The sequence below is a fragment of the Leucoraja erinacea genome, chromosome 36 (genome assembly GCF_028641065.1).
Source record: "Leucoraja erinacea ecotype New England chromosome 36, Leri_hhj_1, whole genome shotgun sequence".
Taxonomy (NCBI): Eukaryota; Metazoa; Chordata; class Chondrichthyes; order Rajiformes; family Rajidae; genus Leucoraja; species Leucoraja erinaceus.
The window spans coordinates 9985107-10273464 of record NC_073412.1 but is presented as its reverse complement, the minus strand read 5'-3'; the positions used below and the strand labels follow the sequence as shown (position 1 = coordinate 10273464).

General features: G+C 46.4%; 4 protein-coding genes across 8 annotated transcripts in view; 3 read left to right on the top strand and 1 right to left on the bottom strand.

Annotated features, from left to right (window-relative positions):
- The window catches only part of trip4 (thyroid hormone receptor interactor 4), a 115836-nt gene extending 55884 nt beyond the window's left edge, over window positions 1–59952 (bottom strand). Inside the window, exons 1-12 of one of the 2 annotated variants that reach the window (XM_055662656.1) lie at window positions 59754–59952; window positions 58456–58625; window positions 55433–55569; window positions 53232–53444; window positions 52392–52476; window positions 48292–48415; window positions 44248–44463; window positions 40550–40685; window positions 38372–38565; window positions 35671–35795; window positions 27988–28079; window positions 25848–26021 (exon numbers count right to left, since the gene is read on the bottom strand). In XM_055662656.1, the coding sequence (XP_055518631.1) occupies window positions 25878–26021; window positions 27988–28079; window positions 35671–35795; window positions 38372–38565; window positions 40550–40685; window positions 44248–44463; window positions 48292–48415; window positions 52392–52476; window positions 53232–53444; window positions 55433–55569; window positions 58456–58625; window positions 59754–59908 (1791 nt within the window). In that variant the 5' untranslated portion in view covers window positions 59909–59952 and the 3' untranslated portion in view covers window positions 25848–25877. Of the gene's footprint in view, window positions 1–25847; window positions 26022–27987; window positions 28080–35670; window positions 35796–38371; window positions 38566–40549; window positions 40686–44247; window positions 44464–48291; window positions 48416–52391; window positions 52477–53231; window positions 53445–55432; window positions 55570–58455; window positions 58626–59753 lie in introns of those variants that run through there. The other variant, XM_055662655.1, reaches the window with a different exon arrangement.
- Window positions 59953–69850: 9898 nt separating this feature from the next.
- pclaf (PCNA clamp associated factor) lies at window positions 69851–76832 on the top strand. 2 transcript variants are annotated; one of them, XM_055662658.1, is made up of 4 exons: window positions 69851–70007; window positions 72186–72266; window positions 72834–73008; window positions 76638–76832. In XM_055662658.1, exons 1-4 carry the CDS (start codon window positions 69953–69955, stop codon window positions 76693–76695), a joined length of 369 nt encoding a protein of 122 aa, XP_055518633.1. In that variant the 5' UTR covers window positions 69851–69952; the 3' UTR covers window positions 76696–76832. The 2 variants fall into 2 exon arrangements, with proteins under 2 accessions (XP_055518633.1, XP_055518632.1); XM_055662657.1 differs by lacking the exon at window positions 69851–70007 and adding an exon at window positions 70858–71369.
- Window positions 76833–80264: 3432 nt separating this feature from the next.
- On the top strand, window positions 80265–106479 carry snupn (snurportin 1). Of its 3 annotated transcripts, none has more exons than XM_055662652.1 (9): window positions 80265–80505; window positions 83018–83183; window positions 85530–85677; window positions 91914–92018; window positions 92789–92885; window positions 97050–97147; window positions 97902–97982; window positions 104148–104228; window positions 105093–106479. In XM_055662652.1, the coding sequence occupies exons 1-9, from the start codon at window positions 80409–80411 to the stop codon at window positions 105420–105422; spliced, it is 1203 nt and encodes a 400-aa protein (XP_055518627.1). In that variant the 5' UTR covers window positions 80265–80408; the 3' UTR covers window positions 105423–106479. The 3 variants fall into 3 exon arrangements, with proteins under 3 accessions (XP_055518627.1, XP_055518629.1, XP_055518628.1); XM_055662654.1 differs by having other exon boundaries at window positions 80310–80585; XM_055662653.1 differs by having other exon boundaries at window positions 80315–80644.
- A 15180-nt stretch (window positions 106480–121659) lies between these two features.
- On the top strand, window positions 121660–276486 carry ptpn9a (protein tyrosine phosphatase non-receptor type 9a). Its single transcript, XM_055662650.1, has 13 exons — window positions 121660–121774; window positions 197757–197900; window positions 207513–207602; window positions 239124–239248; window positions 243719–243824; window positions 247921–248031; window positions 255687–256006; window positions 261305–261395; window positions 263184–263253; window positions 264301–264379; window positions 266396–266546; window positions 267429–267636; window positions 276248–276486. Exons 1-13 carry the CDS (start codon window positions 121742–121744, stop codon window positions 276436–276438), a joined length of 1719 nt encoding a protein of 572 aa, XP_055518625.1. The 5' UTR covers window positions 121660–121741; the 3' UTR covers window positions 276439–276486.
- The last annotated feature ends 11872 nt before the right edge of the window (window positions 276487–288358 follow it).

Below are 288358 nucleotides of genomic sequence, written 5' to 3'. Positions count from 1 at the left end.
TTCAACATCATTCTCCAGCTGTGGATTGGCTTTGGGAACAGAAGTTGAAAAAGCACTATATAAATACGAGTGTATAAAGAATTTCTTTATTTTTGAACAACTAGGCCAGAAACTCATTAATGTGCGAATCATTTAATGCCAATCCAGAGATAAGAAATACTTTTAAAATTTAGCATTTGCAGTGGAAGTTTGTTCCAGAAGGTAAAATTCAAAATTTTGCATTATTCAAAGTCTGAGCTTGAAAAGACAAGTGTCGATAGGATGATCTATTGCCTAATTATTCCTGCCTTTATCAGACATTTATCACTCCTCGTGTCTGACACAGCTCTCCACTAGTGTTGACCGTGATGGAGGCAGTAGCTTTGATAGTTCCTTTATCATCAGCCGAGTTGTTTTCAAGGAGCTGCCTCAATTTTAACGCTAACGCTAGAATGTGTGGCGGTGGCTGCAGTGAACGAGAATGTGTGGCAGTAATAGAGTATTTCAAACACGTCGTGACATGCTGCCCTTAATGTGTGCAAATTCACTTCAGGCAATTTTAAGTGACAGACCAAAACAAATGTCAAATTTAAGACTTTCCTGCGCGCAGATCTTCTATACCAAGTGTTGAAAACTATATTTATAAATCCCAGTTTGATATCACTTTAAAAATAAATGAAATATGTCAGGATGTTCCAAAGTTCAGCCCTTGCGAGACGCAGCAGCTCAACATAAATTCACCCTGAGCAATACGAGAAGTTCAGATCTCCTCTCGGTCGGTATGATCTCACCTACCTCAGTATTAATTAACTTAAATAGTGAAAATATTAACATTAGGGAGTTGTGGAGGTAGACCAGACCATATCATTAACCAGCCTCACCCTTGCATTCCCTCTCTCTGTCCCTCCCACACCCTAGTCATCATACTAGTATCACGGTCGCCCTGTTAAGTTTCACAGTCTGTGCAACTCGTATAACAAGCCCACAGCCAACAATGGACCATTGTGGGCTCCACCTTTCATTGATCATCGATACATGTGCATATCTTTTATGCACGTTCTATATCTGTCTATATCACCAGTATCATCTTGCGTTTCCCTTTTCCCTGACGCTTAGTTTAAAGAAAGGTATCGACCCGAAACATCACCAAATCCTTTTCTTCAGAGATGCTGCCTGACTCGCTAAGTTACTCCAGCTTTTTGTGACTATCTTTGGTTTAAACCAACATCTGCAGTTCGTTCCTACACCTTCCATTGACTCCGTTTACACTTCACGCTGCCTTGGGAAAACAGCTAATATAATCATGGATTATTTACATCCCGCTTATTCTCCCTTTGATACCAAAGCCTGAAAGCATGTTCCACCAGATTCATGTACAGCTTCTTCCCTCCTGTCATTCAACTTCTGAACAGGCTTCTCATAAACTAAGTGTGTAATCCTGACCTCCCAATCTACCTAATTGTGGCCCTTGCACTTTAAAAAAAAATCTGCACTTTCTCTGCGGCTATATTCTGCACTAAAGGGGCTGTCCCACTTGGGCGACCTAATTGGCAAGTTTTATAGAGTTTGAAAAAAAAGTTTAAGACTAGCTCGACTAACTTCGGGAAAATTGTACACCGAAAGTGGAGAGTGAAGACGACCTCCTTCGACCTCCCTTCGACTGTGATGAAGACTATCTGCGACCACCTTCGACTACCCTCGATTACCTACGACTAACTTGCCGACCTAGTACGACTAAACCTACGAGTAAAAAAAGTATCGTTTTTTTTACATGGCAACCTTTTTTTACCCGTGGGCATTTTTTAACATATTGAAAAAAAGCCGCAACCTAGCTGAGGACTCGAGTACGTGGAGGCCACTCTCGAGCATGAAGGAGACTTACGAAGACCTCCTACGACCTCGTGTCGACCATGCTGCGAGTATGAGTTGAGGGCAAACTCGCCAGAACTCGCGGATTAGGTCACCCAAGTGGGACAGGCCCTTAACTTTTGAACTTATGTATGGTTTGATTGTGCTCACGTATAGTATGATTTGACTGGATAGTACGCAATGCAAAGTTTTTCACTTTATCTCTGTACATGTGGCAAAATAAACCAACACCAATTTCAAAGACGCAGAAAATCAAGCAACATGTAACAAACCTTTCAGCCCATTTCTAAATTAGTGCACTAAACATGGATCGTTCTGAACAAAAACAAGTTCCCAGGATTACTGATCCTGATGAGGTGAGGGAGCAAATACAAGAGGTAAAGATAACAAACATATACAGAAACACAAGATGCTTCTGTGCAAATGCATTCATATAGCTCTCTTGTTCCTCTAGGATCAATAAGCTCTTCTGGCCTGTTTCCTCACCATGGTGCGGGTTTAGTTTATATATAACAAAAAAAAATCAATGGAACAGATGGAGAAGATGTAAAGGATGTTAATATTAACCATAATTAATTGTTAACTGATCACACTGAATGTCAGTACACAAAGCTGAGTGATGTAATTCAATATGTGATTATCTATTGCAGTGCGACAGATCTGTAGATAATTCTTATATTTCAACACCTGTGGGTGGGTGTGATTAAATGCTGCTAACAAAACAAAAACGAAAGCATTAGAACTTACCACAGAATCTTCCTCATTCTTTAATCTAGTTCAAGTGAGCACTCTAAATTTAGGAGGTGAAGATACCCTAAGCAATTGGCCCCTTTCAGAATTTTAGACCATGCATTGTTCCTGCTCAACATTGAAAAGGTTACTTTGAAAATATCAGGCTGTGTTGATAAGGAATGCTTGAATGCTCTTAAATTGCGATATAACTATTGAGGTTGGCCAAATCTATAACAAGCTGCTAAACACCATTCCAAATAACATTTCACAACAGGGCACCAGGCCACACCCATGACAAAGTGCACATCATCCTGAATTTACAGATCAAACTATACAGTGTTACTTGAAGTTAGAGAAAACAATATTCATACCGAGACCCTTCTTCAGACTGAAGTCTGTCCGTCTGAAGAAGGGTCTCGATCCAAAACGTCACCCATTCCTTCTCTCCAGAGATGCTGCCTGTCCTGCTGAGTTACTCCAGCATTTTGCGTCTACCTTCAATTTAAACCAGCATCTGCAGTTCTTTCCTACACAATATTCGTACCGCTGGGTTGTAAGCTGCCCAAGCAAAATATGAGACGCTGTTCCTCCAATTTGTGTTTGGCCTCACTCTGACAATAGAGGAGGTCAGTCAGTATGGCAATAGGAAAGGAAATTAAAGTGTTTTGCAACCGGGTGATCAGGTAGGCCCAGGCGAAGGAGTTCAGCGAAACAATCTACGTTTAGTCTCGTCGATGTACAAGAGTCCATTACCTTGCATTCAAATCATAATTTTTCCAGAACCTTTGGCCGAAGCACTTGGTGGACTAGCTTGAAACACTAACAAAGTCTTTATGTGAGGCTAAAGCTGACAAACAAGAAAGTAGTACCCAGGGCATCTGGGTGCAGGAGAATGGGGATGAGATGACTGAACTGAAAGACAGATTGCAGTGAAAGAGACATGGAATTTGTGCACAAGCACTAATTTGAAATTGTGTGCACAAGGTAACAGGAAGCCATTGGAAGTCACAGGAGGTTCAATGGCAAAAGCATTCAGATGGTCGGATACCAGATATTAAGTGAATCTAGCCTCTCAGAACATCCGAGCTGCAGCCCTGTAATGGTGGGGTACCAAGCCAGATGCACTGGCATCAAATCCTCAGTATACCCTCTGGTTTCCTGACTTCCATGCTGACACCTTCAGACAACATTGTTGAAGGTTTCCAAACATTGACCTGATTTTCTCTTCCGTCTCTTTGATAGAAACTTGAATTATATTTTTTAAATTCTATGTCCTGTTTTCTTTCTCTTCCCTCTCTCCTTCAATTCCCTTGCCCGTCCAATTCCCTCTCCCCTCGACCTGCCCTGCCATGGGTGACCCTGCCAGGAACACAGCTCCGGAGGGTTTAGCTCTCAGTATCTTAGGCTCACGCAAGTTTTGCCACCACAACAAGGAGGTGACTCTGGGAGAGTATTATCGCCACCTGTACATGTATTGGCACTTGTCCATCCTCCTGGACCCCTTTCCCATCGGCAGTTTGACCACAGTGATCACACTGAAGAGGATGAAGAAGATGGCTCACTGTCAAGGTCCCGAAGATATTTCAGGATAATTAATTCTAGGTCCGCTAATGATGCTCAAGCTCAGTGAACAAATAAAAAAGACCAAACAACGAAGATTCATGTTGGATGGTGTTAGTTAATTTGGTTTCAAAACCCATTCAAGGCCAGAGGTACTTGCAAGTTAATTTTCCATTGTGGTCACCAACCAATTTAAACATTTTTTTCTTTTGATGTCATACAGAGTATGAGCATGGAAACTGACCCTTCAGCCCAACTTGTCCATGTGAACCATATTGGCATTCTAGGCTAGTCTCATTTGCCAGCATTGGGGACGTATATCCCTCCAAACCCTTCCTGTCCATATGTTTTTTGAAAGTTAATTATATCCACTTCTACAGTTTCATTCCAAACACGGATATCATGCTCCAGTGAAAAGATTATCCCCGAAGTAAAAAGAAAATCATCTTGGAGGAAAAGTCAACGTATTCCTTGAAAGATTCCATGGCAGAAAGGGAGATAGTATAGTTCTTGTCACCGCAATGCAGCCACCTTGTATATAACAAAGAGGAGAGAGCTCTCCTTTTATCAACCATGCTCCCAGTTCCTTGGTGCTAACTCACAGACTCTGACCATGAGCGGAGAGACAGAGATGAGAGGGAAATGTCAATGTGCAGGCAGCATCATATTTCATATCAAGCATTCAAACGTGGACCCAAGCACACACTGACATACAAAGCAGATTTAAGTGTCATATCTGTCAGTACTTGTCATTGTGTTAGCCTGAAACAGCAAGCTAGGAGGAAGGCTGAGGTGGCTTTCAAATCTGGAATTCGACCAAGGTCTTTTCAGTTCAAGAATTATCTCCCTGCCAGTCAGACACACTTGTCTTATTTCACCTTCACAATGAAAACATGAAGTTGACTTTAATAAAAAACAGGTCCACGCAATTAGTTCTTGAAAGCTGGACTGAAACCAGGATTATGTCTCGTGTGCCCTTCAGTTTAAACGATACAGTCATGTTCTCAGTGAAACGGAAAGTTGGAGGTGAGATTGTGACCAGCAGGTCATGGGCACACGCAACGACAAGAATTTGGATGAAGTGAGCGGAGTGTTCCGTATAACAACATACAAGGTCAGGCATAGTGAGAGCACGATAAAACAAACAGCAACTTACCGTGGTGTTGACAGAAAACAGACAGCTAGAGGTTGTTTTTGTTTCTTGTACACAAAAGGTGAAAAAGAAATATCGGACTTATGCAGGCTATGAAATGTCTTTTAGCTCTGGATGGAGTTCGGCCCAGACGGGTGCAGAAAGGTATCTTCTAGTGGCCAGATATTACTTCCCCTGAATAAAACAGCACTCAATTAAGATTCAAAGTGTAGGAAGGAACTGCAGATGCTAGTTTACATTGAAGATAGGGTTCTTAAAGATAGCAGAGTCAGGGGATATAGGGAGAAGGCAGGAACGGGGTATTGATTGTGGATGATCAGCCATGATCACATTGAATGGCGGTGCTGGCTCGACGGGCCTACTCCTGCGCCTATTGTCTATAAGATAGACACAAAATGCCTGAGTAACTCAGCGGGACAGGCAGCATCCCTGGATAGCATGAATGGGTGAAGACTGAAGAAAGGTCTCAACCCGAAACGTCACCTATTCCTTTTTTCCAGATACGCTGCCTGACCCGCTGAGTAACTCCAGCACTTTGTGTCTATCATCAAATAAGATTCTAATTGGAATAAAAGACTGTGTGTGCAGGCACACATGCACAAATGTGTGTAAAATCATACAATCTCTGCACATTCAAAAGGCAAATATCTATAATAGATATTTTTCCAAACCAAAGAGTAGTTTTCATTTTGCTATTTTTTCATATTTTCGAAAGTAGGAGCATAGCAGGCCATCAGATTACATCAATTCTTAGTGCAGACCTATCCGTCTCATTCCCCCACTTGCAGTATTTCCCTGTAATCTGTTCCCGCTCACATGCTCATCAACTCCACCCGGAGACCTCAACCATTCACCTGCACCAGTGGTAATTAACAGTAACCAATTAACCTCACAACCAGCATGCCTTTGGGATATGTCGAAACCCGTAGCAGCCAGGGAAAACCCACAAGGTCACAGGAAAAACATACAAACTCTCAATAGGCAGGATCACAGATCAGAATTGAAAAAGAGTCCCTGAAGCAGTGAGGCAGCAGCTCCACCAGCTATGCCACCATGCCGTCCACAAGATGGGAAATAATGTTTATAAATCTTACAAAGATACATTGACAGAGGCCAATTAACCCACAAACCTGCAAGTCTTTTGGATGAAAGGGGCAAACTGGAGCACCTTGAGGAAACCAACAAGGAGAACATACAGACTACACGGACAGAACACAGATTGAATCCGGGTCTCTGGCACTGTAAGGCATTGGTTCCACTAGCTACGCCACTTGTGCCACCCCTTGGGTAAGAGATAGTGTTGAAACAGGCCCCCTTTGGCTCATCGAGTCCACGCTGACCATCGATCAGCTGTTCAAACTCGTTTTTTCTTACCCTCCTTACTCATACATTAGGGGCACATATTTTTAAAGTGGCCATTTAGTCTACAAACCTGCATGTTTTTGCATGTGGCAGGAAACCAGATCATCAGGAGGAACCACAAGTAATCGCAGGGAGAACATGCAAACTCCACACAGACAGCACTCAGCATCATGGTCAAATTCGGGTCTCTGGCAGAAATTTGTTTTGCTGTCATATGTTATAGACCTGATTATATATATATATGTTTAAGAATTTCATTGTCCTATCAGGGACACATGACAATAAACTCACTTGAACTTGAACTTATAGTACCACCTTTTTAGCGTGGTAAAATATCCCAAGTGCTTTGCGACAGCATTAAGCAGAAATTGGCATAAAGCAATTTTGACCTAAACTTTAGAAACTTGAGAGATACAGCACGGAAACAGGCCCTTCGGCCCTTCCATGCTGACCAGCCATCACCCCATACACTGGCACTATCCTACACACTAGGGACAATTTGCAATTTCACCAAAGTCAATTAACTTACAGCCCTGCACGTCTTTGGACTGCGGAAGGAAACCAGAGCACCCGGAGAAATCCCACGCAGTCACAGGGAGAATGTTCAAACTCCGTAAAGACAACACCTGCGGTCAGATCAAACCTGGATCTCCGTCGCTGGAAGGCAGCAACTCTACCGCTGCGTCACTGTGCTGCCCTTAATCATAAGCTTAATCATAGATGGGCTTTGGAAGAAGAAAGTGAGATTTGGGAAAAGAATTCCAGAGGGTAGGGCTACGACAGCTGGCTCCATGGCTGCTAAGGGCAGAGCAAATAAAATGGAACTGGATCAATAATCTGAACATCAGTACAAAGAAACTTGTGCCAGGGGCTCAAAATAGGGTGAAATAGAGATTTGTGAATTTGTGAGGGTTGCAGGAAAGAGAGATGGCCTGAGATATACCCAGTGAGGAATTGGACATTACAGTTATAATTTCACATTCATGTTGGTTTTACTCATGATAGTGACACCCCAGCCTCAACAGCTTACCTTTTCTTTGCACCGTCTTCCAAATCATTTACATCTTGCATCAGGGAACTCACAAAATTTATAAAATACAAAATACTTTTTAATTCTACATGGTGCCTGAAAAGTAGACTATCATGTTTAAATCCAGGCAATATCCAACAGGGAACATCTTACACATGAGGGTTTCCACCAGAGCTTAAGTGAACAGAGGACCATCTGAGCCATTAACCTCCAGAGACATGAGGACATTATCCAGGCTGGTAGCCTGGGTAGAGTTAAGGGAGTGCATAGTGTAGGAAGGAACTGCAGATGCTGGTTTTAACCGACGATAGACACAAAAAGCTGGAGTAACTCAGCGGGCAGGTAGCATCTCTGGAGAGAAGGAAGAGGTGACGTTTGAGGTCAAGACCCTTCTTCAGACTGAGAGTCAGGGGAAAGGGTAACAAGATATATAGACGGTGATGTAGAGAGATATAGAACAAATGAATAAAAGATATGGAGTGCACCTCTATTAGAGATGCCCCTCTTCCGAGGTGTCTTCTACCCTCCCAGGTGGATGTTGAAGACACCAAGGCAATATTCTTAAGCCAATATCCGAAGGTGTTCTGGCTAACACTTACGGCCTCTCTATTCAGGAAGTAGACTCACACTCAGATGTCCCTGTTGATCAGTATAATCAATGGCATCCTGAGATACCGAGTGGAGAAATGAGGTGCATCTTGCAACTGTTCTTGACATGCTCCGTGAATTGGGACTCACAGTCATAGTTGCATTTAGGATCATTCTAGTTGCAGAGCAGAGTTCTACTTGGCCCAAGGTCTGTGCAGATTCTGTTGAAGGCTTTGAGTACCCAGGGACCCTTACCTCTACAGTTCCTTCCATCTGTATGATGGGTTTGTTTGCGCAAGGCACAGATTTTGATTGCTGATTTCATCAACCAGAACCATGAAAGCAGATTATCTTGGCATTATCTCGTGTTACTGTGGGACCATAGCTTTTTCTATATTAAATATTATAGCAAATGCATTTCAAATGCAATTCATTAAGATTAAAGCACCTTGAGGGATCAAGCTGTATCAAGGTGATCTCATGGGATTCCTCAAGCTTAAGATAATATCACTGGGTTCCCAATGCCAATTTCTGTTCTGCTGAAGGAGACCGTCCGATGGTTTGGTGGGAAGAGGGGTACAATGGTGCTGGAGTTACCAGAGTCCCCTTCAAAGGCTGAGTCCCAAGAGCCAGCACGATCATCCCTAAACACAAGCCAATGCATCTCGCAAGGGCACTATCATCACTGATTTTTCCCCCCCCCCAACATAGACAACTTCAAAATCACCAGACTATTGGACTAGGCCCATTAAATCACGAGTCTGAAACAGAGAAGCATTGTGTGTAATGTTAAAGAGTTCATCTGGCAATCCTTTCACAGCTCAACATCATAAACAAAGGTTTGGGTTAGGAATGCAATGGGTCAATGTTCTCTCACTGCTGAACCAGACAGATGTCCTTACTACTATAGTCAAAAACATTATCCAAAGTAAAAAGGCGACTGAAGAAATTTCTCTCACTTGCTCCAACTTTTTCTGGCTACAGACAGCATTATCTGTACAGCTGTTCAAGTGCATTTTACATATTTACTCAACATCATGAAAAATAGAGAATGCTGCGAATAATCTGAGTCAGGCAGCAGCTATGCAGGGGTTAAAATTAATATTTCAGGTTGATAGCCTTTAGTGTATTTTTTTAATATGTAAAATATGAACTCGAACACCTTCCGAGAAAGGTCAGGAGGTTCAATACAACCTTCAAATTCATTTCCATCACTTATCACACAGACATAACTAGTTATTCATTCTTGCTGAACTGTTTAATAATAACAATATCATGTTAGAGCACAGCTATAACACAAAGTGCTGGAGTAACTCAGTGGGTTAAGCTGCATCTATGGAGGGAATGGATGAGCGACGTTTGGGGTTGGGACCCTCTTCAGTCTGCCTGACTCGCTGAGTTACTCACACTTCACATTTTGTTCAAAGCATCTGCAGCTCCTTGTGTCTCCCTACAAATAATACAATGTTTAATTGTAGCCTAATGAACTACCGTGGTCTAAAAATCCATCAGGCGAGAATGAAATGTTCGGAGAAGGAGAAAGAGGTGCAGCTCACAGACCTTGAACTTGGTGGGACGCAGTAGGAGCCTGGCCAGGATTCACCCCACAGGGCCCAGTCCCTCCACGCACTAGAGTCTCCCAACCCCTGCAGAGTGGTTATTAAGATGGCTGATCCATGGGCGGTTGCTGCTGAGACGCAAGTCGGGGCGTGATCAACCCCGGCTGGGTCGCCTGGGCGAGGGTGTCTGATGCTGTGAGACCCCAAACACCCGATGATCCCAGATCGTATCACTGAGGATGCGTCGCTGCGCATCTAGAAGATGTATATTTTTCACACAGTGATACAGTATGGAAACAGGCCCTTTGGCACAACGAGTCCATGCTGACCATCGATCATGTTCACACTAGTTCTATGTTATACCACTATCTCATCTACACCCTGCACACTAGGGCCAATTTACAGAGGGCAATTACCACACATCTTTGGGATGAGGGAGGCAATTGGAGCACCTGGAGGAAACCCATGCTATCGCAGGGAGAACGTAAAACTCCACACAGACAGCACTCGGGGTTAAGGAGCAATACCGGGTCCATGGCATTGTGAGGCAGCAGCTCTACCTGCTGCATATAAGAAGGCCAACCACAACTTTCCCCAGTAACAATAAATATAGTCTTGCCCACATCCAGAGAACATAAACTGGCAGAGAATCACAATTTTTGACTGCTGACTCCAGACTGCTGTCACTTCATTATACTGGGGAATAGCATTGTAGAACACTGCTGCTCCAGTCATGAGCAAACAATGGACACAAGGAACTGCTGTTGATGGTTAACAAAAAAAGACACAAAGTGCTGGAATAACTCAGCGGGTTAGACAGCATTCCTGGAAGTCATGGATAGGTGACATTTCGGGCCAGAACCATTCTTCAGTTTTAGTTCAGTTCAATTTCAGTTTAGTTTATTGTCACGTCTATTGAGGTACAGTGAAAAGCTTTTATTGCGTGCTAACCAGCCAGCGGAAAGACAATGCATGATTACAATAGAGCCATTCATAGTGAAAAGATACATGATAAGGGAATAACGTTGAGCAAACCATCTGCTTAACTCAATTTTCCAACATTCATAATTCATGCTATGATGACCCTAATTTATTCATTCCACCTCTTCATATCTCCAGTTTCCCTCTTCCCTGACTCTCAAAAGACTGGTCTCTACCCGAAACATCACCTATTCCTTTTCTCCAGCGATGTTGCCTGATCCGCTGAGTTACTCCAGCATTTTGTGTCTATCTTCTATGCTCTGATGATGCAAGGAGTCGTTCCTATTATGAGGTAGATTCCTAGAAGCTGCAGGACTGCAGCAGTTTTTAGGACATTAATGTTGCTTAGCATAGTAATGCTAAATCGGTTCCAAAGTACTGAAATTGCTATTCCTGTATCTCGACTATTAAGATACAGTATAAAAGGGCAAATTACATTTTATACAGCAATTTCTGTTCTCATGTAGACATTTGATTTCCATGCAGTGAGATCTCACCAGCAATGAAAGATTTCACCATTGAAAGTTGGTGGGAGGGTGAGGAAAGCAGTAAAAAATGTTGGCAGAGTTAATGAATGTAGAACAGAGTTGAGAGAAATACTCAGCATCTGCACATAGCGCTGAGGAGGATTTTAGACATGCACATGCAGAAAATAGAGGGATATTGATCATGTGCAAGCAGAAGGAATTAGTTTATGTGTCGGAAGGAACTGCAGATTTAAACCGGTTTAAACCGTAGCACAAAAAGCTGGAGTAACTCAGTGGGATAGGCAGCATTTCTAGAGAGAAGGAATGGGTGACTTTTTGGATCGAGACCTTTATTCAGACTGATGTCAGCGTAGTGGGTGGTACATAGATAAGTTTAATTTGGCTTCACGATTGGCACAGATGTTGTGGGCCTAAAGGCCAGTTCCCGTGCTGCACTGTTTTGCTTTCTAGAGGGCAGTGAGCACCAGCAGGCCTGGCTCGCCCGTCACTGAACCTGTAACTCGCCTGGAGTGGGAAGCCACTGAGCTCGGCTCAGATTCAGATTCAGATTCAGATTCAATTTTAATTGTCATTGTCAGTGTACAGTACAGAGACAACGAAATGCATTTAGCATCTCCCTTGAAGAGCGACAACGCAAACGAAGAATCAGAGATAATACCTTCCACACCTTCAAGGTCGGATGACGGGCAGTCACCCCAGGTACAGAGGTTGAGTAGCGTGCACAGCCGCCGGGAAGAAGCTGGCTCGACTGGACGATTCGGCAATGGAGAGACCTGATGACTCCCGGATGGGCCTTTATGGCCAGCTGCAGATTGGATTTTCAAAATGGTGCCAAATCATGGGTTGTTTTGGTGCATTGTGTATTTAATCGGGGATTGTATCTATAAATGGCAATCATTTTACTGATCTGTTGCAAAAAAAAACATGTCACTGCAGCTTAATACATGTGATAATAAAGGACCTTTGAAAAGGCTGTTGAACGTGGAGAGATGGAGATGGAGCAAGATAGGATGACAAGACCATAAGCATTGCTTTAAGTGGGAGCTTGGCTCCCACTCGCGCATGAGGACCGAGTTTAGAAATACAGTGTGGAAACAGGCCCTTCGGCCCACCGGGTCAGCACAGGAACAGAGGGCCGGTAAGAAGAATCAGAGATCTTACCTTCCACACCTTCAAGGTCGGATACAGGGCACAGAGGCTGAAGGTGGCTGGGCACAGAGAGGGACGATGGCTTGCTGGACAATCCAATATAGAGGTGATGGAGAAATGGGCCAGACAGCCACCTGCAGATTGGATTGGAATGGTGGCAAATATAAGTGCTGTAAGTGTATTAATCGGGGATTGTATCTACCATGCGCAACCATTTTACTGATCAGTTGGTTTATTCCAAAATGGTTCTGCCGCTTAATACATGTGGTAATCCAACCCAACTTTGACAAACACTGTTGATAAGTATTACCATGGAGATGGAGCAAGATAGGATGACAAGCCTTTAAGCTAATCAATGGACCAATACCCCTTTAGTTTAGTTTTAGTTTCAGTTTAAAATACAGTGCCACTCCCCTTCGGTACAGTATATCACTGAAACCACGCATAGACCATGTCCCCGCCCATGTATCACCCTCGGGACAATTCCACCTCCATACCAAGTCAATTACACTACAAACTTGATACGTTTCTCTGATTCACCAAACCAAAGATCTTGGAAAAAGTCACAGACAAAGACAAAGAAAGAAATTACAAACTGTAAAGTGCTGTAAGGATGCAACTGTAACGCTGAGTAAACCCTGCCACCCTGGGTTTAACTCAGCAGGTTCTGCAGCACCTCTGTGGTGCTTGCAGCCAGTATTACAAAGAAGTGTGTAATTCCACCAACCCCAACACTTTTGCCAAGCCTTTGCTGGCTCAATGGACCCCACCCAGACAGGCTGAGTTCAAGTTAACATTTCCATTCCTCAGTATATCACTGAAACATGCCCCTTCTCTAGCCCATTTTTAAGTCCTCCACCTCCACCTCCTATTCTCCAAGGCCTTCACAGACAACGCAGGTGATAACATTTCTCTGATTCACCACCTCAGTACTCTTAAAAACGTCAATCAAAGACAAAGAAAGAAATTACAAACATAAGGAACTGCAGATGCTGGAAACCTGAGTAAAACAGAGTGCTGGAGTAACTCAGCGGGTCAGGCAGCACCTCTGGAGCTTGCAGCCAGCACGGAGAAGAAGTGCTAACTCCACTGCTCTGGGCCGGTGTCCCGTCAGTCCATGGCTGTCGGTTAACCCGGCAGGACAGGCCGAGTTGGAGTTAACATTTCTTCTCCTCGCTGGCTATAAGCCTGGGCTGCCATTACTCCGGGCCGGTGTCCCGTCAGTCCAGGGTCACGCCGGACATCTCTGACCGCCGCCGGAGAGGGATGAGACACTTGGGAGGGGACGAGGATGGTCCAGTAGCAATTCAACAGTGCTTGCAGCGCCAGAGACCCGGGATTGAACCTGACTACGGATGAAACGCAGGTATGTATTCATGCAGCAGCACAGCTGCCGAGAATGTTTATCGAGAGTGACCTATGACCTGGGCATGCGTAGTCGGAATACCGAATTCGCTGATATGTACTTTCTCCCCGTGACCACGTGGGTTTTCTCCAGATGCTCCAGTTTCCTCCCACATTCCAAAGATGTGCAGGTTTGTAGGTTAATTGGCTTCTGTAAATTGTCTCTAGTCTGCAGAACAGTACTAGTGTACGGATGCTGGTCGGCGCGGACTCGGTGGGCCGAAGGACCATTGACCGCGCTGTGCCTTTAAAACTAAAACTAAGACATGGAGAGGAAATGCTTCTGGTCCTCCAGTTATGCTGCCTGACCCACTGAGTTTCTCCGTTAATTTGTGTTTTTAAACAGGAATTGTACTCTGGTAAACAAATATATATATTTTTTTTTAATATGCCAAATAAATTTAGTGTTTAGAAGAATCCAGCAATGAATTATGATTCTAATAACTCTCACCTTATAAAAGTCCCAATCCATTTCTCAGTTTCTAACCAAAAGTTGTCAGTTTGACATATTGTACAATGCAGAAAGTCGACCTGCCTGTTTCCTATCAGTCAGCATGCTTTCAACTTGTCTCCTGTTCCATTTGTCTCTTGAATACTGAGAAACTTTAAATAGTGGGTTTGGGAATGTTATGGCTCAAAAGGTCCTGGGTGTCCTTCTACACAAGTTACTGAAAGCTAAGGAGACACAAGAGACTACAGATGCTGGAATCTGGAGAAACAAGCAATCTGCTGGAACTCAATGGGTTGAGCGGCATCTGTGTGCGTGGTTGGGGGGGGGTTGGGGGGGGGGGGGGGGGGGGGGGGGGGGGGGGGGGGGGGGGGGAGGGGGGTCCTGATGCAGGGCTTCGATCCAAAAAGTTAATGACCCCCTTCCACTCACAGATGATGCTCGGCCAGCCGACTTCCGCCAGCAAATTGTTTGTCATTCCTGAAAACTAACATGGACAAACTGGGATTGATACATTTCTGGACGTTCTCTGGGGTTACAAGGGAAGGAGGTGGAGGGGGAATGTGGGAATAGGGGAGGGAGGGCGATTCAATTATCTTATTGAATAATAGTGCAGGCTCGAGGGGCCAAATGGCATACCCCTCCTTTCTCTACTGGTGTTAATAATCATTCCTATGGAATGGAAATAACTTAAAAATGGATCTGCAGCACAGCTCTCATCTGAAGACCTGTGGGAGGACAGATGCAAGTAGGATAATTTAAAGTCTTCTGAAGCTTTTAATTCCAAACTCATTCATCAGTTTAAAGCTGCAGGAACAGGCTGCCTTCAAAAGGACATGCATCTTTTGCTAGGGCAAGCTAGGTCCAGCAAGTATTAATTGGGGTTACACATTTGCTGCTCATGGGATAATATAACAGCAAATCACTGATATCAATGCAATACAAAAGCACACTGCCTTCCAGACATCATAAATCTAGGGAACTGACTGTTATACAGTAACACAGAAAGTTACAAGTTTTAAATCTGACAATGTGACAGCCCAAGGCAGAACTCTATTTCTTCCCTACTCATCAGTCTCATTCAAAAAGACGACAGAGTGGCATAGCTGGTAGAGCTGCTGCCTCACAAAGCCAGAGACCCAGGTTTGAAACTGACCTCGGGTGCTGTCTGGGTATCGTTTTCACATTCTCCGTGCGACCGCATGGGTTTCCTCCCACATCCCAAAGACGTGGGAGTTCGTAGGCTAATTGGAAGATTTTACAAATATTACATTTTAGAAACGTTTGCTCGAAGGAATACTGTAGATTTTTTCTCCAAGTTCAAAGAAAATTAGATCAATAACAACAATGATTTGCAATTAGTAATAAAATATTCCAAGATACATCACAGAATGTTACAAAATACAACTTTAAATTGATCCACAAAGATTCAATAAGACTGGTTATATTGGTTTAAGGTGAAGGGGGAAATATTTAATAGGAATCAGAGGGGTAACTTTTTCACACAAAGGGTGGTGGATGTATGGAACAAGCTGCCAGAGGAAGTAGTTAAGGCAGGGACTACCCAAACGTTAAAGAAGCAGTTAAACATGTACGTCGATAAGACAGGTTTGGAGGGATATGGGTCAAACGCAGGCAGGTGGGACTAGTATAGCTGGGACATGTTGGTCTGTGCGGGCTAGTTGGGCCGAAGGACCTGTTTGACTCTTTGCCTGGTGAGGGTCCATGGAACCTTTTAAGAGGATAAGTGGTAGAACAGCAAAGTAATTCAGGGGTTAAATATCCGTACAGAGGCTAGGCAGATGCCGGGCCTGAATACCAACTCCATCAGAATAAGCCAAAACAACTCCCAGACAAGAAAACATTTTCTTTTCATGGTATCTGTATATTGAGCACAATGCCTAAATCTACTATCAAGACTCCTAGATGCCCCAGAACTGAGTAGGCAGTTAAAAAACAAGTCACAATAGGCTAGACCAAATACGTATGGCCAATTTCTTCCCCCAGGATATTATTTTTTTTAAGAGAGATACAGCACGGAAATAGGCCCTTTGGCTCACCGAGTCCGCGCTGACCAGCGATCACCCCGTACCCTAACACTATCCTACACACTAGGGACAATTTACAATTTTTACCGAAGCCAATTAACGTACAAACCTGTATGTCTTTGGAGTGTGGGAGGAAACCAGAGCACCCGGAGAAAACCCACGTAGTCGCAGGGAGAACACACAAACTCCGTGCAGGCGTCATCCATAGTCAGGATCAAACCTGGTCTCTGGTGCTGCAAGGCAGCTGCTCTAACACTACACCACTGTGCCACCCCGTTAGTGAAGCAGCTCCAGTGAAAGATCAGTCACAATTTTAATGGAAGATGGACCAAGCACGAGGGATGAATACATTGCTCCTACTAATTAAATTCTGAGCTTCTGAAGAGTTTCTGTAACAACCCAACGCTAAAAATATTTGTTTTTATGCCAGCCCATTATATTTTAATTTAATGATTTGAATTTAAGCTGCCCAGTCACCTCGATGTGGTTTGCACTCATGTCCGTGGATCAGTGATCCAGAACAACTAATAACTTTGTAATGCAGTAAACTTAGCAACATATATTTGCACAGTAAGATCCAGAACAGATAAATGACTAGTTAAGTAGCCCCTGTCTTGCGGAGTCACTCCAGCATTTTGTGTTTATCTTTGATGTAAACCAGCATCTGCAGTTCCTTCCTACACTCTAGCTAAACCCTTATGGTTTTATATAAGACTAAGATCATTGCAATGTTGGCTGTTTTCCCCGCTTTCAACATGGGAACAGGAGCAGGCCACCAGACCCTTCAATATGGTTGATCTCCATTGATCTATGCTGGCCTCAACTCTTCTTGTTTATTTTGTTTTAGTTTTAGTTTTGAGAAACAGCATGGAAACAGACCCTTTGGCCCACAAGTCCAAGCTGACCATTGATCACACTAGTTCTGTGTTATCCCACTTTCTCATCCACTCTTTACATGTTAGGGGCCAGTTTACAGAGGCTAATTAACCTACAAACCCGCACGTCTTTGGGAAGCGGGTGGAAACCGGAGCACCCAGAGGAAACCCATGTGGTCACATGTAAACTCCACACAGAAAGTACCCAAGGTCAGGATTGTGCCCAGGTCTCTGGCTGTGAGGTAACAGCTCTACCAACAGTGCCACTGAGCCTCCTTCATGAACCAGTTCTCAATAACCATTGATACCTACATTATCTAAGCCCAAAATTTGCATATTCCCTTTCAAGGTGGCATTTAAAAAATATTTGTTGTATTTTGTTTGTAAAAGTATTTGATTTAAAAACTTAATCCTGAAAAATGCCACAACCTATCTAGTGATCATATCCCAGATTTTCCCCCCAAAAACTGTTGAGAAAAACTGAATGCAACAAAATACGACTTCATTTGCAAACATCACAGTGCAGTAATTGTTAACTGTATAATTGACAAGCAACAGACACACAATGTTCTCTCTGCTACAGATACATCAGGATTTGGCATTTCATTTCAACCTTTATCCTCTGAACAAGAACGGCTGGTAACAAATGTTACAACTCACACACTCCTGCAAGATAGCTGAGTGTACAGGTATAGATACTCTAACAGAGTCTTGGAGAAAAGCAACATATTGATGTTTAATTAACTCAGTCTGAAGAAGGGTCTCGACCCAAAACGTCACTCGTTCGTTCCCTCCAGAGATGCTGCCTGTCCTGCTGAGTTACTCCAGCATTTTTTGTCTATCTTCGGTTTAAAGCAGCATCTGCAGATCCTTCCTACACATTTTGATACAGCTTAAAGCAGCTGCCCTTTCATCAAATTCACGATACAATACTACTCTTTACTGAGCGGCAGTATGAGAATTTATTTTTGTGTTAGCAGCTGTCTTGCATACAAAATGTATGTAAAACAATGCAACTCACCATCAGCGCAGGTCTGAAGCCGCCTTTGCTGTTGTAGCCGTAGAGTAAGCAACATTCACAGCCTTAAAGCTAATACCTATTCCCATCACTGCCAGAACACTTTTGCAATGGCAGGAAATTTATAACGCGACCAGCTGGTGATGAGCTGAGACTGATTCATCAGATGTTTCGATTTCCATTTTCAGGAATGAGACATTACATCTTCGTTCACTTATACTAACTCTTTTATAACTCCTTTGTTGCACATGACTTTGTAAACCAACTGATGGATCTAATCTGCCTCATTCCTTCCTTTCGACTTCGGAGATACAGCACGATCACCAGGGGCGCCGGGGAGATGGCTGCCCTGCCAGCAGTCTGTTCGTATTTTCTTTCTTTTTGTTATACTTTAGTTTGATAAAAGTTTGTTTTAATGTTCTTTGGTTTGTTTTATGTGGGGGCTGGGGGGAGCGGATCGGGGGAATCTTTTTTTCCCAATTTTCGGATCACATTCTCCCGGCTCTCCGCTGGAAGCCTCCTCGGACGGTCTTGAGCCCCACCGCGGGGCGCGGACTTAACATCGGAGCTGATCCCTTGCCTGGGATCGCTCCCACTGCAACCACCGCGGACTTTAACATCAAGAGCTCGCAGTCAGGAGAGGCTAGTCGGGAAGCTCCAACGTCACGGAAGGTTCTACCAGCCCCGATGCGAGGTTCGATGGCCCGGCGATGTGGGAGCTTGATCGCCTCGACGCGGAGGGTTTGAACACCACCAGCTACGGGTCAAGATAGTCCCGTCAACGGGGGCTCGAGACCCACGACCGAGGAAGAACAAAAGGAAGGTACACAAAAATGCTGGAGAAACTTAGCGGGTGCAGCAGCATATATGGAGCGAAGGAAATAGACAACGTTTCGGGCCGAAACCCTTCATCAGACCCAAAAGGAAGAGACTTTTAATTTATTTCACCTTCCATCACAGTGAGGAATGTGTAGGAGTCACTGTGGTGAATGTTCATGTTAAAATGTGTTTTTTTGAGTGATCTGTTGCTTTTAATTGTATGACCGACTTGGCAAATGAAATTCCTCGTATGTGCATACATGCTTGGCGAATAAAGTGTGATTCTGATTCTGATTCTGATTCTGAAACAGGCCCAGTCGGTCCAGTCGTGCCAACCAACAATTAGGCCGTACACTAGCACTATCTTAAACACTGGGGACAATTTAACCTACAAACCGGCGCGTCTTTGGAGAGTGGGAGGAAACCGGAGTACCCGAAGAAAACCCACATGGTCTCATGGAGAACGTACAAACTCTGTACAGAGAGCATGTGTAGTCAGGATCGAACCCGGGTCGCTGGCTCTGTAGGGCAGCAACTCTACCGCTGAGTTACTATGCCACCCATCACATCCCAGCTACACTTCACCTTATTCCTTCAACTTTCAGCATATCATTAGCTCCATCACACTCTCGAATTTCCTGTTTTACTTTCAGCCTTGTGAACTTGTTGCGGGTCACGAGCCGGGTTATGTAACAAAATCTCCAATTTCAACCTCAATAAAATTACATTTCAATTCTCAGACGCTTGAAACAAGCCGACATTCTTGCCCATGCATTATTCAGACAGTCACCACTGAGCAAAACTTCCAGGCATTCAATTAGTAAACCGAGCAGTTCTTGGATGCATTGTACTGCCCTTCTAACACTGGGCTGCAGATGTACTGGAATAATGTGACAAGATGCAGGGGGAAGGCAGAGCTGAACTCATGTTCACGTCTCCTGCAATTTGCACTGAACTCAAAGCATTTGCAGAGACCAGGCTTTGAGCAGCACATAAAGTACATTGCAACCCCTACCACCATTCAAAGTACACAGCCAGGAGATGGTAAATATCTAGGAGTGGGTTCCACAGGTGTTACTTAAACATGAGGAAAAGCACTGTTGCAACCCACAAGTTGCAGCTCCACAATAGCAATCTGCTACAAAGAGGCTGGTGCCCTTAGCTTACAACCCTACAGTATTAACAGTGAATTCTACAATTTTAGGTAACACTCTTTTTCCTCTTTTTCTTCGATCGTGATGTGCACACATTTCTCCCCCTTTCCCATCCGCATATCCTCTCCTACCTATATCCCTCCCTCCGGCTTTACATTTCACTCCTCTCCTCATCTGACAACATTTTGTTCTCCTTTCAATCTCTACACTTTGTCCACCTATCTGGCAATCAATCCCCTCCCCCTGCCCCCTAACTTGCCTGCATCCAGCTTGCTCCCACCCCTACTACAATCAGTCTGAAGAATGGTCCAAACCCAAAGCGTCACCTTCCCATGTCCTCCAGAGCTGCTGAGGTACTCCAACACTTTGTCACGTTCCCTTAATCTATTGATTTAGTTTTCAGGATCCATCAGCAATTGAACACTTTATTTTTAACGCTGGAGATTTGTTGATACAGATTTTCATTGAGGCAGGTTGTTGGTGCCCTCTACAGGTGGATGAAAGATACAACGTGGGAAGGAAAATTAACTCAGAAGCAACTCTCAGACTAAGACTCGTCTGCATGAAACAAAATGGAAACTGGTGAGCAAAGCCAAAAAAAGAAAATAGGAGCCCATTATCTCTTCACTATGTGACATTAACCCATGAAGACTTGATGCTACCATTTGCAGATGGTAACTGGAAGAATTGTATTCCCATCCATCCCGCAGGGATCCATGTGCAAGGAACTGCAGATGCTGGAAAATTGAAGGTAGACAAAAATGCTGGAGAAACTCAGCAGGTGAGGCAGCATCTATGGAGCGAAGGAAATAGGCAACGTTTCGGGCCGAAACTCTTCTTCAGACTGATCAAGGGTTTCGGCCCGAAACTTTGCCTATTTCCTTTGCTCCATAGATGCTGCCTCACCCGCTGAGTTTCACCAGCATTTTTGTCTACCTAGGGTTCCATGTAGTTTAATTTGGTTTAGTTTAGAGATACAGCATGGAAACAGGCCCTTCGACCCGTCGAGTCCACAGCAACCAGTGATCTTCGCACATTAACACTACCCTACGCACACTAGGGACATTTTTTTTTTACATTATACCATCCAATTAACCTACAAACCTGTACAACTTTGGAGTGTGGGAGGAAACCTTTGAGCTTGTAGAAAATCCACGCAGGTCACGGGGAGAACGTACAAACTCCGTACAGACAGCACCCGTAGTCAGGATCGAATCCGGGTCTCTGGCGCTGTAAGGCAGCAACTCTATCGCCACGGCAACATGCTGCCCCATCGTACTATTCTCATTTTATAGAAATTACAAGCCCAACGAGAAAACCACTGCAGGAATTAGAATTGTTCTTGGTGCTTTTGGATCAAGTTTAGGGACAAATGTACCCTAAGACCAGGTTGTTGAAGAAATCTACCCCAAGATAAAGTTGTGTAGGAAGTAACTGCAGATGCTGGTTTACGATACGACAGAACTTTATTTATTCCAGAAGGAAAATTGATCTGCCAACAGTCATAAAACACAAAATACATGATACATGAAATTAAAGTGACGAGTGGAAAGGATTGGGGATGTGCAAAGATTGGGGGGGGAAGGGGAGTCAGTTTCCCCTTGCATTGGCAGTAAACTAACACTATGGAGATGGAATAGGTCTCAATCTTTCCTCGTTGCATTATAATAAACTTCAGTTTGCTTTCCATCCTTGTCACAACATCGATGCATTTTGAACATTAGTCACAAATGACTGTCCTCTGCAAACATGGTTAAATGTCCTTTCCTTCTCCGGCTCCTGACACAGTTGACTTCAAATTTAAGATAGACAAAAAATGCTGGGGTAGTAACCCAGCGGGTCAGCATCCCTGGATAGAAGGAATGAGTGACGTTTTTGGTCGAGATTCATCTTCAGACTTCTTTTTTATCTCGTGACTTTACATTTAATTGTTTTGCTGGCAGTCTCGGATAAATGTTGTTTTACCCAGTTCCAAGCTGAGCTTCCAGTAATATACATTTCCATCACAGATCCACTCTGTAATACTGTTTGCCCTACATTTGCATCGGCCCATTTGCTGCTTAAACGCTCAGCCATGCTTGCCTGCTCCAGCCTTGGTAATTTACATTCTCTTCATCAATCGCATCGGCCCCCAACAACTGCAGTCTAATCAAAACTCTGCTATTCCGATCTTATTTTGCTCCAAATGCTGGTTATATCACTGCCTTATCTGACCTGCCCACGACCTCCGAGACATTGAATGCAAAACTCCAGCCATTTATCATCCCGTTCTTGTACTCAGGAGTTTCCAACAAGCATATTTTCTACCTTCATAGCAACTCTACTCTCCCCATTACGAGCTTCATTTAAAAAAAAAAAAAAATTCCACTTTTTACACCTTTCTAATTATTATCCTGGGATGATTTCCATATGAAGTAGTGTAGGACATAATAGTTATTTTCAAAGGAATCAAAGCTGACCAGGAACAAAAAGCACAAAGGAGCTGTAGGAACTCAGCGGGTCAGGTAGCATCTGTGGAGAATGACAGGTAATGCTTTGGGACCTATCTTCAGTGATGGAATGGGGAGGAGGGGATCTCATAAAGGGAGGTGAGGATCTGACCAAGATATAGTAAAAGTGTGGAATAAATCTTTATTACATTTGCTTACAAAATACTGAAAGGGCTAAAGATAAAACACCAAGGTATCATAATTAATTAAATTATGTTGATGAAATTAAACCTCTCTTTGGAGCGTGGTAATCCCAAATTGAAAGTTCATAAATTACAGGAGCAGAACTAAGCCATTCGGCCCATCAAGTCTACTCCGCCTTTCAATCATGGCTGATCGATTTTTGTCTCAACCCCATTCTTCTGCCTTCTCCCCACAACCTCCGACACAATGCCTTTTCTTTAATGGCACAGGGCAACAGTTACAAACTCCCTTTATTCTGTGTTATTTGGCACCGAATTTCAGAATGTCTGTTTTGAAAGATTTGTGGGTGAAGATGGTGACCTCCAAATATGACACCAGATTGCCTATTGCTATCAATGAGTGTTGGCTTCAACACAGCCCCCCCTCCCCCCCCAAATATGAACAAACATAAATAATATTTGTTTTGTTTATGCTGCTTTAATGGCCTGGATTGTGTGGAATGATGACAAAGATTATGTGGGTTACCAAATGTGAAGAGAGTGTTCAATTGGACACGGGATAATGTTCAAAGTTCAAGGCTGAAGAAGAGTCTTGACCCAAAACGTCACCTCTTCCTATTCTCCAGAGATGTCGCCTGACCCGCTGAGTTACTCCAGCTGTTTGTGTTTTTCTTTGGCAAAAATCATTCTACTGGTTTAGGCCGCCACTGACTTTGAACGTAGATGAGCTGTGCTTACAAAGGGAAACACTGATGCTTCTTGCACAGCTGCTTTTACTCAGCAAGAGTACACTTGTGCCTTGTGCAGTACCTATCAGCCCTCAGAATAAAAATTCCTCCTGGGCAATGAAAGTACTTTCATACATCTTCTGCTTAAACAGTCCCTCAGGATCGAGGATGACTTGCTTTCACTCCCTTTCTGCAGGCTCCAGGGCGGTTAATGAAGCCAATGTGGAAACTGCAGACTTTCCCCACAGGGGCTACAGCAGATGCCTGACAGCACAGAGAGGCAGGCAGGGAGATGGTGCGCTCCTTCCACAGTCTATACAGTGCTTCTGATGCATGTATACAAGATTCTCAATACCATCCTGCCCACTCCTTAATGGACCAGAAAGGCGTTGCACTTCTTCAAGGAAGCTTTCAGCACACCCTTGAACAATTTTCAGTTTAGTTCAGTTTATTAAGCCCCTGTCCCACTGTACGAGGTAATTCAAAAGTTCTCCCCCGATTCGAACTCGGAGAATGTCCGTAGCGGGACAGTAGGAGTTCATGAATGTCTCGTAGCGGCTTGTACGAGTAAAAAGTAACTATTTTTTTAATCACACGTTTTTTTTTTTACTCGTGTACATTTTTTGCAGGGATGAAAAAACGTCACAAGTTACCGGATGTCCTGAGTACCTACCGTTAGCATTACGAGCCGCTAGGAGACATCCACAAACTCCTACCGACCTGCTACGGACATTCTCCGAGTTCGGATCAGGGGAAAACACGGGAGAACTCTTGAATTACCTCGTACAGTGGAACAGGGGCTTTATCGTCATGTGTACCGGGATATGGTAAAAACCTTTGTTTTACGGGCTATCCAGTCAAATGATAGTACGAGTATAACTATGCACAAGTAAAAGAGTGGAGTGATTACAGTGGTTAATAATATATCTTCTTCTGGGACCAGCACACAAAGGGTCACCATAATCTCTGACACTACATCTATCAAGACCTATTAACCACTCTGCCACCTGAAGAAGGGTTCCAACCCGAAACGTCACCCATCCTTTTTCTCCAGGGATGCTGCCTAATCCGTCGAGTTACTCCAGCACTTCGTGTCTATCTTGGTATAAACCAGCATCTGCAGTTCCTTCCTACACTGTGCCACCACCATGCCCTCCTTACAACAATGTTGCTGGCTGAGGGGTAAATATTGGCTGAGATTTCTTCAAGTATCCCATGGTCTTCATCAAGTAGTGTTGTGGAATCAAGGAGCAGACAGGGACTCCGTTTAATGGTTCATCTAATGATTATAAGCTCAAGGTTCCAGAATCAAAAGCATGATTTGGGGATGAGAAGATAAACAAGGACTAGCAAGTCTGTGAGACATTCCGAGGGCTCTTGTGACAAAGATAATATAAATTATAGATTTTGATACAAATATACTTGTCCCTTACTGTATTGGTATCAGTAGTAGTTTATTATCCTTATGTGCACTGAGATACAGTGGAAAACTGTTTTATGTGTTATCCAGTCAATTCATGCCATATGTGAATACAATCAAACTGTATACAAGTTCAACAAGTAGTGCAAAAAGAAAAAATAAACAGAGTGCAGAAATATAGTGTTACAGCTTGTACAACAGTACAGCAAAGAAAGTGCAGGTAAAAAGGGGGCCACAATGAGGTAGGTTGGAAGATTGTGAATACACAGATTATTAACTGAATTAGTTTATGAGAGGTCTGTTCTGTAGTCTGATAATATCAAAACTATTCTTGAATCCGATTTAGGATTCTGTATCTTCTGCCCGACAGGGGAGGGGAGAAAAGGGAATGACTAGGGTGTAATTGTCCATTAATGGCATGCTCCAGAGGTTCCAAATAGCAGGGCATAAAACAGGAGGTTCTGCTATAAACACACGTTTCAATAACACAGATTGGATATTATGCAGGTGATGAATCAAGGAATATTTGTATTATACAGGCCTAATTGGCTATACGATCGGGAACTAGAGAACCATTTAAAAATTACTTTGGAAATTGGCAAGCAGAAAAAAAACTGTCTCAGATTTAAACAGTGTTGGGGACAAAATGAACTGTTCCTGTGTAACCTCACAATGTAATCAGACAGCGTTATCTCTTAAGAATGCGGCTGCTACTTTAACCGTGGGTGGCCATTGAAATTTCAAGCAAACGCTTCTATCGACATGTGCAATGATACTCTATTAAACAATGTAACAAACAGTCTTTAATATTTTTTACAGTGACAAAATTAAAGTAAATGATCTGGAAAATACATTTATTTTTGAAAATTCTGTGGGGAAAATCACTTTCTGGACCCTAAAGCCCATTCTCCCATTGGCATAATTGTCATAATAATCTGATTTGTTTCCAACACAAGGTTTCTTAGGAACGCAACCAGAACAATCTGTACTGTGATCACGTGGCACACTATATTTGTTGTTCTTACCTGATGAATAAACAGAGTCGTGCAGAGAGAACAAATTAATTCATTTGTACTGTCTGAAGAAATCTTGATGTACAAACTAAATTCCCTGGTAACCAATGGACAATAGGTGCAGGAATAGACCATTCGGCGCTTCGAGCCAGCACCGCCATTCAATATGATCATGGCTGATCATCCAACTCAGTATCCTGTACCCGCTTTCTCTCCATACCCCCTGATCCCTTTAGCCACAAGGGCCACATCTAACTCCCTCTTAAATATAGCCAATGAACTGGCCTCAACTACATTCTGTGGCAGAGAATTCCAGGGATTCACCACTCTCTGTGTTAAAAATGTTTTTCTCATCTCAGTCCTAAAAGATTTCCCCCTCATCCTTAAACTGTGACCCCTTGTTCTGGACTTCCCCAACATCGAGAACAATCTTCCTGCATCTAGCCTGTCCAACCCCTTAAGAATTTTGTAAGTTTATATAAGATCCCCCCTCAATCTTCTAAATTCTAGCGAGTACAAGCCAAGACTATCCAGTTTTTCTTCATATGAAAGTCCTGACATCCCAGGAATCAGTCTGGTGAACCTTCTCTGTACTCCCTCTATGGTAAGAATGTCCTTCCTCAGATTAGGATGTCCAAACCCTTAATAAGCATATGTTTCAATAAGATTCCCTCTCGTCCTTCTAAATTCCAGAGTATACAAGCCCAGCCGCTTCATTCTATCAACATATGACAGTCCTGCCATCCCAGGAATTAACCTGGTGAACCTACACTGCACTCCCTCAATAGCAAGAATTTGTTACCATGGATGTATTTTATAGGTTGAGGACAAATTATTTTGCTTTTCACTTTTCTTAATCAAAGGGGAAAATAAATGATGGAGCAACATTCCACCAGACTGATGCACGGAATGTAAAACAGAACAAACTGTTCCCATCACCATTCACCATGAAACCAACCTTGAAAGTTTCACTTGCCCTTTTACTGGGCTCATTCACTGTAATACTGGGATAAACTATCAAAGGCCTGGAATTGCTAGACGGCACTCCTGTCGGGGCGGCCCAGCTCGAGGGAAACGGCGCTCCCGTCGGGGCTGCCCAGCCCGAGGATGGAACGGTGCTCCGGTGGCTGAGACGGCGTTCTGGTGGCGGTGACCCGAGTCCGGGTTTGGCCGCGGGCCAGTGGACGACGTCGTCGACAGCAGCGTCCGCTGGACTGGAGGGCGGCAGCTTCGACCACCCCGGGCCGCGGTGTCTGAACCGGCCCGTTCGCGGGGTTCGGTGAGCCGCGGGACTGATTTTGCCATCGCCCGGTGGGGTATCGCCTCAGCGCAGAGGGAGAAGAGGAGGGAAGAGACTGCAGCCCTTAAATTTTTGCCTCCATCACAGTGAGGAGGTGCTTGGTGGACTCACTGTGGTGGATGTTAATTTGTGTTTACTGTTGTTTATTATTGTATTATTGTATGTATGACTGCAGGCACGAAATTTCGTTCAGACTGAAAGGTCTGAATGACAATAAAGGAAATTCAATTCAATTCAATTTGAGAGAGAATGGAAGCACACAACAACAAGTGCTTGATAAATATTAGACACATTCTTAAAATATCACTGACACATATCATGAAAGGTGCTGAACTCTCTGTTTAATATGGAGACATCAAGAACTACAGATGTTGGAATTTGGAGTAAAGCACAAATTGCTGGAGTAACTCAGTGTGTCAGGCAGCATCTGTGGAAAGGTAGATGACGTTTCGAAGGGCCGAATGGCCTACTCCTGCACCTAATTTCTATGTTTCTATGTTTCACGTCAGATTAAAGGGTTGAGCCTAAAGAAGGGTCCCAACCTGAAATGTTGCCCATTTATTCCTTCCACAGATAATGCCTGACCCGCTGAGTTACTCCAGCACTTGATGTTTTGCTCCCTGTTTAATACACGCTGGAGGAACATGGCTATAAGACTTTGGCAGATCCAGTGCTTACCTGCTCATGGTACTGCTCTTGAGATACACAATCGATGAGATCCACGCAGCCCAACAGGCAGCCAGTCGGGTAGTCCTTGGGAAAGTCAATATCTGTGAAAAGGAAATCAAGTTCAGAAGTTTCCACCAGTAGTTTTTTCATTCATAAATGTGGTTTGAAAGAGGAAAAATTATCTTTTCCTCTCAGAACGTGCTACTGAAAATGTACAATAAAAAAAACAGTATCTAAACACAAAGATAGAGTGCAAGAGTAACTCAATGGGTCAGACAGCATCTCTGGAGAAAAAGGACGGGTGATATTTCAGGTCGGGACCCTTCTAAGCACTGTGTCTGATCAATTCTCTGGACATTGTATTAAATATACAGCCCCGGTACTTGTATGGACGAGAGTAACAATGTTCGATTTTGGATGGCAAAGTGCTACTCCGATCGACCAATTTTAAACCATCATTGTAACTTGAGATCAACATTACGCCTCCCCGTATTTTTTTCCCTGACCACAGGAAACCTCACACAGGGAATGTTTATTGGAGATCACTTGAACTTTGGCTGCATTTCACTTTCCAGGCAAGGGAACAGGAATTTTGTATCTGAGTCTATTAAAAATAGTGAGATGATGAGGGATAAGCTGTTTAATTCGCAAATGTAGACAAATCAGACTAATGAGCATAATTCCCCAGACCTTCTTCTAAATAGTGCCACGAGATGTTTCATTTAAAAACACAATTCATAAAGTCTCATTGTATGCGGATGACCTGCTCCTGTACATCTCGAATCCAGTCAGCTCTCTCCCTGTGATTACGAATATTTTAGAACGGTTTGGTGCGTACTCTGGTTATAAACTTAACTACCAAAAAAGTGAACTACAGGTGCACAACCTTTTATCCGAAAGCCTTGGGACCAGACACTTGTCGGATTTCGGACATTTTCGGATTTCAGAATGGAAGATTTTTAGCGTAGATTAGGTAGGTAGCGCGGGCGGCTTGAAAAGTCTGGAGCAGCTGCCTCCTCCCCGGAGACCGGGAGAATCATTGCATAAATGTTAGTCAGTTAGTTTGGAGGGATTTTATGTGGTGGTGGTGGTGTAGGGGTGAAGGGGGAAACTTTAATTCTTAGTCCCCTACCTACCTGGTCGGCGACTCCCAACCTCGCGGAGCTGGGGGCTCCGTCCGGCCGCGGGCGGCGCCAGTTGTAGCTCCGACCCCGGCAACTCTACCCCTGGCTGCGAGGCGCTCCAAATCCAGCGCGGCCCGCGGCCGGACGTCCCAGCTCCGAGAATGTCGGGAGTCGGCAGCGTCGCAGCGCTGGGAAACCAGCGGGGTGCGGGCAATGCCTTACCGGGTCGCCGTGCGGCAAGCTCCGGAGCGCTGTGGCCGCCTTCTTCCAACATTCGCGGAGCGTCGCTGGATTTGGAGCCGCGGAGCTGGGGGCTCCGTCCGGCCGCGGGCGGCGCCGGTTGGAGCTCCGACCCCGGCAACTCTACCCCTGGCTGCGCGGCTCCAAATCCAGCGACGCTCCGCGATGTTGTGTGTTGGCGGCCACAGCGCTCCGGAGCTTGCCGCACGGCGACCCGGTAAGGCATTGCCCACACCCAGCTGGTATCCCAGCGCTGCGACGCTGCCGACTCCCGACATTCGCGGAGCTGGGGCGTCCGGCCGCGGGCCGCGCTGGATTTGGAGCGCCTCGCAGCCAGGGGTAGAGTTGCCGGGGTCGGAGCTACAACCGGCGGCCCCACCGGCCACAGCGCTGCGGAGCTTACTGCACAGCGACCCGGTAAGGCATTGACCACTCCCCGCCTCTCCGACCAGGTAGGGGACTAAGAATTAAAGTTTACCCCTTCACCCCCCTTCACATAAAAGCCCTCCAAACTAACTGACTAACATTTAAGCAATGATTTACAGATGTTTAAGCGTCTCCCGGTCTCCAGGGAGGAGGCAGCCGCTACAGTAGTACAGACCTGGGTTGACCGTGGGTCGTTTTGGGTCAGGTTTGGCGCCAAACGCGAGCTTTGGTGCGCAGACGACATCTGGAAAAAATGGTCGGTTTTCGGAGCTTTTCGGTTTCTGGAACACCGGATAAAAGGTTGTGCACCTGTATTGCCGATTAACTCATCGGCTAAGCAGCTCCCTCGCTCTTTAACCTCATTTAAATGGGCGGAGGACGGATTTCGCTACCTCGGCGTCTTTATCACAACACCCTTATCTGATATGTTCCGCACAAACTTCCTGCCTCTGGTTGAGAAAGCTGAAAGAGACTTTGACCGCTGGTCAGTTTTACCGTTATCCCTCGCGGCCCGGATAAATCTGGTCAAGATGGTCGTCCTACCCAAATTCCTGTATCTTTTCCAGCATGTTCCTATATTTATCACTAAATCTTTTTTTGATAAATTAGAAAGGAGAATATCTAAATTTTTATGGGGTAGCAAACCGGCCAGAATTCGAAACACGGTACTACAGTCTCCTAAGAGTGACGGCGGTTTGGCACTTCCTGATTTTAGGCGATACTATTGGGCAGCTAACTTGCAAAAACTCCTGTATTGGATGAATGATGATTGCGACCTGGGTACACATGGAAAAGGCGAGTTCACATCTCCCGTTGCGGTCTGTCCTATGCTCTCAACTCCCCCTTTCTATAACATCTGCGGGTGCAGGCCCAATTGCAGGCCCAATTGCGTCCCTCTCGCTCAAGATATGGAGTCAACTTAGGAAAAACTTTGGTTTACAAGGCCCTTCCATCTTGACCCCACTGCTTAAAAATCACATCTTTAAACCTTCAAGTACAGACTCCGCATTCAAAACCTGGCATAGTAATGGCATCAGTAATATCAAAAACCTATACAAGGATGGCATTTTTTTGTCTTTTGCGGAGCTTTCGTCCAACTATAGCCTCCCAAACTCCCACCTTTTTCGTTTTTTTCAGATTAGGGATTTTGTGAAGAAAATATTCCCCCATTTCCCAAATCATCCCCCTGAAACCCTGACCGATACCATCTTAGCTCTAGATCCCAACTGGAAGAAATGCATCTCTTTTTTGTACAACTTGTTAGGGTCGGTTATATTGAAACCTCATACCTCATTAAAAGCTGCATGGGAGGGCGAGCTGAATACGAAACTAACAGACCAGCAATGGGACTCTGCCTTGGATTTGATCCATTCTTCCTCCATATGTGCCCGTCATGGCCTAATCCAATGCAAAGTCCTTCACAAAGTCCACTACACAAACGCAAGATTATCTAGAATATACCCCGCTGTTAAAGACACCTGCAACAGATGCAATCAATCCCCTGCCAACCATAGTCATATGTTTTGGTCTTGCCCTAAGCTAGCAACCTTTTGGAGGAGTGCTTTCGACGTGCTAAGCAGAGCCTATGGCCAGACTATTCCTCCAAACCCACTGTCAGCTATTTTTGGTATTCCTCCCAACACCAACCTCTCTGTTGCGTTGATGCGGGTCCTGGCTTTTACAACCTTGTTAGCCCGGAGACTGATCTTGCTTAACTGGAGGCTCACCTGTCCCCCGACACACGCCCACTGGATCAAGGAGGTGCTCTACAACTTAAAGCTTGAAAAACTTAGGTTCTCTCTCAAAGGCTCTACCAAGACATTCCTAGATACATGGAACCCTTTCCTGGAACTTGTTAACTTTCTTAACTTGTTTCCGGACTCGGAAGAGGACTGAGTGCCCTCTATCACTGCTCTGTTTTATTGCAGCTGCTATCGCCTCAACCCCGCCCCCCCCCCTTTTTTTTTCTTTCTTTTTTTTTTCATTTTGATTATCTTACCATATTTGTGTGGATGTGTACGTATGTGAGTGTTGTTTGTCCCCGGGTGGCGAGGGTGGGTAAGGGTAAAGGTAGGGGTTTTGAGGGTCGTTTACATACTGTTGTACAATTATGTCCTGACTATCACTGTCTGTTATCATTGTATATATGCAAATTGCTGTTAAATTCAAAATTCAAATAAGAAGATTTAAATTAAAAATTGGCCCGAGAGAAGACAGGGGCACGTTTAACACTTCTGCCTGGAAGACTATACTGGATTCACTCAGACCAGTACTGATGTGTTATCCTAGATTTAAAGCCAAGTGACCTAAATTGAACAGTGAATGAGCTCACAATCTAGTCTCTAAATTTTCCAGCGTGTCTCTGCTTTGGAGCAAATTCCCCTCCAGAGTGCGATAACATTGAATTATTGTTAATGGCAAACCAGTGAACTGCTTAAGCTTCTGGAGAAGTCGTTTATCTCTGCGCTCTTTACAACGACCATCCAAACACTGACTGGGACTGCTGACGATACAGAAAATCTTTACGTGCAGTTATCTCTTTGAAAAGTCAATTAACTTGCTGCCATTCCTTATCTATTAGCGCATTTTGTTGCTAAATAAGGTTGCCACTTATAATCTGGATCCAGCACGGTCACCGAATAGCTGAGGCGGCAGGAAATTAAATTAAGCCCTTCTCACCTCTCATCTACGCAGCAATTATTTTCTTGCTCCGACCCATTGTTAGCATTTTAACATGTGGCAGAACCCGACAGAGAATCACCAATACCACTAACCCCCCCAACACACCACAACCACCACCTCCTACAGACAGGGTGTGTACCAAAGATCCTATAGCATTGCTGTGCACATTATAACAATGATTGCACCTAAAATGCACCTCCCTGGCTGTGGAGGACGAGAAGATCTTCAAAATGACCAGCAATGAGCAACCAATTACTGTGCAGAGGTTACCAACCGAACAATCTTATTTTTGTAAACCTTCTGGTGTAATATAAAGTCAGGGATCTCCAAGTACAACCACGCACCTCACTGGGGATGTTAACAGTTCAGAACAGTCGCCAGTTCCTCTTCTTTGTATATTTCTCTTGGCGATGCTCAAAATCCCCTGCCAACCATAGTCATATGTTTTGGTCTTGCGCTAAGCTAGTAAACTTTTGGAGGAGTGCTTTCGACGTGCTAAGCAGAGCTATGGCCAGACTATTCCTCCAAACCCACTGTCAGCTATTTTTGGTATTCCTCCCAACACCAACCTCTCTGTTGCGTTGATGCGGGTCCTGGCTTTTACAACCTTGTTAGCCCGGAGACTGATCTTGCTTAACTGGAGGCTTACCTGTCCCCCGACACACGCCCGCTGGATCAAGGAGGTACTCTACAACTTAAAGCTTGAAAAACTTAGGTTCTCTCTCAAAGGCTCTACCAAGACATTCCTAGATACATGGAACCCTTTCCTGGAACTTGTTAACTCTCTTAACTTGTTTCCGGACTCGGAAGAGGACTGAGTGCCCTCTATCACTGCTCTGTTTTATTGCAGCTGCTATCGCCTCAACCCCGCCCCCCCCTTTTTTTTTTCTTTCTTTTTTTTTCATTTTGATTATCTTACCATATTTGTGTGGATGTGTACGTATGTGAGTGTTGTTTGTCCCCGGGTGGCGAGGGTGGGTAAGGGTAAGGGTTTTGAGGGTCGTTTACATACTGTTGTACAATTATGTCCTGACTATCACTGTCTGTTATCATTGTATGTATGCAAATTGCTGTTAAATTCAAAATTCAAGCCGGTTCCTCTTCTTTGTATATTTCTCTTGGCGATGCTCAAAATCACCAATCCTAAAATTTCAGATTGTGTGTCAGATTACAGGCCTCTCCTCACCTATGGTCCCCCCCACTAGTTACACTCAAGAAAGGCGGCACAGTGGCACAGCTGGTAGAGCCACTGCCTCACCGCGCCAGAGATACAAGTTCAATTCTGACTTTGGGTGCCGTCCATGTGGAGTTTGCACGTTCTCACTGCGACTGTATGGGTGTACCCCCCCCCCCCCCCCCCCCCCCCGGGTTCCTCCCACATCCCAAAGACGTGCGGGTTTGTGGGTTTATTGGCCTCTATAAATTGCCCCTAGTGTGTAGGGAGTGGATGAGAAAGTGGGATGACATAGAACTAGTGTGAGCTGGTGATCGTTGGTTGGCCCGTTATTTCTTTTAAACGCATGAATACAGCACACCTTGAATACAGTCAGCTCAGCACTGCTGTACTGAAATAGGATCCTTCAATGAATCAGGTCTCGACAAAACCAGTTTCTGGACCACTGAAGAAAGAACTGCAGATGCTGGTTTAAATCGAAGGTAGACACAAAATGCTGGAGTAACAGTGGCAGCACAGATGAAAACAGTCATTTTGAAAATCTGGCAGAGGTCTGCAGCCACAAATTATTCAGGCAGTCCCATAATTCAGCCCTGTGGATCTCTATCCCAAGTGCTTAGGTCCGCCTGGCCTATTTCACACTTTGGCCAAACAACCAAAAAATGTAAGTAGTCTTAGAAAGGTGAGCATTAATATCAGCAAGAGCTCCACAATGCAAGATGGCACCGAGATTGCTGTACCTATTTAGCATTTGCAGGGGATGGCTATTAATCTCCACAGCAGGTCGAAGGAGCTGTGAACAGCACTTTGTTCAAAAAGTAATGTTGAAATTGAGAGCAATCAGCAACAAAATGGAGCCGAGATGGACAAACAGATTACAGGTGCCGACAAAGGGTCTTCAACCCAACACTCTGCTAACTTTTGTTTCTTTGTTCCGCAGAAGGTGCCTGACCTGCCCTGTGTTTCCAGCATTTTCTGTGTTTTTTTTCCACTTACTCAGCCATGGTCGAGGAAGGAGAACTGAATGTCCCTATAACTTTACCTCTGGGATCTCAAGGATGCAAAGCTTTCCGAATAGTGAAAGGCCTGGATAGAGTGGATGTTTCCACCAGTGGTTAAGTCTAGGACCAGAGGCCATAGCCTTGTAATATTGTTACATTGGAGTAAGGAGGAATTTCTTTCGTCAGAAGGTGGTGAATCTGTGGAATTCACTGCCACAGAAAGCTGTGGAGGCAAAGTCAATGGATATGTTTTTACGGCAGAGATTGACAGATTTTTTTAATTAGTATGGGTGTCAGGAGTTATGGTGAGAAGGCAGAATAATGGGATTGAGAGGGAAAGATAGGTCAGCTATGATTGAATGGCGGAGTAGGCTTGATGGGCTGAAGGGCCTAACTCCTGTAACTTATGAACTTATGAAAAGTGCAACTTATTCTCCCAGCACTGGTGCTGTGTGGAATGGTCTCATCAGTAATTCTGTCCCAAGGCCAGACACAATCCTCTAACATTTTTCCAATTAGCCGATTAAGATATTCACCTATTGACAGCAGACAAACGTGCATGTAAAATCTTTAAAGCAATGAATTGATAGCCAGGAGCCAAGTAAGGTAAGCGAGCAGTCGGGTGCGCTGTACTGAAGAGATAAATGGTCTAGGGCAGACGTTCAATTTATTAATTCACACCGGACAACACAGGTTAGCCCAGGATAGAAACATAGAAAATAGGTGCAGGAGGAGGCCATTCAGCCCTTAGAGCCAATCTCGTGAACCTACGCTGCACGGCCTCAATCACAATTATGTCCATCCTCAAATTAGGAGACCAAAACTGTACACAATACTCCAGATGTGGCCTCACCAGAACCCTATACAACTGCAGAAAAACCTCTTTACGCACACGTCCAGCAATATCAAAACTCTTCAGTCAGATCAAATCTAGCATTTTAAAACCATGAATTACCTATTAACCCACATATATTAAAATGAACAATCCAACATCACTACTCCTGCAAATGTGGGTTGAATTAGCAAACTTGATGAATTGGTTTACCTCTGCCGTGCATGGCCCTGTAGGTGCCTTCGATTGCCGTCACTTCTTCCAGTGCAGGTCTTTTGGCAGCTGCTGCGATCCACAGCCGGCCTCGGTGTGAGGTATACCAAGTCCTGCCCTCCACCCTGGCAACACCAACACATATAAAAACAATGAAAGGATGATACATCGAATACCCTAAATGTCTGCAAGGGAACGTTGCCAACTAGCCCATTCCAGTCTGTAGGAGTGCATGCGGAGGGACACACTGAAACATGGTACAGCTGGACATTGAAGAGCTGAGTACAAGGGAGAGGATATCACCCCAGGAAGCCATGACTGGCAAGGGCATATTTGAATGCATTGATACTTCAAGGACACACTTGAATGCATTGACGTTAAAAACTTTTGAAGCAATTTAGTTTTGTACATTTTTTATTCAGAATAAAGTCTATTTTTGAAATTTTAAAAGAATGTTCACCTTTATGCTGGTAGTGACTGGAATACTAAAATATTACAAGTATTCTGCATGGGCCTGCTTCAGAATGCAGTAATAAAGAGTATGAGATTGAAAACATATTTATGTGGCAAGTGCATTTCTCACCCTCAGGGCCCTTTAAAACATTCCACAACCAGGGACACACCTGTGAGGTGCAAGCACTCTTGGAATGCAAGCAGATAGAGAAAACAATGTAACCCTAACCCTAACTTAAGCACAGCATGCTCCTAAGGAAACAAAGCTAACAAATTAGGATGGCACAGCGGCGCAACGGTAGAGTTGCTGCCTCACAGCGCCAGAGACCCGGGCTCAATTCCGATTGCGGGTGCCGTCTGTTTAGTGTTTGCACTTTCTCCCAATGACCACGTGGGTTTTCTCCACATTCTAGAGATGTGCAGGGTTGTAGGTTAATTGGCTTCTGTAAATTGTCCCTAGTGATTGGGATAGAACTAGAGTACGGGCGATCATTGGTCGGTGCCGAAGGGCCGATTTCCACGCTGTATCTCTAAAGTAAACTAAACTCCTTTTAAAAACACATCACTATTCTGGAAAACTTTCCTTTCAGCAGATCTTCCCCAAAAGAGAATTCCAACTTCCCCAGACTGAACTGTCCCCAGACAGACTACACCAATACATCTTTAATATTTAAGGTAGACACAAAATGCTGGAGTAACTCAGCGGGTGAGGCAGCATCTCTGGAGAGAAGAAATGGATGACGTTTCGGGTCGAGACCTTTCTTCAGACTGATGTCAGAGGAGTAGGTGGGACAGAGATAGAATGTAGCCAGAGACAGTAAGACTGGTGGGAGAACTGGGAAGGAGAAGGGGATGGAGAGAGAGGGAAAGCAAGGGCTATTCGAAGTTAGAGAAGTCAATGTTCATACCGCTGGGGGTAAGCTACCCAAGCAAAATACGAAGTGCTGTTCCGCCAATTTGCGCTGGGCCTCACTCTGACAATGGAGGAGGCCCAGGACAGAAAGGTCAGATTGGGAATGGGAGGGGGAGTTAAAGTGCTGAGCAACCGGGAGATCAAGTAGGTTAAGGCGGACTGAGCGGAGGTGTTCAGCGAAACGATCGCCGAGCCTGCGCTTGGTCTCGCCGATGTACAGAAGTTGACACCTGGAACAGCGGATACAGTAGATGATGTTGGAGGAGGTGCAAGTGAACCTCTGCTTCACCTGAAAAGCCTGTCGGGGTCCTTGGATGGAGTTGAGGGGGGAGGTAAAGGGACAGCATCTCCTGCGGTTGCAGGAGAAAGTACCTGGGGAGGGGGTGTGGTATGGGTGGGAAGGGACGAGTTGACCAGGGAGTTGCAGAGGGAATGGTCTCTGCGGAAAGCAGAAAGGGGTGGAGATGGGAAGATGTGGCCAGTAGTGGGATCCCGTTGGAGATGGCGAAAACGTTGGAGGATTATATGCGGAATGTGACGGCTGATGGGGTGGAAGATGAGAACAAGGGGGACTGTCAATGTTACGAATGGGGGGAGGGGGGACAAGAGCAGAGCTGCAGGATATCGAGGAGACCTAGTGAGAGCCTCATCTATAATGGAAGAGGGGAGCCCCCATTTTATGATCCAGTATGGAAAACCTCATCTTGGGTGCACATATGGCGTAGAAGGAGGAATTGGAATAAGGGGATAGAATCTTTACATGACGCAGGGTGGGAAGAAGTGTTGTCTAGATAGCTATGAGAGTCAGTAGGTTTTTAGTAAATGTTGGTCATTAGTCTGCCTCCTGTGATAGAGCCAGTGAGATCTTTAATATTTCATTGGCAAAACATTCCCCTCTTTTGTATGTAAAAAGCAATACAAATACTGTTAAGTTCATGTAAATTTAGTGAAAAAAAATTGCCCATACTGGAAAGTAAACTATTTAATGTAACTCTGGATAGGAATGTGGCATTTGCTGTTTATTTTGTTGGAGTTGTTGTCTGTTAAGCTCATTCTCAAACAGAAACATCTGGCTCAAAGGCAGTAGCATATGGGCAATTGTAACCCATACATAAGAAAATGTTTGAATGTGTCTAATTGGCAGTTCATTTATAGGCTTTGAGCTAAACAGCAAAGACATTCATCATCGTCTTTATTAACTTACAAAATTCCATTGAGTTTCAATCCCCCCTTCTCACACTGTTATATACATTTCAGCAAGTGGCAATGTCAAGGAGTTCCGTCATCCCAGGAGATGCATTGAATGATCTGTGCAATCCATTGCATTTTACTTACGTTTTGATACCTTGAACAAGCAACGAGGCCCATGGCTGATGCATACTGAGGCACATCCCATCGTCGGATATCTCCAGCAACTCTCGGTCTTGGATCCGCAGTCGAGTCCTCTCGGAGTCCACCTCTTTGTCTCTCCTCTCCACATGGCCGGCAAGCCCCCTCCTCTGAGTGCCTGTGCCGGTTACTTCTACCCACTGTTGAGCAAACAGAGCAAACAGCTTGATGGACACGGAATTTCATATTGATGGAAAGTAATCAGATCCCTATTGTTTAGTTTAGAGATACAGCGAGGAAACGGGCCCATCGGCCCACTGGGTACGCACCGATTAGCGATCCCACACATTTATATAATCCTACACACACTAGGGACAATTTACATTTATACCAAGCCAATTAATTTACAAACCTGTGCGTATTTGGAGTTTGGGAGGAAAATGAAAATCTCGGAGGAAGCCCACGCAGGTCACGGGGAGAACATACAAACTCCGTACAGACAGCACCTGTAGTCTCGATCGAACCAAGGTCTCTGGCACTGTAAAGCAGCAACCCTACCGCTGCGCCACCGTGCCGCCCGTCACCACGTGACTAAGCATTCCTCTTATTGCCGTCGTTTCGTACATCTATACCTGTGAAAGCCGTGAATGAAACTTACCCATTCAATACAGTCTGTTCATTTTTCCATACTAGAGTTCTGCTCTATTAGAAAGCCCATCTCACACCCTCACCCTTACCTTTCTTCACAAAGTACTTTATTCATAAGAATTTGCAGTACCTTACCCAACCCATGAATTGGAGCACTATAATATTCAACTTAAGCTATTAGGACTAAGTAACAGGGTTCAGCCCTTCATGTCTGTTCTATTAATTAATACGATCAGAGTCGTCCATTTACTAGCGATTTTCTGCACTAACCCCCTGATCCACGATTTCCTTGTTCATGAACCTATAAACCTTCGTCAGACGAAGGGTTTCGGCCCGAAACGTTGCCTATTTCCTTCACTCCATAAATGCTGCTGCACCCGCTGAGTTTCTCTAGCACTTTTGTCTACCTTCAGTTTTAACTATGCTCAGCAACTGAACCTCCAATGAACCACGGGCAGAGAATGACACTCTCTCCGACGGGTGAAAAACTTTTTTTTCCATCTTCACTTAGAATGGCCAATCTTTTATTTTTAGAAATCAACTCCCAGCTCCAGGCACCGTGGCCGTCAGAAACATCCTTCCTGTATTTACCCTGGCAAGCCTTGCAAGAAATGTGTACGTTTCAATGTGAAACTCATTCTTAACTCAAGTGTGGATACACCTGCTTAATCTCCCCTCATAGGATCGACCAGCCATGCCTAGGAATCAATCTTATAAACCTTGTTATACTTCCGCTATCAAAGGTCTTCTTCCCGAGGTAGGGAAACCAAACCTGTACCCCAAAATTCCTGATGTGCTCTCACCAGGGTTCATGCAATTCCTAATGCCACAAAAGACAACCATACAACTTGCTTTCCGTTCAATCCCAGGAAATAGTTGAACTTTTGCTCACTGCCTCCAGGGCAAGTCTGCCTTCCCAAAGTAAGGAGACAGAATCTAGATTTATATTACCAGCTACCACAGGAACTTATCCTGCACTACCTCCAAACAAAGTATACATTCCTTGAATAAGGAGACATAAACTGCACATAGCACCCTAGAGCCCGCCACCATTACAGCGAGTTTTCTCTTACATTCCAATCTTTTCATTTGCCACCTTAGTTACTTACTAAATCAGGAGTATTGGGGTAAAAATAGCCATAATAGATTGAGTAATCTCATTCTTTGACTGTATCATCTTAAACTAATCAAATAGATTCTGGACATACAAGTATATTCCAAGAATGAAGGCACAAAATCTTTTGTACTGCTGTAATCTGGTAGATCCTGTTTACAATTTAGTAACTCAATCCTTCTCTCCATAGATGCTGCCTGTCCCACTGAGTTACCCCCCGCATTTTGTGTCCATCTTCAGTTTAAACCAGCATCTGCAGTTCCTTCCTACACTTTAGTGACCACAGATGACTAGTCTGAACCATCTCAGTGCTCTCCAAATGTCAGTATCAATGGTTTTGTGGCTAATCTACCATGACTGCACAATTAAATGCATCAGAGAAATTAATCATTAACAATGCCTGTGAACGAGTTACCACTTACAACGGGAGCAGGTTGAAGGATATTGGGGTTAACCAATTCACCCAACTGCTGTGGCTGTTTGCCCTGTTTGTCCTTCTTGCTGGAGGTGGTGTTATTCTGTGATCCAGACTTCATTTCTTCGACAAGATCATCTAGTCTGGGAGAAAAGAACAGAAAGTAGCCCAAATAATAAGTCAGTCATAACAGATCACTTCAATTTAACACTAGCAATCTAAAATAACGTGTGGAATTTGTGGAATTCCCTGTCACAGAGGGCAGTGGAGGCCAAGTCACTGGATGGATTTAAGAGAGTTAGATAGAGCTCTAGGGCCTAGTGGAATCAAGGGATATGGGGAAAAGGCAGGCACGGGTTATTGATTGGGGACGATCAGCCATGATCACAATGAATGGCGGTGCTGGCTCGAAGGGCCGAATGGCCTCCTTCTGCACCTATATTTTATGTTTCTAATAATATAATAAATTAGTAATACTGGGCAACCAGACATATTGCTGTATTTGGGAGCTCGATAAAGCTTGAACCACGCACAACAGACTCTTGATTAGTACAGGTGTCAGAGGTTATGGGACGAAGGCAGGAGAATGGGGTTAGGTGGGAGTGATAGATCAGCCATGGCGGAGTAGACTTGATGGGCCGAATGGCCAAATGCTGTTCCCAATAACATATGAATGCTTTGGAATATCTAGAAATTATAATTTTTTTGTTTCTTCAGATTTGCAAATCTTTATTTTTTCCTCGAATCATTGACCTTCCCCAACTCTCAGGATGATTCTGGATGCCAGACACCATGGATAAAGAGCAAGAAGATAGGATTGCTGGAAAAAGCTCCTGGACACAATAAACAGAACGGCCTGTGCTTCATGGATCTAGGATTTCTTAAATGAATTCACAAACAGTGACAAATGGGAGCTGTTTATTCACACTGCAGTGTTATTCCATCATTTCTGAAACACAATGGAAACCAATTTCACTGCACTATTATCTCGAGAATGAATAACAGGACTTTGCAAATATATACTCTTTTGGAACAAGGACTGTCACTGTGATCGCTCAGCCTGTCGCAAAAGAATTCCAGACTATATCATCTCAAACCATCACTGTCCAAAATTAAGTAGGGCTCCCAGACCAGCAGTCACTGAAATCAATACATACCGTAAATACTAAATAAATCTCCGTGAATCAGCTCAAAATCTCATCACCCCATAACAAGTTGTGTAATCATCGGGTCATCAGACATTAAAAAGTATGTTACTGTCAGAACAAGGCACTCCATTTTATTTGAACAAGTGATCACACACCATGAATGAGTTATATAGCTTTGCTTCCCCCTTGAGGATCTTATCTGGTGATCCTGCAAACAGAACTGCAGATGGGCCCCGACTTGCAATCAACCAAATGCCTCATCATTACTCCTCTACTGAATCTTTTGGACTTGCAATTACTTTGTGCATCGATGGATGTATCACTATAATATTTTTTTTGTAGACCTTGTCGCAGACGCCATAGGTACACCGGTGATTAATCGAGGCAAAAGAAGGGAAGCCGCTAGCATTTCTGCTCTTTATTCAGACTGATGGAATCGGAAGAAGGGTCCTGACCTGAAATGTCGTCTGTCCACTCGCTCCACAGATGCCTGACCTGCTAAGTTCTTCCAGCACTTTGTTTTTTGCTCAAGATTCCAGCATCCGTAGTCTCTTGTGTAATCATACATCAACTATCAGTGTGTTCCAGGACCATAACTTTGCAACAGATTTCTCACCAATGTACAAATTAAAATCGGAAGAAAATAAATCAACATGCTGACTCAGACCGAGAACTTTATCATAACATTAGTTCCTTAAATTAATGACTACTCACCATACCATTCTAGACCAGAAAGAAGGATTGCTTTCTGTTTCGGGGACCCTATCCAAGTCCAATGCCACCATCAACTTCCACAACATCATTGTTAACTTCTAAATTCCTCAACATGAATTCCTAATCCAATATAATTCCAGCTTCTTCCTCTCAAATTGGGGCAGTTTAATCACGTGGGATTTAATCACAAATCCTAAACTGTTCCCTTGCTAAACTCTTAGTGTCACATGGAAATGATAGCCAAAAGCCACACAGACAAGACAAGAGAAATAATAATGGACTTCAGGAAAAATCCACCCCCCCCTGCAGCCCCTCATCATCAAGGGGACTGTGGTGGAGAGGGCTGACAGTTACAGATACCTGGGATTACAAGTAACATCAGATCTGAACTGGACTTTGAACACTGTTGCCACAGTGAAAAAAGCACAGCAGAGACTGTACTTCATCAGGCTGCTCAGAAAAGCTGGTCTGCACTGTTGCCCTCTCACCCAGGTCTACAAAGGACTGATAGAGAGCATCCTCACCACAGGCATCACGGTGTGGTATGGAAACACCACACAGACAGAGAGGAAGGCTCTGCAAAGAGTCATAAAGACTTGAGAGAGGATTATCAGAACGGAACTCCCCTCCATGGATACAATCTATACACAGCGCTGTCAAAAAAGAGCAGAGAATCATCAGAGACATACTACATCCAGCTCACTCCCTGCTCAAACACAAAAACTGCACATACAACCTCAGGCACAGACGAGCGGACAGCATCGTCACAAACAGAACACGCTTTTTTAAGAGCTTCTTCCCTGCCACAGTGAGACTCTTGGCCAAAACAAAATGAACTGATGTCCTGACCCACCTCATAGCACATCATATTATATTATATTAGTCTCCTGGGCCTGTGCAATTTACAATGCAATCGACACTTTTATATAGGGTTTTTAGTTCTAGAGAAGTATATGTTTTTATAGATTATGTGTCTTCTGTGTGTCTTTTTAACTTGACGACTTAACTCTCTGAACAACCGCACAAGAGTTCCTATGTGTGTAAGCACAAATGGCAAATAAAGTTTTTGACCTTTGACCTTTGACAAAAGGCACATCAACACCTCTACTTACTTGGGAGACGGAGGAAATGTGGCATGTCTCCAATGGCTCTTACAACCTCCTACAGATGCATCACAGCTCGGTTTGGGAACAGCTCTACCCAAGACCGTGAGTTGGAGATGTAGCCTAGCCCATCATACAGATCGGAGTGCCCACAATTGATTCCACCAACACCACGCTGGCTCGAGAAATCAGCTAATATAATCAATATAACTTTTCTCCACCTTGTATTTACTTCTCCCTGCTCCCACCAGAATCAGAAGCAGGTTCCTCCCCAGTTATCAATGGTCCTAGGGCATAATCCAATTCTCCTCTACCTTACTGTGGACATTGGACCTTGTCTCCAGAACTAATGCACTATAATGCGAAGAACTATATTTGCCGTTTTTCCCTTTGCTCGATCTATAGTACTTGATTTTGGTTTGATTGGATTTATATATAGTGTTATCTGATTCGATTGGATGGCATGCAAAACAAAGCTTTTTACTAGAACTCGTTACACACGACAATAATAAACCTAAACCTATTTTACAAAGTCAAAGACAGTCCGACAGCACATTAACAGGCCCATCAGTACATAAAATCAATGCGGTTCAGCAATGTCGTTCAGGGAAGCGCTCAATTTGCCAAGTGGCCTGTTTTGTGACATAACAATTCTGTCTAATGTTCCAACTCCATCAAATCCTGTTGCTTCTTGAATGCACCTGAAAGTTTCTAGATAGAGTGTTCCATTCAACACCAACCTGCTATAGTACTGATCCAAAGATGATTGATCCTCAAGGATTTGCCTTCCAGCAAAGTCTATTGTGATCTTATTTGTTCGCCGGGATGCATGTCGTAACTCCCTCAATTCCTCATCTTTCTTGCGCAACGCCTCTCGCTCCTGTTTGGAGAGCCATTGGTTGGTGTCTGCCGCAAAGTAATCCGCCTCATCATCAATGACCTGGGTGCGACGAGCACTGGAAGAGAAGAAATCGTTCTATTAATTTCGTTTAGAGATACAGTGTGGAAACACTTTCCGAATCGGCGCCAACCAGAGATTCCCCCACATTAACACTATCCTACACTCACGAGGGACAAATTACAATTTTACCAAGCCAATTAGCCTAGAAACCTGTACGTCTTTGGAGTGTGGAAGGAAACCGGGGAAAACCCACACAGGGAGAACGTACAAACTCCGTACACTCAGCACACAGTCAGGATCGAACCCTGGTCTCTGGCGCTGAAAGGCAGTAATTCAACCTCTGCGCCACCTTGCCGTCGAGCAGGATTTATGATCCAATTTTTAAGGTAACTGATTAAGTAATCTGGAGCACTAGTTCACGATGGTGCCGTGCTTGATCAACTACGTGGGAGCCAGACATCTTGCTCGAAACACCCCCCATTGTCTCACCCTTTCCCATCATAGCATCTCCTTCAGCCCAAACAACCCTCAGATCTCTGCACTCGCATTCACCGAGTTTGTACGCTTTCCCTGTGACGTGTATTTTCTCACATTCCCTTCAATTGAGACACCTACTTCATCAACTCATCCATCTCTGCGGCCCAACTTGCCCACACTGACTGACATGTCCCAACTACACTAGTGCCACCTGCCCGCATTTGGCGCATATCCCTCAATCTATCCATGTACCTGTCCAAAAGTGTCTAAAACGTTGCGATACAGTTTTGGTCTCCTAATCTGAGGAAAGACATAGAGGGAGTACAGAGAAGGTTCACCAGACTGATTCCTGGGATGGTACTTTCATATGAAGAAAGACTGGATAGACTCGGCTTGTATTCGCTAGAATTTAGAAGATTGAGGGGGGATCTTATAGAAACTTACAAAATTCTTAAGGGGTTGGACAGGCTAGATGCAGGAAGATTGTTCCCGATGTTGGGGAAGTCCAGAACACGGGGTCACAGTTTAAGGATAAGGGGGGGAAGTCTTTTAGGACCGAGATGAGAAAAACATTTTTCACACAGAGAGTGGTGAATCAGTGGAAGTCTTTGCCACAGAAGGTACTTGAGGCCAGTTAATTGGCTATATTTAAGAGGGAGTTAGATGTGGCCCTTGTGGCTAAAGAGATCAGGGGGTATGGAGAGAAGGCAGGTACAGGATACTGAGTTGGATGATCAAACATGATCATATTGAATGGTGGTGTAGGCTCGAAGGGCTGAATGGACTACTCCTGCACCTATTTTCTATGTTTCTACCTGCCTCAACAACCTCCTCCAGCAGCTGATTCCATACACCCACCACCCTCTGCATGAAAAAGTCACCCCTCAGGTTCCCATTAAATCTTTTCCACGTAATCTTAAACCTATATCCTTGGATTCTTGATTCCCCTACTCTGGGCAAGAGACTCTGTGCATCTGTCTGATCTATTTCTCTCATGACTTTGTATACCTCGATAAAATCACCCCTCATCTTCCTGCGCTCCAAGGATTAGAGTCCTAGCCTGTTTAACCTCTCACTGTAGCTCAGCCCGTTGAGTCCAGGCAACATCCTTGTAAATCTTCTCTGTACCCTTTCCAGCTTGATATTTTTTCTACAGCATGGTGCCCAGAGCCGAACACAATACTCTAAATGCGGCCTCACCAACATCTTATATATCTGCAACATGACCTCCCAACTTTTATGATGCTCAAAGCTCGCTTAAAGAACAGCAGATCACGTTCCATACAGGCATGGGCGTCACCACCCTCAGGACTTAATATTGTATTTAACAATATCTAATATCTACGTTTTTCCTCTCCCCACACTTGTGGTTGTACTCTTTCAACTTTTTTCTTCTGTTCCTCCTCTTTGAAACTCAGATTACCATGTCAACATTGATCTGCACTCTATCACAGTCATTCCTTCCACTCTCTCTACCCTTCCCTCTCTCTATTTTAAACATACTTGCATATTGACTTTTACATTGTGATGAGGAGTCCTTGACACAGAACATTAACCCTTTCACTCTCCCTGGGGAGGCTGCCAGGCCTGCTGAGTGCTTCCTGGATGTTCTGGTAAATTTTGTTTTAAATTTACAGCAGGAATGGAAAATGTGCATAAAAACCTACGTGGAAACAAAAGAAACCACTCTGCTCCCTCACTACAAGAGGGGGTGAGAGTCTCAGGAGACAGGCACATAAATATAATTTATGGACTAACAACTTAAGAGTCACAGCATGGAAAATGCATAATGTTCAACTACTGCAATTCCAAACAACATGCCGACTTCATTCTAGTTATCCACGGTAAAGGCTTGTTACCTGAATTAAAATTCACCTCCAAACGTTGAACATAGAAACAAAACTGTTTCATTATTTAATTACATTATGCTGATTTAATATCTCAGTTCTCAACTTGGTTCCATATTGCTCAATATATTTGCATCATAAAGATTTGTTTGTGAGTTGTCAATCAATCACAGCAAAAGAGCCTTCATCACGACCCTTCCTATGAAGAAATGCTTCCTTAGAAGATTTGGGATGTCAACAAATACTCTCCTGAACTTCCACAGGTTTACAGTAGAGGGCATATTGACTGGTATACGAGCCTGAAAATAGTAACGTCCAGGTTCAGGAGTAGCTTCTTCCCTACAACCATCAAGCTATTAAGCATGACAACCTCCAAATAAGCTCCGAACTACATAGATTTGGGGGCAGAGTTTTTGCCTTTGCATTATTGTTGTTTGTTTGTTATATATAGAAACATAGAAAATAGGTACAGGAGGAGGCCATTCGGCCCTTCGAGCCAGCACCGCCCTTCATTGTGATCATGGCTGATCGTCCCCTATCAATAACCCGTGCCTGCCTTCTCCCCATATCCCTTGACTTCACTAGCCCCTAGAGCTCTAACTAACTCTCTCTTAAATCCATCCAGTGATTTGGCCTCCACTGCCCTCTGTGGCAGGTAATTCCACAAATTCACAACTATCTGGGTGAAAAAGTTTTTTCTCACCTCAGTCTTCCCCTTTGTTCTAGGACTGTGGCCCCTGGTTCTGGACTCGCCCAACATTGGGAACATTTTTCCGGCATCTAGCTTGTCCAGTCCTTTTATAAGTTTCTATAACATCCCTCCTCATCCGTCTAAACTCCAGTGAATACAAGCCTAGTCTTTTCAATCTTATGTATCTATATATCAAAATATCCAATTCCAAGGACGTTGTCTTATTTTTAAATATTGTACAAAAATGCTTTCTCTCTTTTTATAGTCTATCAAACTCTTTCGATATTTCTAATACCATTATTTTTCTAGTTTGAAAGCAGCACAAGATGAGCTTCTGCAATCTGCATCATAGCCTCATAACCCTTTGAGCCCTGGTACAATTCTAATAAACCTGTGCCACACATCTTCAAAGGTTAGTATATCCAAATATGATATGGTGACCTGAACTGACCACATACTCCAGATGCCGAACCACTGCATCTGCTTAACTAACAAGAGTTTTAGCCTAAGGTACACAAAAATGCTGGAGAAACTCAGCGGGTGCAGCAGCATCTATGGAGCGAAGGAAATAGGTGACGTTTCGGGCCGAAACCCTTCTTCAGACTGATTCGGCCCGAAACGTCACCTATTTCCTTCGCTCCATAGATGCTGCTGAGTTTCTCCAGCATTTTTGTGTACCTTCGATTTTCCAGCATCTGCAGTTCCTTGTTGAACACAAGAGTTTTAGACTGATTGTTTTTATGATCCTCTATGCATCTTTCTAGTCACAATCAGAATGTAACATTGTGCAGTTAGTTCCAATATTTAAAGGTGTTTAAACGTGGTTTTTGATTTTTACTCAGTGATTGTCTCATGCTCTCCCTCTTACCTGGTTTTGTCATATTCCAATAGTTTGTCTTTGTGTTTAATGGCCTTCTCCAGACCAGCCTTCAGAACCACTTCCTGATGGGGCAGCAGATCCCTCTCAGAGGCATCAGGATGCCCCGATGCATCTGCACACACAAAAATGCAACATGTTACAAGTTTCTCTTTGATAACATATCCACAGTGAAACAGGTTTTAAAAATGAGTCAATGCCATCAGTGTATACAGGTGGAAGCGTCCTGTGTTTGAACAAGGAGTCTTAACCAAAAAGACTTTGCCAGATTGCTCAGCTAGCATGTTTACTCCGCCATTCAATCATAGCTGAACTATCTTTCCCTCTCAACCCCATTATTCTGCCTTCTCCCCATAAGAACGGAGACGAGGAAACACATTTTCTCGCAGTGGTGAGTCTGTGGAATTCTCTGCCTCAGAGGGCGGTGGAGGCAGGTTCTCTGGATGCTTTCAAGAGAGAGCTAGATAGGCTCTTAAAAATAGCGGAGTCAGGGGATATGGGGAGAAGGCAGGAACGGGGTACTGATTGGGGATGATCAGCCATGAACACATTGAATGGCGGTGCTGGCTCGAAGGGCCAAATGGCCTACTCTTGCACCTATTGTCTATAAATCCCGACACCCATACTAATTAAAAAAATCAAATAATATAGCTGCTGAAAGATTTGAGCAAAAATACTCTGAAGATTTTTTTAGTGGCGGTGGAATGCCACTGAATGTTGTGGTAATTATGTAGGATGATCCATTGATCGTGCAAACTGGGAGGTGGAACGCAAGGCCAAGGAGAGCCCTATCCTTATTCTGGCCAGGATTTACTGTTTCTAATAAAGGTGCTGTCAACTTAATTCACAGGTTCAGATCCTGCCAAACCAATTCACAGACAACAAATATTGTTTAATGTGGAGTTCGGAGCGCAACTTAGAAAACATTTGCACGTAGGCTCCCCCAGACTACAATGGAATTATAAGCAGTTCACCAGTTTTAGAGAAACAGAAAGTACGGAGTAACTCAGTGCGTCTGGGGACGGGAAGGACAAAGTTTTGGGTCATCCTACATAATAACCACAGCCTTCAGTCTGAAGAAGGGTTCCAACCCAAAACATCACCTCCATTCCTTCTTCAGACGCTGCCTGACCTGCTGAGTTCCTCCAGAACTTTGTGTTTTGCTCAAGATTTCAGCATCTGCAGTTCCTTGTGTCATCAGTTTTAATGATGTTGGCTGAGGGGTGGTGATCAGGCCAGGAAGCACTAACCAGATCATGTGATTTACAGTGAGGAGAGTTTGAATTGTAGATGGAACCAGGCGGGAGAGGGAAAGGTGGAGATGGCAACAGAGTCTGGGCATTGGCAGGTGGAGTGAAAGTTTAAATGTAAAATCCAATCTAAAAGACTGTTCGCCCACAAAGCACCCTTCACTCAGCATTGCAATGCATTGAGAGTATTATGCAGATTAGGTGGCAACTTGGTCAGCATGGACAAGTTTGGCTGAAGGACCTGTTTCTGTGTTGCACAGCACTATGGCTCAGACGGACTGCTTCGTCTTATTCTTCTTCTTCTGTCAATCAGTGCTTTTCATCACTGAACAATCAATAATTTCATAGTAAAATTCTGAGTAGGACTTGAAAAATTGAAAAACATGATGGAAGTGACATTATTGAAGCATTGGAAGTAGTTCCAAATACCTAATTGACAACATATAATGAAACTGCAAACAACTCCACAACTGGGGAAGTTTAGTTTACTTTTAGTTAAGTTTATTATTGTCACGTTTACCGAGATATGATGAAAACATTTTTGTTGCGTGCTGTCCAATCAGGGAAAAGACTATACATGATTACAATCAAGACGTCCTCAGTGTAGATGCAGGATAAAGGATATAACATCTAGTGCAAGATAAAGTCCAATCATTTCTAATTAAAGTCTCGAAAACGTCACCCATTCCTTCTCTCCAGAGATGCTGCCTGTCCTGCTGAGTTACTCCAGCTTTTTGTGCCTATCTAATTAAAGACAGTTTGAAAGTTTCCTATGAAGTAGATGGAAGTTGATGACCGCTCTCTAGTTGGTGAGTGGAGGGTTCTGTTGCCTGATAACAGCAGTTGATGATGGTCTTCAAGAGTCTGAAGATCATGGGTTCAAGGACCCATTCCCAAGATCGGGGTGCATAATAGATATTGAGACATTGTATTGGGACAGCACTGCATTGTTGCAGCTGCTGACTTGCAGATGAAATGTCAAACTAAGCACTTTCCACTTGAGCAAACATTACAGATGGCAGGGTACTATTTCAAACCAAACACATACAATAACAGCTGTTGTTTACGTACTGTATCTCACATCACAGAAGGTCCCTCGGTGCTTCGCAGAATTGTTAGCAAACAAAATTTTACACCCGGCTGTGTAATGCAATATTCGGTCCAGAGATAGGTTTTAAGGAGTATATCGAGGGGAGTAAGAGAGTTAATAATATTATTGTGTAGGAAAGAACTGCAGATGCTGGTTTAAATCGAAGATAGACACAAAATGCTGGAGTAACTCAGCGGGACAGGAAGCATCTCTGGAGAGAAGGAATGGGTGACGTTTCGGTTCGAGATCCTTCTTCAGTCGATTCGAGACCCTTCTTCGCATTGATCAAATATTATTTGCAGATGTTGACAGCATTGTTTAATTAGAGCACTTAGAGTAAAGGGAGGCACAATGACAGAACAGGTAGTGCAGCTGCCACACAGATCCATGGTTCAATTCTGCAGTGTTCTCCAGTACTGTCCGAGATTGCACATTGCCCTGTGTGTGAAATGTTTCCAGGTGTTACAGCTTCCTCCCACTTTCCAAAGCCTTGCATGGGAGTTAAGATTATCAGACAAAGGAGCAGAATTAGGCCATTCAGCCCATCGAGTTGATGGGCTGAATGGTTGGCAGGAGAATTGACCGGGTGATGTTGATCTGCATGAGACAATAAGCTACATGGAAATAAGTGGGAAAGGGGAATGGTCATAAGGGAAAGGAGTAGAATTGGACCATTCAGCCCATCAATTCTACCCTGCCATTCAATCATGGCCGATCTATCTCTCCCTCCTAACCCCATTCTCCTGCCTTCTCCCCATAACCTCTGATACCTACGGTAATTAGATTGTACTAATCAAGAATCTTTCTATCTCTATCTTAAAAATATCCACTGACTTTCTGTGGCAAAGAATTCCACAGATTCACCACCCTGTAGCTAAATAAATTTCTCATCACCTCCTTCCTAAAAGAACATCCTTTAATTCTGAGACTCTCCCACCAGTGGAAACAAGCTCTCCACATCCACTCTATCCAAGCTTGCATGGATTGCTCCAGGAATCAACGTAGATTGTTGTAAGAAAATTTGAAATGTTAAGGGATAATATTCCAGGGGCTCTGTCCTTTCTCAAGTCGAAAATTTTGCTGTGCTGCAAGTTCATTCCCTTCCATAACAGGCGGCTGGGGTAGAACCCAGTCGGTTCCTTGACAAAGGAAGAAGTGAACAGCTTCAGACCCAAGCCAAGCCCATTTCTCCTGATGCTCACGAGATCCTGCTTTCCAGGAGAGATAGGTGATAACCGGTAAAGATAAAACCTTGGGGGCCCGATGTATATACAAGGGTAGATTCTTGCAGGTTCATCCAGCCAATAGCTATAAATATTAGACAGTCAGTAAATCCTTCAATTGGGAATCCAGGAGTAAATTCTGTGCCAGAAAGTGATTAAAGTGTGGAATATCCTACAGTGGTTTGCACAAACATATTTAAGGGAAGTTGGGTAAACACGCAGAAAGTGAAAGGGTTGAAAGCTGAATCAACTTAGATGAGGAGGCGTTGGAGGAAGGTGTGTGTGGAGCAAGAACACCAGCAATGAACTATCAGCTCAAATGGTCTTTCCTGTCGTGCGAGTTCATTGTGATGTTCCCTTCCAACACAGGAGCCCAGGATTGTACCCATTCTGATCCTTGACGAAGGCGGCCCAATGATCAGAAACTGAGCTCAGTGCCATCTAGTCTGCACTTCCATTGCATGCTACCTTTCACAGATCCAGCAGAGAACTGCAATTTCAATTCATGAGTTATGCAGTGTCACTAACCAGCAGTCCCCATGAGTTTCTTGCGCAACTTCTGACTCTTGTTCGAGTCGCGGACAAGGATCTCTTGCTCCTCTTTCGTGCAAACCTACAAGAGATAATTCAGTTTTGTTAGTAAATGTTCTTTCAGGTGCTCCTCTTTACATTAAAAAGTTAGGAGAAGATTTCCCTTTTCATCAAGACTCTCTGTGCCACGTAAAAATCAAGCTTCCAAATCTCCAAGTATCCCAGAGAGACTTTTCCTGAATTAACAACTCAAAAGTGAAATTTCAATTATTGTCCCCTCACCCTAGATATATAAAGGAGCAATTTGAAAAACAAATACAATAAAATATGCCTGACCATGACAATGAAGATAGAAATGCTGCAGTGCAAGAATGGTCTGTTTTAGGAGTAGTTGTGCAGGACAGCTGATTAGGAGAAGAACATTAAATGACATTAAACCCTGTACACTAGGGGTATTTTTCCTTTGAAAACAGAATTCAAGATAATTGTTTATACCAGTTAGCGCCAGAGACTCGGGTTCGATCCTGACTACGGGTGTTGTAATGTACAGTTTGTTCGCTCACCCTGTGATCGTGTGGGTTTTCTCCAGGTGCTCCAGTTTCCTCCCACATCCCAAAGACGTGCAGGTTTGTAGGTTAATTGGCTTCTGTAAATTGTCCCTAGTGTGTAGGATAATGTATGGGTGATTTCTGGTCGGAGCAGAATCTGTGGGCCGAAGGGCCCGTTTCCACTCTGTATCCCTTAGCAGTAACCTAAGCAGTAAGCAGTTCTACATCACAGCACAGTAGTTGAGCCTCAGTGCAAGTGGTCCTTCAGGCAGGAATGCTGTGCACTCACCAGCATTCCACAGAACATGCAGGGTCCCGATCCTTCCTGCACACAGACAATGCGGCCGCAGCCCAGGCAGTTGTTGATGAGGTTGTGCGTCTGTCCCAAGCAGTCACAGGGATGGCGGCCCGGGAGCATGACTGTCAGCCTGTCCTCGCCCTCTTGAGTGTACAGGGACAGGTATTTTGTCTTTTTCTTGGCAGAAGAACTCGCCTCCTGCACCTGGTATAAACAGAAGCAAAAGGTTTAATCTGAGAAACCTGGCAGCCCCCACAAACACCAAGGAGGTAATAAAAACATAGACTGTCAGCATCACTGTGGGATGATAGAGTCGAACAGCAGAGTAATGTGCCCTTCGACCCACCGCATCGTAACAACCTTTATGCCCATTGACACTAATACCATTTGCCTGCATTAGGTCCGTTTCCTTCTTGCCTTGCCTATTCAACAGTGTGTCTGTACCATTCTTGCCTTGCCCATTGAAGGGCATGCCTAAATATCTCTCATATAGAATGATTGTATCCGATTCCACCGCCTCTTCTGGCAACGAGTTCCAAATACCCTTGGAATTATTAGCACGATCAATAAAAGTGAAGGAGGAAGATACTGGTGATAATGGGAGGGGTAGGTTATCCTATCACAAGTGGCTAAAGAAGATTAGATTTGTATTGTTTGATGGAGAACAATGAACGATTTGTGTAGAAAGCAATTGCAGATGCTGGTTTATACTGAAGATAGACACTAAATGCCTGAGTAACTCAGCGGATCAGGCAGCATCTCTGGTGAAAAGGAATAGGTGACGTTTTGGGTCAGAACCCTTCTTCTGACTGAAAGACAGAGGTGGAGCGGGTGGGGGGAGGGAAGGAACTGGAGGAGAAGCAAGACCAGAACTCAGGGCCGGCAACAGCTGACCTCAGGAAGGGTGGAGATGCTGCCTGATTCACTGAGTTACTCCATATGAGGGATGATTTCATTGATACATACAAGGTACTGAGATAGCGCAGCAGAATAGATGTCAAGAGGGTATCATTGGTGGGAAAATCCAAACAAGGGGTTACAAGGTTAGAAGGGCAGTCATTTAAACTGGTGCATGGGTCTGGGGGGGGGGGGGGGGGGGGGGGGATGAAGGGAGGGGCTTCTTAGTGTGGTGAATCTCTGGAACTCCATGCCCTGTGATGTTGTGGAGGATGGACCATCGGGGGGGTATTTAAAGAGGAAGTAGGTACATTTTTGAAAAATCACGGAATTGAGAGCTGTGGGGAACTTAATGGCTCAATGGAGCTTTAATGTCATGTGTGCTCGGTGCAGTGAAATTGTTTTTGCATAGATCATACATGCACGAGTCACCATATTTTGGGGCTATTTACAAAAGTGTGAAAGAGGACTGATTGGATAGATCATCGGAATCTCAGTTTTTAAGTGGAAATTGTTGCCATAATGCACCCACATTCCTCAACCATCGGAACAAGTGTACTCCTGTTCCAGAGGTGTGTACCACATAAAGTCAGATCAGTTTCAGACCAGCCATGCCAAATATGTTAAAGTCACAAAAAAATGTAGTGAGTTATTTAACAAACTGAGAAAAAAGGCGCTCTGTCAGAGCATTAATCCAACCAGCAGCTTGAGAGTGACTGGCAACTCTCAGCTGCTCGCTCAGGCCTAGACAGCATGCATGTGGAGAGAATGCTTTCAGTAGTGGGACAGTCTAAGACCAGAGGGAACAGCCTCAGAATGAATGAACATATCTTTCAAAAGGAGATAATGAGGAATTTCTTTAGCCAGAGGGTGGCGAATCTGTGAAATTCATTGCCACAGACGGCTGTGGAGGCCAATTCGTTGGGTAGTTTAAAGTGGAGATTGATAGGTTCTTGATTGGTATGGGTGTCAAAGGTTACAGGTGAAAGGCAGGTGAATGGAGTTGAGAGGGAAAAATAGATCAGCCATGATCGAATGGTGGAGCAGACTCGATGGGTTGAATGGCGTAATTCTGCTCCTATGCCTTATGGTCTCATGGATCCAAGGCATTAGGTCCGTTTCTTTCTTGCCTTGCCTATTCAAGAATGTGTCTGTACCATTCTTTAAAAAAAGGTAAATTTTCAAAAAGTGATTTCAAAAAAAGGTAAATAAAAAATAATTTACTCCCGTGCCATTCTCCCAGTACCATTATCAAATGTAAGAGTGGGTTTTGGCTTCAAACCGCCAACACTAACCTTCACCAAATCTATAGGTGTTTTAACCTCCTCAGCTGGAGGCTGCTGCTCAGATACAGGGAACGGCTCCTGCTTGTTCCGACCTTTCCGCTTTGACTTCTTGAGCGGGTCACTTGGTTTTGATAAATCCGGAGCATCTGCAGAGAGAAAGACTTGAAGACATGTACTTCTCACTACCTCAGGATGTTTTAAAGCATTTTTGGCCAGAATGCTACATTTTGAAGAGCAGTCACTATTATAACCATATAATAACCATATAACAATTACAGCACGGAAACAGGCCATCTCGACCCTTCTAGTCCGTGCCGAAACACATAATCTCCCCAGGAAGACCTGATCGACCATAAAGACCCTTCCCATCCATATAACTATCCAATTTATTTTTAAATGATAAAAACGAACCTGCCTCCACCACCTTCACTGGAAGCTCATTCCACACAGCTACCACTCTCTGAGTAAAGAAGTTCCCCCTCATGTTACCCCTAAACTTCAGTCCCTTAATTCTCATGTCATGTCGCCTTTTTTGAATCTTCCCTACTCTCAGTGGGAAAAGCTTTTCCACGTCAACTCTGTCTATCCCTCTCATCATTTAAAAAAAACCTCTATCAAGTCCCCCCCTTAACCTTCTGCGCTCCAAAGAATAAAGCACTAACTTGTTCAACCTATTATAATGTAGGAATCACAGTAGATACTCTAAGCCAAGCTCTGTCGCAGGAAGAGATCGCCATGAAGAGAGAGCAAAAGATTTTGAAGAAGGGTCTCGACCTGAAAATTTGTCTATTCCTTCTCTCCATGGAGGCTGGTTCTCTGGATACTTTCAACAGATGTATGTGTGTACATGAAAAGACACAAATTGCCGGAATAACTCGGCAGGATCCCTGGAGAACATGGGTAGGAGACGTCTCAGGTCGGGAGAAAGGTCCCAACCCAAAACGTCACCTATCCATTCTCTCCAGGGATCCTGCCTAACCTGCTGAGTTACTCCGGCAATTTGTGTCTTTTCATGTACACACATACATCTGTTCTCACGCAGCACTTTCAGAACTAATTTCCTACTTTTAGTAGTTGCTCTTATCAGCCATGTGTGCTTTTGATGCCATTCATTACACTTCTGTGGAGGCATGGTACCAATTGCCCTGTTTTTATCCCCATAATGTCATAGGATTTTTTGCATCTATTAAAGGGGACAGGTGAGGTAAAGCCTCATCTAAAGATCCCACATCTGTGGTAAGTGTTCAGAATGCTTTAAACTCCAGAGTTTAATTCCTAATTAATTAGCAGTAAGGTAATGATGTTATTATTAGTTATTAAAATTCTGAACTAAAAATTAACAAATTCAGGGGATTACAGTGCCCTCCATAATGTTTGGGAGAAAACCCCATCATTTATTTATTTGCCTCTGTACTCCACAATTTGAGATTTGTAATAGAAAAAAAATCACATATGGTTCAAGTGCACATTGTCAGATTTTATTAAAGGGTATTCTTATATATTTTGGTTTCAACATGTAGAAATGTCAGCTGTGTTTATACATAGTCCCCCATTTCAGGGCACCATAATGTTTGGACACATGGCTTCACATGAGTTTGTAATTGCTCGGGTGTGGTTAATTGCATCCTTAATGCAGGTATAAGAGAGCTCTCAGCACCTAGTCTTTCCTCCAGTCTTTCCATCACCTTTCAAAACTTTTATTGTTGTTTATCAACATGAGGACCAAGGTTGTGCCAACGCAAGTCAAAGAAGCCATTATGAGACTGAGAAACAAGAATAAAATTGTTAGAGACATCAGCCAAACCTTAGGCTTACCAAAATCAACTGTTTGGAACATCCTTAAGAAGATGGTGAGCTTAATAATCACAAAGGGACTGGCAGGCCAAGGAAGACCTCCACAGCTGATGACAGAAGAATTCTCTCTATAATAAAAAAAAATCCCCAAACACCCGTCCAACTGATCAGAAACAATCTTCAGGAGTCAGGTGTGGATTTGTCAATGACCACTGTCTGCAGAAGACTTCATGAACAGAAATACAGAGGCTACACTGCAAGATGCAAACCACTGGTTTCCGCAAAAATAGGATGACCAGGTTACAGTTTGCCAAGAAGTACTTAAAAGAGCAACCACAGTTCTGGAAAAAAGTCTTGTGGACAGATGAGATGAAGATTAACTTATATATCAGAGTGGTGGCAAGAGCAAAGTATGGAGATGAGAAGGAACTGCCCAAGATCCAAAGCATACCACCTCATCTGTGAAACACGGTGGTGGGTTGTTATGGCCTGGGCATGAATAACTGCTGAAGGTACTGGCTCACTTATCTTCATTGATGATACAACTGCCGATGGTAGTAGCATAATGAATTCTGAAGTGTATAGGCACATCCTATCTGCTCAAGGTCAAACAAATGCCTCAAAACTCATTGGCCAGCGGTTTATTCTACTGCAAGACAATGATCCCAAACATACTGCTAAAGCAACAAAGGAGTTTTTCAAAGCTAAAAAATTGGCAATTCTTGAGTGGCCAAGTCAATCACCCAATCTGAACCCAATTGAGCGTGCCTTTTATATGCTAAAGAGAAAACTGAAGGGGACTAGCCCCCAAAACAAGCATAAGCTAAAGATGGCTGCAATACAGGCCTGGCAGAGCATCACCAGAGTAGACACCCAGCAACTGGTGATGTCCATGAATCGCAGACTTCAAGCAGTCATTGCATGCAAAGGATATGCAACAAAATACTAAACATGACTACTTTAATTCACATGACATTGCTGTGTCCCAAACATGATGGTGCTCTGAAATGGGGGTGGGGGGGGATATATGTATAAACACTGCTGTGCTTTCTACATGGTGAAACCAAATGTATAAAAATGACCTTTATAAAAATCTGACAATGTGCACTTTAACCACATGTGATTTTTTTTTCTGTTACATATCTCAAATAGTGGAGTACAGAGGCAAATAAATAAATGATGGGTCTTTATCCCAAACATTGAGGGCACTGTACGTACTGTACTCAATTTGGACATACCATCTTTTTTTCTGTATAACTGTCCTTGTCCAGGAGTCGGTGACTCTCGCGATCTCTTCCACTTTTTCAGCAGCTCATTGATGAAAAGCTGCTTCTTTCCATCAGTCCCTTGTACCAAGTCAGCGACATATTCTTCAATTTCTTCTGCACTCTCGATCGACAAGATATACCTGTTAATTACAGAACCAAATTATCTTTTTTTAAAACCACAGAGAAGGGGGCAAGAAATGAAATTAAACATTGTTATTGAGGTTGAAGGAAGTAAACGCACATCGCTTTCCTCATCCCAATGGTAGCACCACAGAGATGGCACAGTGCGCAGCTGGCAGAGTTGCTGCCTCACAGCGCCATTTATTTTCCACATGGGGTGAGAATCCAGAAATCGAAGGTGCAAAGGGACTTTGGAGTGCTGGTGCGGGACTCCCAAAAAGTTAATTTGCAAGTCGAATCGGTAGTAAGGAAGGCAAATTCAATGCTAGCATTTATATCAAGAGGACTGAAATACAAAAACAGAGATGTAATGCTGAGGCTCTACAAGGTGCTGGTCAGGCCACATTTGAAGTACTGTGAGCAAATTTAATTATTCCAAAGCTCAGCTGCTTGGCCTCCCTCTTTCTCCTCTTCCTAAACTTAATCTCATCCAAGAGTGTTTAACTGTCATATGTACCGACAACAGAAAAATGATATTCTTACTTGCAGCAGCATAACAGATCTGTGAACACAACACATGTGAATAATATTTCATAAATTAAAAAATCAATAACCACAGTGCAGGTGCATATAAAAAACCCAAAATGCAACCAAAGACAGTTCATAATTGAAGTTAGCGTTGTGTGCTGTTTAAGAGCCCAATGGTTGTTGAGAAGAAGCTCTTTTTGAACCTGGTGGTCAGCTTTCGGGCTCCTATTGCTTCCCGATGGTAGGAGTGAGGAGAGCATGGCCAGGTTGATGGGGGTCTTTGATGTTATTGGCTGTCTTTTTGAGGTAACATTCACATGGATCTCTTCAATGATGGGTCAGTCAGTACTCATGATGGACCAGACAGTGACAACCACTGACTGTGATCCAACCATCTGGTGCTGCGTTCCACATCACTCATGTGGGCCGTGGCATATATTACCTCAGCATCCCGTCAAATCCCTCTCTGCTCTTATTCTCCCCTAAAACCCCTCAGCAATACACTGTTGATTTATGAAGGAAGGTGTGGGGTGGTCGCTGGGGGAGGAAGATCTCCACCAAGCCAGAAGTCCCGGCCCACTCGCCATCGTCTGGAAACTCGGCCGACAAAGCTCACTCACTGAATCAATTCCTCGTTCACTTCCAGACCGAACATCCGAACCAACTCCTCCTGACACCAACGCAAAAGGCAATCCGCGTCTCCAACCATCTTTCCTCCCCCTGTTTCCTTCCCAGCGGCGGCCATTAAACCCGGGTTAGAGCCACCCGGAACCATTCTCCCTGTACACGCGACATGTGTAAACTGTCCAATTCACCCACACTTCCCCCGTGGCATCGCTGGTTTTGCATTAATGTTCCGACCTGTAGCAAATCTGATTGGTCTCCGAGCGAGCACTCACTTTGATAAAATTAAGCAACGTTTATCTCAAAGAAGATAAACTAATTAAAATTAATTCCAACGAAATAAGATGATTAAAGAATCAGTCCGTTCTGATTCTAGTGATGTAAAAGTGGAGCAACAGCCAATGTTTGAATGCATCTCAGAAATGCGACTGTGTTAACACTTGTGATCTCAGGACATAATTTATACTAGGAATGCCAAAGGATGATATTTCACCCTGATTATTAACTATAGACTGCAAAGTGAAGCTTTGCTATTGAGGGTGTGCAGCGTAGGTTAATTCCCGGGATGGCAGGACTGTCATATGCTGAGAGAATAGAGCGGCTGGGCTTGTATACTCTGGAATTTAGAGGAACTTCTTCTTCTTGCGTATGACGTGCACAGCCTAAAGTTGAAGGATAACTTGTTCTATTTGATCTATTTGATTGTGCGCGCCAGGTTGTTTGTATTCGTCAAAACAGGGCGATCCACGTGAAGGTTGCAATCTTCCACCCCGAATTTAGAGGACGAGGGAATCTTATTGAAACATATAAGATTATTAAGGTGTTTAAGAGGGAACTGCAGATGCTGGAAAATCGAAGGTTAGACAAAAAAAGCTGGAGAAACTCAGCGGGTGCAGCAGCATCTATGGAGCGAAGGAAATAGGCAACGTTTCGGGCCGAAACCCTTCTTCAGACTGATCGGGGGCGGGGGTGGGTGGGGACAAGAAAGGGAAAAGGAGGAGTAGCCAGAAGGCTGGGGGATGGGAGGAGACAGCAGGGGGGCTGAGGAAGGGGAGGAGACAGCAAGGACTAACAAAATTGGGAGAATTCGATGTTCATGCCCCCGGGGTGCAGACTCCCCAAACGGAATATGAGGTGCTGTTCCTCCAATTTCCGGTGCTGCTCGCTGTGGCCATGGAGGAGACCCAGGACAGAGAGGTCGGAGGCGGAGTGGGAGGGGGAGTTGAAGTGCTGAGCCACCGGGAGGTCAGCTTGGTTATTGTGGACCGAGCGGAGGTGTTCGGCGAAACGATCGCCCAACCTCCGCTTGGTCTCACCGATATAGATCTGCTGACATCTAGAGCAGCGGACGCAATAGATGAGGTTGGAAGAGATGCAGGTAAACCTCTGTCGCACCTGGAACGATTGCTTGGGTCCTTGAACGGAGTCGAGGGGGGAGGTAAAGGGACAAGTGTTGCATCTCTTGCGGTTGCAAGGGAAAGTGCCCGGGGAGGGGGTGGACCGAGAGGGAAGGGAAGAATTGACAAGGGAGTTATGGAGGGAGCGGTCTTTGCGGAAGGCAGATATGGGGGGAGATGGGAAAATGTGGCGAGTAGTGGGGTCACGTTGGAGGTGGCGAAACTGACGGAGGATTACTTTTTGTATGTGACGGCTGGTGGGGTGAAAGGTGAGGACTAGGGGGACTCGGCCCTTGTTGCGAGTGCGGGGATGGGGAGAGAGAGCAGTGTTGCGGGGTATGGAAGAGACCCTGGTGCGAGCCTCATTTATGGTGGAGGAGGGGAACCCCCGTTCCCTGAATAGTGAGGACATTTCAGATGTCCTGGTGTGGAACGCCTCATCCGTGGAGCAGATGCGGCGTAGACGGAGGAATTGGGAGTAGGGGATGGAGTCCTTACAGGAAGCAGGATGGGAAGAAGTGTAGTCCAGATAGCCATGGGAGTCAGTGGGTTTATAGTGTATGTCAGTTAGAAGTCTATCACCTGCAATGGAGATAGTGAGGTCAAGGAATGGTAGGGAAGTGTCGGAAATGGTCCAGGTGTATTTGAGTGCCGGATGGAAGTTAGTGGTGAAGTGGATGAAGTCAGTCAGTTGTGTGCGGGTGCAGGAGGTGGCACCAAAGCAGTCGTCGATGTAGCGGAGGTAGAGGTCGGGGATGGGGCCCTGGTATGTATTGAACAAGGATTGCTCGACGTAACCTACAAATAGGCAGGCATAGCTGGGGCCCATGCGTGTGCCCATAGCTACGCCTTGTATTTGGAGGAAGTGGGAGGAGTCGAACGTGAAGTTATTGAGGGTAAGGACCAGCTCCGCTAGGCGGAGGAGAGTGTCAGTGGCTGGGTATGGGTTGCTTCTCTGGTTGAGGAAGAACCGGAGGGCTGTGAGACCATCGTGGTGGGGGATGGAGGTGTATAGTGATTGGACGTCCATGGTGAAGATGAGGGGGTGAGGGCCTAGAGAATTGAATGCGCGGAGACGACGGAGAGTGTCTGAGGTGTCTTGAACATAGGTAGGGAGGGATTTAACCAAGGGTGATAGGATGGAGTCAAGGTATTTGGAAATGAGTTCGGTGGGGCACGAACAGGCGGAGACAATGAGTCTTCCGGGACAATCAGGTTTGTGGATTTTAGGGAGAAGGTAAAATCGGGCTGTGCGGGGCTGGGGAACGATGAGGTTGGAGGCTCGGTCGGGTAGGGCATTGGAGTGGATGAAGTTGGTGATGGTGCTGGAGATGGTGGCCTGGTGCTCGTCAGTGGGGTCATGGTCCAGGGGTAAGTAGGAGGAGGTGTCCGATAGTTGGCGCGTGGCCTCAGCTTTGTAGAGATCGGCGCGCCAGACTACCACGGCACCTCCCTTGTCAGCGGGTTTGATAACCAAATCTGGGTTGTTGCGGAGTGAGTCGATGGCAGAACGTTCATGTGGTGAGAGATTGGAGTGAGACAGGAGAGTGGAGAAGTTGAGGCGGTTGATGTCGCGATCTATGATGTCAGCAGATCTATATCGGTGAGACCAAGCGGAGGTTGGGCGATCGTTTCGCCGAACACCTCCGCTCGGTCCGCAATAACCAAGCTGACCTCCCGGTGGCTCAGCACTTCAACTCCCCCTCCCACTCCGCCTCCGACCTCTCTGTCCTGGGTCTCCTCCATGGCCACAGCGAGCAGCACCGGAAATTGGAGGAACAGCACCTCATATTCCGTTTGGGGAGTCTGCACCCCGGGGGCATGAACATCGAATTCTCCCAATTTTGTTAGTCCTTGCTGTCTCCTCCCCTTCCTCAGCCCCCCTGCTGTCTCCTCCCATCCCCCAGCCTTCTGGTTACTCCTCCTTTTCCCTTTCTTGTCCCCACCCACCCCCGCCCCCGATCAGTCTGAAGAAGGGTTTCGGCCCGAAACGTTGCCTATTTCCTTCGCTCCATAGATGCTGCTGCACCCGCTGAGTTTCTCCAGCTTTTTTGTGTAACCTAAGATTATTAAGGGTTTGGACACGCTAGAGGCAGGAAACATGTTCCCGATGTTGGGGGAGTCCAGAACCAGGGGCCACAGTTTAAGAATAAGGGGTAAGCCATTTAAAACGGAGGAATTCTCTGCCTCAAAGGGCAATGGAGGCTGGTTCTCTGGATACTTTCAAGAGAAAGCAAGAGAGGTCTCTTAAAGATAGCGGAGTCAGGGGATATGGGGAGAAGGCAGGAACGGGGTACTGATTGGGGATGATCAGCCATGAACACATTGAATAGTGGTGCTGGCTCAAAGGGCCTATTGGCCTACTCCTGCACCTATTGTCTATTGAAGCAACATTAATACAGTTGCCAGTAGCACAACTTCAGCAACCTGGGTTCAATCCTAATCTTTGATACTGTTTAATTTAGTTCATTGTAACATGTACCAAGGTACTGTGAAAAGATCTTTGTTGTGTGCTAACCAGTCAGCGGAAAGACTATACATGATTATAATCAAGCCATCCTTAGTGTACAGATACATGATAAAAGGAATAACACTAGTGCAAGATAAATCCCGATTAAAGATAGCCCGATGGTCTTCAATGAAGTAGATAGTAGCTAAGGACTGCTCTCTAGTTATTGGTAGGATGGTTCATTTGCCTGATAGCAGCTGCGAAGAGGGACTCTGAATCTGGAGGTATGGGTTTTCACACTTCTGTACCCTTTGCCTGATATGATACAATAGAACTTTATTTATTTATCCCAGAAGGTAAATTGGTCTGACAACAATCATAAATCACAACAAGATACATGAAACATGAAATTAAATTGACGAGTGGAAAATCCAGGATTGGGAATGTGCAAAGATTGGGGGGAAGAGGAGTCAAGATACAAGATACAATTTATTTGTCATTTGGACCCCTTGAGGTCCAAACAAAATGACGTTTCTGCAGCCATACATTACAAACAAATAGACCCAAGACACAACATAATTTACATAAACATCCATCACATTGATGGAAGGCCAAAAAAACTTATCTCTCCACTGCACTCCCCCCCCCCCTGATGTCAGAGTCAAAGTCAAAGCCCCCGGCTGGCGATGGTGATTGTCCCGCGGCCATTAAAGCCACGCCGGGTGATGCAAGGTCGCACACCAGGTTCTTGATGTTAGAGCCCCAGCGTGCGCTCGCAGAGTCCCGCGGCCATTCCAAGCTGCGCGGGGCGGTGCTGTAAGGCCCCGCTCCAGGAGCTCTTCGACCCCGCAACTCCGGCGGGAGAAGTCGCCGTTGCGGGAGCCCTGAAAAGCGGTCTCCCTCCAGGGACCCGCGGGCTCCCGGTGCCGCCGTCCGCCAGACCCGCAGTTGCAGCCTCCTGTAGCGTTCTGTGCTGCATCTTGGTGGAACAAGTCTGTTGCTGAAGGTGCTCCTCAGGTTGGTCATAGTGTCATGGAGGGGGTGAGTTGTATTGTCCAATTTGAGGAGCATCCTCCCCTCCAAGACCATCTCCAATGAATCCAACTCCACCTTCAATGAAGCCAACTCCACCAACGCCAGCCTTCCTGATGAGCTTTATAATTCTGTTGGCATCCACGGCCTTTGCCCTGCTACCCCATCACACGGCAGCGAAGAAGATGGCACTGGCCACCACCGATTGATAGAACATCTGCAGCATCTTACTGCAGGCGTTGAAAGAGTGGAGCCTCCTCAGAAAGTACAGACGTCTCTGTCCCTTCTTATATAGTTCCTCAGCGTTCCTGGACCAGCCCAGTTGACTGTCCAGGTAAACTCCAAGGTACTTGGGGGATGGGGAAGGGGGGGGGGGGGATGAGGGAGTGACATTCATCCTTGATTATACTGGTGGCCTGAATAGTTTGAAAGTTCTCTCTGTAATCATGTGTATTCCCCAATGGGTCCCCGGTTTCCCTTCACAATCTGGTACATAAAATGACTATTGTAAATGAGCACTCAGTGGAGATAGGTGGCAACGACAAGTGCGGAGGGTTCAAGGCCCTGACATGGGAAAATAAAGAGGAAGATGACTGAACTTTTTTGCCTTCCATCACAGTTGATTCCACTGTGGTGAATGTTTATGTTAAATTTTATTTTATATATGTATTGTGTTCTTTTCACTTAACATGGCTGTATGGTAACTCAAATTTCACTGTACCTTAGTTGGTTACGTGACAAAAAATTTGAACTTGAACATAACCAAATCACTGTTAATCCTGTGCATTCTTAATCTTCTGGATCAGCCCTACCATGAGGGACTTTATCAGCCTACCATGCGGGCCTTGTAGTTCAGCGTCCATGTAGACAACATTCACTACCCTACCTTCAACGATCGCCTTCATCACCACCTCAAAAAACTCTGCCATTAGTAAGACTTGTAGTTCAGCGATTAGTTATAGTTCATAGTGTTCAATAGTTTGATGGTTGTTCTGTGACTAGAGAAGACGCAAAGATCTTCAAGACTCTAGGAATTTCCTTTCTTGCCTCGCTCAATAACATGAGATGGATCCATCAGGTCCTGACGAATTATCCACCATATTGCTCTTCAAGAGACCCAACACCTCCTCTTTCCTAATCTCAAACTGTGCTTCCTTATTTGTATTCTCCACATTCATTTTCACTGTCCTCCATGTCCTTCTCCTTTGTGAAAACAAATATAGAATACTCGTTTAGAACCTTGTCTACATCCCAAGTCTCAAGGCGCAAATTCCCTCCTTTATCCTTCAGCAGTCCTACCCAGTTACTCTCGTTTTTAATGTTTCCTTTAAGAAGCCTTGGTATATTCTATAATCTGATTCACCAAAGCCATTCGGTGACCTTAGTCCTTCCAATTGCCAGCTTGTGTTCTTTTCCCCTTTCTTTAAATGCCGCAATGCCCCCTACCTCCATCCTCTTAAACCTTACATGTGCTCCGATTCTTGTTGACCAAATTTACAACCTCTTTGGTCATCCAAGGTTCCCTTACTTTGTCATCCTTATCCTTCCTCCTTACTGAAAAATGCCGGTCCTGAACTTTGATAAACAGGCTTTTGAAAGGCTCCACTTGTCAGATGTAGACTTACCCAGTAACAACTGTTCCTAGTGTACCCTCCTGAACTCCTGCCTAATAATATTGTACTTTACCTTATTATTTCTCCTTCCTCAATGGCATTGTGGCATTTTGCACATTATCCTCAAAATGTGGATTGTGTAATACCAGTCACCTGGCCAGGCTCAATTCCCAACACAAGGTCCAGTATGTTCCCTTCTCAGGTTGAACTATCCACATACAGTTTGAAGAAACCCTCTTGGATTCACCTAACAAATTCTGCCCTGACTAAACCTTTTACACTGTGCAAGTCAAAATCAATAATGGAGACATTAAAGTCATCCACTGAGACAAGCGTGCTGTGAGGCAACAGGGTTTTGAGGAGAAGGTAGGAGAATGGGGTTGTACATGAAAGATACATCAGCGATGATTGAATGGCGGAGTAGACTTGATGGGCTGATATGGCCTAATTCTGCTCCTATCACTTATGAATTTATGAGGCCATGTTTCCTGTTTTTTTCTGCTTCCCAATTGAATGGAATAGAAAATAAAGAAATAGAAGACACCAGAAATATTGAGAGAAATAGAGTAAATGTTTCAAGTCAAAAACTCTTCACCGAAAGTGAGAAAACAAGGATTTCCTTTTAATATCTGATCTGGCCTGTAATGTTAACTTAGTTTTTCACTGCATATTTCCAACATCCTCCCTTCGGTTTCAGGCTACTGCAAGAGCTCTGACCTGCATTCAAAAACTTTATGGTGGTGGAGCAGTAATGGAGGACACCACAACTACGCTTGGCCAGGCTGACCCTGCAACACCACCAGGACAACGGGCCTTCATGGTCAGGCCAGGAACCCTGTACTTACGACAACCGGACTCGTAAATGTTCCAAAAACTGACAACACTGTATATTTTCTCAGTGTAGTACTGCTATACACTTGTACTGTGTCTGAGATGTTTATCCAGGATATATCTAAGTGCTTATATATAGTGATATGTGTACTGAACTTAAATTAATTTCACTGTACCTTGATACATGTGACAATAAAATACAATTGAACCATCAAATTATTTATCTAAGGGTTGGAAGCAGTCTCTCTTAACATTACAAGGTACCATGTCTGAAGACTACAAACAATGCAATATGTGGATTTAAAAATATATATCATGCACTCTCTGTAAGAGTTAACATGAGAAACTCTTTAGGTTCAATGACTCCTGGTACACCTTGATTATTTATCTAAATAGCCTATGGAAATGGAAGAATTAATATTTCATTCTTTAAAAACACTTTTGGCCAGCGTTCTCCCACTGTTTTGGTTGATTCTTAGTGAAAGGTAACTAAGTTTAAAAGGAAAAATCAAATCAGAATGCAGACCTGGAGGTCTATAATGATGGCCTTTGGTCCTGGAAAGCCACAAACATGTTGGTGGGCACTATGCACTCCCAGTCAGAAACATCTGGCATGAATGTGGCCACATAAGAAGACTGAATAAATCTGCTGAAAACTGCAATGCTGGAAATCTGAAATAGATATGGAAAATGTTGGTAGCATAAGGTAGGTCTGTCAACATCTGCGGAAAAAGAAACAGGGTTAACTTTTCAGGTTGAGCACTCTTCGTCAGTAATCAGAATACCTTCAACCTGAATACGGGCTCCGTTTCTCTTTTGGTCGATGCTGCCTGATCTGCTAAGTGTGTGTTTCCAGCATTTTTTATTCAGAATCCATTGACAACTTGCCATCTGGATCTGTTAATGGTCAAGGTATCAAGTTCCATTAGCAAAGGAGTCCCAAGCAATTCTCCTTAACCCACATTAGCTCCCTGAACAGATGAACCATGCAATTGACGTTTAAGCAGAACATGGTGGATGTGAGGTTCCAAACTCCAGCATACTGGCAACAGAATCTTCCTGGATGGGACATACAGATAAATTCCACGTTCAACTTTTTCAGGGACAATATCAATTGCTGACGCAAGAGATGGCAAATGCTGGAATCCTGAGCAAAAATAAATTGCTGGAGGAACTCAGTGTTTCAGGTAGCATCTGTAGAAAAAAATGGACAAAAAAAACATTTTGGCTAAGACCCTTCTTCGGGTCCCAACCAAAAATGTTGTCTATCTATTTCCCTCCATGGATACTATCTGACCTGCCCAGTTTATCCAGCACTTCTTTTTTTTAAGGTTAATTAAAGTATGTTTACAACCATACATTAAGATTTCTTGTAGCATATGTGGAACGAGAAACAGTTAATATTTCAGGTTCAGCAGTCTATGTCAGAACTCAGGTCAGATTTCAGGTAATTGGCAACGGAACCAGAGGAGAAATTAAGAACATTTTTATGCAGTAATTTACTAAAAGAAAGAATTGATAGAAACTGATTCAATAGTAACCTGGGTAATAACTGGGTAAATGCTCGGGTGAAAATTGTAATAGGGCTGCAAGGAAGAGGCAGGTGTTGTGGATTATATTGAACATATGCAACAAAAGCTAGCGTGATAAGGCAAATGGCCTCCTTCTGTATCACATTCTATGATTCAATGATCCAATAAACAAAGCAAAGACGAATTACAATATGTAAGCTGAGGAGTTTCATTGTCAGGGGGACTTCACATCTCTCTACCAGCTATCTCCCGTCTAATTCATCAGTCTGAAGACACGTTGTTTGTTCATTCCCTTCCACAGAAGCTGCTTGACCCGTTGACCAGCATTGTTTTTTTTTGTTTAAAACATTACTATTGTTTAGATAAAAACGACGATTTACCACGAACAGAGTACCTGTCTGCTAAAATCGCTTGTATTAACGAACGATTCTAAAATGTAAAATCACCTCTAGGTTTTTAATATTTTGTTTAAAAACCCCTATATTGTTTTCCACTGTTATGTTATGTCCCTCTATATACTATAACAAATAAATTAGTCATTGCATTTCAATACAATTCTAACTGGAATACACCAACAGCAAAGATCTCCTTTATGATCCAGACATTGCATTCTGCACTTTATTGAAATGATACCATTTAGTATATGTACTAAATATATATATATATGTGTTTTTTGTGTAACTAAAGGGTATCATTTCAATAAAGTGCAGAATGCAATGACTTTCGCATAATTCCCATATATATATATATATATATATATAATTCCCATATATATATATATATATAATTCCCATATATATATAATGCGAATTCCATTCTTAAAACCCAGGCTCACTAATTACACCAACTATTAGCAAACGATTTATAGAGCCCGCCAAGCATGCAGCTATGCATTGGTCCACACCACTGTCAATCTAATCAACGCGCCAGCTGGGTGGAGAATTGGTGAAAGTCATTTCTTCGCAATTTAAACAAATTTAATATCATACCATTGCTATAGGTTGCAGTTTGTGATATGTATTTTTTTGATGAGATATTCCTGCCCGGGGATGGTTGTTTTAATCGGGGATCGCACCGGACAACACCGCAGCTCGGCTTTCCCGCCTGACGTCTGATTGGCCGAGCGAGGTTGGGCGGCTGGCGAGCCCGTCGCTCCGATTGGTCGCTCGGCTGAGGGCGGATGAGACGGGAGACGTGATTGGAGGTAGCGCCGGGCGGCCGACCAATGGCGGCGGGCGGCGGTTGAGCGGGCGGGAGGCGCGAGCTGCTGGCGGCGGATTTAAAAAGGCGGCGCGCGGCGGCGCGAGCTGGCCTGAACCCACCCGACCCGCAAGCGACGACATGGTGCGCACCAAGGCCGACGCCCCGTCCGTCTCCACAGGCGCTTTCCGAAAGGGTAAGCGGCGCAAGATCTATACCGTGAACCCGCGATGATGTCCCGGGAGGGTATGGACGGCTCCAGGCCGTTTTAGTCCCAGCCGGACCGTCCGTCTAAGCCCTGACCGCCACACACCCCCCTCCCCCTTTAATTAAAGGGGACGTTCCCGCTGTCCGTTCCCATCTGCGGCCGTGGCCGGTTTTGGCGGGATGGCCGCCCGTTCGGGGCACCGCGCACCGAGGTTGCCGCGAGTCTCGCCGCTGGTGCGGGGAACGAACCCGTGGAAAGCGCGCCATCTCCGCCTTGGGTTTTGGCGCCGGGATGCCCCGAGAGCGGGCTCCGGAGACGGGAGAGGCCCATGTCCCACAGCCAGCCTCGCCGTAAACTACCCGCCTGTACTCACCAGTCTCCGGCGTCTCTGCTGCCAAATATCCCCTGGGAGATTCTTTTTATGTATTATTTTCAACCCCTCCAGAGCCCTGTCAACCATTTTGTTTTTAGTTGCATTTCCTGTATGTTTTTATGAATATGCATTTGTACTACACGTTTATTTTATGAATGAGATACAACCAATGCATAGTAAATCACAACGTTGGAGGAATTCGGCAGGTTAAGTAGCATCTGTTGGGGAAATGGCTTTGTGTTGAGTGTACCAAATGCACATCTGCTAGTCATAGTATTAAATCAATGTATTTCAATCCAGAGTTCCCGATCCGAAATGCCTGTCCATTCTCTCCACAAATGCTGCCTGACCTATACTTTGTGTTTTGCTCAATTCCTCCTACATTTCCTTGTGTCTCCCAGTATATTCCCTTAATAATGCTTCAATATCATTTATTTTTCATCTTTAAATCATAGCGCCGTGAAGAAGTGTTTAAGACGCTGCTGTACAGGATTCTGCTAACATTGTGAAGGATCCAAGACTATGTCTATACCCAGAGTCTTCATACAAGATAGACACAAAATGTTAGAGTAACTCAGCGGGGACAAATGTTGAAACAATTCTTCAGACTATATGCAAACTTCACTGCATCTCCCAGCACGTATTGTTGTGCACTGGAATGTACCACCAGCACATGGAAGGTCACGTTGTGACAAACCAAAATGTTTCCTTTGTGGAGTTGATACTTGGTTTCTCGCTGGGAACATCAAATTTGACACTGTCCAGAGTTGGGCTTTGATGGGCACTTGATACACAAGTGCCCATCACATCAATACGGCATTGGCCACAATGCTTTTGTGTCGAGTATATTTTGACCAGTTTAGCTACTTTTGAAATGGCAACTTTGTGTAATGGAATATATTTTGAAGGCTCCATAACAATTCCTGATGCATATCCATACGTTAAGCTTCAGACCCCTGATTCTAATCGTCTTTTAGGTTGGTGTCTCTTGATAACATATCCAATTGAAGTTGAAAGTATTAAAGCAAATTGTTGTATAAGATGAACGTTTGAAATGTAACCATGCACAATGGGTCAGGCATCATCTGATGATGAGGAATAGTGACCTGTTCATGTTGATTTAGTGATGCAAACAATGGATAGCCAAAAGATACCTCTGGGCTCAGGTGGGCTCAGAGCTCTGGTATCCCATTGCATCAACATTGTATCCCATCTATTGAATAGATTAATGAAAGAAAAAAAATAAACGTATTAAAGCTGGGAAATGCAGACTAAAACTGCTGAAAGGACCCTGCAGACTGGGGTAAAAATTAATGCTACAAATTATTAATACTGGAGCAGAGCTGGCTAGTCTTGAAATAGAAAAATTGAGTATATCCGGCTATATGGGGATCATGCAGTCTTTAGAAGCAATGTCACTATGCCATGGTTTTTATCTTTTGGGTGGCAATTTTTTATGGGCTATTCTGTAAGGTTTTTCAGCTCATGAAGCTATTTTGTTTGATTTTATTTGCAAATTGGTAAATCACCTATCTGCTGACCATCACCTGTAAACCCCATCAATTGCCAGCCTTTTTCCTACCCCCACCTCTTTTCCAGCGCACACTAACACTCAGTCTGAAGAAGCGTCTTCACCCAAAATGTTGCCTAGCCATGTCCACCACCAATGCCGACCCACTAAGTTATTACAGTATTTTGTGTTTTAACATTTGAGAATCTAACCATGTCTTAATTTTCTACTTTTCTCAATCCACCTGGTTTTAAGAAGGACTCTGTGCTTTTTGTTTCCTCAGCTGTTGCTGCCCGAGCACCAAGAAAGGCACTTGGATGTACGAGTGCAGCAAACAACTCCCTGACATCCCCTGGGAAAAAGGGTATGTACCAACAGGACAACATGTACTTCAGTAGAAATGCCCTAGAAATTATTAGTTTTGCTTCCAGGAATTATCCACAGAAGGCTGGTCATCGACTAAAATCACATTATGTTTGTCCCAAAAGAGAATATTTTGGGCTTCATGAAGTGTGGTCTGCAGCAAGTTGTATAAAATGCTGTGTTTCTTTTCAGTGCCGATTTTTGACATTAATTGGAAATTATTTCCAGCAGGGACCATTTGATATGGTTAAATATGTAATAATGTTCATAGATCAATTAATGATGATTAAATTGTAATTTTGAAAGTGGATATAGTCTCAATGCATATTACTTGGGAATCTATGGTTTCTGTTCAACAAAAACTGAGCTTTCTGCATTGATCATGGGTGTTTCCATGGAAGAAGAAACGTTTAATATTTAAATTGGGACATTAGTGACTTCTGTCTGTAGTATTGGGATAATTATGTTTATACCACTATAAACACAGTTTGGTGGTTTCCAAGAATGCTTACTGACTTGGTCCAATGGCATATGTTGTGCTGAGTTCTGCTTGCTTTGTTTGGAACAGAAAATAAATATGCTGGTGGGAATTCAGTGTGTCCAAGACCCACCCCAAAGTGGCAGAAAGGCATTGGAGATTTCTTTGGCGGTGGTCCATCGAAACTGCCGGAGAAAGAAAATACAGTTCCCTCGGATGATGAGCCCACTAGCAGCACGGCTGAACCAAAAAAAGCTCAGAGAAGGTAAATTTCAGATTCTTCTTTCAAACACATAGTCTTAACTGTTCCTTCATAGCTTTACACAAAACTCACTTCAATAGAGCAAAACTTCTCTCAAATGTAAAATTAATTGTCGACTGAAATATTGGGAAAGGTGACTGAAGGGCCTGTCCCACTTGAGCGACCTAATCTGCGAGTTTAGAAGAGTTTGCCATGGACTCAAACTCGCAGCATGGTCGACACAAGGTCCTATGAGGTCGCTGGAACTCTCCTACATGCTCGAGGGGAGTTCCCACCTACTCGTGGCCTCAGCTAGGTCGCAGAAATTTTTTCAGGATATTGAAATTTTTTCCGCAAGTAAAATGGAGTGGGGTCGCTATTTACTTACAGGCACTCGAGGGCAGCCATAGGCAATCTCCTTAGCTAACTGGGCATTTTGATTGGCTCATTAGAGTTTCAGGACCAAGGAAGGTAAAATGCCCGCTAAATTCATCATGCTGCTGCATTAAAGGTGCAATACTGTTTCCCATAACTAGGCCTTGTCAAAGCAAATTCCTGAACCTTATGAAATGAGCAACATGCCATTTGTCCCCAACTGTCTGTGTTGCCATTCAGTGAGGTTAGTGTGATCTTTTATCTCAACATGGCTTTCCTGAACCATCAACATATCTTAAGATTTCCCCACAATATCTAAAGACATGTATTGAACTGTATTAAATATTCTTGGTGAATGAATTCCAAAGACTCACCATCTCATTGATGAAGAAACGTCTCATCCATACTGAGTGGGCATTTCCCTATTTGAGACGCGCACCATCCAGGGGAACAACAACTCTGCATCTACCCTGTCAAGTCATTTTAAGAATTGTATTTTTCATTGAGATTGCCAATTTAAAAACACAGGTCTAATATTTCCTCACTTCAAACCTGTCTTGCTGGAAATGAGCAGGAAGGAACTGCAGATGCTGATTTATACCAAAGATGGTCACAAAATGTATTCCTGTATCCCTCTTATTCCACTCGCCTTCCACTGCCCACAATGGGCCATTGTGAGCACCGCCCTTCCTGAGGTCATCTATTAGCCAGCCTCATTCGTTCTGGTCTTTTCTCCCCTCCAGTTTATTATCTCCAACCGTCCTCCCTACCTCCACTTTCAGTTTGAAGACATTTCCTATTCTCCAGAGATGCTGTCTGACCCGCTGAGTTACACAGACAATAGGTGCAGGAGTAGGCCATTCAATGTGATCATAGCTAATCATCCACAATCAGTTGCCTGTTCCTGCCTTCGCACCATATCCCTTGATTCTGCTAGCCCTAAGAGTTCTATCTAACACTCTTGAATGCATCCAGTGAATCGGCCTCCCCTGCCTTCTGAGGCAGAGAATTCCACCAATTCACAACTATCTGAAAAAATATTTCCTCATCTCCGTTCTAAATGGCCTACTCCTTATTCTTAAACTGTGCCCACCTAGTTCTGGACTCTCCCAACATCAGGAACATGTTTCCTGCATCTAGCGTGTCCAATCCTTAATCATTTTATATGTTTCTATAAGATACCCTCTCATCCTTCTAAATTCCAGTGCCAGTGAATACAAGCCCAGTCGCTCCATTCTTTCATCATATTCAGCATGTTTCTGTCACTGACTGATGTACAAGGACACCCAGGTCTCTGTACTTCCCCTTTTCCTAACCTGACACCACTCAGATAATTTGCCTTCCTGTTCTTGCCGTTACTGTTCCTGTTACTTCAGCATTTTGTGTTTATCCTGGAAATGAACCTGGTGAATTTTCTATGCATCCTTTAATGTTAGCGTAGCATATATTTAAGGAGAACAGATCTGCACCCAGACCTGGTGTGGTCTCAATTAGGGATTTGTGTTATTGGAGAAATACGTTTATCTTGTACACAAATTTGAGAAACTGACATTATTATTTATAGAAATTGCATGTGAGCTTTTGGTGATTTGTGTACAAGGGGAGCCAGGATCCATCAGAAAACCATATTTCATTTTTACTATTTTAAAAGTCTCAGCCAGAGGATGATCCCATATGTTTTCTACATTGACCCCTCTGCCAAGATATTCTCTCTTGGCCTGGCTATAAATCCCCAGAATCAGCTGTCTTCACTGCTGCCTAGCTTTTCCCTCATCGGCAAACTTGAATAATTACAATTTATCCTCTTATCTTGGATATAGATATAGATTTTGAAAAACTGGGATCCTTTCACCATGTTCCGACGATTACAGCCCCCTAGTCTGAAAATTACCTGTTTGTTCCAATCATCCTTGTCAGCATATTATCTGCAGTGTTGAATAATGCCTTGTATGGCACCTGTATCAAAAGCCTTCTGGGCACCTAAATACACCAACCATTTCTCTCTTGGTTCGTCCGCCAGGCATGGCTTCAATTCAAACGCTTAAAATATATAATTTTGCTTTCATAAAAGGTGACAGTGGAAATCTTATTTTCCAAGCCAACATTTTTGTTGATTTATCAACTTTCCCTTCTCCCCCACAGAATCAAGTATTTAACTGTCATACATACCAACAGAACAATGAGACTCAACATGTAACAGCTTAACAGACCTGCAAATCCAATATACAAATAATGTATAATATTAATATAATTAATAAACCTTGGTTCTAGTGGCAGCCAAAATTAATAGTTGCTGAGTTTAGTTTTGCGCAGCGTTCAAGTGCCTGATGATTGCTGGGAAACAACTATTCTTGAACCTGGTGGTCACTGTTTTCAAACTGCTATACATCTTCCCAATGTTAGGAGCAAGAAGAGAACGTGAACGCGTGATGTGGCTTTGAAATTGTCTTGCATTTGATCATGGTAGGGTTATATTAGCCACCTAACCCATAGGAATGGTTCCAGTATCAGTGCTATTGTAAAGATTACGCCATCTTCAAAACACAATTGCAATTGAAGAGCTGGAATTTCGTCAGGTCTCAGTCTCAATTTATGATTTGTTTGTTTGTGAATTTCTATGAGCTGTTCATTAATTCTAGCATTAATGTTACATTCCAGTAGCTACCATTAATATAAGATCACCAACAAATATCTGATGTCACACTATTAAAATCAACCCATTTCAGATTTCTGTGTAAGCGGATGTCATCGAGAAAATGTAACTGGGTGAGATCTAGCAGGATTGATAGCGTAGATGAGATGAAGATCAGACTTGCAGCAAGTGGTTTTATACTCCACCTCACACTTGCTCCACATGGCTGCACTTTGTCCAGGAGAGTAAAACATTTGGCATTTGATGGTGGCAATCTAAATTGCATTCTAGCCTTAGTGAATTTCTGGTGACATTTGGATCTATGCTTCCATTGAATTCAATATTGCTCTCCATTGCTGATGCACAATATCTATGCTGCAGCAATTTGAAATTTCTCCAGAATTTTCCAGCACAGGGAAAACATTTCAAGACACCCTTCCCATGTGTTGCATTTGAAGATGGCATTCCTGCAGCTGCAGCTACCGCTACAGCAAAGATTAATGTGCACCATTGTAGCTTCAGAGATGTCAAAAGTCACTTTGTCACTGTATATGCATTGAGTAACATTTGCCATTAGTTTTAAAAATTAACACCTCCGTGGAACTGGCTTAAAAATGCTTTGACAAGTTTATTTTGTCTCAACCAGGGCACGTCCTCTGTCTGCAGGGTCTTCGGATGAAGCTGCGTCAGGTGAAGAAAACTGAGCTCCGTGTTCTTTTAACCACGTCTGATACTTGAAGAGATCTTTCTTGACGTGTATATGTGTGTATATATGTCAATTACTTTGTCGTTTGGACTTGTTTTGTACAGAAATTCAATTAAAAATATCCATTTAAATGCCGTCGTGTGGGTGAAAATGCCTAATTCTGACGTTCTTTTGGTCCAGATTTTAATCAATTTTTGGATTTTAATTTAACACCGTATTCTGCACATTATTGGAAGGGAACGGAGTGGTGTTCATACAGGAAAATAAGAGAAAACTTGTCTGTCTTTTCCCTTGGAACAATTGTTCATGTGTTTACAGTTTTCTGTTGCAATCCAATTTGATGTGCCCCTAATCAATTGAACAGACATGAATTCTAAACCCACATATTATAGACCAGTTAGCCTCACATCGGTGGTGGGGAAGATGCTGGAGTCAATTATAAAAGATGAAATAGCGGCACATTTGCAGGGCTCTCACTTAACTTTTTTTTGCTGTTGCCAGCCGGGCAACCTAGGCAGCTTTTTAGGTTGCTGAATGACAGTTTAGGTGGTCATTTAAAACGGCTTGCAATAATGTGCTCAGACGAAGTGCATAGATACCAGTCGGAATAATGATCAATGAAGCATTCACATATTATTTCTGCTTCTAATAAAGTCACAACCAAACATATTCACCACTCAAGACATGATATCTATCTATATTACTAAAACTCTGTTCTTGACTGGTTTTGGCGATCTGTGCTGCGGTTTCCGAGAGTACGCCGCCACCTACGGCCGTCATTTTTGGCCACCTCGCTCAGAGCCCCCCTCAGCCGCATGTGTGCCGAGGATTTTTCCCGTCGATGAAAATTGACAGAGATATTAATGTTTTTACAACATTCCCCATTCTCTCTGCTGCCCCTGCTGGAGGGAGGGGGGGGGAAGGACTATAAAACCAGGAAGTGGTGTGCCTCAATCAGAGCTTTGAATGACACTGACAAATGTCTACAGCACTGAGTACCCTTAATTTGGTTAGAAAATGAAAATATGGTTAGAGGTAAAAAAAAGCACTGACTGCAAATGGTTGTTTGGGTTGAAGTAAAAAGGCACTCTCTTCCCCCCCCCCCACTCCTCTCCCCCCCCCCCCCCCCCCCCCCTCTCTCCCCCCCCCTCCCCTTCCCCCCCCTCCCTCTCCCCCCCCCCCCCTCCTGCCCCCCTCTCCCCCCCCCCCCTTCCTCCGTGCCACCCCCTCTCTCTCTTGCCCCTCTCTCTGTGTCTCTGCCCTCACTCTCTATCCCTCCCCCCCCTCTCTAGATGTGACTGCAAGTTGGGGGCTATGCGTCAGCAGATAGGGTGGTTATGGGGTAAAAGGAGCAAATTAATAATATTAATTTAATATCAAGGGGGGTAATTAGCGTGAGTGCGGGGGGGGGGGGGGGGGGGGGGGATAGTGTGTGTGTGTGACGCTGCATGCCGCCTCCCCACAACCGCACGTTGGGAGACTTGGTCTAGTATACCATAAAGACATGCAGCAAATTATAATACAGTATCTCAACTCTTTACACGTTGCAATGAATGCAATTTCTATTTCTTTCCACTTCCAAAAAAAAATGTGGTTGGATTATTCAGTGTATGATCAACCTTTGTAAATAAAACCTGGTCCATGGTAACATATATGCTTAACCATGCACACTACAGATTGATGCAAGCATGTTCTTTGTGAAGGACCGAATAGTATCATGACATGCCCATAGCATAGGTCTTTTCCTCTTGAGTCTTCAATCATCAATCTCTGTTGTGCCCAGTCACAGCAAGGTAAGTTGATAAAGAATTGTATCAATCTGTTTGACACCTTTGAAGGTAGGCACAGTAACATCAAGAGGGGAAAAAGATACATAATATATCCCAGCTTTTTTGTGTAACTCTAGGATTTTGTAATTTAAAATAAAGAGAATAGAAGTGATTTTCGTTTCCTTGTAACATACTTGTTACTGTATTATTATTGCCTGACCAGACCTATACCATACTTTTGATTAAAGATCCTAGAGGAGCATTATAGACCAGTTAGCTCCTCTAGGATCTTTGCTTTTGATTGTACATAGTACCCCATTTACTCTGCCCACTGAAAAGATGAGTCATGGAAGTAGGTGACTATATTGAATCAATGGAACTTGGCAAGTGAGATTGCCCGGAAGGACAATAGAAATGGCTGAAATTGCATTTTTTTTTGAGGGGGGGGGATATCAACTTTAAATGAACAGAAACATATTTGTGAGAACTTTTCTGCTTAATATTTAAACCATCCCCTGGAAAGCAAAGTAAAGACAGAGCTGTTCAAATACATCTAAAATTCACTTTAATTATCACCTTGAGTCTCTCTCGAGCAGAGCATCCTCATCAGACTTGTCACTGTCAGGATGAGATCCCAAGGCAAATGCCTCAGCTGGGTCCTCTCCCGTGGCAGGCCTCGTTGCCCTCATCCCTCCTGTATGCCACAAGCTGATTGCTGGCCGGGGATCAAAGTCTTTGATGTTACTGGCATGCAGCATGATAAGGAGCTGGTCCGCCACCTGGTCATCCTGGAGGGAACTTCTGATGGTGATCTGAAGCCTCGCTCGGCCTCAGCTGAACTTACCGTTATGGTAAGGACGAGGTTAAGAGTGCAGATGCTGGGTAGCTCTTCTGGTGTGGGACACCATGTATTGCAACAACCCTTTCAGCAACATGGCTGTTACTTGGCACTACACTGGAGCATTAGGGGGAGCTACAATGTCCAAATTTGGGGGTGGGTTTCTGATGAACAAGTGGGGAAGGACTGGTAAGCGAGAGACAGAGGCAGAAAGAGCAGAGGCAAAGACAGAGACAGGTACATGGATAGGACAGGTTTGGAGGGATATGGACCAAACATAGGCAGGTGGCTTTGCAGTTTCCCTTCCCCTCCAGTGGAGTGAGGGATTCAAGGGTCTGTCCCACTTGGGCGACATTTTCGGCGACAGCCTGAAAAGAGGTGGTCGGGTCGGGTCGTGACCCATGTAGTGACGCGCGGTCTCCCTGTAGCCCCAGGATTTTGGAATGTTCAAAATCCAGGGGTGACATTGGGTGCCTCATCATGGCGTGCGCCCTGTCACACGCTGACATATGCTGTCCTGCGGGTGATGCCCGGTTAGTTTTAGGGTTGGGGTTAGGGACCACAGATGGGCTGTAAAATATTCTTCCTTCAATGCACGGATTTTAAACATTAATATATTAAAATTAATACAATAAAATCAATTATGCAAATGAAAAGATGTCTGAATCGTTCAGTTTTATTTTGTATTGGTACGCTTCCAGATCCAAATCACCGTCTCTAAAGTTTCACAGGGATGGATTCAGTGAGTGTAGACTGAACTCCCCTCTCCCTTCCCTCCTTCTCCACTCCCTCCCTATCCTTCTCCCTTCCCCCTCTCCCCCCCCCCCCCTTCCCATCTTCCTCTTTTCTCCCCTCTCCGACTCTTCCCCTTCTCCACTGCACCCCCCACATCCCATTCTCCCTCCCTTCTTCAACTCTCCCCCCACACCACAGCATTTCATTGTTCTGGTCCCAAGTCACATGACATATAAGCACTCCATGAGCCTCCATGATCTTTTCTGGACCCAGTGTTATTTCTTGTTTTCTGTGAGAATATACTGAATTAGCAGAAGACAGATCCACGGGAGGGGAAGCAAAAATGAATCGGCTCCTCGGCACGTCTGGATGAACACGGTGGCGAGAGGCAATTTATACCAAAGCGTTTCTATCATCTTCGATTTATACCTCAACCCGAAGAGCTTGTGCCTTGCGACATTCGACGGTGATTTTTATTTCGCAGGGCAAACGGCTGGTCGGCCGGTTAACGGCAGGAATTGAACGTTGAATGCAAAGATCCTATAGGTTGATTGAGTGTAGTCGCTGGTTGGCCATCGGCTTGAGCCGGCATTGGGCAACGTGAGGTGAGACGGAGCGGGAGCGGCGGGACGTCCGGGGGAGAGAGGGGGGGGAGGAGGAGAGGGGATGAGGGAGGAGGAGGGGAGAGGAGAGGTGATGAGGGGGGAGGAGAGGTGATGAGGGGGAGGGGGAGGGGGGAGGGGATGGAGGAGAGGCGATGAGGGAGGGGGAGGAGAGGAGAGGGATGAGGGGGGGGATGGGGTGGAGGAGAGGGGATGAGGGGGGAGGGGATGGAGGAGGAGAGGTGATGAGGGGGGAGGGGTGGAGGAGGGGGAGAGGAGAGTGGAGGAGGGAGAGGAGAGGAGGAGGGAGGAGGAGAGGCGATGAGGGGGGAGGGGAGGAGGAGGAGGCGATGAGGGAGGAGGGGGGAGGAGAGGTGATGAGGGGGGGGGGGAGTGGTGAGGAGAGGGGAGAGGGGGAGGAGAGGGATGATGAGGGGGGAGAGGTGGAGGAGAGGAGGGGGGGGGAGAGGGGGAGGAGGGGTGAGAGGAGGGAGGAGAGGAGATGAGGGGGGAGGGGGAGGAGGAGGGGGGGAGGAGAGGGATGAGGGGGAGGAGGAGAGAGGATGAGGGGGGGGGGGGGGAGGGGATGAGGAGGAGGGGGAGGGATGGGGGGGAGGGGGAGGAGAGGGAGGAGAGGAGGATGGGGGAGGAGGGGGGAGGAGGGGGAGGTGGAGGGGGGGAGGAGGAGGGCGATGAGGGGGGAGGGGTGGAGGAGGGGGGAGGGGAGAGGCGATGAGGGGGGAGGGGTGGAGGAGGGGGGAGGAGAGGCGATGAGAGGGGGAGGAAGGAGGGGAGGGAGGAGGGGGAAGGGGGAGGAGAGGCGATGAGGGAGGAGGGGATGAGGGGGGGAAGGAGGAGGATGAGGGGGGATGAGGGGAGGAGATGAGGGGTGAGGGGACCGGCCCTGGCGAGTGTGTGTGTGGTGGAAGGGGTGGGTGGGGGAAGGGATGGGAAAGGGGGACATGGGGGTGAGAAAGAGGAGGAGGGTGGGGGAAAAGGGAGGGAGTTGGGGGAGGGGGAAGACGATAAGGAGAAAGGTGGGAAAACAGATGAGGAGGGGAAGTGGTATGTGTAGGGGAGGAGGGACGCAGTAGAGGGTGAGGGTAATTGGAGGAAAGTGTAGGGAGGGAGAGGATAGAATGAGGGAGGGAATGAGTTGTAGGGCAGAGGAAATGGAGGCCTAGAGTTCTTTACCCAGATGATATCAAATGAATGAAATCATTGATCTATTTTACCTCCTCACAGTGCAGGTGGAAGTTACTTGTTTAAGAAGGAACTGCAGATGCTGGAAAATCGAAGGTGCACAAAAATGCTGGAGAAACTCAGCGGGTGCAGCAGCATCTATGGAACGAAGGAAATAGGCAACGTTTCGGATCTGAAGAAGGTTTCGGCCCGAAACGTTGCCTATTTCCTTTGCTCCATAGATGCTGCTGCACCCGCTGAGTTTCTCCAGCACTTTTGTCTACCAGGTGGAAGTTACTAGTCTGGGATAAATCCCAAAGCCCCAATTCAGTTTCCAGGCAAGCCAGCACATTAGTGGGGCAGTGTGTTCCCTGACTGGGTTCGTTGACAGCCCAGCTGGCAGTGCCCAGAGCTGGGGTCTGGGGCATCCCATGGAATGGTGACGCCATCACCTCACTGTCCCCCCCTCACACCCCTTTCTCCTCTTCAACGTTTCACCCCTTCTAAAATATGAATGAGATTTATCTTGCCCATTCCAAACCCCAAAATGTTCGTTGAAATGATCAGCAGGTTGGGCAGCATCTGAGAAAACAAAGACAAAGTTAATTTTTTTTAGTCTGAGACCCTTCAACAACTTTCTAAATTTTGTCAGAGGCTCTGGGACCCGATAGGTTGACTCTAATTCTCTATCCACAGTGGCTGCCCAACCTGCTGAGTGTTGCCAGCAGATCAGTTTTTATTTCAGTTTCCCAACATCTGCATTTTGTTTTCTTGATTTTCATTCCCTAAATATTTGGATTTGTTTGGGTGCGGTAATTTGCATTTAGAAAGGTTTGCATTCTGAAAGCACCTTCTGAGTGTGCCAAAGTACTTTGGAGCAGTGGAGAACCTTTGAGAAGTATGTATTGCAGTGGGACCGCAAGTTTATCACCATGAGCCAGTCTGGAGAAGGGTCCCAACCTTTTTCTCCAGAGATGCTGCCTGACCCGCTGAGTAACTCCAGCATTTTGTGGCTACCTTCGGTGTAAACCAGCACTTGCAGTTCCTTTCTACACACCGCAAGCTGCTGCCAACATCAGCAAGCAACCTGGTGATATAATCTATACATTGCTGTTGAATGAGGGATGTTCTCGGTCGGCTCACTTGGGAGAATTGTTCTTGAGCAAGGTGCCATGTGAGTTGTTTCTATTGCAGGCCGTGCTATGGAGGAACTAAGCCAGGTGTTGTCAGCCAGCTTTACCGTCTCTCAGGACCCCAACAGCATCGCCGCTCCACACCCTCGCCTTGCCCAGTACAAGGCCAAATACAATGCACTAGAGCAAACAGAACGCAGGCGGAAACTTCTGGAAATCCAAAAATCGTAAGTCAGAAAGAAAAGTCAATAAGATAAATGTCAGCATTTAGAGGCTAACTTAACACATACTTTTGTAAATTGTATAAAAATCAAAAATTTCTGGATTGATATTTTAAGAATAATTTCTGAAGTTTTCAATACTAAATTGGATCCCGACTCAAAACTAATAATTCTTGGAATATCTGAACAAAGTTTAACTCTCACAACAAGCCAAAGAAACGTTCTCGACTATAGTATAATAACTGGGAAAAAAATAATATTAAAATTTTGGAAAGGCCCTATAACCCCTACAATTAAAATGTGGATTGTGGAAATGCCGGAGACCCTATACCTGGAAAGAATCAGACTTGTCTTAATGGCCAAACAAGAACTTTTTGTTAGAATATGGTCTCCATTCATTGACTATTTGAAGGGGTAGATTGGTTCAGCACGGGAACCTAACTGAAGCTTGAACTCAGGATTAGATGAAAAGTTATACTTTATAATTTACGAACCTATCTCCAATGATGTATTATTAGTAAATCATTCCATTCTTTTTTTATCTTGACATTTGTGTTTTTTTTTCTCTTTCTTTCTTACTCTCTTATCTATAAAAAAAAACTAGAAGCAGAATCAATCCACAATTGATAATATTAATAATGTACGACTGATATACATGAAATGTTTTTAATCATAATATGTGTTTGCTTCTAATAAAAATATTATTAAAAAGAAAAAAAAGCCACACATCTTTAGCACTTTGTTTTGAGTCCCACTTCCAATGATGGGTTATCTCCTCTTCAGGACCTTGTTCCCTTGTCATTGGGACGATGTGTTGAACGTACCTCTTTGCTTTCATTTCTTGAGTTGGGAATGTACAGATTAACTTTGCACACCTTATTTGTGGTGAAACCAAAATGCATTAAATGGCCTTTAATAAAATCTGACAATGTACTCTTTAACCACATGTGATTTTTTTTTCTATTACAAGTCTGAAATTGTGGAGTACAGAGGCAAATGAATAAATGATGGGTCCTTGTCTTTAACTAAACTAAACTTTATCGTTGCCCATTGTTATGCCCCTTTGCCTTGCCTCTTCGTTCCGTCATATTTCTTCTGGACTTTTTCTCTCACTGACCCTTTATTCTTTGCTTCTCTCCTTTTCTTTGCTTATTAAATGGCAGAGCAAGCCCAAAAGATAAACTGCTTACTTCTGGTTCTTATGTTGCATATTTAAAATCTGTCATCTCCAACCTTTCTCTGTTTCAATGAAAACCTTTTGGTCTGAGATGTTAACCCTGGCAGTCTGTTGATGACTTCCAGTATTCTCTATGTTTATTATAAAGGCACTTGAATCTACCTTCACCTTCTGCCCAGTATCTATTCCTCCATTAAATCACATGCCCTGGTTATTGCAGAACCATCCTATCACCAACTAGAGAGTGGCCCTGATCTATCTCTTTGAGCACCCTGGGGCTGTCTAATCGGATGTTACTGGGCTATATCGTGCACTAAATATGATCCCTTTATCTTGTATAAGAAAGAACTGCAGATGCTGGTAAAATCGAAGGTAGACCCAAAATGCTGGAGTAACTTGGATTAGGCAGCATCTCCAGCTAAGTTACTCCAGCATTTTGTGTCTACCTTCGATTTTACCAACATCTACAGTTCTTTCTTACACACCCCTTTATCTTGTATCTGTACACTGTGGGCGGCTTGATTGGAGTCATGTATAGTCTTTCCATTGACACGATAGCATGCAATAAAAATGTTTTTTGCTGTAACTCGGTACACATAACAATAAATAAACTAAGCTAAAACTAAACACAAGAAACGACTTTTGCCAGAATCTTGAGCAAAACACAAAATGTTGGAGAAACTCAGCTGGTCAGGCAGCATCTGTGGAGGAAATGGATAGGCAATGTTTTGGTCAGGATGCTTCCCGAGTGCTGACAAAGGGCCCCGACCCAAAACGTCATCCATTCATCCGTCCATGTCTTCTATTGATACTGCCTGACCAGCTGAGTTACTCCAGCACTTTATTCTCTGGCCATTGTCCTTCTGTGCAAAAATGACAGTTTAATTTGTTTTAGGAGCCAAATTCCCATTCGGCCCATCAAGTCTACCCCGCCATTCGATCATGGCTGATCTATCTTTCCCTCTCAAACCCCATCTCCTGCCTTCTCCCCATAACCCCTGACTCCATCCTAAAAATATCAATTTTCGATGTCGCATCACTGGTTATACAAAAATGGCATTTTGGTCTGTCCTAAGATATTTGACTTGATGAATGCAAGTCCTTTCTCCGTTGTGTTGTATTTACGCTTTTCACTGCAGTGACGTCGTACTCATTCATTCTTTTCTGTATCAAAGGCAGCGGCTGAATTACGTTAATCATGCCAGACGCCTGGCTGAAGATGACTGGACGGGAGGAGACGACAGCGAGGAGGAGTCCAAGGAGAAGGAGGAAATGGAAGTAGAGGTGGCGAAGAAGAAACTGCCCAAACGTTATGCAAACCAGGTGAGAAATTGTTCCGATGCAGGTGCACCATCAATTTTCAAGCACGTATTCAAGAGAGAGTTAGATATAGCTCTTAGGGCTAACGGAATCAAGGCATATGGGAAACGGGGTACTTACTAATTTTGGATGATGACATTGAATGGCTCGAAGGGCCGAATGGCCTAGTCCTGCACCTATTTTCTATGTTTCCAGCAGCTCATTTAATCCGGACAAAATTATGAGAACGCATTTGAAATCCCCACGGAAGTCTTCCTGAAAATATGGCGCCTAGACCGGGTGAGGCAGGCGATTTCGACCGCATCGTGACTCAGTGCCGATCAGCGGGTTGAATTTGCCGACTTGCGGCCGGGGCTCTGGAACTCCGGCCCAGCCGGAGCCGGTAGATCCGCTCCCATGGCCGACTTCTGCAGCCAACTTTGTGGGCCGTTGTCTCGATGGCCTAGGCGGACCCTTCCGGTATCATTCAACTCATCGCAGATGCTGTGACCTCTGTTGGTCTGGCAAAACGGACAATCCAGAAAGGCTCTGGATCCGAGGAAGATGGAAAATCGGTGCTGGACCTATAGTCACTTTCCAACTGTGTTTGCCAAGGAAAAGGGTGCAGGTACCAGCAACATCCTGTGGATGTGGACAATAGTGGAATTGCCACAATATTCCCATTCGCAATCCCTTTGCTGATCTCTGTACGTCCATGTTAACTGCAAAGATGAACAGTATAACAGGTATTTTAAAAAGAGAATGGAAAGAGTGCAGATTATGGTGTTGCAGCTGCAGAGAAAGTAAAGATTTTTTTTAAAAGTGCAAGGCTGCAAAGAGGTAGACTGGAAGATGGTGAAGACATCCATAGATTATGAGAGGTCCATTCAGGAGTCTGATAACAGTAAGGGGAATAAGGTGTTCTTGAATCCAATGGTACGTGATTTCAAGTTAGTCAAGTCAAGTTTATTTGTCACATACACATACGAGATGTGCAGTGAAATGAAAGTGGCAATGCTCGCGGACTTTTGTGCAAAAGACAAACAACAAAACAACCAAACAAATTATAAACACAATCATAACACACATATTCTTTTTACATAATAAATAATGGAAGGAAAAACGTTCAGTAGAGTTAGTCGCTGATGAGATAGGCGTTTACAGTCCGAATTGCCTCTGGGAAGAAACTCCTTCTCAACCTCTCCGTTCTCACAGCATGGCAACGGAGGCGTTTGCCTGACCGTAGCAGCTGGAACAGTCCGTTGCAGGGGTGGAAGGGGTCTCCCATGATTTTATTTGCTCTGGAGTTGCACCTCCTGTTGTATAGTTCCTGCAGGGGGGCGAGTGAAGTTCCCATAGTGCATTCGGCCGAACGCACTACTCTCTGCAGAGCCTTCTTGTCCTTGGCAGAGCAATTCCCAAACCAGATGGTAATGTTCCCGGACAAGATGCTTTCCACCGCCGCTGCGTAGAAGCACTGGAGGATCCTCGGAGACACTCTGAATGTCCTCAATTGCCTGAGGTGGTAAAGGCGCTGCCTTGCCTTACTCACGAGTGCTGAAGCGTGTGATGCCCATGTCATATCCTCGGAGATGTGGACTCCCAGATATTTAAAGATGTGGACTCCCAGATTTCGAGCTTTTTGTATCTTCTTCCCGACGGGAGACGGGAGTGTGGCAGCATGAAGCAGAGTCGACTGGGCTCCTTCGGCACTTCACTGACTTTTCTAGGGCAGAGCAGTTGCCAAACCAGACTATGATCCATCCCATTAAGATGATTTCTAAGGTGCATCTGTAGAAATTGGGAAGAGTCCTTGGGGACATGCCGAATTTCTGTGGAGGTCGAGACGTGAACGTATTTTCTTGGTTGTAGCGTCAATGTATTCGGATGAATATTAATTATTGGTGATGCCTCGGAGCCTGAAGCTCTGAAAACCTCCTCTTCAGCACCATTGATGATCACGTGGCACATGCACCATCCCACTTCCTTAACCAGATGAACCAGCTCCTCCCTTTAGTAAGGGAGATGTTCTTTTCTTGACACTATGTTACTAAGCTCTCTATCTCCCTTCTCTCCTCCATCGTGTTACTATTTAAGATCCAATTGCCAGGAGTTAAGACCAGTCATTGCAGTCCCTTATTTCTACATTTCGCTGCTCCACAGCAAAATCTCCTCGGGTGTAGTTTGAGACGTGTACTTGTCCTCACACACGTCCTCGTCCTCCTCTCTCTGACTGGAGTCCTGTGAGACCCTATCCCACTGCTACCCCTCTCTGATACCCGTTGCTCAAGTCTGAAGAAGGGTCTCGACCAGAAACGTCACCTATCCGTGTTCTCCAGAGATGTCGCCTGACCCAGCTGAGTTACTCCAGCATTTTGTGTCGTCTTTTGCCAGAAACTAAAATAAGGACATTTGGTGGCTGCAGTGCTGCTTCTCGACTGCAGGTGGCAGTGTAGTGTCATGGCCACTGCCATTTGATGGAAACATTGGAGAGACCAAAATAAGGATCAGACTTAATATTCTGGGGCTCCAATGTTTGATTGGTTCTTTGCTCAAAGCCTGATGTGCATTTCAATTATTTGTTGGCCACAGTCTTTTTAAAATTGTGTTTTTCTTTTCTGTCCCAAGTAGCCTGTTTCTACATGAAACATAGGAGCATTCAGCCCATCGAGCCTGCACTGCCATTCGATCATGGCTGATCTATTTTTTTTCCCCTTCAATCCCATTCTCGCGCCGTTTGCATAGAACTTTTGACATCCTTACTAATCCTATCACTCTCCACTTTAAAAATACACAACGACATGGCCTCCACAGTCGGCTGTGGCAATGAATTTCACAGATTCACCACCGTCTGGCTAAGGAAACTCCTCCTCATCTCCATTCTAAAGGTACATCCTTTTATTCTGAAGCTGTGCCCTCTGGTCCTAGACTCTGGAAACATCCTTTCCATGTCCACTCTATCTAGGCCTTCATTAGGTAATCTCACCACCTGGGCCAAATTCACAGTTTGGTGTGACTTCCAGTTCATCCACTGTGCTAGATTTTTACACCAGAGATCCCAGAGAAAACCCACGCAGTCACAGGGAGAACGTACAAACTCCATATGGACCGCACCTGTAGCCAGGATCGAACACGGGTCTCCGATGCTGCAAGGCAGCAACTCTACTGCTGTGCCACTGTGCTGTTTGTCAGGCGGGGATCCCAGACTGGGTTGAAGAGAGCATGGAATTCACACCAGTGTCACTGATACGGGGATGGAGGTGAACGATGTTAGTACGTGTGTCAATAGATCAATGGGGAGAAGGCAGGAGAATGGGGTCGAGAGGGAAAATTAGATCAGCCTTGATCAAATGGCCTAGAAGACTCGATGGGCTGAAAGGCCTAATTCTGCTCCTATGTCTTTTGGCCTTATGAAGAGGTGCGTGCCACGTCGTGTACGGTATCTAGGCTTGTGGGATCTTGGTGTGCGGTGTTTGTCCATGTTGGGGTTTATAAACACCTGCCCCTGGCCACCCTATAGAGGAGATGACGAGGGGGGGGGGGGAGGGGGGGTTTGAAGGAGACGAGCAGCTGTGCTTTGTTTGCCGCCTGTCTAGTCCCATCACCGTGCAACCACCGTTCCCCACACCCCTCCACGTCAGCAGCAGGATTGCTTTACCTTGCACAACCACAACACACCGGTAAATGTATATGGAGGAACTGCAGATTGAAGATAGACACAAAATGCCGGAGTAACTCCGCGGGGAGAGCCAACATCTCTGGAGTGAAGGAATGGGTGACGTTTCGGGGCGGGGCCCTAGAGGGTCAAGTCAAGTCACTTTTATTTCTATAGCACATTTAAAAAACAACTCTCGTTGACCAAAGTGCTTTACGTTGGTGGAGGTACTAACGTTATACAACATTGGTTCATAGATTAAGTACATACATAAATACATACGTATAGCCCTCCCTCAGAGGACGTCAAGAAAGGCTCGAGAGTAAAGATGAGTTTTAAGTCTCGAATTAAAAGAGTCGATGGAGGGGGTAGTTCTGATGGGAAGGGGGATGCTGTTCCATAGTCTAGGAGCTGCAACCGCAAAGGCGCGGTCGCCCCTGCGCTTGTGCCTAGACCACGGGATGTTCAGTAACCCCAAGTCGGCCGATCTGAGGGACCTGGAGGTGGTGTGGTGGGTAGGCAGACTTTTGATGCAGGGTGGGGGCCGTAAAGCCCGTTAAGGGCTTTGTAAACATAAAGAAGGATCTTGAAATTTATTCGGAACCGCACAAGGAGCCAATGGAGAGAGGCCAGAATCGGGGGGTGATGTGGTCCCTTTATTGGGTGCCCGTCAGGAGTCTCACTGTGGCGTTTTGGACCAGTTGCAGGCGGGACATGGAAGATTGGCTGATGCCAGTTTAAAGGGAGTTGCAGTAATCGAGGCGGGAGGAGATAAATGTGTGGATGATCTTTTCAAGATCATCAGACTGGAGGAATTATTTTATTTTAGGGTCACCCATTCCTTCTCTCCAACGATGCTGCCTGTCCCACTGACTTACTCCAGCATTTTGTGTCTATGCACGGGTAAATAACGGCTTGGTTGATAAAGTGCTTGGCCCTGTTTGCAAGCATTTAATCTTACTGTAAAACTGACTGTTTTGGGAATCCGGGAGTTGCGAAGAAAGCACAAAGTAAACATTTCCTGTAAATGGTCTGAGGGAAAGGACACCAGTGATCCTTTGATTGGTCCCTGTTCCTCTCATTGCTGTGACTCATTGCTGCCCAAGGAAAGACAAACAGACTGCTGTTGGGGCTAGCGTGTTTATCGCAGCCTTTGATCCATCTTGCGTTGGGTACTTTATGCCGGTGGGTGAAAGGACTCCCATCACTAATAATAACTGGAGAATGTTTCGTATTATAATCCCAGAGATACAGCAGGAAACAGGCCCTTCAGCCCAACTATCAACTGCTTATTTAAGTTAATTTAATGTAAGTAGGTAAGCTTGGAGTTGACCTAGATCGTGGTTACTTCAGCAAGGCCGGCATGTGGACCGGACTTTGGACTTTCCTTTGTAGGTGTTGCCATAATATGGTGACCGTGCATTTGTGGATGGTGCAAACGAATGTCACTGGTGTGCATACGTGGCAGTAAAGAGCCATTGAACTAACCCTACATTAATTGTTCTCCCTACTTTCCCCATCAACTCCCCCCAGGTTCTCCCACTCACTCACTCACTCACTCACACACCAGCGGCGATTTACAGCAGCCACGTAATCTGACGTCTTTGGGAAGTGGGAGAAAACCGGGGCAGCCAGAGTAAGCTCAATGCCGTCACTGGGATCGAGCAAACTCCACACGGACAGCACCCGAGGTCAGGATCGGACCCGGGTCTCTGGTGCTGTGAGGCAGCAACTCTACCATACAAGGGCGACACAGTGGCGTAGCTGGTGGAGCTCCTGCTTTACAGTGCCAGGGACCTTGGCTCGATCCCTGACTATAGGTGCTGTCTGTACGTTCTCCCTGTGGCCATATGGATTTTTCTCCAGGTGCTCTGGTTTCCTCCCATAATCCAAAGACATGTAGGTTTATAGGTTAATTTGCCTCTGTGAATTGTCCCCACTGTGTAGGATGCGAAAGTGAGATAACGTTGAACTGGTGTACACTGCCCAGTCCATCACCGGCTCTGACATCCCCACCATCGAAGGGATTTAAAGGCAGCCAACATCATCAGAGCCCCGCACCATCCTGGCCTCACATTCATTTCACCACTGTCATCGGGAAGAAGGCGCAGGAGCCTGAAAACCGTAACGTCCAGGCTCAGGAACAGCTTCTTCCTTACAGCCATCAGGCTATTAAACACAACAACCTCATATAAGCTCTGAACTACAATAGACTATTATTATTATTTTTGCACTATTTTGTTTGTTTTTTGAGTATGTGGGTATATACATAAATATATTGTGAGTATGTGTGTATATATACACACTGAACTATTCATTTCTCTCTCGTTTATCATATCTTACTATGTTTACATATTCTGTTGTGCTACAGCAAGTAAGAATTTCATTATTCTATCTGGGACATATGACAATAAAACACTCTTGACTCATGTATGGGTGACGGCAAGTATGGACTCGGTGGGCCAAAGGGCCTGTTTCCATGTTGTATCTGCAAAAAAAGCGTAAACTAAACTGTGCCACTGTGCTGTCCAAGACAGAGGGCGCTGTATTCATGCCCAGGTGAGAGAGTTGCCTGCTTGACACTGTCTTGTTCTCTGTGCTGCAGCTGATGCTGTCTGAATGGCTGGTGGACGTGCCATCTGACCTGGCTGAAGAGTGGCGCCTGGTGGTCTGTCCCGTCGGCAAGCGCATTCTCATTATCGCTTCCAAAGTAAGTGCTGACCTTCTCCCCGCCCCGCAGAGTTGTTCCACCCTGTCGCGTCGCGTGTGAGACTGCACAGGGCGCCCTCCACCCGCACCTTCGTCCCGCTGCAGCGCTCCACTCCTGTCACTGGAGGAAGGGAGCGAATGGGGTGTGAGGAATAGAGGAATGTTGTTGTTGTACTGTCTCAAATACCTCCTCTGGCGGCTCGTTCCATATGCCCACCACCCTCTGTGTGAAAGAATTGGCCCTCGGATTCCTTTTAAATCTACCCCCTCACACCTTAAGCTTATCATTTAGCTCTTGATCCCCCTACTCTGGGTAAAAGGCTGTGCATTCATCCTATCTAGTCCAATAAAATACTCCCAGTGCATTCATCCAATCTATTCTGATAAAAGACTGTGTGCGTTCATCCTATCTAGTCATTGAGCTTGGAAACAGGCCATTCAGCCCATCACATCCAACGCAGGGTTACATGGGATTGGAGTGGATAGGGGAACTGAACTGAGCCTCTCCCCCCCACTCAGCTAGTTTTGGTCCTCAAGTGGGAAGGGGGATCTCTGGTTCGATGCCCAACAGAGTTATTGCCGCTATAGGTTAACAATGGTTTAGGTCCATTCATGGGAGGCAGGGCACCTGAGTGGCACCTGAACCTCCGTCTCAGTGGGGCGTTTATGGTGATATCGGGGAAGTGGGGTCACGTTCAATACTTGAACACGAGGGTTGAGAGTAAATCCTATTGAGTTATTGATGATGTTTCTGGACTCTGCTTTGGACAGGGGAGCACAGCAGCGTACACGCGCGGTGGATATTGCGTGAACAGGTTTCCGTCATTCCTTCCCGGTGGAAACCGGCACAACTCGGCCATTGGCAAAGGTAACCACGCTTCAATCAGCTTTGATCAACTCTCTCCAGGGTTATAGAAATATCAAACAACACCGTGGACAGCACGTTGACTCAGCGGTAGAGTTGTTGCCTTACAGCGCCAGAGACCCGGGTTCAATCCTGACTACGGGTACTGTCTGTACAGAGCTTGCATGTTCTCCCCGTGACCTGCGTGGGCTTTCTCCAGGTGCTCCAGTTTCCTTCCACACTCGAAAGACATACAGGTTTCTATGTTAATAGGCTTAAATGTGCCCAGTGTGTAACATAGTGCTAGTGTACGGGGATCGCTGGCCATCGCAGACTCGATGGGATGAGGGACTTGTTTTCGCGCTGTATCTCTAAACTAAACTAAACTAAACTAAACTAAACATGCTCGATGTGGACCTGCAGTTGTAAATCTGGCATTCTACCATAATTTTACATCGAGCTAAGAGTGTACAATTGTCTTTTATGAACTGACAGCAGAATGAAATTCTTACTTGCAGCATCTTAACAGGCTGTAGTACTAGTGCAAAACAAATCCCCACGCCTGCAGTGTGACTAAAGGCACAGTCGACTGAAGGTTCATAATTGCTGAGGTTAGTGTTGATGAGCTTAGTGGTTGTTGGCAAGAAGCTGTTCTTGAACCTGGTGGTCACGGTTTACAGGCTCCGGTACTTTCATCCCGATGGTAGGAATTAATTGAGAGCGTGGCCAGAGTGCTGTGTGTCTTTGAGATTGACTGCCGCTTTGAAGCGGTGCCTCCTGTGCCTCTGTTTCATGGGGAGGTCAGTCCGGGCAGTATCTACCTCTCTCTGTAACCTCTTTAATTCCTGGGCATTTAAGTTAATGAACCAGGCCTTGATGCAACCAGCGAATTTGCTCCCTACCACACGCCTATCGAAGTTCAATAGAGTATTCGCCGGCATACTGAATCTCCTTAATCTACAAAGAAAGTAGAAGCATTGAGCTTTGTTTGAGCTTGTCACATTGTGCTGGGTCTAGGACAGATCTTCAGAGATACGCGCGTCCTGGAACATTGATTCCATCGTCGTCCCGTCTATGAGGACAGGTTTGTGGATCGCAAAGTCCTCGCCTGAAGTCAACAATCAGCTCCTTGGTCTTGCTGATGTTGAGAGCAAGATTATTGTCCTGGCACCATTCAATCAGATTTTCAATCCCTCTTTTTTTAATCTTACATTTTAACAAGATTGTGCTCAGCTTGAGTGCAAGAGAAGATTCCACATCCCTCGTCCCCTTTCCTCGCCTTTCCTCACAACATCTCACCATAATCTTTAATAAAATTGCTGGAAACACTCGGCAGGTCAGGGCAAAGCTTTGTGAAGAGTTAATGTTTCATCTCAAAAGCCCTTCCTCGGAACAAAGAGACAGGCGGCAATCCTCTTAGAGAACAGTCCCTGGATAGTGCTAGTGTTCGGGGTGATCACTGGTTGGCGTGGACTCTGGGTCGGGTCAAAGGGCCTGTTTCTGTTCTGTATCTCAAAAAAAACAAAACACTTTCAAAACCAAGAGCCTTTCGTACATAGATTCCTCTAAACCCAACATTTAATTTCCTCTAGATTTAAATGTTGATTCCCATCTGCCCTATCAGAATAAATATCTTCGCTCTTGACCATGTTGCTCACTTTCCTGCCCACTCAATTAATCTGGTTACAAACTTCTGTGGTCTCTTAGTATTCCGGCGACTGCTTAATGTCCCCTCCCGATTTGTAGCAGAGGCCATCTTGGATGCATTTCATTGTCTTTTCATCCAACTTGTTACTGAGGTTATAAACAGCTGAGACCCAGCAGCAACCGTTGTGGTATTCCACTCAAAACAGATTGCCAACATGAGAATGGTCCCTTAATTTCGCCTCTCGCTTTTTGATCATTAACCAATCCCATAAGACTGGTAGATAGACAAATGAAGCTGGAGTAACTCGGCATCTCTGGAGAGAAGGAATGGGCGACGCTTCGGGTCGAGATCCTTCTTCACCATAGGAACGATAGATACAAGGGAACTGTAGATTTTGGTTTACAAAAAAAGATGCAAAGTGCTGGATTAACTCATGGGTCATCCAACATCTCTGGAGAACGTGGAGGTAACATTTTTGGGTCAGGACCATTCTTCAGACTGGTTATGTTGGTTGGGGGATGGAAGGGTAGGAAAGCTGGAAGACGGGAGGTGCAGGGCGGAGCCTGGTGAGTAATAGGTGGATACAGGTGGGGGTGGGGGGGTGGATTGATAGGCATGTGGTTGGACTAAGGCCAGAGGTGAGAAGTCCAACGATGTGAAATACATAGATTTGCGAATTGTGAGGCCAGAGAAAAGCATATAGATGGAAGGGGAAGTGGAGAAATGGGTGTAAGGCCAGATGGGGCACAGGGGACAGTGTAAGGAAGGGTTGTTTGTACCCACAATTGGAAAATACAAATTAATGTATGAATGCAGAGTGTGGTCTCATTCTGGCAGTGGAGGAGGCCCACGACAGTATGGGAAGAGGAATTAAAATGGGGAGCAACCAGGAGATGCCACAGACCTTGGTGGACTGAGTTCAACTGTTCAGCCTAATGATCACTGAGTTCATGCTTGTTCTTAGACAAAAGTGCTGGAGAAACTCAGCGGGTACAGCAGCATCTATGGAGCGAAGGAAATAGGCATTGTAACGGAGACCACATCGGGCACACTGGATGCAGAAGATGAGGTTTTCATCATCAGACTGACGTGATATTTTGGGTTGGGACTCTTCTTCAGACTGATTAAGGGTCATGACTTGAATCTTTGCCTGTCCATTTCCTCCACAGTTGCTGCCTGACCCACTGAGTTCCTCCGGCCCTTTGGGTTTTGTTAATTTGCTATCCCAGGTGCTCATGCCATTATCTTGTGTGAATTTATTTTAAAGACTCACTGTGTACATCAGTGCTCCTTCACCTAGCCTACAAGTTGCATCTTCATCACTAGGTTTGTCAGAAACCTATATCACTCTTGTATGTTTAAGAAAGAACTGCAGATGCTGGAAAAAGCGAAGGTAGACAAAAATGCTGGAGAAACTCAGCGGGTGAGGCAGCATCTATAGAGCGAAGGAATAGGTGATGTTTCGGGTCGAGACCCTTCTTCAGACTGACGTGGGGGAGGGGGTGGGGGGCAGGAAGAAGAAAGGAAGATGCGGAGACAGTGGGCTGTGGGAGAGCTGGGAAGGGCAGGGGAAGGAGGGAGAAAGCAAGGACTACCTGAAATTGGGGAAGTCATTGTTCATACTGTTTGGGTGTAAACTACCCAAGTGAAATATGTGTTGCTGCTCCTCCAATTTGCGGTGGGACTCACTCTGGCCATGGAGGAGACCCAGTACAGAAAGGTTGGATTCGGAATGGGAGGGGGAGTTGAAGAGCTGAGCCACTGGGAGATCGGGTTGGTTAATGCAAACTGTGCGTTAACCTCTGCATAGTTCACATTAACCAAACCGATCTTCGGGTGGTTGCCGAAAATGTTTTAAATGTTGAAAATCCAACGGGTCACGCCTATTTGGTCGTTAGTAGTCGCCCAAAGAGTCGTACATTTTTCTGGTCGCCGCTGGATTTTCAACATTTTGAACATTTTCGGGGCTGTAAAGGGCCTCTCCCACTAACGCGACTTTTTTGCGACTTGTCATAGTCGCAGCACGTCGCCGAAAAAATCGCGTTAGTGGAAGAGGTCCTTTACAGAGACCCGTGTTCGATCCTGACCATGGGTGCTGTCTGCACGGAGTTTGTACGTTCTCCCCCGTGACCTGCGTGGGCTTTCTCCAGGCGCTCCAGTTTCTTCCTACACTCCAAAGACGTACATGTTTATAGATTTAATTGGCCTCTGTAAAATTGTAAATTGTCCCTAGTGTGCAGGATAGTGGTAGGGTGCAGGGATCGCTGGTCGGTGCAGAGTCGGTGGGCTGAAGGGCCCATTTCCGTGCTGTATCTCTAAACTAAACCAAAGATGTGACTACTTGAACCTCTTCGCGTCTTAAATACATTTTACTTTAGTTAAGTTAGAAAAATAAACTGATGTGGGTCCTGATGGTTAGATTTCATAGTTTGAGCTTCATGCACATCCTGGATTGTTGGAATTGTTTGAAGGGACTACTACTTGATTGGTTTGACTGTCTTCCTGCGTTTCATTGCTCTAATTCCTGCTCCTCCCTGCAGACTACACCATATTGGACTGCATTTTCAGTGAAGTGGACAGAACATTCTTTGTCTTGGATGTGATGTGTTGGAGAGGCCATCCAGTCTATGACTGTCAGGTCTGTATGAAGGCACTGAGCTTCAAGCCTTTCATTAGCTCCATGTGGTCTCAATGTAAGAAGTATCCTTTTTTCAGAATGGCATCCATTATCAATTGGAAATCCTCAGAATTTGATTCAATGCTGCTATTATTGTCACACGGGCAAAGTGCAGACACACAGTGAAATTCTCTTCGTACAAACAGTCTGGTAGAGTATTGCCAGACCCAAGCACATCCCCGATTAGCAAGTGTACAGAAATACATTGTGGGCCCAGTGGCCTGTTCCTATGTTTTAATGTAAAAAGGCTAAAATTATAAAAACAGGAGTGCTTGCAAATGAGTTTAGATGTTCGCATCAATTGCAAGCTTGTCGCAGTTAATAAAAGGCCACGACTCTTGTGTTGGAAGAACATGTTGTGAGAGACCAATGTAGTAGACAATCCAAAAAGATTTGACAGGGCAGATCTGTGGATATTGGAGATGCCATCAAGTTCTCATGATGCTATTCCACAAGAAGCAGTGGAATTATCTCAGTTTTCTGACCAATATTCCTTTATCAGCAATAGAAACATTGCTTTTGTTATTTTGCAACCAGGACCTAAGCAAATTTGACGCGTCCTTAGTTTTAGAAAAAAACAAGTGCCTTTCAAAAAATAACTTCAGTAATTTGGAATCTGCTGTTGATGTCATGTAAAATGCTAATGATTCAGGTTCTTGAGTGGATTTATAAATGAGCGTAAATGTATTTTTGTTTTATTCTGTTTTAAAAATAGACAGAATTCAGATTTTTTTGGCTTCAATCAAAATTGCAAGAGGAAGGTCCGAAGCTGTCGGAGATAGTGACCCGGAATCCAGTGAGTTCACGTTCTTGACGAGCAACCTTTACATTTATATTCTGGGTCATGGTTCATTTACTTGTGCAGTTCTCAGAAACAAAATACAGTGAGTTATTGGAGACGCAAGGAACTGTAGATGCTGGAATCCTGAGCATAACACAAAGTGCTGGAGTAGCTCAGTGGGCCAGGCAGCATCTATTGGGGAGGGGGGGAATGGACAGATGACATTGGGAGTCAGGAGCCTATTTCAGACATCCTGACCCAAAACGTCGACTATCTCTTCCCTCCTGAAATACCGCCTGGCACAGCACTTTGTGTTTTGCTAAAGTGAGTTATTTCCAAGCACAATATTATACTCCACAATCTCCTTTCAACACTGTCCCTGGCCTTCGATCTAGCCAAGAATAATGGCTTGGTTTGGTTTATTGTTGTCAGGTCTACAGAGATACAGTGGAAGGCTTCTGTTTGCTCGGTATCCATTCAAATCAAATCATACCATACATAAGTCTGAAGAAGGATCTCAACCCGAAATGTCACCCATTCTTCTCTCCAGAGATGCTGCCTGTCGAGTTGAGTTACTCCAGCATTCTGTGTCTGTCTTTATGAGTACAATCAAGCTGTGCACAAGTGCGACAGGTAGTTTAAAGAGAAAAATACCAGAGTGCAGAATATTGTTTGACAGCACGTATCACACTCTCATTGTAAAACAACATTGTCTGCACTCTAATTCACAATTCCACAATGGTAAAGGTTCTGTCATCTTGGCCCTAACTACTTTATTTATTTGCACCACCATGGTGGTAGGCTTCAGAAATAATCACGTTAAGGAACCACAGGTTAACTTCAGCTACATAGAAACTAGGTGCAGGATTAGAGGCCATTCGGCCCTTCGAGCCTGTACCGCCATTCAATATGATCATGGCTGATCATCCAACTCAGTATCCTGTACCTGCCTTCTCTCCATACCCCCTGATCCCTTTAGCCACAAGAGCCTCCCTCTTAAATATAGCCAATGAACTGGCCTCAACTCCCTTCTGTGGCAGAGAATTCCACAGATTCATGATATAACCGGGTTCGAGTGAGATATAACTTTGTAAGTTATAGGAGCAGAATTAGGCCATTCAGCCCATCAATTCTAGTCCACCATTCAATCATGGCTGAGCTATCTTTCCCTCTCAACCCCATTCTCCTGTCTTATCCCCATAACCCCTGACACCCGTACTAATCAAGAATCTATCAATCTCTGCCTTAAAAATATCCATTGACTTGTCCTCCACAGCCGTCTGTGGCAATGAAGTCCACAGATTCTCCCGCCTTCATGTGTTTGAAGCCCAGATCCATTGAGAAAGTGTTGAGCGACCTTGTGACCAGGCTTCCTGTACCTTGAGGGTGTCATTATTCCTCGGTTGTGGCATCCTCAGTGAGTATGGTCAAAGGTCCCGACCCAAAACGCCGTCTGTCCATTCCCTCCACAGGTGATACCTGACCTGCTGTGTTCTTCCAGCACTTTGTGTTTTGCACATTATTCCAGAGTCCAACACTTGCCAAACACACACATAATTACAACACGACTTCCTACCGTTGTGTTCCATCTGCCTCGCGACAAAGGCTAACGCACTGTTTGCCTTTAGTTTAGTTCAGAGATACAGCGTGGAAACAGGCCCTTCGTCCTGCTGAGTATGCACTGACCAGCGAATCCCGCACACTAACACTATCCTACACACACTAGGGACAATTTAGAATTATACAAAGGCAATTAACTTACAAATCTGTACGTCTTTGAAGTGTGGGAGGAAACCGGAGCACCCGGGGAAAACCCGCGTGGTCACGGGGAGAACGTACATACTCCTTACAGAGAGCACCCGTAGTCGGGATCGAACCCGGGTATCTGACGCTGTAAGGCAGCAACTCTACCGCAGCGCCACCGTGCTGCCTGTAACTGGTGGTGCCTAGCGAGTAACTGCGGGAAGCCTGAAACTTGCAGCTGAAATACCGCCTGTTTAAACTCGCTTTGCCGAAATAAGCTAAGACTTTGGCCTGTCTTCCCATAGAGCCAGGCCCAAAGAGAACACTTAGAACATGATCCCCAGTACAGCTAGAGTAAACACTTGGATATGGAACCGGGCCACACAGCTTGGGCTTAAAGTGGCCACAATAAATTACATTTTAAATCTGTTGTGATCCTCACCATCCCTCGCCTCGTGTTTCCCCCACGTGTTAGATCCCCAGTTATTATTTCACCTGGAGAAAAATATTCCTGATGATGGGGGAAGTCCGGAACCAGGGTCAGGTTGCAGCTTAAGAATAAGGGGTAGGCCATTTAGGACTGAGACGAGGAAAAGCTTTTTCGCCCAGAGAGTTGTGAACCTGTGGAATTCTCTGCCACAGAAGGCAGTGGAGGACAATTCACTGGATGTATTCAAGAGAGAGTTGGATATATTTCTTGAGGCTAACGGAATCAAAGGATATGGGGAGAAAGAAGGGGCGGGGTACTGATTTTGGAAGATCAGCCATGATCATATTGGCTGATCATCCAAAATACTTAAGATTTATCCTGACCTGCAGGGAATTTCTCTGTTGCCCTGTTGCCGAATGGCCTACTCCTGCACCTGTTTTCTATGTTTCTACTTTAAAAAGCACAAAGAGGTTTCTTTCTAGTTAGATGAGGGTTAGATGTGGCCCTTGTGGCTAAGGGGATCAGGGGGTATGGAGAGAAGGCAGGTACGGGATACTGAGTTGGATGATCAGTCATGATCATATTGAATGGCGGTGCAGGCTCGAAGGGCCGAATGGCCTACTCCTGCACCTAATTTCTATGTTTCTATGTTGTTTGCATGTGAACCTAAAATGTACAAAACAATGAGGTCCATGGATAGAGTGAACACCTAACTAGCTAACTAACTAACTAACTAACTAACTTTTTCCCCAGAGTAGAGGATTCTAAAACTTCAGGGCATGGGCTCACAGCGAGAGAGGAGAGAGTGAAGAGGGACCTCGGGGGGCAACTTTTTCGCTCCAAGGGTAGTTTGTATCTGGAATGAGTTGCCGGAGGAAGCTGTAAATGCAGATGCAGACCAATTTCCATCCGGGGATGAATAAAGTTTTATTGTAACATCGTAACATTTAAAACATATATGGACATGAGGGTTTAGATGGCTAGGGGCCAAATGCAAGAAAATGGGTCTAGCCTGGCGTGCCAGTTTGGTTAGCATGGACAGGGTGGGCCAAAGGGCCCCTTTATTTGCTGTATAGCCCAGTCGATAAATCTTAAGCATTTTTACTTTTAATTCTGAGGGCAGCTGACAGTCACTGATGCTGTCTCTGATGAAACTTCACCCAGTCCTTCTACACTGACCGGTGTCACTCCCTGACCTGCAGGGAATTCCTCTGTTGCCCTGTTGCGGGATCGATCATGTTGCCATTCCATCAGTAGACTTTCATTGACCTGCTTTCACAAGTTCACATAGGAGTAGTATTAGGCCATTTGGCCCATCGAGTCTACTCCGCCATTCAATCATAGCTGATCTCTGCCTCCTAATCCCATTTTCCTGCCTTCTCCCCATAACCTTTGACACCCGTTCTAATCGTCTGTCTCTGCCATAAACATATCCACTGACTTGGCCTCCACAGCCTTCTGTGGCAATGAGTTCCACAGATTAACTACCCTCTGACTAAAGAAGTTCCTCCTCACCTCCTTTCTAGAAGAGCGCCCTTTAATTCTGAGGCTACAACCTCCCACCAGTGGAAACATCATCTCCACATCCACTCTATGCCTTTCATTATTCTGTACGTTTCAATGAGGTCCTTCTGAACCCCAGCGAGTGGAGGCCCAGTGCTGTCAAATGCTTTGAAGTTCTCCCAGAACCTGCGCTGACTTCAACTGATGATGTATCAAACTCTCTTTCTTGGGCCAAAGTGGTTGCTCTTAATCCTGGCATTTCAGAAATGTGGTGGAGAAACTTGAGTCCAGATTTTCCAGCCTGATTTGTAGAATTACTGCCGTTACGTCAGGCTTTTCTGCTAGTGTGTGGGCTGCACTTTTATACTTTCCCGCTGCTCTGCAAATTGCCCTTCAATGCACGAACTGGAGCACAAAGAGCCGCTGAGCCACTCCTGAATCATAGGAATGTTCCCACACAGGGACTGTTGCTGGAGAGGCTCCAAAGAATGTTTTCTCCAGACCTCTGCAACTCTCCTGCTGTTTCCCATTCATGATTTTCTGATGCTGATGCCCATTCACGTTTTGCTACCCCCCCCCACCCATAGTCTCGATCTGTAATCCTGCCCCTCACTATTCCTCGGGGGAACCGTACCAAAGCAACATTCTTCCGGGTCCTTGTTAAACGTTAAGGGCCTGTCCCTCTTAGGAGACCTAAACAGCAACCTCTAGTGACCTTGCCCGCCACCCAAAAACAAATCAAGGTCGAGGTGACCTGCAACCTCCTACCACCTCCCACCCATATGTTGAAAATCTTCCTTGACTATGAAGAAAACCAGCTTCGACTAGACCTGCGACTAAAAAATTATTGATTTTTAAAACAGCAACCTATTTTTAGTCGAGGCTGGTTTTAATCATGATGAAAAAATAGCAGCAACCTAGATGAAGCTTCGACCACGCGGAAACCACTTTAAACCATTAGGGAGAGTGACCAAAACCTCCTGTGACCTCGTGGCAACCTTCGGTGGCGGACAAGGTCACCAGAGGTTGCTGTTTAGGTCTCCTAAGTGGGACAGGCCCTTAACCCTCCTACTTTTAAAACTGAAGTACTTCCCAACTCTAATCTGTAGTATCAAGTCATAGAGACTTGCAGCATGGAAACTTCGGCTTCGGCCCACATTGTCTGTGCTGTCGTTCAACTAATCCCACACTAATCCCATTTATTCTCACCAAATTCCCATCAATCCCCCCTCATTCTATCACTCACCTACACACTTTACGTAAATGTACCCCAGGTTGGGAACCCTTGCTTTAGACTTTGGGCACTGTGTGCATTTCACACTGCTTCTCATCTGACACCCGTTTGTCTCTGTTCCATCTTGGGGCTTTGTCCCCCCCTCCCCCAATCTCCTAATCAAACCCCCCTCCCCACCTATCACTTTGTCCAGCACCCACTTCTTGTCTGACTTTCTTCCCCCCTCCCCCACCACACCCTTTTTACTACAATCAGTCCGAAGAAAGGTCCTGACCCGACACGTCGCCTACCCAAAGATAGACACAAGGTGCTGGAGTAACTCAGCCGGTCCGGCAGCATCTCTGGAGAAAAAGGATAGGTGATGTTTCGGGTCAGGATCCTTCTTCATTCACTGGTCCCGACCCAAAACATCACCCCATCCTTTTCCCCCAGAGTTGCTGCCTGACCCGCTGAGTTACTCCCGCACTTTGTGTCGATCTTTGGTATGAACCAGCATCTGCAGTTCCTTGTTTCTACATCCCCTCTCCATGTCCTCCACAGATGCTGCCCAACCTGCTGAGTTACTCCAGCACTCTGTGTTTTTGCTCAAGTTTCCAGTGTCTGCAGTTCCTTCCTTGTGTCTGAACTGAACGTTTTCTCTGTGATTCTCCAATACAGATCAGTGATAGTGTTCGGAGATGATTTTGTGGGAATATGTGAAACAATTCTTCACCGAGCTACTCATTCACTCGTCCTTTCAATGTTGGAACACCCTTTGCCGTTCTTTCACTTTCTCTCTGGTATCCCGCCTTAATCCCGATCTTTGTTACTGATAAATGTGTATGTTGGCTATCTTCATCAGTGAATGTTAGGATTCAATGTTAGAGCCCCCACCCCCATAAACTGTCTCCCTCGGATGGTCACGTTGCACATTGGCCCGACACAGGCCTATATGCACTTTACTGTTTGACTGGTTTTATTTTTATTTTTTTATAAATCATGTTTCCCTGGGTATCTAAATTTTTAGTTGTTTAAGTTATGACATTGGGTGGAAGCTGCATACCGAATCTCGTTGCACCTCTGTGCAATGACAATAGAATATATTATTATTATTATACTAGATAGCTAGTCCTAAATCGTTACGAATGTGCTTCCACCTTGTTGTGTTTGAGACTGTACAAGTAAGCAGTGCGATTTCTACACTGTCACTTTTTTGTAGTTGCTGTTTTTTGCTTGTGAGCCAGCAATACTCTTCAAAAAGTGTGAAAGTGAATCTCCCTTCTGTTCACAGTTCAAGTTTGTGGGATTGTCAAATGTGCCGTGCACACCAGAAGCAATTTGCCAGGCGTTGGCTGCCGATTATCCTTTTGAGGTAACCAAAGTCCCGCCAGTTTTGTTGATACCCCACAGCTGCCATGAATACTCTGCCAGCGTCATTGTTACTCAACCACCATCATTGGTACTCCACTGTTACTTTGCCCATGGGAGCCGTTGTTACCCTGCTCTTACCCCATTAGCATAATTATTACCCTGCTGAAGTCCCGTCCCCCCACTCCATTAGCATCATTATTACTCTCCCTGCATCATTGTTACTCCACCTTCACCGTTGGTACCCCGCTGTTACTCTGCCATTGTTGCCCCGCTCTTACTTCATTAGCACTATTATTACTACCGACATCAGTGTTATTCTAGGTTCGTCGTTACTCTGCCAGGTTAATTGTCACTCCTCAGCCTCCATCACTCCAGGGTAAACAAACCCAGCCTGTGTAACATCTCCTATAACTAAAGGCCACCGATCCAAGTCACAAGCTGGTGAATCACCTTTGCACTCTCTACATTGCAGGCACATCCCTCCTATAGTGTGGAGGCAACAATTGCACATTATATATTCCAACCCTATCTTAACCAATGCGTTGTAAGCCTGCAACATGAAGTTGCAAATCTAATATTCTGATAAATCTTATAAACTGAGGGAGTGCAACGTAGGTTCACCAGGTTAATTCCAGGGATGGCGGGACTGACATATGAAGAAAGAATGGGTCGACTGGGCTTGTATTCACTGGAATTCAGAAGGATGAGAGGGTATGTAAAATGTTGAGTTCCTCCTGCTTCTAATGGCTGTGAACTTTTTTAATATTCCCGACTCGAAACGTTGACTGCCCATTCCTTCCGCAGATGCTGCCTGACCCGCTAAGTTCTTCCAGCTCTTTGTGTTTTGCTTTGCTCCTTCCCGCAGGTGGATGGCCTGTTGTTCTACCACAGCCGGACGCACTACACCCCAGGGAGCACGCCGCTGGTGGGCTGGCTGAAGCCCTACATGGTGGGCGACATTCTGGGGATGTCCGTCCCGGCCGGCCCTCTGACCTCGAAACCCGACTACGCCAACTCTCAGATGCAGCAGATCATCGAGCTGAAGAAGAACAAGGGCGGTGGGCAGGACGATGCCAACGTGGGCACGAAGGGGATGTCGAGACCGGGCCGCTACGAACTGGAACATCTCTCCACCCCCAGGAAGACCAAGAGCACTCCCACCAAGATGGAATGTGCAAGCAAAAGCGAAAGCTAAGTGCCCTATCTGTGTCGGGCAGGGTTCCCTCCCCTCGAAGCCTCTCTGTTTATATTGTGGAGCTGCTTGCAACATGAGTTCTCCTTCACCCGGGGTTTCGATTTGAATGAGGATTGTTGGGAGGGACTGGCTGGGGCTGCTGAACGTGGCTGAAAGTAGCCTCGAGGGTCTGGAGAATCTCGAGCTGTTGCTGCTGCTTCTGTATAAACATGGAGGGCTCTTCTTTGTGAGAGGGGAAGCAGAGGTTAAACTCACTGGGAATCCAAGGACAGTCACTGGACAGGGCACTTGAGAACATCATATTTGTGCCAGTATGTGTTTGTACCAAGTGGACACTTTCCCAAGAGCCTTGGATTCTACAGTTGTCTGTTTTTACACAGCAGGGGAGGAATTGGTAGCAGTGTGTGTTTTTATTAATTGAGTTAATTACATAAGAGTATTGGTAAGTCTCACCTGGGAGTGTGAAGTAGATACATAGATACGTTATTATTACTTGTTACATGTTACATTGAGATTCTTTGTTTTACATATCATACACAAGGTATGCAAAGAGTCACCACGTAGAGGGCATTGTATGAGCATGATATTCCACACATCCCACTATAAGAACCTAGGTCAAATCTGTAATCATTTTAAGCTGAGGGTTCAAATTCAATCTTTGGCTACCTGGGCTCCACCCGCACGTTTGATGCTTTAACGGTTGTTAGTGATCATTAAATGTAGCTGCAGTCCCTCCAGCAGTGTCTACTGTCCCTCTTTAGTCTCCTGGCCGCTCCCTCATTTAGCCATGAACTCAAATGCTCACTGGCATTGCCAAGGGATATTTGCTCCCAGTGACTTGTTGAATTTGACGCGGAACTTCTCTCCTTGAAATACCTTTGTAAATATGTGAACCTTCACCTCAATGGAAAGCCTGTTTTATTTTGGGCATTTCTCTCCCAGGCTAACGCTTTTTAACGCTTGATTTATTGCTTTGTGATATACTAACGATGCTTGAATGTGCTGCCTACCGGTCTTGTGACCTGCCTTTTAATAAATCAAACTGTTCTCATTGTCAGCCCTAGTGGACTGCATTGTGTGTATGTGGACGTGTGTGCCTGTGTGTGCTTGCAAGTGTGAGTGTCTGTGTGCTTGTGTGTACCTTCTTGTGTGTGCTTGTGCGAGTGTGTCTGCGCGCTGTGTACACTTTTGTGTGCGTGCTTGTGTGTGTACAATGCAATTACTTCCACAAACCGTATTTCGGAGACCAACCATCATCTTTGTCTTCTGACTCCAAGGAAGGATTAGAGACAAGGAGAGTGCCCGCGGGATTGTGGAATACGGTTTGTGCCCGCGGGCACTCTCCTTGTCTCCAATCCTTCCTTGCAGTCAGAAGACAAAGATGATGGTTGGTCTCTGAAATAGCTTGTGGAAGTAATTGCATTGGGCGTGCTTGTACACAACAGGTTGGACCAACGCCTCTTATTATTTCAAGGTTTCAAGATCAGTTTATTGTCACATGCACCAATTAAGGTAGAGGGAAATTCAAATGACCATACAGCCATACTAAAAACAAAGCAATAAAACTCACAACTACATAAAAGTTAATATAAACATCCACCACAGCAGATTCCTCACAGTGATGGAAGGCAATAAAGTCCAATCTACTTCTTTTATTCTACCGCAGTCGGGGCAGTCGAACCGTCCGCAGTCGGGGCGATTGAAGCTCCCGCAGCTGGCAGTCAAAGCCTCCGCGTCGGGGCCGTCGAAGCCCCTGTGGCTTGGAGTTCCCAAAGTTGGTCTCTTGACCAGAGACGCAAGCTCCGTGATGTTAAAGTCCCGCAGACTCCCGCGGTAGAGCTCAGAGTTCGATCCCTGGCAAAGGGATCGCGAGCTCCGTGATGTTAAAGTCCGCAGGCACCCGCGGTGGAGCTCTTAAAATCAGTCTCCAGTAAAGGCCGCCAACTCCTCGATGTTAGGCCGCAGTGCGGACGGTGATACGATGCGGGGGAAAAATCGCATCTCCGTCGAGGTAAGAGATTAGAAAAAGTTTCCACCAATCTCCCTCCCCCACATAAAACAAGCTAAAGAACACTAAAAACATACAACGCATACAAACAAACAACAAATGAAGGAAGGGACAGACAGACTGTTGGCGAGGCAGCCATTGCTGGCGCCACCTGGTGGTATTACAAGGACAACAATCTTGCACAGTTGAGAAGTTCAGCTGAGAAAGATGGTGAGGAGGAACATGGAGGGGGCTGAACTGGGGCAGAGCCTTGACCCGACCTGATCCACACCGCCCTCAGTCTGAACGATGGTCTTGATCTGAAAAGTCACCCATTCCTTCTATCCAGAGATGCTGCCTGTCCCGCTGAGTTACTCCAGCATTTTGTGTTTATCCACACTACAACGCCAGGCTGCCTGCTGACACTGGGGTGGTTTCGCAAATGAATGCTGCAGCTTTTCATCAGACCCGCTGCTGATACATGTAATAGCAGAATTAGGCCATTCAGCCCATCAAGTTTACTCCACCATTCAATCATGGCTGATCCCCCCTAACTCCATTTTCCTGCCTTCTCCCCACAACCCCTGACACCCGTACTAATCAAGAATCTGTCTATCTCTGTTCTCTGCCTTCAAAGTATCCATTGACCCGGCCTCCACAGTCTTCTGTGGCAAAGGATTCCACAGATTCACCACCCTCTGACTAAGAAAATGCCTCCTCAACTAATTCCTAAAGCAACGTCCTTTAAATCTGAGTCTCCTAGTCCTAGACTCTCCCACTAGTGGAAGCATCCTCTCCACATGGATGGGCAACATTTCAGGTGGGGACAAGAAACATTGCCTGTCTATGTCGCCTACAGATGCTGCCCGACCAGGTTAGTTCCTCCAGCACTTTGTGCTTTGCACAAGATTCCAGCATCTGCAGTTCCGACGAGTCGCACCCTGGCCACTCCCTCTTGTCCCCTCTCCCATCGAGTAAAAGGTATAGAAGTGTGAAAACGCACACCTCCAGTTTCATTCCCAGCTGTTATCAGGCAACTGAATCATCCTACCACAACCAGAGAGCAGCCCTGAACTACTAGCTACCTCTTTGATGACCCTCGGACTATCCTTGATCAGACTTGCTGGCTTTACCTTGTACTAAACGTTATTCCTTTATCATGTATCACTGTAAATAAAAACATACAACATAGGTGCAGGAGGAGGCCATTCGGCCCTTTGAGTCAGCACCGCCATTCATTGCAATCATGGCTGATCCTCCCCAATCAATAACCCGTGCCTGCCTTCTCCCCATATCCCTTGATTCCACTAGCCCCTAGAGCTCTATCTAACTTTCTCTTAAATCCATCCAGTGATTTGGCCTCCACTGCCCTCTGTGGCAGGGAATTCCACAAATTCGCAACTCATTGGGTGAAAAAAGTGAATAAATGGCCTCCCCTTTATTCTAAGACTGTGGCCCTGGTTCTGGACTCCCAACATTGGGAACATTTTTCCTGCATCTAGCTTGTCCAGTCCTTTTATAATGTTATATGTTTCTATAAGATCCCCCACCTGAATGGATCAATTGTAATTGTGTATTGTCTTTCTGCTGACTGGTTAGCACGCAACAAAAATCCTTTCACTGTACCTCGGTCCACTTGCCAGCTCATCTCTCCACTGATACTTCACCGTCACTTCTTGGGTCATGAGTGAAACGCCTCTATAAAATCTCCTCTTGATCGTTACTGCCCTTTTAGGAACTACTTCAGCTTATAGCATCATGATACAGTGTTGTGTAGTGGTTTGCTCCTCGCCAGCCGAGTCTGACACCTTCCGCAAGGAGCAGTCTGTGTGAGCCAGTATTTCCCCCTCATCTCTCAAACATTTAGAGATACCGCATGGATCCTAACCCTACGGGCCCACCCAGTCCATGCTGCCCATCGATCACCCTTTCTCACTAATTCTATGTTACCCCACGTTTGCATCCACTCCCTACACACAAGGGGCAATTTTACACAAGCCAATTAAACTACAAACCTGCAGGTTTGAGACATGGGAGGAAACCGGAGCAGCCGGAGGAAACCCACACGGTCACAAGGAGAACATGCAAACTCCGCACAGGCAGCACTTGAGGACAGAATCGGACCCAGGTCTTTGGTGCTTTGAGGCAGCAGCTCTACCCACTACATCGCTGTGAATTCCTTTAGTCTTGCTGCATGTAGGATGCTATTGGACAATAGTTGGTCAGGACCTGGAATGGATTGTGTTTAAGTGTATTTTGGTTCATTTACTAATCATTTTAAACCAACCCCAACGTGCCAATACCGATCAAGGTGCCCCGTCTAAGGTAGTCCCATGCTTGGCCCATATCCCACTGAACCTTGGATAGACACAAAATGCTAGAGTAACTCAGCTGGTCAGGCGGCATTTCTGGGGAAAAGGAATAGCTGACGTTTCGGGTCGGAACCCCAGTCTGAAGAAAGGTTCAAACCTGAAACATCGTCCACTCCTTTTCACCAGAGATGCTGCCTGACCAGCTGAGTTACTCTAGCATTTTGTGTCTTTCTTCAGTGCAAACCAGCATCTGCAATTCCTTTCTACACATTCCATCTAAACCTTTCCTATCCATGTATCTATCCAAGCATCTTTTAAATGCTATAATAGTCCCTTGCCTCAACTACCTCATCTGGCAGCTTGCTCCATATTCCAGAGTTCCGCACTCTGTGTGAAAAAGTTGCCACTCAGGTTTGTGTTCAATCTTGCCCCTCTCACGTTAAACATATGACCTATTGGTTTTAATCCCCCTACCATGGGTCAAAGACCCTGTGCATTCGCCTTATGATCGTACCTACCTCTATAAGATCACCCCTCAGCCTCCTGCGTTCCAAGCAACAAAGTCCTGGCCTGCCCAACCCTGTAGCTGAGTCCCTCGAGCCTTGGCAACATCCTTGCAAATCTTCTCGGCACTCTTTCCAGCTTTAGATTTTAAAGGTAGGCAGGGTTGTGAGGTTCATGCAGTTTACGAAGCAGTTCGACAGGTACATGGATAGGACAGGTTTGGAAGGATGTGGACCAAACGCGGGCAGGTGGGACTAGTGTAGCTGGGACATGTTGGCCGGTGTGGGCAGGTTGGGCCGAAGGGCCAGTTTCCAAGCTGCATGACTCTAAATGTACAGAAAAGTGTAAGAGCAACCATGATAGAACACTCACGAAGGGCCGAATGGCCTCCTCCCAGTTTTGTTTCTTATTCAACAAATTTGCCACTGCAGGAACCCGTTAAGAACAGCATAGATTTATTTTTAATGTGGCAGCTGGATAAATAAATGAGGAAGCAAAGTCGTGCTTAGAAGGTTATTCGAGGAGGCTCATGTGGTCATATTCCCGCACATACTGAAGTTCTGTTTCTGTGTTTCAATTACAAAGTGATGACTTGCTTGGCTCTGTATAAAATTTGTCTATGAAATTATAAATGAATTACCTTTCTGGTCAATATTAAACCGAGTGAACTCAGTGATGCATCGTATCATGAGTTGGCCATTTTCAATTTAGCATCAGTTGAGGATAAGTTTCTGATTGAATTGCTGAATGAAAGGGTTAAGTATTCTGTGGCAGAGCTGATGGTAGTTTCCATTGGGGGTGAACAGAATCCCAATCCAAGCACGGATTGTTGATTGGGGACGATCAGCCATGATCACAATGAATGGCGGTGCTGGCTCGAAGGGCCGAATGGCCTCCTCCTGTACCTATTTCCTATGTCTATGTCTATGTCTATAACCCTTCCCTGCAGGACAGAGCACGTTGAACATTTTATCGTCATTCAACAGCTTGAGCAGAGTTTTTCACCGTTTCCGAGCACCCCTGGAGTTACGCAACGAGTGAAATATTTCCCGTTAAAAGGTCACAATTGTGCCAAATCTGGGGCCAATGTGTCCCAGCAACGTCCCACCTGGTGAAGATAATGTCTAGTTTATTTTAGAGATACAGCGTGGAAACAGGACCTTCGGCCCACCGAGTCCGTGCTGAACAGCCATCACCTGTTCATTAGTTCTATCCGACGCACAAGGGGCAATTTACAGAAGCCAATTAACCTGCCAACCTGCACGTCTTTGGAATGTGGGAGAAAGCTGGAGCACCCGGAGAAAACCCACGTGGTCACAGGGAGAATGTACAGACTTGGTACAGACAGCACCCGGAGTCAGGATCGAACCCTGGTCTCTGGCGCTGTGAGGCAACAACTCTACCACTGTGCTGCTGTGAGGCCCATGATGTGTGTGACTGGGGCCAGCAGCCAGCACAACGGGTCTGAATAGTGGAAACAAGGAACTGCAGATGGTGGTTGATCAACGTAATACACACACTGCTGGAGGACTCAGCGGGTCAGGCAGCATCTGTGGAAGGAAATTGACACTTGACATCCCTGGATGGAACCCTCCATCTGAATCGGATGTTAAACTTTCACCTTGATAGTCCACTGGGCACACTAAAGATCACACTCACTATTCGAACGAGGGAAAGACTCAAAATGTTGGAGTAACTAGGAGTGCATAAAGCAGCATCTCTGGAGATCAATGGGGATTAAAAAGGGAGAACAAAGGATTATATAAAAATCCTGGCTGATCCGCTGAGTTACTCTGGCATTTTAAAGTTTTTCCCTCATTTGAACAGTGTTGTGTGGTCTTTTTGTGGCCCCAGTGGGCGGGCCAGGTCAAAGTTTAACGTCCGATTCAGACGCAGAACGTCTACTATCCACTGCCTTCCACAGATGCTGCCTGACCTGCTGAGTTCTTCCTGCAGCTTGTTTATGGCTTTCATAAGGTCATAAGGAATAGTAGAATTAGGCCATTCGGCCCATCACGTCTACTCTGCCATTCAATCATTGCTGATCTATCTCTCCTAACATCCTAACCTCTGACACCTGTACTAATCAAGAATCTATCTATCTCTGCTTTAAAAATATCCACTGACTTGGCCTTTCAATGCTGGCACCTCTGATACTGCAGCTGTCCCTCACTCCTGCACCAGGCACCATCCTGGATTATTTGCTTATGGGTTTGGCTTTGCGATTCCCTGCCCCTTTTATCTCGGAGGTAGAGAGGCACGGACACTGCCAGTGCCGTGGAGAACGAACATCGTGTCATTGGAGTCTTCTGATGGCTGCAATTAAAAATAGACACAAAGTGCTGGAGTAACTCAGCGGGTCAGGCAGCATCTCTGGAGAGACAGAACAGGTGACGTTCAGACTGAAGTGGAGGTGGAGTTGGGAGGTGGGAAATAAACTGAAGGTAAGAAAAGGCCAGAGCAAAGTGGAACCAAAGTTCCACTTGAGCATAAAGGTTCCAATAACGGGTGCTGTGGAGTAACGTCAGCCCCCGCAAATTTTCTTCCCTTAACCAACAGCCCCAAGGAGAAAATAAGCAGATGAGCCGATTCTAACGTCTTGCTGTTTGATGCAGTGAATACTTGCCATCTTCCTCTGTGCCACAGCAGTGATGACACTACAGAAGAACATCACTTACTTACCAAATGCAGTTTTAGTTTTTAGTTTTAGTTTCGAGATACAGCACGGACACAGGCCCAGCGAGTCCGCACTGACCAGTGATCCCCACAAATTAACACTATCCTACACACACACACACACACACTAGGGACAATTTATACATACACCAAGCCAATTAACTTACATACCTGTACGTCTTTGGAGCGTGGGAGGAAACTGAAGATCTTGGAGAAAACCCACACAGGTCACGGGGAGAACGTACAACCTCCGTACAGACAGCACCTGGAGTCGGGATCGAACCCGGGTCTCCGATGCTGCAAGCGCTGTTAGGCAGCAACTCTACCGCTGCGCCACCGTGCCACACCTACCGAATAGTGAAAGACCTGGATAGAGCGGATGTGGAGAGGATGTTTCCATTCGTGGGAGAGTCTAGGTCCTGAGGTCAAAGCCTCAGAACTAGAGGATGTTCCTTTGGGAAGGAAATGAGGAGGAATTTCTTTAGTCAGAAGGTAGTGAATCTGTGGAATTCATTGCCACCGAACACTGTGGAGGCCGTCAATGGATATTTTTAAGGAAGAGACAGATAGATTCTTGATTAGTCAGGGGTTATGGGAAGATGGCAGAGATGGGGTTAGGAGGGAGAGATAGATCAGCCATGATGGAATGGCGGAGTAGACGTGATGGGCCGAATGGCCTAATTCTGCCCCTGCTCCTATGACCTTATCATTGGAAGAGCCGTACTGGATGAGTTCTGAGCTACTGAAAGATCGGAGTGAAAGGGGAGCATGTTATTGCTGAACACACAACTTCCTGACTTGGATGCAAAACCTGGGCAGACAATGAGTTGCTCATGAAGAATGCCACAGTGTCCACAGTGTTCTATTTCTGAGTGGATATATGAGAGTGTCAATAGGCAAATCTATAACCACTTCATATTTTAAGGGTGAAGGGTTTGTAGTTTTTTTACAGCAGAGCCTCTATTTCAAGGTCACATTTCCCCACCCCCCTTTTCATTTGGGGGGTTGATGCCAAGCAAGGGTTTAGTTTTAGTTTAGAGATACAGCAGGGAAACAGGCCCTTCAGCCCACCGAGTCCATGGCAACCATCGATCCTCCATTCACACTAGTTCCGTGTTATGCCACGATCCCCGCGCCCTAGGGGCAATTTACCGAGACCAATTAAACTACACACCTGGGATGTCGGAGGAAACCCACACAGCCACAGGGAGAACGTGCAAACTCCACGCAGACAGCACCGGAGATCAGGATCGAACCCTGGACTCTGGCGCTGCCAGGTGCGACACTGTGCCATCCATAAAGGCTTGAGAGAAGCAGGGTAGCACACGGGCGCAGCTGGTGAAGTTGCTGCCTCACAGCGCCAGAGACCCGGGTTCGATCCTGGCCTCGGATGCTGTCTGTAAGGAGTTTGCATGTTCTCCCTGTGACCGCGGGGGTTTGCTCTGGTTTCCTCCCACATCCTAAAGATGTGTCCGTGTTTGTAGGTTAATTGGCTTCTGTAAATCGTCCCTAGTGCGTAGGATAGTGCTGGTGTCCAAGGGTGATCGCTTGTCGGCACGGATTCGGTGGGCCGAAGGGACTGTTTCCATGCTGTATCTCTGAAGTCTAAATCGTTAAAGATTCCCAGTGTGGATATTACAGGCCTATTAAGTACAAAGTTCAAGGTCTGAAGAAGGGTCTCGACCCGAAATGTCACGTAACCATGTTCTCCAGAGATACTGCCTGACCCGCAGAGTCCCGCAGATTTACTCCAGCGCTTTATGTCCTAACGTTTAAGGTCTGGTGCCAAACACAAATGACCAACTGCTGATATTGTGCATATTTCGCAGGGGAAAAAATGTCATGGATGGCTCATCCTGACAAAAATAGTGGACAAGTCACAGATGATGGTGGATGTCTGACCCAGCCTCACCTGCCACTAGACGTTCAGGGCCACCAGCTTCCCTCAGTCAATAGTCAGCTACACCAGCCCAAAGTACATGTAAAATTGTCCCTTAGTGTGTGTAGGATATTGTTCATGTGCGGGGATCGCTGGTTGGAATGGACTGGGTGGGCCGAAGGGCCAGCTTCCACGTTGTATCTCTAAACTAAACTCCTTCTGCAGTTGTATAGGGCTCTGGTGAGACCACATCTGGAGTATTGTGTACAGTTTTGGTCTCCTAATTTGAGGAAGGACATTCTTGTGATTGAGGCAGTGCAGCGTAGGTTCACGAGATTGATCCCTGGGATGGCGGGACTGTCATATGAGGAAAGATTGAAAAGACTAGGCTTGTATTCACTGGAGTTTAGAAGGATGAGGGGGGGGGGGGGATCTTATAGAAACATATAAAATTATAAAAGGACTGGACAAGTTAGATGCAGGAAAAATGTTCCCATTGTCGGTCGAGTCCAGAACCAGGGGCCACAGTCTTAGAATAAAGGGGAGGCCATTTAAGACTGAGGTGAGAAAAAACTTTTTCACCCAGAGAGTTGTGAATTTATGGAATTCCCTGCCACAAAGGGCAGTGGAGGCCAAGTCATTGGATGGATTTAAGAGAGAGTTAGATAGAGCTCTTGGGGCTAGTAGAGTCAAGGGATACGGGTTATTGATAGGGGGCGATCAGCCATGATCACAATGAATGGCGGTGCTGGCTCTAAGGGCCGAATGGCCTCCTCCTGCACCTATTTTCTATGTTTCTATGTAAACTAAACTAAACTAAACTAAAAGGAAAGCTACAGAGGCGGTCTCAGTAATACTGCTCAAAACCACTTGGCTGTGCATTATCCAACCCCAGATCTGTAATTTAGATACAAGGAACTGCAGATGCTGCTTTACAAAAAAAGAGGGATATCGTACAACTAGTGTGAACGGGTGATCGATGGCCAGCGTAAACTCAATGGGCCGAAAGGGCTGCTTCAATGCTGTCTCTCTAAACCAAACTAAATTAAACTAAAAAAATATGTGATAGTTTGACTTTCACTCACACGCACGGTGGCACAACGGTAGAGTCGCTGCCTCACAGCGCCAGAGACTCAGGTTCGATCCTGACCACGGGTGCTGTCTGTACGGCGTTTGCACGTTCTCCCTGTGACCACGTGGGTTTTCTCCGGGTGCTCCGGTTTCCTCCCACACTCCACAGACGTACAGGTTTGTAGGTTAATTGGCCTGGTGTAATTGTAAATTGTCCCTAGTCTAGTGTAGGATAGTGTAAGTGTGTGGGGGTCGCTGGTCGGTGTGGACTCGGTGGGCCGAAGAGCCTGTCTCCGCGCTGTATCTCTAAACTAAACTAAACTACGCTAAAGTTAATGATAACATTTCACTAACAAGCTGTGCCAGTGAACGCGGTGTCCTTTGGTAACAGCTCCAAAGGTCACGCACATTAGTCAAATGTAAGTTGTTGTGGCAAACGGACCAAAGAAAATGAGCTTTGCAGAAATACTAGGTCAGCAGACTAGGTTAGTGTTGTCCTGCAAGACACTCGGCAGATTACTTCCTGTTTCATTTGACTGCGTCATCATTTAGCCTGGGGGGGTCCAAGAAGGAAAGGACTTGAAGTATTCTGAAGAAGAGTCTCGACCCGAAACGTCACCCATTCCTTCACTCCAGAGATGCTGCCTGTCCCACTGAGTTGCTCCAGCATTTTGGGTCTATCTTTAGAACTATTTATGGGACTGGTTGATTGATTAAATGCTAGAAACCTGAATGAATAAAGGCCCTTCGGCCCACCGAGTCCATGCTGGCCATCAATCACCCGTTCACACTCGTTCCATGTTATCGCACATTTGCACACTAGGGAAAATTTTACAGAAAGCCAATTAACTTACAAACCCACACGCCTTTGGGATGTGGGAGGGAAGCGGAGCACCCTGAGGAAACCCACACGGTCATGGGGAGAACGTGCAAACTCCACACAGGCAGCACTCGAGGTCTGGATCAAACCCGGGTCTCTGGCCCTGTGAGGCAGCGGCGTCACTTGTATTCTTCCTGCTCAGGTGCAACAGAGGAATTCTGAATGCTTCGGGTATTTGCAAGAATTATTTGCAAGAATTTAAGGCCTCATTCCTCTGAAGAAAATGTAATCAGTTTTCTTTAAATGTTCAGGAAGGAACTGCAGATGCTGGTTTAAACCGAAGATAGACACAAAAAGCTGCAGTAACTCAGCGGGCCAGGCAGCATCTCTGGAGAATAGGAAATAGGTGACGTTTCGGGTTGAGACCCTTCTTCAAATGTCCATTGAAACTTTTTTTAGCTGCTGATTCGAATAACTACTGTCACTGCACGAGGGTTGTATATGGTATTAATGAGGAATGATTCTGCCATACACTGGGATTATCCGCATGCCATTTGTATCCAGTAAACGTAAACTTTAGGCCAGAAGATGTTTGGGAATTGGCCAGCTCATCCTCAGTCAAACATAAAACAAAGGAGAGCTTTTCCAACATTGTGGCTCACATTTTGTGATGTTTCCTATACATACTGGTTTGTTTAGATTAGTTTGGTTCAGAGATACAGCGTGGAACAGGCCCTTCGGCCCATCAAGACCTCACCGACCAGCGATCCCCACACATTAACACTATCCTACACACACTAGGGACAATTTACATTTATACCAAGTCAATTAACCTACAAACCTGTACATCTTTGGAGTGTGGGAGGAAACCGAAGATCTTGGGGAAAACCCCACGCAGGTCACAGGGGGAACGTGCAAACTCCGTACAGGCAGCACCTGTAGTCAGGATCGAACCTCGGTCTTTGCCGGTGTAAGGCAGCTACTCAACCGCTGCACCGCCATGCTGCCCTGCTGTAAAAAGGAAAGAGGCAGGGAATTAAATACTCGACTGGTAACCACACTTTGACGAACAAGAGTAATCAATGGGGCGTGACGGGAGTGCAAGAGGGAGGATGCTTTATAGAGTCCCCGGTTCAATACTTGTGCTGTCCAGGTGCTGTCTCCACAGTTTGTATGTTTGCTCCATGGGTTTTCTCCGGGTAGGTTAATTACCTGCTGTAAATTGTCCCTAATGTATGCAATGAAATTGGTATATGGGTGATCGCTGGGCATCGTGGACTCTGTGGGCTGAAGTGCCTGCTTCCATGTTGTACCTCTAAACTAAAGAGGCCATTCAGCCCACTTCTATCCTAACTTCCAGTGCTGGGTCCACGTGCAGCTTCCATGTGGGTTTCCTACATGTGCTGCAAGTTTTGGTCTACAAATTTGAGGAAGGACATTCGTTCTATTGAGGGAGTAATTCCTGGGATGACAGAGTTAATTCCTGGGATGACAGGACTGGGCTTGTATACTCTGGAATTTAGAAGGATGAGAGAGGATCTCTCTCGAGAGTTGATTGCAATAGTCGAAACAGGGCGGACCACGTGAAGGTTGCAATCTTCCACCCCAAGAGGGGATCTTATTGAAACATATGGGGTGGGAGATTGGTCAGCCATGCTTCAACGAATGCAATCAACCTGCTGTGCACTGATTAGATCAAATAGAACAAGTTGTCCTACAACTTTAGGCTGTACACGTCGTATGCAAGAAGAAGAAAATTGAAACATATACGATTATTAAGGGTTTGGATACGCTAGAGGCAGGAAACATGTTCCCGATGTTGGGGGAGTCCAGAACCAGGGGCCACAGTTTAAGAATAAGGGGTAAGCCATTTAGAACGGAGATGAGGAAAAGCTTTTTCACAGAGAGTTGTGAATCTTTGGAATTCTCTGCCTCATAAAGCAGTGGAGACTAATTCACTGGATGCTTTCAAGAGAGAGCTAGATGGGGCTCTTAAAGATAGCAGAGTCAGGGGATATGACAATAAGGCACGAACGGGGTACTGATTGTGGATGATCTACCATGATCACATTAAATGGCGGTGCTGGCTCAAAGGGCCGAATAGCCTACTCCTGCACCTATTGTCTATTGTCTTTTCCTACATCCCAAAGACTTGCAGGATAATTGGTAATTATAGAGGGTCTCTGGTGTGGGTGGGTGTCAAAGGAATCAATGGGAGTGATGGGAATACAAGGAGAAAAATTGGTATGTATAGGATTAGTGGGTGGTTTAAATGTTAGTGTACACTAGATGGGCCGAATGGCTTGTTTTTATACCGTCCAACTCCGACTCCAATGCACAAGATCATGCAGAACCCCAGGAAAAAGGAACTTATCTACAGAGCAATTCTCAGCCCATTTTTCCATTTCAAATGACCTTAATCATTTTTATCAAGGCACTTTCAATCCTACTTGCTATTTTTCTTATTTTAATTGCCTCTGCAATTGACTCGCCCTGTTTGAATTGGATGGATGGATTGAGTTGATGTGGAAGTACATGAATAAACATTGATCCTTCATTGAATTGACAGGAATTATTTTAAGTAACAAAAAACATTCCTGCAATCTTCGAATTACTCATCCGTGGAGTATCCCATGCCAAGACACTTTGGATGTAGCAATCCCGACCTTCCATGTAGTGAATAATTGTACCAGCTGTCATGAGTTACAAGAGAGTAGCGTGGAATCGAGGAGAGTTCCTTGTTTTCTTGCATTGCTCAATAGAGATTGGCTTGGTTTAGTTTAGATATACAGCGTTGGAGCCCCCACAATTAAAATGTGGGTTACGGAAATGACTGAGACCTTGCATTTGGAAAGAATAAGATTTGTCTTAATAGACCAAGTGCAGACCCGTTGGGTCTGTTCCCCCAACGTGCGGTTGTGGGGGGGGAGGCGGCATGCAGCGTCACACACACTAATTACCCCCCCCCCACCCCTCCCGCACTCACGCTAATGGAGGGGAGAGATGGGGCAGAGACACAGAGAGAGGGGCAAGAGAGAGAGAGGGTGTGGCGAGGAGAAGAGGGAGGGTGGGTGAGAGAGGAGGATAGGGAGAGGAGAGGGGGGAAGAGGAGAGGGGGGGGAAGAGGGAGGGGGGGAAGAGGGAGGGGTGGAAGAGGGAGGGGGGGAGAGGGAGGGGGGGAAGAGGGAGAAGGGGGTTGGGGAGAGAGAAGAGGAGGGGGGGAGGAAGAGGAAGGGGGGGAAGGAGGAAGGGGGGGGGGACAGAGGAGGGGGGGAAGAGGGAGAGGGGGAGGAGGAGAGGAGGGGAGGGAGAGAGGAGAAGAGGAGGGAGGGGAGAAAGGAGGGAGGGATGGGGAGGAGAGAAACGAGGGGGGGGGGTGAGGGGGGGAAAGAGGAGGGGGAAGAGAGGAGGGGGGGGAAGAAGGAAGAGGGAGAAGCGGGGGGAGAGAGAGAAGAGGAGGGGGGAGAAGAGGAGGGGGGGGAGAGGAGAGGGGGGAAAGAGGAGAGGGGGGGAAGAGGAAAGGGGAAGAGAAGAGGAGAGGGGGGGAAGAGGAGAGGGGGGGAAGAGGGAAGGGGGGGAAGAGGAGAGGGGTGGGGGAGGGGGGGGTAGAGGAGAGGGGGGGAGAGAGGAGAGGGGGGGAAGAGGAGAGGGGGGGGAAGAGGGAGGGGGGGGGAAGAGGGAGGGGGGAAGAGGAGAGGGGGGAAGAGGGTGAGAGGGGGGGAAGAGGAGAGGGGGGAAGAGGAGAGGGGGGGGGAGGAGAGGGGGGAGGAGGGGGGGAGAGGAGGAGGGGGGAGAGCGAGGAGGGGGGGAAGAGGAGAGGGGGGGGAGAGAGGAGAGGGGGGGGAAGAGGGAGGGGGGAAAGAGGGAGGAGGGGAAGAGGAAGGAGAGCGGGGGAGGGCGAGGGGGGCGGAGGGAGAGGGAGGGGGGAGAGGGAGGAGAAGAGGAGGGAAGGGCGGATACGAAGGAGGAGGGGGGAGAGAGAAACGAGGACGGGGTGAGGAGGAAGAGAGGGGGGGGGAAAGGAGAGGGGAGGGGAAGAGGAGAGGGGGGAAAAGAGGGAGGGGGGGAAAAGGGAGGAGGGGGGGGAAGAGGGAGAGGAGGGGGGGGAACCGAGAGCAGAGGGCCCGAGAGGAGAGGGGGGAAGAGGAGGGAGATGGGGGGAAAGAGGAGAGGAGGGGGAAGAGGGACTCGGGGGGGGGGGGAAGAGGAAGGGGAGAGGCGGGGGAAGAGGGAGAGGGGGGGAGAACTACTGAGGGAGGGGGGAAGAGGAAGGGGGGGGAAGAGAAAGAGGGGGGGAAAGAGGAGAGGGGAAGAGGGAGGGAGGGAAGAGGGAAGGGGCCGGGGAGGGGGGAGAAGAGGAGAGAGAGGAAGGAGCCCGAGAGAAAAGGGAGAAAGGAGACGAGCGCGGGGAAGATGGAAGGGCTGGGAGGGGGGGAAACGAGGGAGGGGGTGGGGGGGAAAGAGGGCAGGGGGGGAGAGGAGAGAGAGGAGAGAAGGGAGGAGGAAGGAGGGGGGGGAGAGGGAGGGGGGAGAAGAGGAGGGGGAGAGGGCGAAAGGGGAAAGAGGGAGAGGGAGGGAGGAAGAGGAGGGGGGGAAGAGGAGGTAGACCGCATAAGGATGAAAGGAGAAGAGGAAGGGGGGGGAAAGAGAGGGGGGGGGGAAGAAGAGGGAGGAGGGGGAGAGAGGGGGAGAGGGGGGAAGAGGAGAGGAGGGGGGGCAAGCAGGGCAGAAGGAGAGGGGGGGAGAGCGAGGAAAAGGAGGGGGGGAAGAGGAAAGGGGGGGGGAAAAGAGGAGGAGGGGGGGGTAGGAGAGGAGAGGAGGAGGGGGAGAGGGGGGAGGAGAGAGGAGAGGGAGGGGGAGGGGACAGGGCCGGCATTGACCCGCCTGCTGGGGGCGAGCCATTGTTGCGGCGGCGGCGGGGGACGACGAGACGGGAGGGTGAGAGGAGAGAAGGAGGAAGGAGGCAGGGAGTGAGTGAGGGGGGGAGGGAGGGGGAGGGCCTGGCCGGCGGACGGGACGGGAGGAGCTGCCGGCGCCGCAGCCAGAGCTGACAGCGAGGAGTGAGTGAGGATGGCGGCGGAGCTGACGGCCGAGGAGGAGCAGGTAGGAAGAAGCGGCGGCCCCGGGGGGGCAGGGGGAGGGAGAGAGACAGACCCGGCTCCCCCACAGCCCGACAGGCGGGCCCCGGCCGGGGGAGACGGGCCCGACCCGACCCGACCTCCCGGCGGCTCCTCTCACAGGCCCGGCCCCCGCTAACACCAACACCAACCCCCCACCTCACTACACTCTCCTTCACTCCCTCTACTCTCTCCTCTAGTCTCCCTTCTACTTACCCCTCCACCCTCTACCCTCCACTTCCCCTCCCCTCCCACTCACTCCCTCCCACTCCCATCCCCCCCCCTGCCTCCCCCCTCACTCTCCCTACTATTCCTCTCCCTCTCCCTCTATCCCATCACTTTCCATACCCTTCTCCCTTCCCTCTCACTCCCCCTCACTCCCTCTCCCCTCCCTCACTCTCCTCTCCTCTAGTCCCCCTCCATCCTCTCCCTCCCCTCTATCCCCTCACTCCCTCTCGAGTCCCCCCTCCCATCCTCTCCCCTCCTCTTCCCCTGCCTCCACCCTCACTTTATCCTAGGTCTCCCCTTACTCCCCCCCACCCCTCCACCCCTCCCATCCACCCCTCCCATCCCCTCTCCTGCCTTCCCCTCCTCCCCCTCCTTAGTCTAGGCTCCCTCCATCTTCTCCCCCTCCTCTATCCCCTCACTTTCCTCATCTCCCTACTTACCTTCTCCTCCTCCCCTCTTATACCTTCTCCCCCCTCCCCTCTTATAGGCTCCCCCCCCACCACCCCATACCCTCAAACTGCCTCACCCCCTCGTACCCTCTCCCCCAACCATCCCATAGCCTCTCCCTCCACCTGGTTGTTTTCCGGCTCTGGGTTGATGGAGGGAGTGGACCGTACGTGTGGCTGGCCGGTGTTTGTACTGAAATTGAAAAGGCATTTCCTGCAGAATCCATTTGTTCGCTCAGAAAAATGCCACCATGGTAGCTTGATCATTATTGTACAAAGTTATAGAGACATTCGGTAATCAAGTGACAGAAATCTTCGTAAATGAAAGAACTATCTATATCGTAATATTTTTTTGTTCTGGTTTATTTAAAATCCACTCCACTTCTGTGACTCACACACAAAGAGTCGTCAGGCTTAGGATCCATCAAAGATCTTATCGCTCTAAGATCTTTGGGCTCCATCGTGGATACAAAGTTTTGAGCTGGGATTCCCAAGTGACTTTCCGTGTGGGCGGTGGTGTGGTGAGATGTGCTCTTTGATCCTCATGAGGTAGTCGGTCTTATCGTGGCATCTTGAACGATACGGAACTACCTCTGACTTCTTTCTGCAGTTCTTTCCTACCTCTGGCTTTGTTGCGCACCAGATCTTTCTCAACCAACTTCTCTCGCACGCGTTACCCAATCACATTGCTGTCCCTGGGAGCCGTAGACTCAAGGAACTGCAGATGCTGGTTTAGAAGAAAAAAAGTCACACAGTGCTGGAGTAAACCAACGGGTCAGACAGCTTCTGTGGAAGACATAGTTTCCAGTTGAGACCCTTCGGCAAGAGAGTCAAGAGTGTTTTATTGTCATATGTCCCGAAACGGAACAATGAAATTGTTACTTGCAGCAGCACGATATATGGATATATATCATAGAACAAATACAAAAACAATGCCCCGCAAGATACACAGTTTGCGAGTCAGACAGCATCTCTGGGGGAAAGGATAGGTGATGTTTCGGGTTGAGTCTGAAGAAGGGTCTCGACCTGAAACGTCACCAATTTCTTTTCTCCAGAGATGTTGTCATTCCCGTTGAGTTACTCCAGCATTTTGTATCTATCTTTGCTTTAAACCAGCATCTGCAGTTCCTTCCTAAACAATGCCCCCTAATGCCCCTTTCCCACTAAGGCGATTTTTTTTAGGTTACTACAGGCGACTAGGCTGTCACCACATGGTCGCTGGGGTGTTGCCTGTACGATCGTGAGTAGTCTCCTCAGTCGCCCAAAGAATCGTAGCGTTTTTCTGGTCTCCGCTGGATTTTGAAATGTTCAAAACTCTTTAGCAACAGTCGGCTTGTCGTATGTTGTCGCCAGGGTTAGGTAGGTTGTCGACGGTGCTGACTTTGGTGAATTCCATTGGCGACTACCTACGGGTACCGGCCACTGAATTATTTTGGCGACCTGCCACGACCATGATAGTCGCTGGCAGTCGCCGGGAAAATCACCTAAGTGGGACGGCCCATAAGTCTCTGTAGTTTGGAGCTCATTTGGAGGTGGTAGTGTTAAATAGGCTGATGGTCAGACTGTTTGCTCTCCTGATTCCTTAGTACTAACATTGACCTAGTTTTCAAGAGAGAGTAAAAGGGCCTGTCCCACTTAAGGGCCTGGATTTTGAAATGTTCAAAATCTTTTGGCGACCATGATATGACGCTGGCGGTCGCTGACAAAAATCGCCAAGTGGGACAGGCCCTTAGATTTAGCTCTTTGGACTAAGGGGATCAAGGGATATGGGGAAAAAAGCCATAACAGGGTACTGAATTTGGGTGATCAGCCATGACCATAGGCTTGAAGGGCCGAATGGCATACACCTGCACCTATTTTCTTTGTTTCTATGTTTCTAATTTCACAAGCGTACAATTAATTCAAACATCCTTCGAGAGCACTAATGCCTTCAGGCTCCAGTTTCACTTCCTCACCCTCTGTTATTCTAACTAAATCTACACTTTCTGCAACATGTTTCCACACTGTTGCCTGGCAGTCAGTGTCAGCTGAGGAGCAGGACATTTAGTGGGGGTGCAAGACTGTCCTATCTGCCTCCACTGTCCTGCCAGGCGTAGTGGTGGAGGCAGGTGTGATGGGATTCAGGAGGCTTTTAGATCGGGTGTGTAGAAAGGAACTGCAGATGCTGGTTCATGCCAAAGTTTGACACAAAGTGCTGGAGGAACTCAGCGGGTCGGGCAGCATTTCTGTAGAAAAAGGATGGGTGATGTCTCGGGTCTAGATGACGGGTCTTGTCCCAAAATGTCAATTGTCCGGTTCCCTCCACAGATGTAGCCTTACGGCTGAGGTTTGTTTCTTGCTTGCGTTGAGGTGGCGTTGTCTTCACACTGAGGAGATGCAACCGAGGGTTTTGGTTTATTATTGTCACATGTATTTGTTCTGCCCGCTATCCAAACCGGTCAGACATGCCGTGCACAATCAGGTCAAACTCAAGTATAATAGATAGAGCCAAGAGGAAGATGCAGAGTATATGCCCCAGCATTTTGGTGCATCAGTGCCTCAGACAAAGTCCAATGTCTGCAATGGGAAGACCATGTTATCAGGCAGAGGGGTAGGATCTATTCCTGAGTCTGGTGGTGCACGCTATCAAAAATGTGTCATCCGTGACTGTGCCACACGGCGGATGCTTTCTCGAGGTGTCGCGGCTGAGAGACCCGTCCAAAGGGTGAAGTCAAGTCACTTTTATTCTTATAGTACATTTAAAAAACAACTCTCGTTGACCAAAGTGCTTTACATTGGTAGAGGTACTAACGTTATACAACATTGGTTCATAGATTAAGTACATACATATAGCCCTCCCTCAGAGGACGTCAAGAAAGGCTTGAGAGTAAAGATCTCGACTTAAAAGAGTTGATGGAGGGGGCAGTTCTGATGGGAAGAGGGGATGCTGTTCCCCAGTCTCGGAGCTGCAACTGCAAAGGCGCGGTCGCCCCTGGGCTTATGCCTAGACCGCGGGATGGCCAGTAACCCCATGTCGGCCGATCTGAGGGTCCTGGAGGTGCTCAGCGGTCAGTGGGTCCGGGAACCCGCCCAAAGTCTTGTTGGTCAGCGGGTCCGGCGGTTGGTGGGACCGCTGACCCTCCCGAACGCTGGTCAGACGGCATAACCGGGAGGGAACTGGAGACGTCGGCTGTGAGGAGCAAGGGCCGGTAGGAGTGTGAACGAGGTAACGCCTTCAGCGTTTTCAAGGTCGGCCGCAGAAGGCACCCCTGGGACACAAATATAGCCGGGCGACGAGAGGAGACGGCAACTGATTCAGTTCACGAGCGTGTCGGCCGACTGGAATTTGGACTTTGAATAATGCTCCCCAAAATGTCGGCGCCCGCACGTGTAATATATGCAAAATGAAGTTCACTTTGCAGTCACACGTGTGGCAAATAAAGCAGTATTGAAGTATTGATCTTCTGCCAGACGGTAACAGGGAGATTAAGGAATGACTGGGGTGAAATACGTTTTTGATTACGTTGACTTTTTCCGAGTCAGTGTGAATTGTAGATGGAGTCAGCTGTGGGAAGTCTGGCTTGTGTGATGGACTGGGCTACATCTACAATTATTCTCTGCCATTTCTAATGGTATTGGGCAGAGCTGTTCCCAGACCAAGCTGTGAAGCTACCCGACAGTAAGCTTTCAATGTGCATCTGTGGAAGTTTGTAAGTATCACTGGAGTGTCTGAGTTTCCTCAGACTCCTCAGGAAGCAGGGCCATCTTGGCTGTCACATCAACGTGGTTGGTCCAGACAGATCAACGACAGATCATTGGTAACATTAATGCTCTCCGTGGTCGCTGATTAAGGCATGTACTCCACCACACTTCCTGAAGTCAATAACTAGCTGAAGAAGAGTCTCGAACCGCAACATCACCTGTCCTTCTTCCATGGTGGCACAGTGGTGCAGCGGTAAAGTTGCTGCCTTACAGCGCCACTGACCCAGGTTCGATCCTGACTACAGGCGCTGTCGGTACGGAGTTTGTACATCCTCCCTGTGACCACGTGGGTTTTCTCCAGGTCTCCCACATGCCAAAGATAATAGACAATAGGTGCAGGAGTAGGCCATTCGGCCCTTCGAGCCATTCAATGTGATCATGGCTGATCATGATCAAGTTGTACAAGTTTGTAGGTTAATTGGCTTCAGTAAAATTGTAAATTGTCCCGAGTGTGCAGGATGGTGTTAGTGTACGGGGTGATCGCTGGTCGGCGCGGACTTGGATGGCTGAAGGGGCTGTATCTGCACTGTATCTATAAAGAATCGTGCCATAGAGGGAGTACAGAGAAGGTGCACCAGACTGATTCCTGGGATGGCAGGACTTTCATATGAAGAAAGACTGGATAGACTTGGTTTGCACTCGCTAGAATTTAGAAGATTGAGGGGGGATCTTATAGAAACTTACAAGATTCTTAAGGGGTTGGACAGGCTAGATGCAGGAAGATTGTTCCTGATATTGGGGAAGTCCAGCCACAGGGGGTCACAGTTTAAGGATAAGGGGGAAATCTATTTTAGGACAGATGAGTTTTCACACAGAGAGTGGCCCTTCTGGAATGGCTAACAGAAAGTAGTTGGGGTTCATTGGCTATGGGGAGTTAGATGTGGCCCTTGGCAGGTACAGGATACTGAGGATACTGAGGTGGATGATCAGCCATGATCATATTGAATGGCGGTGCAGGCTCGTAGGGCCGAATGCCTACTCCTGCACCTATTTTCTGTGTTTCTATTAAGCCTAAAGTCTAATGATGCTGCCTAACTCATTGAGTTACTCCAGCACTTTGTCTCTATCTTTGGTATAAACCAGCATCTGCATTTCTTTGTTTTGCAACTAGCTACCTGTAGGAGAGGGTATTGTCCTGGCAGCATGTCACTAAGCTCTCTATGTCCTTCCTGTCCTCTGTCTCGTCATTGTTCGCGATCTGCAGTGGTGCCAGCTGCAAACCCGTAGACTGTATTGGAGCCGAATCTGGTCGTACAGTCGTGAGTGTAAAGGGGGTATCGCGGGAACACTGAGAACGCATCCTTGCAGGCCACCAGTGGCCTGTTTGATAGCCTCTTTACAGAGTTATTGTGGAGGGGTGTTCATAAGTTCAGCCCATCAAGTCTACTCCACCATTCAATCATGGCTGATCTATCTATCCCTCTCAACCCCATTCTCCTGCCTTCGCCCCATAACCCCGACACCCGTACTAATCAAGAATCTGTCTGTCCCCACCATCCATTGACGACTTCCACGAACGTCAGTCGTGAGGAGGAATTTCTTTAGTCGGAGGGTGGTGCATCTGTGGAATTCCAAGGAATTCCACATATGCACCACCCTCTGACTAAAGAAGTTCCTCCTCATCTCCTTGCTAAGGGTATGTCCTTTTATTCTGAGCTTACGTCCTCTGGTCCTAGACTCTTCCACCAGTGGAATCATCCTCTCCAAATCCACTCTATCCAGGCCTTTCACTACTCGAATGTTGTTACCTGTCCTCGAGGATTGAGGGATGAAGATCTCATGAAGAAGTCATTCCTGCTGGATGTGTAGGAAGGAACTGCAGATGCTGGTTTACTGGAAGATGGACACAAATTGCGGAAGTAACTCAACAGGACAGGCAGCTTCTCTGGGTAGAAGGAATGGGTGACGTTTTGGGTCAAGACTCTTCTTCAGACTGAGTCAGGAGAGAGGGAGACACAGAGATATGGAAGGGTAAGGTGTGGCAAAGAGGGATCAAAGGCGACGAAGATCAAGAAAAAATGTGTTCCTGCTGGATGCTTTGGCAAGTGAAGACTGGGCTGGAGTTGGTGGCCATAGAAACATAGGAGGTGCAGGAGTAGGCCATTCGGCCCTTCGAGCCAGCACCACCATTCATATTTCAGCTTTCCCCCCATATCCCTTGGTTCCATTAGCCCTAAGAGCTATATTCAACTCTCTTGAATACATCCAGTGTATTCAGAACCTTTTCCTTTCCCCCTTCTGTCCAGCGCTGACAGATATTGATGGCTTCTCCCTTCAAGGTCAGCCATTGATCAATGCTGTGGATTGTGAGGAAGTGTCAGAACCCGGAGTGATAGACTGTCGGACGTGTCTGCCGAGCGGACTAGTGTCAGTCGATGTTAAACTGACCCCCTCCTTCTCTTCAAAACAGATTTGCAACAGTCACAGATATCCTGCGTGCTATTGATTGCAGGATGATCTGCACCTCACAAACTAGGTAGCATTGATCAATCATTGCAATGTGTTCAATGATAAATCAGTTCCAACATTCTGGGACTTCTAGTCACTGAATATAAAGGGTGCGGTGGCATGAGGGCATTGTCCATGCAGAAACATAGACACATAGACAATAGGTGCAGGAGCAGGCCTTTCGGCCCTTTGAGCCAGCACCGCCATTCAATATGATCATGGCTGATCACCCCGTTCCTGCTTATCCCCCATATCCCTCGATTCCATTAGCCCTAGAAGCTGAATCTAACTAGATGCTGAGATTGTGAACTCGGGTGTAATGCTGAGATTTAATGGTCCAATGGTTTCAATGGTTCCTTAATTAGCGCGTGTGCCAAGGTGCAGTGAGATTATTTTCTTGCATACAGACCAGTAAGTTTATTGCTTAGTGCAATCCCCGGATGGAACAATGGACCATGGAGGACCCGACGTGGGGAGGGGGGGAGGAACAAAGGTGGTACTTTGTAAGCACCCTTTAGAGACAAATGACAATAGGTGCAGGAGTAGGCCATTCGGCCCTTCGAGCCAGCACTGCCATTCAATGTGATCATGGCTGATCATCCACAACCAGTACCCCATTCCTGCCTTCTCCCCATAATCCCCTGACTCCGCTATTTTTAAGAGCCCTATCTAGCTCTCTCTTGAAAGCATCCAGAGAACCTGCCTGAGGCAGAGAATTCCACAGACTCACCTGAAGAAGGGTTTCGGCCCAAAACGTTGCCTATTTCCTTTGCTCCATAGATGCTGCTGCACCCGCTGCCTTTCTCCAGCATTTTGTCTACCTCCACAGACTCGCCACGCTCTCTGTGAGAAAAAGTGTTTCCTCGTCTCCGTTCTAAATGGCTTACCCCTTATTCTTAAACTGTGGCCCCTGGTTCTGGACTCCCCCAACATCGGGAACACGTTTCCTGCCTCTAGTGTGTCCAAGCCCTTAACAATCTTTATTGGCGAATATTTGCATACCTTGCGTTCGCAAACAAAGAATTTCACTGTGACATCACATGTGACAATGAAGTATTTATTAGTTCATAGTACATAATGAATTAATGAACGAACAAGTTTATTGGTCAAGTATGTACACATACAAGGAATTTGCCTTGGTGCTCCGCTCGCAAGCAACAACATGACATACAGTTAACAATTAAGAATGAAACATAAAACTTTAAAACATTAATAATAAAACATTATAGTTTAAACAGGTGAATGAAATAAAATTCCAGAGCAAAAGGAGGCTACAGATATTTGGGTTATTGAGTAGAGCTACTGCTCGTGGAAAAAAGCTGTTTTTATGTCTGGCTGTGGCGAGTTTGACTGTCCGGAGTCGCCTTCCAGAGAGAAGTGATTCAAAGAGTTTGTGGCCAGGGTGACAGGGGTCAGAGATGATCTTGCCCGCTCGCTTCCTGGCCCTTGCAGTGCACAGTTTGTCAATGGAGGGAAAGTTGCAGCCAACAACCTTCTCAGCTGATCGGACGATTCGCTGCAGCCTCCGGATGTCGTGCTTGGTGGCTGAGCCAAACCAGACCATGATGGAGAAGGTGAGGACAGACTCTACGATGGCCATGTAGAATTGGACCATCATTGCCTGTGGCAGATTGTGTTTCTTCAGCTGCCTGTTTGACTGTGGCATAGAAACAGCCCACGGGGTCCCTATAGAAGAGTCACCAAGTCACCAGGTGTTGGCACCATTGCCCATTACCAACTACAGCTGGCCATAAAGACCTGTTGCAGACATTGCCTCCGTCTGGCCATCCTGTTGCCCTGCTCCTCGCCCGGCTACCTTCAACCGTCGTGCCATCTTCCACCTTCAACCTGTGGGTTTTATGTCCTGCCTGTTGCTTATTTCTCAATGAAGGTAGACACAAAATGCTGGAGCAACTTAGCGGGACAGGCAGTATCTCTGGAGAGAAGGAATGGGCGACGTTTCAGGTCGATACTCCTCTTCTAAAACGTCACCCACTCCTTCTCTCCAGAGATGCCGCTGAGCCACTCCAGCATTTTGTGTCTATCTTCGGAGTAAACCAGCATCCTGCAGTTCCTTCCTACACATTTTTCAATGCGAGGATCCGAGGTGCACAAAGATTAATTATCAACCAAGTGTGGACAACCCAGCCTTTCTCACCATGACTCATCCCAGCACTGTTGGTTTTATTGGGGAGTGCTGGCAACCGGAGCAAAATGCCTTCTTGTTGAGTCACCTGGAAAATTGTAGCTTGTTGTAAAGGTCAGTACTTGGACAACGTGGGCCAAGCCCTGTCCAGAACAGCTTCCATCCCCAAACACAACTCCCCTCACAGCCAAGGAAGAGGATATTCTAAAGCAGTTAACTATCTTGAGCGATGAGCCATTGTGGATGAAGGTGCGGACGTCATAGATATGTGGAGGCAAGGAACTGCAGATACCGGTTAATACACAAAAGGACACAAAGTGCTGGAGTAACTCACGCGGGTCAGGCAGCATCTCTGGAGAACATGGTTAGGTGAAGTTTCACAGAGTGCTGGAGTAACTCAGCGGGTCGGGACCATTCTTTAAACTACCGTGTAAATATACGGGCACGTGTCTGAAGAACGGTCCCGACCCAAATCGCCTGTCCACCTTCTCTAGAGATGTTGTCTGACCCAGACCTGCAAAAATCTCTTCAAAATGTTGTCTGACCCGCTGAGTTACTCCAGCACTTGGTGGCCTTTCAAGGAAATAGCTCATTGTGGACCCTATCCACTCAGAATGAGTTGATAGGACATTTATTTAAGGTTTATAAAATTCTAAAAGATCCAGACCAAAGCAAAAAGGAAGGATCTATTTTCCTCGGTAAAATAAATTGGATCGATGGATATGAAGTAATTGGTAACAGGATGTGGGCGTCACGGTGGCGTAGCGTTAGAGTTGCTGCCTTACAGCGGCCGAGACCCGGGTTCGATCCACACTGTGAGCGCTGCTTGTACGGAGTTTGTACAAGCTTCCCATGACCTGCGTGGGTTTTCCCCGGGATCTCCCGTTTCCTCCCACACTCCAAAGACGTTCAGGTTTGTAGGTTAATTGGCCCGGTATAATTGTAAATTGTCCCTAGTGTGTATAGGATAGTGTTAGTGTGCAGGGATTGCTGGTCAGCGCAAACTCAATAGGCTGAAGGGCCTGTTTCCGCACTGTATCTCTAAATTAAACTCAACCTCATATGGGCTCACAGTGTAGGCAGTCCCTGCGTCAGCTACCCGGGACCTACCTGTGAAGCCGATTTCTCCTCCAGTCACAACCATCCAAGTGACGTATTATATTGCTTCGCTTAGTTAGAGATACAGCCCGGAACACAGGCCCTTCTGCCCACTGTGGCCGTGCTGACCAAAGATCACCGCGCACTAAAACTTGGGACAATTTACAATTTTACCAAACCAATTCACATGCAAATCTGCACGTCTTTGGGGTGTGGGAGGAAACTGGATCACCTGGAGAAAACCCACGTGGTCACGATGAGAAGGTACAAACTCCATACAGGCAGCATCCGTAGTCAGGATTGAACCTGAGTCCCCGTCAGTCACTGTAAATCGGCAACTCTACCGCTGCGCCACCGTGATGCCACACTTTACTTTACAGGACTGGTTGCTTGTCACCATAACTTTACTGCTACAGTATTAGTGACCAAGGGCATGTCACTAGAACGTGGGTCAGATCGAACCCGGGTCTCTTGTGCTGTAAGGCAGTAACTCTACTGCTTCGCTGCACCATGGTTGAACATGCACTTGCTGTAAGAGTAAAAACAAGGCACTGCAGATGCTGGTTTACAGCGAAGGACTTAAAGCGCTGGAGTATCTCAGCTGGTCAGGGAGCATCCCTGGAGAACATGGATAGGTTGCGTTTTGCATTTTCGTCCAAGACCCTTCGGGCTGATTTGGGGGGGGGGGGAGAGAGGGGGGGGGAGAAAGCTGTTTCTAGATGTAAATCTTTAAATCTTTCATTTCATTGAATAATTACTCATGAATAAACTAATGGAATCTATCCCGTTTTCCCTCGTAATTGAGTGCTGTGAAACATTTGACCATTACTCGCTTGAAAAATGCAGGGAAAAAATGGGTGTGGGAGAATTTGCACAAAGTGAGGATTCCATGAGTCAGGTCATTTGTAGCCCAGGAGCCTCTGCAAAATCATTGCTTCAGCAAGCCGACCACTTGAAATGAGGCCAACTTCATCTGTTACCTAGGGCTGACTACCTATGACATGGTACATGGGTGTATGGAACAAGCTGCCAGAGGAGGTAGTTGAGGCAGGCACCATAACAGCATTTAAAAGACACTGTACATGGATAGGACCGGTTGAGAGGGACATGGGTCAAACGGGGGCAGGTGGGACTAGCTTAGACGTGGCATCTTGGTGGACATGCACGAGTTGGGCTGAAGGGCCTGTTTCCATGCTATATGATTCTATACAGTGTAGAGCCCATTAGAGCTGGTTGTCGGAGGGGGGTGGCGGTTCCAGACAGGAGGATACAGCCTTGACCACACTGCGTGAGGGGAGAATGGTGCAGTCGGAGTACATTCAGCGGATATTTTTAAGGCAGAGATAGATAGATTCTTGAGGTGCGGGTGTCAGAGGTTATGGGGAGAAGACAAGAGAATGGGGTTGTGAGGGAGAGTAGACATGATGGGCCGAATGGCCTAATTCCACACCAATTCCTTATGATTTGCAGCTGAGGCTTGCTGCAGCAACTGAGCAGGCCAGGGGGTGGACAGAGAAACAGTTGACATTTTAGACATAGCTATTTCCCCACAAGCCATCAGGCTATTAAACCTGGCTTGGACAAAACTCTGATTATTAATAACCCATTATCTGTTATTTGCACTTTATCAGTTTATTTATTCATGTGTGTATATATTTATATTATGGTATATGGACACACTGATCTGTTTTGTAGTAAATGCCTACTATGTTCTGTGTGCTGAAGCAAAGCAAGAATTTCATTGTCCTATCAGGGACACGTGACAATAAACTCACTTAAACTTGAACTTGAGAATAGACACAAAGTGCTGGAGTAACTCAGAGGGTCAGACAACATACATGGAGAAAAGGAATAGGTGACATTTCTGATTGGAACCCTTCTTTAAACCCAGTTTGCAAAAGGGTTTTGATCCGAAACGTCACCTTCCTTTCCTCCAGAGATGCTGCCTGACCTGCTGAGTTACCCCAGCATTTTACGCCGATCTTCGGTATAAACTGGCATCTGCAGTTTCTTCCTACACTTTCAGACCTGGAACCCTTCTTCAGACAGAGAGCGAGAAAGCAAGGTAGACTCAGTAGCACAGAAGGTTGGGTGATGTACATTGCACATTGTCACCTCTCTAAGGGCAGAGATGGGGGAACACACGTAGACTTTTCCCAGGGTCGAGGAATCAAGAACCAGAGCATTTAAGGTGTAAGAGGAAAGATTTACTAGGAACCCTGAGGGACAACTTTTTCACATACAGCGTAGTCGGTACATGGAACAAGATGCTTGAGGAAGTAGTTAAGCAGGTTCTATAATGACATTTTAAGACATTTGGACAGGGGCATTGGTCGGAAAGGTTTAAGGGGATACCAATGGGACTAGCTTTGATGTGTATTTTGGATGGAAATAGACAGTTCCATGTGTCTACACTTTTATTATTTTTCTTTTCACATGATGGATGAATAGTGTAATACAGTTGCCAGCAATACCAACACACTGTAAACCTATAAAGACACACAGTGCTGGAGTAACTCAGCGGGTCAGGCAGCATCTCTGAAGAACAGGGGTAGGTGACATTTTGGGTCGAGGGCTTCAGACTCATGAGTTGGGTTGAAGATAGATACAAAATACTGGAGTAACTCAGCGGGACAGGCAGAGAGACGGAATGGGTGACGTTTCGGGTCGAGACCCATCTTCAGAGTTGGGTGGACTGGGCAGTTTCTGTGCTGTGTGCCTGACCCCATGTATGTTTAGGTGTGTGTTTATTCGAAGGTAAGGGGCGGAAAGAGCCCTTTAGCTACAGGGCTTTGGTTGAGTAAAGAGGATATGAAAGGGTTGTATGTTATTTGACGAACGTATCTCAGGCTTGGACGTGGGGAGTGGAGCGAGGACTGGTGGCTGGGTAGCAGTGGACACCCTGTGGTGTGTCTCTAATTAATAGAGACCCTGTGACTGGCAGAATAAACACTGCAGGCAGCTCCGTCTGACCAGACGGCTTGCCCGAGTGTCACGCACACACTCAGCAGCTGGTTCACACTTTCAGTTTTACTTGGGGAGAGAGTTTCTCCCTCCAGCTTCCCGTTTGAGACTGTTTCTCCGCGCCTCAGTTCACAAGATGTTGTCAGAAACTTCATTTTCGGCCCAGGCAGCGCGAGTGAAAATTGCGAACCGTTTTTTCATTTTGTAAAACAATTTTTAAAAAGCGCTTCCTGCCCAGTGATGAGTAATTTCAGTGGAGACTATTTGCTGTGAACCACAACACATTCTCCATTTCAGGAAGCCATGTTGGGCAGTTCAGGCGAGCTGTCGCATTAATGATTTTGTTTTTCTCTTTGGAGTCGTTGCTGTCACTGATGTGGAGAGCGAAGAGGGGAGGTGTTCATGTTCTTAAGTTCTAGGAGCAGAATTAGGCCATTCGGCCCATCACGTCTACTCCTCCATTCAATAACACAGAGAGTGGTGAATCTGTGGAATTCTCTGCCACAGAAGGTAGTTGAGGCCAGTTCATTGGCTATATTTAAGAGGGAGTTAGATGTGGCCCTTGTGGCTAAAGGGATCAGTGGGTATGGAGAGAAGGCAGGTACAGGATACTGAGTTGGGTGATCAGCCATGATCATATTGAATGGCGGTGCAGGCTCGAAGGGCCGAATGGCCTACTCCTGCACCTATTTTCTATGTTTCTATAATGGCTGATCTATCTTTCCCTCATAACCCCATTCTCCTGCCTGCTCCCCATAACCCATGACACCCGTGTTAATCAAGAATCTTTCAATCTCCACCTTAAAAATATCCATTGATGGCCTCCACAGCCGTCTGTGGCAATGAATTCCACCCTCTGACTAAATTCCTCCTCGTGCCCTTTCACAAGGTACATCCTTTTATTCTGAGGCTATGGCCTCTGATCCTAGACTCTCCCACTAGTGGAAACATCCTCTCCACATCCACTCTATCCAAGCCTGCTCTGGAATACCAAGTCACAATGCTACTGCTCTCCGCAATCTCGGAGGTTGGGGAGAGACTTGATAGAAGCATATAGAATAATGAGAGGCATAGATAGGGTAGACAGCCCGAACCTTTTTCCCAGTGTGGAGATGTCCAACACCACACAGGCACAGCTAGGTGAGAAAGGGAAAGTGTATTAGAGGCGTACAGGGCAGGTTCTTTTATACAGAGGGTGATGGGGCTTGGAGCACATTGCCCAGGGTGGTGGTGGTGGTGGGGGCAGATACAATAGTGTTGTTTATAAGGCTTTTGGATAGGCAATTGGAAGTGCAGTGAATAGAGGATCATGTGCAGGCTGATGAGTTTAACTTGGCTTCATGTTCGGCACGGACATTGTGGGCCGAATGGCCTGTTCCTGTTCTGTAATGTTCTATGTACAGGGGTGGGTTCAAGTTCTTGAGTTGTCGGCCCACTATATCTATGCCAAACATTGTACTTATCTATACTAGTCCCATTAACCTATATTAGGTCTGTGGCCTTTGATGCCTTGGATATTCAAGTGGTTATCTAGATGCCCTTTAAATTGTGTGATCATATCCGATTCCATCTCCACCTCTGGCAGCAAGTTCTAGATGTCAGCCACTGTATGAAACATTCACCTCTGATCCGTCCGAAACTTCCTTTTCTCTTTTTAATCCCAGGCAAGGGTGTCTTAAACAAGAGGGCTTAGGTTTAAGTTGAGATGGAGGATGTTTCGGAGAGATCAGAGGGGAATGTTTTTCTTACAGAGTGGTTGATCTCTGGAACTCACTGCCAGAGGAGGTGGTAGAATCACAATATTACTAAAGATAGACACAAAGTGCTGGAGTAACTCAGCGGATCAGGCAGCACCTCTGGAGAAAAAGGATGGGTGACATTTCGGGCCAGGACCCTTCTTCAGACTGTTCAGACATAATATTACTATCTACCCCATCTATGCATATAACATAGAACAGTACAGCACAGGAACAGTCCCGTCCGACCACAATGTCTGTGTCGAACACAATGCCAAATGAAGCCTGTCTCCTCTGCCTGCATTCGATCCAGATCTCTCCATTCCCTGCATTTCCATGTGCCTATCGACAACCCTCTTAAATGCCACTGCTGTATCTGCCTCCACCCCCACCCCTGGCAGCACGTCCTGGCCCCCACCATTCTGTTTTTAAAAAACTTGCTCTGTGCATCTCCCTTAAACTTTGCCCCCTATTTCACCTTAAAGTTGTACATGCTAGTCTTTGACATCCACCCTGGGAAATAGGTTACCTATGCATCTCATAATTTTAGTTTAGTTTAGAGATACAGCGCGGAAACAGGCCCTTTGGCCCACTGAGTCCGCCCCGTCCAGTAATCCCCGCACACTAACGCTACCCAACACACACTAGGAACGATTTACACGGACACCGAGCCAATTAACCGACTCATCTACGTCTTTGGAGTGTGGGAGGAAACCGACGATCACGGAGAAAACCCGTGTGACCACAGGGAGACGTACAAACTCCGTACAGACAGCACCCGTGGTCAGGATCGAACGCGGGTCCCTGGCGCTGTAAGGCAGCAACTCCACCGCTGCTCCAGAAAGTCCCCCGAACCCACAAAACTGGAGTGTTGTCCAGTCTCCCTTGTTCTCGTGAGACCACTGTAGATGGAGCCTGCACTAGAGGTGGAGGAGGAGTGTGCCAGTGCTCACACACCACCCGTCTGTGGACGTGGCTGCACCTTCCACTCTGGCTTCGTCAGCCACCTGAGAACCCGCCACACCTCGAAGCTGGAAGAATGCCGAGAGGCTGCCGGAGAACGGGGGGCGGTGACTTCACAACCCAGATTGTTTAGTTTAGTTTAGTTCAGTTTAGTTTAGAGATACAGCATGGAAACTTCGGCCCACCGGATCCGTGCCGACCTGCGATTCCCGCACATTAACACTGTCCTACACACACCAGGGACAATGTTTACATTTACACCAAGCCAATTCACCTACAAACTTGTGTGTCTATGGAATGTGGGAGGAAACCGAAGATCTCGGAGAAAAGTCACGCAGGTCACGGGGGGAACGTACAAACTTCGTACTGACAGCACCCATAATCGGGATTGTGAAATGAATTTGGCTGAAAACCTCAGAAGATAGACACAAAAAGCTGGAGTAACTCAGCGGGACAGACAGCATACGTTACGATAGAACTTTATTTATCGCAGGTTCTATCATATCGTATGCCATCTGACCAGCGGAGTTACTGCAGCTTTTTGTGTCTACTGAGATTTTCAGCCTGGTTCATTTCACAATCTGAGTTGTGGACCCACTGCCCAACAGCGGCTTTCTCCCCACCTACAACACCGCCCCCATCTCTGGAGGGAAGGAATAGATGATATTTCTGGTCGAGACTCTTCTTCACTCGACCCAAAAATGTCACCTTTCCCTCCTCTCCAGAGATGCTGTCTGACCCCCTGAGTTACTCCAGCTTTTTGTGTCTATTTTCAGTTTAAACCAGCGTCTGCAGTTCCTTCCTGCACACAAGGCTGTAAAATCTGGTCTTCCAGGCAGCACTGGTGCGGGCCAGCGGCATCAAGCAGGAAGCTGCCTTGACATTGCTTGTAGCCAAGAGACATCCGACATTCCCCTCTGATCAACTCGATCAGACTCTCGACAAAAGCACAAAAAAAAGTTGCTGGAAATCCAAAACGGATTTGAATTTTCACCATTTACTGCTCCCTATTCCATTCGTCAAGTCTGAACATTACCACCAAAGTGGGAAAGGGCAAGCATCCACATTCTACCCTGAATTCCTCCTCCATCACTGAACCATTCGAACGTAGACTTTAGACAGGAAACAGGCCCTTTGGCCCACCGTGTCCAGCCCGACCAGCGATCACCCCGCACACTGGCACCATCCCACACACTAGGGAGGGACAATTTACAATTTTACCAAAGCCAATTAATCTACAAACCTGTAGGCCTTTGTAGTGTGGGAGGAAACCGGAGCACCCAGAGAAAACCCACGCGGTCACAGGGAGAACGTACCAACGTAATCGGGATCAAACCCGGGTGTCTGGTGCTGCGCCACCTTGCCGCCCTCCCCCCCCCTCCCTGCCCCTCACCTGTTTCCACCTTTCACCTACCGGGCTTTGTCCTGCCCCTACCTCTCTACCAGCTTTTTCCCCGCCTACAACAAGCAGCCTGAAAAAGGGTCTTATCCCACCCGTCGTCAGGATAGAACCTGGATCTCAGGCAGCAACTCTACTGCTGCGCCCTCACTCCACAATCAGCCCGTACTCCAAGTCCCATGCAATATGATTCACTCTTAATTTACTGTGACCTTGAATGAAGGAGGCCCATTGTTCAGGGCGATTAGGGATGGGCAATAAGTAGGCTGCAGTGAGGAGCAGTGCATGCTGAGTGTAGACTTACAACAACACGTTTAACAGTAAGCTAGATCCAGCTAAAGCATGTCATTTAGAAAGATGAGGAGGAGGATCTTTATGGGCTTGTCCCACTTAGGCGATTTTTTGGGCAACTGGCGCAAAATTTTCAACATTCAAAATCTGTCGTAGGTTCTCGTAGGTGAATTCCATTAAAATTAATCCCTGGCAGTCGCCTAAAGAGTCGCCTAAATGGGACAGGCTCATTAGTCAGAGGGAGGTGAATCTGTGGAATTCATTGCCACATTTGGCTGTGGAGGTCGTCAATGGATATTTTAAAGGCGGAGATTGCTAGATTTTTGATCAGTACGGGTGTCGGGGGTTATGGGAAGAAGGCAGGAGAATGGGGCTGGTGGGAAAGGTAGATCAGGCTGTGATTGAATGGCAGAGTAGGCTTGATGGATCGAATGGTCTAATTCTGCTCCTTGAACTCAAGTATTTTCAACCACTGGACAAGATGCTGTCCACGAACTCTTGCTTTTCAGCCAACACAAAATACTGAAGTAACTCAGCGGATCAGGCAGCCTCTCTGGAGATCATGGATAGGTGACGTTTCAGATCGGGACCATTGTCCAGACCGATGTCTTTATTTGAGGGCAATTTTTTGTTGTTCAATTGAAAATAAAGAGCAGTTATTTTTGGAGAACAAAGAACTGAGAGAATGGAGCAGCTGGGCTTGTATACTGGAGTTTAGAAGGATGAGAGGATATCTCATTGAAAGAAACAAGATTGTTAAGGGCTTGGACACGCTAGGCATGAAACATGTTCCCGATGTTGGGGGAGACCAGAACCAGGGGCCACAGTTTAAGAATAAGGAGTAAGCCATTTAGAATAGAGACGAGGAAACACTTTTTCTCACAGAGAGTGGTGAGTCCGTGGAATTCTCTGCCTCAGAGGGTGGTGGAGGCAGGTTCTCTGGATGCTTTCAAGAGAGAGTTAGATAGGGCTCTTAAAAATAGCGGAGTCAGGGGAGATGGGGAGAAGGCAGGAACGGGGTACTGATTGGGGATGATCAGCCATGATCACATTGAATGGCGGTGCTGGCTCAAAGGGCCGAATGGCCTACTCCTGCACCTATTGTCTGTTGTCTATTGAACTACAGATAGAGTGGGACCACTGGCAAATTGGAGGAACAGCACCTCATATTTTGCCTGACCACCTCACAACTCCGTGGGATGAATAAATGATTTCTGTAATTTCCCCTCCCACTACTCCCTCGCCCCTTCCAGTCCTCCTCCGAGTTTAACTGTGTACATTGTTGCACCCCTTTCATTAACACATCTTCTCCAGCCAACAATGGGCCATTATGGACTCCACCCTGCCTTAGATAATCCATTGTCAGCCCCTGATTTGTTCTGGTCTTCTTTATCTTTCAGTCTGTAGAAGGATTCCAACCCATAGCTATTCCTTTTCTCCAGAGATGCTGCCTGACCCAGCATTTTGTGTCTACCTTCGATATAAACCAGCATCTGCAGTTCCCTCACGCACAAGGAACTGCAGATGTTGGTTCTGGAGTAACTGAGTGGGTCAGACAGCATCTGCGGAGAAATGGAAGACAGCCTGACCAGCAGTTATTCTTCTTTCTGCCACCTTTCAGAGCCCCTTTCAAAGCAAACACCCTTCCAGTGACTCCATCTACACTTCACGCTGCCTTGGCAAGGCCAGCAGCATAATCAAGGACGTCACACCCTGGTCACTCCCTCTTCTCCCCTCTCCCATCGGGCAGAAGGTTTAGGGCAGAAGCGTGAAAATGCACACCTCCAGATTCAGGGACAGTTTCTTCCCAGCTGTTATCAGGCAACTGAACCGTCCCACCACAACCAGACAGCAGTCCTGAACTACAATCTACATCATGGGTGACCCTCGGACTATCTCTGATCAGACTTTGCTGGCTTTATCTTGCACTAAATGTTATTCCCTTATCATGTATTGTCTTTCCACTGACTGGTTAGCACGCAACAAAAGCTTTTCACTGTACCTCGGTACACGTGACAATAAACTAAACTGAACAGAGATTCGATGTGTTGAAGCTTCCAGAATGTCGGGTTAATTTTACCCGATGGCAGAAGGCTTAGCTTGTGCTTTTAGGATGCAAAATAATGTGCTGTGAATAATACATAAAGCCAGAAAGTGCTTGGAAGTATTCCATGTAGAAGCAAACAACTGCAGATGCCGGTTTACAAAAAATGCACAGAGTGCTGGAGTAACTCAGCGGGGTTATGCAGCATCTCGGGAGAACATGGCTGCTTTCCATGTTCTCCACAGATACTGAAGAAAGGTATCCACCCGAAACATCACTATCCATTTTCTCCAGAGATGCTGCCTGACCTGCTGAGTTACTCCAGCACTTTGTTTCTTTTTTTGAAAGAATTACAATATAGGGGCCGCACGGTGGCGTAGCGGTAGAGTTGCTGCCCCACAGCACCAGAGACCCAGGATTAATCCTGACTACAGGTGCGGTCTGTACGGTGTTGAACGTTCTCCCTGTGACTGCGTGGGTTTCCCCCGGGTGCTCTGGTTTCCTCCCACACTCCAAAGACGTACAGGTTTGTAAGTTAATTGGCTTTGGTTAAAAAAACAACAAAATTCTCCCTCGTGTGTGGGATAGTGCTAGTCTACAGAGTGATCGCTGGACAGCGCAGACTGTGGGCCTGTTTCCAGGCTGTATCTCTAAAAGGCTTAAAAAGACAAATTTCATGTTATGTCTGATTTGGTACCGGTATTAAGTGAGACGTTTGTTTGTTGACTTGGGTAAACTGGAGCTATGCTGTGACTTCCCTGCTTGAACATTGGAGTCTTCCTTCAGGAGGTCAGTGAATGAGCAACGGTGGAGAGGGAGCAGCAGCCCGGGCAGACTCCGAGTTTGTCCACCCGTTGCTGGCAGGGCAGCATGTGTAACGTCCACTGACAGGCTCCGTGCACTGACTGGCAGACGGGTTCGCTGCTGCCCGCGGGTTTTTATTTTCACTGTTGCCCGTGCCGAACGTCAGCCGGGGTTGCAGCTTCAGCGTGGAGGAGGTGAGAGGTGTGTGGCAGACAGGGTGGCTGGACACTGAGGGCAGCAAAGACCTGGAATGGCCAACGTAGCCATGAGTTGTTGTTGAGCCTTGCTTTCCGTACATACGAAGCAGGTGGCCGTACATTGGCAAAGCTAAATCTGTGTGGATTTATCAGTGTTTCAATGGTACTGTATTGTTATGTACAGAGGTACAGTGATAATCTTTATTTTTAATCTTTATTGGAGGAAGCCCAATAAAATGCCTCAAAAAATGGCGTCGACAATAACACACGTGATAGAAACATAGAAACATAGAAATTAGGTGCAGGAGTAGGCCATTCGGCCCTTCGAGCCTGCACCGCCATTCAATATGATCATGGCTGATCATCCAACTCAGTATCAATTTTAATTGAAAGCCACCGCCCCACACTGTTTGTGACATCGTCATCATCTGCTGTCCTCTCTCTCTCTCTCTGTTATTTGAAGCCTACTTTGACCTAACTTTGTGTTCATTAGAAACAGGAACAAGAAGTATGGATGTAGAAACAAGGAACTGCAGATGCTGGTTTACCAAGGAAAGATGCAAAGAGCTGGAGTAACTCACCGGCTCGGGCAGCATCTCAGGAGAACATGGATAGTTGAAGTTTCGGGTTGGGACCTTTCTTCAGATTGAAGAAGGATCTGAAGGATCTGGAACGTCACCTATCCATTTGCTCCAGGGATGTTGCCTGACCCGCTGAGTTACTCCAGCTCTTTGTGTCTTTCCCACAAGAAGTTAGGGATTGTCTTTGCATTGATTGCCAGGAGGAGATGGGTCAGTTTTGATCGCCAACTGTTGAGGTTTGCCTGCCAATTATCGCTTATTGTAAAGAACTCTTATGTGCCACTTAGAAGTATCCTGTTCCTTAATAGATCAGTAAGGGATATCGTAATTAATGGATGGGAAAGGTTTAGACTGATATAAAAAAAACACAGCAAGGTGGAACTAGTAAAGATGGGGCATCTTGGTCTGCATGGGCAAGTTGGGCCAAAGGACCTATTTCCGTGCTGTATAACTCTATGACTCTAAATATCTCCAGGCCCGAGACCTGTAAAGGCTGTCCAGTGGCCCACATGTTGCAGTCCACAAGGGAACAGTGTTACTTGAAATGAGAGAAATCAACGATCATACCGCTGGGTTGTAAGGTACCGAAGTTGAGTTATGAGGTGCTGTACTTCCTCAGATCCTTCCTACTTTCCCGAACCAGCAGGGCCTCCTCTCTTGAAGTCATCTTCCCTTCACGGCGGCACTTGTCTGTCCTCTTGGGCGATAGTGATCCAGTTTTGGTCCTTTGCTCAACAACTCTTGTCAACAGAAGCTTGGCTCGCCACTACCAACTTTGCCATCTCTCGCTGTGTTACCGCAAGGTTCTGATCATTGCTCGCCTCTTTCGAGTGGAATCCATTTTGTGAATTGCTTGATATCCATTTTGTGAATTGCGTGACAAGTTCTTTTCAAATGAGGAGAAATCACTGGTAGTGAATACCCGGAGGGTGAAAAACGATTGGAAGAACTTTCTCAGAGAGATTTAGAAGGTTTCAGAAAAAATAAGATGAAACGGTGAAACATATGATGAAGAAACACATATGAAAAAATTAGCAAAGTCAGCCTGTGATTCACTTAATTAATGCAAGGGAATATGCACACCAATGCCTATGTCTCTTGAATGTCAACATTTTCCAGATTGTTATCCACTTTCATGTCAAAAAGATTGAGATGTTGTCTCTTATGCCTCATTCAATGCACGCAGTGACTCACCAGCTGCTGCTTGCATTTAAGTAATGGTTTTAATGGGTTAAAATGTCCCATGGCTCTTCAGAGTTCAAATCAAGTTGTACACTGTTACAATACGGAGTTAGGACAGACAAGAAGTTAGGTTTGAAGCAGCCCCTCCGGGTAGAGTTGCTGCCTTACAGCGCCAGAATCCTGGGTTCAATCCTGACTTCAGGTACAGCCTGTACGGAGTTTGTACGTTCTCCCCGTAACCTGCGTGGGTTTTCTCCGGGGGCTCCGGTTTCCGCCCACATACTAAAGACTTGTAGGTTAATTGGCTTCGGTAAGAATTGTAAATTGACCCTTGTGGGTAGGATAGTGCTAGTGTGCGGGGATTGCTGGTCGGCATGGACTCAGTGGGCCGAAGGGCCTGTTTCTGCGCTGTATCTCTAAACTAAACTGGACAGAGAGGTGATGAGCTTCCCGGTGGCAATTCTGAAGAAGATTAATAACTGAAGGCGTGGTCCCCAATATTGGAGTGATTAAAGTTGGGAATGTAAACACCAACGGGATTAGAGAAATCTTGGAAGGTTTTGGGCCTGGTTGAGGCAACGGAGGAAGGGTGAAGTTAGGACATGAACGGGTTTAAAAATAAGGACAACATTTTATAAATTACTTTTGGCCAGAGGGAATAATTTTGGAGGCACAAGAGACTGCAGAGTCTGGAATCTGGAGAAACAATCAATCTGCTGGAGGAACAGGAGCAGCTCTTGATCCATTGACAATGGTTGGGGTTCAGGGCTGGAGAAAACTTTAGACATGAACATTGTTGGACAGGCAAGGAATAATTTTGAATTTTAGACTGAAACAAGTCTCTTTTCCCTCAAGATAGACACAAAAAGCTGGAGTAACTCAGCGGGACAGGCAGCATCTCTGGAGAGAAGGAATGGGTGATGTTTCAGGTCCAGACCCTTCTTTCCTCTCAATGTGTAGGAAGGAACTGCAGATGCTGGTTTACACCGAAGATAGACACAAAAAGCTGATTAACTCAGCGTCTCTGGAGAGAAAGAATGGGTGACGTTTCAGGTCCAGACCTACATGAAGAAGGGTCTTGATTCAGATTCAGATTCAGATTCAATTTTAATTGTCATTGTCAGTGTACAGTACAGAGACAACGAAATGCATTTAGCATCTCCCTTGAAGAGCGACATAGCAAACGATTTGAATAAATAATAATAAGTGTCCGGGGGGGGAGGGGGGTGGTGATTGGCAGTTGTTGTTGAGTAGAGTGACAGCCGCCGGAAATCCGAAACGTCACCCATTCCTTCTCTCCAGAAATGCTGCCTGTCCCGCTGAGTTTCCAGCTTTTTGTTTCTTATCTTCTTTTTCCTCAAGATGTTCAGGGAGGAGCATTGAAGAATAAAATGGAGCGGTGTTTAGAAGAAGTTCTTTCTCATGATGAATGTGCTGTGTTTAAAGGTGGTGACAACATTGCTCACATTTATTCCTCCACATTTTGCTCTGAAACGTTTATTTAGAACCGTCTACAAACGCAGGAGTTTACCAGAGGCATCCCAACAGTTCAGCTCTCTAATTCTGCCGTCTCCAAAATTCTAAATTCTATTTAGTTTAGGGATACAGGGTGGAAAAAGGCCCTTCGTCTCACCGAGTCCTCGCTGACCAGTGATTCCCCTACGCTAACGCTATCCTACAACTCGCACCAAGAAATGTTTTTCTACCTCCAGAGATGCTGCCCAACCTGCTTAGTTACTCCAGCACTTTGTGGCTTTTTTTTTTTGCAAACCAGCATCTACAGTTCCTTGTGTCTCTGTGAAAGTGTAATTTAAAAATGCTTTTTCCAAATTATTTCCCCCTACTCTCCCGCCAACAACCAGTCTGAAGAAGGGTCCCGACCCGAAACGCCACCTATCTATTTCCCCAGAAATGCTACCCAACCTTCTGAATTACACCAGCATTTTGTGTCTATCTTGATACAAACCAGATTTGCAGTTCCTTTTTATTATGTTGTTACATCCTGAATTATTTGTTGTTTTATTGTCATAAATCGCTGAGTTTTCAAAAGCTAAATAAAACCCTCCATCCAATCGACGTAAATTGAGGTCCTATTCTGAGCTTGCTTACGGCACCAGAAGAACGAATGTTTCCTGTTGACTCAAATATAAACAGCAGTGGGAGACTCTTTCCCATCCACCTGAAAATAGCACACAAAGCCCAATGCTCAAGAACGTTGTGAGACAGGCTGAGGCAACACTGTGGACAATTCCACCTCACCATACACTCCGCCAGCAGTCCTTCCGCTGTGCTCTGCCTCTGTCCTTCCTCCATATCATCACCACAATAGATCAGTGCCCCTCTTGGTGTGTGCGCCGTTCATTTATCCCTTTACAGACACAAAAAGCTGGAGTAACTCCGCGGGTCAGACAGCATCTCTGGAGAAAAGGAATGGCTGACGTTTCGAGTTGATACCCTTCTTCAAACTTTTCTCCAGAGATGCTGTCCGTCCCATTGAGTTACTCCAGCTTTTTGTGCCTACCTTCGGTTTAAACCAGCATCTGCAGTTCCCTCCTACACATTTAGTCTTTTATCCCTTTCCTTGTTCTATCCCTGGTTGACGGAGTTTAATGCAGATAAGTGCAAGGTGTTGCATTTCAGGGCAGGACCGATGCAGTGAATGTTGAGGAGAGTGTTGTCGAGCAGAGGAATCTAGGAGTGCAGATGCATAGTTCCCTGAATATTGCATTACATATGGTGGTCAAGAAGGCACTCGCTACATTGGCTTCATCAGTCAGGGTATAGATGTTGGGATGCTATGTTATAGTTGAACAAGACATTGTTGAGGCTCTACTTGGAGTATTGTGTTGTTATACTTTGAAAGGCACAAAGTGCTGGAATAGCTCATCGGGTCAGGCAGCATCTCTGGAGAGCATGGATAGGTGACGTTTTTTGGTGGCGACCCTTCTTCAAATCAAGAACTCATTAGTTCATCAGTGATAGGGGCAGAATTGGGCCGTTCGGCCCATCAAGTCTACTTCGCCATTCAATCATGGTTGATCTATCTTTCCATTTTAACCCCATTCTCCTGCCTTCTCGCCATAACTATTGACACCCGTACCAATCAAGAATCTATCTATCTCTGCCTCAAAAATATCCATTGACTTGGCCTCCACTGCCTTCTGTAGCATTAATAACAACTTTCAGACTTGTATCTTGAAAAATGGCGCCAAAACATGGCGACTCTTGTACACTGTGCGAAGAAGGGTCTCGACCCGAAACGTCATCCATTCCTTCTGTCCAGAGATGCTGCCTATCCCGGTGTGTTACTCCAGCATTGTGTATCTATCTTCTTGTATACTGTCCCAGTGTACTATTCCAGTACATAATCCTGCAAAATTTCCACCACCACCAACGGGATCCCACCACTAGCAACATTTTCCCATCACCACCCCTTTCCCCCTTCCGCAGAGACTGTTCCCTCTGCAACTCCCTGGTTAACTCATCCCTTCCCACCCAAACCACCCCCTCCCCAGATACCTACACCTGCAACCACAGAAGATGTAACACCTGTCCCCATACCTCCTCCCTCGACTTTGTCCAGGGACCCTGACAGGCCTTTCAGGTGAGGCAGAGGTTCACTTGTACCTCCTCCAACCTCATCCACTGTATCCGTTGTTCAAGATGTGGACTCATACATCGGCGAGACCAAACACAGACTGGGCGATCGTTTCACAGAACACCTTCCCTCAGCCCGCCTGAACCAAACTGATCTCCTGGTTGCTGGACACTTTAATTCTCCTTCCCATTCCTACACAGACCTTTCTGTCCTTGGTCTCCTCCATTGTCAGAGTGAGGCTAAACGCAAATTGGAAGAACAGCATCTCATATTTCGCTTGGGCAGCTTACAGCCCAGTGGTATGAATATTGATTTCTCTCACCTCGGGTAGCCCTGGCATTCTCTCTCTCTATCCCTCCCCCACCCAAGTGGCACCAGCTTCTCATTTTCACCCTACAAACAGCTTACAACAGCCTGTTACCTTTATCATCGTTACTGTTTTTGCATCTTTCATTCATTGTTCTTTATCTCTCCACATCACCATCTATATTTCTCATTTACCTTATCCCTAACCAATCTGAAGAAGGGACTCGACCCGAAACATCACCCATTCCTTCTCTCCAGAGATGCTGCCTGTCCCGCTGAGTTACTCCAGTTTTTTGTGTCTATCTTCTACTATTCCAATACACTTGTATTTATCTAAGATTATGCTTACGTATGGTAATACTCAGACTGAACTCTATGCAATAAAGGATTTTCACTGTACCTCAGTACGTGCAACAATAAAATACTATCTTCAGACACTAATGTACTTTGGGATTGGTCGCAAAGCAGCTGAGGATCTGCGCTAACTAGCATCTTGATGTCCGTTGAAGTTCGATCAAATAATGAAATGAAGCTGATGTGACTAATGTTTAAGAAAGAACTGCAGATGCTGGAGAAACTCAGCGGGTGAGGCAGCATCTATCGAGGAAAGGAATAGATGACGTTTCGGGTCGAGACCCTTCTTAAGACTGATGAGGGATCTCGACCTGAAACGTCACCTATTCCTTCGCTCCATAGATGCTGCCTCACCCGCTGAGTTTCTCCAGCATTTTTGTCTACCTACTATGTATAGACTGGTGCCTCTTCCCATCAGGAGCGAGCCTGGACAGACTATAAACGTTGCCATTGAGACCAACACCTGCATCTTACGAAGGAATACATTGAAGGGGAAAAACTCCTGCCCTTGGGTATTAACTCCTCTTGTCACTGTGATTCGAAAAGTGAAAGGCCTGGATAGAGTGGAGAGGATGTTTCCACTAGTGGGAGAGTCTGGGACCAGAGGTCATAGCCTTAGAATTAAAGGACGTTCTTTTAGGAAGGAGATGAGGAGGAATTTCTTTAGTCAGACGGTGGTGAATCTGTGGAATTCTTTGCCACAGACCGCTGTGGAGGCCACATCAATGGACATTTTTATGGCAGAGATATATAGATTCTTGATTAGTGTGGGTGTCAGGGGTTATAAGAGAATGGGATTAGGAGGGAGTGATAGATCAGCTATGCTTGAATAGTAGAGTAGACACGATGGCCTAATTCTGCCCTTATAACTTTTGAAAATGTCTTGTGGTCGTATTGACAAATGCATTCAATTAATGACTTCTTGCACAATAACAAATGGATGTGTTGCTGATGCATGGATTGGATGCATCTCCAGTGGGAAATGCAGGCTGAATTGTGGTGAATTTGCTTACATCTTTGTGTGGCCAGGAAGTTGGTGTTGCAAGCGTGGTTTTCCAGAATCCTGTGTGTGTGTGTGTGTGTGTGTGTGTGTGTGTGTGTGTGTGTGTGTGTGTGTGTGTGTGTGTGTGTGTGTGTGTGTTTCTGTCTGTCTCTGTCTGTCTCTGTCTGTCTCTGTCTGTCTGTCTCTGTCTGTCTCTGTCTGTCTGTCGAAGTAGCTGCAGAAATAGACAAATACGGACCTGCACATGCTGCTTTATGAACAAAAGCAGACAAAGTGCTGCAGTTCCTCAGGCAGCTCTGGTGAGGCGGCATCTATGGAGAACATGGAGAGGTGACATTTTGGGTTGGGGCCCTTCTTCAGATAGAAACAGAAACGTCACCTATCCATGTTCTCCAGCGATGCTGCCTGACCCACTGAGTTACTCCAGCACTTTGTGTGCTTTTCACCATTTTATAATTGTTTTTTGATAAACGGCTTGTATGATGCTGGGGGTGGTAAAGGCATCTTATGGAGTGTGTAGCCCCCCGCTCCCTGATGATATCAGTGTTCTGAGTTTAGTGTAGCATCTACTAGAGGCACCCAGCAGGACAGAGGAGGAGCGTCTGATTGTGGAGGCAGAGTTAGCCATTCCCACAAGCGTCCAGAGTCCGACACAGAAAGCTGGAGTAACTCAGCGGGTCAGGCAGCATCTCTGGAGAAAAGAAATAGGTGACATTTCTGGGTGGACACCCTTCTTCAGACAGAGTCTGGGGAAAGGGGAGCAAGAGACAATAGACAAATTGTCAGGAGTAGACCATTCGGCCCTTCGAGTCAGCACCGCCATTCAATGTGATCATGGCTGATCATCCCCAATCAGTACACCGTTCCTGCCTTCTCCCCATATGCCATGACTGTCTTTAAGACCCCTATCTAACTCTCTCTTGAAAGCATCCAGAGAACTGGCCTCCTCCGCCCTCTTGAGGCAGAGAATTCCACACTCACAACTCTCTGTGTGGAAAAAATATTTCCTCTTCTCCGTTCTAAGAGATATAGACGGTACTGAGGACATGTGGAGCCTACAGTGGTCCATTGTTGGCTGTGGGGTAGATGACGACGAGACAGTGGAACTCAACAGGACAATAATTAAACTAGTACAACGACGAGGGTGAGGGAGGAACGGAGAGAAAGGGGATGCAAGGGTTACATGAAGTTCGAGATCAATATTCATATCACTGGGTTGTAAGCTGCCCAAGTGAAATATGTATGGTTGCTTTCTGCATATCTTCCATTCATTTTTCCTAAGCACCATCTGTATCTCTTGTTCCCCTTTCCTCTAACTCTCAGTCTGAAGAAGGGTCTCGACCCTGTTCCTTTTCTCCAGAGACGCTGCCTGACCTGCTGAGTTACTCCAGCTTTTTATGTCAGTTTAAATCAGCATCTGCAATTCCTCCATACACTAAGGGTCCAGAGTGTTTGGTTGTCATACAGTGGGATTATGGAATTCTTACTTACTGCAGCCGACCAGACCTGTAAACGCAATAACACACAGATAATATATATAATAATCAAACATGCAATACATTTATGCAACCCACGATACTAGTGCAAAATAAATCCCAAAGCCCACAGTGCAATGAAGGATAAACTGCATGGAAGATCATAGTTACGAAGGTTAGTGGAGTCACAGTGAACTGTAGATATGGGAATCTTGGAGTACTGGAGGAACGCGGAATGTCAGGCAGCACCCATGAAGGGAATGGACAGGTGATGTTTTGGGTTTGAAAACCCTTCTCGTTTGGCAACATTTGGGGTCAGAACCGCTCTTCAACTTGAAGAAGGCTCCTGACCTGAAACGTCGCCTCTTCATTCCCTCCACAGATGCTGCCTGACCTGCTGAGATCAGTGTTGTGTAGCCCTATTGCAACCTGTTCACAGTGGCACAGCGGTAGTGTTGCTGCCTTACAGCACCGGAGATACCCGGGTTCGATCCTGTCTACGGGCGCTGTCTGTCCGTGACCTGCATGAGTTTTCTCCGGGATCTCCGGTTTCCTCCCACACAAAGACATACAGGTTTGTAGGTTAAATGGCTTGGTATAATTGTAAATTGTCCCTAGTGTGTGCAGGGTAGTGTCAGTGTGTGGGGATCGCTGGTCAGTGCAGACCCGGTGGGCTGCGCTGTATCTCTAAACTAAACTAAACCTGATGGTCACAGTTTTCAGATTCCTGTACCTTCTTCCTGACGGTAGGTTTGAAATGAGAAGATTGCTGGAATGGTGCGGCTCCTTGACGATGTTGGCTGCCTTATCTCTCTCCATGACTATAGATTCTTGATTAGTACAAGTGTCAGAGGTTATGGGGAGAAGTCAGAAGGCAGGAGAATGACAGTCCTTTCACGTTAGGCAGAGGTACACTTGCACCCCCTCCAACCTCATCTACTGTTGTTCAAAACGTGGACTTTTATACATCGACGAGCACAAGCGAAGACTGGGCGATTGTTTCGCTGAATACCTCCTCTCAGTTCGTCTGAACCTATCTGATCTCCCAGTTGCTAAACACTTTAATTCTCCTTCCCAGTCCCACACGGACCTTTCTTTTCTAGTTCTCTCCATGGTCAGAGTGAGGCTAAACGCAAATTGGAGGAACTGCATCTCATATTTTGCTTGGGCAGCTTACACCTTGTGTGTAATGTATTGGGCAGAGAGAGTGGGTTTAAACGATGAGACCTGCAGGCTGCTGATTGTGGACCGCAGTGTCCTGGAGGCCCTCCGTGGGTGAATGGCACATTTTGTCTGAACATTTGTGGGCGCAACAGTAGGGTTTCTGCCTTACAGCACCAGTGACCCAGGTTTGATTCTGACCAACGCTGTTGTCTGCATGGAGTTTGTATATTCTCCCTGTGACTGCGTAGGTTTTTCCTGGGTGCTCCGGTTTCTTCTGGTTTCACACTCCAAAGACGTACAGGTTTGTAGGTTAACTTGTCTTTGGTAAAAATGATAAATGACCCCTAGTGTGTAGAGTAGTGTTCGAGGTGATCGCTGGTCGGCACATATTCGGTGGGCTGAGGTGCCTGTATCCGCGCAGTACCTCTAAGCTAAACTGAAATTTTGCAAAGAAAAGTTGTTTTCTTTATCTCTTAGGCAGTACAGAAGAATAAAACATTCTGGAATCTATATTGCTACCTCAGGTCACTACCTCTGTAACAGCTTCATACAGCATGGAATTTGGTCCTTCTGCCCACTGAGTCTGCACTGACCATCAAAGCAAATATTTACACTAAGCCTGCACTAATCCCACTTTACTCTTTGTATAAACCCATCAGTTTCTACCCAGATTTGACCTCTACCATTACACTCCGGTTTATAGTGATGAATTTGGTTTGACACAGTGGTAGAGATGCTGCCTTACAGAGCAGGAGACCTGGGTTCGATCCAGACTATGGGTGCTGTCTGTTGGGAGTTTGTACGTTCTCCCCATAAACACGTGGGTTTTATCCGGGTGCTCCGGTTTCCTCCCATATCCCAAAGACATGCAGGCTGGCAGGTTAATTGGCTTCTGTAAATTGTCCCTCGTGTGTAGGGTAGAATGAGTGTGCGGGTGATTGATGGTTGGCATGGACTTGGTGGGCCGAAGGGCCTGTTTCCCATCCGTACGCCTCCAAAATAGAGACAAAGATTGCTGGAGTAACTCAGCGGATCAAGCAGCATCTGGAGAATAAATATAGGCGATGTTTCTAGTCAGGGTCCTTCTTCACTGATTGTAGGGGGGAGGGGTGAAGACAGCAGGAAATTGAGGGGGGGGGGGGGGGGGACAAAGCCTGGCAGGTGAGAGGCTAGTACAGGTGAGGAAGGTTTTTTGTTGGGTTAAGGCTGATGATTGGACAAAGCCCAGAGTTCTTCTTGTGTATGGCGTGCACAGCCTAAAGTTGTAGGACAACTTGTTCTATTTGATCTTACTTGATTGTGCACACCAGGTTGATTGCATTCGTCGAAACAGGGCGGACCATGTGAAGGTTGCAATCTCCCTCCCCAGCCCAGCCCAGAGTTGAATAGACACAACCTGTGAGACAAAAGGATTGAAGAGTTGTGAATAGTGAAGCTAGAAGAAGGAATGTAGAGGGAGGGGAGAGGGAGGGGACAAATGCTGTTGTGTTGTTACACTGCATTTTTCCGGTTTGAACATGTTGGTTTGCGCAGCTTCCACGTTGAGTTGGTCCAGCAGTTTGTTTACTTCTGCATAAAATTCCAGCATCTGCACTCCCTTATGTCTCCGTATTTTTAATTGCCATAGTTTCAAAGGACATTGTGGTTGGTGGCATCTTCCCGTAAATAGAAACAGGGCAATGAAATTGGGCAGTGGCGGGGGAAGGGAGACGGATGGCATTCTCAGCGCTGAATCCGTGCCAGGCTGGCTTAGTAAGCACTTTCCTCGTTCAACTGAGATGCACTGAAATTAAAGCTGGAGACAGCGACGGAGAGCTGATCTTATACAAAATAATGATTTGATTAGCTAAACTTTAAAATGTTCTGCAGTAAAGGCAGACACTCGACTATGCGTGCATACCCAATACTGAGCCTAGTTTAGAGATATAGTGCAAAACAAGTAAGTATGTAAGTAAGTAAGTTTATTGGCCAAGTATTCACATACAAGGAATTTGCCTTGGTGCTACGCCCACAAGTAACAACATGACATACAGTGACAGTTACGAATGGCTCAGAAACATTAAACATTAAAAATAATTAAACAAAGTCTACGTCAGCAAGCGATCCCCGCACACTAAAACTATCCTGCACACACTAAGGACAATTTACAATTTTTACAAAGCCAATTAACATACAGGAAGGAACATGTACATGTAGGAAGGAACTGCAGATGCTGGTTTAAACTGAAGATAAACACAAAATGCTGGAGTAACTCCAGCTTTTTGTGTCTTAACATACAAAATTGTACATCTTTTGAATGTGGGAGGAAACCGGAGCACCCGGAGAAAACCCACGCAGGCCACAGGGAGAACGTACAAACTCTGTGCAGAAGTACCCGTAGTCAGGATCGAACCCGGGTCCCTGGCACTGTAAGACAGCAACTCTACCGCTGCGCCATCGTGCCGTCCTTAAAGTTGTAACAAGATTGTGAGAAATATATTTGGGAAGGGTTGAGGAAATATTCCTCAATGTTAAGGATCATTAGCAACAGGAATAACCTGCCAACAGCTGCATTTGAGGTCTGGGCGTGGAATGATTTTGAGGAATCATTGCCAGACGACAGTGCTGTCAATATTGAGGAAGGCCAGGATATAGTGGCCTTTTCATGGGTTCTGCAGCTGTCTGAGGTGTGGGTGATGGGTGCTGCTGTGACTGCGCCATTTGTTCCTATGGTGTATCCTCCAGCGTGGAAACAGGCCCTTCGGCCCAACTTGCCCACACAGGCCAACATGTCCAAGCTACACTAGTCCCATCTGCCCGCATTTGGTCCATATCCCTCCCAACCCTGTCCTATCCATGTATCTGGTGGGTATTTGAGGGCTGCGGGCAGGGGCACATTTTGAATGTACGTCGAGGACATTACTGTAACAGTGAGCCCAGCCTGCCTACATCAGTGCACTGCTCAAATGTTCAACTATGATTAGATTTTAGTTGCGCACGATGGAACTGCAGATGCTCGTTTAAAGCCAGACACAAAATACTGGAGTAACTCAGCACGACAGGCAGCATCTCTGGAGAGAAGGAATGGGAGATGTTTTGGTTCGAGACCCTTCAGACATTAGATTTTAGTTTATTGCCACACCGAGGTACAGTGAAAAACATTTTTTAGTTGCGTGCGATCCAGTCAGTGGAAAGATTATACATGATTAGTCAGGCTGTCCACAGTGTACAGATCGAGGATAAAGGGAATGACATTTAGTGCAAGCTAAAGTCCAGTAAAGTCCGATTAAAGATATTATGTTTAAGAAAGAACTGCAGATGCTGGAAAATCGAAGATACACAAAAAAGCTGGAGAAACTTAGCGGGTGCAGCAGCATCTATGGAGCGAAGGAAATAGGCCTGAAGAAGGGTTTCGGCTCGAAACGTTGCATATTTCCTTCACTCCATAGATGCTGCTGCACCCGCTGAGATTCTCCAACTTTTTTGTGTACCTCCGATTAAAGATAGATTGAGGGTCTCCAATGAGGTAGATCATAGCTCTCCAGTCGATGAGCGGATGGTTCAGTTGCCTGATAACAGCTGGGAAGAAACTCCTGAATCTGGAGGTGTGCGTTTTCACACTTCTATACTTCCTGTCTGATGGGAGGGGGAGATACTAGGTTTCTATGCATGAGCTGAAAGTGGAATGAATTAATGACACTTTATAATACTTTATTGTCACACGTCCCTAGGTCCAGTGACATTCTTTGTTACATGCAACACACAAGTACACAAAGAGTCGTCTCGGTTGCTGACGTCGACAAAGTACAAAAGTTCTCATTAGAGTCATGTTGGCCCCTGTTTGTTCTTGGTGGCCAACCGACCCCCCTTCCCCTCTTGTAGGGTCCTTCTTCATTCTCTGGGGCGCGGCCCTTCCTAGGTGGGTGACGATTCGGGTCGAAGCCCTTCTTCAGACAGAGTGTGATGAAAGCTGGAAGAGGCAGAACAAAGCCTGGCTGCTAATAAGTGGATGCAGGCGTATGATAGGCAGATGGCTGGAACAACGGCCAGAGATAAACGCAGAATATGTGAGACGGGATTGAATATTGCGAAGGTAGACACAAAATGCTGGAGTAACTCAGCGGGAGAGAAGGAATGGGTGACGTTTCGGATCGAGACCTTTCTTCAGACTTCCTGTTCATTCCTTCTCTCCAGAGATGCTGCCTGACCCGTGGCATTATTCCAGCATTTTGTGTCTATCTTTGGTTTAAACCAGCATCTGCAGTTTCTTCCGACACATTGAATATTGTGAGCTGCAAAGCCGGGGGGGGGGGGGGGGGGGGGGGGGGGGGGGGGGGGAGGAATAGGTGGGAGTCCAGGTGAGGGAAGGGGGGTGGAGAGATGAGAATGAGGGGCTGTGGAGGGGCTAGTTAGAGGTGATGTAAAATTAGGTTGAATGTTCATGCCGTTGGCCATGTGCTTTGCAGCAGTGTCTATGTCAATGCGTGGGTGTGTATGATGGCCACCAAGGCTGGCTTTAACCCATCGGTGCAGTGGCTTAGCAAGAGTCATGGCCCACAGGACAGGAGGGGAGGGCGGGGGCTGAGCTGAGCAAACTCTGAGCTTGTTTTACAGCTGAGCAAACTCTTCCGTTCAAGGAGACATTGAGCTCATACTCATACTCACTTTATTAGCAACATAGGAGGAGGTTTTGAAACATTGGAGGAATTTCATTTGTCATACAGTCATACCAATAAAAACAGAACAACACAAAATACATTTTAACATAAACATCCACCACAGTGACTCCTCCACATTCCTCACTGTGATGGAAGGCGAAAAAAAAGTTCAATCTCTCCCCTTCTTTGTTCTCAAGGGCCTCGAGCCTTCCGTTGATGGGACGATCTTGACCCCCGTAGCCAGCAGCAGGTCTCCTAGTCGGGGCGATCAAGCTCCTGCATCGGGGAGGGGGGGGGGGATGTCAGGTGATCGGGCCCCGGGTTGGGGCTTGTCGAACCTCGTGTGGTTTTGGAGCTTCCCGACTCGGTCTCTCTGCGAGCTCCTGCGAGCTCCTTGTTGTTAAAGTCCGCAGGAGCGTTGATCCCAGGCAAGAAATCGGCTCCGATGGCAAGTCCACGCCCCGCGGTGGGGCTCAAAGTCAGTCCCGAGCAAGGCCTGGATCTCCACGATGTTAGGCCGCAGAGCAACCGGAGATACCATCCGGAAAACAATCGCATCTCCGGCAAGGTTAGAGATTAAATCCCTGCAGCTCACACTGCCTGTTGCTCCAAGCACTGCCATCATAAGAATGGGACGCCGACATCGACCACAACCAAGAAAATATTTAATGGTAAGCCCATGTGAAGATCGACACAAAAAACTGGAGTAACTCAGCGGGTCAGGCAGCGTCTCCGAAGAAAAGGAATAGGTGATGTTTTGGGTCGAGACCCTCCTTAGCACAGTTTAATACACATGCACTGGTTTGATCGAAGCATTGATAATATGCTACCCACACATCAGAGACAAATTGATGGATGCAGACAGTTCTGCTTTCTTTCTCTGAATTCTCTTATCAGCGTTAATTGCTTCCTGTAATCAGCTTCACTCTGTTTCTTTAGCTTCCTCGGCAGTCCCGTTCACTGGTATTTATTTTCTCTGTGACTGGTGCTTTCTGCTCCCTCCCACCAACCCCCTCCCCACCTCCTCTCCACCTCCCTCATGTTTTGCCAGTTCGGATTTAACAGCCAAATTTAAAAAAAAAAAATCCAGAACTATTTTCTATCGGAGTTTATCTTCCCCCAGAGTAAATGAAGAACATTAACATTGACTTATCTTTGTTGCTTTACTTCCTTAGTCTTACCATTGTGGAAATTACGTTGTCTTTTTCGCAGAGCTGCTGTGAAGCAGATGCTAGTTTACCTCACACAAGTGAGTCCAGTGAGACATGGAACGTCTCTGCACACAGGTCATTCATGAGGTTGACAAAAGTGCTGGAGAAACTCAGCGGGTGCAGCAGCATCTATGGAGCCAAGGAAATAGGCAACGTTTCGGGCCGAAACCCCTGAAGGGTTTTGGCCCGAAACATTGCCTATTTCCTTGGCTCCATAGATGCTGCTGCACCTGCTGAGTGCAGGGTTCAGGGTTTCAGGCCGAAATGTTGTCTATTTCCTTGGCTCCATAGATGCCGCTGCACCAGCTGAGTTTCTCCAGCACTTTTGTCTACCTTCGATTTTCCAGCATCTGCAGTTCCTTCTTTAATCATTCATGAGGTTAATGTGTGGTGATTGCCGCTTAACGTGAACCGTGAACATTCTGGACACGGCTTCACGCAGCTCCGCTCGCCAAAGCTCGGTTGGCTGCGATGCCCTTGTTTTTCACTTCCCAGCGACTGGAGGTCGGAGCCGAGATGCAGAGTCGGACATTAAGCTCCTCCCGGGCTCTGGGCCAGTGGAAGCTCAGGGGGCTTGCACCGTGCTATGAAAACTACGTGAGACCGCAGCTGGGATGGAGCAGAGAAGATTTTCCAAGATGTATAACCATATATAACCATATAACAATCACAGCACGGCCATCTCGGCCCTTCTAGTCCGTGCCGAACACTTACTCTCACCTAGTCCCATCTATTTGCACTCACACCATAATGCCCTTGTCCCATTTAGGAAACCTGAACGGAAACCTCTGGAGACTTTGCGCCCCACCCAAGGTTTCCGTGCGGTTCCCGGAGGTTTTTGTCAGTCTCCCTACCTGCTTCCACGACCTGCAACCTCCGGCAACCACCTGCAACCTCCGGGAACCGCATGGAAACCTTGGGTGGGGCGCAAAGTCTCCAGAGGTTTCCGTTCAGGTTTCCTAAGTGGGACAGGGCATAAAACCCTCCACGCCTTTCCCATTCATATACCTATCCAATTTATTTTTAAATGATAAAATCGAACCTGCCTCCACCACTTCCACTGTAAGCTCATTCCACACAGCTACCACTCTCTGAGTAAAGAAGTTCCCCCTCATGTTACCCCTAAACTTACCCCATAATTCTCAAATCATGTCCTCTTGTTTGAATCTTCCCTACTCTCAATGGATGTAGCCAGGACTAGAGGACCTGAGTTATAGGGAGCAGTTGACCAAGCTGGAACTCTATTACTTGGAGCGCAGGAGGATGAGGGATGATCTTATAGAGGTGTATAAAACCATGAGGAATAGATCGGGTGGACGGACAGAGTCTCTTGCCCAGTGTAGGAGAATTGACAACCAGAGGATATAGTTTAACGTGAGGTGGGAATGATTGAATAGGAATCTGAGGGGTAACTATCTCATGCAAAGGATGGTGGGTGTATGGAACGAGCTGCCAGAGGAGGTAGTTGAGGCAGGGAATATCGCACCATTTAAACTGTACATGGATAGGACAGGTTTGGAGGGATATGGGCCAAGCACTGGCAGGTTGGACTAGTGTAGATGGGACATGTTGGTCTGTGTGGGCAAGGGCCTGTTTCGCCGTAAGCTCCTGATGCGTTCTGTTTCTCTGAACGAGCAGCCCACAAGTGCAAACCACTCCACTAATCCCACAACTCGTCACATCTTCCCATACAATATGATATAACTTTATTTATCCCAGATGGGGAAAGTGATCTGCCAACATCATAAACACACAAAATACAGGAAACATGAAATTAAAGTGGCGAGTTTGTTAATCCGATTGGCATCCTTAGTCTTGTCGGTATTGAGCTGCAGGTGATTCAGCCCACACCACCCAACAAAGTCATTGACTACACACACTGTATTCACTGAATCTGTATTCAGCTTCACTGGAGTTTAGAAGGATTAGGGGGGAATCTTATAGAAACATATAAAATTATAAAAGGACTGGACAAGCTAGATGCAGGAAAAATGTTCCCCAATTTTGGGCGAGTCCAGAACCAGGGGCCACAGTCTTAGAATAAAGGGGAGGCCATTTACGACTGAGGTGAGAAAAAACCTTTTCACCCAGAGAGTTGTGAATTGATGGAATTCCCTGCCACAGAGGGCAGTGGAGGCCAAGTCACTGGATGGATTTAAGAGAGAGTTAGATAGCGCTCTAGGGGCTAGTGAAGTCCAGGGATATGGGGAGAAGGCAGGCACGGGTTATTGATAGGGGACGATCAGCAATGATCGCAATGAATGGCGGTGCTGGCTCGAAGGGCCGAATGGCCTTCTCCTGCACCTATTTTCTATGTTGCTATGTTCCCTCCCCTCATTAATGGAGCCCACAATTCTCCTCCTCTACCCAACATCTAATCCTCCATCTCTACCTCTTTCTGCTTTCTGCTTTCTGCTTTCCCTCCACAAATCCCTGTTTCACTCATTCCTTCCCACCCAAACCACCCCGTCCCCAGGTACTTTCCCAGTAACTGCAGGAGATGCAACAACTGTCCCTATACCTCCCTTTACTCTTGAAAGCCAGTACAACTCGATGGGTTTGGGTGATTCAGCACAGAAACAGGCCCTTCGATCCATCGAGTCCACGCTGACCATTCATCACCCGTTCACACGAATTTCCAAACTAACCCACTTGTGCATCAACTCCCTAAACACTAAGGGCAATTTACAGAAGACCAATTAACCTACCAACTCGCACGTCTTTGAAATGTGTGAGGAAACCGGAGCACACAAAGAAAACCGACGCAGTCACAGGGAGAACGTACAAACTCCACACGGGCAGCAGCCGAGGTCGGGATCGAACCCGGGTGTCTAGCGTTGTGGGGCAGCGGCTCTACCCGCTGAGCCACCATGCCACCCCCTGGCACAAGGTCGGTACCAGGCAAGGGGTTGTATCCAGAGATGTGGGGACATTTCTGGTACTGGAAGGAATTCAGCCAGAGGTTGTAGTACAAGCATACAAGTACAATGACATAGAGTAGAAAACAGTCTTCATATTTGTATATAAATATATCAATTCATATACAAAACACCTCGTATTTCGCTTGGACAGCTTCCAACCCTGCGGTATGAGTTTTGATTTTTCTAACTTCAAGTAACCCTTGCAACACCTCTCTCTCCGTCCCTCCCCCACCCTAGTCATCGTACTCGTCTTACTGTCATCCTGTGAGTTCCACTCGATACTCGTTATCACCTACCCCACAGCCAACAATGGACCATTGTGGACTCTAACTTTCCTTGATTATCGTTGCTTTTTGCATATCTTCCATTTGTTTGTCCTTGTATCCCGTACGTATCTCTTGTTCCCCTTTCCCCTGTCTCTCCGTCTGAAGAAAGAACGCGACCCGAAACGTCACCTATTCCTTCTCTCCAGAGATGTTGCCTGACTCGCTGAGTTGCTCCAGCGTTTTGTGTCTTATCTTCGGTTTAAACCAGCATCTGCAGTTCCTCCGTACACTAAGGGTCCAGAGTGTTTGATTGTCATACTTGCTGTGCTTAGCCGACCAGACCTTTAAACGCAATAACACACAGGTAATAATGTATAATAACCTAACATGCAATACATTTATACAACCCATGGTACCAGGTAACAATAATAGTGCTACATAAATCCTAAAGCTGCCTGCCCTGGCTGAGTTACTCCAGCTATTTTGTGTCTATCTTCCATCTGTAGTTCCTTCCTACACAGTCTTACTTTGCTCAGAGTTTGATCCGAGGTTGAAGTCTGTGGGTAGTGCGTCCAAGATTACTTCCTTTTTTCCCTGAAATGTTGACCGGAATGCAGAGTTGGATGAAGAATCGGGTCCTAGAGTGTCGGAAGGGTGGATAAAGTAGTAAATTGGCAACGAAAATCATCCCGCAGGAGCGCCTGGGAAGATCAATGTCTGTACACAGGAGACGAATATGAAGAGGGCTTAAACTGATTGTGTATTATATAAGAATTCAGCCAAGTGGTAGGAGTGCTGGAGTTTACAGCTGATTGAAACAAGGTGCTTCTAGCTGAGCAAGTTGAAGTACTATGAATGAAATGGCAGAGGAATGTGGTGCAGAATACGATCGCTTGGTAAACGGAGTGAATAAATAAGCACAGCAATTTAGGAGATGCACAAAAATGCTGGAGAAACTCAGCGGGTGAGGCAGCATCTATGGAGCGAAGGAATAGGTGACGTTTCGGGTCTCGATCCGAAACGTCACCTATTCCTTCGCTCCATAGATGCTGCCTCACCCGCTGAGTTTCTCCAACATTTTTGTCTACCTTCGATTTTTCCAGCATCTGCAAGTCCCGGAGTGTAACATTTGGATGATGGCGATCTTGAGATTAGACTGGGAGGGTTGGGGAGGTGGGTGGGTGATTGTATTGCTCAGAGTTTCATTAAACCGATCCAGGTACATGTGGACAACTAAACACTCCTCACTTAAATGTGGTGGTTTAGCCTTTGTGAGGATTGGCCTCTCTTTATAATTAACTATACATTAGCAGCACGTTGGCGCAGCGGTAGAACTACTACGGCACAGTAGCGCAGCGGTAGAGACCTGGGTTCAATCCTGACTACGGGTGCTTGTCTGTACGGAGTGACCTGCGTGGGTTTTCCCCGAGATCTTCAGTTTCCTCCCACGCTCCAAAGACGTACAGGTTTGTAGGTTAATTGGCTTGGTATGAATGTAAAATTGTCCCTATTGTATGGAGGATAGTGTTAGTGTGTGGGGATCGTTGGTCAGTGTGGATTCGATGGGCCGAAGGGTCTATTTCCGCGCTATATCTCTAAACTAAACTAAAACTGCAGAATCAATTAGTTGGACGATTGGGATTTGTGTTAAATTCAACGTGGATAATTCAACATCAAGAATCAAGTCAAGAGTGCTTTATTGTCATATATCCCAGACGAGACAATGAAATTCTTACTTGCCGCAGCACAACAGAATATGTGAATATGTAAACATTGTATATAACGGGGAGAAAAAAAAAATTCAATAAATAACAAATATAGTGCAAATAATAATATAGTCTTTTGCAGTTCAGAGCTCATAGCTTATTTGTTGTGTTTAATAGCCTGATGGCTGTGGGAGGGAGCTGTTCCTGAACCTGGACGTTACTGTCTTCAGGCTCCTGTACCTTCTTCCTGATGGCAGTGGTGAGATAAGTGTGTGGTCAGGATGGTGTGGGTCTTTGATGATTTTGGCTGCCTTTTTGAGGCAGCGACTACGATAGATCTCTTCGACAGTGGGGAGGTCAAAGCTGGTGATGGACTGGGCAGTGGTCACAACTTTTTGTAGTCTTTTTCGCTCCTGGACGTTCAAGTTGCTGAACTAGGCCACGATGCAACCAGTCAGAATGCTCTCTACCGTGCACCTGTAGAGGTTTAGGAGAATCCCCTTCGACATGCCGAATCTCCATAATCTTCTCAGGAAGTAGAGTCGCTGATGTACCTTCTTTACAATTGCATCGGTGTGCTGGGTCCAGGAAAGATCTTCTGATATATGCATAACCCAGGAATTTGAAGTTATTGACACTCTCCACCATCGTCCCGTTGATATAAACAGGATTGTGGGTCCTCATCCTTCCCCTACTAAAGTCCACAATCAGTTCCTTGGTCTTACTGATGTTGAGAGCCAGGTTGTTGTGCTGGCACCATTTGGTCAGTCGGTCGATCTCACTTCTATACTCTGACTCGTCCCCATCTGTAATTCGTCCAACCACAGAGGTGTCTTGATGATGGAGTTCGCAATATGACCGGCTACGCAGTCATGGGTATAGAGTGAGTAAAGCAGGGGGCTGAGCACGCAGCCTTGAGGTGCTCCCGTACTAATTGTTACTGAGGATGAAGTGGTTCCTCCAATTCGAACAGACTGTGGCAAGTCGAGGATCCAATTGCAGAGGGATGTGCAGAGGCCCAGTTCCGTGAGCTTGGTAACCAGCTTGGAAGGGATGATGGTATTAAACGGCGAGCCTATAATCAACAGATGCCAGCGTACGGTCCATACGGTGGATAGAGAACCCTTCAGGCTGGACCACTGAGTCTGGGGAGCTGGGGGTGAGCCATGTCTCTGAGCATCAGGCTTCTAAACTGGGTTCTGATAGATCAATAAAGGCTACAGTTAGAGTGAAATCATGATTGTGAACTGGATATTAGATAATAGAATGAAGCCAATTGGCGCAAATCCATACGAGTGAGAGTATTGAGTTAAATGTTAAATAAGATTACCTTGACAAGCATTGGTGCAGAGAAAGGAAAAATCAAATATCATTCAATGGTATAAAGACAGGACTTGAATGGACAGTGAGTCGAAGAAATTGAAATGTATCATGGTGTTGGAGGATAAAAGTTTAATTTAAAAATACAGCATGGAAACAGGCCCTTCAGCCCACTGAGACCCTGCCCAACCATCGCACTAGTTCTATTCATCTCACGTTCTCATCCACTCCCTACACATTTGGGGTAGTTCACAGGGGCCAATGAACCTACACAGCCGCAAGCCTTTGGAATGTGGGAGGGGACCAGAGGGGCAGGAGGTAACCCACGCAGTCACAGGGAGAACATGCAAACTCCGCACAGACATCACCCGTAGTCAGGATCGAACCTACGTCTCTGCTGCTGTGAAGTGTGGAAGGAAGCTAAATTGTGTTTGGAAATACAACAATGTAGCGACTGTCTGTGAACCGCCTGGGAAGTCGGGCAAAGGACAAGGTCTGGTGCAAGTGGAAGAGTTGTTTGATTGTGAACAGGATGTACAACGAATCGTGAAACCGAGAGAAAGGAGTGCTGGATGTCAACAATATCCTTTGTTTCGCAGGGAATATGAAAGATATTAATAGTTCCGAAGATAGATACAAAATGTTGGAGTAACTCAGCGGGTCAGACAGCATCTCTGGAGACCCGAAACATCTCTGATTCCTTCCCTTCGCTCCATAGATGCTGCCGCACCCGCTGAGTTTCTCCAGCAATTTTGTCTACCCTGTATGTCTTTGGAGTGTGCGAGGAAAACAGGAGCACCCGGAGAAAACCCACAAGCTCACAGGGAGAAAGTACAAACTCCGTACAGACGGCATCCGTAGGCAGGATGGAACCTGGGTGTCTGGCGCTGTGAGGCAGCAACTACCGCTGCGCCACCGTGCCGCCATTTTAACCTTTTGTAGAAGGGATTCAGGACTGCTTTTGATTGCTATTGGTTACTATTAAACTACTATTACTGTTGGCTATTATTTAAAACAACAAGTGAACATGCAAGTCCTATGTAATAATTATCCATAATTATGTCTCGTAATTATATATAACAAGACATTACAAATGGAAAAGATCCAACAGTTTCCTCAGCGAATCTCTTCCTGTGCAGTCAGTTCAGGAGTGGGTACAAGAATTCTACAGCATCAGTCTTGGCTAAAAATCTATTGAATGAACGAATGAATGAATGAATGAATAAGTTTATGATGAATGAATAAGTTTATTGTCCACCTATTCACATACAAAGAATTTGCCTTGGTGCTCCGCCCACAAGTGACAATATGGCATACAGTGACAGTTAAGAATGATACATAAAACATTAAACGTTAATAATAAAACATTATTGATTAAACATGTGAATTAAATAACATACCAGAGCAAGAGAAGGATACAGATTTTTGGTTGTTGAGTTACTACTCATGGAAAAAAGCTGTTTTTATGTCTGGCTGTGGCAGCTTTGAGAGTCCGGGGTCGCCTTCCAGAGGGAAGTGATTCAAGGAGTTTGTGGCAAGGGTGAGAGGGGTCAGAGATGATCTTGCCCACTCGCTTCTGGCCCTTGCAGTGTACAGTTTGTCAATGGAGGGAAGGTTGCAGCCAACAACCTTCTCTGCTGATCGGACGATTCGCTGCAGCCTCCAGGTGTCGTGCTTGGCGGCTGAGCCAAACCAGACCATGATGGAGAAGGTGAGGACAGACTCTACGATGGCCATGTAGAATTGGACCATCATTGCCTGTGGCAGATTGTGCTTCCTCAGCTGCCGCAGGAAGTACATCCTCTGTTGTGCCTTTTTGATCTTTCACACTATCAACTCCAATTATTTTTTTGGAATAACAACAAGTTCGGGACTAGTGTGGATGGGGCACCTTGGTCGACATGGACAAGTTGGGCCAAAGGTGTAGGAAGGAACTGCAGATACTGGTTTAAACCGAAGATAGACACAAAATGCTGGAGTAACTCAGCGGGACAGGCATCTCTGGAGAAAAGGAATGGGTGATGTTTCTGGTTGAGACCCTTCAGAAGAGTCTCGTACCAAAACGTCACCCATTCCTTCTCTTTTTGCGTCCATATTTAGTTGGGCCAAAGGGCCTGTTTCCGTGCTGTATGACTCCATGACTCTAAGCTGATAATAAACCAAACTTAATTCTTTAACAGGGGCCAGAATGGCCCAATGATTGGTCATGTTGGTTATCATGAAAGATAATGAGATTTATTTCTGTCATGTAACATTGTGGAACATTTCCAATAATAGCTTTAGAATGAATTTGATTTATCTGTGTAATCGGACAAATACATGACACATGTTGTGAGTGAACTTAAACATTGTGACTATTTATTTCCCCTAACTAGTTACATTCCATGTGCTGGATAAAGATAGCGTTTTTGCGAAAGCATCGCATCGTCATTTGAGTCATGAAGAATGAAAATCCTCGGTTTAAGCACATTAAGTAGAATCTTTGCCTTGGTTAAGAAAGTGTAGAAAGAGAAAGAAACCCAGTCAATCGTTGGTTTAATATTTCTTAGTTCTGAGAAAAAAAAATGGAGTTAGTTAATGAGTACAATATTTCAAAGGAAAATGTACTCACTTTTTAAGAACATTGGTAACTGTGAGCATGAAGTAAATATATTGCAAAATGGTAAAGTGTTTTGGAAAGCTGTTGGCTTTCTAATAAAGCAACCTCGTTTTCCTTGAAGAACTTGAATTTTCTGCCTACATACATGCAGTTCTTTGAGTTCAGGACCTTTACTTTAGGCATTAGCGATACAGCGAGGAAACAGGCCATTTGGCCCACCAGATCCGCGCCGACCAGCAATCACCCTGTTCACTAGAACTATCCTACTCACTAGGGACAATTTACAATTTACAGAAGCCAATTAACCTACAAACCGGCAGGTTCTTTGGAATTTGGGAGGTAACCGGAGCACCTGGAGAAAACCCACAAGGTCACAGGGAGTCCCTACATAACTCCGTACAGACAGCACCTGTAGTCACGATCGGACCCAGGTCTAAGGCAGCAACTCTACCGCTGCGCCACTGTGGGTTCATTTAGTCACTAGTGATGTAGTTAAATGAGACCCGTCGCCAGCTGGTGTAGGAACCTTCTGTTATTACAGTGGTGTTTTATAATCCTTGTTATTTATCTATAAACTGTATGTATCTGCAAAGATGCTCGGTCTGTCTGGAAAAGGCACTCGGCCAGTATCTTCCAAGTTGACTTGAAGCCGGAAATGGGAAGTAGGGAGGTCGCCATACCAACAGTTAATGGAGTGTTGCTTGTGCTCGGATCAAAGCTTGGCTTTCTCCACTGAAAAGAGCAGCTTGTGTGTCGGAAGGTCATTTTCCCTTTAACGTAATGGTTTAACATGTCCGGTCGACCCAGGATCAACTTGTACTTGCAGAAGCGAGCTCCAGCTATGCTGATGCCTGCACAGCGCCTCCCTTCTGAATAGCCTGAGGGATTTTGAGCTGATGTCCCCTATTTCAATCCCCCCCCCCTTCCTCAAAGCAGAAATAGCTGGACCAAAACAAATGTTCATTTCAGTACTTTGCAAAAGCTGTCATATCAAATGATTGCAAATGCAATGCAATACTGCTTCATGTACTGTATTCTTAAGGGAGACCAAGATTGAAGTATGCACTTATTGAAGAGTTCTACAACATGGAAACAAGCACTTCGTCTCAACTGAAGATTGACACAAAAAGCTGGAGTAACTCAGCGTGACAGGCAGCATCTCGAGAGAAGGAATGGGTGACGTTTCGGGTCGAGACCCTTCTTCAGACTGAAGAGGAGTGCAGACTGCTGCCTGCCCCGCTGAGTTACTCCAGCTTTTTGTCTCTATGTTCGGCGTAAAGCAGCATCTGCAGTTCCTTCCGACACAGTTTGTCCCAACCCATCCATGTTGATCCAGATACCCGGCTACACTATTCCCATTTGAATGAATGAATGAATAAATGATACTTGAATGATACTTTATTGTCACAGTGATACTCTTTGATTTGCACATTTGAGATATGCAAAGAGTCACCACCTAAAGGGCAGTGGTTGACTTACAAAGGATTCCATTTTACACAAACCATTATTAACATATTCCATTTGTGGCCCCCCCTTATATCTTGGCGGTCCCCCCCATGCCGGGTACTCTGTTCCTGGTGGTGGATCCGGCCTCCAGCACCCACCACCGGCCCGACCCGACAATGAGCGTTTGATGGCACTGGGCCTGTACTCGTTACAGTTTAGAAGGATGAGCGGGCTCCTCATTGAAATGTACCAAATAGTGAATGGCTTGGATAGTGGTTGTGGAGAGGATGTTTCTACCAGTTGGAGAGTCTAGGACTGGAGGTCATTGCCTCAGAATTACAGGACGTTCCTTTAGGTTGATGTGAAGGAATATCTTTAGTCAGAGGGTGGTGAATCTGTGGAATTCTTTGCCACAGAAGGCTGTGGAGGCCAAGTCAATGGATATTTTTAAGGCAGAGATAGATAGAATCTTGATTAGTACGGGTGTCAGGGGCTATGGGGAAAAAGGCAGGAGAAATGGGGTTAAGAGGGGGCAGATAGATCAGCCATGATGGAATGGCAGAGTAGACGTGATGGGCCGAATGGCCTAATTCTACACCTATCACTACTATCCTCCTCGCCACTGCCGGGTCCAGTCCTGGCGGCTCCGCGCCGTTGACATAGAGCCCGGCCGTGGGGAGCTACCGACTCACCAAATAATTCCCCGCCCACCTCTAGCTGTAGGCTCCACTACCCTGGGAAAAGACTCTGACCATTCACCCCTATCTATGCCCCTTATGATTTTATAAACCTCTATTAGATCTTGTCTCCAAGGAGAAAAAAGGTCCAAGTCTATCCAGTCTCTCCTTAGAACTCAAGCCCTCAGTTTAATTTTTAGTTTAGTTTAGAGATACAGCGCCCACTGAGTCCGCACCGACCAGCAATCCCCGCACATGAACACTATCCTACCCACGGGGCATTTTTGGACATTTATACCAAGCCAATTAACCCACAAACCTGTACGTCTTTGGGAGTGTGGGAGGAAACCAAAGTTCTTAGAAGAAAACCCACGCAGGTCACGGAGAGAACGTACAAACTCTGTACAGACAAGCACCCGTAGCCAGGATGGAACCCGGGTCTTGGGCGCTGTAAGACAGTGACTCTACCGCTTCGCCTCCGTGCCGCCCCTGTAAAACGTTTCCGCGCCATCTCATGATCAATCACAACCTTCTACGACACCCGGAACCATGCACAATATTCCAGGTGCAATCTCACCAACGTCTTGTACAGTTGTAACGTGACAATCCAACCTTGTACCAGGGCGGCAAGGTGGCACAGCGGTAGAGTTGCTGCCTCACAGCGCCACAACCCGGGTTTGATCCTGACTATGGATGCTGTCTGGACGGAGTTTGTACGTTCTCCCTGTGACCTGCGTGTGTTTCGTCCTCATGCTCTGCTCTCCTCCCACACTGCATAGACGTACGAGTTTGTATGTTAATGGACTTCAGTAAAGATTGTATATTGTCCATAATGTTAGTGTACGGGGTGATTGCTGGTCAGCGTGGACTTAGTGCGCCAAAGTGCCTGTTTCCGCACTGTATCTCTAAACTAAACGTAACTAAACTACAGTGCCCTCCATAATAACCCATCATTCATTTATTTGCCTCTGTAATCCTGTAATTTGAGATTTGTAACAGAAAAAAATCACATGAGGTTAAAGTGCACATTGTCAGATTTTATTAAAGGGTGTTTTTATACATTTTGGTTTCACCATGTAGAAATTACAGCCGTGTTTATACATAGTCCCCCCCATTTCAGGCTTTTTGGAAGCCCAGATACACCACATCCACTGGCTCTCCCTTATCCATTCTACTTGTTACATCCACAAAAAATTCCAAAAGATTGGTCAAGCATGGGTTCCCCATCATAAATCCATGTTGACTTTGACTGCCCCCGTCACGTCTCTGCTTTTCTTATTAACTTCTAGCTTGAGCTGAGCACTTCTGTTTTTGAGTGGAATTCTTTAAACCACTATTGAAATGCTTCCCTTTTGCTTGGAAGTTTGTGGGTAAAATAATGCAGAAAATTGTCTGGAGATTAGCGGCTGGCTCTGGGGATAATGGGGGGCCCCCTGCACACTAAACCTCGTGTGGTGTTAGCCTGGCTGGGACCTCAGCCATGCAATAGTAAAAGATGAGCAAGCAGATTGAGCTCATCGAGTCATACAGCGTGGAAAGTGGCCCTTCAGCCCGACTTGCCCATGCTGACCAACAAGTCCCATCTACACTAGTCCCACCTGCCCGCGTTTGGCCCATATCACTCTTCAGGGATTGTCCCACTTGGCGATTGTTTTCGGCGACTGCCGGCAACATTGACTGACGTATCAGGTCACCGAAAAACGTGCGGCGTGATGACGAGCGGTGTTTTTTCAAGTGTCACAACATTTTTATAGTCGCCGATGGATTTTGAAATGTTCAAAATCTTTTAACGACACTGATATGATGCCAGCAGTCGCAGAGAAAAAAATCGCAGAGTGCTACAGGCCCTTAACCTATCCTATTCATGTACCTGTCCACATGTTTCTTAACGTAGATACTGTACCTGCCTCAACTACCTTCTCCTGCAGCTCGTTCCATATACCTACTACCTTTTGTGTTTAAAAAAAAAAAGTAGCCCCTCAGGTTCCTATTAAATCTTTCCCCTCTCGCCTTAAATCTATGTCCTCTTGTTCTTGATTCCCCTACTCTGGGTAAAAGTCTCTGCAGTTACTCCCCTCGTGATCTCACAAAAACTCTACAAGATCACCCCTTATCCTCCCGTGCTCCCCCTCACCTTGGTGAATGCCACTCAATGAGGGACTTGTCATGCCAGGTAGAAATAGCGGAACAGCTTTCCAGCCAACCAGCTCAGTAAATCTCCTTCCAGGTAGCGACGATATTAGTTTTTGCCTTGGTGACTGAGATGACTAACATGTTTAAGAAGGAACTACAGATGCTGGAAAAATCGAAGGGAGACAAAAATGCTGGAGAAACTCAGCGGGTGAGGCAGCATCTATGGAGCGAAGGAATAGGTGACGTTTCGGGTCTCGACCCGAAACGTCACCTATTCCTTCGCTCCATAGATGCTGCCTCACCCGCTGAGTTTCTCCAGCATTTTTGTCTACCTGAGATGACTAACATGATTCGCTGCCATGGGAAATACACTGTAGCAGCCGCCAAAGAATCTAACTACTTTTGCCAAAGGGCATGTGGGGGGTGTAACAGCCTTGAGTTGCTCAGTTCATTCAGCTTTCCAACAGTCACAACCTCTTTCACCCAGGGTGGAAATGTCAAAGACTAGAGGGCATTGCTTTCATGTAAGAGGAACAAAATTTAAAGATGTGCGGGGCAGATTTTTTTGTCGAGAGTGGTGGGTGCCTGGAATGTGCTGCCTGGGGTGGTTTTAGAGTTTAAAGATACCACATGGAAAAACAGGCCCTTTGGCCCACTACGTCCACGTCCACACCGACCACTGATCACCCGTTCACACTAGTTCTGTGTTATTCCCCTTTTGCATCCACTCCCTACACACTAGGGGGCAATTCGCAGAGGCCAATTAACCTGCAAACCCGCACGTCTTTGAGATGTGAGAGGAAAACGGAGCGCCTTGAGGAAACCCACGCGGTCACCAGGAGAACGTGCAAACTCCACACAGACAGTACCCGAGGTCAGGATCTAACCCGGGTCTCTTGACACTCCGAGGTAGCAGCTCTACCGGCTGTGCCACTGTGCCGCCCGGTTGGTGGTGGAATGGCATCTCTGGCATTTAAAAGGCTTTTAGATGGGCATGTGGATATTCAGGGCATGGAGGCATATGGTTCATGTCAGGCAGAGGAGATTCATTGATCTTGGTTTGGACACGCTAGAGGCAGGAAACATGTTCCCCGATGTTGGGGGAGTCCAGAACCAGGGGCCACAGTTTAAGAATAAGGGATAAGCCATTTAGAACGGAGACGAGGAAACACTTTTTCTCACAGAGAGTGGTGAGTCTGTGGAATTTTCTGCCTCAGAGGGCGGTGGAGGCAGGTTCTCTGGATGCTTTCAAGAGAGAGCTAGATAGGGCTCTTAAAAATAGCGGAGTCAGGGGATATGGGAAGGAGGCAGGAACGGGGTACTGATTGGGGATGATCAGCCATGATCACATTGAATGTGCCTATTCCTGCACCTATTGTCTATTGTCTATTGGCATCAGGTTTGGTTCAGACAATGTGGGTCGAAGGGCCTGTTCCTGTACTGTTCTATGTCTGTTATCCAAACCACATGCAGTGAGAAAGTACAGTGCACATGAGAAGATGGTTAAATCTAATCAGGAGACACGACAGGGTACTTTCTCACTGCATGGTGTTTGTAGAACAGACATAGAACATAGAACAGTACAACACAGTGCGGAAACATGCCCTTCGACCCTCATTGTCTGGACCAAACATGATGCCAAGATCAATTCATCTCCCCTCTGGAGAGAAGGAATGGGTGATGTTTCCGGTCGAGACCCTTCTTCAGTCTGGGTCTCGACATTCCTTCTCTCACCCATTCCTTCTCTCCAGAGATGCTGCCTGTCCCGCTGAGTTACACCAGCATTTTGTGTCTATCTTTGATGTAAACCAGCATCTGCAGTTCCTTCCCACACATGAAGATCCCGTAAGCTGTCGTTGTTGGCGGTTTTGCTGCTTTGTGTTGGTTTGGCTGCAATAACTCTGCTGGCCCAAACTAGATGCTGTATTTTTCTCCTTATTGAAGTAATCAAGACTGCTCTTTGGGCAGTCACTACCTCAGGGTGCAGGAGCCAAGGGCGTATCGACAACACAGTCATTTTACTCATGTACAAGCTGTTCTAAATTATAACTTCAGCCCACAGGGAAATGTAGGCTCAGGAATGGAAAGTACAGTTGAACATAGTTTGGAAACGACCCAAGTTATGCTCTTAAAGAAAGAAAGAAATGTAAACATTTTGTTTTGAGTATTTGCATTCTAAAATTTATATCCCTCTCATTAGAAAAATTGGTTTTCCCTGAATGTAGGATAGTGTTAGTGTACGGAATGATCGCTGGTCGGCGTGGGCTGAAGGGCCTGTTTCTGCGCTTTGACTCCAGGGTAAAGTCTAAAGTAAAGAAACACATGCAAAAATAGGAACATGAAGTGATTCAGCAAACGCAGGTGCCAGTGTGTGGCTATCCACAACATGTACACTACCATCGAGATCTTGATCGATTCTCAGCTGCCTTATGTCAACTGAGGTTAACGTTTGTGACAGCATGTGGTTACGTGATCTGGCACAGAAACATCTTAACTAAGAAGCCAAATGAAAATGTAATTTTCATTACTGTTTCCCACACGTCTGACTTGGTGAAAAGCAAAAGGTGACGTTTCGGGTTGAGACCCTTCTTCAGAATTGCTGAACACCTATTCCACAGCTAACATTGGCCTATTTCCTTTACCATTATAGACAATACACAATAATAGCAGGAGTAGGCCATTCGGCCCTTCGGGCCAGCACCGTCATTCATGGCTGATCATCCCCAATCAGTACCCTGTTCCTGCCTTCTCCCCATATCCCCTGACCGCTATTTTTAAGAGCACTATCTAGCTCTCTCTTGAAAGCGTCCAGAGAACCTGCCTCCACCGCCCTCTGAGGCAGAGAATTCCACAGACTCACCACTCTCTGTGAGAAAAAGTGTTTCCTCGTCTCCGTGCTAAATGGCTTTCTCCTTATTTTAAACTGTAGCCCCTAGTTCTGGACTCTCCCAACATCAGGAACATGTTTCCTGCCTCTGGCGTGGCCAAACCCTTAACAATCATATATGTTTCAATGAGATATCCTCTCATCCTTCTAAACTCGATTGTTTCTTATTGTTACTTATTTTTGCATACCGTTCATTCATTTGTCCTTTCTCTCCCTCTATCATCGTCTATATCTCTCGCTTCCCTTTCCCCCAACTCTCAGTCTGACGAAGGGTGTCGACCCGAAACATCACATTCCTTCTCTCCAGAGATGCTGCAGCACCCGCTGGTTACTACAGCTTTTTGTGTCCATCTTTGGTTTAACCCAGCACCTGCAGTTCCTTCCTACACAAGGAACTGCATAGAAACATTGAAAATAGGTGCAGGAGTAGGCCATTCGGTCATTCGAGCCAGCACCGCCATTCAATATGATCGTGGCTGTTTATACCAGCAACTGCAGATGCTGGTTTACCAAAAAAGACACAAAGTGCTGGAGTAACTCAGTGAGTCAGGCAGCATAGAAACATAGAAAATAGGTGCAGGAGGAGGCCATTCGGCTCTTCGAACCAACACCGGCATACATTGTGATCATGGCTGATTGTCCCCAATCAATAACCCGTGCCTGCCTTCACTGTGGAGCATCTGTGGAGAACATGCAAGGCAGCCTGACCAACTGCCTTGCGGTGGTGAGCGTGTCCTCTGTGGCATTGCACTTGTCTGGTGGATGGCTTGAACCCATTTTATTGGCCGTGGATACTGCGTGTGGCTCCCAGGCTGGGTCATTGTACTCGGACTGTCTGAGTGGGACGCCACAGCTGTGCCAATGAATGGGTGTGTGATGAATGGCAGCTCAGAGGGCCCGCGTCTTCATCTTTTCCTCGTGTACACAAGCTGCAGCAAAGAGCCTTTTGTTCACCTCCTTCGGATCTCTGCTGTGGAGGATGTGGTTTGGATGCAGTGCTGCAAGTGTCGGAGATCAGAAACCCAACGCACTACATTATGGTGCTTGCAGTCCAAGTAAAGAGATCTGCTGTCAAGTCCGGGACCTGGGGTGCACCTAGATATGGAGACCCCTTCATTTTCCCTTCTGCTTGTGTGGTGTTTCTTAGTTTCTCCTAGTATTTTATCAGAGGTAATCTTTTTAATGTCCATAAGTTAGCTATAGGAACAGAATTAGGCCATTCGGCCCATCAAGTGGTGCAGTGGTAGAGTTGCTGCCCTGCAGCGCCAGAGACCCAGGTTCGATCCTGACCACGGATGTTGTCTGTATGGAGTTTGTACGTTTTCCCTGTGACTGCGTGGGTTTTCCCTGGGTGCACTAGCTTCCTCCCACATCCTAAAGATGTGCAGATTTGTCAGTTAATTGGCTTCTGTAAACTATAAATGGTTCCTAGTGTGTGGGACAGTTCTAGTGTACAGAGTGAGCGTTGGTCGGCATGGATTTGGTCTGCCAAATGGTTTGTTTCCGCACTGTATCTCCAAAGTCTAAAGTAAAGTTTGTAGGTCAATTGGCTTCTGTACATTGCCCCTAGTGTGCAGGGTAGTGCTTGTGTACAGAGGGACTGCCGGTCGGGGCCTACTTGGGACCTGCACTTAATGCCCAAACATACACTTGGTACACAAAAATGCTGGAGAAACTCAGCGGGTGCAGGGTCTCATCTCAGCGAAGGAAATAGGCAACGATTCGGGCCGAAACCCTTGTGTGAGTCTCAAACTGTTGCAATCCTAGTGATGGGCTTCCACAGATATGTTAGGGGGAGAGTTTCAGGAATTAAACCCAACACCAATGAAGGACCAACGATATATTGAATTAAAAAGGAACTGCAGGTGCTGGTTTATACCAAAGACAGACGCAAAGTGCTGGAGTAAATCAGCGGGTCAGGCAGCATCTCTAGAGAAAAATAATAGATGACGTATATCTTCAGTATAAACCAACATCTGCAGTTCCTTCCTACACATCCTCCAATTCACCAAGGAGTAGGATATGGAAGATACAATCCTGTGCGTCTTTGGAGTGTGGGAGGAAACCAGAGCAACCAGAGAAAACCCACGCAGGCCGCAGGGAGAACGTACAAACCCAGCACAGACTACACCCATAGTCAGGATGGAACCCGGGTCTCTGGCGCGGTGAGGCAGTAACTCTATCGCTGCACCACCGTGCCGCCCTTGACGGAGAATGTTGCCTCTTCATTAGCCACAGGTTACGTGTGGGAAGACTGGAGCACAGCTGACGCCTCTCCTTAATTAAGATCGGCAGCAGGGCTAAGCTCGTGAGCCGTGCCTCAGTGCTGGGAAGAAAATCCTGAGGGATAAGATTTATGTACGATATATGGGAAGGGCAGGTTCTGAGCAGTGAGAGTCAGCATGGCTTTGTGCACGGTGATCCTGCCTCACTAATTTGATTGTGTTTTTCTGAGGAGGTAGCTCAACAGATTGATGGCAGCTGTCTTAATGTACCCTCGATGAGGCATTTGATAAGGTCCCACATGGTAGACCCGTCCAAATAGTTAAAGCTATGGGATCCCAGATGAGCCGGCTAATTAGATCCAGAATTAGTGCTGGCAGATCTCTGGAGAACAAGGACAGGTGATATTTTGGGTCAGAACCCGAAGTTTAGTTCTGTTTAGTTTTTTAGTTTGGTTTAGTTTACAGATACAACGCGGAAACAGGCCTTTCGGCCCACTGGGTCCGTGCTGACCAGCGATCCCTACATATTAACGCCATCCTACACACACTGGGAACCATTTTTACGTTTACCAAACCAATTAACCTGCATACCTGTATGTTTTTGGAGTGTGGGAGGAAATCGAAGATCTCAGAGAAAGCCCACGCAGGTCACGGGGAGAAAGTACAAACTCTGTACAGACAGCGCCCGTAGTCGGGTTTAGTTCAGTTTAGAGATACAGCGTGGAAACGGGACCTTTGCCCACCGAGTCCATGCCAGACAGCGATCCCCAGACACTAGCACTGTCCTACACACTAGGGACAATGTACAATTTTACCAAAGCCAATTAACCTACAAGCCTGCATGTCTTTGGAATGTGGGTGGAAACCGGAGCACCCGGAGAAAACTCACGGGTAGAAGGTACAAACTCCGTACAGACAGCGCCTGTGTAGGAATTGATCCCGGGTCTCTGGTGCTGTAAGGCAGCATCTCCACCACTGTGCCACCCAAACCTTGGACAGAGATGTCTCCAGAGATGAGTTAGTCCAGCATTTTGTGTTTATCTAAGGTATACAACCCAGCAGTATGAACGTTGATTTATCTAACTTTCTCTAAGAAGGGTCTCGACCCGAAACGTCACCCATTCCTTCTCTCCAGAGGTGCTGCCTGTCCCGCTGAGTTACTCCAGCATTTTGTGTCTTATCTTCTGGTGACGTGGACGTTGTGTTGAAGTTACTAGGGTGGGACTGGAGGTAAGAGTGTTCACCTCCAGCAAATAAACGGCAGGACTGATCATGAGAGAAACTCCTACCCTCTTTTTTTTAATCAAAAAATGTATTCAATGATTTAAAATAATATTTACAATACAATAAAACAAACCAGAACCCACCACCATAATACAAAACAAACAAATATACTAAATAAACTCCTATACAACTATGTTACAATCCTTATTGAGGGTGCACTCAACTCCCAGCGGTCCCGGAAATTCCCCAGGGCGCCCGTGGACAGCGCGTAGCCCCTCTCTAACCCCACCCGGGCACGGACGTAAACCCCGGAAAAGCGGCAGGCAGCCGGCTCGGGCAGAGCCCTCTTCCTCCTGGAGCCGTGACTCGCGGATGGCCAGCTTGGCCAGGCACCTCCTGCCCTCCTGGACTGGAGCCAAATTACATGTGGTAACAAAAGAGAAAATTATTTCCATCTTCAAAATGAAAGGCACAAAAGGTCTGTGTGTTGCTCTCTGCTTTCTCGTATTCTGGCAGGGTGTGGGTTTTGGACAAATGCCACCTCATGTTTAGTCTTTTTCCGTGCCAGCGAATGCAACCTATCGGTTAAACAACCTTCCCTTTCCAATGTATTTACTCACCCAGTTTGTTTATCTTTGCGATCATCGTGTCACGGTGGCCTATTTGTGAGAAGGACGTGGATGAAGGGGAAATGGTATTGAGACCAACGCAAAGCACAGGCTGATTAGCTGCGAGGGTCAAAGGGGCAAAGTTTGTGATTATTTGCCCTTCAGTGTTTGCGTGGAAAGTGCCCTCTCAATCTCAGATCAACACAAAAAGCTGGAGTAACTCAGCGGGACTGGCAGCATCTCTGGAGAGAAGGAATGGGTGACGTTTCAGGTCGAGACTTCTTCAGGCTGACCTCTTAATCTTTCTGGATGTATAAACCATGGAAACTATGTTTATCCTCCTCTTTGAAGCAGTAATCGGGCCCAGCTTTTGCATTAGTCATAGTCATACAGTGTGGAAACTGGCCCTTCACCCCAACTTGCCCATGCAACTTTGGGAAAAGCTCCACCAATTTCTGACCAGATTATGTAAATCTCCTCTCAAAAAGTGGATTTCTATAGAAAATAGACATTAGACAATAGGTGCAGGAGTAGGCTATTTGGCCCTTCGAGCCAGCACCGCCATTCAATGTGATCATTGCTGATCATTCCCAATCAGTACCCCGTTCCTGCCTTCTCCCCATAGCCCCTAACTCCGCTATTTTTAAGAGCCCTATCTAGCTCCCTTGAAAGCATCCAGAGAACTGGCCTCCACCGCCCTCTGAGGCAGAGAATTCCACAGACTCACCATTCTCTGTGAGGAAAAAGTGCTTCCTTGTCTCCATTCTAAATGGCTTACTCCTTATTCTTAAACTGTGGCCCCTGGTTCTGGACACCCCCAACATCGGGAACATGCTTCCTGCCTCTAGTGCGTCCAAGCCTTTTACAATCTTATATGTTTCAATGAGATGCCCTCTTATCCTTCTAAACTCCAGAGTGTACAAGCCCAAAAATGGCCCCTCAGAGGAGATTGGTGTATGCTGTTCATGTCTGAGGGGGTGATTGCAAACATTCTGTCGATAAACAGTGGGAAACATTTCAAAAATAATCATCACAACTTGATCGGCCCTGTGCAAAACGGACTGTATTAGTTTAGTTTATTGATACTGAATTAATAATTCAATTCTTAATTAATCAAATCATTTTAATTAAATAATTTATTTTGGTTTTATTTTGTCACGTGTACAGTGAAAAGCTTTTGTTTGCGTGCTGTCCCGTCAAAGAAAAGACTATGGTAGACAAAAGTGCTGGAGAAACTCAGCGGGTGAGGCAGCATCTATGGAGCGAAGGAAATAGGCAACGTTTCGGGACGAAACGTTGCCTATTTCCTTCGCTCCATAGATGCTGCCTCACCCGCTGAGTTTCTCCAGCACTTTTGTCTATCTTCGATTTTCCAGCTTCTGCAGTTCCTTCTTAAACAAATTCAGACTATGCCTGAATATACAGTGTACCGATAGAGGGGACAACATTTAGTGCAAGATATAATATTGAAGCCCAATGAAGTCTGATTAAAGATAGCTGAAAGGTCTCCAATGAGGCAAATGCACAATTTTGTTGTTTCATTTGGATAACAGGAAATATCTATTAGATTCTCCATGGAGGGCAATGGATATGTTGCCCTTATGTTCTTGTGAAATGTTAATTTAGTTAAATAGCTCTGTTTTATGTGTGACTCAGTGTAGTTTGTGTCGCAGGTGCTGTGTCCAGTTTACTGGCCCTGGCGGGTTAGCACTGGAAACTCAGACATCAAAATAGACAATAGGTGCAGGAGTAGGCCATTCGGCCCTTTGAGTCAGCACCGCCATTCAATGTGATCATGCCAGATCACATCCCATACGCCTGGATTGGAACCGTGCAATTAAAGGCAAAACCAAAGAGGCAAAGCGCTGGAGTAGCTCAGCGGGCAGCATCAGGCAGCATCTCTGGGGAACATGGATTGGTGACGTTTCACACCCTTCTTCAGTCTGGTTGCAAGTTGGACGAGAGGAGGGGCAGGACAAAGACTGGCAGCTAGTAGAGATGAAAAGACAGAAGGTGTGAGACAAAGGGAGTTGCAAATTGTGAAGCTAGAGGAAGGAATGTAGGTGGAAGGGGAGAAATAGATGCAGGTCCAGGTGGGCCACAGGGGAGGGGATGGGGAGAAAGGGGTGGGGGGATTATGTGGGGTAAAAAGGGAGAGAGGGAGAGTTTTGCAGTTACCTAAAATTGGAGAATTCCTGATTCATACTGGTCTGTAGGCTACCCAAGCAGAATAAGAGGTGTTCCACCAGTTTGCTTAAGGCATAAGGTTTCAGTGAGAGCTGAAATTAGTTAGCGTTGTTATGCATCAAGTGCAGGAGTAACTCAGCACGTCAGGCAGCATCTCTGAGAAAATGGATAGGTGACGTTTTGGGTCGGGTCGGAACAAGGGCTCTGGCCTGAAACCTCACCTATCCAAGTTCTCCAGCGATGCTGCCTGACCCGCTGAGTTGCTCCAGCTTTTTGTGTCTATCATGCAATTTACTCTTGCATTATAGTGTCATGTTCTCAGCGGGTGATTTGGGAGAAGTGGCCAGGATGAGGGGGTGGGAGTAGAGCTGCGATGTTTGTCCAGGTGCTCGTGCCTGGATTTTTAATCTCAATTCCCTGCACTGATACATTGGGACATAATGTCCATTCGAAGCTGCAACGTTTCCATGACTACGCATACCTGGTAAATGAGTAGCTGATGAGTTTACGAGTTTAGGTTCAGTTCCTGTACTCGTTATTGTGGCTTCAGTTTTGGCTCGGAGTAAAAGCCCTGTCCCACTTACGGGATTTTTCGGTGGGTGACGCCTGCTTGGTTGTGAGTAGTCGCCCAAAGAGTCGTACCTTTTTCTGGTCGCCGCTGGATTTTCAACTTTTTGAACATTTTCGGCAACCTGCTGCGACTGTGACGGATGCCGGCGGCAGTCACCGAAAACATCCCGTAAGTGGGACAGGCCCTTAAGGCATTTCTGGATAATATTTTGGCATTAATATGACAAACATGATTCAGCTATCATTAGCTTTGGTAGCAAGCAGCAGAAAAGGCCACTAAGTGCTGGAGTAAGTCAGCAGATCAGCCAGCATCTCTGGAGAACATGGGTAGATAACATTTCGGGTTGAGACCCTTCTTCAGACGTTCACTGAAGCATGATTATGCCTGAGCCATAATCCAAACCCTCGAGCTTTGATCTGAGGTCATGAGTTTAAATCCCACAGTAACACGGGTTTGGTTTAGTTTAGAGATACATGCAGACCCTTCGCCCCCCTGGGCCACACCGATCACCCCTCCACCCACTTTCTCATCCACTCCCTTCACACTGGGGTCAATTTCACACAGTCCAATAAAAGGGCCTGTCCCACTTGCCGTTTTTTTAGGCAACTGCCGGCGACTGTCATGGTCGTAGCAGGTTGCCGATAAACCTGCGACAACCTCCGTCATCCTGGCGACAACATACGACAGCACCTACGTCAGGAGAAGTCAAGCTACGCTCATTGGCGCCAAACCCAGTGTTGCCGAAAATTTCTCAACATGTAGAAAATTTAGCAGCAATCCGAAAGATGCTACGACTTTTTGCGTGACTGAGGAGTCTACTCCCGGCGATCACCGGCGAACATGTGGCAACAAACTAGTCGCCTGTTGTTGCCTAAAAAATCGCTTAAGTGGGACAGGCCCATGACTTACAAACCCGCACGTCTTTGGGATGTGGGAGGAAACCGGAGCACCCGGAGCAAACCCACGCAGCCACAGGGAGAACGTACAAACACCACACGGGCAGCACCCGAGGTCAGGATCGAACCCGGGCCTCTGGCGCCGTGAGGCTGCAGCTGTACCGGCTGAGCCACCGCGCCACTCGAGTCAAGTTGAGCTTTCTGTCATATGCACAGGTACGCTGTTTGCAGCACCATCACAGGCATCGGAGGGAACCTGCAAGCTCCACACTGGCAGCTGCCGAGGTCAGGATCGAAGCTGGGTCTCTGGCGCTGTACCCGCGACAGTCTGCTGCTCCAATTAAACACAATCAAATATATCTGATATTAAGTCTGGAATTATTAACGGTGATCATGAAGCTGCAGTCTGGTGAAAAAAACCGTCGCTGGTTTACTAATTAGGGTTTCTCCAGCACTTTTGTCTACAACGGATAACAAAAGCAGGCTGGCCATGCCGTACACTCTGCCAATGAATAAGAAGTGTGTTTTCATCTGGACAAATGGTGATTATATCATTGCATTAATTACTTTCAAATGTGAGGAGGAGGGAAGTGGAATGTATGTGCATGTATTGCAGCCAAGTTAAAGCTGTCCCAGTCACACTTAGACAGCATTTATTGCTCTTTCTCAGTCGCAGAGCCAGTTTAGTTTTTTAGTTTGGAGATACAGAATGGAAACTGACCACTATCATATATGTCTCCACTACCACCCCTGGCAGCGCATTACAGCACCCACCACTCTCAATGTGAAAAAACCTGCCCCGCACATCTCCTTTAAACTTTGTCCCTTTCATCTTAAAGCTATGTCCTCTTGATTAGCTTATTTTAGGGATACAGCGCGGAAACAGGCCCTTCGGCCCACCGAGTCAATGCCGACCAGCGATCCCCAAACACTAGCACTATCCTACACACTAGGGACAAATTACAATTTAACCAAAGCTAATTAACCTACAATCCTGTACCTCTCTGGAGTGTGGGAGGAAACCGGAGCTCCCCAGAGGAAACCCACGCAGGTCATGGGGAGAACGCACAAACCCCATACAAACATCATCCACAGTCAGGATCGAACCTGCGTCACTGGCGCTGTAAGGTAGCAACTCTACCGCTGTGCCACCACAGTTAAACGTGCAATTAGTAGTTTGCAGTGGTCTGTTCAAGTGACAGTGAGGAGCTACTTCAAGGTCCCACGATTCACCTTTCAAGAGGTTGTTGCTTTTTCACCATCAGCTTAAAGGAAAGCGTTGTACTTGGAAAGAGCATCTCACACATCGTGTTTAATGAACACTGATTTGAAGTGCCAAGTGGATTTGGAGCAGGGACAGCCTTTCATCACATCAAGCATCTCTCTGTGGTGGGAGATTGCAACCTTCACATGGTGCGCCCTGTTTCGCCGTATGCGATCAACCCGGCGTGCACAATCTCAAATAAGATCAAATAGAACAAGTTGTCCTACGACGTTAGGCTGTGCACGCCACATGCAAGATGAAGAAGAAGAAGACGTATCTCTAATTCCTGCCTTATAATTATTCAAATACTCTCTTTTCACTTGCACTTTTTGTTTAGCTTAGTCTAGCGATACAGGCCCATCGGCCCATCGGTCCACCAGCGATCCAATCCCCATACACTAGCACTATTCTACACACACTAGGGACAATTTACCATTTTATCAAAGCCAGTTAACCTACAAACCTGTGCGTCTTTGGAGCGTGGGGGGGAAACTGAGCACCCGGGGAAACAGGGAGAACGTGCAAACTCCGTACGGACAGCACTCATAGTCAGGATCGAACCCGGGTCTCGGGCGCTGTGAGGGAGAAACTCTACCGCTGTGATGCTGTGCTGCCCACTTGTACCACCCAGAGGCAGAGATATGGGCCAAAGGTGGGCAAATGGGATGTTTGGGTGGGGAGTATTGGTTGGTGTGGCCCGTGGACATGTTTCAGTGCTCCTATCACTGTGATTCTCAGTTTTTGACCACACCTTTCGAGTCGTCATCCAGGTTAATCATATAAATGATCAGATATTGAACCCCCGCATTAATACTCATTAATAACATGTGCCAACTAGTGAAGGACCTTTTATGCCCACTCTCTGCTTCCTATTGCTATGACGGGCAGCACAGTGGCACACTTGGTTAAGCTGCAGCCAGCCTCACAGCCCCAGTCACCCAGGTTCGAGACTGACCTCAGGTGTCGGGGTTAAGGGGAGCAGGCAGGAGGATGGGGTTGAGAGGGAAAGATAAATCAGCCATGATTGAATGGCAGAGTAGACTTGATGGGCCGAATATCCTTATTCTGCTCCTAGAACTTATGAACTATCTTGGTCGGCATGGACGAGTCGGGCCGAAGGGCCTGCTTCCATTTTGTATAACGCTATGATGTTGTAACATAACGTTTGCATCGTAAGAACCTCTCCGATCTGCAGCATGTTTGATAAATGAGATTTGAATAATTTAGTATTGTGTTCAGTTCTGGCCACCATGTTATAGGAAAGATGTTGTCGAGCTGGAAAAGGTACAGAGAAGATTTACGAGGATGTTACCAGGACTACAGGTTCTATAGGGAGAGGTTGAGTAGGCTGGGTCTCTATTCCCTGGTGTAAGAAAGAACTGCAGATGCTGCTTTAAATCGAAGGTGGACACAAAATGCTGGAGTAACTCAGCAGGACAGGCAGAATCTCTGGAGAGAAGGAATGGGTGACATTTCGGGTTGGGTCTGAAGAAAGGTCTCGACCCGAAATGTCGCCCATTCCTTCTCTCCAGAGATTCTGCCTGTCCCGCTGATTTGCTCCAGCATTTTGTGTCTACCCTATTCCCTGGAGCGCAGGAGGGTGAGGGGTGATCTTATGGAGGTGTATAAAATCATGAGAGGAATTGATCGGGTCTCTTGCCAAGAGTAGGGGAATCGAGTACCAGAGTTCATAGATTTAAAGTGGAGGGGAAAAGATTTAATAGGAATCTGAGGGGTTACTTTTTCATACAAAGGGTGGTGGGTGTATGGAACAAGTTGCCAGAGGAGGTAGTTGTGGCTGGGACTATCCCAACGTTTAAGAAGCAGTTAGACAGATAAATGGATAGGACAGATTTGGAGGGATATGGACCAAACGTTATCCGGTGTGGGCAGTATCTAAGCCCGCCAGGACATTGTGGGCTGGTATGGGCAAGTTGGGCCGAAGGGCCTGTTTCCACACTGTATCACTCTATATATCTAAGGCCGCTGTTGACCAAATTGCTTGTTTACAAACATGATGCAAGAAGCCTTTTCTCGTGTGGGTGGGGAAACATGGAGAACCTGTACACACCAGGAGCAAAGGTTCAACAGGGTCACTGTGACACTGGCTGTCATAAACACAAGTTTGCCCAAACAAATAGCATTATGTCCATGGTCAAAGTCCATGCCAGGGATTGACTCCAATAACCTCCAGTAAATAGAGATGATAAGGTGCACATGGTGTAGATGAGGAGGAGCAACAGACTCGGATGCAAATAACCACCAAACTAAATGATTACAATTCGATTAGATTCAACTTGAATTGTCATTGTCAGTGTACAGTACAGAGACAACGAAATGCAGTTAGCATCTCCCTGGAAGAGCGACATAGAATATGATTTCAATAAATAAATCTATTTACATGCATACAGACATAGTGTTTTTCCTGTGGGAGGAGTGTCCGGGGGGGGGGGAGGTGATTGGCAGTCACCGAGGTACGTTGTTGAGTAATGTGACAGTGGCCGGAAAGAAGCTGTACCTCGACCTGCTGGTCCGGCAACGGAGAGACCTGTAGCGCCTCCCGGATGGTAGGAGGGTAAACAGTCCATGGTTGGGGTGAGAGCAGTCCTTGGCGATGCTGAGCGCCCTTCGCAGACTACGCTTGCTTTGGACAGACTCAATGGAGGGGAGCGAGGAACCGGTGATGCGTTGGGCAATTTTCACCACCCTCTGCAATGCCTTCCGGTCGGAGACAGAGCAGTTGCCATAACATACTGTGATGCAGTTGGTAAGGATGCTCTCAATGGTGCAGCAGTAGAAGTTCACCAGAATCTGAGGAGACAGATGGACCTTCTTCAGTCTCCTCAGGAAGAAGAGACGCTGATGAGCCTTCTTGACCAGAGTTGAGGTATTGTGGGTCCAAGAGAGGTCATCGGAGATGTTGACCCCCAGGAACCTGAAGCTGGAAACACGTTCCACCTCCGTCCCGTTGATGTGGATGGGGGTGTGCATGCCGCCCCTAGACTTCCTGAAGTCTACAATGAGCTCCTTGGTCTTCTTGGAGTTAAGGGCCAGGTTGTTGTCAGCGCACCATGCTGCTAGGAGCTGGACCTCCTCCCTGTAGGCCAACTCATCGTTGTTGCTGATGAGACCAATCACCGTTGTATCATCTGCATACTTGATGATGGTGTTAGTACCATGTACAGGTGTGCAGTCATAGGTGAAGAGGGAGTAGAGGAGGGGGCTCAGCACACAGCCCTGTGGAACGCCGGTATGTTCAGGGTGAGGGTTGACGAGGTGTGCTTGTCTAACCTAACAGACTGGGGTCTGTTGGTTAGAAAGTCCAGTATCCAGTTGCAGAGGGAGGGGTCGATGCCCAGGTTACCGAGTTTGGTGATCAGTTTAGAGGGTATAATGGTGTTGAATGCTGAGCTGTAATCGATGAACAGCATTCTTACGTAAGTGTCTCTGTTGTCGAGGTGGGAGAGGGCGGAGTGAAGTGCCGTTGAGATGGCATCCTCCGTACTCCTGTTCTTGCGGTAGGCAAACTGATAGGGATCCAATGTGGGGGGTAGGCAGCCTTTGAGGTGTGCCAGGACCAGCCTCTCGAAGCACCCATAATGATTACAACCCATAATGATGCAAACAACGCAGATGCGGGTTTGCAAAACAAACATCTAAAGTGCTGGAGTAACTCAGCGGATCAGACAGCATCTCTGGAGAACATGGATAGGTGACGTTTTGGGTCAGGATCCTTCTACAGACTGAAGACAGGTCCCGACCCGAAATGTTTAAAAGGAACTGCAGATTCTGGAAAATCGAATGTAGACAAAATTGCTGGAGAAACTCAGCGGGTGAGGCAGCATCTGTGGAGCGAAGGAAATAGGCAATTCACCTCCAAATCCGCACAGCCGTGGGATGTGGGAGGAAACCGGAGCACTTGTAGGAAACCCAGGCGGTCACAGGGAGAGATCGTGCAAACTCCACACGGGCGGCAACTGATTTCAGGATTGAACCTGGGTTTCTGGCGAGGCGAATGGAGCAGCTCTGACACCAACTTCTCCCAAAAGAGGGTCTCGACCCGAAAGGTCACATATTCCTTTGCTCCATAGATGCTGCCTCACCCGCTGAATTTCTCCAGCAATTTTGTCTGCCTCCAAAAAAGGTCTTTGTCATTTGCTGTGTGCAGTTTGGCTGCTTTCCTACATCACAACAAATACTGCACCTAGAGATGAAAATGGGCACGGCCTGTGGCACAGATGAGAAGAGGAAGACTTGCTTCCCTGCAAGGTTCCAGTGAGAAGTGGTCTATGTAAATCCAACTCTCTCTTGCCTCTCTATCTCCACCACAGCACTAGATCAATGAAATAAGCGGGTAACTAAGACCTTCATTGTGTGTGGTTGGGGGGGGCTCATTGAAACTTACCGAATAGTGAAAGGCCTGAATAGAGTGGACGAGGAGAGTATGTTTTCACTAGTGGGAGAGTCCAGGACCAGAGGCCACAGCCTGAGGATAAAAGGACGCACCATTAGAAAGGGGATAAGGAGGGTGGTGAATCTGTGGAATTTATTGCCACAGACGTACATGTCATTGGGTATTTTTAAGGCGGAGATCAACAGGTTCTTGATTAGTGCGGGTGTCAGGGGTTATGGGGGGGAAAGCAGAAGAACGGGGTTAGGAGTGAGTGATAGCTCAGCCATGATTGAATGGAGGAATGTAGACGTGATGGGCCGAATGGCCTAATTCTGCTCCTATGTCTTATGAACTAACAGGCTTTTGACACTTGGTCATGGGCGAAGCTGATTTCATTTAATGCAGATCAATAGACTCTGAGAGCTGTACAACACAGAAACAGGCACATTAATACAGCACGGAAACAGGCCCGACTTGTCCATGCCAACCACGATGGCCCATCGAAGATAGTCCCATTTGACTGCATTTGGCCCATATCTCTGTTTCTGAAACTTTCTAAGTAAGTGGAAGTAGTTTCTGAATACGTGATAAATGCTGATATCCACCAACACACATTACCCGCAATAGGTCACATGCCTTGAGAATTGGAATATTTGTCAATAGAATTCCTAAATGCCACATGTGTCTGCCTCCAACTCCTCTTCCAGAAGTGCACTCCATCATCTGTGTTAAAACATTCCCCCTCACATCTCCTCCGAACCTCCTAGCTCATACCTTGCACCCGTACTCTCTTGTCTCATACACTCTACCACAGCATAGAGATCTCCATCAGTCTGCAGCCTGAAACAACTCTCCTCGCTCTACAGCAGATCATCATTATTTGCATCATCTACAAACATTTGTCATTACTTATCATACATACCTCACCTACTACAATGGTCAGCATGGGCATTGTGGGCTGAAGGGCCTGTTTCAGCTCTGTGTGTCTCTATGACTAAATAGAGCGGTCGGTATGGACATGGTGGGCTGAAGGGCCTGTTTCTGAGCTGTGTGTCTGTATGTTTAGGAAGGAACTCCAGTCGCTGGTCTGCACCGGAGATAGACACAAAATGCTGCAGTAACTCAGCGGGGCAGGCAGCATCTCTGGAGGGAAGGAGTGGGTGACGTTTTTGGTCCAAATCCTTCTTCAGACTTGAAAGCCTTGGTGCCCTGACTGTGAGTGTGTATATCTGTCTGTCTGCCTCTCTGTCTGTCTGTCTCTCTCTCTCTCTCTCTCTCTCTCTGTCTGTCTGTCTGTCTGTCTTTGAATCTCTGTTTGTCTCTCTGTTTCTCTGTCTGTCTCTCTCTCTCTGTCTTCCTGTCTGTCTCTGTATCTCTGTTTGTCTGTCTCTGTTGCTCTGTCTGTCTGTCTCTGTTGCTCTGTCTGCCTCTCTGTCTGTCTGTGTGTGTGTGTGTCTCTCTCTCTCTGTCTGACTGCCTGTCTGTTTCTCTGTCTGTCTCTGTTTCTCTGTCTGTCTGTCTGTCTCTGTCTCTCTGTGTGCTGCTTGTGAATCTGAAGTGGTGGGTACCGATTCTTTAATGAGTGGAGTCAGAGCTGCCGTTGTGGAACGAGTGACGTCTGTACATTAAGTGCAGCGGTGGCAGTTTCCGCAACATAGAATCCACTGTGCATGTGCTGCGAGCTGGCTTTGTGGTGGAGGCGCGTCTCTGGGGCTGTTTTTGCTTCGTAGCTGCATGACTGAGCACCCTATCTGTGGCCACAGCCCGGCAGCGCAGTGTGGGGTTCATTTCTGCGTGACTCATAATTCTTGGAAATCATTCAGTGAAAAATATCTGAGTTTTTTCTTCTGAAGAAGTTGTAGATTATTTATTTCCGTACTGAAAGTGCAAAGCCCTGAGCAAGATTTGTCTGCCCAACTCATGCAGACCTCGGGTGGACTAGGAGGAGGAGGAGGGCTGGACTTTTTGGTGCCTTCCCTCACAGTGGAAAGTGTTGATTCTGCTCTGGGGGGGTTCATGTTGAATCCTATAGTGTTTGTGTCTTTTTTTTCTTTTTTCTTTTATATGGATGTATGGTAATCTAATTTCTTCTCTGTAAAACACTTTTGCTTCAAAGTGATTTGATTTAAAAGTGCTACATGAATAAAAATTACTTACTTACTTACTTTAGTTTAGTTCATAAGTTTTAGGAGCTGAATTAGGCCATTCGGCCCATCAAGTTTTCTCTGCCATGGCTGATCTATCTCTCCCTCCTAACCTTATTCGCCTGCCTTCTCCCCATAACCTCTCACACCCGTACCAATTAAGAACCAGTTGATCTCCGCCTTAAAAATACCCAATAACGTGGCCTCCACAGCCGTCTGTGGTCATAAATTCCACAGATTCACCACCCTCTGGATAAAGAAATTCCTCATCTCCTTTCTAAAGGTGCGTCCTTTCATTCTGAGGCTGTGGCCTCTGGTCCTGGACTCTCCCACTATTGGAAACATCCTCTCCGCATTCACCCTTTCCAGGCCTTTCACTATTCAGAGATATAGCGTGGAAACAGGCCCTTCGGCCCAGCAAGGTCTGTGCCAAGCAACAATGACCCATACACCAGTTCTGTCCTACACACTAGGGACAATTTACAGAAGCCAATTAACCTACAAACCTGAACGTCATTGGGATGTGGGATGAAACTGGAGCACCCGGAGGAAACCCACACGGTACAGACAGCCTGTGTAGTCAGGATCGCACCCGGGTCTCTGGCGCTGTAAGGCATCAACTACACCACTGTGCTGCCCACTTTGAGCGGTGCAAATACACACAATGCATTTGCCGTTGCTGCCTTTGCCCTGCAAGGCACCTCTCCTGCAGCAGCTATCCCTCCCTCTTGTTTGCTCTGGGGATTGTTGTTAACCGACAGATGTTGTTAAGTTGGGAAGAGTGTGGAGAAGATTTACGAGGAAGTTACCAGGACTCAAGGGTCTGAGCTCCATGGAGAGGTTTGGCAGGCTAGGACTTTATTCCCTTGGAGCACAGCAGGCTGATTATATAGAGGATTATGAGGGTGGATGCAGAGTCTGTTACCCAGAGTTGAGAGATCAAGACGCATTGGTTTACGTTGAGAGGGGAAAGATCTAGGAACCTGGGGGGCAACATTTTCACACAGAGGGAGGTGGACGTAAGGAACGAGCTGCCAAAGGGGATAGTTGAGGCAGGTACTATAACAACATTTACAACTCATTGGGACTGGTACATGGATAGGAAAGGAATATGGGCCGTGGGCGGGATATGGACCGTGTGAGACTGGCGGAGATGCAGCATCTTGGTCAGCATGGGGAAGTTGGGCCGAAGGGCCTGTTTCTGTGCTGTGTGACTCTAATTGTCTCTGATAGTTCTGGTAGATTTACAGGTGGGGATGGAGTTGTATCCTGTGCCGTCAGCTTCAAAAGATCTTTATGAGGATCAAAACAAAACAGCAAAATTGGCTTCAGTTATTGTAATCGATTTTAAAGAAAAGGCCTCGGGATATATCCCTGTGGCCAAATGAATGTGTCATTTAGGTTTCATGGTTTTTGAGAATGATAATGCTATTCAACAATGAATGCAAGATAGTGATCTCTGCCTCATATACGCTGATCTCCATCAGTCTGCCTGAGCGTTACTGGAGTTCGTGTTCCCCAACCAGCAACGCACCTTGGCGCTGCAAGTTTTGTGCGAACTGTGAAGAAACCTTTGCATTTAATCGAAAAGCTTCTGGCAGCTGTGGGACGATGCAGCACGGTGGCGCAGCTGCTGATCTGCCGCCTCCCAGCGCCAGAGACCCGGGTTCGGTGCTGTCTGTGTGGAGTCTACACGTTCTCCCTTTGACCTGCATGGGTTTTCTCCGGGAGCTCCGGTTTCCTCCCACATTGAATGAATGAATGAATGAATGAATGAATGAATGATATCTTTATTTCGAACGATTAAAAAAAAAAGAAAAGAAAATATGAAAATGAATAAATAAAAGGAAAATTATATATATACATATATATATATATATAAATAAATACATACATACATACATACATACATGTACATATATACATACATACATATACACACATACACACATATACATAACATATATGTACATACATAAATTAAAAAATCAAAAGCCAATTTCAACATAATACACATTAGACTCGTTTGAAAAGGGATAGGAAGCAGCGTATGCTTGTCAAGTCCTACCCCCATTCTTCACCATTAACAAATGCAAAATTCAATCAAATGAACTAAACAGACAATTCAAATAAATCTACTCCAATCAAGCTATTAAGAAAAAAAGAACAAAAAAAGAAAACAAAAAGACCAAGCACCATTACCATCTGTGACATTTACATCCTCCTTCCTCATTACTGGACTTTTCAAAGATATATATTTTGTACATTTTTTTAAATTGCATTATATTCATACTTTGTTTAATCGTTTCGTCAAGACCATTCCACAAAACCACCCCACAGATGGAAATACACATACTTTTTAAATTGGGCCAAGCATAATGCTGTTTCAAGTTTAGTTTCCCTCTAAAGTTATAACCCCCCTCTCTGTCTTTGAACAGTTTTTGTATGTTTACAGGTAGCAGTTTATTTTTTGCTGTATAAATTATTTGTGCAGCCTTAAATTCTACCAGATCCTTAATCTTTAAGGTGTGTAATTTTAAATACAGTATATTGGTGTGTTCATGATATCCTACATTGTTTACTATACGAATAGCTCTTTTTTGTAGTGTGCTTAGTGATTGTAAGGTGGTTTTGTAGGTGTTCCAAAGACGTGCGGGTTTATAGGTTAATTGCCATCTGTGTGCGGGATAGAACTAGTGTGCAGGTGATTGCTGGTCGCCACGGACACAGTGGGCCGAATGGCCTGTTTCCAGGCTGAGTCTCTAAACTAAACTAAACTAAAGGTGCCCTTTGTCTCGAATGGCTTGGAACTGAGGGGTAAGGTGGTCTGGCTCTGATTATTGCTGATTTGAATTGCCTGTGCTCTGATATACCCCCCTGCCTAAACCTCCTCTTAAGTAGAGGAGTGGAGTTGAGTAGTCGAACAATGCCAGTGATCACCTCCTAGTGGACCGGGTCTGCAGGTTTTTAACCACTAGAGAACCAATCAACTGCAGATGCTGGTTTACAAAAAAAGACACAAAGTGCTGGAATAACTGTGGGTCAGGCATCAACTCTGGAGATCATGGATGGGGGCCGGGACCCTTCTTCAGACCGATTGTGGTGTATGGGAGGGAGCGGGGGGGGGGGGGGGGGGGGGGGAAATGCTCCTTTCCCACCACTGTCAGTCTGAAGAAGGGTCGCGACCCAAGATGTCACCTATCCATGTTTTCCAGGGATGCTGCCTGACCCGTTGAGTTACTCCAGCACTTTGAGCCTTTAACTACCAACCAGCTTTTAGGCCGGCTTTAATCCATGAAAGAAGTGGTTTTAATAAAGGGGCCAAATGCTAACTGCCTGCACACATGTTCAGTGAGGGTTGGTTCCCATAGCCGTGAGCTATTGAAGATTTCAACTGACCTTTCCATGTTGGAGACTTGTGAGGGTGTGTAAGGTGGGCAGTGTAATCTCCCGAGTGGCACAAAGCATACTGTGTATTGTGCTTCATTCAGCAGCAGCCGAGTTACTGTCTCATGTTCTGCAAAGTGTAAGAACATGAGACGCTGAAGGAAACTACCAATAACAAGATTATGGAGATAGATCTGGGAAATGTTGAGTGTAACTATTCATCCAGTCCCAAACTCAGGTTTCAACCCGGATTTTGTGTTAAACCAATTTACTTTTTCAAAAATTCAATAAAGGGGACCATATTCTAACAAAAAATTCTGGTTTGTCAATTAAGACGAATCTTATTTTTTTCCAAATGCAAGGTCTCAGTTAGTCCGTAACCCACATTTTAATTGTGGGGGCTGATGGTTTCCCCCCCCAAAATTTTAGTATTAATTTTATCGCAGTGATTAGACTGTAATCAAGAAACTAAACTAAACTAAACTCGATGTGAATGTATTGTTCTGTTATGTAATCCCTCATCAGCTTGCAATTCCCCACAGGAACATTTCACCATCTGCAGGAGAGGAAGGAGATAATATTGAGGGAAACTGAGATTTATGAGGTATCTCTCGCGGTCCCACCCCCAGCAACAAAAAATATTTCTGGCCTAAATTGAATCATTTAACAGTTGCCAAGTTAGTAAGCTATGGTCTGGAAAGTTCACCTTTTCCCTTCAGATCGATTGACCCTAACATTGTCATTTTAAATCATTCTGCTTTGCAAAATCCGAGTTGCGATGTAATGGATTTAACTTTCTCAGCAAAAGATATTTGAGCAGGCAGATGATTCGATCTTGGTTGCCCCTTTCAAAGTGTTTTATTCACCACCGAGTTACATTTGTACTGATTTTGCTCTTGAAATAATCCACAATTGCATTACCGCTGCTGCTGCTTCTTCTTGCGTACGGCGTGCACAGCCTAAAGTTGGCGGACAATTTGTTCTATTTGATCTGACTTGATTGTGCACGGCAGGTTGATTGCATTCGTCGAAACAGGGCAGACCACATGAAGGTTGCAATCTCCCACCCCTTTACTGCTGCTCCACCAGAATTATATGTTTAAGAAGGAACTGCAGATGCTGGAAAAATCGAAGGTAGACAAAAATGCTGGAGAAACTCAGCGGGCGAGGCAGCATCTATGGAGCGAAGGAATAGGTGACGTTTCGGGTCGAGACCCGAAACGTGAGTTTCTCCAGCATTTTTTTCAACCAACAGAATTATAGTGGTGGTTAAGCTAACCAGAGTCAAAATTGTACCGTGTCTGTGTGATATCGAACTGGTCTTCTCCGTTGTTATAGTGAGGCCACATTTAAACTGGAGGAACAGCTTCTCATGTTCTGCTTGGGTAGCTTATGCCCCTGTCCCACTTAGGAAACCTGAACGGAAACCTCTGGAGACTTTGCGCCCCACCAAAGGTTTCTGTGCGTTTCCTGGAGGTTGCAGGTGGTTGCCGGAGGTTGCAGGTAGTGGAAACCTTGGGTGGGGCGTAGAGTCTCCAGAGGTTTCCGTTCAGGTTTCCTAAGTGGGACAGGGGCATTACACCCCAGCGGTATGAACGTTGAATTCGCTAACTCTCTCCCCTCCCCCCACCCCACCTACAGTGCCCCACCTGGACACGCTCCGACATTACACCCTCTGGCTTCACGATTCGCAAATCTCCAATCCTTTTGTAATACACCATTTATTTTCTTCATCTCTGGCCTTTCAAAGTCAAAGTCAAATTTATTCATTACATACACATACGAGATGTGCAGTGAAATTAAAAGTGGCAATGCTCGCGGATTGTGCAAAAAAAAAACTACAAAACAGAATGGAACAGAAACACATATTCACATATTGCATATTTGTGGGAGGAAAAAGAGACTTGTTCATTTCCCTTCACAGATGCCGTTGGACCCGCTGGGTTCCTCCAGCAGTTGTCTTTTGCTCAAGATTGCAGCATCTGCAGTCTCTTGTGTCTCATTGTGTTTGTTGTTATATTTATCATTTCTGTACACTGTTTACTCTTGTGAGCTTCATGTGCACAGGACGTTTCATTGCACCCTGGTGTATAAGGCAATAAACTAAACTGAATCTGAAACCTGTCTGGTTTATATGGGAGGGACATCTTCTCCAGGCCTTTCGCAACGTGGTCCGCTCTTAATTGCCCTCAGTAATGGCCGTAAGAACATGTCCAGGCTTTCTCAAGATCTAACTTCAAGTAACCCTTGATAGACACAAAGAGCTGGAGTAACTCAGCGGGACAGGCAGCATCTCTGGAGAGAAGGAATGGGTGACGTTTTGGGTCGAGACCCTTCTTCAGACCCTCTCTCTCCATCCCTCCCTCTTTCCCAGTTCTCTGACCAGTCTGACTGTCCCTGATTCCATTTTATCTCTGTTTGCTTTGTTGTTACCTTCTCCTATCTAACAATGATCTGAAGAAGGGTTTCGGCCCGAAACGTTGCCTATTTCCTTCGCTCCATAGACGCTGCCTCACCCGCTGAGTTTCTCCAGCATTTTTGTCTGCCTTCTATTCTACATTTTCCTTGATCTCCACCTCCTTTGATGTCTCGTTTTCACACCTTACACCTCCTCATCTCTGTATCTCCCCCCCCCTGACTCAGTCTGAAGAAGGTTCTCGACCCGAAACGTCACCCGTTCCTTCTCTCCGACGATGCTGCCTGTCCCACTGAGTCACTCCAGCATTTTGTGTCTTTCTCAAGTCTGATTTAGGAATGGCATCTACATCTGATAAATGAATTTAAAAAGTTTCTTCCTTTCAGAAAATTGTCTCTTTAGTTTTAATAATCGTTTGTTGAGGCTTTTTAAAGAAAGTTTATTTTTTTTTCTCCTCCCGTTCCTTTCCAAATGTATTTGTACAAATAGTTTACGTTTGACTTCCTGTGAGTTTGTTTACAGGCAGTTAAAACATCCTGGCTACTCTGGGCCCACGGTAAACAGGCTCATAGGTTAATCTGCCTGCAAAGGCCCTTGAGAACGATAATGCACGATGCCCAATTTGGGAACAATTGCCAAGTACAACAAAAAAAAATGGATGGGTTGGGCATTGTGGAGAATTTAGTCTGTGTTTGTAGCAGAAGGCTGCAAGTCCCTCTGGACCGCTCTCTGCTGTATCTGGACAGATATCCAACAGATTGGCTTCAGGTGGAGGCGGCCGCTGTGTGGGGCCCGTCATTCGCTCCGACCATTCGTCACCCTGCACCTAGTATCTTTGCTCCGCAATACAGCTGCTTCATTGCAGCGTAGGTGGAGACGTGTACAGATGGGCTTGGAAGCGGTACAATATGTAGAACGCTTCAACAGGGTTAGCAATGGGGTTATGGATCTGGCGTGGGAAAGTACAAGATAAACTTGTCCGATTTTGTGAAAAGTTACTCGTTGGCTTACCTTACCTCTAATACATCTTGGCTTCTAGAGTCACAGAGCTGTCCAGCACGGAGACAGGCCCTTTCGCCCATCTTGTCCACTCCGACAAAGTTGGCGTATTGGGCTCATCCCCTTTGCCTGCATTTGGCCCAGATCTCTCTGAAGAAGGGTCTCGACTCGACATGTCACCCATTCCTTCTCTCCATAGATGCTTCCTCACCCGCTGAGTTACTCCAACATTTCGTGTCCACCTTTAACCTACAGTCCTGGTTGTCTTTGGAATGTGGCAGGAAACCGAAGCACCCGGCGAAATCCCACGCAGGTCACGGGGAGAATGTACAAACTACGTACAGACAGCACCTGTAGGCAGGATCTGACCTGGGTCTCTGGCGCTGTACGGCAGTAACTCTACCGCTGCGCTAATGTGCTGACCCAGATGTGGAGACGCTCTGCTTTGCTCCAGCCATCCGGGAGGATAGCCCCCTCCTGGGCTTTGTCCGATCACTGCGAGCCACTGTCAGTGAATTGTGGAATGATGCCCGTGTGAATTTTACTGTCAGGCTCCTTGGAGACGAAGTGGGTCTTCAGTCCCTGTGCAACGAACAGTTGGTTTCACATCCTTCCTGTTCAGCAGTTATAAATATCTTTATTGTCATACAATTTCCAGATTCTTGTCCTCATTCACTATGTTGGACACCGAGGAGTGGAATTTAATTTGCCTTTGGGAAGCCATTTTATGTCAACTTTTTCTTTTCACCTCACAGCTAGCAAAATGGAGTCCAAGCCTGGCGACCCTCTGCGTTCTGGTCCCAGAAGCGGATCTGCAATCATTCATTACAGTCGCTCCACTCTTTTAAACTTCTACTCCAACAGCAGCATTTCTTACTGTAACTATAACGTATAGTTAGAGTAAGAAGGTGAGCAGGAATTTCTTTAGTCGTAGGGTAGTTAGTCTGTGGAACTCATTGCCACAGAGGGCTGTGGAGGCCAAGTCAGTGGATATTTTTAAGGCAGAGATAGAAAAATTCTTGATTAGAACGGGTGTAAAGGGTTACGGGGAGAAGGCAGGAAAATGGGATTAGGAGGCAGAGATCAGCCATGATTGAATGGCGGAGCAGTCTCGATGGGCTGAATGGCCTAATTCTACTCCAATAACATGAACTTGTACACTTGATTGTAATCACATTGTATTTCCGCTATTAGCACGCAACAAAAATGCTTTTCACTGTACCTCGGTGCACTTTACAATAAACTAAACTCAATTCAACTAAATTAAACTGAATTGAACGGAACTGAACACATGAGTTTTTAAGAGAGAGATAGATTTATCTCTTAGGGCTAACGGAATCAAGGGATATGGGGAAAAACCAGGAACGGGGTACTGATTTTGGATGATCAGCCATGATGATATTGAATGGCGGTGCTGGCTCAAAGGGCCGAACGGCCTACTCCTGCCATGGCCATACTCCATGTCTATTGTCATCTACCCGATCTATTCCTCTCATGAGTTTGTAAATTGTCCCCGGTGTGTCGGACAGAATTAGTGTACGGGGATCGTACATTTTAGTTTGTATGAAGGGAGAACTATTTCTATGTTACTACAACTGAACTGAACACAACTAAACTGAAGCAAGCTGAAGTAAGCTGAACCGAACACAAAGCTTTAAAAGTAACCTCCCCTCTGTTTTTCAGGCCACCAAACAGTTCCTGGAGGAGATCAACAAGTGGACAACTCAACATGGCATCTCTCCTCTTTCCTGGAATGCCGCAGTCAAGTTCCTCATGGCCAGAAAGTTTGACGTGTTCCGTGCCGTTGAGCTCTTCCACTCATACCGGGTAAGCTGCTGATCAATATTTGCCTGTGCGTGTTCGAGTGTGTATACAAATGAGGCGGAGTGACATAGAGGTGTGTTCCGTTGAGCAATAGCTGGGAGAAGCACTCTGGGCAGAGTTTTGAGCGGTAGATTATGTTCCTAACCTTCACCCAGGGTTGAGCAGTGGTTGTTCGCAGTCATTTCCCCACCGTTTTGTTTTCCGAACGTGGTTTGTTTGCGCACAGTGTTCCACTCCATCCTCACCATTCAGTTGCTGCCCTGCAAATAAATATCCAGGGCACTTTACGAGGATGTTGCCAGGACTAGAGGGTGTGAGCTATCGGGAGAGGTTGAGTAGGCTGGGTCTCTATTCTTTGTAGCGCAGGAGGATGAGGGGATGATCTCATAGAGGGGTATATAATCAGTAGAGGAATAGATCAGGTAGTTGCACAGAGTCTCTTGCCCAGAGTAGGTGAATCGAGGACCAGAGGACATAGGTTCAAGGTGAAGGGGAAAAGTAGAACAAATTCTGTTCGATTTTTGACATCAATTCAACTCCCCTTTTAAAAATAAACATTACAAGGTAAATACATCAAACTTTTTTTTTAGTTTGATTTCCTCTGACCATTTTAGCTTAAAATCATAATATTTGAATAAAAGTGGATGTGTCAAGGTTGATGCTATAGGCTGAAGGCTGAAGGCCCAGCTGTCCAAAGCTGCTGGAATAAAGCGTGTCCTGCGCTCTCTTTCCCTCTACTCCTCTGTTCAACACGGACAGCATTGACTTGTCGGCATGGTTTTTGTCTTTGGTATGGTTTTTGTCTTTGCACTAGTATTGCTTGTTTGTTTTATATATATATATACACACACACACACACACACATATATATATATATGACAACAAACATTCTCGAGTCCACTCAGAGGTACCTCTCTGGGGCTTCTTGGAAGGAACATGAAAGATTCAATGCAAGTTTTTCCACAATCAGCAGACCATTGAAGTCATTGCTGTCTTGCTTTCAAACAACTCTTGAAAATAAAATCAAGGACATTGTCAGAAAAATATCATTCTTAATGGCACAACAATAGAGTTGCTGCCTTACAGCACCAGAGACCCGCGTTCGATGCTGGCCATGGGTGCTGTCTGTACGGAGTTATGCCCCTGTCCCACTTAGGAAACCTGAACGGAAACCTCTGGAGACTTTGCGCCCCACCCAAGGTTTCTGTGCGGTTCCCGGAGGTTGCAGGTGGTTGCCGAAGGTTGCAGGTAGTAGGAGCAGGTAGGGAGACTGACAAAAACCTCCGGGAACCGCACGGAAACCTTGGGTGGGGCGCAAAGTCTCCAGAGGTTTCCGTTCAGGTTTCCTAAGTGGGACAGGGGCATTAGGGTGGCGCTGCGCTAGAGTTGCTGCCTTACAGCAGCAGGGACCCGGGTTTGATCCTGACCATGGGTGCTCTCTGTACAGAGTTTGTGCGCTCTCCCTGTGACCACGTGGATTTTCCCCCGGTGCTCAGGAAAATTGGAAAACGTGGATAGACGACGTTATGGATCGCGACCTTTCTTCATACCTGAAACATCACCTATCCATGTTCTCCTGAAGTGCTGCCTGACCTGAGTTACTCCAGCACTTTGTGTCTTTTTTTGTAAGCCAGCATCTGCAGTCCCTTGTATCTATTGCACTTGCGTTTGACTTGATTGTATGTACGTGTGGTATATCTGTGTGGGACAGCATGCATGACAACGCTTTCGTGGAAGGAAACGGGCATTTGGCAGAAACAGGGAGAACATGCAAACTTCACACAGACAGCAATTTACAATTTACAGAGGGTCAATTAACCTGCACACCCGCACGTTTTTGGGATGGGGGAGGAAACTGGAGCTCCTGGAGAAAACCCACGCAGTCGCAGGGAGAATGCGCAAACTCCACACAGACAGCACCCGAAGTCGGGATTGAACCTGTGTCTCTGGCGCTGTGAGGTAGCGGCTCTACCAGCTGCGCCACAGTCAAGTCAAGTTTATTTGTCACATCCACATACGAGATGTGCAGTGAAATGAAAAGCTGCCCTCGTTTGATTTGAGAGAGAACAAGCTCAGTTTTGTTACCACTCATCTCAAAACCAAAGCTAGCAGGCACTTCTAGATGCTGATTAAAATGAACTGGCTACTCACTTGGTAGCCAAGGGTCATTGAAGGCAATTAGAACATCTCATGGGCATTTAATGCAGATATCTCGATGCAAGCTGCTGGCTGCCTTGTGACTAGTTTCCTAATTGCTCCTTTGTTCTCTCTGTCCAAATGCTGACGTTTCGTTCTTGCCGTTGCCCTAAAAGCCGTGAAATTCCCTCCGCCATTTATTCCTTCTCTTCCTGCAACAGTTTTTACACTTTTTTTAAAAAGCCCCTGTGTTCATACATTACGGTACGGTATGGTACGTAGAACTTTATTTATCCCAAGAGGGAAATAACACAAGTCTTAAAAACACAAAATACATGAATACATATATGTGTAAATACATGTGTCAGTATGGGGGGGACGGGGATGCGAGTCAGTCTACCCCACAACAGAAGGGGGAGGAGTTGTATAGTTGTATAGTTTGAGAGCCACAGGACATCTGTCCTGGTGGTGCATCATTGAAATTGAGCAAAACTCAAACATGTCAAATAATGGACTTATCCCACCAACATTTTTGAATGATGCTGAGAGTTAAGTAAGGGTTAACATGGACGAGTTGGGCCGAAGGGCCTGTTTCCATGCTGTATGACTCTATCACTGACTCAACAAATCAGCCATTTCAAAGAAAATCTGCAGAATAAATTCATAAAAGAATTTGCTCTTCACGTAGAAATCACAACCTTCCATTTAATGTATTTGTATTTTACGCTTATGCTTCTTAGTTTAGTTCAGAGATAAATGTGGCCTGCTGAGTTCATGCCGACCAACAATCACCCGTTCGCACTAGTTCTATGTGTCCGAGAGAACTGCAGATGCTGGTTTAAATCGAAGGTAGAGACAAAAAACTCAGTGGGACAGGCAGCATTCCTTCTCTCCAGAGATGCTGCCTGTCCCACTGAGTTGCTCCAGATTTTTATGTCTATCCTCGGTTTCAGGTCAAGTTTATCTTCGGTTCAAAGTCAGTTTATTGTCACATGAACCAGTTAAGGTGCAGTGAAATTTGAGTCACCATACAGCCATACTAAGTGAAAAGCAACAAGACACAACCACATAAAAGTTCACATAAACATCCACCACAGTGGATTCCACATTCCTCACTGTGATGGAAGACAATAAAGTTCAATCTTCTTCCTCTGTGATCTCCCGCGGTCGGGGCAGTCAAACCATCCGCAGTCGTGGTGATCAAAGCCCCCGTAGCCGGCGGTCGAAGCCCCCGTCGGGGTGATCGAAACTCCCACATCGGGGCGGTTGAAACTCTCTCCGCGGCATGGAGCTCCCGAGTCGGCCTCTTCTTACCAGAGACCGCGGGCTTCACGACGTTAAAGTCCACCGGCCCCACGGTTGGAGCTTCGATCCCCGGTAAAGGGATCGCAAGCTCCGCGATGTTGACGTCCCGTAGACTCCCTCGGCGTGGAGCATCCGTCGGTCTCCAGGAAAGGCCGCCAACTCCGCGATGTTAGGCCGCAGTGGGGACGGAGATACGAAACGGAAAAGAATCGCATCTCCGTCGAGTTAAGAGATTGAAAAAAGGTTTCCCTCAACTCCAACCCACCCCCCACATAAAACAAACCAAGGAACACTAAAACATACTTACTAAAAATAACAAACGAGAAGGAAGGACAGACAGACTGTTGGCGAGGTAGCCACTGCTGGTGACGCCACCCGGTTTAAACCAGCATCTGCAGTTCCTTCCAACACATCGTGCCCACCGCGCTAGTTCTGTGTTATCCCACTTTCTCATCCTCTGCCTGCACACTAGAGACATTTTACAAAGGGCCAATTAACCTACAAATCCGCGTGTCTTTGGGATGTGGGAGAAACCGGAGCATCCGCAGCAGGGTGAACGTGCAAACTCCACACAGCCAGCACCCGAGGTCAGGATGGAACCCGGTCTCTGGTGCTGTGGGGCAGCGGCTCTCCCAGCTGCGCCACCGTGCCCCTTTGGATAGTTTCCAGCAGTGCGTGTGATGAGGGAGGGGGTCGGTGAACAGTGAGGCAAGAATGTCTACGACCACCACTGCATGTGTGAGGTGGTGCTGGTGAGAAGCCACTACACTCACTGCATATTCACGTTCACTTACCTAGTTAGAAGGACCAGTTCTTTTATTTGTGCGCTCATGTATGCTGCTCTGTTTACAGCCCCCCTCGGGAGATCAAGCAGTACATGAAGGCAAATTGCCTAAAGTCCTCTTGGATGGTGTCCAAAAGCTAAGATCCCACACAGTAATACTGGGCCATGTGCAGAGGCTGAATACTTTCCCACAGCTGTTGATATTCCCTTCTTCCCTCCCTTTGCTCCGAATTTTTTAAAAAACCTAGTCCTGCCCAAGATAGACACAAAATGCTGGAGTAACTCAGCGGGACAGGCAGCATCGCTGGAGGGAAGGAATGGGTGATGTTTCAGGTCGAGACCCTTTAAGAACAGCAGGAGTGAAAGCAGGCAGCCATCGTCAATTAAGCAGAATCCTCGTCCATTGAATTTTAGTTTAGTTTCGAGATACAGCACAGAAACAGGCCATGCGGCCCGCTTAGTCCGCGCCGACCAGCGATCCCTGCAGACTTAACGATATCCTACATTCACTTAGCACGGTTTACATTTACACCAAGTCGATTAATCTACAAACCTGTGCGTCTTTGGAGTATGGGAGGAAACCGAAGATCTTGGAGAAAACCCACGCAGGTCATGGAAAGAACGAACAGACTCGGTACAGGATCGTACCGTAGTCAGGATTGAACCCAGGTCCTTGGCCCTCTACCACTGCGCCACCGTGCCTCCCGTGAGCCATTCCCCGCTCTCCCCTTGGGAACAGAGTTAAGTCGGCCAGAGTCTATCTGTGTACAGACGTAGACTTACGTTCGATGTATGATTCAGGAAAGCTGGACTCATGGCCTTCACTTGCCAGACGCTGCTTGGGAGCTGCGCTGTATTATTTACCATGCAAGCTCCTCCACAAGACTCTGTGTGGACCTGCTATTTCTACAGATCTTCTACACATGCGCCGTAGAAATCTACAGATGGCCCGTAGAAAGTATTTTATCAGGATGCATCACAGCCCGGTGTGGGAACTGCTCCATCCAAGACCGCAAGATGTTGCAGTGACCTGTGGACGCAGCAGTGACCATCGCACAAACCAACATCCATTGACTTCAATTGTACCTCACGCTGCCTCGGCAGTCGGCAAGACCAGCAGCATAATCAAGGACCAGTCTCATCCTGGCCACTCCCTCAACTCCACTCTTCCATCGGGCAAAAGGTATAGAAGTGTAAAAACTCACACCTCCAGAATTCAGGGACAGTTTCTTTCCAACTGTTACCTGGCAACAGAACCATCCCATTGCAACTAGAGAGCAGTCCTGAACTCATTGGGGACCCTCGAAATATCTTTGATCGGACTTTACTGGTCTTACCTTGTGCTAAACGATATTCCCTTATCATGTAGACACAAAATGCTGGAGTAACTCAGCAGGACAGGCCGCATCTCTGGAGAGAAGGAATGGGTGACGTCTCGAGTTGAGACCCTTCTTCAGACTTATTATACAGATATTCCCTTATCATGTATCTACACTGTATGGCTCGATTGTAATCATTAGCCAGGATTTTGCCATAAATGCCATGTGCCTTTTCATGCCTTTTTTTGATGATTTCACCAGGATAATGGCCTTTTCACGATCGAGTACCTAAATCAGACTTTTTTTGCCATTTTGCTAAAAGCTTGTGCTATTTTCTCTAGTTGTATCGTGATTATAATGATGTTTTCTATGTTAACACGTTAATATTAATGTCAGTGTTAACGTATCAACATTGTATAAATTACAAGAACATTTCCACCACCGGGGTGAAACCGTGCGCGCCAACGTCGGCCGTTCATTTATTCGTCCGTGCCGCTGCCCGCTGGTTCAGTCTTCTCCAACATCTATTTATTGCTTCCAATTTTGCAAACTTCCCACACGCTATCACTTCCCTTGAGAAATGTGGCGAAACATTAGTGAATAACGTGCAGGGTTTTCAACAAAGTAACTGACGATATTCGTAAAGTTCCTGGCGAAGACATGCAAGGAAAATGTGAGAGAGTGATTTTAGCTAACAAAGATCTCGAAGAAATACAAAACATAGCTAAAGTTCTCAAAGGTAGTTGTAATGCACAAGATATTGACATGGCTATAGAGTCTGTAGCTTGTTTCAGGTATGCACCAGTGACCTCAGCTGAGGTAGAAAGAAGTTTTTCACAACTGAAGCACATTCTGTCAGACAGACAGACGGCATAGTATAACACCAGATAATATGAAAAAAATGCTAGTAATTATGTGCAACCAGGCAACTTTGGTCATTTAATGTAGTATATATTATCATTTTTAACCATATGTTGGTGGTGGAAATACATGCCTTTTTTGTCAATAAATGCTTTTTCGTGCTATTTCCGTAATTTTATTACGCCCTTTTGTCTGTCCATTTCAGTTTTTTAGTGCCCAAACATCCTAGCTCTAGTAATCATGTATTGTCTTTCCGCTGACTGGTTAGCATGCCATAAAAGTTTTTCACTGCACCTCAGGATACGTGACAATAAACTAAACTGAACTGTACTTCATCAGAGCTGTTCTGACAACTTGGCGTATAGCTTCACTGCCAACCTTGAATTGTAAATAAGTAAACATAGCTCATTTGTCAAAGGAGCAGAATTAGGCCATTCGGCCCATCAAGTCTACTCTGCCATTCACTCACGGCTGATCTATCTTTCCCTCTCAACCCCATTTTCCTGCTTTCTCCCCATAACCCCTGACACCCATACTAATCAAGAATCAGTCAGTCTCAGCCTTAAAAATATCCATCGACGTGGCCTCCACAGTTGTCTGTGGCAATGAATTTCACAGATTCACCACCCTCTGACTAAAGAAATTCCTCATCTCCTTTCTAAAGAGATGTCCTTTTATTCTGAGGTTATGGTCTCTGGTCCTGGATTCTCCCACTAGTGGAAACATCCTCTGCACTTTCACTATCCAGGCCTTTCACTATTCGTTACGTTTCAATGAGGTCCCCCCCCATCCTTCTAAACTCCAGCGAGTACAGGCCCAGTGCTGACAAACGCTCATCGTATGTTAACCCAATCATCCCTGGGATCATTCTCGTGAAATAAACCTCTGGACCCTCTCCAACGCCAGCACATCCTCCCTCAGATATGGGGCCCAAAACTGCTCACAATACTCCAAACGCAGTCTGACCAGCGCCTTCCAAAGTCTCAGCATTAATCCAAACAATTGTTAAACTGTTCTGCCTTCAGGAGCAGCGTGGTATTCCATTCCGAGTCTGCTGATCTGCAGAGTGAACGGATGTGAATTGCTGCATGAGATCTTATCGCCTTTGTGTGGTGAATTCTGAAAATGTTTTAAAAGTAATAAAATGTGTTCAAAGCAAGAGATGCTGGAAGTCTTAAATAAAGGCAAAAATCTGTCAACACACATTGTTTTGGAGGGATACGGACCAAATGCAGGCAGGTGGGAATAGTGTAGCTGGGACATGTTGGTCGGCGTGGGCAAGTTGGGCCGAAAGGCCTGTTTCCACACTGTATCACTCAATGACTCTAGGACTTTGCCGGTCATTTATAAATAGAGAGGCAGAGTGAAGAGTTCACAGAGTGGCAGAGTAACTCAGCTGGGGCCTTTGCCATGGCCTCAACAGATCTGGTTCTGGTGCAGTCAATACATCTGTCCCTAGAACACACATGAACTGCAACGGGTAATTCATCAGCGATTGCTGGATTTTAATTAGAGGTCTTCAGCATGGAGGGAAGTGACTCCACTGACAATTTGGTTCTAATCCTGTATTTATACCTATTGATTTATCTGCAGTTATATCCAGATTGGATTTCCACTACTTGCATTTTTCTTTTAGACTTTAGAGACTTTAGTGCAGAAACAGGCCCTTCGGCCCACCGAGTCCATGCCGACCGCCGATCACCCCGTACACTGACACTGTCCTACACAATAGGGACAATTTACAATTTTACCAAAACCAATTCACACTGTGGGCGGAAAACCGGAGCACCCGGAGAAAACCCACGCCATCACTGGGAAAACGTACAAACTCCGTACAGACAGCACCTGTAGTCGGGATCGAACCTGGGTTTCTTGGCCTCCACTTTTCCATCTTCAAGTAGAGTTTGTAAAGAAGTGGGAAAGAGCCCGACAAATGGCGGCACGATGGCGCAGCGGTAGAGTTGCTGCCTTACAGCGCTTGCAGCGCCGGAGACCTGGGTTCGTTCCCGACTACGGGTGCCGTCTAAGGAGTTGGTACGTTCTCCCCGTGACCGCGTGGGTTTTCTCCGAGATCTTCAGTCTCCTCCCACACTCCTAATATATACAGGTTTGTAGGTTAATTGGCTTGGTATAAATCTAAATTGTCCCTAGTGTGTGTAGGATGGTGTTAATATACGGGGGTCGCTGGTCGACGTGGACTTCGGTGGGCTGAAGGGCCTGTTTCCGCGCTGTATCTCTTAACTAAACTAAATGAGGTGCTGCATATAGTCACTTACTCCACCCATCTGCCAATCGCCCCCTCTCTATCCCCTGCATCTATCTATCATTGCCGTGCTTTGCTCCATCCCCACCTCTCTTTTCCAGCTGCCATCAGCCCACTCCATCAACCTGAAGTAGGGTATCGCTCCGAAACGTCGACTGTCCATTCCCTCCACTGATGCTGCCTGGCCCACTGGGTTTATTTCAGTTTAGAGATGAGTTTCGACGGAGTCCTCGCTAACACACCTTCCCATAGTTCTACATGATCCCACTTTCTCATCCACTTTCTACACACTGGGGGCGATTTACGTAGGGCCAGTGAACCCACAGATCCGCACGTCTTTGGGATGTGGGAGGAAACTGGAGCACCCGGAGGAAACCCACACGCTCACATGGAGAACGTACGAACTCCACACAGACAGCACCCGTTGTCAGGATTGAACCCGGGTCTCTGGCGCTGTGAGGCAGTGGCTCTACCAGCTGCGACACTGTGCCTCCAGCACTTTGTACATTTGCTCCAGAAAATCACGCCGGTTTTATGTCAGAGGAATAGTCTATTTATCTTGAAGGAGGAGATAAAAAAGAACTCTTTGTACCTGAGCACCATCACAACGAAACAGAAATTGGACCTTTTTATTACTGGATTTTCAATGGCAGTCACTATTAGCTAAATATAATTTTTCATGTTTCCGGTATCTCTTTAAACTATGTGTATCTTGACACAATGATGTGGTCCACACTTACTGAGTAATTCATTTTTATATACAATAACCCAAAGGTCAAAATGACGGGGACATCGATTTGAGTGACAGAACAGAATGCTTTTCATCTGAGAAAATACACGACATTGCAAATATATGCATTTCAACGCATTTGTTTCAAGCTTGATTTGCTGGAGCACAGAGGATGAATACCAATGGAATAACTTCAATATATTTGGATTATTTTCAGGATACAAGGTTGAGAGAAGGCATCGTAAAGTTGAAGCCTCATGAAGAGCCGCTTCGATCCGAGCTGCTGAGCGGCAAGTTCACCATCCTGGTAAGATCGAAAAGTTCTTAAAGTCTCTGTAATCTCATGTAAATGGTTGTGTGGGATAAAATGGCCGCCTCTATTTTGGGGGAATGCAGGCTTTTAACTGAAGGCCCGTGTGTCCACGTGTTAACAAGTTCACGTCAGACTAGTAGAATTAGGCCACTCAGCCCATCGGGTCTACTCCGCCATTCAATCATGGCTGATCTCTGCCTCCTAATCCATAGAAACACAGAAAATAGGTGCAGGAGTAGGCCATTCAGCCCTTCGACCCTGCACCGCCATTCAATATGATCATGGTTGATCATCCAAATCAATATCCCATACCTGCCTTCTTTTCATACCCCCTGATCCCTTTAGCCACAAGGGCCACATCTAACTCCCTCTTAAATCCAGCCAATGAACTGGCCTCAACTATCTTCTGTGGCAGAGAATTCCACAGATTCACCACTCTGGTGAATCTCATTGATGTTAGACAACAGGTGTTGTTCCATGAACACAGAGAGTGCCGAGTGCCTGGAACATGGTGGTGGTTGAGGCAGATACGACAGTGGCATTTAAGAGACCTTGGCATAAACATGGATATGCGGGGAATGGAGGGATATGGGTTATATGCAGGCAGATAACAGATGAGGAAAAGCTTTTTCACCCAGAGTATTGCGAATCTGTGGAATTTTCTGGCAGTGGGGGCTAATTCACTGGATGTTTTTCAAGAGAGAGTTAGATTTATCTCTGAGGGCTAAAGGGAATCAAGGGATATAGGGGAAAAGCAGGAACGGGGTACTGATTTTAGATGATCAGTCATGATCATATTGAATGACGGTGCTGGCTCGAAGGGCTGAATGGCCTACTCCTGCTACTATTGTTCTGTTTCTATGCTCTCTTTGAAAACAGCTCAGCTTTCACGTATGTTCTGAATGGCTGGGAATGTTGTGAGTAGATTTGGCATCTGAATGGAATGGCTCTTTGAGAATTGGAATGCTTTAAAAGCGCCGACTAGCAATGAATAACTGGCAGAGCCACTTTTTTCTGCACCTCCTCCAACTCAGTCCACTGTATCCGTTGTTCAAGATGTGGACTCTTATAAATCGGCGAGACCAAACGCAGACTGGGCGATCGTTTCATTACACACCTTTGCTCAGCCCGCCTGAACCTACCTGATCTCCCGGGTACACAAAAATGCTGGAGAAACTCAGCGGGTGCAGCAGCATCTATGGAGCGAAGGAAATAGGCGACGTTTCGGGCCAAAACCCTTCTTCAGGCTTCTTTCTATTTCCTTCGCTCCATAGATGCTGCTGCACCCGCTGAGTTTCTCCAGCATTTGTGTGTACCTTCAATCTTCCAGCATCTGCAGTTCCTTCATGAACACTACCTGATCTCCCGATTGCTGGACACTTTAATTCTCTTTCCGTTCCTACACTGACCTTTCCGTCCTCGCAAATTGGAAGAACAGCATCTCATATTTCGCTTGGGCAGCTTACAGCCCAGTGGTATGAATATTGATTTCTCTCACTTCAGGTAGCCCCGGCATTCCCTCTCTCTCTAGCCTTCCCTGACGTCCTCTGAGCGAGGGCTATTTGTATATATGTATGTAGCTTGCTTGTGTATACAATTCTCATAACAAATGTAAAGCACTTTGGTCAACGAGAGTTGTTTTTTAAATGTGCTATATAAATAAATGTGACTTGACTATCCTTCCCCCACCCAATTCACACACTAGCTTCTCATTTTCACCCAACAAACAGCTTACAGTGGCCTTTCCTTTATTATCTTTATTTTTTGCATATCTTTCATTCATTGTTCTTTATCTCTCTATATCTCTCGTTTCCCTTATCAGTAACCAGTCTGAAGAAGGGGCTCGACCTGAAATGTCACCCATTCCTTCTCTCCAGAAATGCTGCCTGTCCCGCTCAGTTACTCCAGCTTTTTGTGTCTACTGTCTTTGTATGCAGCAGGTCGTGTCTTACTAACTTGATCATTTTTTAAGGAGGTGACAGTGGATGTTGTCTACAGTAAGGCATTTGATAAAGTGTAGGTTGAAGCAGAAGGTGAACGAGATTCACTGTGACTTGATCGCATGGATTCAGAGAGGCAAAAGAGGACCCAAGGTGGGGGAACCGCCGAGAATTAAGGGGGACCCCAAATGGAATGTGTTAAAAATGGTTTGTGTAAAGTGGAATGCTTTGTAACTCTGTCGGTACCCATTATGTAGCGACTCTTGGCATACCTTGGCTAGGCCAAATAAAGAATATCACTGTAAGTTGTCACAAGTGACAATAAATGAATGAATGGATGAATGAATGAATGGATGAATGAATGAATGAATGAATGAATAAGTCAACTGGGCAAGTATTCACATACAAGGAATTTGCCTTGGTGCTCCGCCCACAAGTGACCACATGACATACAGAAACAGTTAAGAATGCTACATAAAACATTAAACATTAATAATAAAACATTAGAGATTAAACATGTGAATTAAATAAAATGCCAGAGCAAAAGGAGGCTACAGATTTTTGGTTATTGAGTAGAGCTACTGCTCGTGGAAAAAAGCTGTTTTTATGTCTGGCTGTGGTGGCTTTGACAGTCCGGAGTTGCCTTCCAGAGGGAAGTGATTCAAGGAGTTTGCGGCCAGTGTGAGAGGGGTCAGAGATGATCTTGCCCGCTCGCTTCTGGCCCTTGCAGTGTACAGTTTGTCAATGGAGGGAAGGTTGCAGCCAATAACCTTCTCTGCTGATCGGACGATTCGCTGCAGCCTCCGGGTGTCGTGCTTGGTGGCTGAGCCAAACCAGACCATGATGGAGAAGGTGAGGACAGACTCTACGATGGCCGTGTAGAATTGGACCATCATTGCCTGTGGCAGATTGTGCTTCCTCAGCTGCTGCAGGAAGTACATCCTCTGTTGTGCCTTTTTGACTGTGGAGTCGATGGTAGCCCCCCACTTAAGGTCCCTGGAGATGCCCTTAAAGGATCATTCAACATTTCATTCAACCTCAAACCTATGTCCTCTGGTTCTTGAACCTTGAATCCATGCCCTCTGGTTCTAGAACCGTAAACCTATGTCCTCTGGTTCTCAGTAACATGATAACTATTTTTGTAATGTTGAGAAAAACCTCTGGTAAAAACCAATTGCAACGTTCCTCTTGGTAAACCACTCAGTCGATACGAGCTGTGCCTGCCTGTGAGGGAGAGTGCCTGCAGGAAGAGGGGGGGGGCTGTTCAGCAGCGGACATTAGCAGCGTCAGGGCTGGGAGAAACCGCAGCAGGGTTATTTTCGATCAGTCTGTCTGTAGTGTGGCAGCGATTCTACTACAGTGCTTCCTTTGATCATGGGTCTAGTAATATGAATCATGCCTTTCTGGAGGCCTTGCATTACGTTGATGTTTAATCAATTTTAGAATGATGGATTATTTACAGTGACTGCCCGAAATGGTGTTTGTTCACTTCTCATTACTAAGCGCACAAGACTAACTAATTCCACTGTCTGCAACTAGGGACGCTGACACAGCACTAAAATGTCATATGTATAGAGGGACGTACATCTTAATATTCATTCCAATTTTCATTGGCGTTTTCTTGTGTTTGCCTCACGTTCTGTTTAAGTGTATGTTAATAAAGAAAGTGAATGTTCTTGCTTTTCCTACTTTCTTCCCCTGGCCTCTGCTGATCTTTGCATCCGTTTGAAGACTTTGTCATCAGATGCATTGAATAAGATAGATACCGTGTTTCAAACGTGAAGATGTGTTCATCGTTTGCAAGGCTCTACAATTTTCATTCTTCAACATCCACAACAATATCTATTCTTGATAGTATTGCAGTTATCTGGTGAACAGTCTCGTTTGAGCAAATAGTTCAGTTTAGTCTAGGGATACAATGCGAAAACAGGCCCTTCGGCCCACCGAGTCTGTACCAACCAGCGATCCCCGCACACTAACACCAACACACACTAGGGACAATTTACAATTTTACTGAAGTCAATTACAAACCTGCACGTCTTTGGAGCATGGGAGGAAACCGAAGCACCCGGAGAAAACCCACGCAGGTCACGGGGAGAACGCACAAACTACGTACAGACAGAACCCGTGATCAGGATCGAACCCGGGTCTCTGGTGCTGTGAGGCAGCAACTCTACTGCTGCACCACTATTTACTGATACTGAGCACAGAATTAGATTTTGTGAAAGCTTCTATATATTTTGGCAACGGTCGCTTGTGCATTTTTTTAAAGAGTTGGCAGCCTAAAACCTGGACTACTTAAAAATAAATGAATGGAAAATTTGAATCCCTTCAAAACTGACCTTTCAAACTCTGAAGGCTAAACACCATTTCCAGTAAGAGGTTAAAACATGCTGTTGATTTAAATCAGACTTTACTGGACTTTATCTTGCATTAAACTTTACTCCCTGCATCCTGTAACTGTACACAGTGGAGGCTTGATTGTAATCATGTATAGTCTTTCCACAGCATGCAGTAAAAAATGCTTTTCCCTGTACCTCAGTACAATAATATAATGTTATGATCAGACTGAAGAAGGGTCTCGACCAGAAACGTCACCCATTCCTTCTCTCCAGAGATGCTGCCTGTCTCTCTGAGTTACTCCAGCAGTTTGTGTCTATGTAAACCCGCATCTCCAGTTTTTTCTTTAATTATTGCAGTTCCTTCCTTAATAACAAGTTATTACCACTTGCTATTTTGATAAAGATGGGGATAGACACAAAAAGCTGGAGTAACTCAGCGGGTCAGGCTGCATCTCTTGAGAAAAGGAATAGATGACGATTCGGGTCGAGACCATTCTTCAGGCCTTCGGATTCTTCAGTAAAGATGGGGGCTTGGAAGAGCACAGGAACATGCTGTATTGTTACAAATGATTGAAAATACCTGCTTACAATTGTTTTTGAAGAAACAATCTGGAGGATTGGTGCTAATCTTTGTGTAAAATCTTAATGTTGAACAGATGCTGATTTTCTTTGTTTATCAAGCCTTTGGTAGTAGACAAAAATGCTGGAGTAACTCAGCGGGTGAGGCAGTATCTATGGAGCGAAGGAATAGGTGACGTTTCAGGTCGAGACCCTTCTTCAGACTTCAAGCCTTTGGCAGTGATGCTTTGCCCGAGTCTTGTTCTGTGGACCTGTGGCTTCCTATTCTTCACACTTCTTCAATCCTCACTGCACCCTGGCTTTAGTGCGGAGGCAACATCTTCAGTTGGATATATGTTTACTCACTGTTAGTTTATACCAGCCCACCATCGCTCATCCAGCAACTGGTGGTCCAGCCCCTCCTGTAATCTGATCAAAATCACGAGAGTCAAGTCAAGTTAAGTCACATTTATTTACATAGCACATTTAAAAAACAACTCTCGTTGGCCAAAGTGCTTTACATTTGTATAAGAATAGTATAACAAACAAACTACATACATATAGCCCTCGCTCAGAGGACGTCAAGAAAGGCTTGGGAGTACAGATGGGTTTTTAGTCTCGACTTAAAGGAGTCGATGGAGGGAGCAGTTCTGATGGGAAGAGGGATGCTGTTCCACGGTCTAGGAGCTACAACCGCAAAGGCGCGGTCGCCCCAGAGAGCACACTTGAAACTCTTCCCTCCCAGAAGTCCACCCGAAAATGTAGCGCCCAGACCGGGTGAGGCGGCCGATCTCGACCTCATCGGGACTTCCACGGCTGATTGCCGGGTCGACTTGGACGCTTGTGGCTGGGGCTCTGGAACTCGGGCCCAGCCAGTGCCGGCAAATCTGTCCCCATGGCCGACTTCCGTGGCTGACTTTGCGGGCCGGTAACTCAGCTTCTCGACGGCCAAGCAGAGCGTTCTGATCCCTTTGGACTCCTCTCAGAGGCCATGACCTCTGTTGGTCCAGGTCCACACAAGGGCCTAGACCAAGGGTGCGGTACAATTGTTGGTAGACCTGTAGTTGATTCGCAGAGATAGAGTGGCCTGGACAGAGTGGATGTGGAGAGGGAGTGGGAGAGTCTAGAACCAGAGGGAACTGCCTCAGAATAAAAGGACATACTTTCAAAATGGAGATTAGGAGGAATTTTGTTCTTCAAATGGTGGTGAATCTGTGGAATTCATTGCCACGGACAGCTGTGGAGACGAAGACATTGTGTATTTTTAATACAGGATTGCCAGGTTCTTGATTAGGAAGGGTGTTTAAGGCTACAGGGCAAAGTCAGGAGAATGAGGTTGAGAGGGGAAAATGGTGGCGTAGACACGATCGGCTGAATGGCCTAATTCTGCTCCTATGTCTTATGGTCTTATAATCCATCTGCGTTTGCCATTCTTGGACTGTGCTGTCTACTCCTATGGTTTCAGCATGTACAGAGATCTCGTCATAAACTCACTCCAAGGTCACCTCAATATTGCAGCTAAATCAGGAGACAGGTTCCTGACCCAAGGCAACGGTGGAGTTGCTGCCTCACGGAGCCAGAGACACGGGTTTGATCCTGACCACGGATGCTGTCTGTACAGAGTTTGTGCGTTCTCCCCGTGACCTGCGTCCCCATGGCTTTCTCCCCGTGCTTTTTCTCCGGGTGCTCCGGTTTCCTCCCACACTCCAAACACACACAGGTTTGTAGGTTAATTGGCTTGATATAATTGTAAATTGTCTCTCGTGTGTGTAGGATAGTGTTAGTGCGTGGTGATCGCTGGTTGTCGCAGACTCGGTGGGCTGAAGGGCCTGTTTCCGCGCTGTTTTTCTAAACTAACCTAAACTGTAATGGGACCTAAGATGTGTCCATAAGTATCAGATTTGCACAGTATTTTGAGTTCATGGTTCTTGGTTTCTTGGTCCTCCAAAATATTCCAAATGGAATAAAAAGAGTTGGCGTAAGATAGTTCATTACATTACGGTACTTCATAGAAATAGCGTGTTTTTGTCAGATTCTTGAGTATTCAGGGCTGTTTACTTAAACCACATACACTCCAGGCAATGGAAAGCACAGGAGGGGTGTCCCATCAAGGTTCAAGGTTTCAAGGCCAGTTTATTGTCACATGCACCAGTTAAGGTACAGTGAAATTTGAGTCACCATCCAGCCATACTAAGTGAAAAGCAACAAGACACAACCACATAAAAGTTACCATAAACATCCACCACAGTGGATTCCACATTCCTCACTGTGATGGAAAGCAATAAAGTTCAATCTTCTTCCTCTTTGTTCTCCCGCGGTCGGGGCAGTCAAACCATCCGCAGTCGGGGGGATCAAAGCCCCTGTAGCCGGCGGTCGAAGCCCCCGTCGGGGTGATCGAAACTCCCACGTCGGGGCGGTTGAAACTCTCTCCGCGGCATGGAGCTCCCGAGTCGGCATCTTCTCACCAGAGATGTTAAAGTCCACAGTCCACAGGCCGCACGGTTGGAGCTTCGATCCCCGGCAAAGGGATCGCAAGCTCCGCGATGTTGACGTCCCGCAGACTCCCACGGCTTGGAGCGTCAGTCGGTCTCCAGGAAAGGCCGGCAACTCCACGATGTTAGGCCGCAGTGGGGACAGAGATATGGTACGGAAAAAATCGCTTCTCCGTTGGGGTGTACACACTTTGTTAGTTATTCACCAATCTATTCTCAAGGTTGTCTCAGTGGTGCTGTTGACGGCTCTGTTTGACTGGGAATGTTTTTGCACGAAACCTTACAGCGTGTCCACAACTTCCATCTCCTCTGCGTCCAGGCTGTGGACTGTGCTTGGTGCTTTATTTTGCTTGCGGGGGCGGTGATAATCTTTCATGGCTTCCTTTGTGAATATGTAGAGGAAGTAATCATTCAGAGTACTCGCCACCATATGCTCGTCGTATCTTTCAGGGTCATTTGCTGTTTTTAACATTGTGGCCAATTCTCGGAAAACCATCTTGCGATTTTGTACTGAAAGTTAATGTTTCCCTCTCCTGCCGTGTTTACCTCAGTCCAGCATTATTCCCTGCTTACCCCTACACACCATTGCTACATGCAACCTTCCATGCTTTTGGTGACATCCTTCCTGTAGCCACAGGATGTGACAAATGTTTTTTTCCTCAAAAATAACCCACTCAGTACAATTACCAACATTCCCTGTTCTTTGCACCTCTTCATATCCCTCGTTCCCCTCTCCCCTGAGTCTGAAGAAGGGTCTCGACCTAAAACATCATCTATTCCTTTTCTGCAGAGAAGATGCCCGACCCGCTTAGTTACTCCAGCATTTTGTGTCAGTCTTCGGTGTAAACCAGCATCTGCAGTTCCTTCCTGCACACACCAAGTTTGGCCAATCTCCTTATAGTTAATCCAAGCAGCACAGAGGTAAAAAAGACTAAGTAAGTTAATGGATGGGAATGGCTTGGAGGAATATGGGTCAAATGCAGCCCTAGATACACTGATATGGTGTTTAGCTCACTGGTGCTCGATTTGTATCAGCTTTACATGCACATTTTCCCTTTTTGTTAAATTTAGTTTAGAGATACAGTGTGGAAACAGACCCTTCAGCCCACCGAGTGTGTGCCGACCACTTGTTCTATCCCACACACTTGGGACAATTTACAGCAGCCAACTAACCTACAAACAAACCTGCACGTCTTTGGGATTGGGAGGTAACCGGAGCACCCAGAGAAAACCCACTCAGTCACAGTGAGAATGTGCAAACTCAATACAGAGAGCAGTCGTAGTTAGGATCGAAGCTGGGTCTCTGGCACTGTAAGGCAGCAAGTCTACCCCAGCACCACTGTGCTGCCCCTTTTGTAGTGTTGCCCATTTTGATGAAAACGGTCTATAATATTTCTTTAGCCTTTAGCCCTTAATATTTACTCCACCCTTCTGTCAATTAACCCTCCGTCCTACCTCACCCGTATCCACCTATCACTTTCCATTCATTGGCCCACCCTCGTTTTTCTTTTCCAGCTTTCTTCCCCCCCCCCCTTTAATTCAATCAGTCTGAAGAAGGGTCTCAACCCGAAACATCACCTATCCATTCCTACTCACTGCTGCCTGACTCGCTGAGTTTCACCAGCACTTTGTGTTTTGCTCGTTTCAAGCAGCTGTAGTTCCGTGTCTCCATATTATTCCTTCAATTCTTTGACTTTGCCTTTTCGGAGCAAATATGAGAATTTTTCATTCATTTGGTCCTGGATCATGTTAATTTTGTCTTCATGTGAGCGTCACCAGGAAGCTAGTTACCTCTCAGTTACAGAATTGTTCTCAACCAGAAGGTCAGCAGTAGGGAAAGGAGAGAGGAAAATTGGATCCACAAACCTGTCCACCATCTGTGGGTAGCCAGCACCTCAGCCCTAGTATTGCCATTGTCTTTGGAGACTCACACAGCACGGATACAAGGCCCTTCAGCCCAACCCAGTGTCAGGGGTTAAGGGGAGAAGGTGGAATTGGATTGAGAGGGAAAGATAGGATCAGCCATGATTGAATGATGGAGTAGACTTGTTGGGCCGAATGGCCTAATTCTATCACCGACAAACTTATGAACTCCTCCATGCCAACCAAGATGCCCCATGTAAACTACTCCCATTTGCCTGTGTTTGACCCATATTCCTCTAAACCTTCCCCAGCCATGTACTTTATTAGTCCTTTAAACCTGTATGTCGCTTAGAAACATCGAACATTGGTGCGGGAATAAGCCATTCACCCCTTCAAGCCAGCACCACCATTCAACACGATCATGGCTGATCATCCAAAATCAGTACCTTTCTCCCCCGTATCCCTTGATTCCGTGATGGAAACTTTATGCTTGGATTAGCTATCAAGTTGGACACACTTGGATTGTTTTCTCTGGAGCATCAGAGACTGAGGGGAAGGTGCGGGGAGCAGGGTGACATTGGTAGCTGTGGTGATGATGGATGCCCTTTATTTTATTTTCGCTATCCATGTGGAGGACAATATGCTTGCAGATTTTGCCATTGAATGTTCAAGCTGCAATCTCCCTTGTGTTTCCCCCCCCTTCAATTTAGTTATGATTTTAAATGAGGAGCTTGTTGAAGCAGGGACTATCTCAACATTTGAGAAACAATTAGACAGGTACATGGATAGGACAGGTTTAGAAGGACATGGGCAAAACGCAGGGAGGTGGGGCTAGTGTAGATGGGACAGGTTGACCGGTGTGGGTAAGTTGGGCCGAAGGGCCTGTTTCCACGATGTAAAACAAAAAGAAAAACCACAATTGTGTCTTCAACTAATTTCAACTTCTTTTCAACTTTACGTGATGGATAAACTTCAGTTCATGGTCCTGTTGAATCCATGCTAGTTGACCCAGAGAGAAGGCTGACATCAGTTCACACACTGATGGCGGTGTTTAGTTTAGAGATACAGCACGGAAACAGTCCCTTCAGCCCACCGAGTCTACGCCGACCAGCGACCCCTGTACACAAGCACTATCCCACACGTTAGGGCCAATTTTTAACCAAAGTCAATTAACCTACAAACCTGTACGTCTTTAGAGTTTGGGAGGAAATCGGAGTTCCCGGAGAAATCCCACGCAGTCCCATGGAGATCCATGCTAGTGTGATTCCTTTTCACGCCCACTATATTTGCCCTGCTGTCTAATGCCCAGAAGTGAAGGTTCAATGGTTCAACGATGCTTTTATTGTTACCTAAGCACTATCCCTAGTTTACAAAATGTACAGAAATAGTGCACTCAGCCTGCATGCAGGTGGTGCCATGTTTTGTACTGTTTTGAAAGTCCAGTCCACGCTCTAGGTCTTGTGAGCGGGAGCCGATCCAGGCGAGCCCCAGGCTGCTGCAGGGCCTCCAGCCGTCGCCATCGGTAGACGTGTGGATCGAACATCGAACCCTCGTCCCTCTCCCATCCACCTTTGTGCCAGCGGGAACACCTCCCGCAGCCGACCCCGAGGGTGCGGTGGGCCAGAACAAAGCTCCTACAGCCAGCAAGATACATCACTCCTTCTAAATGCAATGGGCTGCCGTACAGTGCGCAACGGAGCAGAACGTCGGCCTTTTTTTCATCCATTTCCGTAACCCGACCCAACTCGCAGTGTAATCAACGTTGCGGGGGAACTGTTTGTGTTAATAAATTATAATTCTGAAAATGAGGAGAAGATGTTTACCAAAGAGCTTTTATTTTTACGAGGATGTTTCCGTAACCGGCTTCCGTCTCGGCACTAGTATCGCCGCTCCGCTACGGGATCTTTGGTGCGGAGACGGAAGCCGGTTACGGAAATGGGGCCTAAAAATGACCCATGAATCTGCCCATGACTGTACTACGTCTTTTCATCGAGTGGACTATCTTGCTCGCTATAGGATCTTTGGGCCAGACCCCGATCCCTCTCCTACCGGCCTTGCTCCTCGCCCCTCACGCCCGGCCTCATTGCCCGCTCCACCCTCCCGCTCGGCCTCTGGTCTTCGGGGGACGAGCAGGGGCTGGCTCGGCGGCTCCCCCTACAGGTCACGGCCCACTGTATCCAAGTCTCAGTAACACCCAGTGTCATGTTCCTGCCCTCATGAGACAGTCTGCCCGTTACAGTCAAGGTTAGCACTGCCTCGCAGTTTCCTTCTGACCGCTGAATCATGAAATGGCTTTTCAGTTATTCATTCACTCGCTGCAGGCTGAGGCCGCATTTAGTTACCAATCTCTAGTTGCCCGTGGGAATGCGGCGGTGAGCTGCCTTCCTGAACCACACTAGCAACAGATCTAACTTTTGCGAAAGGTTGATTGGTGTGGTTAAGCTGGAAAGGGTGCAGAGAAGAATTACATGGATGTTGCCAGGACTCGAGGGCCTGAGCTACAGGGGGAGGTTGAGCAGGCTAAGATGCAGGAGGATGAGGGGTGATCTTACAGACGTGTATAAGATCATGAATGGAATAGACAGGGTAAATGCACAGTCATTTACACAGAGCTGGGGGATCAAGAACCAGAGGTCATCAGTTTAAGGTGAGGGGAGAAAGATTTAATAGGGCCCTGAGGGGCAACTATTTGACATAAAGCTATATGGAATGAGCTGCCAGAGGTTGAGGCAGGTAATATCACAACGTTCAAAAAAATATCTGACCGGGGCATGGAGAGGTTTAGAAGAATATGGGTCAAACACAGGTAGGTGGGACTAGTGCAGATGGGGCATGTTGGTCGGCATGGGCAAGTTGGCTCGAAGGGCCTGTTTTCGTGATCTATGTCTCTATAAGTCTAAGTCATTACAATACATATGTGTTCATTCACTTCTACTCTCATTTTCAGAGCACAATTTTCCTCAATTTGATTAAAGGTCTTTCATAAAACATTAGGTTGGATTTGGTGATTTCTATCCTGAAGTGTCCTACCCACCACCCCCGCCCCATTCTTTTTCCCGGGTTACTCCAGCACTTTGTGTCTATCTTAGTTATATACCTGCATCTGCAGTTCCTTTCTACACACCACGGCACGGTGGCGCAGTGGTAGAGTTGCTGCCTGAGACAGGGGTTTGATCCTGATTACAGGTGCTTGTCTGTATGGAGTTTACACTGTTCTCCCTGTGTCCGTGTGAGTTTCCTCCGGGTGCTCCGGTTTCCTCCCACACTCCAAAGATGTACAGGTTTGTAGGTTAATTGGCTTGGAATGAATTTTCCATTCTTCCAATCTACCTCATTAAAGTTCTTGCACTTTTTGTTATCTGCACTTCCTCTTTAGCATGTAGGATAGTGCTAGTGTACAGGGATTGCTGGTCGGCGCGGACTCGGTGGGCCGAAGGGCCTGTTTCCAGGCTGTATCTCTAAACTAAACACCACTATCAGTATATGAACTGATGCCAACCTTCTCTCTGGGTCAACAAGCTCAGTACTGAGGCTTCAATTACTCTCCGTGAACTCAAATGGGCAATCTTCTCTTCCTCGTGTTTAAAAGCAGACACTCTACTCTGAGCCTTGTCACACCAAGAGATTTCGAGGAACACACAGATAACACTTCGAAGATGTCACTGGTTTTCCTTGTAATAAAAATCCTTTTCAATTTTACGGGAATTACTGGCCTATGAGTGCTGTAGTTTTGTTTAGAGATACAGCGCAGAAACAGGCCCTTCTGCCCACCGAGTCCATGCTGACCAGCGATCCCCGCGCACAAACATCCTACTAGACCAAGCCAATTAGCCTACAAACCTGTATGTCTTTGTGGGAGGAAACTGGAGTACCCGGAAAAACCCACGCAGGTCACAATGAGGACATACAAACTCCGTACAGACAGCACCTGTGGTCACGATCAAACCCGGGACTCTGGCGCTGTAAGGCAGCAACTCTACCACTGCGCCACCGTGCCGCACTGGAATATACACGCTCATAAAGGTGAAGAGGCATCTGACGGAAATGAGTTGATCGACCATCTGAGGTGGCTTCATAACTTTCAGAGGCAGGATGAGGGCAGAATCTCCCCAATGGTCTGCTCCTACACACCATGGAGCATCACTGCGACAGTCTGCTGGCCATCACACAGGACTCCTCACCCATCTCCAAGGCCCACAGAACTAGCGTGGAAGTGACTCTCCCCCAGGGGCCACACAGATAAAAGAAAATCCTGCGGAGGAAATGATGGTTAATGTTTATTGAATCAAGGAAGATAAGAAAATGGTTTATTTTCTGCTTTGTGCTTTAAAGTAAATAAACTCCTGATGGATTGGTGCTGATTTGTGGTCAGATTGTGTGAAAATATACCTAGGAAGGAACTGCAGATGCTCTTTAAACTGAAAATGGACACAAAATGCTGGAGTATCTCAGCGGGACAGGCAGCATCTCTGGAGAGAAGGAATGGGTGAGGTTTCGGGTCGAAACATCTTCTTCAGTCTCAACCCGGAAAGTCACCCATTCCTTCTCCAGAGATGCTGCTGCCTGTCCCGCTGAGTTACTCCAGCATTTTGTATCTATCTTGAGTGAAAATATATACAGGCCCTCACCAGATTATGAAAATCCATCTACAGCCTGCGTGTATGAAGGAGCGTTTGGGAGACCACTGGGACACATTTAGGGGCTGCCCCTGCTGGGGCGGGTTCTCGATTACTGGCAATATCTGAATGGCTGAGTTAAATGCCCTGGTCTCTCACGGCTAGTCTTAGTTCGTACAGTGAACCCTCATTATGACAGACCTCCCTATAACAGATACCGGTTATAACGGAAAGATTCTTTGAGAACACAGGCTGCTAGTTACAGTGCAGACGCCGTGGACATTGAAAAGGCATTGAAATTGACAAGGGATTACTTCAATCGATCGACACTTAACACTATTAAACAATGTAACAAATAGCCTTTAGTATTCTAATGGCCCTGTCCCATGGTACAAGTTCATTCCAAGAGCTCTCCCGAGTTTGCCCTGATTCGAACTCGGAGATTTACGGTAATGGCCACTCGTCGGTGCTCTGGGCTCTCGTGGACATTTTTCAACATGTTGAAAAATCTTCACGAGTCTTCCCGAGATTACCTGCCGTTAGCGAGTCTTCCCGAGTACCTGCCGTTAGCGTTACGAGCCGCTAAGGAACGTCCCCGAGCTCTGACGTACCCGCCACGTTCATTCAACGTGCTTACCACAAGTTTGATTTTTTTTTTAACTCGGGAGAGCTCTTGTAATGAACTCGTACCATGGGACAGGGTCATTAGTGTGCAGAATCAATAGCCGTATTTTTAGCCGTTAAAAGAAAACAACTCGCTGTTTCACGGAGACACCGCAAGGTGGTCGGAGCGAGTCCCTTGCTTGGTTATAGCGGACAATCTGCAATAACGGACACCATTCCCGGCAAGCCCCTCACCCATAGTCCATTGTAACGAGCGTTGACTATATTTCCGGGTGGCCCCTTTCTGATTTGCAAACTGTTCGGATCACAAACAGTTCTCGGAAAGGGAAACCTGTCGTAAGCTGGGGGGAAAGTAGAACATCTAAAGAGGGGCGGACCCAAACCAGGCGTTGGTCTCGTCTGAGATGCTGAGGTGTGTGTAAATTGTAGATTTTAAGTTGAAAATTCTAACTATATTAATCTAGTCGAAGATGTGCTCGCCCGTACTTTAATATGTCAGTTTGGTCCTTAACGAGTTACTTTCCTTTAGTCCCAAGGGGCACATCGTTTTTAACATGTACAAAAGTCACACCAGCCCTGTGCTTTTTTTAAGTCTGAAGAATGGTCCCGACCCAAAACATCACCTATCCATGTTCTCCAGGGTTGCAGCCTGAAACAATGTTACTCCAGCACTTGGTGTCTCCTTTTTAAAAATCTCCCTTCTGTTGCTAGTTCGTTTAGTTTCTTGTCACGTATACCCAGGTACAGTGAAAAGCATTTTTGTTGCGAGCCAGTCAGCGGATAGACTACGTGATCACAATCGAGCCGTCCACAATGTACAGGTACAGGATAAAGGGAATAACATTTAGTGCAAGAGAAAGTCCTGTAGAGTCCGATAAACGATAGTCCGAGGGTCTCCAATGAGGTAGATGGTGTCAGGACCGCTCTCTAGTTGTTGATAGGATGGTTCAGTTGCCCAATAACAGCTGGGAAGAAACTGTCCCTGTATCTGGAGGTGTGCGTTTGCACACTTACTTTTTCCTGATGGAAGCCTTGGAAAGAGGGAGTGACCAGGGTGTGACTGGTCCTTGATTATGCTGCTGGCCTTGCCGAGGCAGCGTGAGGTGTAGATGGAGTCGGTGGATGGGAGCTTAGTTTGTGCAATGGTCTGGGCTGTGTCCACAATCCTATGCAATTTCCTGCGATCTTGGACGAAGCTGTTCCCAAACCGTGCTGTAAAATGCTCACTACGGCGCATCTGAAGAAGTTGGTGAGGGTTGTCGGGTCTGGGCTGAATTGCTGAATTGGATAAACAACAGCAAATGGAGAGCTTCTCTGCATCCGGTGAGGTGGTTCAGTCAGAAACTGCTCCACAAATATTTACCAAGACATAAAAATTGATAGCATCCTGAACAGCAGGGAAGATCCATATCTGTATGATCGATTGCTGCTCTGTGTGTGAAACAGATGGCACAACTTGTCTACCTTATTAAGGATTAGCTGAGGTTGAATGGAGGTGCAAAGACCAGATAGGTTTGGAGCTGCCCAAGTAGGGCCCATCCCAGAAGCACAGCCTGTGTTTAAAGTACAAACTAAGAGAAACTAAACTAAATTAAATGACAAAAGCACAGGCAAACTTTGCAGGAACAACACACCTCGAGGGTTGGTTTAGTTTAGGGATTAGTTTGGAGATGCAGCGCGGAAACAGTTCTTTGACCCACGGAGTCCGCGCCGACCAGGGATCCCTATCTAATACTATCCTACACACTCTAGGGACAATTTACATTCATATCAAGCCAATTAACCTATAAACCTGCACGTCTTTGGAGTGTGGGAGGAAACCGGAGATCCCGGCGAAAACCCACGTGGAGAACGTACAAACTGCATACTGACGGCCCCTGTAGCCAGGATCGAACCTGGGTGTAAGGCAGCAACTCTACCACTGCGCCACCGTGTCACCCGTTTGGTGTTTTTATCCCTGAAAGTGTGGAGGAGAAATAACTGCACTTATCCTTATCCCTTTCTGAACAGGGAGTACTCTAAACACAGCTGTTGGCCTGTTTAATGCATAAAAAGTGTGGGTTTTTTTTAGTTTAGTTTAAAGATTCAGCGCTGAAACAGGCCCTTCGACTCACCTGGGTCCGCGCCAACCAGCGATCCCCGCACATTAACACTATCCCACACCCACTAGGGACAATTTCTACATTTACCAAGCTAATTGTCCTACAAACCTGTACGTCTTTGGAGTGTGGGAGGAAACCGAAGGTCTCGGAGAAAACCCACGCAGGTCACGGGGAGAACGTACAAACTCCACACAGACAGCATCCGTAGTTGGGATCGAACCCAAGTCTCTGGCGCTGCATTCGCTGTAAGGCAGCAACTCTACCAGTGCGCCACCTGTGTGGTAATACGCTGACTGAATATAATTAGATTAGGGTGCTGAGACTGAAAAACTCACCTTGATGTTATTGAATGGCAGAGCAGACGGCAGAGGGCAGAGGGGCTGAATGGCCCATTCCCACTTTGAGTTCTTTCATCTGACTTGGATGCCATTGGTGCCACTGGTCATTAATCTCCAATGGTCATTTTCTCCGACGTGAGGTTATAATAGGGTGTCTCGGTGGCACAGCGGGTAGAGCTGCTGCCTCACAGTGCCAGAGACCCAAGTGTGATCCTGACCTCGGGCGCTGTCTGTACCCGACCGTGCGTTCTCCCTATGACCGCGTGGGTTTCCTCCGGCTGCTCCCCGCTTTTCCCCACATCCCAATGACGTGCGGGCTTGTTGGCTAATTGGCCCTCTGTGAATTGCCCCTATTGTGCAGGGGGGGGAGGGGGAGGGGGGAGTGGATGAGAATACGGAATAACATAAAACAAGCGTGAACAGGCGGCCGCTCTCAACCTCACCGGGACTGCCGCGGCCGATCAGCGGGTGGAATTTGCTCCACGCAGCCGGAGCTCTGGAACTCCAGCCGGGCCGGAGCCGTTCCCACAGCCGTCTCTCCAAGACAACTTTGCGGACCGGTATCTAGGCCCCTCGGTGGCCAAGGTGGAATGTTAGACTCCTCTCAAATCTCGTGACCTCTGTTGGCTCGGCAAAATGGATAATCCAGACTCTGGAACCTAGGGTGCCGGAAAGTTGGTGATGAGCTTTGACCCATCAGTGAGTGGCATAAATATGCAGTGTTTTCCACCACCATCAGTGTGTGATCTTCAGTACAGCAGTGTTGTCTCCACAGCATCCCCTCTTATTCCAGCAACCTCTGCAGAACCTTCTACGCTGCTCCTTGTGGAATATTTTCATTCCCAGCCAGTCATGTCCCCCATTGCATTTATCATTTGCACACATAACTCATTTATTGTGATTCTTAACGCAGGCATACTTCTTAATTTTAGACACAAGGAACTGCAGATGCTGGTCATTAAACATCTGGGCATTCTTCATTCCAGCTGCTGGCACCTGCTTTACAAGATACAAGATACATTTAATTGTCATTTGGACCCCTTGAGGTCCAAACGAAATGCCGTTTCTGCAGCCATACATTACAAACACATAGACCCAAGACACAACATAATTTACATAAACATCCATCACATCGCTGTGATGGAAGGTCAAATAAACTTATCTCTCCCCTGCACTCCCCCCCCCCCCCCGATGTCAGAGTCAAAGTCAAAGCCCCCGGCTGGCGATGGCGATTGTCCCGCGGCCATTAAAGCCACGCCGGGTGATGCAAGGTCGCACACCGGGTCTTGGTGTTAGAGCCCCCGGCGTGCGCTCGCAGAGTCCCACGGCCATTCCAAGCCGCGCGGGGCAGTGATGTAGGCCCCGCTCCAGGAGCTCTTCAACCCCGCAACTCGGGCGGGGGAAGTCGTCGTTGCGAGAGCCCTGAAAAGCGGTCTCCCTCCAGGGACCTGCGGGCTCCCGGTGCCGCTGTCCACAGACCTGCCGTTGAAGCCACCGACTCTCCGGTCGGGTCGCAGCAGCAGCAGCAGCAGCGCTCCTCCACTGCTCCACCCGCTCCGGACTCGGCCAGCCCCGCGACGGTGACGGTGAGTCGTAATACCAGAGTCCCCGGTCTCTTCCTGTTGGAGGCCGCTCCTCGTTGCGGCCCCAACGACAACGGAAACCCGACGAGAAAAGGTCGGGTCTCCCGTGCAGGGAGAGATTTAAAAAGATTCCCCCCCCCCCCTCCCATATAACAAAAACTACATAAAAACACAGACAGATTAATAAAACGCGGACAGACTGCAGAGGCCGCTGCTGACCAGAGTCGCGCCGCCCACCGGAAGACATTTTAAAGACATTTCTCCCATTTTTTAATGCCTTGCCCATCCAACTCACACCACTGGAACTCATTTCTCTTTAATTTTAGATCAAGGAACTGCAGATGTTGGTTTATAACAAGCTCTCTTGAAATTTTATGAATTGAGGGTGTGTCAAGTGTTGGGGGGTGGGGGGGGGGGGAGGAGAGAGAGTGAACAAAGAGATCTTTTTTGACTGTGTTCACTTTTTGATTGTTGCAGCCAATATCCAGCACATAATTTCCTACCTTTTTTAAAATTGCTTAATGCTTTACTGATATTCTTAAAGTCCTTTCCCTTCATTTGTATTTTCCCCAAAAAATAACTGTCCTGGTTTACGTTTGGGGTGGTGAGTCATAGTCATACAGCGTGGAAACAGGCCCTTCGGCCCGACTTGCCCATGTCGACCAAGATGCCCCATCTGCACCAGTCCCAGCTGCCCGCATTTGGCCCATATCTCTCTAAAGCTTCTCGAGCCTCTCTTAAGCTTCTCACCCATTCCTTCTCTCCAGAGTTGCTGCTTGTCCCGCTGGGTAATGCCCCTGTCCCACTTAGGAAACCTGAACGGAAACCTCTGCAGACTTTGCGCCCCACCCAAGGTTTCCGTGCGGTTCCCGGAGGTTGCAGGTTGCAGGAGGTTGCAGCTAGTGGAAGCAGGTAGGGAGACTGACAAAAACCTCCGGAAACCACACGGAAACCTTGAGTGGGGCACAAAGTCTCCAGAGGTTTCCGTTCAGGTTTCCTGAGTGGGACAGGGGCATAACTTCAGCATTTGTGTATATCGTCTCTCAAAACCATTTCCATCCATATACCTGTCCAAATGCCTTCCAAATGCTGTTCTAGTTCCTGCCTCAACTACCTCCTCTGGCAGCTGGTTCCACATACCCACCACCCTATGTGTGAGAAAGTTGCCCCTCAGATTCCTATCGAAATATTCCTGATAGTGAGGCTGGTTCATTTCTTCCTCATGCCTCAAATCTCCAATTAATTCAAGTAAATTAGGTGCAAATTGTAAACCACGGGGTTCTGAGACTGTTTAGTTGATTTCCTTCCTGTTGTTAAACGCTGTTTATATTTTGAACAGACTCGTCTGTTCCCTTTGGTACATGCTATGTTGCTCTGTGGTTAACGGACTATTTTCCTAGAGATCGTTAGCTGTTTTCTGGGCCATTTCCAGTTTTCTAGCCATAATTTAAATTCCAAACAAACTAGTCAAGTCAAGTCACATTTATTTATATAGCACATTTAAAAAACAACTCTCGTTGGCCAAAGTGCTTTACATTTGTTATAAGAATAGTATAAACAAACAAACTACATACATATATGAATATAGCCCTCGCTCAGTGGATGTCAGGTAGGGCTTGGGAGTATAGATAAGATTTTAGTCTTGACTTAAAGGAGTCGATGGAGGGGGCAGTTCGGATGGGAAGAGGGATGCTGTTCCACAGTCTAGGAGCTGCAACCCCAAAGGCGCGATCGCCCCTAAGCTTATGCCTAGATGTTCAGCAGCCCCAAGTCGGCCGATCTGAGGTGGAGTGGTGGGTGAGAAGACTTTTAATGTAGGAGGGGGCAAGCCCATTGAGGGCTTTGTAGAACCTGGCAGCCTGGTGTGCCAATAATAACCTCGTCCTCAACTCTAAGAAGACGAAATAAATAATTGTTGACTTCAGGAAGAACAGAGGGGGCAGACATACCCCCATCCACACAAACGGGGCTGAGGTGGAGCGCTCTCCAACTACAAATTCCTCGGGGTACACATCTCAGAGGATCTGTCCTGGTCCCTTAATACCACCAAATTGATCAAAAAGGTGCAGCAGCGCCTTTACTTCCTGAGGAGGCTCAAGAAAGCTCACCTGTCCCCCCCAGATCCTGACCAACTTCTACCGCTGTACCATCGAAAGCATCCTGACCACCTGCTTCACGGTATGGTACAGCAGTTGCACCGCAGCTGACAGGAAGGCACTACAACGGGTGGTGAAAACCGCTCAGTACATCATCGGTGCCCCGCTCCCTACCATAGATGCCCTCCACCGAAAACGGTGTCTGAGACGGGCCGGGAAAATTATCAAGGACCCCTCTCACCCCAACCATGGACTGTTGCCCTCCTCCCATCAGGGAGGCGGTACAGGAGCTTCAGGTCTCGTACAAGCAGGTTGAGGAACAGCTTTTTAAACAACACCATTACACTGCTGAACTCGGAGTCCCGACACTAGCCATCCTTAGACTCTCCCACTTGTATACAGTTATCTGCCCATGTATCAGTTTTAATCCATCCACAATCCACACATTGTTAACCAGTATTTTTTTTTTTACTTTTATTGTATGCCAACTTTGTATTTTTATTTTTACATCTACTATCTTGCACTATGACTATGACCAGACGCTAAACTGCATTTTGTTGTACCTATACTTGTATTTGTGCAATGACAATAAAGTTGAATTGAATTGAATAAACATAGAGGAGGGTCTTGAAATGTATACGGAACCGCACAGGGAGCCAGTGGAGAGAGGCCAAGATCGGGGTGATGTGGTCCCTTTTTCGGGTGCCCGTCAGGAGTCTCGCTGCGGCGTTTTGGACCAATTGCAGGCAGGACAGGGAAGATTGGCTGATGCCAGTGTAAAGAGAGTGTAAAGAAAGAAACTAGCAATGGTTTACTTCATCAGGAGTTCAAGCAGTAGTTATTATTTCTTCATGCTTTGATTCTAAATTCTTCACATTATTACTTCAACTAGCGCGGAAGGTTTGGATCGACAATGTAAATTTACCGTTTATACAGTGAACCCCCATTTTTATGGACCTCTTTACGAGGGATTTTGGTTACAGTCGACGGACCTACCGACACTCACGGTCCAGAGTCCCCCCCCCGGGTCACTACCCTGACGCTTCAAGGCCCGCGCCCGCTGCCACGACTCACCTGTACCTGCGTTCCGTGACCATCGTCTCCGCCGATCCCCGCCTCTCCCCTGACCTCCAGCAGGCCGGGGACGTGAACTCTCCCGCATTCCAGCCCCAGTTCCAGACCGAGAGTTCGAAGAAGAATCCCGACCCGAAACGTCACCTATCCATGTTCCCCAGAGATGCTGCCTGAGCCGCCCTGGGTTACTCCAACACTGTGTATTAACTAGCATCTGCAGTTGTTTGTTTCGACTACTTATACAATGATGAAACCGTACTTGGTTATAGCAGACAATCGGCAATAACGGACTCCCCTTATTTTCACTTCAGTCTGAAGAAATGTCTTGACCCAAAACGTCACCCATTCCTTCTCTCCAGAGATGCTGCCTGTCCCGCTGAGTTGCTCCAGCATTTTGTGTCTACTTCGATTTAAACCAGCATCTGCAGTTCCTTCCTACACATCCCCCCCTCTTATAACGAGGGATTACTGTATATAAATTCTTTAGTTGCATATAAAATCCATGCAGGATTATTGTACCATCCATCCCACACAACACTGTCCCTGCTGACACAGAGGCTGTTTAGTAAACCTCCCCCACTAACAGGCTCAGCTTTTACACACACACACACCTTCAGCAACACTGACACACTTTTGATGCCACATTATGTTACAACTGATCTGTTTAGTTCCTACATAGAACAGTACAGTGGGTCTGTATCAAACATGAGAACAAGACCATATCTCCCTGTGCCTGATCCATATCCCTCTATTCCCTGCATACCCATGTGCCCATCCAAAATCCTCTTCAATGCCACTTTCGTATCTGCTTCAACCACCAGCCCAGGCAACGCGTTCCAGGCACTTGCCGCCCTCTGTGTTTAAAAAAACGTGCCCCGCGCATCTCCTTCAAGCTTTGCCTCTCTCACCTTAAAGCCATTCTCTCTCGTCTTTGATTATTCCAAATTGGAATCAGGTTCTCACTGCCCACCCTCTCGATACCTCTCACAACTTTACTTTCACTTTCTACACTTCTTCCCAGAGAAAACTCGGCGAAAATACACTGAGCTCCTTTCCCCTCACACCGCTAGTGTGACAGGAGGTTCTTTCACACAGTGAAATAGGTTTAGTTGTTGATTATTAATGTCAAGTGCGCTGAGGTAGAGTGTAAAGCTTTGCTTCAGTAAATTGTCCCGAGAGTGTGTAGGATAGAACTAGTGTACAGGTGATCGTTGGTCGGCACGGACTCGGTGGGACAATGAAACAACGCCCATTCCTTCTCTCCAGAGATGCTGCCTGTCCCGCTGAGTTACTCCAGCACTTTGTGTGTCTTTTATGTAAACCAACATCTACAGCTCCTTGTTTCTGCATCTGACCTCCCATTTTTCCACACTGTATTCCATCTCTCATGTTCTTGCCTTTTTCATTCGTAACTGTCACTGTATGTCATGTTGTTTTTTGTGGGCAGAGCACCAAGGCAAATTCCTTGTATGTGAATACTTGGCCAATAAACTTACATACTTACTTACTTACTTAATTATCCGTTCTCTCTGAAGGCCCTTATCGACCACCGTCTGGAAGTCCAAATGCACCACATCAGCTGACCCACCCCCTTATCTACGTTGCTTGTTACATCCTCAAAAAAACCACAACGGATTTGTGAAATGTGGTTTCCCCTTGATAAATCCATGCTAAATAGTGCTCAATCCTATTATTATTTTACACGTGCTCCGGTACTGCTTCCTTAACAATAGATTTCCGCAGCAATCGATGTTGAGGCTAACTGGTTTATCATTCCCTCCGGCCTGTCTGTGAAACAGTTTGCTAATCCCACAATGGCTGCAGTGGCCACTGAACTCAAACCCGCACAAACTCTAGCAGAAGCAGTGATACAGTGTACAGTGTGGCAACAGGCCCTTCGGCCCAACTTGCCCACACCGGCCAACATGTCCCACCTGCCCGCGTTTGGTCCATATCCCTCTAAATTTATCCTATCCATGTACCTGTTCAATTGTCCCTTAAATTATATGATTGTACCTGTTTCACCTACCTCCTCCTCCAGCAGCTTGTTCCATACACCCACCGCCACACATCGCCACCCCAGCCAGTTTAAACTCTGATGACCAAATACATCTAGGATGAAGAACCAGCACTGTGATGAAGCTGTAGAAACAAGGAACCGCAGATGCTGGTTTACAAAACAAGACACAAAGTGCTGGAGTAACTCAGCAGGTCAGGCAGCATCTCTGGATAACGTGGATGGGAGACCTTTCGGGTCTTCAGTCAGATTGTGGTGGTGGGGGTGAATACTGGAAGAGACATGGTGACAAGACATAGCCTGGCACGACCCTGCGAGCTGGCATCGTGGAGGTCCACAGCCCCCCCCACACCCCCCCCCCCCCCCCCCTCACCCCCCACAATGCCAGCTCGCAAAGTATTCCAGTTGCATCATTGGTCCTGCTGCAGAATGGGAGTTTGTCCATTGCCCTGGTAAACAATTCACCTCATAAAAGGACACAAATTGCTAGACTAACTCAGTGGGCCAGGCTACATCTCTGGAGAACATGGATAGGTGATGTTTTGGGTCAGGACCCTTCTTCGGTCTGAAGAAGGCTCCCAACCCGAAACGTCACCTATCCATGTCCTCCAGAGATGCTGCCTGACCCACTGAGTTACTCCAGCATTCTGTGACTATCTCCAGAGATGCTGCCTGACCCATTGAGTTACTCCAGCATTCTGTGTTTATCTCCAGAGATGCTGGCTGACCCACTGAGCTACACCAACATTTTGCGTCTAACTTTGGTGTAAACCAGCATCTGCAGTTCCTTCCTACGCATGGTTCCAGTGTGACCCAGTGCTGCCAGCTTGTCCCACATCTTGGTGCGCTTGTGTTTTCAGCCACAAAAGCCGAGAAGGCTTCCGATGTGCTGCTGCCGGGAGGTGGAAGCCACGCTTCAAACTCTGAAGCAAACGTGTAATCTTTGCAGCAACCTGTTGAACTGCGAAGCTGCAAGATTTTTGCTGCCATTGGATATTTCTGCTTGGCTCACTCTGCCGGATAGGAATGCCAGATGTGAGGAATTTTGACAGGGAAAGGAAGTCATTTGCACTGGAGTTGAACACAGCCATGGGATTACGGCAGATTGTTTTTGATGCATTTGTTCAGTCACAGGACAACCCTACATTTCCAGTAAAAGGGATCGTTTGGCAAACAAAGGACTCCGAAAGAATAGATTGATTTTAAACTTTAAGTTCAAACTTTTAGGTCAGGTCGGGGGAGTTTCAACCGCCACGGGTACCATGTAATCCCGTGCTACCTGCTCCATGGTCCGATAGTCAGCAACTAAACCGTCTCCCCCACCTGGTTTGCCAGGTGAGGAGGGGGCTGTGGACCCCCAGGGCGGATGAGCTTCTAGCGAGCCAACGACCATCCACACTTCAGTGGAAGTTGCGATCACTGTCGTACATAGTGAAGAAAAACATGAAATGTAATTCTTCTCTCTCCTTGCGTCTCAAAAGAGAAGTTGTTATCAGATCAAACTTTTAGCTGAATAGGTAGATGGGCTTTTGGGATAAGTGAGCTTTCCTACACAAAGACTACACAATACAATGTCTGAACAAAGGTCCCGGCACGAAACCGCGTCTGTCCATTTCCCTCCATAGATGCTGCCTGACCCGCTGAGTCTCTCCAGTGTTTTGTTTTTTTGCTTGAGATTGTCGTCACAGTGGCGCAGTGGTTGAATTGGCCCCGGTTCGATCCTGACTACGGGCGCTGTCTGTACGGAGTTTGCACGTTCTCCCTGTGACAGTGTGGGTTTTCTTCGGCTGCTCCTGTTTCCGCCCACATTCCAAAGACGTGCAGCTTTGTCAGTTAATTGCCTTTAGTAAGTTGAATAATTGTCCCTAGGTTAGTGAACAGGGTGATCGCTGGTATGTCTTTGTACATCTTTGGAGCCCCTGGAGAAGACCCACGCAGGTCACAGGGAGAAGATACAATCTCCATACAGCCAGCACCCATAGTCAGGATCGAACCCAGGTATCTGGCGCTGTAAGGCAGCAACTCTACTGCAGCAAATCAACTAAGCACAGTTTAATATCCCATACACCTAAATAGACAATTGTGTAAAAATACGAGCATCGTCCCTGAAAATAATTTTCTCGCCAGTCGCTCTGATGTTCTCAAGTCATCGTACTTCCTCACCAGAACTATAAAAGGCCTCTTCCTAAGCTGGCCTGCAGTTGTTTGTCCCAGAAATCAAAGGCTCAGAGGAAACGAGCAGAAACCACAGAAGTCCAATAATAATCAGACAGCGATTTGTAATATCCTGAAAAGTCACCGAGGTGAATGAGTGCGGTGCTGGAATGCGGAGAATGATTTCATTTGCAAGACAAAGTGGACCGCCTTAAACATGGTGTGTGTCGGCACCCCTCTGCCTCCCCTGGGACAGCATCATGAACTGTGATCACATCAAATGGAACTATGCCCGCTAAAACAGTTCATCAATCTGAAGAAGGGTCTCAACCCGAAACATCACCCTATCCTTCTCTACAGAGATGCTGCCTGTCCCGCTGAGTTACTCCACCATTTTGTGTCTTGTCTTCACAATAGATGGATCCTATCACCAGTGAGTGATAAGCATCTAATAGTCCACAGTCAGCACGGTGATGCAGCGGTAGAGCTGCTGCCTCACTGCGCCAGAGACCCAGGTTCGATCCTGACAATGAGTGCTGTTTGGAAGGAGTTTGTACGTTACCTCTGTGACCTGCGTGGGTTTTCTCCGGGTGCTCCGTTTTCCTCCCATGCTCAAAAGACGCGCAGGTTTGTAAGCTAATTGGTTTGGTAAAATTGTAAATTATCGCAAGTGTGTGTTGTAACCAGTGTTAGTGTGCCAGGATCGCTGGCTGGCACGGACTTGGTGGGCCGAAGGGACTGATTTTAGTTTCTAAAACTAAAAAACAATAAAGTCTAGTTTAAAGATAGAGCATGGAAACAGGTCCTTTGTCCCACCGAGTCCAGGCCGACCAACGAGCACCCGTACACTAGTTCTATCCTACACATAATGGACAATTAACCTACAAATCTGTACGTTTTGGAGTATAGGAGGAAACCAGAGCACCTGGAGAAAACCCACACGGTCACAGGGAGAATGTACAACATTTCGTACAGGCAGCACCAGTAGTCAGGATTGGATCGGGACTCTGGTGCTTTCAGGCAGCAACAGCTTTGTCGTCCGTTCAAACTTTGGTGCGGAGGATGTTGTCCATTAGACGCGATCACAGTCCGTGATTCAGAGGACAGCTGTCCCAGGGGAGGATGTGGTCTCACTGAGATTCCAAGGATTCCTATCCTTTCCCAGATTTCCTAAGATAAGGAAAACACAAGGGGCTGGAGGAACTCAGCAGCATCTGTGGAGGGAATGGAAGGACGATGTTTCAGCTAGGGACACTACAGGAGTCTGAAGGAGTGTCCCGACAAGAAACGTCTGTCGATTCCCCCCACAGAGGCTGCCCACCGTGTTCCTCCAGCACTTTGTGTTTTGCTCACAATTCCAGCATCTACAGTTCCTTGTGTCGGCAATATAATATAAGGATTGTTTTAACTAATTAGCGCACCTGATTCTGTGTGACCAAGGATTTGTGGAACTCAGTTTTGTCGAGCGCATGAGATTAATTTCTCATTGATGATGACAACACCTCTGAGCTGTTGCCTCCTAATCCAAGCAGTCAGGTTCAGTCCACACCTTGGGTGCTGTCTGTGTGGAGTTTGCATGTTGTTCTCATGGCAGTGGCTGCCTTGCCAATAGTCTTGTCTGTCCTCTCTATTTTTGTTATATTTAGTATGTGTTAAAGAGTATGTTTTATGTGGGGGAGGGGGGGTTGGGGGAAACTTGTTTTTCAATCCCTTATCTCGACGGAGATGCGATTTTTTCCCGTACCGTATCTCTGTCCCCACTGTGGCCTAACATTGGAGAGTTGCCGGCCTTTCCTGGAGACCGACTGATGCTCCAAGCCGCAGGAGTCTGCGTGACGTCAACATCGCGGAGCTTGCGATCCCTTTGCCGGGATCGAAGCTCCAACCGCGGGGCCGGTGGACTTTAACATCGTGAAGCCCGCGGTCTCTGGTAAGAAGAGGCCGACTTGGGAGCTCCATGCCGCGGAGAGAGTTTCAACCGCCCCGGCGTGGGAGTTTCGATCACCCCGACGGGGGCTTCGACCGCCGGCTACGGGGGCTTCGACCGCCCCGACTGCGGATGGTTTGATGGGAAAATAAGGAGAGAAAGAAGATTGAACTTTATTGCCTTCCATCACAGTGAGGAATGTGGAATCCACTGTGGTGGATGTTTATGGTAACTTTTATGTGGTTGTGTGTCTTGTTGCTTTTCACTTAGTATGGCTGTATGGTGACTCAAATTTCACTGCACCTTAACTGGTTCACGTGACAATAAACTGGCCTTGAAACCTTGATCACAAGGGTTTTCTCCTACATCCCTAAGACAAACAGGTCGATAAGTAAAATGCCCACAATAAATTATTGCTGCAGTATGGGTGAGTGTGGTGGGAAGAGTCTAGGAGGAGTGAATGGGACTGAGGAGAGCATAAAGTGTGATTAGTATAACATTAGTGAATGTTTGATGGTGGGCTGAGGGTCTGTCTCTGTTGAAAGGAGATGAGGAGGAATTTCTTTAGCCAGAGGGCAGTGAATCTGTGGAATTAATTGCCTCAGACGGCTGTGGAGGCCAAGTCAGTGGGTAATTTGTAAGTGGAGGTTGATAGCAAAGATGCTATAAGCGAGCAAGATGGTCCACTCAACGAAAAAGACGTAGTACAATCATGGGCAGACTCATGGGTAATTTAAGGCCCCATTTCCGTAACCGGCTTCCGTCTCCGCACCAAAGATCCCGTAGGATAATATTGCGGAGACGGAAGCCGGTTATGGAAACATCCTCGTAAAAATAAAAGTTATTTGGTCGAAATCTTCTCCCCATTTTCAGAATTTTAATTTATTAACACAAACTGTTCCCCTGCAACGTTGATTACACTGCGAGTCGGGTCGGGTCGGGTCCGGTTACTGAAATGGATGATAAAAAGGCCCACGTTCCGTTCCGTTGCGTACTACACGTCAGCCCATTGCATTTAGCAGTAGTGGTCTATCTTGCTCCGCTATAGGATCTTTGGTTGATAGGTTCTTGATTGGTAAGGGTGTCAAATGTGGACACAAAATGCTGGAGTAACTCAGCGGGTGACGCCCATTCCTTCTCTCCAGAGATGCTGCCTCACCCGCTGAGTTACTCCAGCATTTTGTGTCTTACCGATTTAAACCAGCATCTGCACAGGGTGTCAAAGATGACAGGGTGAAGGTGACGGGGTTTAGAGAGGAACATAGATCGGCCATGATTGAATGGTGGAGCAGACTTGAATGGCCTCTCTTAACTGTCTTATGATTTCAGTACAGCTATCACATTGCCACGAGATAAACACCTTCATAAGTTACAGGAGCAGACTTAGGACATTCGGCCCATCAAGTCTACCCCGCCATTCAATCATGGCTGATCTATCCTTCCCTCTTAACCCCATTCTCCTGCCCTCTCCCCATAACCCCTGACACCTGTACTAATCAATAATCTCACTAAGGACCCTGTACAACTGCAGGAGGACCTCTTTGCTCCTAGACGCAACTCCTCTTGTTATGAACGTCAACATGCCATTCGCTTTCTTCACTGGATTCACAGGATCTAATCTACCCTCTTGATCAAGTTTGAACCAAGATTGCCTCTACAGTATGAATGGTATCATTCGTTTGGACAGCAAGCGGAACAAAGCTTTGCACTGTACCTCGATACAGGCAACCATGATAAACCTAAACATAAACACATCTGAAGGAAAGCAACGAGAGAGAGAGAGCGGGAGAGACAAAGAGTGGGTGAGTGTGTGAGAGAGAGAGCAACAAGGGGAGAGGATGGAGTGAGTGAGAGGGGATAGAGTGCTGGAGGAAAAAATAAAGCGATGGAAGAGACGGAGATAGTGAACGGCAACAAAATATGGAGAAGGACAGGGGAGAAAGTGGGTATGCACCATGGGAGAGACGGATCGGGGAAGATGAAGTAACTAGAGAAAGGATAAAAGAATGAGAGAGAATGGAGATGCAGAATGGAAAGCATCTCGTAAATCACCTCATAAAAAATTCATAAATTAGCAACGGACTGGTTCTTTCTCCGGAAGTTTATTTTAAAGATCGTTCCAGGGTATCTGATGATACATTTCCGATTACTATACGGATGTCAGTATAATTGGAGAAGGAAGTGAATTGTAAGTTCACTGAACGGCAAAAGCCAAATTATTATCGGCGGAATTATTATTGAAGGAAAAGAGAAGGATTAAAAACGTGCATTTCTGGTCAGGCTGGTGAAAGGAAAGGCAGGCCTTGGGGGAGAGGGGTGGAGCTGGGAGTGTACAGCTGTGCGAGGATGTATACAGATGTGGAGGGAACAGGTACAGAGGAAAGCGAGTCAGAGAGAGCCAGAGTGTGAGTGAGTGTTAGTGAGTGAGCAAGTGAGTGTGAGTGAGCGAGTGAGTGTGAGTGAGCGAGTGAGTGAGTGTGAGCGAGTAAGTGTGTGTGAGCGAGTGAGTGTGTGTGAGCGAGTGAGTGTGTGTGAGAGAGTGAGTGTGTGTGAGCGAGTGAGTGTGAGTGAGCGAGTGAGTGAGTGTGAGCGAGTGAGTGTGTGTGAGCGAGTGAGTGTGTGAGCAAGTGAGTGTGAGTGAGCGAGTGAGTGTGAGTGAGCGAGTGAGTGTGAGTGAGCGAGTGAGTGTGTGGGAGAGAGAGTAAGTGAGAGTAAGTGCGTGAGAGTGCGTGAGTGAGTGTGAGTGAGTGAGTGTGTGTGAGCGAGTGAGTGTGTGTGAGCGAGTGAGTGTGTGTGAGCGAGTGAGAGTGTGGTGAGCGAGTGAGTGTGTGTGTGAGCGAGTGAGTGTGTGTGAGCGTGTGTGAGTGAGTGTGAGTGTGAGTGAGCGAGTGTGTGCGAGTGAGTGTGTGTGAGCGAGTGAGTGTGTGTGTGTGAGTGAGTGAGTGTGTGTGAGCGAGTGAGTGTGTGAGTGAGCGAGTGAGTGTGAGTGAGCGAGTGAGTGTGAGTGAGCGAGTGAGTGTGAGTGAGCGAGTGAGTGAGTGAGTGAGCGTGTGAGTGTGTGTGAGTGAGCGAGTGAGTGTGAGTGAGCGAGTGAGTGTGAGTGAGCGAGTGAGTGTGAGTGAGTGTGTGAGTGTGAGCGAGTAAGTGAGTGAGTGAGTGTGAGTGTGAGTGAGCGAGTAAGTGTGAGTGAGTGTGAGTGAGCGAGTGAGTGTGTGTGTGTGAGAGTGTGTGTGAGAGCTCTTTGGTAGCTTTGCAACTCGTAATTATCTTCACAATTTGGGGCGAAGGAAGAGGTGACATTTCGGGTCGACCCGACCTTTGCTCCATAGATGCTGCCTCACCCGCTGAGTTTCTCCAGCATTTTACCTTTTCAGATGATGATATTGTGGCATCTCTTCCCAGCTGCCCGTGTAAACATGCGACATGCAATGGAGAAGGCTACGTGTTAACTTGGATAGAATCACACCTATCTACTGTCACAAGAGACTGCAGTTGGCTTATACTTTCTCCCCATGTCCGTGTGGGTTTTCTCCGGGTGCTCCAGTTTCCTCCTACATCCCAAAGTCGCGCTGGTTTGTAGGTTAATTAGCTTTGTTTAATTGTCCCTAGTGTGTAGGATAGAACTAATCGCTGGCCGGACTCAGTGAGCCAAAGGGCCTGTTTCCATGCTGTATCTCTAAGCTAAACTACTAGTGGTAACATTGTAATGTGTGAACTAAATGAGTCAGTCCCTCCACTGCGAATATCGTCTTGCTGATATTCTGACATGTTCTTTTACTTCTTTCCCAGAGTGTACGCGATCCGTCAGGGGCTTCCATTGCCCTTTTCACTGCCAAGTTACACCAGCCCAACAAAACCCTGCAGCACGTGGTCTTGCAAGCGTTGTTCTACCTGCTGGATCAAGCCATCGAAAGGTCAGCAAATACTTTGCGACGTTTACAATACTATTTTTTCTAGGGGGAGAAGACGGAACATTTTATTAAAGCCCTCCAACTGACTCCATTGTTAAATTATCCTCGAAGATAGACACAAAATGCTGGAGTAACTCAGCGGGACAGGCAGCATCTCTGGAGAGAAGGAATGGGTGACGTTTCGGGTCACCCGAAACGTCCCCCATTCCTTCTCTCCAGAGATGCTGCCTGTCCCGCTGAGTTACTCCAGCATTTTGTGTCTATTTTTGATTTAAACCAGCGTCTGCCGTTCCTTCCTGCACATTAAATTATCTTCAATCTTTTAAACAAAGTACATCATAATTTGGGATGTCGTGGCTTTCATGACCATTGACAATGTTTGATTTTTGCAAGAGCTTCGTAAATACTTGAATTATGCCCAGTTAGATCTGGCGCTGAAGGAGGGTCTGAAGGAGGGTCTTGACCTAAAACATCACCTATCCATGTTCTCCAGAAATGCTTCCTGACCCGCTGAGTTATTCCACCACTTTGTGTCTTTTTTATTATAAACCAGCATCTGCAGTTCTTTGTCTCTATATCAGGCGCTGTCTGCTTTATTTTGTAAATGCAGTCTCATTTTCTGTTGGCAGTCTCTATACTGCTTTACCAATTAAGTGGGAACTGTGGCTTTTAAATGCATTTCATAAGCTGGCAATAGCTCGGGAATAGCTGGTTCCTCAGTCCTCAGTTTTGGGAAACACTGGGTCCTTTGAATGATCAGAAAATCACATGAGGGACTGTGTGTGGCTGTTATCAAGTGACTTACTGAAACATGATGAGCTACATTGAGAAATGGAAGCGAATGCGGTCCTCCAGGACTGTTGAGGGCGCTACTGTGGTGCAGTTGGAGGAACCATTTCTTGACGTTGGCGGCAATCCCGGTTAAATCCTGATCTCCGATGCTGCCTCTGTGGAGTTTGCATGTTCATCCCTGTGATAAGTTCATAGGTCATAGGAGCAGAATTAGGCCAATTGGCCCATCGAGTGTACTCGGCCATTTAATTATGACTGATCTATCTTTTCCTGTCAATCCCATTCTCCTGCCTTCTCCCCCTGGCACCCTTATTAACCGTATCTATCAATCTCCGCCTTAAAAATACCCAATGACTTGGCCTCCACCGCCGTCTGTGGCAATGAATTCCACAGACTCACCACCCTATGACTAAATAAATTCCTCTTCAAGTCCTTTCTAAAGGTTTGATACTGAGACTATGGCCTCTGGTCCTAGACTCTCCCACCACATCTACTTGCGGGGAGATTCATTTTTGGAAGTGATTAGCATTGGTCAAAAACGAGAAGGATGCATGGGACAGGTATTGGCAGCTGGGATTGAGTACATTCCCGGAGGAGTTTCGGGAACTAAGGAGTAAACTGAAAATGGAAATCAGAAGCGCAAAAGGGGGCCAGGAGATAGCTCTGGCGGGTGGCATTAAGGACAATCCCAAAATATTTTATAAATACATAAGGGGGAAAAGGGTAACTAGAGAGAGAGTGGGACCTCTCAGGAATCAAAGCGGTCAGCTCTGTGCAGGTGCATGGTTCCTTGAAGGTTGAGTTACAGGTAGATAAGGTGGTCAAAAAGGCTTTTGGTACATTGGCCTTCATCAGCCAGAATATTGAGTATAGAGGTTGGGAGGTCATGTTGCAGTTGTATAAGATGTTGGTGAGACCGCATTTAGAGTATTGTGTTCAGTTCAGGGCACCTTGTTATAGGAAAGATATTGTCAAGCTTAAAAGGGTTCAGAGAAGATTTACGAGGATGTTGCCAGGACTAGAGGGTGTAGTAGGCTGGGGCTCTGTTCTTTGGAGCGCAGAAGAATGAGGGGTGAGCGTATAGAGGTGTAAAACATCATGAGATTAATTAATCACTGAGTCTCTTGCCCAGAGTATGGGAATCGAGGACCAGAGGACATAGGTTCAAGGTGAAGGGGAAAAGATTTAATAGGATTCCGAGAGGTAACTTTTTCACACCAAGGGTGGTTGATGTACGGAACAAGCTGCCAGAGGAGTTGTTGAGGCAGGGACTATCCCAACATTTAAGAAACAGTTAGACAGGTACGTGGATAGGACAGATTTGGAGGGATATGGACCAAATGCTGGCAGGTGGGACTAATGTAGCTGGGACATGTTGGCCGGTATGGGCAAGTTGGGTCGAAGGGCCTGTTTGCACACTGTATCACTCTATGACTCTATGATTCTATAGAGAGAGTAGTCTATTCCAGTCCTCTTCTTACCAAAGTTGAAAATACAAAGATGAAGCTGCTTTCTGTATCCAATGTTCCAGTGTAAAATATATCATCTTGTTCCCTTTGCTTTCCCCATTTGTTTGTCCCTTGCCTCGCAAGCAGTAACTCAGACTGATTTTCCTCTTTCCAATTTAAAAAATAACTTTATATATGGACAATCTGTACAGGGCAACATGAATGAAAAGTTCAGAAATATTTGAAACATAGAAACATAGAAATTAGGTGCAGGAGTAGGCCATTCGGCCCTTCGAGCCTGCACCGCCATTCAATATGATCATGGCTGATCATCCAACTCAGTATCCCGTACCTGCCTTCTCTCCATACCCTCTGATCCCCTTAGCCCCTAGAGCTCCATCTAACTCCCTCTTAAATATAGCCAATGAACTGGCCTCAACTACCCTCTGTGGCAGAGAGTTCCAGAGATTCACCACTCTCTGTGTGCAAAAAGTTTTTCTCATCTTGGTTTTAAAGGATTTCCCCCTTATCCTTAAGCTGTGACCCTTTGTTCTGGAAGCTGTGACCCCTTGTCCTGGAGGCCCTTGAAGGCTCTTCAGTTAAAAAAAAATTGAATTAAATAATTTAAAGAATTGAGTTTTAAATGTATTGCAATAAATGTATTGCAAAATGTATTTCCTACAGTATAATTTTGAGAATATAGAGCATAGACCTGTGGATGAGATTAAGCCTTTACTTAAAACCTTAGAGATACAGTGTGGAAACAGGCCTTCGGGCTGCCGAGTCCGGGCCAACCAGTGATCACGCCATACAGAGTCCTCGCCGACCAGCGATCGTGCTGTACCAAGTCGGCGCCGACCAGCGATCACGCCGTAAGCTGGCACAATCCTGTAGACGAGGGACAAAGCACAATTTTTTTACTGAAGCTAATTCATCTACAAAACCTGTAGTCTCTGGAGAGTGGGAGGAAGGCGGAGCATACGGAGAAAACTCACACAGCCACAGGGAGAACGTAGAAAACTCCGCACAGACAGCACTCGTAATCAGGATTGAACCCGATTTCTGGTGCTGTGAGGCAGCAACTCTACCTCTGTGCAACTGTGCTGCCCACAAGTCAATGCACAGGAATATTACAATAACCTAATTCAGACCTCATAAGCAGCACATTTGAAATGAAATAGGAAGTTGAACCATTTTTAGTTTAGTTTATTATAATCACGCATACAGTGAAAATCTTTTGTTTGTGTGCTATCCAGTCTAAGCACAGACTTTTCATGAATATAATCACGCCGTCCACAGTGCACAGATAATATGGACGTTAGATTTCAATTTTACTTTTAACAAACGAGATCTCAAGTGGCAGACTTCCTGCATGGTTTCTTGAACATGTCAATCCTCAACAAATTTGCTAAGATTTTGTATGAAGTAACTTAGAAAGCTGCATCAGAGCTTTATATTTTAGTTTAGTTTAATTTAGAGATACAGCGCGGAATTGGCACTTTGGGCCACCTGGCCTGCACCAATCAGCGATCCCCGCACTTTAACACTATCCTACACACATAGGGACGTTTCACATTTATACCAAGCCAATTAACCTACAAGCTTTGGGGTGTGGGAGGAAACCGAAGATCTCGGAGAAAACCCACCCAGGTCTCGGGAAGAACGTACAAACTCCGTACGGACAGCACCCGTTGTCAGGATCGAACCTGGGTCTCTGTCACTGCAAGGCAGTTGCTCTACCACTGCGCCACCGTGCTGCCCAATATAATTTATGTCCCTCCATTCTTGTTTCCCGTGTAATTTATGTAAATAAAACCTTTTATGTACAAATATGACACTTAAAGAAACAGCGCATTGTAGCAGACTCAAACCTTCCCATGTGTTATTGTGTTCCCAGAATAACACTTCCTCGGCAGTGGTCTGACCTGCAGTGCGGCCACGTTCATTGTTCACATTATCTAGGACGGAACTGCAGATGCTGGTTTACATTGAAGATCGACACAAAAAGCTGGAGTGACCCAGCGGGTCAGGCAGCATCTCTGGAGAAAAGGAATAGGTGACGTTCCCGGGATAAGTCTGAAGAAGGATCTCGGCCCGAAACATCACCTGTTCCTTTTCTCCAGAGATGCTGCCCGACCTGCTGAGTTACCCCAGCTTTTAGTGTCTATCTTCATTGTTCCCATTGGACCTTTCAGCTGGTCTCTAATCTTAGAGAGCACTTTTGTTTTCTCAGCTTTGAAACTCAAAGAAATGGTCTGGTGTTCATTTACGACATGGCTGGCTCGGCATACACCAATTTTGAGTATGACCTTAGCAAGAAAATCCTTCACCTTTTGAAGGTAAGTGAGCAACTGTTATTGGTTAATACGTACATTGTGAAACGTAGTAACTCTTGGAACCACAAGGATGGCACGGTGGCGCCGCTGGTAGAGGTGCTGCATCACAGCGCCAGAGACCCGGGCTCCATTCTGTCCTCAAGTACTGTCTGTGCGGAGTTTTCACGTTCTCCCTGTGTGACTGTGTAGGTTTCCTCCAGGTGCTCTGGTTTCCTCCCACACCCCAAAGGAGTGCAGGTTTGAAGGTTAATTGATATCTGTAAATTTCTCCTAGTGTGTAGGGAATGGGGACGAAAGTGGGAAAACATAGAACTAGTATGATCGGCGGAGGGCATGCACCCGATGGGCCGAATGGCCTGTTTCCAAACTGTATCTCTAAGCTCAACAGGTTAGAGCTTATCTTTTCTAAAATAACTAAACTAAGATCTGAGGTAGACAAAAATGCTGGAGAAACTCAGCGGGTGAGGGAGCATCTATGGAGCGAAGGAATTGTTGACGTTTCGGGTCAAGACCCTTCTTTAGACTAAGGTGTGGTGTGAGCTGGGAGGAATTCCTTATTGCTTCGTTTTGATAGCACCAAACTGCATGTGTCGGGTGTTAAAAGTAAATTTTGAAAATCAAAAAACTACCAAAAAACCCACAAAGTGCTGTAGTAACAGCGGGTCAGGTAGCATCTCTGGAGGACATGGATAGGTGATGTTTCGGGTCGGGACCCTTCTTCAGGTTAAAGAAACCCTGTCTCGAAACGGCGTCTGTCAATGTCCTCTAGAAATGCTGCCTGACCCGCTGTGTTACTTCTTTAGATTAGTTTAGAAATACAGCGCGGAAACAGGCCCTTCGGCCCATCAGGTCCACACCGACCAGCAACCCCCGCACATCAACATGATCCTACACACACACACTAGGGACAATTTACATTTATACCAACCAATTAAACTACAAGCCTGTACATCTTTGGAGTGTGGGAGGAAACCAAAGAATACGGAGAAAACATACGCAGGTCACGGGGAGAACGTATAAACTCCGTACAGACAGCGCCCGTGGTCAGGATCGATCCTGGGTCTCCGGCGCTGTAAGGCAGCAACTCTACCGCTGCACCACTCCAGCTCTTTGTGTGTTTTTCCACTTCCAACAGATGTGACCTGACTGACTGAGTATACTGAGCTAACCCGCTGTGCTGCTGTAATTTGCTGTGTTTGCTTTGAAATTATATTCTGTTATTGATAAAATGTTTTCCTTGGGAGTCATTGTTGTAGTTCTCACATTTTATGTTTGACCTCTTACATTCATGTCTCGATTTCCTCCTCTGGTGAAAGCAGTTAAAAACCAGCAAGGCCTCATTGTCCGATTAAATTGGTGTCGTTCCAGTACTTAAATATCAGGTTATCCCAAATCTGTCGACCACGTCAAAAAGGAAATTAAGGTCCCAGTGAATAAGCATTTATACCAGATGAAGTGTGAGATTAATGTTTAGATGAAGGGCTAATTTAATTAAGGAGTAATTAAGGGGTAATTGCTGATGATAACCCGTTCCCCAACTACATATTGAACCAGCCTCCTCCCTTAGTGATTCCATCTGCACTTCACGCTGCCTTGGGAAAGCAGCCAATATATTCAAGGACGAATCACATTCCTTCTTCTCCCATCTCCCGTCAGGCAAAAGATACCAAAACTTGAAAGAACCTACCACAAGATTCAGGGACTGCTTCTTCCCCGTTGTTGTCAGACTCTTGAGCAGACTTCCCACAAGCAAATGCTGTGTTGCCATCCTCCAATCTACCTCCTTGCACTTTTTTTAACCTGCACTTCCTCTGTAGCTGTAACATACTACACTCTGTCTCCTTTCTTTTTGCACTAACTACTGTATTCAAGAATGATTTTGATTGCACTCACGTTGATACCGACACGGTGGCCCAACGTAGAGTTGCTGCCTCAGAGCACCAGAGACCTGGGTTTGATCCTGACTATGGGTGATGTCTGTACAAAGTTTGTACGTTCTTCCCGTGACCTGCGTGCGTTTTCTCTGGGATCTCCGGTTTCCTCCCACACTCCAAAGACGTACAAGTTTATAGGTTTACGGGCTTGGAATAATTGTAAATTGTCCCTAGTGTGTATAGGATAGTGTTAGTGTGTGGTGATCGCTGGTCGGCATGGAATCGATGAGCCAAAGGGCCTGTTTCCGCGCTGTATCTCTAAACTAAACTGAACACGTGTGTAGGAAGGAACTGTAGGTGCTGTTTTAAACTGAAGATAGATACAAAATGCTGGAGTAACTCAGCGGGACAGACAGCATCTCTGGAGCAAAGGAATAGGTGACGTTTCATGTCGAGACCCTTCACTAACACATTGAACACATTGCGGGCCGAAGGCCCTGTTTCTGTGCTCTACTATGTTCTGTTATATTTCTACCATGCAGATTTTTGCTGTGTCTTTGTGCACATGACAAAAATGAATGAATTAGTTTATGAATGAATAAGTTTATTGGCCAAGTATTCACATACAATGAATTTGCCTTGGTGCTCCGCCCGCAAGTGACAACATGACATACATTTTGCTCTATTTTGGTGTTGCTCGTTCTTCACTGGCTCGTCTCCAGTTGGTTCAGAATGCTGCTGCTCGCCTTTTAACAGGGACTCGAAAGAGGGAGCACATATCGCCAATTCTGGCCTCCCTACACTGGCTCCCGGTGCACTTTCGGGTTCATTTTAAGTTACTGTTATTTGTTTTTAAATCTCTGAATGGGCTCGCCCCGCCTTACCTCTCTGAGCTGCTCCACCCATACACTCCTGCCCGGTCCCTCAGGTCAGCTGGTCAGCTGCTCCTGGAGGTACCGAGGTCTAGTCGGAGGCTCAGAGGGGATAGAGCCTTCTCTGTTGCTGCTCCGGCACTCTGGAACACCCTGCCGCTGCACATCAGACAGGCCCCCTCACTGTCCATCTTCAAATCCAGTGTTAAAACGCATTTGTACTCCCTGGCTTTTGACCATGCCTGAGGCTTTGCTTCTGTTTGTGGTGTTTTTGATGTTTCTTTATTTTACATGTCTTTTCCTACTATTTCTTTTGATTGTTATTTTTGGTGTGTATTAACTTTTTTGTCAATGATTAGTGATGTACAGCACTTTGTTGCAGCTATGTTTGTTTTTAAAGTGCTCTATAAATAAAATTATTATTTATTATTATTATACAGTGACACAGAAAACATTAAACATGAATAATCAAACATTCTCGATAAAATATGTGAATTAAATAAAATCCCATATAATAAACTAGTAACATTGTTGATACCAATAGACCATCCATTGTCTGATCCGAACCTCCATCTCAAGCAACTAGGAGTGATGATGTCTCGAGTGTGCTGCTGTCAAACACACTGGTTGCAGATGAAAGGAACAATTTCACAAACTGCTTAGCTCATCCACAGATGAATTCCAGCTTCATTGTAACAGTGCTCCCAGTCTGATCTCCCTTTGCCAGGGTAAATTCCTTTATTGCAGAAATAATTAAAATCCTCGTCTTTTTGACCTGACGTTCGGCTTCAGAGATACACCATGGAAACAGGCCCGTCAGCCCTCCGAGTCCACGCCGACCAGCGATCACTTCATACACTAGTATTATCCTACACACGAGGGACAATTCACAATTTTATTTTAACCGAAGCCAATTAACCTCCAAACCTGCACGTCTGGGAACCAGAGCACCCGGAGGAAACCCACGCAGTCACATGGAGGACGTGCAATCTCCCTGCAGACAGCACCCATGGTCAGGATGGAACCCGGGTCTCTGGCGCTGTGAGGCAGCAACTCTACCGCTGCGTTACCCTGCTGCCTGCCTTGTAACGCATTAGTATATTATCTTGGCAGAACATCCTGTTAGCGCAAGTCAAAAATGATTTTGATGATGATCAAGGTATGGGGGAATCACCGTGAGGGGGGGAGGGGGGAGAACAATGGAGGACCCGGCGTTGAGGGACCGCCATGAGAACAAAGGTGGAGCCGGCCTGGGTACTGTGTAACTTTGTCAATTATTGTGCCGTTTAAAATGATTGGCCATTTATTGCCCAGGCCTGTGTTTGATCTGTACTGCCACCTTTCTGTTTTCAGGGAGCCTTTCCCGCTCGATTGAAAAAAGTATTCATTGTCGGCGCACCTGTGTGGTTTCGATTCCCGTATTCCGTTCTCAGCTTAATTCTTAAAGAAAAGCTTCGGGAAAGAGTGAGTACTGTGCAAACTTTGTAAAAATCCTGTCATTTAGCTGGAACTTTGAACCTTGTCTTGTTTTCTCTTGTGATCCGTGTAAATACATCACTACCGTAAGCATATCCCAGGTCAATAACACACCTACTTGTAGTAAAAAGGAAATGCTATCTTTATACCAAAGATAGACGCAAAATGCTGGAGTAACTCAGTGGCTTAGGCAGCATCTCTGGAGAAAATGGATAGGTGACGTTTTATGTTGGGACCCTTTCAATCAAGCCATTGGTTGGGGAGCCCGTAGAAACTGATGACTTTCCAGCCCCGGTGGGCCTGACCCACCCGCTGAAGAACCCTGCCGCAGACCGGAACCCGCCGGTGGGCCCAACTCACCCCCTACAGGCTTCCCAGGGGGCTGTGGAGAAGCTGGGGTGGCAAAGCCTGCCTGGGCAATTGGAGCCTCGCATTAATGTTGGAGCCTCGGCGGGGTCGGTGGAGCCTCGGTGGCGATGGTGAGGCCTCGCGGGTCGACCCGTGGTCGGTGGTCGCTGAGGGCAGGGGGGGGTCACCATGAGGGGGGAGGGGGGAGAACAATGGAGGACCCGGCGTTGGGGGACCATTTGGGAACATGTAGAAGAGGGGGAAGAACAATGAACGATGGAGGGAAAACGAGCAAAGGCAGTAACATCTTGACCCTCTGTTAGGAGCTTCAGAATTCGCTGCTTTTAGCTCTTGTCTGCGAGTCTGCTGGGGGGGGGGCCTGCGGATTTGCCTCTAGAAAGGCCTGGCCTGGGGGGGGGGGGGGGGGGGGGGGGGGGGGGGGGGGGGGGGTGTGAGGACGCTGTGAGGACAAAGGAGGAGCCGGCGGGGCAACTTTGTAACGTTGCCAATTATTGTGGCGAATACCTGTGCACCTTGGGTAAGGGTGCAAAGAATTTAATTTTGCCTTGTCACATGCAACAATAAAGTATTGTATTCTATGCTAATGGCCAGACTGATTGTAGGGGTTGGGGCTGAGTGGAAGCAAGAAAAGACCAGGAAAAATCACATGAGCTCAGGCAGGGAGGTTCCCCGATAGACCGATTGTCGGCTGGGGATGGTGTCACCCCAAGAGGTCAATGCCTATCCCTTAGCTGCAGTAGGCGGCAGATTAAAGGCAATTATTGCTCTGACATGTTATGGTCTATAACCATAAGGGCTGATTAGCAATGGCCTGCTGTGTCATGATCTGTTATCTACCAAAAGTGAACAGTGTACCATGAGTCTACAGAACTGCAGAACAGAATCTACATAACCCTCGTTTTGACTCTCTCTCCTTCACCTCCCCCAGTCTTCCTGTCTCCGACCACGTTTTATCTCTGTTTGCTTTGTTGTTACCTTCTCCCAGCTGACAATGATCTATTCTACTTTTCCCTTGATCTCTATTCCCTTTGCCCTGTTTTCACACCCTGCGCTTCCTTACCTCTGTATCTTCCTCCCCCCCGACATCCATCTGAAGAAAGGTCTCGACCCGAAACGTCACCCATTCCTTTTCTCCAGAAATGCTGCCTGTCCCACTGAGTTACCCCAGCATTTTGGGTCTATCTTCGATTTAAACCAGCATGTGCAGTTCCTTCCTACACTGTAGCCAGAATGCTATGGGAGGCGTAGATAGTGCAGACAGCCAGAACCTTTTTCCCCAATGTGGAACTATCCAACACTAGAGGGCATAGCCATTAGGTGAGAGGGGGAAGTGTAATGGAGATGCGCAGGGCAAGTTGTTTACACAGGGGGCCTGGAACGCATTGCCAGGGGTGGTGGTGGAGGCAGATACGACTGTGGTGTCTAAGAGGCTTTTAGATAGGCACATGAAAGTGCAAGGAATAGAGGGATATGGATCATGTACAGGCAGATGAGATCAGTTTAACTTGGCTTCATGTTGGGCACGGCCATGGTGGGCCGAAGGGCCCATTGCTGTGCTGTGCTGTACTGTTCTGCCTTCTGTGTAACAGTTTGCATGATGTCACTGGATGTGGCCGGAGTCACGACGGCTGTGACTTACGAGTTTGTTGTTTTAATACATACACTGCATAGATTTCTAACTGTGCATACTATGTTATTTCCTTGAGTAACTCAGCGGGTCAAGGGCCTGTCCCACTTTCACGACCTAATTCACGACCTCTGCCGAGTTTGCCCTTGACTCATACTCGCAGCATGGTCGTCACAAGGTCGTAGGTAGGTCGTAGCAGGTCGTGATGCTAGTCGTAGGTACTCGTGGCATCAAGTAGGTCGGGGTGTTTTTCTAGCCTGATGAAAAATGTCCACGAGTAAAAAAGGTCATGAATTAGGTTGTGAAAGTGTGACAGGCCCTTTAGGCAGCATCTGTGGAGAGCATGTTTCGGGTTGGGATCCTTCTTCAGACCCGAAACGTCACCTATCCATGTCCTCCAGAGATGCTGCCTGACCTGCTGAGTTACTCCTGCACTTTGTGTCTGTTTTTGGAAACCAACATCTGCAGCTTGTGTCTTCATCTTCTCGTAAGTTTGCAAGAAAACAACTTGATCACATAATTGTGCCTCTTGCAAACGGTCGTATTCTCCAGCATTCACCTTGGGTTGGAGAATGACTTGCTTCTGCACTGCTTCAGAGGGTCAGACGTTTCTGTTTATTAATGTCACGTATACTGACACAGTGAAAGGCTTTGCTTCCCTGCTGTCCAATATGCCATATATAACTACAATCAAGTCAAATTCAAGTACAGTATATAGAGCAAAGAGGAAGATACAGTGTGCAGAATATAGTTCTCAGCATTATCATAAGATCATAAGTGATAGGAACAGAATTAGGCCATTTGGCCCATCAAGTCTACTCCTCCATTCAATCATGGCTGATCTATCTCTCCCTCCTTACCCCATTCTCCTGCCTTCTCCCCATAACCTCGTGACACACATACTAAACAAGAATCTATCTATCTCTGCCTTAAATATATCCACTGACTTGGCCTCCACAGCCGTCTGTGGCAAAAAATTCCACCAATTCACCACCCTCTGACTAAAGAAATTCCTCCTCATCTCCCTGCTAATTAATTCTGAGGCTATGACCCACAGCCATCAGGCTATTAAACGCGCCAACAAACAGACTCTGAACTATAACAGCCTATGGCACTTTATCTGTTTATTTATATGTGTATATATATGGTCTATGCTACATAGACACACTGAACTGTTCTGTGCTTTTATGCTTACAATACTCTGTTGTGCTGCAGCAAGCAAGGATTTCATTGTTCTATCTGGGACACATGACAATAAACTCTCTTGACTTAATTTGACCACTCCTAGACTCTCCCACTAGTGGAAACATCCTCTCCACATCCACTCCATCCAAGCCTTTTGCTATTCTGTACGTTTCAATGAGGTCCCCCCTCATTCTTCTAAACTCCAGCGATTGTAGCACACTAGATCTTGAGACAAAGCACAATGTGGGTAGAGGTGAATCGGACAGTACCCTAGCTTATGGTAGGACCGTTCTGAAGCCTGGTCACCGAGGGGAAGAAGATGTTCCTGAATCTGGTGGTGTGTGCCTTCAAACTTGGGCTTCGAGATGTGGGCCACGTGGACTTGCAGACTCCACCACAGACGGAGCAGGGCCTGGTGGGGTGTCTGGGTGCATGATTTGTATGGTGCTTCATTCCTACCGAAGCTTCTGTTTAATGCAGGGTTAACAACCCTTTGCCAAAGCACACTGTGATCAACGCAAGCCCGCCACTTCCCACTTGAGGTGCCGTGCACTCCAGCTTTAACTCTTGAAATCAACTTGTGCAAAGTTGCGAGGAGACGCCAATCATGGAAACGTCACCCATTCTTTCTCTCCAGAGATGCTGCCTGTCCCGCTGAGTTACTCCAGCATTTTGTGTCTATCTTTGATTTAAACCAGCATCTGCAGTTCTTTCCTACACAGAGTATTTTTAAAGTTCAAATGACTTTGTAAAAAAAATATCTGTTCAATTTTAACTGCTCTGGATTAAGGAAGGCACAATAATCACAATTGATATATTTTCCATTAACTAATTTGAATAATGTATTATAGCTCTTTCTATATGTTCAGAAGACCTATTTATAACTCTTAGATTATTGAACTAAATGCATCTTTCTTTGAAATAAAAATCATGCACAATTTTTTTCATGTTTGATAATACACCAGCTGAAATGTTTTGACCTCATAAAGAAGCAGTGAATAGATTCTCCACTCTAGACATCGTCAGAGATGCACAAACCAAAAAAAACTGTCCCTTTACATCTATTTTAGTTAAGATTTTTCTAACTAAAGGGGTTAACCTTTCAATGTATAATCTGACTATCAAAAAATAGGCCAAAAAGTGGAGTACCAGGCACCTTTGTTAGGTTTAGATACAAGGATTTGCAGATGTTAGCTTACAAAAAAACAGACAGGGTGCTGGAGTAATTTAGCGAGTCAGGCAGCATCTATGTAATTTAGCGAGTCAGGCAGCATCTCTGGAGCACATGGAAATGTAATATTGCCAATCGCGAACCTTCTTCAGACTGATTGTAGCTTACGAACAGACGGTATGAATATTGTATCTCTGCTTTTAGGTAACTACATACCTTCCCACTCATTGTTCTTACCCACTACGTGTCCTTATACCCCTACCCCTCTCCCATGTGTCCCACCTGGACTCACACCTACTCCTCTCCCTTTCCACCTACATGCCATCCTCTAGCTTCAATCCTTTTGTCTCACACCTTCTGAATTTTCATCTCTGGTCTTTACATAGAAAATAGGTGCAGGAGGAGGCCATTTGGCCCTTCGAGCCTCTACTGCCATTCATTGTGATCATGGCTGATCACCCACAGTAACCCGTGCCTGCCTTGTCCCCATATCCCTTGATTCCGCTATCCACTAGACCTGTATCTAACTCTCTTTTAAATTAATCCAGTGAATCAGCCCCTTCTGCCTTCTGTGGCAGAGAATTCCACAAATTCACAACTCTCTGGGTGAAAAAGTTTTTTCTTATCTAAGTTTTAAATGGACTCCACTTTATTCTTAGACTGTGGCCCCTGGTTCTGGTCTCCCCCATCATTGGGAACCTTTTTTCTGCATCTCGCTTGTCCAGTCCTTTTATAATTTTATACGTTTCTATAAGATTCCCTCTCGTCCTTTCTAGATTCCAGTGAATACAACCCCATCTGTACACCATCTGCCTATCAAAACCTTGACAAGCTATTAACTGCCAGGCTTTGTCCTGTCTCTCCTCTCTTCCAACTTTCTTTCCAACTTCAGCCAGAACCGTCACCCATCCATGTACTCCGGGGATGCTGCCTGACCCGGTGAGTTACTCCAGCACTCTGTATCCTTCTTTGTTCATGTGGTTAGAGAGAGCTCCCTGCCACCTTTTTGAGGACAAATCGGGATGGGCAGTGAATGCTGGACTTTTCCAAAGATGTTCAGATAATGTAAACATAGAAACATAGAAAATAGGTGCAGGAGGAGGCCATTCGACCCTTCGAGCCAGCACCACCATTCATTGTGATCATGGCTGATCGTCCCCTATCAATAACCCGTGCCTGCCTTCTCCCCATATCCCTTGACTCCACTAGCCCCTAGAGCTCCATCTAACTCTCTCTTAAATCCATCCAGTGACGTGGCCTCCACTGCCCTCTGTGGCAGGGAATTCCATAAATTCACAACTCTCTGGGTGAAGACGTTTTTTCTCACCTCAGTCTTAAATGGCTTCCCCTTTATTCTAAGACTGTGGCCCCTGGTTCTGGACTCACCCCACATTGGGAACATTTTTCCTGCATCTAGCTTGTCCAGTCCTTTTATAATTTTATATGCTTCTATAAGATACCCTCTCATCCTTTTAAACTCCAGTGAATTGGGAAATATGCTGGTGGTTAACAATACAAGATGTGATGAGCATTCATGGGTTTAGTCTAGCCTGAACTGTTGGCTGATAATGGATGTGAAATGGGTTCCAGTGGTGTGAGTTGAATAGGTATGGCATTAAAATTGGGTGACATGTCTTTAAAGCAGATGCCAGCAGCTGGAATGGAGAAACTCCAGATGTTTACTTATAAGAGCACAAGCAATTTGGAGCAGGATTCGTCCTCAAGCTTGCGTCACCATTCAATACGATCATGATTGATCGATGCTGGCCTTAACTCCTCTTCTGTGCCAGTTCCCCGTCACCCTAATTTCTTGAATCTTATAAATATGAATCCATCTGCACCTTAACATTGATCAGTTGTGATCATCGTGCACTCCAAGGAATAAAGTCCTAGACTGCCCAGCCTCTCAAGTCTTGGCAACATCCCAGTAAACCTCCTCTGCCCCCTTTCCTGCTTAACAACATCTTTCCCATAACAGCGTGACCACAGCTGAACACAGTACTCGAGGTGTGGCTCACCAATGTTCTGTACAACTGTAACATGGCCTCCCAAAGCTATGCTTGTAGGCTTCCACCAGCCTCCGGGGGCAGAGTGTTTGGGAGACCAGCAGGATGGATTTGGCGGCTGTGGTGGGATTGCAGGCATCTTCTCCCCTTGGATGGAAACTTGGTTCATGACTATATCAGGATGGTTGCATTAAACGTACACAAAAAAGCTGGAGAAACTCAGCGGGTGCAGCAGCATCTATGAAGCGAAGGAAATAGGCAACGTTTCGGGCCGAAACCCAAAGGAAATAGGCAACGTTTCGGGCCGAAAACCCAAAGGAAATAGGCAACGTTTCGGGCCGAAACCCAAACCCTGCACCCGCTGAGTTTCTCCAGCTTTTTTGTATACCTTCGATTTTCCAGCATCTGCAGTTCCTTCTTAAACAAATAGTTGCATTAAACGCCCTGGTTTAACCTTGCGTTGCCTTTGTTTTACCTTCGTGTCATTGAAATATGTTGCCAGGCAGACCCATTGTTGCAAGCTGTTTGAGCAACAAATAGTTCTCAGGAGCAGAACATTCCCTTTCCATAACACGGGGAGGACCTGCATTTAGAAGATCCCTGTGTAAAGTGGCACGTCCCGACACCCACAAAGTTCATAGGTTCATAAGTCACAGGAACAGAATTAGGCCATTCAGCCCATCCAGGCTATGGCTGCAGCAGCCTGGGGTTCGGCTGGATCAGGCACCACTCATACGAACAAGAGCTAGAACTGGACTTTGAAAATGGTGCCTCTTGCATGCGGGCTCAGTAGACTATCTCAATACACTTGCTGACCGAGGATGTGCTGAGGTATGGGAATAATGTACTGGACTGTATGAGAGAAAATAATTTCTCTGTGTGTTTGCACCTGTGACAATAAAACACTATTGAACCATCAAGTCTACTCCGCCATTCAATCAAGGCTGATCTCTCTTTCCCTCTCAAACCCATTCTCCTGCCTTCTCCCCGTAACCCCTGACAACCGTACCAACCAAGAACCTGTAAATCTCTGCTTTTAAAATATCCATTGACTTGGCCTCCACTGCCATCTGTGGCAATTAATTCCACAGATTCACCACCGTTGGGTAAGGAAATTCCTCCTTAGCTCCTTTCTAATGTTGCATTGTTTTATTTTGAGGCTGTGCCCTCTGATGGTAGACTCTCTAAATACATGGAAGCCCCCCCCCCCCCACTCTCTGGTTATTGTGGTGCTTGGAATGTGAGATAGGAACTGCGTTGACCCTGTTGTGTGTTTGTGTTGCAGGTCCAGATGGTGAAGACCTTTGAGTTGAAGCTCTACCTGCCCAGGGACTGCCTGCCCGAGCATTTGGGCGGCAGCCTGAAGATGGACCATTCCAGCTGGAACAAGCAGTTCCTCACCTCGCCAAAGGGACGCAGTGACTCGCTGGACGAGCTGATCGCCGGCTTCCCCAAGGACGAGGTGTCGGTGCACGTGCCGGGGCTGGAGGGGATGACGGTGGAGGAGCTGCTGGAGCACGTCAACACCGTGCAGAAGAGCGGCATCTTCGAGGAGTACGAGGACATCCGGCGGGAGACGCCTTCAGGCACATTCAACTGCTCGCTGTTAGTCCCGCCCTTCTTCCCACCTAAACCACAGGGTTGAAGTTGAAGGGTTGAATTTAGTTTAGTTTGGAGATACAGGGCGGAAACAGGCCCTTTCGACCCACCGAGCCCGCGCTGACCAATGATCCCCACACACTAACACTATCCCACACAGACTCAGGACAATTCATATTTATATCAGTGCAATTAACCTACAAACCTGTACGTCTTTAGAGTGTGGGAGGAAACCGAAGATCTCAGAGAAAACCCACGCATGTCGCGGGGAGAACGTGCAAACTCCGTACAGACAGCACCCTTTGTCTGGTTCGAACCCGGGTCTCTGGTGCTGTGAGGCAGCAACTCTACTGCTGCGCCACCAAGCCGTCCTTATTGTCTAGCAGAATCCTACAAGACAGGGGCGGCCATGATGGTAACCGGGTAGAGTTGCTGCCTTCCAGCGCCGGAGACCCGGGTTCAATCCCGACTACGGAGTTTGCACGTTCTCCCCGTGGCCGTGTGGGTTTTCTCCGAGATCTTCGGTTTCCACCCACACTCCAAAGACGTACAGGTTTGTAGGCAAATTGGCTTGGTATAAATGTAAAAATTGTCCCTAGTGTGTGCAGGATAATTAATATGCGGGGATCGCTGGTCGGGGCGGACCCGGTGGGCCGAAGGGCTCGTTTCCGTGCTGTATCTCCAAGCTAAACTAAACTAAAGATGTGGTATGTCCAAATGGGTGCACAAAAGCGTGGCACTGTCTGTCGTACAAGCTGATTAGTGTAAAGGGCCTGTCCCACTTACGTGTTCTTAGCATGCAAATTACACGACCTCATCCTACAGCTTCAGGATATTTTCCACCAGAGTCCCCCCCCCCCCCGGAGTCAAAAAGTGTTCCCTTTCTGTACTCTCATATAAGTACTGTACTTGTTGATGATTGTGGAGCCTGCGCCATTACTCCCTGGTCGGTATCAAATATCTTAAATGCCGTTTACTTTTAATCTGATTTTGATATTATAAAGCATATCTCCAAAGAAAAGATAGAGACACACTGGAGTAACTCAGCGGGACAGGCAGCATCTCTGGAGAGAAGGAATGGGTGACTTTTCGGGTGGAGACCCTCCTTCAGACTGGGAGGTTTTTCTCAGTCTAAAGAAGGGTCTTGACCCGAAACGTTACCCATTCCTTCTCTCCAGAGATGCTGCCTATCCCGCTGAGTTTCTCCAGCATTTTAGTGTGATCTTCGGTGTAAACCAGCGGCTTTAGTTCCGTCCAACACATATCTCCAAAGGGATTCAGGTACAAAGGCTTCTGTTTTGTGAATCAACACACAGCATCGATAGAATCAGTTAACTTGAATGATTTTTACATTTTGTTTTACAAGTGACATTTGTATTTTGTCTTGTCACTGATAGCTGCTTACTGAAACTTCCCGAGGCCAATAATTTTCAAGCAAGAGCAAGCAGGAGATTTACAACAATGTTGCCAGGACTTGAGTGCCTGAGCTACAGGGAGAGGTTATGCAGGCTAGGCCTTTACTCCTTGGAGCGTCAGAGGCTGAGGGTTGATCGTACAGATGTGTATAAAATGATGAGGAGGATAGATAGGGCGAATACACAGTCCTGTACCCAGCATAACGGAAGTCAGAACCTGTGGAAATAGGTTTAATATGAGAGGGGAAAAATTTACTACAAAAGTGAAGGGCAACTTTTCACACAGTGATGGTGGGGATGTGGAGGTAGTTGAGGGGGGCACTGCAATGACATTTAAAAGACGTTTGGATGGGTACATGGATAGGATAGGGCTGTAGGCCAAACAAGGGCAGGTTGGACTAGTGTAACTGGGGCTGGCATGGACAAGTTGGACCGAAGGGCCTGTTTCCGTGCTGTACGACTATGACTCCACATTGCAAGCTTGAAGAACAGGATAGTATGCTGCCTATAATCTGGCCCGAGTATAACAGTGAACGACTCTGTAAAGTGTGGCTGAATTAAAAAACCCCACAAATAACCAGACATCCAGGACTGATGTCTTTCATGTCATGTTTGGCCCTCTGGGTTATTTAGATTAGTTAATATTTTCTGACTGACTAATGTCGACTTTGGTCTTTGCGAGCGGCAGTGAGGAGGTCTGGACCAGAGACAACTTTCCTTGGTCTGCCCTCCACTGGTTGGCATCTTCCCACGGGGATTTATCTTGTGTTTACAGTTGTGGCAGTGCGTTGGCAACAGCGTACAAACTGGCTGAGTATTTTAGAATGAATTTGCTTTCCCCTCTCTCCGCTCAATGGAACCATGGATGGCCAGAGAACAGAAAGTGTGTTTGGCCCGTCACACCTTGTGAAGTCTTGGATGGAGTTTTAACAGCTGTCCCACTACTCTGCTTTAGCCTTGTATTTAAAACAATACAGCACAGAAACAGGCTCTTCATGTGTGTGCTGCCCTCTCTATCTGCGCTAATCCCATTTACTTGGTCGGTAGCTTTCAATGCCGTGACAATTCAGTGCTCATCGCCTGCACCCTTCTTAAACACTGAGAGTATCTGCCTTCACCAGCGGCTGAGGCAGAGTGTTGCAGCTTGCACCCAGCACACTGGTGGTGCAACGGTAGAGTTGCTGCCTTACAGCACTTGCAACGCCGGAAACCCAGGTTCCATCCCGACTGTGGGTGCTGTCTGTACGGAGTATGTAAGTTCTCCCCGTGACTGCGTGGGTTCTCCAAGATCTTCGGTACAGGTTTTGCAGGCTAATTGGCTTGGTATAAGTGTAAATTGTCCCTAGTGGGTGTAGGATAGTGTTAGTGTGCTGGTCGGTGCGGACTCAGTGGGCCGATGGGCATGTGTCCCCGCTGTATCTCTAAACTAAACGAGACTGATCTGAAACATTGGGGAACTGTGGGTGAATGGAAGACTGTGTGCAGTTCTGGTCACCCAGTGTTATACGAGAATATCCCCGCACAGTGTGTGACCCATAGCACGGTGACCATAGCGCTGTGTTTAAAGCCCATGGCGCTGTGGCTGGTCGCGCTACATTTAGAACCCATAGCGCTGCGGCCGACAGCTCTTTGTTTAAATACCCACATGTTAAGCCGACAGCGTTCTGTTTAAACCTTTGCACCGCAAACCGGCAGCGCCGTGTGTATTACCTTTACGCAGCAAGTCTGTAGTGCTGTGTAGTGCTTGACGCGCCAGTCTGTGGCTGATAGTGCTTTGGTCCCAAGGGGGGGGGGGGGGGACCTCGCCTGGATGCAGTCCCCTGCCATTGGTGATAGTTTGAATCGGGAGCAGCGGTACTGGCCAGGACTTACTGCTGGTCATTTCAACACCTGATTTCTTACCTGTATTAAGGCAGATGCCAGGAAATTAGAAGTTAGTTCAAGTTCATGTACGACGGGCTGAGTCGCGATCAACGGTGCGGATGGAAGCAGAGAGAGAGAGATGGGCTGCTTTAAACCGGACTCCGCGCATACTTTAGTATTCTTTTTATTCTCTCTTGCCAATAATACTGATTTGCAACTAAACAAACGAGTGAGCCTTTTTCTGTTCTACTCGTCAATTCCTTGAACCCGTTCCCTTGTAACAATTGGCGTAGTCGGCAGGATCTGACGAATGGAATAGAAAATGTTTGGTAAAAAAAAAATAGCAAACGGGATGACGCTGGTGCAGGGCAAGCACCCCCGCAACGAACTGCTACCCTCAGTGCAGGGGAGCCCGCAGCGGGTGGGACCAATGACCTTGAGTCTTCAATGCTTTTAACGGGTCACGAGGGAGAAATTTATTGTTGTAACTTTCACCTGAATGGATCAACACTGGCGTATAGCTGTAGCAGAGATTGAAGAGTGTTGAAAGAGATTGTAATGTGAGTTTGTGGATCTGCTTCAGTGGCTAGCATGTAAATAGTCATAATCATACTGAGTATAATTTGGAATGACCCGCCAGAGGAAGCTATAGAACTGGTGACACGGTGGCGCAGTGGTAAGAGTTGCTGCCTTACAGCACCAGAGACCTGGGTTCAATCCTGACTACTGGTCATGTCTGAACGGAGTTTGTACGTTCTCCCCGTGACCCGCATGGGTTTTCTCTGGGTGCTCCGGTTTTCTCCCATACTCCAATGATGTAAAGGTTTGTCAGTTAATTGGCTTCAGTAAACATTGTAAATTGTCCCTGATGTGTAGTGCACACTGGTCCATATAACCATATAACAATTACAGCACGGAAACAGGCCATCTCGACCCTTCTAGTCCGTGCCGAACACATAATCTCCCCTAGTCCCATATACCTGCGCTCAGACCATAACCCTCCATTCCCTTCCCATCCATATAACTATCCAATTTATTTTTAAATGATAAAAACGAACCTGCCTCCACCACCTTCACTGGAAGCTCATTCCACACAGCTAACGCTCTCTGAGTAAAGAGGTCCGCGTGGGCTGAAGGGCCTGTTTCCACGCTGTATCTCTAAAGTCCGAAGACCATGACATTATGCAATAGCCAGGCCTTCCAAAAATAGGAGGGGAAGAGGGAGGGGTGGGGGGAGTGTATTAGCTTGTCCCCCAGCTGCTTCAATAAGCTCCCTAATACTAGGCTCAAAGAATGAGAAATGGAGTGGCTTGTCTTCCCTCTTAACAAATGGTGCATGGATAGGAATGGTTTGGAGGGATATGGGCCAAATGTGAGCAAATCTGGACCCCATATCTGAGCAAGGGTGTACTGGCTCTGGAGAGGGTCCAGGGAAGGTTTACAAGAATGATTCCAGGAATGAATGGGTCAGCATATGATGAGTGTTTGACGACCCTGGACCTCTACTCGCTGGTGTTTAGAAGGTTGTGGGGGGACCTCATTAAAACTTACAGAATAATGAAAGGCATAGATAGAAAGGATGTTTCCACTGGTGGGAGAGTCTAGGACCAGAGGTCATAGCCTCAGAATTAAAGGGCGCTCTTTTAGAAATGAGTTGAGGAGGAACTACTTTAGTTAGAGGGTAGTTAATCTGTGGACCTCATTGCCACATAGAGCTGTGGAGGCCAAGTCAGTGGAAAATTTTAAGGTAGAGATAAACAAATTCTGGATTAGAACAGGTGTCAAGGGTTATGGGGAGAAGGCAGCAAATGGCAATAGGAGGCAGAGATCAGCCATGATTGAATGGGGGAGTAGACTCGATGGGCCGAATGGCCTAATTCTAGTACTACAACTTGAGGGATGAGCTTGGTGAGGAAATTTGATCAGCATGCACGAGTTGGGCCGAAGGGCCTATTTCCGTGCTGTATTGCTGTATGACTCCAGTATGATTTTTCTTGTAATCGTTTTTTTTTTTCTTTGCTTGTAGACAGCCGTACAACCAGCAGAAGAATCGATACGGGGATGTACTGTGCCTGGACCAGACCAGAGTGAAGTTGAAGCCTCTCAATCATGATGAGGTAAGAGAGATTTGGACCCACACAGGGAGGCTGAATCATCACTTGGTTCCAGGCCCTGTGGATCTGGAGTGGTTTGCTTTTAGTTTTGGAGATAGCAGCCTGGAAATAGGCCCTTTGGCCCACCGAGACCAGGCTGACCATTGATCGCCTGCTCACACGAGTTCTATATTATCGTGCTTTCTCATCCACTCCCTACACTCTGGGGGCAATTTGACAGGTGCCTATTAATCCACAAACCTGCAGGTCTTTTGGGATAGAGTCATAGAGTAATACAGTGTGGAAACAGGCCCTTTGGCCCAACTCGCCCAGACTGGCCAACTATGTCCCAGCTACACTAGTCCCACTTGCCTGCACTTGATCCATAACCCTCCAAACCTGTCCTGTCCATGTACCTGTCCAACTGTTTCTTAAACAATGGGATAGTCCCAGCCTCAGCTACCTCCTCTGGCAGCTTGTTCCATACACACACCTGTGAAAAAGTTACCTCTCAGATTCCTATTAAATCCTTTCCCCGTCTGCTTAAACTTGTGTCCTCTGGTCCTCGATTCCCCTAGTCTGGGCAAGAGACTCTGTACATCCACCTGATCTATGCCTCCCATAATTTTGTACACTATAAGATCTCCCCTCATCCTCCTGCGCTCCATGGACCAGAGACCCAGCCTACTTTGGGTCGGGACACTGATTGTAGGGGGGGAGGGTGGGGAAAGAAAGCTGGAATGGAGGAAGGGCAGGACAAAAGTGACATTTTTATCAGAGAAGATTGAACGATTTTGGCAACGGGGAGATCTCTGCACGGATGTTTAACCTCCTCAGTAACCGTCTATTGAACCATCTGCTAGTCCACACCTTGCAATGTTCTAAAATCGGATATGGATCAGGATCCAAACCAAGCAGCCTGTTTGTGCAGGAGAGCGAGTCTGTTTGCCCAGGAATACGTGCGTATTTAAACTGTAATACAGCGGTCTGCAGAGACTATTTATAGAGGCTCGGAGGAGAACACAGTTGAAACCACATCCCAATAAAGCAGTCGGAAAGAACAGCAGATGCTGGTTTAAATCGAAGGTAGACACAAAATGCTGGAGTCAATCAGACGAAGTTGCAGGTCCAGACAAAGTCTGAAGAAGGGTCTCGTCCTGAAATGTCACCCATTCCTTCTCTCCAGAGATGCTGCCTGTCCCACTGAGTTACTCCAACTCTTTGTGTCTATTTTAAATGCATTACAGTAAGATGTGGCATGTTGCTTCAAGAACTGATAGTTGTTGGAATATAGCACATGGGACTATAAACATATTGATCAAAAGATTATAAATTCAGTTAAATCAGTGTTAAATAGTATACTTAAATATCAGAGGAAATAAATGTAAAGCTCTTATTTAAAGTATTTAACTGCAGTATTTTCATGCTGTCCAATTTGTGGAGTGAACTGGAACTTGGCGACTGCAAAGATTCTCAGCAATATATTCGACACGGTGGCATAGCGGTAGAGTCGCAGCGTCAGAGACCCGGGTTCAATCCTGATTACGGCTGCTGTCTATTAGGAGTTTGCATGTTCACCCTGTGATCTGCGTGGGTCGTCCGGTTTCCTCCCACATCCCAAAGACATGCGAGTTTGTTGGTCATTGGCTTCTGTAAATGTTCCCTAGTTTGTAGCATAGAACATGGACTTGGTGGGCCGAAGGGCCTGTTTCCACGCTGTATCTCTAAACTAAACTAAATTCTCCCCAAAATTAAATGATTTAAGTGCAATGCTGGGGTAATTTATAATGTATAATGTTATTCTTCCTGCAGAGAACAGATTATATCAATGCCAGCTTCATGGATGGGTACAAGCAAAAGAATGCCTACATTGGCACTCAAGGTACGTTCAGTAACAACTTGAAAACTTTCTCATTTCATTGTTTTGAAGGAATAATATAGGCCTTTCCCTATCTATCCCGTTCCCACATTTGTAACTTGCTGTCTTTCACATGCCTATTAACACCCCTCTGATTCTCCCAGAAACCCATCTACACTATGGATAATTTAACGTAACTATTCACCTAACAACCAGCAGCATGCTGGTTAACACCAAAGATAGACACAAAATGCTGGAGTCGTTCATTTACAGGGACAGGCAACATCTCTGGAGATAAGGGTCTCGACCTGGACGTTTTGGGTTGAGACCCTTCTATAGTTCATATGACCTCCATGAAAGGTTTTGATGGAGGGTTGGACTTGATGGCCTTGACCTTTACCTTCCCAAGAATCCAAGGTTGCGGTGCCACTTGATGGAGAGCTTGTTTGGTGTAGGACATCTAGTGTTTCACTCTGTTGCCCCAGGAGCTTTGGATCATCTGCCACACCCTTGTAGTCAAATTCCTTATTTTCAATACTAGTTAGTTTAGTTTAGAGATATAATGCTAAAACACTATATCGCAGGAGGTGCGTGGACAAAGCCTCCTGCTAGTGTGGAGACCCAACACAGACAGTGGAGCACATGGTCACCAGTTGCCCCAAACACCGGCCACTGAATGACCTGGACGATGACACGTTGGCCTGGCTCGCCTCAACGGAGCCGCAGGTCTAAAAGACACACGACAGAAGAAGAAGTGCCAAAACAGACCCTTCGGCCCACCGAGTCCACACTGACCAGCGATCCCCGCACATTAACCCTACCCTGTACACACTGACAAGGGGCAATTTTACAGTTATGACCAAGCTAACTAACCTACAAACCTGTACGTCTTTGGAATGTGGGAGAAAACCGAAGATCTCGGGGGAAACCCACGCGGGTCATGGGGAGAACGTACAAACTCCGTACAGGCAGCGCCTGTAGTCAGGATTGAACGGGGGTCTCTGGTGCTGTCAGGCAGCAACTCTACCGCTGCGCCACCGTGCCACTCAGCCCTTTTATTTTCTATTCCAGGACCATTGGAAAAGACATACAACGACTTCTGGAGAATGGTGTGGGAACAGCATGTCCTCGTCATAGTCATGACCACAAGGTAAGTGGGAGATAATGGATCTAGCAACCATGTGCATCTTAGCCTGCCTCATCCTGAAACTTTCACCTCTTGACTCCAGGAAACGTTTAGCTTAGTTTATCGTCAATTTAGTTTATTGTTGAGATTATTATCGAGGTTACAGTGAAAAGCTTTTTGCCGCATGCTAACCAGTCGGCGGAAAGACTATAGATGATTACAATCAAGCCGTCCACAGTGTACAAATACAGGAGGAAGGGGTTAACAAGTTCAAGTTCAAGAGACATTTATTGTCACATGCACCAATTGGTGCAGTGAGATTTGAGTTACCGTACAGCCAGACGAATAAAACAAACACAACACACGATAGAATTTAACATGAACATCCCCACACAGCGGAATCAACGTTTCCCACTGTGAGGGAAGGCAATAAAGTTCAGTCCTCTTCCACTTGTTCACCCGTGGTCGGGGCCTTTTAGGCCTCCATATTTGCCGCTATAGCGGCCCCCTGATGTTTCAGGCCCTCTCGCCAGTATGATGGGCTCCGGCATCGGAATGGAAAACACGCTCAGCGGCTTGGAGTTTCCGAATCGGCCATTTCCTACCGGAGACCGTGTCTCCCAAAGTCCACAGGCCGAGCTGGATGGAGATTCAATGCTGACGACCCTGGCAAGGATCCACGGCTCCACGATGTTGAAGGCAGCGCCGCCCGCGGCCTGAAGCGCCGCAAACCACAGCTCCACGATGTACTCAGCTGACCCAACACTCCGGAGCTCCAACACGGCGATCCCCGATAAGACATCGCCCGCTCCGCGATGGAATCCAGTGATGCACCGCCGCTGAAGCTCTGCTCAATCCAGATGGTAGACTGCGAGGAGGGGGCGAAGATGTAGCTCGGAGAAAGATGCATCCTCGACCAGGTAGTGACTGGAAAAACAGTTTCCCCAACAACCCACTTAAAAAATATATTTTGCAAGGTAAAGTCCAGTAAAGTCCGATTAAAGTTAGCCCGAGAATCTCCAATGAGGTAGATGGTGACTCCGGACCGCTCTAGTTGGTTCAGTTGCCTCATAGTAGCCGGGAAGAAACTGTCACTGAATCTGGAGGCGTGCGTTTTCAAACTGTTTTTTACAATGTTTTCAAATGTTGATGTTTTACCTGTCAGATCACATGTGTTTCTGCTCACTGATAAAACCACAAACACGTTAAACTGGACAACAAATTAATCTTTGCTTGAAAGTAGCTCTTTTGTTCTTTGAACGTTCACCGTGAGTGTTTAGAATGGAATTTAATCTCATCACTGGCCTGGCTCTGTATGAGGTTTGGTCTGATAGTGTCAGCAAATTTACAAAGTTAACCTGATGGAACAAACTTCCATTTACTTAGATATTTATATGTAACAGAATACTTCTCAGATTCCTATTAAATCTTTTCCCCTTCATCTTAAACCTCTGTCCTCTGGTCCTCAATTCACCTACTCTGGGCAAGAGACTCTGTGCATCTACCCGATCTATTCCTTTCATTGATTTTATACCCCTCTATAAGATCACCCCTCATCCTCCTGCGCTCCAAGGAATAGAGACCCAGTCTACTCAACCCCTCCTTATAGATCAGACCCTCTAGTCCTGGCAACATCCTCGTAAATCTTCTCTGTATCCTTTCCAGCTTGACAACATTTTTCCTATTACATGGTGCCCAGAACTGAAAAACAATACGCTAAATGTGGCCTCACAGCATTTGGTGTTCCCATGGCTTACAAGAACACTTCTCCATAGATGCTGCCTGACCTGCTGAATTACTCCAGCACTTTGTGTGTGTATGTGTGTGTGTGCTTTTATTTAGGTAAACGAGCACCTGCATTTCCTCGTGTCGCCACCATTTTGTCACATTTTTTTCGCCACCATTTTGTTTCTCTGCCGGCTGATTTCCAAGAATGGAAGCGTTTCCATATTTCCAAAACTTGTCTTTCTATCAGACTGTATGTTGCACCACCGCTTGCTTGCACGTTATATTTTCTAACCGTGTCTTTCACTGCTTTAGAATTGACGAGAGCGGCAGGAAAAAGTGTGGCCAGTACTGGCCGTTGGATCACAATGTTCAGAGCAACTATGGACTTATCTCAGTCAAAAACCTGGAAATAGAAAGCTTCAAACATTTTAACAAAACAACACTAGTGATTCAGAATGTAGAGGTAAGCGAATCATCTTTTGCTCCATGTCTTTGTAAAGATAGTTGACTCTGTTGCTGAGGGAGCAACTTAAAAATACAGGCCGTTCGGCCCAGCGAGTCCATGCCGACCCTCGATCAGCCATTCATCCTAGTTCTCTGTTGGTCCATTTCCTCATCCACTCCCTACACACTAGCCCAGTGAACCAGCCGTACAGTGGCGCAGTAGCAGTTTTGCTGCCTTACAGCGCCAGAGACGTGAGTTCGATCCTGACTACAGGTGCTGTCTGTGTGGAGTTTGTATGTTCTCCAGTTTGCTCTCACATTCCAAAGACTTGTAGGTTAGACACAAAGTACTGGAGCAATTCAGCGGGTCAGGCAGCATCTCAGGAGAAAAGGAGCAGGTGACGTTTCGGGACGTAACCCTTCTGCATACTGTCTGAAGAAAGGCTCCAACCCGAAACATCACCTATTCCTTTTCTACAAAGATGCTGCCTGGCCCACTGAGCTTTTTGTGTCTATCTACGATTTAAACCAGCATCTGCAGTTTAGTTTTAGAGATAGAGAAACAGGCCCTTCGACTCACCTAGTCTGAGCCAAACAGCTATTCCCCACACACTAACACTATGGCTATCCTACACAAACTGGGGACAATTTATATTTATACCAAGCCAATCAACCTACAAACCTGTATGTCTTTGGAGTGGGTCGGAAACAGAAGATCTCGGAGAAAACCCACGCAGGTCACGTGGAGAACGTGCAAACGCCGTACAGACAGCACCCGTAGTCAGGATCGAACCCGGGTCTCTGGTGCTGCAAGGCAGTAACTTTACCGCTGCGTCACCTGCTGTTCCTCCCGACACAAGGGAGTACGCGTATTAATTTTGATTTTGATTCTCTACCGCAGACCCATGAGAGGCGGCAGGTGATCCACTTCCAGTACGTGAGCTGGCCGGATTACGGGGTGCCGTCGTCCGCCGCCGCGCTCATCGACTTCCGGTCGGCCGTGCGGCTGCAGCAAGGCCACTCCATCCGTAACCTGGGCAACCGCTGGAAGGGCCACCGCGGAGGACCCCCCATAGTCGTCCACTGCAGTGCCGGCATAGGCAGAACAGGTACGGCTCAACGCCGGTAAAATACATTGCTTTCTTTGCTGTGGGGCTACAGATGCTTGGATAGAGTGGATTAGTTTCGAGATGGCTTGTTTACAAAAACTGGGATGTAACGCTGAGAAGATCTGAAGAATGGTCTCGACCCGAAACGTGAACTTCTCTCCAGAGATGCTGCCTGGCCCGCTGAGTTACTCCAGCTTTTTGTCTCTATCTTCGGTTTAAACCAGCATCTTAAGTTCCTTCCTACACATGTAATGCTGAGGCTCTATAAGGCGCTGGTCAGGCTGCATTTGGAGTATTGTGAGCAATTTTGGCCACTATATCTGAGTGTTGGCTCTGGAAAAGGTCCAGAGGAGATTTACAAGAATGATCCCAGGAATGAGTGGGTAAGCCTATGATGAATGTTTGACGGCACTGGGCCTGTAAACGCTGGAGTTTAGAAGAATGAGGGGGGGACCTCATTGAAATGTGCAGAATAGTGAAAGGTTTGGATGGAGTGGATGTGGGGAGGATGTTTCCACTAGTGGGAGAGTCTAGGACCAGAGGTCATAGCCTCAGAATTAAAAGACGTTCCTTTAGGATAGAGATGAAGAGGAATTTATTTAGTCAAAGTGGTGAATCTGTGGAATTCTTTACCACAATAGGCTGTGGAGGCCAAGTGAATCGATATTTTTACGGCAGAGATAGATAGATTCTTGATTAGTACAAGTGTCAGGGGTTATGGGGAAAAGGCAGGAGAATGGGGTTAGGAGGGAGAGATAGATTAGCCATGACTGAATGGCGGAGTAGACAATGGGCCGAATGGCCTAATTCTACTCCTATCACTTATGACCCTTTGGTCACGACCCAAAACATTACCTATTCCTTCGCTCCATAGATGCTGCCTCACCCGCTGAGTTTCTCCAGCATTTTTGTCTACCTTTTATAAACCTTGCCCCGTTTCTCTGTTCCTAAGTTGGTTGAATTGTGATTGTAATTATTGCTCTGATAAGTCTCATAAAATTGACATTTGCTGCTCTTCTGTGGTTTAAGTTCCCAAGGTTACGTTAGGCCTTGGGCAACAACAGACCTCGTTAACACCAGCACCACTCTGCTGTTCCAGTAAAGCTCCCTGTTATCGGATATTTGGCACGGACCGCCAGCTACTTCTTGGAAACACAATGTTTTTTCTCTTCAAAAATTACTTTGAGGACTGTTTCTGAGTAAATGTGTCAGCGTTATCAAAGCAAGGCCCCATTTGCACAGAGAGAGAGAGCAGCTGATTCTTGTGTCGGTGCAAAACATTGAATTTCTGAGAAACTCGGATCACCAAAGTCTGATTTTTTTTTTTTTATACTGCTCCGCAAAGAATGCACGGTGGCGCAGCGGTAGCGTTGCTGCCTCACAGCGCCAGAGACCCGGGCTCCATCCTGACCACGGGTGCTGCCGCGGGTACGGAATTTGTACGTTGTCCCCGTAACCGTGCGGGTTTTCTCCGGGTGCTCCGGTTTCCTCCCACACTCCATAAAATGTCCTGGTTTGTAGGTTAATTGGCTTTGGTAAAGCTGTAAATCATCCCTGGTGTGTAGGCTAGTGCTAGTGTACGGGGCGATCGCTAGTTGCCGCAGACTCGACTGGCCGAAGGCCTTGTTTCCACACTGTGTCTCTAAACTCAAATAAACTCACCAAGGCAACGCAGTTTAAAAAAAATCACAATTAAATAAGTTTAAACTGATTTACAATATATTGCAATTTAGTATCTCTAAACATTGATGATTAATTTAATCCGGAGTAACTCCTGTCTGAGACCCGTCTGGAGGGAAGTTGCAACCGGCACTTTTTTGGAATGAGATTGTTCGCCTCACCCCCCCCCCCCCCCACGCAGGGATTGGTCCGTCACTGCTGCATGGCCCCCTCCCCATTTGAGTTCTTCCCCTCATACTTAAGTATGTGTTATACTAACAACACGTCTCAAGAGGTGTAGCGAGATACAGTGGAAAGCTTCTGTTTACAAGCTACCGATCAAATGATGCCGTACACGAGTACAATCCAGCTACACGCGTGCAGGAGAGAAAAACAGAATATTGTTTTCCAGCGTCATAGCGTAATTCCTCGGGTCCTGAAATCCTGTCTCCCCATCTTTGGTCATCCCCATCCCTGCACACATACACGCACGCACGCGCACACACACACGCGCACGCACGCGCACACACACACACACGCACACACGTACGCACGCGCACACACACACACGCACACACACACACACGCACGCACACACACGCATGCGCACACACACACATTCACACGCACACACACACACAAATTCACACACATGCACACACACACGCACACACACATGCTCACGCACACAATGCGCACACACACGCATGCATGCACACACATTCACACACACACATTCACACACTCACACACACACACACACATTTATTTATTTATTTATTTATTTCGGGCAGAATAAAAGAATAAAAAGCAAATGTGAAACAGCATACAAAAAACAAAACAAAAATATTTATGAAGTGTCATAAATAATATCTATAAATAAATGAAATCATATGTGTCCGAAAAGGAGCAGGAAGAAGCCAAAGCTTATTAATTCCCACCCCTTATTCAACTGCTTGTAACTATCTCATACAAATTTAGCAGCTATATGTACACCATATGTACACCAAATTATTTACATTTGAACACTAATCAAACATTTACAAAGCCATACAAATAAGAAAAAAAGAAAAAGAAAAGAAAAAACAGGCACATACTATACAGTATCCTAGTCATAGTTACAACCCATCACTCTATAATCACCCTTCCCATCACACACACCATTCAGCAAGGGAACCAAGATTATAACACAACAGAGCTGGTGTACACATTTGCAGACAGCCGCAACACGTAAGCAGTTTAAACTTTGAGCGCTCAAGTTTATGTTTTGCTCACTGTCCACGCGATGAGTTACTGGCAGCAGAGGTGTCTGTGTCTCTCTCCCACTCCCTGCTCACTGTCTCTCTCCCCCTGTGTCTCTCCCCATGTCTCTCTCCCTGTCTCTCCCTGTCCACCCACAACATTGTGATGGGAACACTCGGTGCGTCAGTGCAAGACTGCCCCCTAGTGTCGAGTGTTGAGACGGCTGAATGTCAACCCCTCCTCTTGACAACAAGACTATGTTGTCGTAGCAAATCCCTCAATACCATGTCCCACTCTCTCCCCTTTCCCCATTAAAGGAGATATGCAGGGCAAGTTCTTTCACACAAAAGGTGGTGAGTGGCTGGAATGCATGGCCTGGAGTCGTGGTGGAGGGAGATATGATAGAGGCGTTTAAGAGACTTTTCGATCGGCTCATGGATGTACAGGGAATGGAGGATAAGGGGAGAGTTGATCTCGGTATCATGTACAGCACAGACATCGTTGGGCTGTACCTTTCTTGATCAGATACATCCGAGGACACTGTGGGAAGCATAGCTGGAGAAGAAATTGCAGGTGTTCTAGCTATGATATGTGAATTATCATTAGACACAGATGAGATGCAGGAAGGTGGCTAATGTTGTACCTCTATGTGAGATGGGCAAGCAAGGAAAAGCCTGGGAACTATAGACCAGTGAGCCTAACATCTGTGGTAGGCAAAAATGTTTAAGAAGGAACTCCAGAGCCAATAAGATCATGGGAGACCCCTTCCACCCCAGCAACGGACTGTTCCAGCTGCTACGGTCAGGCAAACGCCTCTGTTGCCATGCTGTGAGAACGGAGAGGATGAGAAGGAGTTTCTTCCCAGAGGCCATTAAGACTGTAAACTCCTATCTCTCCAGGGACTAACTTTACTGTACCATTTTACTGTTGTGTGGTGTCTTTTTAAAATTGCTGTTTTTTTCCTTGTTTTTCCCTCCCTCCCACAAATATGTAATATGTGAATATGTGATTCTGTTCCATTCTGTTTGTAGTTTGTTTGTTTTTTTTTGCACAATCCGCGAGCATTGCCACTTTTCATTTCACTGCACATCTCGTATGTGTTGTGACAAATAAACTTGACTTGACTTGACAGATGCTGGAAAAATCGAAGGTAGACAAAAATGCTGGTGAAACTCAGTGGGTGAGGCAGCATCTATGGAGCGAAGGAATAGGTGACGTTTCGGGTCGAGACCTTCGGTCTCGACCCGAAACGTCACCTATTCCTTCGCTCCATAGATGCTGCCTCACCCGTTGAGTTTCTCCAGCATTTCTGTCTACCATCTGTGGTTGGTAAGTCACTGGAAAGTATTCTGAGGGACAAGATAGATATGCATTTGGACATACAGGGTGTGATTGGGGGATAGTGGGCATTGTTTTGTCTCACGAATCTGATTGAGTTTTTTTGAAGAAGTAACTAAGAAGGTTGATGAGGGCAAAGCTGCGGACATCCGTACGGACTTCAGCAAGACATTTGATAAGGTTCCACATGTTAGGCTGCTTTGGAAGGTGAGATGGCCCGGGTTCAATGGAAACCTAGCTGACAGGATAGAGAATTGGCTTCATGAAAGGAAGCAGAGGGCGGTGGTGCAAGGTTTTTTTCCACACTTGAGATTAATGATGTGCCTCAAGGTTCGGTGCTGAGGCCCCTGCTGTTTAGAAACATAGAAAGGAAGGAGTAGGCAGGCCTTCGGCGGCGGGGCAAGGTTTTTTTCAACACTTGAGATTAAAATGATGAACTGCCTCAAGGTCTGTGGCAGAGAATTCCAGAGATTCACCACTCTCTGTGTGAAAAAAGTTATTCTCATCTCGCTTTTTTTAAGCTGTGACCCCTTGTCCTGGACTCAACACAATCTGGATCTAGAATGTCCAACCCCTTAAGGTAAGTCTCTATAAGATAATCTTTTTCAGAGAGACACAAAGTCTATGTCTTTCTTCATAAGACAGTCCTGTGGAATCAGTCTGATGAACCGTCTCTGAACTCCCTCTATGGCAATAATGTCAGATTTGGAGACCAAAACTGTAGCAATACTCTGGGGTCAAAGAACTGCAACTGCAGTAGAACGCATACTTGAATCATACCATTCGCTTGGGCAAGTGGGGTACCTACACCCAGGAGTGGGGCCAATTTAGGATTTCAATTTTTTGCCACCATGGAAGTGTTACATTTTGGGCCAAGTCTATCCAACAGTGGCAGTCTCCTAGCACCTACACAGTGACACTGGCAGGGCTCTGGGGAGAGTCATTAATATATATTGTAAATAGCAGAGGTCATCTAGGAATACAGCCTGCCATTGTGAAAAGGACATACTCTTTGTTCCATGAAAGTGGGGTCAATCAGGTAGAAAAGGGTGGTCAAGAAACATCTCTTGGCACATTGGGCTTCATCAGTAAGAGTATTGAGTGTGGACGTTGAGACATAATGTTACAGTTGTACAAGACACTGGTGAGGCCATATCTGGAGTTATCATCCCGTACACTAGCACTATCTTTCACACTACAGACAATTTACAAATTTTACCAAATCAACCTACAAACCTGCACGTCTTTCCTGTGGGTGGAAAACAGAGCACCTGGAGAAAACCCACGTGGTCACAGACCGTCTGTGTGGAGTTTGCATGTTCTCTGATCATTGTGCCAAGGGACCTAATATTTTCTTTTCCCTATAAAAACTTTTGCAGTCAGTGTTTCTCCAGTTGTCTTCCCATCTACCCCTAATTAAGCCCTTCGTAGGATGGGTAAGTGGCTTGGCTACAACAATGCAAATTGTCCCTGTGTAAGTGATTGTGTGTGTTAAATAGGGGCAAAAACTGGGCAACTTGATCAGTTGGGCAAGTGGGGCTAAGATGGTCGGCACAGACTCAAGTCTAACAGTGGGACTACACAGTGAAGGGCCTGGCTCTGGGGAGAGTTTCAAGCAGAGGCATCTACGCTAGTGTGACTACATTTGTCCAAACTGAAGGTAGGCAAAAATGCTGGAGAAACTCAGCGGGTGCAGCAGCATCTACGGAGCCAAGGAAATAGGAAACGTTTCGGGCCGAAACCCTTCTTCAGACTGTTGTAGCGTGGAGGGGGTTCTCCAGTTTCCTCCCACACCCCAAGAATGTAGGATGGTAAGAGGATGGCTACTGCAAATTGCCCTGTGGGATTGAAAATGGCTGATGCTGAGAAGGGGGGCCTATTTCTACGACTACATTTGCAAACTGAAGGTACCAAAAATGCTGGAGAAACTCAATGTTCATGCCGCTGGGGTTTCGGGCCGAAACCCTTCCCAAGCGGAATAAGAAAGGTGCCAGTGCTCCTCCTGAATTTCCAAGGTGGTGCTTGGAGAAGTCAATGGCCATGCCGCTGGGGGCAAACTGCCCAGGACACGAGAGGCTCGGTGGTTCGCTCTGAATGGAGGAGGCCCAGGGGGTCGGAGGAATGGGAGGGGGAGTTGAAATGCTGAGCCACCGGGAGATCAGGTTGGTTAATGCGGACCGAGCGGAGGTGTTCGGCGAAACGATCGCCAAACCTACGCTTGGTCTCACCGATGTAGATATGAACTCAGTTTGCAAGACTTTTCCACGGCACTACCCTCACCTGCCACTGGGCGGCAGCCCGAATACTTGTCACTAATACTGGCTCAATAGCGCCACCTCTCAGCTATCAGGACCGAGTCACCGAGCTACGATCTCCAGAGATGCTGCCTGACCCACTGAGTTACTCCAGCACTTGGTGTGTTTTTTTGTAAAGCAGCATCTGCAGTTGCTTGCATCTGCCAGCTTGAGAGTCAAGATTGTTTCCCGATATAGAGGTATGTAAAGTTATGAGAGGCATAGATAGGGTAGACAGTCAGTCCCTTTTACCCAGGATGGGAAAATCAAATATTGGAGGACATAGGATTACGGTTAGAGGGGTAAAGTTTAAAGGAGGTGCGCGGGGCTAGTTTTTTACACAGTGCGTGGTGGGTGCCTGGAACGTGCTGCCAAGGGTGGTGGGTGAAGCAGATACGATAGTGCAACCGAGACAGTTTGTAGTTTGAGGTTTAATTAGTGTTTGATTGTGATGTTTGGTGGGAAATAGCTTTTTCTAGAGGTCATCGTTTTCAGACTCCCATACAACTGAACATTGGGATTCTTACTTGCAGCATCGTAACAAGCCTGTAAACACAGTTAGTAAATAAGAATTTAATATATTAATAACTCTACATGCACAAAATGATATTCCCATTATTATGTGTAGGAAAGAACTGCAGATGTTGGTTTAAATCAAAGGTAGACACAAAATGCTGGAGTAACTCAGCGGGACAGGCAGCAGAGTTACTGGAGAGAAGGAATGGGTGAAGTTTTGGGTTGAGACCCTTCTTCAGACTGATGGCAGGGGTGTGGGTGGGACAGAGACAGTAAGACTGGTGGGAGAAGGGGGAGGGGATGGAGAGAGAGGGAAAGCAAGGGCTATTTGAAGTTAGAGAAGTCAATGCTCATACCGCTGGGGTGTAAGCTACCCAAGCAGAATATGTTCCTCCAATTTGCGCTGGGCCTCACTCTGACAATGGAGGAGGCCCAGGACAGAAAAGTCAGATTGGGAATGGGAGGGGGAGTTAAAGTGCTGAGCAACCGGGAGATCAGGTAGGTTAAGGCGGACTGGGCGGAGGTGTTCAGCGAAACGATCGCTGAGCCTGCTCGTGGTCTCGCCTTTATAATGTATCTGTACACTGGACGGCTTGATAGTAATCATGTAGAGTTTCTCCGCTGACTGGATAGAACTGTACAAGAGCCACTGTGACGGCACAGTGGCGCAGCGGTAGAGCAGCTGCCACGCAGCTCCAGAGACCCGGGTTTGATCCTGACTACAGATGCTGTCTGTACGGAGTTTGTACGTTCTCAATGTGACCGTGTGGGCTTTCTCCGGGTGCTCTGGTTTCCTCCCACACTCCAAAGACGCACATGTTTGTAGATTTATTGGCTTCGGTAAGTCGTGCAATTATCCCTAGTGTGTGTATGTTAGTGAACAGGGTGATCTCTGGTTGGCACGGACTCGGTGGGCCGAAGGGCCTGTTCTGCGTTTTGTCTCCAAAGCCGTGTCCAAGTTGATAATGTACATGTTTAGTTTACTTTCGTGAAACAGCGCGAAAATAGGCCCTTCAGCCCACCGAGTCCGTGCCGACAAGCGATCACCCTATACACTAGCACTACACACACACACACACACAGGACAACTTCCTATTTTACTGAAGCCAATTAGCTTACAAATCCGTACGTATTTGGAGTGTGGGAGGAACCCGGAGCACCTGGAGAAAACCCACGAGGTCACAGGGAGAGCCTACAAACTCCATACAGACAGCACCCGTAGTCAGGATCGAACCCAGTTCTCTGGCGCTGTAAGGCAGCAGCTTTACCGCTGCACCACCATGTCACCCCCCCCCGATCAAGTAATCATGTATAGTTTCTCCGCTGACTGGGTAGAACGTGACAAAAAAGCTTTTTGCTGTATACGTGACAATAAACTAAACTAACGGTGGATAGGGCAGGCTTGGAGGGATGTGGACCAAATGCTGGCAGGTGGGACTCGTGCAGCTGGGACATGTGGGCAAGTTGGGTCAAAGGTCCAGTTTCCACGCTGTATCACTCTGTGACTCTATGGAACTGCAGATGTTGGTTTACAATTAACGCTGCCCCTCCCTCCGCTCCAGGCACCCTCTGCACCTTGGACATCTGCCTCTCCCAGCTGGACGACGTGGGCACGCTGAACGTCTACCAGACAGTGCGGAGGATGAGGACGCAGAGAGCCTTCAGCATCCAGACCCCCGACCAGTATTACTTCAGTTACACCGCCATCATCGAGCATGCCCAGAGGCACAACCTGCTGTCTGCCAGCTATTAACAGGAGCGCTGCCTCTTCTCATCACTCCCTCCCTCCCCCCCCCCCCCTCCGTCCCTCCCTCCCTCTCCCCCCACCCCTCCCTCCCTCCCTCCTCTGTCGTTCAACAACCACTCTGCACCCAAGCAGATGATTCCCAATAATAGGCGGATAGAACAACTGTAGATAGTGACCTTTTTGTGATTGTACCAGATCCTAGATTTAGTACTAGCCTTAATTACTTGGATAAAACTTATTTTACCATGGTTTAACACCATCATACCAGTAGCTTTCTTCACGGAGCTTATAGACATTTCCTGAAGAAAATCTGTTACAATTCATTTATTCCAATTATGTAGCATTTAGAGATAAAATCTACGGTACAGAAACATGAAGAAACGAAGGCCGTCGGGAAGGCCATCGAAGGAGAAAATCTCTTTGCAGAGACCGATCCACAATCTTTAGTCAGCATGTGACTTCTGTAAAAGTGTCGTCTGTGGACCAGACTTTTTGATTTTTTTTTTTTTTTTTTTTCCTTTTCGAGAAAGAAACTTGTTTATGACATAAAAAGAAACGACAAAAAAAAAAGAATCTTACCTCAAGCGCCACCTGAGGGGCGGAATGAAGCACCGCGCTGAATCTCTCACCGCCTCCGGCTGAGGTCAGCTCTGTCGTTGCCGTACGGGGGGCTCTCTGTACCCGCCTCATCGCCGCTCACACAGCGGGCCGGAGACACTGACCTGGGCGGCCACACCCGTGCCTGTGTGGGACCAGTTCACCCCTTGTGCCTTCTCCTCTCTTATTCCACATTGCAGCGGCCCGCGGCTATCGTTCAAAGCTAAACCTTTCTCTCAGGGGATGCAGTTTATGTTCCCGACCTCTCTCACACACAATGACTCGCCCACTTGGCCTTCCCTGCTCTCTCCCCCGTTTTCTCTCTCCGGCTCTGCACCTTTTCTCCCTCATCCAGGCTTGTGGCCTAGTGTGGAAACATCATCTGTCCATTCCCTCCACAGATGCTGCCTCACCTTCTTCTTCTTGCGTGTGGCGTGCACAGCCTAAAGTTGTAGGACAACTTGTTCTAATTGATCTTATTTGAGTGTGCATGCCGGGTTGATTGCATTGGTTGAAACAGAGCGGACCACATGAAGGTTGCAATCTCCCACCCCCTGCCTGACCTGCTGAGTGCTTGCTCTTCCACTCCCTCTCGACCTCTTGTTTTGCCTCTTGTCATTCCCTGCTCTTTCTCTCCCTCTTTCCCTGCAGCCCTTTAATCTTGCCCTCTCTCCATCACCTCCCGCACTCTCCGTTTCCCTCCTCCCATTCAATCTCTCTCCTCGCATTCTTTCTCTCCTTCCACCCTCTCATTTTCTTCCCCCTGATCTGTCTTCTCTCCCTCTCTCTCTCTCTCTCTCTCTCTCTCTACTCTCTCTCTCTCTGCTCTCTTTCTCTCCTCCCACACACTCACTCACTCCTCCTGCTCTCCATCTCTCACCTACCGCACTCTCTCCATCCACCCGCGCTCTCTCTCTTCCCATTCTAAGTTGCTCCTCTCTAGTTTTTCCTCCTTCACGCTCCCTCCCTCGCTCCTCAGGGTCGGGAGGGAGTGTGGATGGGACAATGTGGGAAGATCCATGTTCCATCCTGTTCCTGAGAGTCGGAATGCTGGGGCCCCACTCACCTCCCCAGGCAGCGGGAGAGCAGAGGAGGTCCCAGGGCAGTGGGTGCCTGCGGTCCAGCCCTGGCCCCCACACACAGTGAGCTCAAGTTGCCATCCACCTAACCTCACATTGCCTGCGCCATCAAGACCAATGTCATCTCCTGAAACCCCTTCAATGTTAAACATTTGTAATGTCACAATTTCATGTCATCAACGTTGCCACCTAACAGAACAATTCCTGTATTCAAATACAAATTTATATCAATCTGAAGAAGGGTCCCGGCCTGAAATGTCACCTGCCCACTTCCCTCCACAGACGCTGACTGCCCCGCTGAGTTGCTCCAGCCATTTTGTTTATTTGCTCAATATTCCAGCAACTGCAGTCTCTCGTGGCTTCAAACTCCTGCCCGTGTTTCGTTGGCGCCGCTGTCTGGTGGGACCCGGTACTGGCGCCAGATTACCCGACCACCTCTCCTGCTCTCGTTGGCCAAGGGCTTGTGTGGCTCTGCGTTCATCCCAATGTGTGGACAGACCATGAGGTGGATCAACCCCAGAGGCAACACTGACAGTGAAGGTGCTCCTGGAGCTGGGGGAGGCTGAGAGAGGGGGCCGCCCGGAGCCACTTCGCAAAGACCTTTGGAGAGAGACACAGTGCACTAATTCCCCGTGTGGTTCTTTTCTCAAGCCATGAAGTATCCACACAGCAGGTTACGCAAATCTCCAAACACCCTTCTGAACACTCGTGACGCTTGATGTTTGTTGCCAACGCTCCCCTTTAAACGTCGGTGCGTTGTCCTGTGTGGTCGTGCTCGGTGCCCAGTCTGTCTGGTGTTGAACTGAACGGGAAGGTGGCCACGGATGGACTGACACGGCCCTCTGGGTCTCAGCTTGCTGGGGCCAGGCCCATGACTGAGTGTAACCTACCCCCCTCCGGACTCGTTGTGGAAACCACAGACCCCCCACGGCTGTGCGCTGGGCAGGTGGCTGGAACAGTAGACCCACCTTCCATTCCTGGTATGTAAACCACTTAAAGAGCACGTGGAAATGAGGAATTGCAAAAGAAATCCCGACGTTTTCTTGCAAACTTTACCGAGAAGATGAAGGTGCGAGGAACTGCAGATGCTGGTTGACAAAAGAGGACACAAAGTGCTGGAGTAACTCAGCGGGTCAGGCAGCATCTGCGGAGAGCGTTGACAGGTGACGATTCAGGTCGCACTGGTCATACGGGGGACGAAAGCTAGAAGAGCTGGTGGAAATCGATCCAGAGAATAGAACAGTACAGCACAGGAACAGGCCCTTCGGCCCACAGTGTTGCTACTGAACTTGATGCTAAGACCAAGTCATAGTCCCGAAACTTGGCTGGTCTGCGTTCTCCAGAGATGCTGCCTGGACCTGCTGAGTTACTCCAGCACACTGTGTCTTCTCTAGTTATAAAGAGCCTGGTCTTGTTGTTCCCAGCCAGTGCTGCACCTTGACTGAACACACACAATTATATCCCAGTCGTACTCACAGCATAGAAACAGAAAATAGGTGTGGGAGCCAGCACCGCACACTCCCCCGACATCAATCTGAAGAAGGATCTCGACCCGAAACGTCACCCATTCCTTCTCTCCAGAAATGCTGCCTGTCCCGCTGAGTTACTCCAGCATTTAGTGTCTACCGTCAATATGATCATGGCTGATCATCCTAAATCTGTACCCCGTTCCCACTTTCTCCCCAAATCTCTTGATTCCATTAGCCCTCAGAGCTATCTTCAACTCTCTCTTGAGCACATCCAGTGAATTTGTCCCCACTGCCTTCTGTGGCAGAGAATTCCACAGATTCACAATCCTTTGGGTGAAAAGATTTTCCTCATCTTAATCCGAAATGGCCTACCCTTTATTCTTGAAACTGAGACCTCCCCTGATTCTGGACTCCCCCAACATTTTTCCTGCATCTAGTCCCTTTAAGAATTTAATATGTTTCTATTAGCTGTCCCGCTGAGTTACTCCAGCATTTTGTGTCTATCTTTGAATAAACCAGCATCTGCAGTTCTTTGCTACACACCTTCCCATTATCAATCACTTGCGGCTGAAGTTTACACTTGTTGCCCCAATCTCCAGTCGACCAGGTTTTGCACTCGAGAATATCCAGGATAGGAAAGATGCCGCAGCCTTTGAAACAAGTTAGAAACTTAAAATATTATTTAAACTTAGCGATAGATTTAAAAAAAAAAAATTTTGAATGGGGTTTGAGGATCATTGGCTCGAACTCAGAACCAATTTCTGTTTTGTTTTTTTAACGCATGTTTGTTTAAATAATTAAACTTTATGAACTTAAGAAGAAGCAAAATAAAAGTGGGGATTCCTTTGCTGGCCTATGATAAATGACCATCGTAAGCCTTGAGTCTTCTGTGCAATTTCAGCAAAGTACATCTATGCTAACCTTGTCCACCTGCCTTGCCTCTGTAACAAACAGCTGGAAACATCTTTCCTGATCCCTATCAGGACGGGTGTCGATCTCGAAACGTCGCCTGTCCTGTCCATTCCCTGACCCGCTGAGTACCTCCAGAGTTTAGTGTTTGTTTCCTGATTTGATCTCAGATTTCCAGCATCTGCCGGTGTTTGATGTCCCCATCCACCTGAGGGAATATTCATTCTCATTATTAACTGAGCTAACATGTACTGCTCTCTCTGTGGGGGTGACGGGATGTTTCTCAGGTCTACAACTCAGAGCAAAGCAAGCTTGTGTGCGTACTCACAATTCTCTGGCTCTCTGGTAGTATTCTGGTGAACCTTACACCTTCTATCTTTTGTACAATGTAGTAATTGGAGTAGTGCAGCGTGCAATCCCACAAGGGCTTACTATAGAAGTGGCAAACCTACACCTCTTTTATATTCTAATACTTCAGGGCATATATAAGGGCAAAAATACAAAAAACAAATGATTAGCCTTTTTAATTATGTTGATTAAACGACTGTTTCTTTTTATAGATATTTAATGGTTCCCTAAATCTCTTGGAGTGCCAGTGTTCTCGACTATTGTATTCACCAACTTAATAGCTGTCTACATCCTAAACATTCGTTCTGTGATCTGTGACTCCTTAAAATGGCTGTTGTCTTGATGACTTGTTTGTGCCTATTTGTACCTGTTTCTTATTTCATAGGTTCTGGGAGCAGAATGAGGCCGTTCGGCCCATCAATTCTACTCTGCCATTCACTCATGGCTGATCCATCTTTCCCTCTCAACCCCATTCTCCTGCCTTCCCCCCATAACCCCTGACACCCTTACGAATCAGGAATTAGTCAGTCTCCGTCTTAAAAATATCCATTGACTTGGCCTCTGCAGCCGTCTGTGGCAATTCATTCCATTTGTTTCACGTTTGCTGTAGGGGCTGGCTCTTTCTGTTCTGTTGCCTATACTCCTCATTGCAGCTCATTTATGTACAAATGAACGGGAACCGTTATGTCAACATTATGTCTAGAGCACCAGACCAACGATCCTATAGCGAGCAAGATAGATCACTCGACGAAAAATACATAGTACGGTCATGGGCAGATTCATGGGTCATTTTCGGCCCCATTTCCGTAACCGGCTTCCGCCTCCGCACCAAAGATCCCGTAGCGGAGCAAAGATACTAGTGCGGAGACGGAAGCCGGTTACGGAAACATCCTCGTAAAAATAAAAATTCTTTGGTAAAAATCTTCTCATTTTCAGAATGTTAATTTATTAACTGTTCCCCCGCAACGTTGATTACACTGGGAGTCGGGTTGGGTCGGGTCGGGTTACGGAAATGGATGAAAAAAAGGCCCACGTTCCACTCCGTTGCGTACTACACGTCAGCCCATTGCATTCAGAAAGAGTGATCTATCTTGCTCCGCTATAGGATCTTTGCCCCAAACTACACATTCACACACAGGTGAGCGAAGTAGAGTGGAACAGTGAGAATTCAGTCTCACCTCAAATCTGTAATCGAAGAAATGTCCCCAAATATCTCCCTCTTTGAAGTCACTTAAAAAAAAATTGAGATTTGTTGCTCACCACGGGATTAAATGGGAGCAGGTTAAACAGCAGAAGATGGACTCAAAATGCTGGAGTAACTCAGCGGGACAGGCAGCAGCATCTCTGGAGAGAAGGAATGGGTGAGGATTCGGGTTGAGTCCTCGACCCGAAACGTCACCCATTCCTTCTCTCCACTCCTTTCCCTACTCTGGATAAGATACACTGTCTCGGCATCTATCTACCCGATCTATTCCTCTCATGAGTGAGTGAGAAAGATTTTACTTCAGAGAGCCTATCATTGCCATTTCACCAGAGGTTGGTCGGACACCAAGACCAGTATGAATATTGATTTCTCTAACTTCAAGTAACCCTTGCTGTGCCTCTCACCCCGCCCCTACCCCACCCTACCGAGTTCTCCGATTAAATGTTACGGATTGTGTGTCAACCTTCCCCTCAGCTAACAATGAACCATTCTGCATTTCCTTCATTCTCCTCTGCTTTGATCTATCGTTTTCACACCTTACCCTTCCATATCTCTAGACTCCCTCACTCTCAGTCTGAAGAATGGTCTCGATCCGAAACGTCACCCCTTCCTTCTCTCCAGACATGCTGCCTGTCCCGCTGAGTTACTCCGGCTTTTTGTGTCTTATCCTCCGAGACCATTTTCACGATTTGTTACACCTTTTGAGCCACTGTACTCCACCTGAAAGAGTGTGAGTTTAATCACAGCCTCTTCCCACTGCTCCACCTAACATTTGTGAAACCCATCAAGCTAATTTATTCATATAAAAGAGAGAGTATGGTTGTGGTGATGAAATCTCCGCCCCATTCAGTTGCAGAAACTGCGTTCCGTTTTCCCAATTGACCATTTTTGAAAAATGCTGTGATTGTGTTATTATGCAGGAAGGAACTGCAGATGCTAGTTTACAACAGACAGACACAAAATGCTGGAGTAACTCAGCGGGACAGGCAGCATCCTTCAGAAGAAGGTTCTCGTTGTGGTTTGCATTGGTGTCAGGTGGGCCGAATGGACACGTGGGCCGAATGGCCTGTTTCCGTGCTGTACGGCTGACCACTGATTCCATTACCATGTGAAGGGAAGGGGTTCCCTTCGGATCCGTCGGGGTGACCCTGCTCTGATCCAGTACATGCACCTCTACGCCCCAGTGTGAATGTGTATTGGGCAGCTTGCAACCCAGCGCTATGAACCGCTCTAATCCTTGCATCCCCTCTCTCTCCCCATCCCTCCCCCACCCGTAGTACGAGTTTCAAAGTGGTCTTGTTGAGTCTCGTTGTCTGTAACTCATTTTCATCTAGCCCGCAGCTTACAGTGGCCTGTCTCCTTTATCATCGTTACTTTTTTGCATATCTTTCATTCATTTGTTCTATATTTCCCTACATTCCCTATCTCTCGTTTCCCTCTCCCCTGACTCTCAGTCTGAAGAAGAGTCTCAGCCCGAAACATCACCTGTTCCTTTTCTCCAGAGATGCTGCCTGACCCGCTGAGTAACTCCAGCTTTTTGTGTCTTATCCGGGGTGTGTGTGAGTTGTATTGTTCCCTGGGCCCAACTGAGTTGGGGGTGATAACGTATTCAGTGTAGGGGCTCCAGTAATGGCCCTGATACTGTTTACTCAAGATCACCCCATTGTTGGTCTGAAGGTAAATATTGTGACTTATTAAAGGGGCCGCCATCCTCTTGGGAATGAATCTTGCAAACCATCGGGTCTTGACACAGTCCAAAGGCGAGTGTTAAGGGCCTGTCCCACCTTCACGACCTAATTCACAACCTTTTTTACTCGTGGACATTTTTCATCAGGCTAGAAAAACGCCCCGACCTACTTGATGCCACGAGTACCTACGACTAGGATCTCGTGCCGACCAAAGCTGCGAGTATGAATCAAGGGCAAACTCGGCAGAGGTTGTGAATTAGGTGGTGGAAGTGGGACAGGTCCTTTAGTGCTTTAGTAGTGGACGCAGCCACTGCGGTAATTCTGTTTCCTGGTTGTTTCAGTGACAACAGATTGTGCGCCTCATGTCCGGGCCCCGTGAACTGCATGCTGAGTACTCCACAACTGGCTTTAGCAGGTTGGTCGTGTTGTGATTGCCCAGGTACAGGCGGCAGTGGTTCTCTTGGTGACTCTGCTGTAATGTTACACCTCACTGTGCCCTGCACGGTACCACTGGCGTGGTCGGTGATGATGGAGTGGGGCCCACTAGAGTGTACACGGTTCTGCCCCACTCACAGACCACACACAACACTGTTTCCACAGAGCTGCCATCAGTGCCAACCCGTGACGTGGGGAACCCCCGTCTCTGAAGTGTCTCAGTGTTCACCTCAACCCCTCCCCCCCGCTCCAGTCACGACACCACCTCACATCACTGGGACCATCGTCTGCTTAGATCAGCGCAGAGTTCAAACAGCATCAGACACGTTATGTCACAGCACTAAACGACTGAGATACAAACACATTCCCAGTCACAGGCTGCCACAATAGGTTAAAGTGCTTTAAAAATATTTATTGTAACTCAACTGACAAAATTATGCTTTGTGAAGATTGTTATTACATTACATATATTGTTAATTCCTGTTCTTTTCCAGTGCTCAAGTAATGTACTATTTATTATTTTTTTAAGTCAATAAACCATTTTATTTCACTACAACTGCAATGATTTATGACTCACAGTTTGGCAACTGGAACATGTTACAGTGTATTTCCCACATCAGTTGTGAACACACTTGAAAAATACATTGGCCGCAGAATGCCTTGAAGATCTCCTGAGGTGATCATCTTGTTTCAAACGAGGTCAACCCTTGTTTCTGTATTTAATTCTGTCGGCAGTGGTAGAGTTGCTGCTTTACACCACTTACAGCGCCCGAGACCTGGGTTCCATCCTGACTAATTTGAGGAAGGACATCCTTGCTATTGAGGCAGTGCAGCGTAGGTTTACGAGATTAATCCCCGGGATGGCGAGACTGTCATATGAGGAAAGATTGGAAAGACTGGGCTTGTATTCACTGCAATTTAGAAGGATGAGAGGGGATCTTAAAGAAACATATAAAATTATAAAAGGACTGGACAAGCTAGATACTGGAAAAATGTTTCCAATTTTGGGGGAGTCCAGAACCAGGGGCCACAGTCTAAGAATAAAGGGGAGGCCATTTAAAGCTCAGATATCTGAGAAAAAAACTTTTTCAGCCAGAGAGTTGTGAATTTGTGGAATTTTCTGCCACAGAAGGCAGTAGAGGCCAATTCACTGGATGAATTTAAAAGCGAGTTAGACAGAGCTCCAGAGGCTAGCGGAATCAAGGGATACGGGGAGAAGGCAGGCACGAGTTACTAATTGTGGATGATCAGCCATGATCACAATGAATGGTGGTGCTGGCTCGAAGGGCCAAATGGCCTCCTCCATCTATTTTCTGTGTTTCTATGGGTGCTGTCTGTACGGAGTTTGTACGTTCTCCCCGTGACCGAGTGGGTTTTCACCGAGATCTTCGGTTTCCTTCCACACTCCAAACAGGGTTGGAGGCTAATTGGCTTGGTATGAATGTAAAATAGTCCATAGTGTGTGTAGGGTAGTGTTAATGAGCGGGGATCGCTGGGCTCAGTTTAGTTTATTGTCACGTGTACCGAGGTACAGTGAAAAGCTTTTGTTGTGTGTTAACCAAGTCAGCAGAAAGACAAAACATGATTACAATCGAGCCGTCCACAGTGTACAGATGCATGATAAGGGGATAATGTTTAGACCAAAAGGTAAATCCAGTAAAGTCTGATCAAAAATAGTCCGAGAGTCCCCAATGAGGTGAATGATAGTTCAGGACTGCTCTCTGGTTGCAGTAGGATGGTTTAGTGTAGTGACATTGCGTTACAGCCGGCCAACCGACCCAAAGTAAAAGCTGTTTAACTGAAAATTAATTCAGTTCATTCCCTTCAGTTGATGCTATGCAAATTCACGTTGATGATACCAGCAGCAATGTAGTTTTTCAAACATCTTTGTCCATTCCTCTTCCCCATTCATGAACCTGATGCAGTCATTGGAGTAAGGGGACAAAACTAAACAGAACAAGACACACAATGCTGGAGTAACTCAGCGGGACAGACAACATCTCTAGAGAAAAGGAACAGGTGACGTTTCAGATCAAGACCCTTCTTTAGACTGATGTCAGGGGAGAGGGAGATACATAGATAAGGAAGTGTAAGGTGTGAAAATTGGACAAAGGGAATGGAGATCAAGGAACATGTAGAATTGTGTCCATACTTTTGTCTTGACTGATTTCACCATTAGAAGTATTTATGAGGTTAAATCTCTTTTATGTTGGTGTCAATATAGTGCAGAGTGCAAATCTTTACAAACCCTGAAGCAAAACCAGTTTATTATAAGCTTAGGAGACACAAGAGACCGCAGATGCAGGAACCTGGAGCAAAGACAATCTGTTGGACAAACTTAAGATAGACACAAGATGTGTCTATCCTACAATATACTACACACACCAGGGACAATTCACATTTATACCAAGCCAATTAACATACAGATAGGCACAAAATGCTGGGGTAACTCAGCGGGTCAGACAGCATCTCTGGAGAGAAGGAATAGGTGATGATTTGGGTCGAGACCCTTCTTTGGGAGTAAGGGGAATATCTACAGTTTAATATCTATAGGTTTACAGAGAAGGGGAAAAGATTTAAGAGGAATCTGAGGGGTAACTTTTTCTCACAATGGGTGGTGGGTGTATGGAAGAAGTTGCCAGAGGGAGTAGTTGAGGCTGTGACTATCCCAACATTTAAGAAACAGTTAGACAGGTAAATGGATAGAACAGGTTTGGAGGGATATGGGCCAAAGGCAGGCAGGTGGGATGAGTGTAGATGGGACAAGTTGGCCGGTGTGGGCAAGTTGGGCTGAAGGGCCTGTTTCCACACTGTATCACTCTATGACTCTATCTAAAGGGCAAAGGCGGTCCTCAAAAACCTCGCCATTGGTTCCAACCTTGATGGTTTCTTCAGGAACAACCGAGCTGCCCACGAGTTTCAAATCCACATCCTCTCCACTCTGGGAACCTCACGGACCCTGCCAACCCGCCCTCTTCCACCTGAAGGCCCACACTGGCATCACACTCTATTCCAATTCCCCAGTGCCCCTCCCATCAGTTACTCACCCTCCCACAGGCACATCTTCCAAATCTCTGCCACTCTCACCTTGCCCAGAATCCTGGTCCTCAGCTACTTTGGAGAAGATATGGGACATGCAAGAACCCAGCGGTATGAATATTGACTTCTCTAACTTCAAGTAACACTGCTTTCCCTCTCTCTCCATCCCTCCCCCACCCTACTTCTCCAACCAGTCTGATTGTCCCTGATTACATTTTATCATTATATGCCTTCCCTTCCCCGAGCTAACAATGATCTAATTCTACATTCCCGTAGATCTTTGTCACTTTCGATATATCGTTTCACACCTTACCTTTCTATATCTCTGTGTCTCCCTCTTCCCTGACTCTCAGTCTGAAGAAGGGTCTGGACCCCAAATGTCACCCATTCCTTTTCCTCCAGAGATGTTGCCTGTCCCGCTGAATTATTCCATACCCACTCTAACATTTGTGCTGCAATCTTTGTTCTCGACCACTATTGATCAGATATATTAATTAATAGAGTCATAGAGTGAGACATGCTCCTTCGGCCCACACCGGCCAACAATGTCCCAGCTGCACTAGCCCCACCTGCCTGGCCAACATGTCCCAGCTACACTAGGGGGGACATGATGATTCAGAGCGATGATTGGAGGAGGGAGACGTCCTGGTGGAGCAAAGATCAAAGAGCGTAGTTTGAATCGGCCCGTTCGCGGGATCTTCCACCGCCCCGCGGACAAATTGCTGCGTCGGGGTGATCGATGTTGAAGCCCCTGCCGGGGGATGGAAGATCCAGCGGCCAGTTTCAAGCCGCGCCAGGCGATGAAAGGCCCCGTGAACGGGCCAATTCAAGCCCCACGATTCGGGGTGGACGAAGCTGCTGTTGCTGGAGTTCGGAGTCGGTCACCGACCAGGCCAGTTCCCGATGTCACCGTCCACAGGGACCACGGCCGAAGCCTCTGAAGTCTCGTGCGCGCGTGTGTGTGTGTGCGCGCAGCCGCCAAGAAATTGTGTCCCCCCCATGTTTTGACAGCGATTTCCGCCATAACTGTTACTCCAGCATTTTGTGTCTATTAAAGAGGAGAGTGGTCTGGAGTGAAGGCGGGGTTGTGCCAGGCTGTGGGAAGAGTTTTTTCACTGAACTGTTTGCAAAGAAGGAATTTCATTGTCCCCCATATAT

What these genes read in the sequence shown, in the direction of transcription:
- pclaf (XM_055662657.1), top strand. Translation starts at nt 71,267, where the DNA reads ATGGCAACTTTGTGTAATGGAATATATTTTGAAGGCTCCATAACAATT. An exon ending in GACATCCCCTGGGAAAAAGG is followed by an intron (nt 72,267 to 72,833) that starts GTATGTACCAAC and finishes TGTTTGGAACAG; the next exon opens with AAAATAAATATGCTGGTGGG. An exon ending in CCAAAAAAAGCTCAGAGAAG is followed by an intron (nt 73,009 to 76,637) that starts GTAAATTTCAGA and finishes TGTCTCAACCAG; the next exon opens with GGCACGTCCTCTGTCTGCAG.
- snupn (XM_055662652.1), top strand. Translation starts at nt 80,409, where the DNA reads ATGAACACGGTGGCGAGAGGCAATTTATACCAAAGCGTTTCTATCATC. An exon ending in CCAAACGTTATGCAAACCAG is followed by an intron (nt 85,678 to 91,913) that starts GTGAGAAATTGT and finishes TCTGTGCTGCAG; the next exon opens with CTGATGCTGTCTGAATGGCT. An exon ending in AGATAGTGACCCGGAATCCA is followed by an intron (nt 97,983 to 104,147) that starts GTGAGTTCACGT and finishes TTCTGTTCACAG; the next exon opens with TTCAAGTTTGTGGGATTGTC.
- ptpn9a (XM_055662650.1), top strand. Translation starts at nt 121,742, where the DNA reads ATGGCGGCGGAGCTGACGGCCGAGGAGGAGCAG. An exon ending in AAATCCTTCACCTTTTGAAG is followed by an intron (nt 243,825 to 247,920) that starts GTAAGTGAGCAA and finishes TTCTGTTTTCAG; the next exon opens with GGAGCCTTTCCCGCTCGATT. An exon ending in TAGTGATTCAGAATGTAGAG is followed by an intron (nt 266,547 to 267,428) that starts GTAAGCGAATCA and finishes TCTCTACCGCAG; the next exon opens with ACCCATGAGAGGCGGCAGGT.